The sequence below is a fragment of the Sitophilus oryzae genome, unplaced genomic scaffold (assembly GCF_002938485.1).
Source record: "Sitophilus oryzae breed Bouriz unplaced genomic scaffold, Soryzae_2.0 scaffold_494_pilon_pilon, whole genome shotgun sequence".
NCBI lineage: Eukaryota > Metazoa > Arthropoda > Insecta > Coleoptera > Curculionidae > Sitophilus > Sitophilus oryzae.
This window is the reverse complement of record NW_022147078.1, coordinates 272,885-516,677: the sequence shown is the minus strand read 5'-3', so window position 1 is coordinate 516,677 and position 243,793 is coordinate 272,885. Positions and strand designations below refer to the sequence as shown.

At 32.1% G+C, this 243,793-nt stretch overlaps 2 protein-coding genes and 2 long non-coding RNA genes across 4 annotated transcripts; all 4 read right to left on the bottom strand.

The window, feature by feature from the left end:
* Window positions 1–9,174: 9,174 nt before the first annotated feature.
* Window positions 9,175–10,288, bottom strand: LOC115886651. Its single transcript, XR_004050924.1, has 3 exons — window positions 10,149–10,288; window positions 9,489–9,627; window positions 9,175–9,309 (listed from the first exon to the last, which is right to left on the bottom strand). It is a non-coding gene; the product is annotated as an uncharacterized LOC115886651 (long non-coding RNA).
* Window positions 10,289–11,909: 1,621 nt separating this feature from the next.
* LOC115886498 (laccase-7-like) lies at window positions 11,910–19,372 on the bottom strand. Its single transcript, XM_030905679.1, has 4 exons — window positions 18,780–19,372; window positions 16,793–17,005; window positions 15,516–15,746; window positions 11,910–13,069 (listed from the first exon to the last, which is right to left on the bottom strand). Exons 1-4 carry the CDS (start codon window positions 18,970–18,972, stop codon window positions 12,921–12,923), a joined length of 786 nt encoding a protein of 261 aa, XP_030761539.1. The 5' UTR covers window positions 18,973–19,372; the 3' UTR covers window positions 11,910–12,920.
* A 3,954-nt stretch (window positions 19,373–23,326) lies between these two features.
* On the bottom strand, window positions 23,327–141,291 carry LOC115886497 (laccase-4). The gene is made up of 12 exons (XM_030905678.1): window positions 141,000–141,291; window positions 70,769–70,955; window positions 69,795–69,932; window positions 56,442–56,568; window positions 56,222–56,379; window positions 44,771–44,997; window positions 44,340–44,591; window positions 41,313–41,497; window positions 33,779–33,974; window positions 27,301–27,513; window positions 25,832–26,042; window positions 23,327–23,949 (listed from the first exon to the last, which is right to left on the bottom strand). Exons 1-12 carry the CDS (start codon window positions 141,097–141,099, stop codon window positions 23,769–23,771), a joined length of 2,175 nt encoding a protein of 724 aa, XP_030761538.1. The 5' UTR covers window positions 141,100–141,291; the 3' UTR covers window positions 23,327–23,768.
* A 40,876-nt stretch (window positions 141,292–182,167) lies between these two features.
* LOC115886720 lies at window positions 182,168–183,533 on the bottom strand. Its single transcript, XR_004050936.1, has 3 exons — window positions 183,521–183,533; window positions 182,832–182,833; window positions 182,168–182,472 (listed from the first exon to the last, which is right to left on the bottom strand). It is a non-coding gene; the product is annotated as an uncharacterized LOC115886720 (long non-coding RNA).
* Window positions 183,534–243,793: the final 60,260 nt, after the last annotated feature.

Sequence of the window (243,793 nt, the reverse complement as noted above, 5' to 3'; positions counted from 1 at the left end):
GATAGAATAGGACATTCTAGAGTTGCCATTACCATCAATTCTGTCCATTTTAACACGTTGAAATTGTACAACCATTTGATTACCAGAGCTGAGAAGATGGTGATGGCAATATAGGCTGCGTAAACTTGGTTTGAGAAAATCTGGAATACTCTAAGCCAGGCCGGTTTATTTTGAGCAGCCGCTACGACCCACACCATTCTGTCGGTGAGGTAAAAGGGGGTGATGTCGAAATCTGTCGGATTGTCGCCGTTTCTTAAAGTGCAAAAGCCTCCGAACAAGTCCAGTTTGTAGTTGATCAGGTCCTTTTTTACTTGAGTGTAGAGTTTCACGTCGATTGTATAGTTTGGCTAAAAGTAAGTAATCGTAATTAAAATCAATAAGCAATTTTTCAAGGCATTATTATTCTAGAAGAATAGTCTACTATTTCCAGCGGCGTGGCGTGGCGTCAATACAAGGGGATGTAATAATAAGTAACTGCATTTTACCAACACAAAGCTTTTTTTCGTTTTTTTATTAAAGTCTTTAATTTTGAAGTTACAAAAATAAAATATACAAAAATGTAACAAGTTAAAAAAATAATCAAACCAATTTAAAAAATGAACTAAATTTAGGTAAAAAAAAACAAAGCTGTGAACGAATCTGTTAGATAAAATAGTAGACAAGGCCAACAAAAAAGTTTATTGAGTGCCTTAGAACAACATAATTAACCAGTGTTCAACACATTTTAAGAGTCCATTTCACTAGTCCGAAAAGGTAACAAAATAAACAATATAAAAAAGTAAAACTGGCTAAGGAAATTAAAGATAAAGGATACTATATCCGTATTATAGCACATTTTTAGACAACTTTATTATTTTTAAGATTTTGATGGTCAATCATCAACAAAATATTCCTTATGTTTCGACTAAATTTTCTCGAAAATAAAGACATTAATTAAAATTCCGGGATATTTAAATAATAATAATTTAAATGGATTGAAGTTTTGTGATTACAGTGATATATAATTTATGTGGGTTTGTAACAAATTGCTCGCTATTTTATGAAATTCATCAAATTCTGAAGCTCTGCACACCTTAATCAAAGCACCTGTGTTTGGAATTTTGAGTGTGACTTAGCACGACAGGATCGGGCTAAGCCTTAGGCCGATTTCTCAAACATAATATATATTTCCTTTGGCCACACACCCGCTTTAACCGACCCCTGAGAGCGACCCGAAAGTACAGCGTAATAGACTCTTAAAATATTTTCACTAAAATGACGAATACACGGTTTTAATTTAGTATTACTATTATTATTACTTAAATTCTTTTTTGTAAACCGTTTTATAAACTCAATATTTTGATATAACCTACCAAGTTTGCCAGGGGAGCCCTTTTATTAATAAAACCAATTCTGTCTTTGAGTAACTCAAACAGTTTATCCTCAATGCCGTCATGGTTCTTTACAGAGTAAGGAGGGATATCTCTAAAATGTTCCTTCAAAGTTGTATTCCTCCATTTTTTCGGATATTTATTTTTGTAACTTTCAAAATCGATATCCTCGATTTTAGAACAAGTTCCTACTTGAAAGGATGTGCTTTCTGGATTCTTTACATTCTCGTATTTGTAAGGGTTTATAGTGAAAATATTCAGTTCTGTATTTATTGCTATGACTTGGGCTATGTAGTATCTGGTGAAAAATGAAAAATTTGAGGAAGTGGTGAAATTTGAAATAAATATATGCAATGCTCGAGGTTTCATAGATCTACTGGTATAACACTGTTCCATTGTAGTGTTTATGTCATTCATATTGTCATTAATAACATAGATATCTTCTCGATTATACCAAAGTTTTGTAAAATTGGTTACTTTCATTGTAGGACGTCTTGTTAAAATATTTCGCGGATTTTTCGAGTATTCCAGAACACTAATTTTGTCTGAATCTTTATAAAATCTTTCTATAATATTTTCGATACATTTTTCTAACTGATTATCGAAATTTTGGTCATTAGCATTTGCAGAAAACAGTAAAAGTGTAATTATGACAGAAAATAACATTTTACCGACTGATTTTTCTTAAAAATTAAATAAAAATATTTTATTATTCATATTTATAATGTATTTTTTATGTAAAAAATGCATTAACGGTTTTTGTTAATTGAAAGGTAATGTTACGTAATTGACTAGAGTTTTTTGCGAGTAAAATGCATCAATAATTTTTTAGTGTAAATTTAGAACATTATTTTTATTACCTATATATTTTTTTGATAGGCATTATTAAAATTAATGTCTTTTTACATTTTTAACATACATTGTACGCCATTATCATATTGTAGTTAATAAATTTGTATAGTTTTAATATAATACTTAAATTATGATATTATTAATAAAATGTAATATTTTTTTTCAGATTATTGCAATATATTTTACTGATTTTTAATGTTCATCTATTTTTTCTAATTTTTATTTATGATTCCTTACTTTCATAGACAGATTCAGACCATCTATTTTTAATTTGGACTAATTTTTTGACTTAAACAATTTCTACAAATAGTAAGTTTGATATTTTATGCTAGTGTGCATGTATACAGTGAAGAAACAACAAGAAAAGCTTACATTTACTACCCCGTCTATTCAAATTTTTCCTTTCGCGCGTTTAATTGATAACAGCGCCATTCGTGTTTAGTGAGAATTTTTGAAACTATCGTGGAAACGATTATGGCGCCACCTTATTGAAAACTCTACAAGTAACCAAATACAGATTTCTGTTTCTTTATTCTGTACGTGTGGCGCCATCGTGGGTTAAATATTTATACTAGTCATTTATAGATTTCTATAAACAATACACGCCGCTGGTGCTATCTAATGTTAAATAGTTGAACTTTGGTTAAATTTTTTTCAGAATTTTAAAGAAATCTATCATTTTTAGTTCTCAAAAATATTTTAGTGAGAGCCATCTATGAATAAAATTTTATACTAATATTGATTCTAACCTTAGAAATTTTAAAAAATGTATCTTTTTGTATATAAAAGTAAAATAAATGAGTTTATTTTCAGTTTCATCTGGTTTAATAACAAATTAACACTGGTTAAGTTAAACTCTACGATCTATATAATATACTTCATAACTAATCTTTAATTTTATTTATTTACCATTCGTCTATTTAAGTGTAATCTGTGAAGACATGAGTAGCTATACTGAAGACTGAAGTAACATTTTTTATTACAGGTACAGATAGGAACTTCTTATGAAGATAACAAAAGAGAAGACACCAAGAAAAATGGAAAGAAATGAGATTTTCTTTTGGGAAGATGTGAACTTGCGTAGATTTTCTTAAGAAAACCTCATCGATTGTACTCTGCTTTTGAGTGAAAGTATGTACCAGAAAAGTGTAAAGCTGGAGCAACAAGATTGGAATCCTGTTGAAAAATATATCCGCGAGATGGTTTCTGCTTTTAATTGTTGTTCTACATTGTTAGGAAATTATTGTTATGAGGAGATGCCGTGGTATAAGGTAAATTTTTTTCACATTGTTTCCGTGTGTTTTTTGATTTGTTACAATTTTCTGTAAAGTGAATAGTGAAACGACATGAACGAAAAAACACATATATATCTTTATGTTCTTTTACAGTATAAATATTTTTATGAGATTTTAGTATAATAATTGAAGGGTCCAGGGAAAACATTATAAGCGCCGATTCCTTTATTTTAGATTTTACAATATTTCCTACAAAATGTATAAACTTCGCAGGGCAATAAGCTGTTAAATCTTCTTACTAACAACTTTTAAATTGAAAGATTTGAAGGACATGTTTGAAAATTTGTAGTTTAAAATGTGGAAAAAGTAATAAATTAAAAAATATTTTTTATGGGTAAAAAATATATAGTTTTATACGTGTGATAAATAGTTGTATGAAATAAAAAATTAATTATATATATGTTTTTTTTACGCGTTACAAATAATTTTTACACAAAAAAATCTTTTACGCCAAAAAAATATTTTTTTACACGTAAAAAATATTTTTTTCACGTAAGAATAGTTTTTTACGCGTAAAAAATAGTTTTTCGGGTAAAAAATAGTTTTTTACGTGTAACAAATAGTTTTATACGCGTAACAAATAGTTTTTAACCTGTAAAAATATTTTTCGTGTAGCAAATAGTTTTATACGCGTAACTTGCATGATACACTACCGCAAAATTTGTATTGATCTCAATATTTTTGATAATCACGTGGACTGCTCACAAATACACGTCGCGTCACTATGTATTTCTAAGCTGTTACTGCTTATCATTACCACTAACTACTAGCTTAGCTCGTGTGTCAGGGTCGCCTCGCTAGCTCGTGTGTCACGGCCTTGAATTTTTACACCCAGCGCGCGTAAAGTTGTTTCACCAGTTATGGCGCGTAAAGTTAAATTTCACTTCAGATTATAAAAGTTATGGCCTAGTGTGTAAAATAGAGCCTTTAAAACTATAAATTTCTTTTTTGTTTCAGATTATATCAAACTGGTAAGAATATTTCTATAACTGCAGCTAATACTAGTACTGGTTTACTCTGGGGGGGTATTGTAACTGGTATATATGAACTTCTACTCCTCTACCGTGCCTCTACCATGAAGAGATGATGATCTCCATGAAGATATACAACAGAACACATATCCTGGATAATATTCCATTGCCACCCTTTTTTTTATTGTAAAAGTAAAATTTAATGAGTATAATTTTTATTTTTTTTATAATTGTATACATTAAAATTAATAATCCTAAGTCAGTGCTTGTCAAATACAATATGATCGAAAAAAAAAACGGCGTCAGCGATGGCTATGAAATGAAGATGGCTGTCATTTTTTATGTAAAATTATGGGGAACGTCATTGATGTTCATTTCCAAGCCAACTAGACGCCGTTTTTTTTTCGATCATACCGTATTATCTATGTGTCTAGTGGTTTATTATGAATAAATAAATAATATAGTAAAATAATAGTTATTTTATTTAAAAATTACACATCTACAAGAAAAAGTTTTGTCACAAGGCAAATTGGTCATTTTTACCAGGAACATATACAAGCGAAGAGATATTTTACTATTGTATATAAATGAAAAATATGTTCCTGATAGAAACGGAGATTTTGTATAAAACAATCAATTTTGTTTAGTACTCATTGTGTTTAATACTACTGTCACATTAAATATTAAATGACGAATGAAACTGCTTAACTCCTGGTACCGAAATATACCTCCTCGCTCTTATATGTTCCTGATTTTATTTTCGATTGGTCACTTTTAGCCACAATGATGTCAAAAATAAATTCAACCTAGCAAATTTTGGAGTACCTGACCAACGAGTTCGAACGAGTTAGATTTTTTCGAAAAACGGCCATAACTTCTAAACTATAAGGGTTAGAGAGGAACGGAACTCGGCATTCGATTCGCCTTTCAACCCTCTATAAGGGTGCAAAATAAGGGCGCGATCGGAGACAAAAAAAAATTTTCAGCAAAAATGAAGGAAGGTTAACCCCTTACCTCATTTTTGCCGAGAACATTTTTTTGTCTCCGATCGCGCCCTCGTTTTGCGCCCTTATAGAGGGTTGAAATGCCTATCGAATGCCGAGTTCCGTTCCTCTCTAACCCTTATAGTTTCCGAGATATTAAGGGTTGAAGTTTGGAAACGAGTTCGAACTGCTAGAGATAGCAGAAATACCGTTGATTAATGCTATATTTATATGTGGTACTAAATTTACGCCTTACCTCTTCACTTTAATGCGTTCCTGATAGAAATCGGCGATTTTGGACCAGTTTTAAAAATTTTCGTGCGATCTTTGTTAAAAATTGAATTTTCTTGGTATGTATCAGGAGCACATAAGAGCGACTAGGTAAATATTGGTTCTCAATTCACTCCTTTATACCTCTTCACGCTTATGTGCTCCTGATAGAAATCGGTGATTTTGGAAAGGGTTAAAATTTTTCGTTCAATTTTTATCAAAAGCTGAATTTTTTCGGATTTTTATCAGGAGTATATAATAGCGAAGAGGTAAAGGTAGGTATTATTTTTATCTAAAATACTGTCTATTCCAGAACAAGTGTAAGTATTAAAATATATTATTTATATTTGATTAAATGACTTTCTTCTTGTTCACGTTTAGACAGTATTTCTAATAGGTATATTTAGTTCAATGAAACTCATCTATATTATTAATTATTGTTTATTAACATAATATATCTTATTAACAAGAGTAATTTAAAAGATATATTAAAATCCAGGATGTTGGTGTACAAGCGGATGTCTATATTGCGGTAAATACATCTCCTAGCTACCCTTCTGGAAAGTGTTGGTTCTGTAAGAAAATATAAAGAAATAATTATTTTTTTGTTCATTAAAAAGCTTGATTACAAAAAAAACTTTAAATAATCAGTGAAGTGATAGGGTACATAAAATATTATAAGATTATATATAAGCCGTTTTTTTTAGATCATACGGCATATTACGCTACCTATATATACCGTAAGATCGAAAAAAAAACGGTGTCAGCGATGGCTATGAAATTCATTTTCTCTTCGAAATGCCGTCATTTTATATGTAGAATTATATGATGAATGTCATTGAAGTTCATTTTGAAGCCAATTCGACGCCGTTTTTTTTTCGATCGTACGATATTATAGATACTATGGAGAAATTAGTTGTAATTGTAACTAAGAAATATTTTAATTATTGTAACAATTTTTAAAAATCCTGAAAAAATCTTTATATAGGCAACTCTATATACACGTTACGTGTATGTTTAGTTGCCTACAAAAAAGTAAGCTGTGCGCCAAAACATTTTATTTGAAATTAATAATTTTTAACTACGTTTCACAACATACAATATTAGGTATTTATTAAACAAAAAAACTGGAATAAAAAACACATCTTTTAGAATAAACTACCTAACATTATTTAGCCTCCTCTTCAATGATGAATTTCATCCTCAATCCACTGCTGAATGTTGAATTGAATCAACCTGATGGCATCTTGAAGAGGATGGTTACATTGAAGTGCAGCTGTTCCAAAAAATTCTTGTCCCAAAGCAGTACAATACCCTCTTCCCAGAACAATACAATTCAATTGCAAGAAAATGTCCGATGAACTTTCAGTCAAAGAATGACACACAAAATTATACAATTGTGTACATATAAGAAGACTTAGTAATACAATCACTGGAAGAATATATAGAATTGATAAATAACATTCCTATAAGGAAGAAAGTATGGGGAACAAATAGTAAAATAGGGATATGATGGAAAAAAATGGCATGAAAATTAATAAAAATAAACTATAATTCGATACAGGGAATGTGGAAATACTGTCTTAGATAAATCTGACAATAGAAAAGGATACAAAGTCTGACACAAAAAATTACACAAACAGGACAATCAATAAAGAGTTTATAGAATGGATATTTCCAATAATAAGGAAAACATGAAAGACAAATAATAATAAAATGGAGGTATTATGATTTGAAAAATGGTCTTAAAAATAATTAAAAAATAAGTATCACCCTATGGCTATAGAATTGATAAAATATGTCTTAGAAACGTCTCACAAGAAAGCCAATAAGAATATAAAAATATGCGTAACAATGATTCAAAAAGTTTATAGAATTGATGAATGATAATATTCAAATAATAAAGAAAATATGGCAGATAAAAATAGTGAAATAGAGATAGGCCAAAAGCAAGATGGAGCAAATAATTTTAGATTATATTAAGAAAAAATAAAGAAGTGTGTGGTCAATAAAATTGACAAAAAGTTATGCTTAGCCTCCTCTCAGGAATATCTAGTCAAAATTTGACATCAAGCACATAAAGAAAAAATCCTCCAGAGCATATAAGTTCGCCCCCCTTCATCAGATTTAACCCTTGGGCGACGATTAAGCCTCGCCAGTCAGTTCCCATCCCAGCTAAGCAGCCTCGTCTCGGGTCACCCTCGTCACCCATCGAGCGGACATCCACCGGGACCCCCTACAGGCGGACCCCCCTCATCATCTTCAATGTGTCCGATATCCCGCCCCCTCTACTGTCGAGACGTCACGGGATACGTGCACGAAGAAGTCTCGTAGCTTGGGTGCCAGGTCGTATCCGGCCGAAGCCTCTAGCGTTAGAACACCTAGCTCGTAAACCAGAGGGTGGTGACTCCCTTGGGTACCCATGCATGCTACATAGGTCATCGATGCCCGAACATCAGGGTTAGGGGGCGACCCGGGTTTCCTCCTCTTAGGGGGGGCTAGTTATGATGCTCTGGAGTCGATGTTACTTACGAAAATACATTGGAAGTAATGATAGAAAAGCCAGATATATCATACTGTGGAAGTCAGATTTTCGAATAAATGGCGAATGCGCCAGGAATTAATCGGGAATTTTGAGAGATTTTAAAATGTGCTATGGTGTATCTAAATTATATGGGAGCAAAAGGGCTAAAAAATGGCATAAAAATGATTCCACGAAAACTACATTCTGTACAAGGTATTATACAAGCAAAAAAGTCTTAAAAAAATGACACGATAAGGAAAATTGAAAACTTATAGAAATACAGTCAGTGGGATATCTTATAAAATTAATGAATGAATTATTATGCCTACAAGGAGGAAAATGTAGGAGTCAAGCTATTATAGAAAAATGAAAGTTAGCCATAAACAACATGAAGTAAAATTCTAAGTAGATAGTATATTTTACCAAACAAATTAAGATCTATAGAAATACAGGCAATTGAATATTTTATAGGATTCATAAATTATATTATTCCCACAATCAAGAAAATATGGGAGTCAAGCTATTATAGAGAAATGAAAGACCAAAAACAACATGAAGTAAAATCCTAAGTAGATGGCATTCTACTAAAAAGAAAATGAAGTGTCCAAGTGCCAAAAATTAACACAATTTTAAAATAGATTGTCTGAATTTGGTTATGATAACAAAGAACCATAAAAATGTAACTCGGAGACTAACTGAACTTTTTTTCTTACTTAATGAAATGTAAAAATGATGAATTCCCATGAAGAACATTAAAAACCAGTAAAATATATATTTATTTACCCAATAGAAATGAAATTATAGATATACTTAGAAGTCCTGATGCATTGTAACTAATACCGTATGATCGAGAAAAAACGGCGTCAGCGATGGCTATGGAATGAAGATCGCTGTCATTTTATATGTAAATTTATATGGGAAATGTCATTGATGTTCATTTCCCAGCCAACTGGACGCCGTTTTTTTTCGATCATACGGTATTTATCAAAAGGATAAATGTACTGCCCTGGAACTATATCCATGCATTGATTTGTTGTACAAAATCTGTAACAAAAGAAATAAAAATTATTACATTTTATTAATAATTATGCTATAATATTTGTTTATATATTTTTGTTTCATATTAAGATTAATAAAAATATCTTAAAAACTATGGTCAGTCTGTTAATAAACATTTAATAAATTTGTTATAATTATTTTTAAATAATAATTTAAACACGTACTGTTAATTAGATAATAGACGATCAATGTCGTAAACCAGAATGGTAGCTAAACATCAGGATTATACAAGGGGTGACTCAGATTTCTTCTTTTGGGAGGTCCTTACGTGCTGGTGTCTGGTGTGTATTATTAATGATGCTCCTAAAAAGAAAATTATAATTAAAACATGATTTATATTAAAACAATGCAAAGTTGTTAACTAAAATATGACGACAGAGTTAAAGATTTTTTTAAAGGACAAGTTTAGCATTAAATGTGATGTGTAAACTATTTTCTTTTATCTAAAGTATTATATAAATATTGAGAATGGGGCCCTTTAGGTATATTTAACACTCACTCGTTCCTAAATACGTAGAAAACTTGTTTGCCTGTACGAATAAATACCTAAAAACCACATTTAGGAAAAAGTTGAACAAAAAACATCTTTACCTCTACCAAAAAAAAATGGTTCAAAAAATACCAAATATCGAGCAATATTGTAAGTAACTATATTTCTAATGTACAATAGGGACATCGATGAAAGTATCTATATTTTCATATACTCGATTTTCGAAAAAGAAAATTATGAAAACAGGAAAAATGTATTAGTTAAAATGATGATGTAATTGAAATATTTGCAAGTGAAAAAAATTATAGAAAACAGGCAGATCCTGGGTACTTACGTTTTCAAGAGGTTAAACAGACCTGAAGGAACAGAATGCACTCAAATAGTGTACAGAAAAATTACTTTTCTATTAAAAAATCAGAAAAATTGTAGAGCAACATAACAGAAAGATCTCGACAACACTTGACACAAAACACAATGGCGCCTATGATGGCGCCAATTGCAATCTTCTTTTTCGTTTTTCGGGTCTTGAAAGAATTGTAACCACAGAATAAAAGTAACATTACTTTTCTTCCTTTCATATTTATGTTCCGAAGCATAGCCACCTACAGATTAGACATATATTTTTTTTTCTTTCCTTTAACAAAAAGAAAATCTGAACTATAATCTATGGTTAATTATTAGACAAAGACAGCTATCAAAATAAACAAGTAGAGCAATATAAAAAAAGAACATAAAAATTGAACAGAGAACGATAATTAACGCAATTTTTAAGAGGCAAAAATGAATTTTAAGAAAAGAAACACATTTCTATGATAAATAATCAATACAAAACAAATCTTGTGATATGTATATCAAAAGAATAAATTAATATATTTTGACAAAGCCTCTATTATTGTCAGTTTTTGTTTAAAATTTCCATTTAATTTAAATTGACTGGAATCTATTTTAATGAAATCTAACAATTTAAAATTTCGTGACCTAGATAATATCGTTGATATTTATGCACTAAACTTCGAGATAACGAAAATGTGTTTGGTTTACAAGCTACAGAATCGAACGGATGATATCAAAAACGCTCAGGATTCAAGAAAAAGTATTCACACAAGTTTTATTATATCCTATATACAGTAATGCTGATTTTTTAGTTAAGACTCTTACAGGAAAAGATAGAGAAAATAGACAGTTTTCAAAAACAAACCGATTTAACATTGCACCAAGTAAAATGTAATCATTGCTGTATCGAGGATATGGATAAGTTGACTCATCCTAAAAATATCTTATTTTTAATGTACAATTGAGCCGCTAAGGAATGTATCTATATTTGCATATACTCGTCTTTGAGAAAGAAAATTATGGTAATTGTAGAAATATATAAACTTTTAATGGGTGATGTAACTAAGATATTTGTAAGTGAAAAAAACTATAGGAAACAAGCAAAATACTGGGTACTTACATTTTCAAGAGGCTGAATAGGCCTTAAGGAACCAAATAAACTCAAATAGTATACAGAAAAATCACTTTTCATATGAAAAAATCGGAAAAATTAGAACAACATAAACAATTGCCAAAATAGTTGATTTTAGTTCAAAATTTTCTCACTTTTTCCACAATGGCGCCACCTGCATTCTTCTTCTTTTTCGTATTTCAGGTCTTAAAAGAACTGTACCCACAGAATCAAAGTAATATTCTTCTTCTTTTCATATTTATAATCCAGAGCATAGCCGCCCACAGATTAGACATACATTTGTTCTTCTTTCCTTTTAATGCGGCTTGAACTCATATATGTCATTTGGCCAGAAAAAATAATAAAAAGAAGAGAGTCCGAACTATATAATCTATGGTAAATCATTAGACAAAGACAACAACAAAAATAAACAAGTATAACAATATTATCATAGAGAAAGTAAATAGTTTAGAATATTATATAAAAATTGGACAGAGAAGGCTAATTAAGAGAATTTTTAAGAGGCAAAAATTAATTTTAAGAGAAAAAATACCAGCCCATCTACCAGCACTGAATTCATTATTTAAGACCCACCATATACAGGGTGAGTCTAAAAATTTAGTTTGGAAACTAGAAATAATCAACAGCACATCATCTTTATAATTTATTTCTTTATTTCGTTCTTAACATTTTTAATAAATTTCTTCTTACAAATATAATAGCGTATGATTTTCTTTGTCTTATATGGCTAAATTATTGACTATTTATATATACAATCATCCGTTTTTTTTGTTACTGCAAACAATATAAGGACCTGTACATTGCAGAAGAACAAATACATATAATTAATTATTACATACAAATCCTTATATACATGTAATTAAGAATGAATTGGTAGAATAGAAAATATAATTTGTGTTTTTGTAGATATAAGTATATTATTGTTAATTAGTCTTTTCTTTATACAAGGTGTTAGAGAGTTATTTTTTAATTTATTTTTAGAATAAAGTTATATTTTTTTAAGTGTTTAAATACCATACAATCGAAAAACGGCATCAAAAACGTCTGGGGAATGGTAATCGATGATAATTTTGGCGAGGCCGAGCTCTAGACGTCATTTACTTGACAGTTGTCCTTGAAGGTTTTGATTTTTCTCAAGTTTTATGTCAATTTTTAAAAAAAATGTTTAGAAATTGACTTCGCCAATTATCAGAGATTGTCATTCCCCAGCTGTCTTTGACGCCTTTTTTTAATCGTACCGTATATACTATATTATAAGTCAGTAACATTTCTTGACTGCATAATGTTTCTACCATACACCTTTTTATTTATTTTTTCTTGTGATAATGGTGGTACTACGCTTATTAATAGTCCCTGAGTGTTAGTCATTATACAATTATTATAATTTTAACAAATTTTAACAAACTTTTTGTATCGATACCCTGTAATTCTTATATTTTACTTACAAAAGATTTAAAAAATATCGAAAATAAAATAATCCACCTTAAGATCATTTTTGTTAATAACTTTATATGACTTATCATCTATCACATTCTTTTATAAATTAAAAAAATGCCGATATCAGTTGGTAATATGTCTTTTAAAATGTCTTCAGACACAGTTTTGATTATTTAGATTTTATTCTAGTCTTCAGGATGTCTCTCAGTGAGGTGTAATGGGAGGTAGATGGTTTCCGCACTTTGGGAAATTGGGAGGTACAGGTGGTAAATCGTCTTGGGTTCCAACGTGTATCAGGAGGTTCATACCTATGACTATGTGGAACAGGAAATGGCAATGGAACAACCAATAGCCTGGAAATTAAAAAAAAATGGGATTAGTAACAGATGAGTTGCAAGATCACAAAAAAGTCTTTTTCTGATTTAAATCATTTTGATGACTTTAAGTCATTTGATTTTAAGTAATTTCTCGAGAGCTGATTTAAGACTTCAAATTTAAGTCTTTTTCAAAATTACTTGTGATTTATAGTATACTAGCATGTACCCGCGACTTCGTTCGCGTCGAATTGGTCATTTGTAATGGTGATGATAAAGGAAAGCAAGAATTTCCATTAACATACAAACTGAAAATTTTCTCACATTTATGTCAGCATGAGAAAAAACAATATGGCGATATTATTATATAACTTGGTAATATTTGAGGGGTAGTTTCATCTCCTTGGAATTTGACTTTCGAAAAATCCGTTTGCCAAAAATAAGCTTTTTACGTCAAGCAGTTTAAGCAGAATCGTGGTTAAGAAATTATCCAACTTTTTGGAACACCCTGTATGATTTTTTAAAAAAATTCAAAATATGTAAAAAAAACAAATAAAATAGGCTTGTCCAAGCGTTTTCCCAAAAGACTAACCGTTTTTTAAATAATAAATATTTTAATATTTGTGGGGCGTTTTCACCCTCTTGGAATTTAAAATTCGAGAAACCCCTCCTTATCGAACCTCTGCACCCCACAGTCAATCCGTTTACCAAAAATCAGCTTTAAACGTCAAGCAGTTTAAGCAGAATCGTGATTACTCAATGGTCATATTTTATGAAACACCCTGTATAAATTTATAAAAAAAATTAAAATATGTAAAACAACAAAATAAAATATACGTGTTTAAGAGTTTTTCCGAAAAACTCACCGGTTTTTAAATAAAAAATATTTTAATATTTTAGGGATAGTTTCACCCCCTTAGAATTCGAGTTTCGAAAAATTCCTTCTTATCGAAGCTCTACACCCTAAAGTCAATCTGTTTTCCAAAAATCAGATTTTTACGTCAAGCGCTTTAAGCAGGATCGTGATTAATCAATGACCAGATTTTTCGAGACACCCTGTATACATTTTTAAAAAATCTTAAGATATGTAAAAAAACAAAATAAAATATACGTGTTTAAGCGTTTTTTCGGAAACTTGACCGTTTTTTAAATAAAAAATATTGTAATATTTGAGGGGTGGTTTCACCCTCTTGGAACTGGAATTTCGAAAAATCCCTTCTTATCGAACCTCTACACCCTAGAATCAACCTGTATGCCAAATTGAGCTTCTTACGTTGAGTGGTTTGAGCAGGATCGTGATTAATCAGTATGTCAGTCACTTAAGGATTTTATATTATATTAGTATAGATTATTGAACGAGCCATTTATGCTAGCCATTATTCACGCAGGGTGGCGTTTGCGTCACGAGCCGTAGGCGAGGGGTACAAGTCACCCGAGTGAATAATGGCTATAAATTGCGAGTTGAAACTATAATTTTGTCCACGGCCATTATAATAATTATGAGGAGTGTTTGAATTTGTATTTTTAATGTTAATCTTACTATTAATTATTGTATTTATGTTTTAGGGGAAAATGTCACTACCTACTTAAAATTTGGCAATTTCAAACGTCAAAATTAACTAAAAGATAGTAAAAACGTCAATATCATCAGCTGCTATGCATCGAGAGTCGCAGTCATCTCGAACTATTCTATTTTCAAATATTTGGGAAGTTTAATTATTATTAGATGTGTTTTACGACATACCTGTATATTAGTACTTTTTTCTACCACCTTTAGTAAAATAAATTTGTTGAAAAATGATGATCGTACCACCAGCAGCTGACTTTTTGTTGTTTTGTGTAACTAAAGTTGGTAATTTGTGTTTTATTTATCGTTATATATGTATTTGAATTTTATTGATGCTGCTTCAAGTTTTTTGCAATAAAACACATACTTCTACCAACTTTAGTTGAGTACAGTTGTTGGAGAACGATAAATTGGAGTACCAGCATCTGACTTTTTGTTGTTTTGTGTAACTAAAGTTGGTAATTTGTGTTTTATTTAAAGTTATATATGTATTTGAATTTCATTGATATTATTTCAAGTTCTTTGCGTGAAAATATCGTATCAACATTCTTTAGTCAATCAGGAGATTGATTTTTGTTCCGTTACAATGGCAACTAAATATTCTAATAACACGGATTCGGAAAACGAATTTATGCCTTTGGCAATCCTCCAGTCTAGAAAGTGTTTATAGGTAGACATGTAATGATCCTTAGACTTTTGTGGTAGCAATCCAAGACTTGTTAATTTGGCCGCCTCTGCTATCTCTAGTGGTGTACTACAGGACTCATTATCACTCTCATAATTCATTTTTTGATTTTAAACGAGTTCAATAATCACTACCTACTTAACATTTGACAAACTTCAAAATTAATAAAAAGAAAAGATAATGGCATAGCAACAAATGTAAAGTAAATGTAAAGAAAAAAAAAAGATTTTTACCTGGGTTATCTGCTCTAAATCTAAAAATAACGTAACCGTTATTAGGTACTGCTATAGTATCCTTGAATGGTGGCAAGTCGAACTGCCTGTGCAGCAGTCCTCTTCTATCCAAGTCCAGGGCGTGTTTTAGGTTGATCTTCTTCACGTTCTGATCAGGTGATCTACCAGTACCAACCACGTTGAACGAGTACCCGTGCAGATGGAACGGATGGCTCAGATTGGGAGATTGTACTGAAATAATTAACATGTATTTCAAAATTGCTATAAACCAGGATTTAAACAAAAACAGTGGCTGGGACAGAAAAATATTGTAGCAAGGGATGTCGATGAAACTGTTAGGGCTTGGTGCATTTCAACTGATTTCAACAAATTCCTACCGCAGCGCTTCAACGTCAAAAATCAGAAGTTATCGTGGTTCTGTCATAATATTTAAAATATTTAGTTTTTTGCTAGTGCAGTTATTGAAACTATAAATCACTCAGGTACGAGGTTTGTGTGATGTAACGCTGTTTCGGGTAGTAAAAAATAAGCGAAAAAGAATTCGAACTAGGCGTCTTGTTGTGTTGTGTCAATTTCAAATGTTAATAAAATTGCCGAAAAAATGTTAACGCGTAAAGGAGAGCGTAATTAGGGCGTTGTTGGGTGCAATAACATTCTAACTACATTTTATAGCTTCATAGTTTCTCACACCGATTTGATGAAAAGCAAAAATGGATTCAAGCAGTTCGACGAAACAAGTGAATAAACAAAGTGCTCCTTACATAATCAAAAAATTAAATAGACATATACTAAGAGAGGAAAAAATATAATTTGCAGTATAATGGTATACTTTTTTTTAACCAACTAGTGATTAAATGTTTTATGAACATCTCCTAAAATTATAATTAATTATGTACCTTAAAAAAATCGTTTTAGCCGAAATAGCCCCAACTATGCCCCATTAGTAAAACCGGTGATAACTTATGCTCGCTACCATAGTAGAACTCATCTAAAAAGTTTTTTTTTATTTGGAATAAATTATAATACAAGTTAGATCTTCTGAATATATCAGAGTATTTACTTTTTTATTTATATTTTTAGAATTTTCACAAATTATACTTCCTGACACTTTTAAAATAATTAAATAATAAATTTTTCGTATTCTCGCTGTTTAAACCCGTGTATTTGTAAGTACTAGTTGTTTACGATATTTTTTCCGATGGTGGCAGCACCGGCGGAAAATGCACCAAGCTTACAAGCTTATATTAATTCAATAAGAAATAAAAAATATAACTTACCTTCGTCAACTAAAACGACTTCAACTATGGCATTCATCGGGATGTCAACTGCGTGCGTACATTCGCAATTGAATCCACACTCTTCTGGCCTGTTATCCCCATTACAGAACTGTTCTGGTGGAATATCGTCTATCTGTGACAGAGGCGGAGACCCGGGGAATTGGAACGATATTTCGTCTATTAAACTGATGACGTGATCCCCACCAGTGGCGGCTGTAATAAAAAAATAATATCTATATTAGCGATGGGAACTATCGAATGAATTAGACTATCGAATGGTTACTGAATGAATGATTTCAACTATCGAATGATTTTATTCGAATAAAATCATTCATTCATTTGTAAACTAAAGCATATGTGACAACCTCGCCGTGCGACTAAATGGTTATCGTTGCGCCACGACTATCGAATGCTTTTGATAAATGAAATTTAGTATTCGTTTGATTTTTGTGTGCGTCAGTGCATTATTAGTTCTTCCAAATTTTTATAACTTCGCCTTGTAAATACTATGCTATTTTTGCGTTTATTAAAGTATTTAAAATACTAAAATAGTAGTTTTTTTAATTGACGATTGTGTGCGAAGTGGTCAAAATTTTTCCGAAAAATTTTCAGTCTGATCTTTCAGTTATTTAATTTTATATGGTATATATGGTTAGGTTAGATTGCATTTTTTTAATGGGAAATTTTGAGAAGTAGCAATTTTTAAGAGAGATGAGATGAACTTACAATTAATTTTAAAAATACATATTTGTATTTTAGATGTTTTAATAATATGAGTTAGTTGAACTTAATAATCATATTTAAGTAATGTGGTTAAGTAAATGTGGTTATCGAACTCACATTTTGGGGTGAGAAAATTAAATTGAAAGTTTTACACTTGCCAATTTAAAAAAAAAAGTTAACAATGTTTGTATTTTGTTTATGCTAATTCTCTTATATGGTTTTTTGTGAAGAAATATTTCATTTATTTTTTAAAGTAAATGCCAGCAAAAGTAAATATTATTTTTAAATAGTAATATATAATATAAATTTATATTATAAATTTTAATTATATTGTTTATATTTCATGATTTTAAAATTTGTTGTTAATATAACAAATTAGTTCTGTAATTATTATTATTTAATAAACCAACGTTGCTATTTAGAGACTATATTATTTTTAAATAGGATCTAATATAAATACTTTTGACTTTTATTTGTTGTTTATATTTTGCTACTACTTAAAAAAAATGTTTATATTATTAAATGATTGTAAATTTTGTTGTTAATAGGTATAACAAATTATTACTGTTATTATTTATTAAACTAGTCTTTGCTTAAAAACATTAAAAATCATTTTCCTACATCCAAAATAAAAAGTATTATTGCAGTGTAACAACAGAATATTAATAAAAAAAATGCAAAACATATAGACATACTATCCCTAACTAACTAATGCTAAAGAATAATATTCTCTCCTAATACCAACTAATACGAATATATGGCAACAGCGCCCTTCATACTATATTTTCTGTGTAAATACTAGCACCTCAATAAAAAAAATAATGTGTCCTTTATTTGACTCCGCAAAAAATCAAAGATGCCGGCTTCTTTCATAGCATTGCCACCGACCGCTGTCGGGTTTTTAGGAAAGAAACCTACGTCGCCGGACGACAACTAAAATCCAGTTTATATTTTATTAAAATCGATCCTGACGAATAAATGAATTTGATAAATGAATGAATTTTATAAATGAATGGTTTTTGCTGCCGAATTACTAGAATACAATATTTCAAGGCAGATGACGCATCTATTCGATAATTTTTATTCGAATAGTTTTCGACGAATGTTTTCTTACTAGCTATCGAATTATTCGAATGAATTGCAACTATCGAATGTTTCGATAGTATTCATTCGATAGTTCCCACTACTAATCTATACAATAAATTCAAATAAAAACACATAAAATCTTTTAGAGATGAATCTTTGAATCTCTTTTTATACATACCTAAATATCTGTTATATGTGTGCAACTTAAACAGATCCTTCGGTTTCCAAAAGTAAAATCTGAATGGCAGGAAAATCTTGACATCGGGTCTTTCCTGCAAGATGGCTTGATCAACCTTCTTGGCATTTCTCAGTTGGCTGACGCAAATGGCATCTTTCCTTGGCTTGTTGCAAATGGCGTCCAGGGGGTTCATCACCTGGGGGTAGAAAGCATAAGGGTAGATTAGTCGTATTAAAGCAGGGTTAATATTAAAGAGGTCCTAGATATACATGATCATATAATAACATTAGTCTATTATTAATAATATATATGCAACAAAAATATTTGTTATTCATTCGGTTAGAGCATTGAAGAGAGCGTTTGAAAACATTCATCTCCATTACAGAACGTGATCCCCACCAGTAAAAAAAAATAAAAAAAAAATAAATAAAATAAATAAATAAAAGTAATCTGTATTCTTTACTTTATTTATTATTATTTATAATAATAATAAATAAAGTAAAGAATACAGATTATGCTTGTCGTATATAAAATGTTATATTCTATTAGAATATCTCTCATTTATTATAAAGTTTATTTCTATTTTTGTTGCATTTTATACAATACCATCGAAAAAAAACGGTGTCAGAGACGGCTGAGAATGACAATCGATGATAATTTTGGCGAGGTTAAGGCCGAGGTAGTTTATTTGGTCGGTACTTACTGCCAGTTGGCCTTAAGAACCTTGTAATTTATTTATATACAGGTTGCGTCTCAAAAGTGGCTCACACCTGTAACTTTTTTACTTTTAAAGATAAAAAAACGATATTTGGTATGTTAGTATATGACATAAATTAGGATTGATTGACGTGTTCAACTGTTTTTGGTCACTTCCTGTATCACCGGAAATGACTAATACTTTTGTTTAGACATACATATTTTTATTTGAGACATATTTACGTCACGGAAATGTATATTTTTTCATTCAGTAGTTTTATACAGGTACAGACGAAAAGTTATTACTCATTAAAACAGTTAAAACAAATGTAGGTGGCGCCCCCTACAAATAGGAGTAATATTGACAAGAAAATCAAATCTCTCATGTCAAAAAACTCTCAGATACCAATTTTCATGCAAATATTGACTTTACTTTAAAAATTATTTGGAAGAAATCGTAATAAAAATGAAACTTCTACACCCTGTATCTACGAAACTAAGCATTTTAGGACATACATTTATACGAACTTTTTTACTTATTTTTATCTGCAGAATATGCTGCCGAAGTTTCCGGAATACAGTTCGGACCACCCTGTATAATTAGTGTCAATTTTTGACAAGTTTTATGCCAATTTTCAGTAAAATTGACTTCAGCAAAAATTATCATCGATTGTTATTCCCCAGCCTTCTTTGACGCCGTTTTTTTTTCGATCATTCGGTATTTAAATGAAATGTTAGTGTTATTTAATTTATACAGGGTAACTTAAAAAAATTAATACCTACCTTTTTTCTGTCTTTGTACAAAATACTAAACTAAAATTTGTATTTTTATATTGCATACAAATGTACAGCGGCACTATTTACACAAACACTCATACACTATCGTTAAAAAAGCAACAAACTAACAATAAACAATTTTATTGTTTATATTATAGTATATATACAGGGCGCGTCCAATTTTTTTTTCAAAAGCGAAATGTATAATATATACAAGGCGTTTTTTTTTAAAAAATAAATAACCAACACCTTTTTGTTTTATTTACATAAATAGTGATAGTTTTTATTCATATATCAAAAATTCTTTACACAATAATTATTTTATGTACTTATTTAGTTATAGAAGACTGTGATAGACTAGGTACAATCTTAGATAACTAGTGATATGGTAACACCTTGAATACTGCGTATTTTTCATATTTATACATTTTTTACAGGGACCGAAATCAACGGGTCCTTACTATATCTTACAATCTAGATTATTTCACAAATAAATCTCATCTTTTTTTAAATTAAATTAAAATTAATCACTACGGGTTGCAGTAAAAGACGTTTCGCGAATTTGGATCCTACGTCGAAAATTCTTCTTCTTTTTTCACTAAATAAGGCTGGACGCACACAGAAAGAACAACACAGTATTTTTAGTCAAAAACGTTTTAGACTTTATGTGTTTTGATGTGATATACTTCCATGCAAATTATATGGGCTAACGTACACTGATACAGCCTTAAAACAGGTTTAGGCTTGTTTAGGCTCGTTTAGGCACAGTCAGGCTGATCTTCTTCGAAACATAATTTTTTTATGAAAAACAAAAACGTTTCTGACTAAAATAATTTTGCTTTTTCTGTGTGCTTCCAGCCTAAATTAACTTTACAACTTCTATGTTAGGCTGCTTTTACACTAGCTGAAAAAAAAATGTTTTACACGAAATTATATACAAATGATTATTATGATAAACAACACACTAAAGTGTGCCGGTTAAAACAAGTAATTTTATAATATTTTTCATTGTAAAACTAATGAGGAAATTTTAGTATATACAGGGTGGACCAATTGTTTATACAGGATGATTGACTGCTCTGAAAAAAGCTCAAAGACAGTGATGGCAATAATTTTAAAATATTTTGTATAGTACAGGGTAAATCAAATATATATTTTTACTGTAAAGTTGCAGTTACTTACTATTACTTGATTCCATTTTTTCAAATTTTGAACATTTGAAATATACAGAGAACTTAAAAAAATGAGCACAATACAGGGTGGTCCGAATTGTATTTCGGAAACTTCGGCAGCATATTCTACAGATAAAAATAATTAAAAACTTCGTATAAATGTATATCCTAAAAAGCTAAGTTTCGGAGATACAGGGTGTAGAAGTTTCATTTTTATTTCGATTTTTTCCAAATAATTTTTGAAGTAACGTCAATATTTGGATGGAAATTGATGTCTGGGAGTTTTTTGACATGAGAAATTTGATTTTGATGTCAATATGGCTCCTATTTGTAGGGGGCGCCACCTACATGTGTTTTAACTGGTTTGAAGGTAATAACTTTTCGTCCGTACCTGTATAAAACTACTAATTGAAAAAATATGACTATTTCCATTCTAAATATCTTGAGAACGGTTGCTCGTACAGATTTTTACCAAGAGACATTTTTTACGTAAAAGACGTCGTGAATGTATATTTTTTTTCTCAGTAATTTTATACAGGTACGGACAAAAAGTTATTAATCTTCAAATCAGTTAAAAAATATGTAGGTGGCGTTCTATACAAGTAGGAGCATATTGACAAAAATCAAATTTCTTATGTCAAAAAACTTCCAGACACCAATTTTCATCTAAATATTGACGTTACTTCATAAATTATTTGGAAAAAACCGAAATAAAAATGAAACTTCTACACCCTGTATCTCCGAAACTAAGCACTTTAGGACATACATGTATACAAACTTTTTTACTTATTTTTATCTGCAGAATATCCTGCCGAAGTTTCCGGAATACTGTTCGAACCACCCTGTATATTAGTTATTGGTATTGTTATCCATGAAAAATATTATAAAAATCACTGGTTTGTTTTCAAAACGTGCTAAGGCCTATTCTACATAGACGCGGGTAGTGTAAATGCAGCCTTAGCAGCCTTAAAGTTCTGTTAAGTACGTAAAAAGCACCGAGACTACTACGTTGAAAAAAAAATACATAAAGGAATTTCAGAGGGGTAGAGAGGTAGGAAAACTTAACACTTACGTATTATGGCGATAAAGACCATTTTGGTACAGTACAGACTGAATTGCTAATATAAATAAAATAAACAAAATATATCGTTGAGGAAAAATAAAAATTAGGTTAAAAAACATGTTCGACCGAAAAAAAAAATTTTGGAATTTTTTTCATGTTGTTTTGGTGTAAATAAAATTGATCTAGCTTAAAAAAATGTTTGAAATGTTGCAAAGATTCATCTGTTAGTATTTCTGGTTTATAAAAAAATATGGATGACTGGGTTATTCTTCGAAAAAAAATATAAACAGATCTTAAATGGCACCAGGAAAAGTTTTTTTTTAAAGATGATAGATTAGTGTCCGATTTTCGTGTGTTTCACAGCGTTTCCTATTTACGAGTAGAGGTACAAAGACGTACACAGAATTGTCCTGGCCTTCTTAGTTCCTGAAATACAGGGCGATTTTGAAATTGTTATATTTTTCGACACCCCTTGTATCACGATTATCTTATAATTTATCGAAAAGGTGAAAACTACTATACAGGGTGCTACAACATTGGTATCTCGGTAACCGTAATAGATACGAAGTGTGGCATAAAGTTGTACTCAGGAGACCGAGTTCTTTGAAAAACTGAAATAAAACATGCAGGTCCGTATTTAAAAAAATGAAGTCGGCCTCTGTATCTCACAAATTATCAGCTAATTTGAAAATCTAAAAATACTGTCAGATAGCCCTAATAAAGTGGCTATGAGAGTATGCAATTAGTTTTTTGATTTTCTAAAAAGTAACGACAGGAAAAAATAAAAATGATTTTCAAAAAATTCATTTTTTCCAAAAAAATTCAGCAATCCTTGAAATTTTAAAAACTTTTTTGATACCATCTTGTTGAACATTCCAAGGCGCAACTTTGCCCTAATTACCAATGCTCGTACCTCGAATTTGTAGCACCCTGTATTCTGTAGAGTTCAAATTCGCTATGTATTTCAGAAACTAAGAAGATCAGGAGAAATCTGTGAGAGCCATCTTTAGTTTCATAAAAAAGTAACCCTATAAAAGACACAAAATTAGTACACCCTGTACATACAAAATATAAATTACCTTACTTTGATCCGTAGTTTAGTTATTTTAAAAAAGTTCGCAATCATCTGCGAACTATACTACTAAGAATTCATGGAACTATACTTTGAGCAACTATTGTCAAGGTTTCGCGTGTCAATTTCATCTACACCACCATGTAACGAATCTGTATCTCTTGCATTATTCGATTTTTTTAATTTAAATAAATTCTATGTAAGTCTTCTCATATTTTCGTAGGATCTAAGTTGATTCTGGGCGTGTGATCTCCGCAGGTCGGGAAATTGGGGGGTACCGGTGGCAGGTCGTTGTGGGTTCCCACGTGCAGCAGGAGGTTCATTCCTATCACTATGTGGAACAGGAAGTGGCAGTGGAACAACCACACTCCAGGATTGTCCGCTCTAAATCTGTGGAAATAAAATCCTATATTAAATGTTGCAAATAGAAAAAAAAAACAGTCCAGAACCAGAGTCTCCAAAAACCACCGTTTTTTTTAAAAGCCTTGTAGATTCATCAAAAATGTTTAGATTATTTATGTTGTGTGTAAGTCTGGTAAAGTATATTTTAATATGTACAGGGTGGTCCGAACTGTATTCCGGAAACTTCGGCAGCATATTCTACAGATAAAAATAAGTAAAAAACTTTGTATAAATGTGTGTCCTAAAATGCTTGCAGTTTCGGAGATACAGGGTATAGAAGTTTTATTTTAATTTCGATTTTTTCGAAATAATTTCTGAAGTAACGTCAATATTTTGATGAAAATTGGTGTCTGGAAGTTTTTTGATATGAGAAATTTGATTTTCCTGTCAATATGACTCCTATTTGTAGAGGGCACCACCTACATATTTTTTAACTGATTTGAAGAGGAATAACTTTTCGTCTGTACCTGTATAAAACTACTGAGTAAAAAATATACATTTACGACGTTTTTTTACGTAAAAAATGTCTTTTTGTAAAAATCGCTACGAGTAATGGTTCTCGAGATATTTGGAAGCGAAATTATCAATACCTGTCACAATTGACATAAATAAACACGTTGACCAAATAGTTATTAGACTGAATTCATTAATTCGATATGCTTTTGTGCCATAAGTTTAACAGAAACTGTTTTATTATATTTTTTTCGAAAAAAAAATTATGATTAACTTAAAACAATTAAAAGTTCCCGAATTTATCATTTAAGTAAAATAACTATCTACTGAACATGTTTATTTTTTCTCAATAATGACATGTATTGACTACTTCCATTCTAAACATTTTGAGAACGGTTGCTCGTATTGATTTTTACTATGACGGAAACGTATATTTTTTCACTCAGTAGTTTTTATACAGGTACGCTCGAAAAGTTATTACTCTTCAAAACCGTTAAAACACATGTAGGTGGCGCCCCCTACAAATAAGAGTCATATTGACATTAATCAAATTTCTCATGCCAAAAAACTACCAGCCACCAATTTTCATCCAAATATTGAAGCTACTTCAGAAATTATTTGGAAAAAATCGAAATAAAAAATGAAACCTCTACACCCTGTATCTTCGAAACTAAGCATTTTAGGATATACATTCATACGAACTTTTTTACCTATTTTTATCTGCAAAATATGCTGCCGAAGTTTCCGGAATACAGTTTGGACCACCCTGTATAATGTCAACATATAAAGTATACCTAATACTTGAATATGAAATTTCCCTTTTATTTTTATTTGCAGTATCATTCACTAAAGTCCAGTACGCTATTTTTTACTCCCTGTATAATGCTTGCGTGGATTTTCATCGGTATGATTATTCTATTATTCAAAAATTAAGTTTATATTGAACAACTCGAGGATACTTAAAAAACACTTCTAACGACGTAACCGGCGATGACCACGAGGGATAGAAAATATAAAAGAGTATATTGAAGAGTTCGGAGTCAGTTAGTAGCATTATGAGTTGCGATCAGATCAGTTAGTCAGTCCAATGGTCAGTCACAGTTGACAGTCAGTTAATCAGTAGCTAGTGAATCGGTAGAAGACAGCGAAGATATGACAGTTCCTGTAAGTATTTCTTTGAGCATACTCTAAGTCTTGGCATTTCCTAAAATTGTTATTTACATTTATTTATCGAAATTGTTAGTACACTTTTATTTTAATAAATGCATATCTTTCTAATGGTTGTTTTGATTAAAAGAGAGAACCTGGTATAGCGATAATAGCAGGCAACCCCCCAGCTACGTCGCGACAATATTAATTATCATTAACGTACTGTAAGAGAGAAAAAGAAAAATGAAAGGATTGATGCTTTATTTACCTGAAAATGACGTATCCATTGTTGGGCACAGCGATGGTATCTTTACCGGGTGGCAGATCAAAGTGTCTGTGCAGTAATCCTCTCCTATCCAAGTCCAGCGCGTGCTTCAAGTTGATTTTCTTCACGTTTTGGTCGGGCGATCTACCCATACCCACTACGTTGAAAGCGTAACCGTGCAAGTGAAATGGATGGGACAGATTTGGTTGTTGAACTAGAGAAAGATAAATCAAGAAATTGAGATAATGGTGGGTTGCCATTGAAAAATTTAGATGTAGAAATGGATAAAACAGATGAAATTTCTTAGTTATAAGGTTTTTAAATGTGTCTGTTTCAATAAGCAAGGATAAAATTGATATACGGTAATCTCAAAACAACTTCCGATGCACGTGATCAACTTTGAGTGACAAGCGATGGCGACAACGCTGCCAGATTGTGATGGACTTATGAGATGAATCTTAATTTAAAATTGACAAACAATATATTTAGATATTTGTTTTATTTAGACATTTTTTAAACATTTTTACGTTTAATTTTTAATTTAATAACTAATAATATTTTAGTAATTAATTGATTTATTTGTTTTATAGCTTATTTTACTTATTACATATTGGCAAAAACTAGTCCATTATGAAGATTATTCTAAGCTTATAATGGGTTATTTATTTATTTATTGATGTACATCTTACAACGCTATCAGTGGTAATAACAAGTAGGAGGGTGCTATTAATGCACCCTCTCAAACTAATAATCACAGAATTTACTAAAAACTAACGTATAGAAATAACTTTGAAAGTGGTATAATGTGCTTATCAACCAAACTAACTTCTCTGGCTGCAGTCAAGGGTAATAAACGACCTTTATTGTCACTTTCTTGTTTAAAATAGTTTATCAGGGAAGCTACAAGCTCTTTGCTTCGACTGTATAGATGCTTCGTCATACTTTCAACACACAATTTCAAGAAATACAATACAAAAACTCGAAAATTTACTTCTTAAAAGAACTGTTTGTGCTTAAAAGTACAATTTTTAAAAAATAGACTATGAAAATAGGCAAAAAACGAGAATTACTCACAAAGATTCAACAAAAACACGATATTATACAAAATAATGACTGACATTAGGATAATTGACAAATAATAAAGGACAATGTGACGCAAAGTGACCAACTTAGTAATAATAAAATTCGGTGTAAGTACTCAATATTACTCAAGAACTCAAAGAGTAGTACTCAAGAACGGTTCGGAAAGGAGCGGTGCGCAATAGCCTGGTGCCTCCATATGGCGCGGAACAGTTCTGGAGCTTTATGACTCAATTGAATGGAGTGAGAGTATCGCGTTCTTGAACAGTTCAAAGCTGCTCAACTGCGTGAAAGGAGGACAGCAAATGTCGACATGATTGATGACGTGCAACGGAAAATGTTTTGCGATTTCGCATAGTTATAGTAACTGTGGATGATTAAAAATACTGTACCTTCATCTACGAGCACCACCTCGACAATGGCATTGAGGGGAATATCGACTTTGTGGGTACACATACAGTTTGGTCCACAATTGGCCGGTCTATTATCACCATTACAGAACTGCTCTGGGTCCACCTCGTCGTACTGTGATAGCAAAGGCGCTGGCGGTGACATGTAAGAGATTTCGTCGATCAAACTGATCACGTGGTCACCGTTTGGTGCAACTGAAAACAGACAAAAATAAAATTAGTACTAAACAGTGGCTGTTTTTATTAAAATTATATATATTAATACTATAATTTTATATATTAATACTTCATTCAAGCTTAACCTCGCAACTAGTGGAATAAATTAGTGGTTTCAATTAGCGTAGCAGTTTGTTTTTCTAATTTGAATGTAGGTAAGCCTGAGAACGTCAAAATTAGTGGTAGGAATTTTCAAATAGTGGAAAAAGTTACCAAACTTTAACTTTTCCACTAATTATCTTTACTTTTCCACTAATTAAGCTTTACATTGAAGATTTGATTAGCCGAAAAATGATACCACGCACACTAATCAAATGATACCACGCACACTAACGTCCTGGCCGTCAGTTGGTCGTTGCGACCAGTAGACTGCACTTGACTGCACTAAAATATTATAATTTTCTTCCGCTTATTGCCGGTTTTCTTCCAAATTAATAATTTTTCAGATGAAATCCCTCAAATTCAACGCACAATATTTTATTTTCCCTAAGAGATAGTGTTTTAGTGTAGTTTTTGCACACGTGCAGAAAATCCAAAGAAATAGTATACAGACTGGATCAAAGGGAAACTTAAATCTAGTCCCTTTTTTATCAAGGGTCGATTCTATTGTAAAAATTCAAAATATTTTTATATGACATACTCTATTTATGGTTGGTATGATACCTTCGAGTTTCGATGTTAAAAAATAAAAAAATCATATTTAAAGTTTTTCTACAACCACTTGTTTTTTTTTATTAAATAATTTTTTTTAGTAGTATTGTAGTCATGTACAAGGAGGACAACTGTATTTTAAATATTATATTTAATTTAACGTTTTTCAAACAGGGTCCATTAGACTATATTTCTACTAGGTACATTATTTAAAAAAAAATTAAGAGTAAAAGTAACTTGAACATTCATAAAAATAGAAGTATTTCCTGTTGTAGATTCTCAGTAACAATAAAAAAGAGGAATTTATATTGTAAACATTGAAATAACTGAAAGCTAAACTTTCTACCTGCTTATATTTAGAGCCAGTGTCTGACGACTTTTTTTTACGATGGCCCTAATATGTTTACCTCTAAAGTCGATAAGAGCCATCAGTAGAAGTCCATATCAGTAGAAAAAAGAAACAGAATATCTCCCTTTTTGTCGGTCGCGCGTACACAATGCTTTTTGTTCGGCCTATTTGTTCTGCTTCTTCGTGCGCGCTCGGTTCGTTCGGGCTAAAATGCTCAAGTCTGGACGCACCTTTAGGAACAATACTGTTTTTGTTCTTTATTGATATAATGCTGAAAATCTCACGAGTTACATGTCTCACTCTACACATATTAAATTATATAGACGTAGGATGTAGAATATTCTGTTATGAAACGACTGATGGAATAGCAGACATCGCGGATTTGAAAAACATGGAAATAACGACGTTATCGTGTAGTCGGGGTTGGAGATTTTACTTACACCATTTACCACACCAGTATTTATTAACGAAAAATCCAAGAATATTTTAAATGCATTATTTAACATTAGAACATTTAATAAGCTCAAGAATAGCAACTTCGCTTTTTAGTTAACTCGGATATTTTAACATTTCTGAAACTTAATTCTTTCTGAAACAATATTTTCTAATTGGTAAAACGTAAAAAAATGTTAGATCTGACAACTCTGTTGATATTGGTCGTTCATCTGGCCGCAGCTATAAACGCAATACATCCGGCCAGCCGACGGCCAGGTCGTTGCGACCTGGTTGTCAGTGAGTTAGAGCCCTTAAGGGTAGTCCAAGACTTAAAAACGGTTTTAATTTTATACTGCTTGGTTATTCGCTTAATATTTTCCGATGTTCCTTTTACATATGGAATCGTCAAGAGAGCATACCGCTGTATGCTCTCTGTATGAGCTGTACCGAAATGTTGTGTAAGCAAAATAAATCAAGACAATGGAAGTCCGAAATTCTTTCAGCTTCAATAATAAAAGTAAATTAAATGATGAAAAATTACGAATCATCAGTGAAAGACTTGCAAGCGAACCTCTCGATTTTTCTTGCCGAGCAATTTAATTTATCATGGCGTGAATCTTACGAAAGATCGACTTTTTTTGGTTTGTAAAGTGTTATCGCGATGAAGGAAGATGAGATTAATATTTTCAGTCAAGCGAATAAAAACAGACAGATCATTTAACGAGAACTGGCTTAAGGAAAATCCGAATTTTAATTTTGGCAATTTGTTTTTTAAATTGTTTGCCTGTGATGTATCGACAGGCAGTGTGGGTTAATGGATTTTTTTATAAATCATTCAGTTATTTTTTGGACGTTGTAAGGGATGTTGGAAAGCTGAGTGTAAACAAAAATTTAAATCATTTATACGGGGGCAACTCAAAAAAGGCTCACCCCTATAACTTTTTTATTTTTTTCAGATAAAAAACGAGATTTGGTATGTTAGTATATGACATAAATTAGGATTGATTGACGTAGTCAATTGTTTTCGGTCACTTCTTGTTTCACCGGAAATGGCTACAACTTTTGGTTTTTAAATGGCACTCTTGGTATTTCTCATGGTCATCCTCGTTCCATTTGAAAAAATTGAGATATGATTAAACATACGATTTGGGCATCCTTTAACCCGCCAAGACAAGACATTAAAACATTAGACGATCAAATCTATTTTTCTAAGGGCCCTTGATTAAAAATTAGTGTTTTTAACACAGTACTGGCACTCTAGATTGAAATTTAAAATACAACTTTTTTTAAACGAGAATGTCAAAAGTTGACTTATTATATGTTATTCTATTCAGAGTGTCATTTTCTAAAATTGTCATTTTCAAAAATCAACAGTTGTCGTAATTTCCGGTGAAACAGGAAGTGACCGAAAACAATTGAATACTCCAATCAATCCTAATTTATGCCAAATACTAACATACCAAATCTCATTTTTTTATCTGAAAAAATAAAAAAGTTATAAGGGTGAGCCACTTTTGAGACGCACCCGGTATAGTCAGGGTATTTTGAAATCCAGTGGGAATTTTGTTAGTCTTTTTAAACTTTAATAATCTACAATTAAAATATGAAAAACAACTTATTTGGCAAGATAATATGCAGATGACATTTTCTATAAATGACCTTTTTCATCATTCACCGAGAGATTTTTACTGCTTTTATATTAAATTCAATTAACCCAAGAATACAATTTACTATCGAAAAAGGTATTAATACTAGCAATTTTATCGATAATACAATTACAGAACAGACAGTATAATAGATTACAATTTGATATTTATAGAAAATCCACTGCCATAGACCGTGTAATACATAGTAAATTATAAAAATCCTGGCAAATTAAAATGTCACCTTTTCATAGTTTAATTTATAGATTATTAAAGTTTGAAAAAGCGATTGGTATTATTAAACAAATCACCATCAACAATGGATACAAGGATTCCTTTGTTGATAATATGATAAAGAATATACAAATGAAATTTTAATGATTTTTAAACCTTAATAAAAATATAATACGACAAGATCTTTGATATGTCTTTTGCTATGCTCTCCTGACTAAAGTGCGGGCCGTCCGGCAGCCGATAGACTACTCGGTTCACTACCGCGCATCACATGTATACAGGGTATCCCATTTTCGTCTGGTTTAGGGGATTTCTCGTTTATTATGGTTTATATTCTAGGAATTTATTACGCCTAGAAAATATATTGTGCTGGGTTGGCGTTGGTTTCTATGTAATTTGACAAATAAATAAAGCTCTCTCTTTATTTGTCAGTTTTGAGTCAATATTTTTTAATTCTCTTTCGTGTCGATTGCTGATTGAATTGGAGCTTGAAATGGCTCAAAACGAAATAAGTAAATTACCAACAGATATCCAGGCTGAGGCGACAAACGCCACATCCAAACTACTTCCATTTAAATCCCGAATAACTTATGAAAAGGAATTCAAAAATTTTCAAAAATGGAAGCAATTAAAAAACGTGCGAGAAGAAATAAAGTTTTTAACCTATCCTGGCCGTTAAAGCATCATTTTATCTACCCTGGCGGTTAAAGTACTATTTAATCTACTATTTTTGATAGATATAAGGCAATTTTAACAGTTGCTATGGAAAAAATAATATTTCAAGGATGTTTAACAGAGAACTAACCACATTTCAGTACTATTTATTTTATTCGCTGTTCTCGAAATGTTCAAGTCAAGAAAAACGTATCAGAATAAATTAGAACAAGAACTATACGAACGTAAAATTGTTGGGAACTTTTACAAGAAGAAACCAACCCATTCTAGCAAGTTAATTTCTTCCTTCCTGTGTAACTGAATAATCTATTAATCCTGTTCTTGGTTGATTTATCAGAAACGATCTGGTAAAATTGCGCTGGCTTCAAGAGTACAAAAAGAACAGAATGTGGCGCTATTTTATGACTTTCTCAACACCAGGCGGCGTCGATTTCTTCATTTCTCAATACAATTAACTGGCCGAATAAATAAATCAGAACCGTTTTTCAATTTGCTGGTTTATTTAACGAAAAATAATTAAATTGAAGCATTAAATCCTAGATTTTATCGGGGCATAAATAAAAAACGGCGTGAAGTGTGCTTAATAGTCTAGATAGTTTAAATACAGATGGGCAATAAATTAGAATTACGGATGTGTGTAGAAATTTAATTAATTTGAACGGCATCTGTTTGAAAAAATCAACTTTATACAGGGTGTTTCGGGAAACATGTGCCATTTCTCTTGGGGAGATTCCTCATGTAAAAATAAGATTTATTTTTCATATCAACATAGGTCCGATTCTGCTACGTATTTTTGTGAAAACATTCCTAAAGCATATTTTTACGTAGATTGTAATGGTTTAAGTATAATTTTTTAAAAATTAATAAGTTAAAAGTTAAGAAATTTTTTTTAATAGGGACACCCTGTATCTTTTTAATTAAGTGAAAAGAACTTAAAATTACCTTTCCAAAAATATAACACGCTTAATATTTGTTATAGTCTCCTTCGAAATATAGAATTTTTATAAGTTTTCCACTTTTAACTAGTAGGCTTTGGACCCCTTATTGATGATCTGCCCCTAATGGAACTCGAATACATATTTTTTCCAGCAAGACGAGGCATCGCGCCTCAGGACGCTGAAGTTATCAGCAAATTTTTGCAGCCAATTTCGAGAATGCTGAATAGCTAATCAAGATCCCAACCGTTGGCCGTCGAGGCCGCCGGACTTAGTACATGTGGATTTTTATCTTTGCGGAAGAATAAAAGTTCTTATTTTTAAAATTTTTTTATTGTCCGTATAATCTAGACAAGAATTAGAAGTACTTATGCGAGGGTATCTTTCACCCTCACTGAGTTAATGAATTCCGGGAGAAATGTTCAAAAACGGCCCCGTCTGTCCATAACAGAAAACGGTCGACATATCGAACACCTGTAGCAAAATCTCATGTCTTGGTTTGCTATCAATAATTTTTATTGTTATTAGATATATAGTTTAAATGTGTTGATGTTGTTAACACGTTGACTGCCATGGTATTTTGTATTAAAACCTTCCCGGACGCCACGGTGTGAAAATCGCAATAATTATTTAAAATGTGCTAAAAACTACTAATTTTAAAATTTTGTCCCGCATGTAGCTTTTTTTTCAAAAAAAAACAACTTACGAATTATCTCGTGGTCGGCCGTCTCCAATCTATACTTATTCAAAGTGGGCGAATTTTTAAAAACTCTATATCTCCAAGAGGAATCGAGCAAAATATCAAGTATGCCATATTTTTGGAAAGGTAATTTTAAAATATTTTCAATGAATTAAAAATATACAGGTTGTCCCATATAAAAAATCAAATTTTCTGTTGATAATTCTTAAATTATTAATTTAAAAAAAATTATACTTAAACCATTAAATTCTACGTAAAAATGTGTTTTAGAAATGTTTTCACAAAAATACAAAATTTTCCATAGCAAAAAAGTTACAGCGATTTGTTAAAAAAGCACTATTTTGAAAAACACCCCGTAACTCCGAAACGGTAACAGATATTGATGTGCGGTTTTCACCATCATGTTTTTAAAAAAAATTGAGCTCCAGATACCGATATTAGTTTTCTTCTATCTCCTATAGAAAAGGGTGTTTCCGTTTAAAAGCGTCGAATTTGACCCACCCTGTACATGAATAAAACTCCATCAAGAACATCACTCAACGTAACCTAATTTTTTGAGCTTTTAACAGTAACCATTTTTTAAACCCTGTACAAATTATTGTGAAAACAAATCAATAATTACCCAAATGTCTGTTGTAAGTGTTGGGGTTGAAGAGATCATCGGGAGTGTACAGGTAGAACCTGAAGGGCAAGAAAATCTTCACGTTCGGTTGTTCAGTCAGTAAGGCCCTGTCCACTTCTCTGGCGTTCTTCAGCTGATTTATACAGACGGCATCTCTTCGGGTCTCGTTGCATCTGGCATCCAAAGGATTCAGTACCTATATGTTCATGGGGGAAATACTGCTATTTACATATGATACATATCTACATTTTGTATAGACAATTTTACTGAACTTTTTTTTGTTAGATCTAGATGAATATAGTACATATTTTTTACACACATATGTACATAATTTTTATGCGTTTTTTTACATGGTATACGTACAAAACATGAGGCATTCACTATATTTTCTATTAAAAAAAAAATGAACTTGTGATAATATATACAGGGTCCGGCAATAGTGCGTCGGGCATCTGTAGCTCCTAGAATAAAAAACTTGGGATTTTTGTTTAAGTGCAGATCTAAAGTATGTACTAGGATGTATTTCAGGAAAATATTTTCACTTCTATAGGGTGGCTCAAAAAAGTGAAGAAGGGTTGAAAAATATATATTTTTGATTTATTTTTTAATATCTCTGAAACTATCGAAATAGATTTACTCATATTTTAGGATTATGCAAAATGATCTGAAAGGAAGCCAAAAATGCAATAATATACAGGGTGTTTCATTTAAAAAAAATCATCCAGATCCACTCACTTTTTTGAGCCACCCTATAGAAGTTAAAATATTTTCCGGTAATACATCCTAGTACAGTTTGACAAATATAGGAAGAGACTTGGGGATAGCACGATAGCACCGGTCGCGCACACGATAGAGAGAGAACGCATTCGGCGAAAGAGAGATGCAGTTACGCTACGACAAATCTGATTAAAGCAAATTTGCGGGCTGTCCACTGCGCATCGAGGGGCGTCTCTTATTTTATATTTCTCACGTCTCTAGCTATACTTGTTAAGTTGTACCAATGAGGTTATAAGGGGGGAGGCGACATAAGCTATCGAGAAATGTACCCAGTTACGCCATATTGATACTGGCAATTCTGACAGTTCAGTTTTTGAGGTTAAGTGCGTTGCTGTGAGTGTTTTTTTAATTTTCCAAGACTATTTTTGTGTTTTTATTTGAATATTTGGACTTTCCGAGCATGTCTTCGTGTGCTGTAAGTAGTTGTTGCCAGTCGACAACGTGTAGAGAGGAAGAAATCCACTGAAATTGCATTTCACAGGTAAGTGTAAACATAATACAGGACCTGATTAAATTATTTTCGTATTTTCCATTTAACTAGTTATGCGTTTATTAATTAAATATTAAGTGTTTCTATATTGACAAAGTGTTTAGTTATTTAATACTTTGTTAGAGGCAATTAAGTAATTAAAACGTGCCTCGACTTCTATTCTTGTAAAAAAATTCTTAACCATATCTGTTATTTTTACTACATATACTTTTTTTGACAGGAAAGAGTATTTTGCTAGGCCAAATTTAAAAGTTTTGTTTTAACTACGGTTTATTTTTCTATTTTTACACTCAGATTTTGTACTTAAACATTTATTTACATTCCTTTTTAGCATCTGCTAGCATATACTATGTACAAACTTTATATAGTATAGCTTTAATTTTTAGATAAATATTATAAAATCAACAAAGTAAATTTACTTTTTGCAGATAAAGTCTTAACAACTTATATTTATTGATAAACATTTATTATTTTAATAAAATTTTATATCAGAACATTTTAAATTTAGTACGTAGTATATAAATTTTGCTCTCTTTAGAAAATTTTTATCAAATAAATATTATATTAAATTTGATTTTTAGGTTTCAAAAATCCCATCCGTCGAGAAGCTTAGGTGAAGTTTCTGAACAGGAGAAACTGGCAAGCTACATCAGGTAGTGTTCTATGCTCGAAACATTTTTCTGATAACTGTTTTGACAGAACATCTCAATAAAATATCTCAAATAAATAATCATTTCCTAAGATTTCTAAATTTTAATGATTATCAAAATGTTAATTATGGTAAATCAGTAATCATGTTTAATTATTTTCCGCTTTTTTTCTAATTTTTTTTAAAAATGTTAAGGTTATTATTGTTAGATACATCAATAAAAACAAGGCAATTAGTTTAAGACATACTAGCAACAAAACAGTGTTATTTAGTGAGCAATAAAATTTAATTTATTTAATGTGTATTATTTTTTTGTGTTTCCTTCTTAAATATACATAGTATATAGTCATTAAAATTAATCTTGTAGTTTATATTTTTGAAAAAATTGTAGGTTTTGTAGTTATTTTGATTAATTAATTTAAAAAAGTTGAGGTCGTTATATTGTGTAAAATAAAATTTTTCAAAGAAGTTTCTGTAATCCGGCCCTGCTAATGCCGCCATATTGGTGCTGGCTTAAGCCACGCCTAGTGTTACCATTTTTCGCATATCTCCCTGTATACAACCTCATTGAGTTGTACATACTTTAGATTTGCATTTAAACAAAATTCCCAAGTTTTTTATTCTAGGAGCTACAGGTGCCCGACGCACTATTGCCGGACCCTGTATAGTTCTGTAGAAGATAAATTTAATGGCATTATTTTCTATTATTTTATTGGCTTATATTTTTTGGTTAGGTGGGTTTATACAGGGGTAAATCAAAACGTTGTTTTTTGGAATAAATTATAGATCAATGAAAGGAGCAAATGGAACGACAACTTCTTGGAGAACATCTTCAATATAACGCTGGGCATAAAAGAATAAAAATATTAGGATAATTAAAAAAATAAAATGTTAGGAATACATCTAAGATTACAGGAAAGTGTTTTTTTTTATCCAAAATGCCCGTCCCATTTTTTCCACAGGGTGATATGAATTTATTGCAAAACACGAAGTTTTGATATACCCCGGTATAAACCCACCTAACCGAAATATACAAGCCATTAAAATAATAAAAAACAATGCCATCAAATTTATCCACAAACTAATACCACAGATTATACAGATTATAAACTTTGTTTTTTCTTTATTGTTTTTCGTGGTTCCAATTTTCGGAATCGGGCACTAGTTTGGTTACTAGTTTACGCACATAGCACGCCTACTTATGGCCTCTAAAATTGTGCACAGCGCCTGACCGGCACAGTTATTAGAGAGATATCGGAAAACCGAATAGCGTCATGCAGTATTTACGCCTACCTTATCATGGTTACGATATGCGCGAGTCAATTTTTAACGCAACACCCGCTAATAACGTTACCGCCTGACGTAATTTGCGGATCAATTACACTGCTACTTCTAAATAACGTTTAAAAATTGCTTAAAAGGGCACGTGCGGGTATTTGACAACCGGGGCCGGCCGGCGAGATCTTTTATTTTAGGTTATGTTTGAATCGTTTTGAATTATTAATTTAGTTTTATTAGGTAATTTGATATTTAAGTAGCTGGGATTAGTTTTAATTAAATAAATATGGTCCAAAATATGGATTCCACTTCTTCCAATATTAAAGAACCTATAAAGAGGCTTAGGTTTACAGCAGATGGCGACTTAGCCCTTCTAAGAGAATTTGTTGCCGTAAACCCACTGGTAGACGTTGAACAAGAAAGCACTGGAAATAAGCACTTTAGCCCTTTAGTTTTAAAATACCTAGTAAACAAAACAATTTCAAAGTTTTAAATTCAAAGTTAGGTTAAGTTTAAATAGCGGACGCTACGCGAACAGAATTCTTTCCGATCCGATAACTATAAATGACGAGAGTTAATACCACCTCACGTAAAGGATATAACACCTAGCCTTATTAACGTCCATGCGCGCTATTCGGTTTAGCGATATCTCTCTATTACGCTGTTTATTGTTATTTCACGCGAGTTTATTTTTGCGCACAGGAAATTTTACTCGTTTGCACATCGTCATAAAAAAACAATTTTCGTACCACGAATTAGGGACAAGATTTTTATCTGTATACTTATAGGATACCTAATCTGTGCTAATACCATACTCATAAAAGTGCCGGGGAGTTTATAATAAGTAAAACATAGTTTTCAGAAAAACGAATTTAAATTCGTTGAAACTAGTAATTTGTTTCACTAATTTCGAAGTTCTTAATGAAATTTTACTATTTTCAATTAAAATTAATTAAAGTAGGTAAGTTAATTTCTATATTATAAGCGAATTACCAAACCTATATGATATTATTTCTTTAAACCAACCAAAAAGTGTCATTTTACACCTGGTGCAATACCAGAAGCGTGTTACATTAATCTGAAGCCACAAAATTAGAAATTTACATCACACCTATATGAGGTTTTATTAAGTTTGTTATTATTTCCTTTTAACAGTATATTAACAAATAATACACAACCCTACGTTTTCTCTTGTTGTAATATATATATCTACATACACAGTTTATTAAATTTAAAATTAATACAACGTTATGTACACTTATTATATTACATGTCGTATAATTCAACAAACTTTTTTTTGTGTAATTTAGTTAATAATAGGTCTGTATTATATAATTTAATGTGCATATGCTACCTATTCATCTAGAACTACTTGTTTTATGAAAAGAAAGTCGGTTTTATATATAAAAATTGCGAAGAATACAAACAAAATAAAGCATTCACTCAATTTCAATTTCACTCTTCAATATATTTACATTGATATTGATTTATACAAAATATCACATATTCTAATAAATAAAATATTATCTATATAGACTTATTAACTAGATAATTTTGTACATTTTTACATATGCTTTTTTACATATTTATAAGTAATTGTAAAATTAATATTTTGTATATTCTTGATATTTTCTTACTCGGTATTCCTGAGTTTCTTTAACCATTTTTTATAATGATTTTTTTAATTTATTTGACAGTAAATGACACTGTATAGAATGACATATCATATGTTAACTTTCGACATTTTCGTATATGATTTATTTGATACAGTAACATATGGGTTCATAACGATAATTAGACTCGAAATATTAAGTGTGTGGTACCAAATTTTTCGTAAAAAAATGCTTTTTGTAAATATGCTAATGAGCCACCTTCATTCCATTTGAAAAAAATGAGATATGATTAAAAATACGACTTGCTCATCTTTTAACCGGCCAGGACAGGACACGAAAAACATTAGATCATCAAATATATCTTTCCAAGGCTCCTTGATTAAAGATTAGTGTTTTTAACACAGCCATGGCACTCTAGATTGAAATTTAAAATATGATTTTTACGCGAAAATGTCAAAGTTGACATGTGATATGTCATTCCATTCAGTGTGTCATTCTCTATCGAATAAAGTAAAAAAAATAACGAGGAAACAATTGAATACGTCAATCAATCCGAATGTATGTCATATACTAACACTAACATAACAAATCTCGTTTTTTATCTGAAAAAATAAAAAAGTTATAGGGGGTGAGCTATTTTTGAGAAACACCCCGTATATGTGAAAATTGAAATACATTTTGTTTCATTTTAAACAGCATGGAAAAAATACTACATTTTTTTTTTGACACACTCTGTAAATATTATTCAATATAACGTTTTTTTAGTATAATTAGTTTTAAAAATGGCACTATTTTAAAATATAATGCATTTAAAAGAAATAAAAAAATAAAGGATTTAACTTTTAAAATTCTGGGACAACTTTAAATGCACAGAAAATAGAGAAAAATGAGCATATTTCAAAAACCACTACGTATACAAGGTGTTTCAAAACAAATGCGAAAAACTTCAGGGGGTGATTCCTTGTTCAAAATAAAGGGTAGTTTGCTTTATAAACGTTGGGTCAAAAGTCAACCATTAGGGAGATATCGCGGTACAAAGATGGCGGAAAAATAATGTTTTTATTTTTTATCTTGAAAACGAAAAGAGATAGACTAATGATAAAGCATTAGCCACAGTGAACACTTTCTGGTAATTTTTCATTTTTAAAATGAGCGGAAGGGGTTGTCAAACTGCCCCTCATCATTCTTGTTAACGAAATTTAGCAAATATGTTTATTTGTTTAGAACTTTTTATCTTCAGTGATAATTACTGATTAGTTCAGGTCGGGGGTCAGTGATGTCAGACAAAAACATTTTTAGATTAAGAATCTAGTGATAATAACGATAATAATAATCATCTAAATGTTTTTTGTCCTGACATGTAATGCTTTACATTTTATTTTTTAATTTCAAATCGGTGAGTTTTATCAAAAAAATACAAGAAATAAAAAAGTTTCTAAAGAAACTAAACTATCCAAATTATTTTTTTTGCATGTGTTTGATAAGATTTTTCTTTAAATTTCGTTAACAAGGATTAGGGGTAGTTTATTTCAACCCTTCCACTCATTTTAAAAAAGTGAAAAAATTACCAGAAAGTGTGTTTTCATAACAGTAATGCTTCCATAAAATTTCATTAGTCTATCTCTTTCCGTTTTCAAGATAAAAAATAAAAACATTATTTTTCCGCCATCTTTGTACCGCGATATCTCCCCAATGGTTGACTTTTGACCTAACGTTTATGAAGCAAACTACCCTTTATTTTGAACAAGGAATCACCCCCTGAAGTTTTTCGCATTTGTTTTGAAACACCCTGTAGAATTTAATGACAGATTTACTTAAATACAAACTTCCATTTAAATCACTATAACTCTAAACTAATAGTTATTTTTTATACAAGACGATAAAATGGTATTTTATCGTCGGCCGAAAAGATTACTTCGGGAGACGATAATGCAATTTTATCGTCGTGTATAAAACAATATTCTTTTCCATAGCGAGTTACGTTTTACAAAATATTCAGAAATTATTATTTCAAGGAATTTATTACGAGTAGGTAGAAAAAATATTATGCTGGGTTGGCGTTGCCGTTGGTTTCTATGTAATTTGACAAATAAAGCTGTCTCTTTAGTTGTCAGTTTTGAGTCGATAGGTATTTCTTAATTCTCTTTCGCGTCGATTGCTGATTGAATTGGAGACAGAAATGGCTCAAAAGGAAATAAGTAAATTACCAACAGATATTCAGGGTGAGGCGACAAACGCCATATCCAAACTACTTTCATTTAAATACCGAATAACTTATGAAAAGGAATACAAAAATTTTCAAAAATGGAAGCAATTAAAAAACGTGCGAGAAGAAATAAAGTTTTTAACGTATCCTCGCTGTTAAAGTATCATTTAATCTACCCTTGCCGTTAAAGTAATATTTTATCTACTATTTTTGATAGATATAAAGGCAATTTTAACAGTTGCTATGATAAAATACTTCATCAATATAACATATAATAACATGACTGAAATGTTTTATTTAAATAAAAATTTGCAGAAAAATATTTACGTGATAATTGTTTTATATGTAAATTCAAAATCTACCAAACTTCTAGAACGTACGGTATATTTCAACTAAAATCATTCCCTACCATCACACTCGGACCTCGTTTTGCTCTATACATAATCCAAAAGCAGTCGTTCCTCTCACATAAGCATTTATATACACCTTATCCTTTCTACTCACACCATGTTAGTACTTACCACTCCTTGGGGTACTCCGAAATCGTAGGTTGGAGCTTGCGAGAAAGGAGTGTACGGTCCTCTGTAGTACCTCAAGATAGCCAACTGCTGGACTCTTCTAATACCACATTCTCCTAGACCTCTGACTTGTATCCAATAAGCTCCTACATTTTGATCTGCGTTGATAACAAAGTCGTACCTTTCACCTGTAAGGAAAAATAAGGAAACAATTAAAAATATGGTGAGTTTTAGTTTGCAAAAAGGAAATACTAAAAGTTGATAGATATTTCCGTTAGTACTAAGAGTTATTTAAAAAATACCAGTAAAATTGTATCGCCGTATAGAGCGAAAAAAAAATACGGGCAAGCTGATTTTTTCAGAGTTTGTCAGCGACTGTCTTCTGAATGTAAAATTAACAAAATCGGAAATTTTCCCCTTGCGGTTTTTGAACAATAGGGGTGTTTTTTTTTAAACAGTACTACAACAAAATAATTAGACGCAAATGGTACATAAGAACATTCTCTATCAGTTCGCCTAATGAATTTTCTATAAGTTTATTATTTCCGGACTTAGCGGCCGTTTCATGAGCCCTTTGGGGTGGTTTTCAAAAAGTTTGTTTTACAGCAAATTGACCCGTATGAAAGTTGTTCATAATAAATGGTCAAGTTTTCCTCATGAATTTTTTTTGCAGCTTGATTATTTTTGGAGATGGCGTCCAGTTCATGAACAAATTAGGGTAGTTTTCAATGTTACTTTTTTTTCAGCAAATTCACCCTAGGAAACTCGTTCAAAATAAGAGTACATATACCTTTGCCTTATGAACTTTTTTTGTAACTTGACTATTTTTGGAGATCATGAACTTTTCAGGAAATTCACAAGTGCTATTGGAAAAATTGATGAATTCCATGTTTCGTTTTGGAGAAATAAATACATATTATAGGGAAGTTTGCAGTAATTTTAATATGAACACCTTTAAGTTGGTAAATTTGTAGAACTAAACAAACATTATAAAACTATCCCAATTTCTTCATGAACTGGACGCTATCTCCAAAAATAATGAAGCTACAAAAAAAATCATGAGGAAAAGTTGCTTGCCCATTTATTATGAACAACTTTCATACGTTTCAATTTGCTGTGAAACAAACTTTTTGAAAACCACCCCAAAGGACTCATGAAACGGCCGCTAAGTCCGGAAATAATAGACTTATAAAAAATCATTAGACGAACTTATAGAAAATGTTCTTATGTACAATTTGCGTCTAATTATTTTGTTGTAGTACAGTTTTAAAAAAAACACCCCTATTTATTGCTCAAAAACCGCAAGGGGAAAATTTCCGATTTTGTTAATTTTACACTCAGAAGACAGTCGCTGACAAACTCTGAAAAAATCAGCTTGCCCGTAATTTTTTTTTTCAAATGACAATTTTATTGGATAAACAGTAATTTTTAACAGTTAAAGGTTATTTTTTGTTTTGTGTTCCGTTTTTGCCTCGTGGGTGGAGTTGTGTGCAGATCATGTGCTAGAACAAGAATAACTCAAAAGGTTTGCGACAGTCAAGGCCTCATTAATATGAATCGATCGAGAAATTGCACTGTAATTATTAATGAGCCCATAATCAGAATTTAATTGATAAAAATGCTTAAAGTAGACATTACTTTAAAAGCGTTTGAAAATAATAATGTTAGAAGACATAAAAACTTTATTTACATAAAATCTTAGGTATTTCTAGCTGTAAAAAACGGTACATAACACTACATAAGTAAAATATATCCGAATAATAACAATATTGTTTTACACTTATCGTAGGAAACAAATAAAAATTCAAAACTATAAAAATATGTAGATTTAAAAAGAATAGAATGCACACAGAAAAATGCCGGAAATATATAAAAAGGCCTTGATTCTAGCCTTAAAAATACATTCACAGAAATAAATACAGAAATGTAGATTGATTTTAAGGTCTCCCATAAAATAAATGTAATATATTTTGACACCAAAGGACATCTATATATGCTAAATACCCAATACTTTTCTTTTAATATCTTTTATAACCTTGAGAGGCCTGATAACGTTGAAATTTATTAATATTTACACCCTCAACATATTATTTATTATGATCTTTTGATATTTTTTTCGAGATTGATGACGTCACACTAGTTAGATACTACGGATTATATTAAATATGTTGTAGAATACATGGAAAACATAATTATTCCTCCTATTTTTGGTTTGTATTTTAAAAATGATATAGTTTACATGAAATATACATAATATACAGTTAATAAATACAACATATATACCTAATTATAGTAATAAATACTTTGACAAATAAACTATGAACCATACAAATGCAGCAAATGTTTTACAAAATACTAATAATGAATAGGTACATAAGATAATGGGTAAAATGTAAAATACATTTAAAATTTTGGGGTTTGAAAATCGATCTAATTTAACAAAAATCATTCAATATCTACTAATAGTGATGTATTATTATTTGCATTCACAAAATTTATATGTATGTATATTTTGCAAATATCAAGGTTTGAAAAATTATATTTGCAAATAATACAATACCATAGAAAAAAAGGCGTCAGCAATGGCTATGAAATAAAGATCGCTGTCATTTTATATGTAAAATTATTCTAAAATTTTCTGATTAAGTTTTCATTTGGGTTTTCATTATTTTTATTAGGTTTAAAAAAAACGTTTCGGCTAACATTATAGCCTTTTTCAGTGTTGTGTCATATGAAAAAAATAGTGTCGAATATAATCCAAAAAATTACATACGTTTATACAATATATTGTATTTGTTAACTGTATATTACGTATGTCCATGTATTCTACAACATATTTATTAATCCGTCGTATCTAACTAGCGTGACGTCATAAATCTCGCTCCGAGGCTGTTCTATTAGAGACGGCATTGCGTTAGCATGGCCGCAAGTTTTTAACCTAATAAAATTAACACTAGAAAAGCCCGCGGGACCTGTCAAATTCAAAGTTATTCGTTTCACAGACTATATCTATTGCTTCTATTGACTTACCAGAGAATGAAATAATAGTGTTGACATTGACAGGGTGGACGGGTTCACCGTCCGCAGCGATCAAGGTCAAGGTGTGCCCTTGAACTGTCAGCTGTGCCGGGCATACGGAAGCCAGGGAATTGATCATACGGAACCTGTACCGCTTTCCGGGGGTCATGGTGTAGATTTCCAGAGGCGTATTCGTCATGAATCCAGTGTTGGGGTCCCTGAACTGGCCTTTGCCGTTGATGAGGAGATTTTCGGGGTCCTGACCTGGAAGAAGTAAATTATATTTATTAGGTTTAACATAACTGAATTTTTTACATCGTTTCAATGACACCCTGTCAATACGGACTGCCACACACCCGCTTTACCCGACCCCTGAGAGCGATCTGAACAGGACCACATAATAGACTCTTAATGACAAAATCATAATCCAGAAATGTACTAACCGGTGTTGACGGCCAGCCTTCCTGGATATCTTTCAGCGGCAGCTTCGTGCATCCAATCCGAAAGCATTATAACATGCGTAGTCAAGTCGAAATCGTACAAATGACTGTTGGGGTCTTTGTTGGGTGGTTGCCTAATAACTATGCTGCCGTACAGACCGTCCATTTTCTGTAGACCGGTATGGGCGTGCCAGAAGTGCGTTCCAGCGTTGCCAGCAATCCATTGATACCTGGAAAGATAAAACAACGAATAATAGTAAGTTGATCCTTGTTCTATATGATCAGCAATAGTGCTAAAAAAAAATTGAATATGAATTGATGTTTCTAGAGTTAATTTTAAATTTTAAGGTTCTAAAATCTTCCCCTAGGAAATGCAAGACCTTGTCGTTGGTGGGGAAGCTCCTGGTCAGGTGCTGGGGGGAATCCCCTCTAGCACTTGGCTTGGTCTAAGAAGCATCTCACTCATCGTCTTGTCCCTGACTGTAGTGTCGTGGCCAGGGAATTGCACCAAGACATATAACGATACCGGGCGGGGCTACGGACAGCCTTAACCTTGGGGCACCCCATTGTATTTTACCCCTTACTTCTACATGCGGGGCTCTGTAGAAGTGGACCGACTGTCTCTAGCGACTCATAGGAACACTATGAGATCTGATAATAATAGTAATAAAAACATCACCGGGTGAAGCTGTGGGGAAACCCCCTAGCGACACTGGGAACAGTAACAATGAAAGTTCCAAGGGGCCAAACCCAAAGAGAACTACAGGAGAGGTGGCTGACACTTGCGTGAGACCATCCTTCGCAAGTGGCATACAAGCTACCACCTCCTTCAAGGCTCGGGAGCCTACCTCCTACCTCTAAACCCAACAGGCGACACAAGCTACCGTTTCGTCTATCCGGCCTGGGTCGTAGCTCCTCGACTGTGAGGGACACGGGTCTCCGTAGGAAGTTCTGGGACTGTATGATGAGTTATAACTCAAGAAAGGGGGACACAATAGATCTCTAAGGTCGCAGAGATTAACCCCCCTCCCACTTATTCTAATTCTAATTCTAAAGGTTCTAAAATACGACCAGAAGGAACTATGAAGTCTAGGACACATCTGTGTGTATGGTTCATATTAAATAGTTTTTAGTCACGTGATTAAGCTTGACCGGCACAGCGTTGCCCTCTTTTACATATTTTCTTCTAATCAAATAGTTCAGTCATTGGGGATTTTTGCTTGGAAAAAAGTCCGGAAGTTTTGCAACTTTGCAGGTTTATAGGTTTTGGGGTCCCTAACTAAAATCCATAAAATGCACATCTCCAGACTTGCCGCCGGCGCCGCCATCTTGCCAAGATGGCGCCCAAAATCGGTATTTTGTAAATATCTCGAAAACTATGCATTTTACGCAAAAATTTGAAGAGAGCAAAATTGAAGAGAATAAAATTTCCTATAAAAAAAGTTCTATGAAAATTTTCACTAAAGTCAACCGTTTAGGCAGAAAATATCTGGAAATTTATTGTATATATTACGTATAGTCGATTTTCCGAAATCAAATGTCGATTACGGTTACAATCCAATGTCGATTATTGTCGGGTTCACTAAAACTAGTTTTAGTTTAGTTTCTTAATTTTTGTCATGAAACAGTGGCGTATCATTAATTCGCTCATTAATTTATGAATAATTAATTTTAATTATTGAAAATGTGTACTTGCTTCCACACCACCCAAGAGGTAAAGTATATGGCGCGTTTATTCTAACGTGGTCTCCCCGGAGGTCTATTTCACTAGGTAAATTAAAAACTTTAACTTATCTGCACAAGCCCGACGGACCTGGCTCATTGATGTAAAGTCGATCGTGTCTGCTGTGCTGGGCTCATCAGGGTGGTCTCTCAATTCGTCCAACTCTTCATCTTCGGCCGCCAGAGGGATATCTACAGACCAGTCCAACTCCTCTTCATCGGATTCGTCGAGTGACACTTCAGTGATTTTGCCACAGGATTTCCCATTGCAGTATGCACAAATCATTGAACATTTTAATCCAGCTTTTCTGCATCTGCAGGCTTTACCACCAGTTGTTGGTTTTGCATTTACAAGATAAAAATGCCAATAGGGATTTTGGAGCTGGATCTGTCAACGTTGTGACTGTAGTAATGACTGTTTTTGTTTTCTTCCAACCCCATTCTTCGGCATCTTTGGTACAACCAGACCAATGCTGAACCTGGTGGTAAGTTCGCAATGAATGCTGTCCAGCAAGACAATTAATTATTTATAAATTAATTATTATTATATTAAATAAATTAATTATACGCCACTGTTTTATGACAAAATTGAAGAAACTAAAAGTTTTAGTGAGCCCTAATCGACATTTGATTTCGGAAAATTGACTATACATATGTATATCATACTTTACTATTTTGTGCCTAAACGGTTGAGTTTCCCGAAAATTTTCATAGAACCTTTTTTATAAGAAATTTTATTCTCCTTAATTTTTCTCTCTTCAAATTTTTACGAAAAACGCATAGTTTTCGAGATATTTACAAAATATAGATTTCGGGCATATTTGCATATTTTTGAAAAACACCCCGTAACTCCGAAACGGTAACAGTTATCGATATGCGGTTTTCACCATCATGTTTTTGACAAAAATTGAGCTCCAGACACCGATATTAGTTTTTGTCTATCTCCTATAGAAAAGGGTGTTTCCATTTAAAAGCGTCGAATTTGACCCACCCTGTACATGTAATATTAAAATTTGCCAAAACATTTTATTATTATTATCTAATGTTTCGAATCGCTGCATACGTATAAATGACAGAAGACAAATTGTGCCTAATGCATATACTTTTATTGCTGTGCGTCCAAAAGAACCAGCGAATTTTACGCTTCACGATACCATATAATTATAGTACCCATTCTTTTCTGGATGTTTTGTAAATTATGGTTTTCACCTTACACTGCTCAGTATTTTCACGAAAAAAAAGAAGAAAATGTAACGCACACTTATATTTTTAATGTGAGACGTGAAAATAACATTGCAAAAACGTCGCTTTTGGCGAAAAATAAGCTTTAATATTATTCATACCCGGATTTTCGAAAACAGTTGTCAGTCAAAATCAAAACGGATAATTATATGAGCGGTGTCAGGTGTTGTAAGCTGATAGATTTGGATTTTTTTGTTGCATCTTAATTATTGTAATCTTGAAATGAGTTGTGACAGCTTGAAAAAGTCATGAGTAACATACAAAGTAGGTATTTCTTTTAATCTCTTATTTAAGAAACTAACTAAATTTTTTTAAGTAGCTCAAAAAAAAGTGTATATAAAACACAAAAATCTCTGTTAAACATCTCAAAATAAAACTTCTCTAAGTTTACTTATTTCTCTGAGTTACGAATATTTACCTCTGAGCTATAAGGAGTGAATGTTGTGAGAGAGTGAATAATGACAAGCAATACGAGAATTTCCTATAAAGATGAAAAGTAATTAAACCTAGCTTTCAACACGTCTTGAATCAATTATATACTTTACCTAATATAGGTACGAAGATTCTCCTAACTAGGTTACTTAGACGCGTTTTTCTGATATTGCAATTAATCTGAAAGGTTCAAAATGTCGCACTTGCACTCGCACTTTCTCTAATTTCGTTCAAAACGCGTAACTAGCCCCATAAAACGCGTAATAAGTAGTTTATTTAGTTATGTCCCTCTTTTTGCTGTAATATAAAAGTATTACGAGAAGTGATAGATAATTATTTTCATATGTAACAGACTCATCATCATCATTTTTAGCTTATTCAACCACTTTCAGTGTAGTCTCCCTCACATATTTAGATAATCCTTTGTAGTTGGACCCATTGGTTGTCTGTCTATTGTTGGCTATGCGAGCTCAAGTTATCTGTTTCCCTCTACAATTTCCAATGTACGGTTTTTGTCGGGGAAGGGATCATAGTTTCATACTTGCCGATTTTCGAAAGAAATCAGTAGGTACATGCTTGGTACATGTATATTATTTCGTATATTTTTCATTTTATTGATTTTATGGAAAACACTATTGATTAAAATGTTGTATCCTATGTTATAGGGGTTGATTCTCTCTACAATTTCCTGTCTCACAATGTACAGTTTGTGTCGGGGAAGGGATCATAATCGCATCATTCGTTCATAGTTTCATAGTTGTCGATTTTCGAAAGAAATCAGTACATGTATATTATTTCGTATATTTTTCATTTTATTGATTTTATGAAAAGCACTGTTCATTAAAATGTTGTATCCTATGTTATAGGGCTTGTTTCTCTCTACAATTTCCTGTTTCACAATGTACCGTTTGTGTCCGGGAAGGGTTCATAGTTTCATAGTTGTCGATTTTCGAAAGAAATCAGTACATGTATATTATTTCGTATATTTCTCATTTTATTGATTTTATGGAAAGCACTGTTCATTAAAATGTTATATCCTATGTTATAGGGCTTGTTTCTCTCTACAATTTCCTGTCTCACAATGTACAGTTTGTGTCGGGGAAGGGATCATAGTCTCATAGTTGTCGATTTTCGAACGAAATCAGTACATTTATATTATTTTGTATATTTTTCATTTTATTGATTTTATGGAAAGCACTGTTCATTAAAATGTTGTATACTATGTTATAGGGTTGTTTCTCTCTACAATTTTCTGTCTCACAATGTACAGTTTGTGTCGGGGAAGGGATCATATAGTTGTCGATTTTCGAAAGAAATCAGTACATTTATATTATTTTGTATATTTTTCATTTTATTGATTTTATGGAAAGCACTGTTCATTAAAATGTTGTATCCTATGTATATATGGGCTTGTTTCTCTCTACAATTTCCTGTCTCACAATGTACCGGTTGTGTCGGGGAAGGGATCATATAGTTGTCGATTTTCGAAAGAAATCAGTACATTTATATTATTTTTTATATTTTTCATTTTATTGATTTTATGGAAAGCACTGTTCATTAAAATGTTGTATCCTATGTATATATGGGCTTGTTCCTCTCTACAATTTCCTGTCTCACCGAGTATGCATGTATACATGTGAGTAATGTCTGTATAAGTAGTGGCTGTTGGATAAAAGAATGAAATCGAAATTATATTACCATGACTTTCAGCCATATTTTCATTTTTTTTTAATTTTCTCAAAAACTGGAAATTTGGAAAAGTATAAACGGGACTAACCATTTTAGAACAAGCAAAACATTTTATGAAGAATGCATTTTTATAAAAATATCAATAATAAAACAGTTTTTCTTTTTTTAAAGATAACCCGGACGTATTATTTGAGTCAGAATATTCGCAAAATATTTGAATGCTGTGCATGTAAAAATAATTTAGCCAAATACAGCGATACCGTAAGAATTTTAAAAAACCCGAATCATCAAAATAATTCGACAATTTATATTCTATATTTACTGTCTTAAATTTCTCTTAATTTCCAAAAATTTACGCATTTCGGAGACTTCTTTTTTAAAATTCATATAATATCATAGAAAGAGAAAAAACCTCTTCGTTTTTTCTATAATAAGGTTCTTTGTAAGCAGTTGATATAGATATAGTATCCGGATAATCTGATTTCTTATTGGTCGGGATGGGTACTGCCCATGTCATTTCTATTTTGGTTTATTGTATCAAATATTAAGCAGCCACTACACTAATATTGCTACGCATGACATGTGTATGCGTTTATGTACTTTCACTTTTTGCATTTGAAATGAGAGGATTATCTCTGTATATTAAAATGGTTTTAATTAATTTCTAGGATGCTCGTTTCAGGTTGAGATATTATACAGGGTTTCCCAATATTTTGTGGATATAGAACTACTGCATATTTTTGGAATCAAAATATATAGTTACCTCTTTATAGAGACTATACTTTTGATCATGACAAACATGATTTTGACAAATTGATCAAAAAACACAATTAAAATCTTTGAATAAGAAGACTAAGGAAGGAGCATATCAAAAATCTTAGGTACACCGCGATGGGCCTCAAATATGGCCGACTTAAATTCCGGTTTATCAGTGTCGATCTAATTTTATTTAAAAAATGTAAAACTATGATGTAGGGTAGACGTGGGGTAGACTCAATAATTTGTTGTTTTATTTTACGTTGTGAATAAATGTTGGTAGTTATTAAAATTGTTATAAAAATATATAATTCTAATAAAAATAGATAAGTTATAATAAGTATTTATTAACACAAACATCCGATACGCTACTGAAGCAGGTAAGTTAAATTAACGTATCTAAATTCTTTGACATCTAATCTTTGACAAGTAATAAATAAAAGCTAAAATGCAAGAAAAATATATAATTTAGTTAATTTAAGTGAATTTCATAAATGATCGGTTTACTACACGTATGTATATTATATAGTCACTTACTAGCGAAAAGTTGTTCCATTATTTCACTCAATTTTTGCCGAGATCTACCGCACGCTACACAACCAACTATTTTAGAGTCTTTTTCGATAAATCGCGATAGTGTCACTGTTAATTTAAGTTCTGCCACAATTTCCATCTAGATTTACTACCTTTATACAACTATCAGTAGTAGAATAAATAATAAATAACATAAAATAAGCTCCGTAAAGACTGACAAATCCACAAAATTTCAAATCAAATTCAAATGTGTCAAATGAATCGTCAAACAGAACTCTCGAGGATCCCCACCCTAGAGAGCTTTTATGGTGGCTTTTCCGCCCACCATGCATGAATACATGGATAGCATTATGCTCCTTCCTTAGTCTTCTTATTCAAAGATTAAAATTAATAGAATAACCTAGCATCAGCTTGCGTTAGTCAGTTGTATCCATAGAGAAAGCCTAATATTTAGCTTATAAGACAGCCAACTTTTGATTTCTAACCACAATTTTTCTTGACGGAAGATAATCAATGGCCAAAATGACATTTCTCGCAAATTTTGTAGTATAATTAGTAGAAAAGTTAAAGGTTTGTTAAATTTTTCTACTAATTGAAAATGTCTACCACTAATTTAGACGTTCTGAATGCTTACATTGAAATTAAAGGAACAAATTCTATGCTAATTGAAACCACTAATTAAATCCACTAATTACGAGGCTCTCAATGAAGCTTTATTTAGATATTTTGGATAATATATGGACATCCTGTATATTTCATACATTAGACGTTCAACTCATTAATGGCCTGTCAATCTAAAATCACTGTGTAAATATGCCAGTTTGTTACCTAACTATTTTTGATCGGTTGTCCAAAACCAGTATTATCTGTGATTTTGCCTATGTTTTTTATTTTTTTTAATTTTTTTAGTAAAAATAGCAATTCCAGCATTTTTTGTTTATATAGTCTGTAAAACGAATAACTTTGAATTTGACAGTTTCCGCGGGCTTTTCTAGTGTTAGTTTTATTAGGTTAGCAACTTGCGGGCCATGCTGATGCAATGCCGTCGCTAATAGAACAGCCTCGGAGCGAGATTTCTGACGTCACGCTAGTTAGATATTACGGATTAATTATGTTGTAGAATACATGGAAAACATTCCTCGTATATGTAATTTTTTGGATTATATTCGACACATTTACATTCGACATTTTTTTCATATGACACAGCACTGATGAAGGCTATAAACGTTAGCTATAACGTTTTTTTTAAACCAAAAAAATAATGAAAAACCGAATGCAGACTTAATCAGCGTTTTTCCCAAACCTAAATCTCAAAAAATCAAAAATTTTAGAATAATTTTACATATAAAATGACAGCGATCTTCATTTCATAGCCATCGCTGACGCCTTTTTTTCTATGATATTGTATTATTTGCAAATATAATTTTTCGCACATTGATGCTTGCAAAATATACATATAAATTTTGTGAATGCAAATAATAATACATCACTATTAGTAGATATTGAATGTTTTTTGTTAAATTAGATCGATTTTCAAACCTCAAAATTTAAAATATATTTTACATTTTACCCATTATCTTATGTACCTATTCATTAATTGTATATTGTAAAACATTTCATGCATTTGTATGGTTCATAGTTTATTTGCCAAAGTATTTATTACTATAAATAGGTATATATATTGTATTTATTAACTGTATATTATGTATAGTTCATGTAAACTACAGTACGTCTGTTCGTTCTGTAGCTACGGGGTATCCGTGAGAGGGGCAACGATATTCTCTCGATGTTTTTTCGTAAAAAATTAGACTAAGCGTCCCATCAATAAAAATTCGACAAATTTGCAAGTAGCCAATAAAACGAGTGGGAGGGGCGATTTGCGGTGACGTACTCGTCAAGTCGACGTATAAAATATATTGTTGTTTATTTAAATGTTTTTTGTCCGCATTCCTTTCATAGACACAGAGCCAGCAGATGTACTGTATATCATTTTTAAAATACAAACCAAAAATACGAGGAATAATTATGTTTTTCGTGTATTCTATAACATACTTATTAATCCGTGGTATCTAACTAGCGTGACGTCATAAATCTCGCTCCAAGGCTGTTCTATTAGAGACGGCATTGGTCTGATATTTAGAAATGTCAAAGGCTGATGACATTTTACTTTTGTCAATTATGACATTTCGCGTTGATTTTTGCAAGAAGAGGAAGAACTGTCACTTGTTTTATAATTTTCCTTTTCTATTTCACGAAAGTAAAAAGAGTTACCTATCTGATTCGTTCAGGCACTCATTTTAAAGAATATCAGTAACTTTTTGGATAGAGGGCTTTTATATTTGCCATGTTGGTAAAAAATAACGGTCAAAATTCAAAGTTATTCATTTTATAGACTATATCTGGTTTGTATACACACATCCAAACTTATATGGAATCACTCTTTATTTCTGACTAAATTTATTGCAAGGATAAAAATTGGTATACAACTTTAAGATAAAGCATTTTGTTGTAAATGAACATGATAATAAAGAATAAACGACTGCTGCGATTTATTTTCTTTTGAGAATTTTGTGTTCAGTAGTAAAATCACGAGTCCGGTAATTTTCATTCAATCCAAAATAATTTAAAAATGTCTTATATTGGATTAACAGATGTATAGAGGGGAAGAATTATTGTTCTCACCGAACAAGGAGTGCTCCAGAGAGACGTAGCAGAGATAGTAGGCATTACCCAGGGTGTTGTATCGAAAAAATATGCAAGGTACTTGGAATTAGGAACACACCAGCATAGGCCCAGACAAAGTCGTCAAAGAGTCACAACTGAACAACAGGATCGCCTTGTGTGCTAAATTGCTAGAATAAATCCCAATGTTTCTCATCCAGAGCTACAAAGACAACTTCTGGCAGATACAAGTGTGAACGTTTTTCAGTTGAAACCATAAGAAAAAGGTTTCGTGCACGAGGGTTTTACAGTGGGAGAGAGTTACGGATCCCACAGTTATCTCGGCATAATAAAATTGACCGGCTAAATTGATGCCTTCAACATCAAAACTGGACAAATGAGAATTGGAAAAATGTTCTTTTTTCGGATGAGACCAGAATTGGCCTAAGATCAGATAACCATCAAATTCGGATTCTCAGAGCTCCAGAAAGACGAGCGAGACTTCAGGCTGCCAAATATGTACCAAGATATAAAAGAAGAACTGTAATGTTCTGGGGGGTATTATACTGGGAGGAAAAACTCCATTGTTATCACTTCAACAAATTTTAACGGGTCGGACATATGTTGATTTGGTGCTAGAACCAGTCGTTAGTCTTTGGAGAGCTGCAATTGGGGATAATTTTAACTCTATGCACGATAGTGCACCTCCCCATACCAGAGGAGTGACTAGAGAATGTCTTGAAACGGAAGGTGTCATAGTTTCGGACTGGCCTGCCTATTTACCAGATCTAAACCCTATCGAACACTTGTGGGACTAGCTCAAAGGAAGGGTTAGAGCTCGTCGAAACAATCCAGGAAATCTCGCACAGCTTATTGATGCAGCATTAGCAGAATGGGAAAACATACCCCAAGACAACGTGGATAATTTAATAAGACGCATGCCAGCGCGGATAGAAGCTTGCATAAGGGCTAGAAGTGGCAACAAGGAATACTAAAATTATCAATTTTCTTTTTGTTTATGCCTTTTTGGCCATTAAAAATTTAAATCTTAATTTCGTTTCAGAAACCAAAAAAATACCATTTTGTTTATTGTTATATGGATTATTTTTCATCAAAAGTCATTGGTAAGGACTGAGTTTTATTCATAAACTGAAAATTTTCATACATCTCAAAAATTATGTAAAATAATAGATGATTCCATATAAAAGTTTGGTTGTGTATATCTTTGGGTCCTTTTGTTGAGAACAGTAAGAATTGTCTATTTATAATACTATTTGAATTTCAACCTTATTAAGGTATTATTATTTAAAATTCTATTACTATCAAATATTTATTAATTCTGACATGTTACTTTCTCCAGCACGCCTTTTTCTATATCAAATACAAAGAGCAGGGCCTTTTTAGTGTTTAATTGTATCGATTTAGATACTTAACAGATAAATATGTCAGATTTAATAAATAAAACAATAAAAAACAATAAGCTTACGTATTTTCTTTTTCGTTACACTGTCTCATCTATCAGCATAAATTATTTTTAATTTATCGTTTCTGTCTAGAGTTATTTCAAAATGTCATCAGCATAATTCTTTTAGCTAAAATAATAGTTATTATTTAGTACTGCTGGGAAAATAAAAATTGAAAATAAAATTTGTTATATACAGATTCATGCAATAGTACGTCTGGTATCTATAGTTCCTTTAATAAATAATTTTTCTATAAGATATATAATGTATATAGGCATTTCAATTAAGACATTTATTTAAAATATTACTACACTACCTACTTCCATTTTTGTTCGAGATGTTTCATAAATACATTTCTAAATACAATTCTTGAAACATAATGGCGCTATTAATGTCAGACTTTTCGAGCATCGTCAAATTTACGAACATCTCTCTCTGAATGAAATGAAACAAAGGAAAAACACTTTATAGAGTAGAATGTAGCATAATTACAAGCTTTATCGGCGTTTGTATTATATAAGAGTCCAATAAAATTAGACACACATTCGTAGAACCGGTTAATATCGTTGGAAAGTAGACATGTTATACAGGGTAAAACAAACAGTAATTTGATTACTGAGCTTAGTTTTTAAATTCTACATTAAGGTAGTTACACATCATAGAGTCAAGTGGTGTAAAATGAGACACATAACAAAAAAAATATTAAGAAACCAAACAAAAAAGTATACAAAAAAATCTTAGTTAACATATTTTACTATCAATTTTAGTTCTAAAAAATAACAATTTTTTATAAAATATATCCAGGATTTCTTGTAAAGTCTAAAATTGCAATAATATATAGGGTGTTTCATTACAAATAACCTACTGCCATCTTGAAAACAAAAAACAATCAAAGATACTTGAATGATGAATTGTATGGTTCATTGTAGACTGGTTTTGTTAAAAAAAAGCTCACCTGAATGAATTTCCTTGTTGAATAGGACACTGTGTAACAAACGGTACTCCATCGTAGTACTGAGATCCTCTCTGCCAGATACCGTGCCAATGGAGGGTTACTTCCATGGCCTCCAGATGATTTTCTACATCGATAACTACTTTGTCATTCTCACAGACCTGTTTGAAAAAAAAAATTAAAACATTATTAACTTGTTTTTTACATTATAAAGTTGTTATACCTGTATACTGGGTCCTGGCAACATACGGTTGACGGCTAGCATACTTCTTTCAACACCATCAGCTAGGATACATTGACAGTTGGACCATACTACGTTGGTAGCGTTGGGTGTACAGATTTGACAGGCCCTGTAACAAAAAATATATTTGATAAATACATAAATACTGCACGATAAAAAAAAGAAGGCATCAAGGAGAACCTGACAATAAAGGTCCTTTGTTACCCTTGACAGCAGTCAGAGAAGTAAGTTTGATTGATAAGCACATTATACCACTTTTAAAGTTAGTTTTTATTAAATTCTGTGATTATTAGTTTGTGCGTTAATAAATAAATAACACATAATAACGCTTAGAATAATTTTCATAATGGACTAGTTTTTGCCAATATGTAATAAGTAAAATAAGCTATAAAAAAATAAATCAATTAATCACTAAAGAATTAGTTATTAAATTAAAAATAAATCGTAAAACTCCTTAAAAAATGATATAATAAATATGTTGTTTGTCAATTTTAAATTAAGATTCATCCCATAAATCCATCACAACCTGGCAACGCTGTCGCCATCGCTTGTCAATCAAAGTTGATCGCGTACATCGGAAATTGTTCTGCGATTACCGATGTCGATTTGGTAACTTTCTAAGATTTATTCGAGATTTATTGTTCGAGATATTCTGTTGTAGCAAATCAATTTACAAAAGAATTATTTGACGTGAGAATTTAGGTTCTTACTAAAATCAGTCAATTCAGAATATGATATTATTTTAATAACTAAGTTTAATGTATTTAATTATCCAGATCATTGAGGATTTCCTTTAATTTTATTAGAGTCATATCCCGTCATCTCTACTGGCATCTGTTTTAAAGATAATTTATACAGGGTGGCCCATCGAAAACGTTCCGCAAGGCATAACAGCCAGAGTAATTGTTTTTCAGAAAATTAAAAAACACGTCGATTTTGTTTGCGAGGGGGACAACTTTTGTCCCAAAAATGATTGCAAAATCTTCAACCCTCTAAGCGGGGGTGTCATCCCCCAGTTTTTTTCAAATGGGAAGAGGGGTTACGTGGTACCGCAATGAAAAGGGCTTTCTATTCTCTATACTTTCCCGCTTCGTTTTTGAAAATCGGTCAAGTCATTGAGAAAATATGAAGGATTGAAATTTGAAAAGCTTATTTAAACATTTATCAGAGTAAATGATAAGGATAAATTCCTTCGTCCAATTTGCTGTTTTTTTTATTATTTCTAGATGTTTATACGCATTTTTTCACTTGCCACAAGGTTGGACGATCAGGTGCGGCAGTTGCTAGATAGCTGTTCTGTGACTTGTGCGTTGAAGTCCTTCTCAATATCGTTAAACTTTTTAACAATTATGATGTTAACTCACATGCAGAAAAAGTGGAAATAAGTTCCACCCGTACAAAATTCAGTTGGTACAAGAACTCAACGAAGACGATTTTGACCGTCGCTTGCAATTTTGCGAAACTATTCTTTTTTTATTCTAATTTCCTATTTAATGTGTGTTTTTCGGATGAGTGTACTTTCTTTTTTAACGGTGTAGTTAATCGGCACAACTGTCGGTACTGGGCTGAGGACAACCTCAGGGTTTTTCACGAGGTGCACACACAAAACCCTCAGAAATTGAACGTGTGGGCTGGTATTTTTGGAAATTCTATTGTAGGTCCTTTTTTTTTCTTCCTAGAAATCTAACAGGTGATATGTACTTGGATTTACTGGAAAATACCATCGACCCAGCCCTAACTGACATCATAGAGAACAATCCTGGATACGTTGAAGCCGAACTAATATTTCAACAAGACGGTGCACCTCCACATCACTCCCAAAATGTGCGTAATTATTTAAATAATAACTTTCCCGGTCGGTGGATAGGACGAAGTGGTGCAATTGAGTGGCCTCCCCGGTCACCCGACTTGACTCCTTTAGACTTTTTTTCTATGGGGACACAAAAAGTAAAGTGTATGGCACTAGTAACCTAACCCGCCTCATTAGAAGACCTGCGAAGACGAATTATTGATGTTGGTTTGACGAAGCGGGGAAATATAGAGAATAGAAAGCCCTTTTCATTGCGGCGCCACTCGACTCCCCTTCCTATTTGAAAAAAGTTGGGGGATGACACCCCCGCTTAGAGGGTTAAAGATTTTGCAATCATGTTTGCGTCAAAAGTTGTGCCCCTCACAAACAAAATTGACGTGTTTTTGGATTTTTTGAAAAAAAATATACCCTGGCCGTTATGCCTTGCGGAACGTTTTCGATGGGCCACCCTGTATATAATTCGACCTGTAATATTGAGACATTAATAATAAGTTTTGGAGAAAGTACTTCGTCAAGTTCGTTACTTATATTGTTATTATTGGTGCGAACTTTTCTCACGTATCGGGAGCTCTTTCATCATCAGGTTTATCGATATAGTTAATATTCGGTGTCGATCTGTCGATATGCTTATTATTTCATCCCCTTTGTCACAGATTTTCGTGATTAATGAATTTATTATTTTACGTTAATTATTTGGAATTTTTGTACGAAAACTGTCCATTTAATGTAACTGCTACTTCTCAAATTATTACTCTGTAGAAAATAAAATTTAATCCTTTTTTTTTGCATACTTATTTCTGATTATCATATTTTACTGTAGTTTTCAATATTCTAAAAATACAAGAGATATTTACACCTACGTTTGAGTTAGGATAAAAACTACATATATTAATGGAAAACCAAGCAATGCAGTAAAAAACAATTTCTAATTAGCATAGAATTCGATATAAGCGGCGATGTGGCAACGCCGCAATTACAAATTACACAAATTACAACAAATTAATAAATTATCTCGACTAACGATTGTTAATTGGAACGTCGAATTATTTAAATAAACATTGCCAAGAGCGTTTCTTCATTAGCCAGATTGGCTATTCATGTTAGGAATTTTTATTAGTTCTTAAACAAATTGTCGAATGATGATTCCTTGTAATTTGTCCATCCTTAGATGTTTTCTTCTTTTTACGAAATTAATTTCTTCATATAGAATTTGTGAATAAATTTATTATTTTTTTTTCGATAGGTGGAGAGTTTGTTGTAATACCTTTTTTGATTTATTTTAAAAAATATTATTTAAAATTTAGTTGCATGGATTTATTATTATCAACAGTCACTCTTAAGACAGTCTAGTCTCCATGAACTGAATTAGTATGAAACAAGTATTATACACAGGGTGGTACGAACTGTATTTCTGAAACTTCGGCGGCATATTCTGCGCGTAGCGCCCTCTACAAGTAGGAGTCATATTGACATGAAAATCAAAATTTTCATGTTAAAAAACTCCCACACACCAATTTTCATCCAAATATTGACGTTACTTCGGAAATTATTTCGAAAAAATCGAAATCAAAATGAAATTTCTACACCCTGTATCTCCGAAACTAAGCATTTTGGGACATTCATTTATACGAACTTTTTTGCTTATTTTTATCTTCAGAATATGCTGCTGAAGTTACCGGAATACAGTTCGAACCACCCTGTATACTGTGTGATTTTAGATTACGATCGAAAAAATCTCAATAAAACTACTCCACACTTAATAAAAATAATACAGCAAATTATTTTTCTAAATAAATCCAACGTATTTAAATTCAAAACAGAAATTTTGGAAGATCTGACGTGAGATTAGGCACCTTACTAGTGGGGGAGGGGTGCTGTTGACTCCTCGGAAACGCTTCAAATAATATATCGACGCGCCTTACTATTATATCGAATTTTAAACAGTATTTACAATGTTTCTCAACGTATATCACACGTTTGTTACAAGAAATGACAAAGAAAATGCCTGGATATGTTTATTAATTAGGAAAGCGACAGAAGTTAAAATCTGAACAAAAACTGGCTTACTTTCTTATATACGCAACTTTCTAGCTACTTGCAGCCTTGATATCAGCGTAATCATATACTTAATTAAGTAAATTAAACTTATATCAGTCTCCTTAGTTTAATATATACGGCGCTGTCAATGTGATTAATTGCTGAGAAATTTCGTTTAATGAAACTTTTCAATATCGCCCGTAAAATGTTATTAATTAAGCAGTTTTTGTTTGTTAAGTTGTGCGTTTAACAGTTTAACAAACAAAAACTGTTTAATTAGTCTCTTTTAAATATCCACTGACGTTTTCAGTAAATGTCTCAATTAGTTAAAATAACTTTCTTGGAAGTATCTCCATATTGGGTACAGTATACAGTGTGTTCAAGATGTGTGGGCTTAAACACTGAAAATTGCAAATAATATTACCAACAAAAATGAAGTAAAATGTGACAAGGTAAACAACGAATTGTCACTAATAATATCACAAGAGCTTAAATTATTTTCGGAAATTTTTTTGAGGGCACGAATATTTTGAAAATTATCCCGAGTCGAAGACGAGGGATAATTTTCCTAAAATATTCGTGCCCGAAAGAAAATTTCCAGGAATAATTTAAGCTTGCGTGGTATTCGGTAAGAAAATTTCACACCTAAATTTGAAAAAAAAAATATTAATCCAACATGACATTTTAGTTTGTTGTTGTGCGTTTAACAAACAAAAACTGTTTAATTAGTCTCTTTAAATATCCACTGACGTTTTCAGTAAATGTCTCAATTAGTTAAAATAACTTTCTTGGAAACATCTCCATATTGGGTACAGTATACAGTGTGTTCAAGATGTGTGGGCTTAAACACTGAAAATTGCAAATAATATTACCAACAAAAATGAAGTAAAATGTGACAAGGCAAACAACGAATTGTCACTAGTAATACCACTAGAGGGCAAATAATTATTTCCGGAATTTTTTTCGAGCTCATAAATATTTTGAAAATTATCCCGAGTCGAAGACGAGGGATAATTTTCTAAGAATATTCATGAGCTAGAAAAAATGTCTGGATTTTATTTGACCTCCTGTGGTATTCGGTAAGAAAATTCCACACCAAATTGGGTTTGAAAATCAAATAATTAAAATGTATTTTTCGATTTTTGGTCGAATTGATTATTTAGTTACTATGATAACTAAGTGACACCCAAACCTAAAAACTATTTCAGATTTGAAGCTGTCAAGCGGCACGGCTTAAAAAAATGTTTCGCTTCGGTCATGAACGCAACGAAAATATTCGCCAGGAGATTAAGCAGTTGACACCCTCGAATACTAGGAAATCGAAGTCAAGCGTATGGAAGCAGTTTACAAACTTTCCTCTCAGCTTTGTAATTGAAATGTAACGAAATTATCATATAAACAAATAAAAACCAGACTCTCAAAAAGATATTCTGTCATTATAAACGTCAAAAAATTTCCAGTATAAGTCGCTGTTGGGTGCCCACAAGGAAAAAATTTTCACTAAAATTTATCCGTTGCCATGGTGATTTCTCAAAAAACACGTTTTGATTGGTTAAAAATTACAGGTGTGGAATTCTCTATGTAATATAAATGTTGTCACATAGAAAAAAGAACACCCAGTGTGTTATCTTACATATGTCACGCTGGGAAATGTTTGGCTAATTTTCTTAAGTGACTTATAAGCTATAATACGCGAGGGCCATACAAAATTTTATCCAACTGCAGAACTGTTTCATGCGAAATCTCTAAAGAATAATTGATTTAAAAGGATCTACCAGTTCTACTTTCATTGTTGCGAATTTATTTATTTATTTCGTATGAGAAGCAGAAATACAGGATATGTGAATACATTCTATAAACATACACAGAGATAAGCATATATAAACAAACAAATAGTTGTAAAAGAAAAAAGAAAACATGCATGAGAAATATAAGGACTTAAAAATATTACAAGTATATATAAAACATATATGTAGTCAGGGACAAAATTTACATTAAACGTTTATATTGAGGTCATTTATCCAGTCAATTGCCGAAGAAGTAGCGCAAAATAAGTTCTGGATGCCCCCAGGAAAGGCTCTGGGTGGACATTCGGTCAAAATGTGTTCCATCGTTTGTCGTGGAGCGCCACAGTTCCCCATTTATGCAGCATATCACGGCATCTGCCATGACCCACCCTAAAACGATTTAGACGACTCCAGGTATGACGAGGAAGGTCCATGCCCGGGAGGGTACCCGATACACCGGCAACTAAGTTCAAATTGCGTGTTCCCAGACTGCTAGCCACAAGCTCGTTCCATTTGGAGTGCATATTGTACTCGCTCTTAAGTTCGTCGTCCATCCAGATTGGGTTGCGAGATTTGAGGCGCTTAGAAGGAGGAGGATTGATAGACAGTTGAATAGGTAAGCCGTCTTGGGTGGAAGCCTTCATCCACTTCTTTTGTGTCATAGCTGTTCTGCGAATTTGAGGGGGGCAATATTCGCCAGGATCGGGAGCCATACTGTTGGGGTTGATCTTAATGTCCCAGTTACAACTCTCATAGCTTCATTGAGCTGCACGTCGATTTTATACGTGTGGTGACTTTTGTACCATACCGGTGCACAGTACTCTGCCGCCGAGTAAGTTAGAGCCAGCGCGGCAGTTCTGAGTGTGTTTCCATCCGCACCCCACGAAGTACCTGCGAGTTTACTAAAGATATTATTTCTGGATTTAATTTTCTGTGCGATTTTTGCAATGTGCTGATTATAGGATAATGATGATGGTTGTGTCTAATTCTTTCTCCCCCAAAATATACATTCAGTTCCTTTTTAGCTAACGTATTCGACAAGTGAAATGCCCAGTTTCCGATTTTAGCGGGTTGGGCTTAAGGCACCATTTCTTGTAATATGCATGCAGTATTTCAAGATCTCGCGTAAGCTGGTTGCCGCCTGTTTCCAAGGACTGATGTTGTGTAGCCAGTGCCATGTCATCTGCGTATATAAATTTATGAGCCGTAGTTGGCGGGACGTCATTTGTATATACGTTGAAAAGAAGTGGAGCGAGTACTGACCCCTGTAGGAGACCTTATTAAATGTGCGAGGGGAGCTAGTTTTATCGTTCAAATTTACTGTTATTCTTCTGTTGCTCAGCATGTTCTGTATGAGGTTTGTGATCTTTTTGCAGGGAATTATTTGTTGGAGCTTGTACATCATACCCTTTCTCCACACTGTGTCGTAGGCTGATGATAAATCAACGAATGCGCATGCAGTTTTCATCCCCGTCTGGAAACCTGCTTCCATAAAAGTGGAAAGAGCAAGAACTTGATCAGTGCAGTTGCGCTTGGCTCTGAAACCTGCCTGTTGTTGGATAAGAACGTCTTCGACTAATGGCGAGATTCTGTTATAAAGTAGTCTCTCCAGCAGTTTATAGGTCATGCTAAGCAATGCAATGGGTCTATAGCTTGAAGAGACGTCAGCCGGTTTTCCTGGTTTAAGTATGGCAAGGATCTTCGAACGTCTGAAAACATTGGGGATCTCGCCGGTCCGAAGGAGGTCATTAAAGAAGTCCAAGAGCCATTGTTTAGCTAAATTTCCGAGATTTTTTAGGAACTCCGGAAATACGCCATTCGGGCCAGGAGCCTTCCCCTGTTTCATTTTCTTTAAGGCGCTATTTAGGTCATCCATGGAGAAATCATGCGACCACTGAGACACGGAAGGTATTGAGCGAGATGTTGTTGTTACAGCTTTTTTGATTTCTCTGGAAAATTCCTTATCTTCTTGCTTGATCTTGAATATTTTCTCGAGCTGGTCTGCAATTGTGTTTGGATGAATGCTTAGTGTTTTTTTGATAAATTATTAATTCATTGTGATAATTTATTAATTCGCAACACTAAGTGTTTGGATGAATGCTTAGTGTTGCGAATTAATAAATTATCAGGGTGCGTTTATGTTTACTATGCAATAAAGATGTGCGCTTTGTTTTTTTTAGATAAATCGCGATTTTTTAACGATAAAATAGCGAATTATCAACCAGCAAGACAGATTTTAAAGAAAAATGATTCAGGAAGATCTTCCGCAAGTACTTGGGCCTACAATATCCTGAGCAATACACTGGTCATTATTGTATGAGATCATCCGCTACATTACAGGCAAATGCAGGAGTGAACATGACAACATTAAAAAGACACGGAGGATGGCGATCTGCAACGGCTGCGGAAGGATATATCGAAGAGTCCATCAACAATCAAATAGAGATTGCGAAAAAGATTCAAGGTGCTGTAAGTGTTCCAGAACGAGCCGTTGTAATGACAGAGCCTATTTCAAGCAGTGGACTGACAGCATCTGGAGTCATACAAGGTTTTACAATTTTTAAATCTACAAAAAAAAATCATTTTCATTTAATGTTAATTTAAATAAATAATTGAATTAGTAATTTATGAATAAAGCTTAATAATTTCTATAAAATGGTGTGGCTTTGAAGTTCTAACAGACTAGTGTATTATAACTTCAAAAAGTCACGCGTGTGTTATTATTTACTTTATATGGCATGTATACATGTGAGTAATGTCTGTATGAGTAGTGGCTGTTGGATAAAACATATTTAGATTTACTGGGTGTTGCAATTTTCATGTCACACATTATACTTTTATTTAAAAAAAAGTCGTATAATCAAGCCGAATACAGTAATCACATGCTATTGTATCACTTACACGACATGCCCTCACACGTGCTTCATTCAATTTTTCTGTCGCACAAAATCAGGTCGTTGCTCATCACGATCATTTAATGTTTCATTATGCTCCACCTGCCGCCACTATAATAGCCCGAATTGAACGAAAGCAAAACGCATTACCGGCATTAAAAGTCAAAGATAATTTCTCTTTTTGCCAAGTCAAAGGAATCAAAGTCAGCTGCTAATTATAAAATGCAAAATAAGCAACGTTTAAAACATCTGATACTCAGAGAGCACTGGGCGGTATTATCCGCTTGCTTGACGAATCAATGAAGTGCGTAATAAATATGCTAAACAGCGTTTTGTGTGGTAATAATTGCTTATTTAGCTGTAATATTGTAAGACAAAAAGGTTTCTGTGTGTTTTAATAGGTTTTTTGGCTTTCTCTCGAAATTAGCACTTGTTTTGTGTCGGGTTTTGGTCATTAATAGCTTTCAGAGATCGTATTGTTATATCTGAATCATGGAAGAGAAGTAATAGTGACGATACACCTGATTTCTTTTTTCTAAATATATTATTTCAAGATATTATTATCATATTAATTAAATAAGTAATTAGGTTATTAAAATTAATATCCCTAATGTATGTTGATACAGGTATAAGAAAATCAGCTTTCCCAAATCTGCCCTTTTTTCGAAATAGCCGACCAACAGGTATATGCCATTTTTATTAATACAAAATAAAACTCTACTAAAAACATAATTTGTGTCGTAATATACAGGGTGTTTCAAAACAAATGCGATAAACTTCAGGGGGTGATTCTTTGTTCAAAATAAAGGGTAGTTTGCTTCATAAACGTTGGGTCAAAAGTCAACCATTAGGGAGATATCGCGGTACAATGATGGCGGAAAAATAAGGTTTTTATTTTTTATCTTGAAAACGGAAAGAGATAGACTAATGAAATTTTATGGAAGCATTACTGTTATGAAAACATACTTTCTGGTAATTTTTTCACTTTTTTAAAATGAGTGGAAGGGGTTGAAAAAAACTACCCCTATCATTCTTGTTAACGAAATTTAAAGAAAAATCTTATCAAACACATGCAAAAAAATTAATTTGGATAGTTTGGTTTGTTTAGAAACTTTTTTATCTCTTGTGTTTTTTTGATAAAACTCACCGATTTGAAATTAAAAAATAAAATGTAAAGCATTACATGCCAGGACAAAAAACATTTTCTGATAAAGAATCTAGTGGGCTGCTGTAATTTATTTAGGAAAAAATCTAGTCGGCCGCTGTTACTTTTTAGGATGTTCCTAATATTATTTTATTTGACATTACTCTACTGCAATACGTTATTATCTAGATGATTATTATTATCGTTATTATCACTAGATTCTTAATCTAAAAATGTTTTTTGTCCTGACATGTAATGCTTTACATTTTTATTTTTAATTTCAAATTGGTGAGTTTTATCAAAAAACACAAGAGATAAAAAGTTTCTAAACAAACTAAACTATCCAAATTAATTTTTTTGCATGTGTATGATAAGATTTTTCTTTAAATTTTGTTAACAAGAATGATAGGGGCAGTTTATTTCAACCCCTTCCACTCATTTTAAAAAGTGAAAAATTACCAGAAAGTGTGTTTTCATAACAGTAATGCTTCCATAAAATTTCATTAGTCTATCTCTTTTTGTTTTCAAGATAAAAAATAAAAACATTAATTTTCCGCCAACTTTGTACCGCGATATCTCCCTAATGGTTGACTTTTGACCCAACGTTTATAAAGCAAACTACCCTTTATTTTGAACAAGGAATCACCCCCTAAAGTTTTTCGCATTTGTTTTGAAACACCCTGTATAATAAATGTTGGACAAAATAAAATGTTAATATATGACCACAGATGCAGCGTTAAAAAAAAGATTACATATCTACATACAACCAATAAAAAATTCAGGATACTCGGTAGTACTAGTACAGGTACTTCAACCCACATATAAACACACAACAGAAAAAAATAAATAAATATTTATCGGTCGACTCTGGCGTGGTTTATGGGAACTACACTCGAGCGGCTTAGTTTGATCCAGGACCGGATTTTGAATATTAAGTGCGCGTGCCGAGCATGAATTACGAGTTTCGATTAAGTTTTTTTATTCCTTTTTTATGATTCGCCCACGTAAACAGATTACACGACGATTAGTGGTACCTTTCAGTGGGTTCGTGTGTGGAATACGAAAAAAACGGAACCGCATGCTATTGTTGAAGAATATTTGATATTATGAGAACGTCTAAGAAACTAGCCTTTTTTTCGATTATTTTGATCCGTTTTAATTGTAAATGGAATTAATGAAATAGTTTTGTAACTTTCTGTGTTTGTACCAGAACCGTTCTGTTTTCCAAGCGGAAACCAACTAAAAGAACCTGGAAGACTCTAACGGTCTAACACACTCGAAAAAGTTCCTCAGCACTTACGACCGAGAAAAATCAAGGATTTTCCTTGATTTAAGTAAAAACAATCGGTGAGTTTCTTTTTCGGGAGGCCTTGACTAGTAGAAAGGAGGGCATCACTATTAATGGGCAGGTCTTAAATAATATGCGGTTCGCCAACGATACCGTCCTTATAGCAGACAACGTGGAGGGTCTGCAAACACTTCTACAAAGAGTAAACAACACGTGTAGAGTCTATGGCTTGAAAATGAACCCTAAGAAAACTAAATTTATGATCATCACTAAGAGAGAAGATGTCCAAGCCAATGTTCTAATAGATGATACACCTCTGGAGAGAGTACAACAATATTAATATCTAGGCAGTTGGTTGACCGAAAACTTGGATCAATCAGCAGAAATAAAAGCTCGAATAGAAATAGCTAGAGCAGCCTTTGTAAAACTCAAAAAATGTCTCTGCAGTGGAGACATTAACTTAAAGCTTAGATTAAGAATGCTAAGGGGTTACATTGTAGCGTTTTATTTTTCTTTTTATAAAATTCCAAATTTTAATATTGCTGGCGCCATCTATTCGCTAGATGTTAAACTTCATTCAGTACAGGTAGCGGTTCCTTTCCATAAAAACAAATTTCATTCAGTATAGACGATAGAGTTCACTTAATTGCCTTTGGTCATATGACCTGTCAGAAGGACTAAGAGGTGATTAACACCATTAAAAAGAGAAAACTTGAGTACTTTGGACACATAATGAGAGGACCTAAACATGCCCTGCTGCAGAACATATTAGAAGGAAAGATAAAGGGCAGAAGGAGCCAAGGAAGAAGAAGAACATCATGACTCAAGAATTTGAGAGAATGGTTTGGAATGACTTCAAATCAGTTATTCAGAGCAGCCATTAACAAAGTTAGAATTGCCATGATGATTTCCAACCTCCATTAGGAGATGGAACCCGAAGAAGAAGAAGAATCGCTGAGTGTATTTATAATAATTATTTATTAACAAACAAAATACAAGAAGCAGAAAAAGGGGCCAAAAAATTATTTATTAAATTCATTTGACGGATATTTGGATAGAAATTTGTATGTCGAACGACGAACCTTTTGACGCACAACTAGTAGATTTTCCTTGATTTAAGTAAAAACAATCGGTGAGTTTTTTTTTCGGGAGGCCTTGACCAGTAGAAAGGAGGGCGTCACTATTAATGGGCAGGTCTTAAATAATATGCGGTTCGCCGACGATACCGTCCTTATAGCAGACAACGTGGAGGGTCTGCAAACACTTCTACAAAGATTAAACAACACGTGTAGAGTCTATGGCTTGAAAATGAACCCTAAGAAAACTAAATTTATGATCATCACTAAGAGAGAAGATGTCCAAGCCAATGTTCTAATAGATGATACACCTCAATGGAGAGAAATAAAAAAATAGAAATATCTAGGCAGTTGGTTGACCGAAAACTTGGATCAATCAGCAGAAATAAAAGCTCGAATAGAAATAGCAGACTTTGCAACTCTACTCTATGGTTCTGAGGCTTGGACACATCAAAAAAGGCCAGAAATGGAGAATGCTTGAGGCATTTGCAACTCTACTGTTATGATTATGCTGATGATTGCACACTGAAAAGGTTACGAAATGTAGAAGCTTGACGCAGAATTCAGAAGAGATGGTGAGGTGATCGGCACTGAGGATTGCATGGACTGACAAGGTACTTTGGACACATGCGTGAGAGGACCTAAATATGCCCTGCTGCAGAACATAATAGAAGGAAAGATAAAGGGCAGAAGGAGCCAAGGAAGAAGAAGAACATCATGGCTCAAGAATTTGAGAGAATGGTTTGGAATGACTTCAAACCAGTTATTCAGAGCAGCCGTTAACAAAGTTAGAATTGCCATGATGATTTCCAACCTCCATTAGGAGATGGAACCCGAAGAAGAAGAAGAATCGCTGAGTGTATTTATAATAATTATTTATTAACAAACAAAATACAAGAAGCAGAAAAAGGGACCAAAAAATTATTTATTAAATTCATTTGACGGATAATTGGATAGAAATTTGTATGTCGAACGACGAACCTTTTGACGCACAACTAGGAAATTGAAATTTTTTTTTGTCCGACAAGTTTATCATGATTTTTCAAAACACATGATGTTGAGCTAATTTTTCAGAACTTCTAGACTGAAGTACTTCAGAAGCAAGTATACTCGTATAGTCTCGATTTTATTTACTAAACTGTAAAATTATACGGAATTATAATAATGGATGTCTAACTAATTAAAAATAAATATTACTTTAACTGTGTATAACAACTTACATTAATTACAACTGGATATATTCGTCAGTATTTAAAGAATCACCTCATGTTAAAAGATTTTATAATTATGCAAACTTACGCGCCAAGAACGCTGTAGTGTTCCAGTGTGAAGTGGTAGTAGCAAATTTTGGGAGGTTCCCCCTCTCTACAGGCTCTAGCACACTCATCTGGAGCAGATAGACTAGGATTTTTTCTTAGTTCAGCCGTAGGCGATGTCCTGTAAACAATATTTTTTTCATTAGAATAGTAATATCTCATGTAGAGATGCTTCTAAAATATATTTTTTTCCATGGCAACTGTTGAAATTGCCTTATATCTATCAAAAATAGTACCGTTTGATCGAAAAAAAACGGCGTCCAGTTGGCTTGAAACGACGATCGATGACTTTTCCCATATAATTTTACATATAAAATGACAGCGATCTTCATTTCATAGCCATCGCTGACGCCGTTTTTATTCGATCATACAGTACTTTAACAGCAAGGATAGGTTAAAAACTTTATTTATTCTCGCACGTTTATTAATTGCTTCCATTTTTGAAAATTTTTGTATTCCTTTTCATAAGTTATTCGGGATTTAAATGGAAGTAGTTTGGATAATGGCGTTTGTCGCCTCAGCCTGAATATCTGCTGGTAATTTACTTATTCCGTTTTGAGCCATTTCTGGCTCCAATTCAATCAGCAATCGACACGAACGAAAATTAAAAAAAATATTGATTCAAAACTGACAACTAAAGAGACAGCTTTGTTTATTTGTCAAATTACATAGAAACCAACGCCAACCCAGCACAATATTTTTCTACTCGTAATAAATTCCTTGAAATAATAATTTCTGAATATTTTTTAAAACGTAACTTGCTATGGAAAAAAATATTGTTTTATATACGATGATAAAATTGCAATTATCGTAAGAAAAGTAGTAAGACGATAAAATACAATTTTATCGTCTTGTATAAAAAATAACTAAATTTTCATGATTTGCTTCGTTAGACATATTGCGTCTCTTGTATCGGAATATATAACTATTAATTAACAAAAAATAATACTGACTGACCTGTAATCATCGTGTTTGTGTTTCAGAGGACCATTTCCACTACCGCTGGACGCTCTGAAGTTGATTGGACCTCCGCCTCTGGTAGGGTGGGTTTGTAAGATCTGTTGCTGTGACGTGAAGAAGTCTGATGTGTCTCCTATATCTATTGAATCGAAATTACTCCACGAGGCCTGTGCTTGTTGGTCCACTGGAATCAAAGAAAAAAATTACTTAGAAGAAGAATTTCCAATCAATCTTAGAAATATTAAAACTAACCCTTAACTATTAGGATATGAAGTGAGAGATTTTTAAAGTCTCAGTAAGAATTACAACAGATTGTAACTTTAAAATTATTTAGATAGTTGAAATTCTCGTAAACGAAAAAAATATTATTTCGCAAGCAGAAAATTCTTGAAACCATTGTTTTCTAATTATAAAAACTTACTGGAATTTAAAAAGCGCGAGATACAAAACTATTTTTACCTCATTTCAAACAAAAAGAACTCGTTTCTTTGCGATTATGTAACGCGACCGTATCTCGATGCATTTCCTATTGGCAGTACTGCAAGTACTTTTATACTCGATGTTCGCTGGAGCTAATAGTACCTTATTAAGTTACGATGGCTTATCTTTTATAGTATGCAATTAAGGTTCGATTTATCCACTCTCTGATAAGTCGAATAAGTGGAATAACTTAAAAATTATATACAGGATGACACAGTGCGCTCAAAAAGCTCTTTATTCTTTTTGATAAAATAATTAATATATTTTCACAGATAAACAGGTATATTAAGTTATTAAGTTAGCATGTGTGGAGTACTTATGGAAGAAACTCAATCATATTCAAATCTAGAATACCACTTTGTCTAAAGATGAAAACATTCCACCAATGCGTACTACCAGTCATGACATATGCATGCGAAACCTGGATACTTAAAGGTTGATTCTCACTATACCATCCGTTTCCATTCCATATCCATACCATATCCGTTCCGTATTTTTTATTGTATTGACTCTATACGTAAGCTTCCGTTCCGTATCAGTTCCATACTTCTTATTGTACCGGGTGGCCAACTAAGAATGGACGCCGGCTGTATCTCAGAAACTACTTATCGTATAACTTTGGGAAAAAAATTGTAATTAGTAAATCGACCAAGAGAAATCGCTGGAAATTATTTTCAAGTCCGAAAAATGTCCGCTAGGGGGCGTTTGGCTGACAGCCAATCAGAAAACAGGGTTTTTCTCAAAAATATGCAGGTGAACAGGTATTTTAAATATTACTATTGTAATCATCGAGAAATTTGTAATTTTTTTGATTTAGAGTGTTTTGCTCTATCTCATAAAATAAAGTGGTGGGGGAAAGTTAAACTTGCTTTTATTAAAATAAGGATAACTCTGGTTTGAGTTAACCGATTTAAACAAACTAGGGCTGGTTTAAAAGAGCTTTTCTTCCTTAATGATCTCCAGTGTAAATTTTGTTTCAATCATTTTTTTCGTGGTAGCTAGAGGACGCTGTTTGACATCATAACATATATTGCGCTTTTGCATAAAAAAATTAAATAGGAGGCTTTATTTCTCTTTACACAGTTAAATAGAGCACAAAATTTCCAAAATATCAGCGCAAGCCGAAATTTTCTATCTTGTCTCTAACCGGGGATATTAAGAGAACAAATTATGCTAGGCTGCCGCTGAGGATCATATAGTTTAAAAATTATAGTAGTAGGCTAGAAAATACTCAATGTCAAAAAAATTACAAATTTCTCGTTGATTACAATAGTAATATTTAAAATACCTGTTCACCTACATATTTTTGAGAAAAACCCTGTTTTCTGATTGGCTATCTGCGAAACGCCCCCTAGCGGACATTTTTCGAACTTGAAAATAATTTCCAGCGATTTCTCTTGGTCGATTTATTTATCAGAATTTTTTTCCCAAAGTTATGCGATAAGTAGTTTTCGAGATACAGCCGGCGTCCATTCTTAATTGGCCACCCGGTACAATTTATATCATTACGAAAGTTTTATTTTAAAAATTTGTATTTTTTGGAAAAGGTAATAGTAATGATATAAATAAAAATCAGCAAAATTTTAAAAGAGCTGGTACAAATGTAAGAAATTGACAACGCTGTTTCCGATACGCTTCAGTCCGTCCGCAAAAAAAAATGTATGGAAAGAAAGGATATGGAACGGAAGGGAAACGGAACGGATAGTGTGCATTGTACTATTCATTTCCATGATGTAATATTTTATGTAAACGGAGAGAGGAAACGGAAGGGAGCTGATATGGAAGGTATAGTGAGAATCAACCTTAAAGCGGGCATTGCAAGGAAATTACACGTCGTACAACGCTCAATGGAAGGAAATATACTAGAAATAACTAAGAGAGAACGTAAAAGAATAGAGTGGATACGACAAAAGACCCAGGTAATAGATGTCGTCCACAGAATCAAATCCCTTAAGTGGCAATGGACAAGACACCTGGCAAGAAGAACGGACAACAGATGGACCTACAAGAAGACCTAATCTGAGATGGGACCATGATATTAGAAAATTAGCAGGGATAACTTGAGCCCGCATAGCCAACAATACACAACAATTATTATAGAGTATCTAAATATGAATCCTCAAACTTACTGCCTGTTCTTGAGAAAAAACTAACTTAAATTCTATCAGTCAGAAGAGATTTCTCAGAACTTACAAACGAGAAAAATCAAACGTTTTCCTTGATTTAAGTAAGAACAATCTTCGGATTGTAACAGGACACTGTTTCCTCAATGAATAGTCTCACTAGTACTCACTAGATTGAAGCTAAGAAACAACGACGAATGCAGATTCTGTGGGGAAAATGGGAAACACCTGAACACCTCATCACTGAGTGCACCAAGACGTCAACCATATGTGATATAAACATTGGTACGACTGATATGGGAGATGGAAAACTAACCTCTATAAAACCGTCTTAGATTTTGGCTTTTGTCAAAGCTCTGAGACTGTATGATGAGTTATAACTCAAGAAACGGTAGCGGTGACTAACCTAATTATTCGCAAAAATTATATAAAATTTAATGTAATATATTAAACTTCAGTAAAAACTGCGTAATCATTTTATCCTAATCGTATTCACTATTAGCACATGACAGCATGAAATAGTGTTGCACCAGACAAGAATTCTTGTCTTGGAAATGTATTTCTTTTCAACATTTGCATAAGTCGTAATCATAATCACAGTCTTAATCATCGTCATAATCACAACGCAATTTTAATGTGCGTTTATAGAACATTTTCGTAATCATAATTTTTATATTAGTGAAGTTGGGTAACATAATTAAAGGCTAAGTTCATGGTAGATGTCAACAGGTTTTTAAGAAGTGCATAGTTTAACGTTTATGATTATGACTATGATTGTGATTACGACTATGTAAATGTTGTATAAACCCGACATAATTTGCGCAAAGGCCTAATTATCACTTAAAAAAATGTGTCATTTCTAACTTTCAAGAAATCTTGAATTCAAGAAATCTTGCAAGACTCTTGAAATTTCTTGCATATTAAAGTCTTGTCTTGTCTTGAAATTCAAGACAAGAAATTTTGAAAGTCTTGTCTTGAATTTCTTGCAAGAATCTTGGTCTTGCAAGACTTTTTCAAGACTCTTGTGCAACAGTAGCATGAAATCATAACGAAGCATTTGAATGAATTAATTAACCCAAATACTTATTTTTTTCTAATCATAAGTCAAACACCGCTAAATCAATTTTCAAGTTAGTTTCACAACTGTAGGCGAACAAAAAGGTCTTATCACATGCCGCTATTGAAAAAAAGTAACAAATTTCAGGTCAAATCTACGACAAAGTAACTAAGCTAGATCATGTGCCAGTACGTACAGTCGAAACGTAACAAAAAATTGAATTTCAATTGCCTTACGTCATGGTGTATTAGTTTAATGCAGCAACCGTATTTTTGCAGATAATTAATATTGCACTATGCGAATATGTTATTCATTTTCGTGCAGATTTGTTTGTTGCAGACGTATCAATAGTAAATTGGGATTTGTGCTTGTTAAAATAATAATTATCCATTTAATTTCATGAGGTTTCTGTTCTCATCGCATGTTGATGTCTCCCACATTTTAAATATTAAACGCCATAAGGGTATCTCTAATGTATCACTAATCAGTGTACCTAGAAAATGAACGTATATTTAACTATTGTCATATATTTTCAAAATCTTATTGTTTCGTTTATATACAGGATGATACTGTGTTCAAGATTCTATATCATGTTTTCTTTAACAGATTTTTTTAAACCTATCTTTTTTTAACAGGGTCCGGCAATAATAAAAAAAAATGAGAATTTTGTTTAAGTGAAAACCTAAGTATGTATTAAGTTATATTTCAGGAAAATATTTCAACGGTCAAATACCAGAGAAAAATTATTTGGTGGTTTTGATAAAAATTTACAGTGGAAAATGCCATATGAAATATAAAACCGCCAATATCTGCGAAACCGTTAACAATTTTGAAATACTCTAAATACAAAAAATGTTCACTTTTTAACTCTCCATCTAATAAAAAACTAATATACAGGGTATTCCATTAAAAAAAAAAATTATTTTATATTTTAGAAAGTTTGGCGTAGAATTTTGAATACCCTGTATGAATTACGATTATCATATTTATAGAAAAGTAAGTACAGACCATCTAAAGTAAATACCTAGTATAGTTTTGATTTTAGGACAGTATCTGTATTTTAAATAATTTTTTAAAAAAGGCTGAAAAATATATGCATATTTTTTTATTTATTTACTAATATCTCTGAAACTATCGAAATATATTTACTTGCATCTTAGAATTATGTAAACAAAGTCAAAAATGCAATAATATACAACCACCATATTTTATAGAAGTTAAAATATTTTCCTAAAATACATCCTAGTACATACTTTAGGTTTGCGCTTATACAAAATTCCCATATTTTTTTATACTAGGAGCTACATATGCCAGACGCACTATTGCCGCACCCTGTATATTATGTATTGTACCATATAGCATGTGAGTTACAAAAGGACAAATACAAATTAGGAAAGCACACATAATTATTCAACAAAATAAACTTGATATATTGGATAAATTTCTTAGAATATCTTATTAAAATGGTTATTACCCTCTTACATAGACATACTACATGACTTTCTATTCCTCAATAAATCGATTAGTTTTGCTATCGATCGATTACAGTTTCTAACGACATTTAGACCAAACAAAACGAAAAACTAATCTAACTAATCCCACTCCATCACAATATTATAAAAGTCAATTTCGAATGAATTTAATATGCCTATTAAATTCATTCGAAATTGAAAATGCAAATTAGCCAAAATCAAAAAAGGTTTTTTTACAAACCACGCCCGAATTTTTCGAACAACCAACGATCTAATTTCACTTTGATACTCTATTGCTTTTCTTTGACTTTCATTTGTAACACACGATAGGCCTATTATTATTGCCAAATATATCGATACAAAAATATTCGGCTTTTATATTTTATGCAAATGACCGTGTCAAACATATGCAGATTATTGCTTAGAGGTAAAAAAGGTATGGCCTTATTCTTGACAAGTGTATGGCAACGTAATAACGTGGCGTTTTTAAACTTATTAAGTTTAATTATTCGGTTGTAATTAGCATATGTGAGCGGGCTTTTAAGGTTTGATATATGTCCTAAATTTGTCTGATTAAATTTGGACAGGTGCAAAAATTAACAATGAAAGTTAAAGAGCTTTGTATGTTATTACAGTCGATATACTCAAGAAATTCAAATTAATAGCACTATACACGGTGTCCCATAAAACCTAACCTAACCTAACGTAAACCTATTAATATCAAATCAAGGTTAGGTACTTATTCCAAACTGACGGTAACCATTAATTAATGTCTGAGGCTACGTATCGAAGGATAATATAGACGTTTTTCAAAATACTTTCAAATTTGTCTTTGGAGAAATGTAGGAATGCGTAGGACCACGCCTGACATACATTCAATTACATATTTAGACAGATTTAATCATTAGATATGAATATTTACCTAAGTCTGTAATACAATAATTAGATCATTATTAGTTTATATAACCACAGCTTATTCTTTGGCAGTTGGTCATATTTGCTAGTTTTTTTAAAAACTAAAATTGTAAATAAAGAAATAATTTGATTTATTGTGAGAGTATTTTGTGTTAATCTATTTTTAATCCATGACCAGAGACAGCAAAAATCCTACCATAATAGTATTACGTATTCACATCTCTTATCAAACAATTTTTTTATTAAAATTTTCTATTTTTAATTGATTTTGTTACTGTTTATATGCCTCTTTCACTTTCTTTTATGTTATGTACTAAAACAAGTTTCATAGAATCTTGGGATGGTTCATTCCACCTTCAAAATATCACTTTTAATATTTCTGCCTAAGGGAACTAGATAGAAAAATTCGAATCGTGTTGATGGATCGGATATTGAGCAACAATCCTTTCATTAAATTGAATTAATAATTAATTTTTTATAGAGCAAGACGTTGATAGCGGAAAACATCGTACTATAACGGAAATCCTATATTTTGAACGAGATAATAATTAGTTTGAAATATATAGTGAGAAAAACATATAAATGCAGTGTTAATAAATTCAGTGTTAGCATAGAGTACTTATTGAAGAAGTTCAATCAGATTCAAATCTAGAAAGCCACTGTATATAAGGAAGAAAACATTTGACCAATTTGTACTACTAGTTATGACCTATGTATCCGAAACCTGGACCCTTAAAATGGACAATATTAGTTAGTTCAGAGGGGGCCGAAAATGTCAGCTCAACAAGTATTGGCCAATTTGGGGGAACCAGAGGTTGCTTCCAGGACCATTCAGCGACGCCTAGTTGAAGCTGGTCTCAAGGCTAGAAGACCTGCTAAGAAACCGTTATTGTCAAAGAAAAACCGGAATGCGAGGCTACTGTTCGCTACCTTTCATTGTCAGTGGACCGCCCGAGAGTGGAGAAAGGTGCTGTTCTCAGACGAATCAAAATTTTGCACCTTTGGGAGTGAGGGTGCTAGATGGGTACGTCGTCCAGAAGGCAAAAGGCTACACCCAAAATACGTAAATCCCTCGGTTAAACATGGAGGAGGAAATATAATGGTTTGGGGTTGTTTCTCTTCCTACGGTATGGGTCCATTATACAAAATATGTGGAAAAATGGAACGATTTGTGTACCGCAATATCCATGAAAATGTTATGTGGCCTTATGCAGAACGGGAAATGCCACTTAAATTCATATACCAACATGACAATGATCCAAAACACAGAGCAAAAATTGTTAAACAGTGGTTTAATGATAATAATGTTCGAGTTTTAAAGTGGCCCCCACAATCACCTGACCTCAACCCCATTGAAAATTTGTGGGAAATAGTAGAAAAGAAGATTCGTTCAAAAAATATCTCAAATTGTGATAGTTTGTATCAAGAAATTGAAAATGCTTGGATGTCAATGGATGCTGACGTCATTTCAAATTTAATTGATTCAATGCCCAAGAGGTGTGAAGTTGTGATAGCAAATAAAGGGTACTGGACAAAATATTGATAATGCGGCCTTTTTGATACTTAAATTTAGTTTGTATTCTTAATAGCATGGAAAAAATAGGATTATTGGAATTTATTATTTTTTTAAAGAAACAACAGGAAATAAAGATTTGTTAGTATTTTCTTGTTTCATTTGTAGATCGTGTTTTAGGGTAGTAGTTTCAAATTCATATTACAAAAGAATTTGCCTTAAGTGGAAAAAATCATAAAGTTGCTCTAATTTTGTCCGATACTGTATGTATTGTGACTAAAATTCAAGTGAAATATTGCTCACCAAATTATGATTTTTATTGGACACTAATGGTCAACAGTCAAAGTAAAAAAAGTAGCAACATGCATTCGTCAAAAATTTTATTGATTTTCGTCGTTATAATCCGATTTGTTATATAAATTAAATCATCCTAAGTCGACTGGCTGCCAAATAAATAAGCTGTGGCCTTAACTAAATTTTCTGTTCGGCACGTAAAATGAACCTGAAAATTTATAATACAACATAAATATATCAGCATAAACATTTTGCGAAACCAAATTGGTTTAATACAAACAATGAAAACTGCAACGGCTTATTAAGTAAATAAATAAATAATGACCGCGAGGTATTGTGCAAATATTATGTTTGGTAATATCTAGCGATTGCTATAGCAAACAAGTGCTGAAGGTGAGAACGATCAATTTATTATCCACTTATCATTATTATTATTATGTGTGATTATCGTGATGAAAAGTTTTTTCACCTGTTACGGTTAATGTAGTTCAAGTGGTTATTGCGTGATTATTTCTATTAATGGTGTATATTATGTGTTATACAAACTTGCGACAAAAAATGGAGAATTCTGACAAGACAAACTTGAGACAAATTGTCCACACCGCAAGGACAAAAGTACAACAAAGTCAAAAGTTTAGTTGTTGCGAATTAATTTTATTAACCATGTGTGATTTCACGTCTCCTACTGTTGGCAGCACACGCCATCCACACTGCGCCGATAACTTGTCGCAAAATATACGAACAAAACATAGACACTTTAATCTTTACCGACTCGAGACGGGACATTGAAAAGTCTCCGAATTTTGAAACAAAACAAAAATGAGCCAAAAATGTCACAGAAATGTATTAGATTTGTCGCAACTTTGTTGTAAAACATGAATGTTTCAATCATGTCGCTGTTTTGTCTGCTTGGTCTGGACCCGGCATTTGATTTTTCTCGGTCGTAAGTTTTGAGAAGTTTCTTCCAGTTTTTAAACCGTTGGAGGATTCCTATTCCAGGTTTCTGAGTTCTGTATTAAGTCGGTTTCTACTTGGAAAGCAGAACGGTTCTGGTCCAGTTAGTGGAGTGTTCGCTCCTTTGCTAGCTAGATCATTATCTTCTATCTTGGTGGGCTAGCACCCAGAGTAAGAGGACTTTATTTTTTTCGCCTAATTTGTTCAGATTCTCTCAGGCATTCTTTGACCAACTTCGAATTGATTGTTATTGAGTTGATCGCTCTTAAAGCTGCTTGACTGTCGAATAAATAGTTATTTTTTATACAAGACGATAAAAAGATTAATTCACAAGCCATGAAATCGCGAGTAAATTAATTTCGGGAAACCCTAATGCAATTTTATCGTCATGTATAAACAATATTTTTTTCGTTTAGTATAATATACTACTATAATATATGTATTAATATAGAGTTACGTTTTAAAAAATATTCAGAAATTCTTATTATATCTGGAATTTATTACGAGTAGAAAAACTATTGCGCTGGGTTGGCGTTGGTTTCTATATAATTTCACAAATAAATAAAGCTGTCTCTTTAGTTGTCAGTTTTGAGTCAATATTTTTTAATTCTCTTTCGTGTCGATTGCTGGTCGAATTGGAGCCAGAAATGGCTCAAAACGAAATAAGTAAATTACCAACAGATATTCAGGCTGAGGCGACAAACGCCATATCCAAACTACTTCCGTTTAAATCCAGAATAACTTATGAAAAGGAATACAAAATTTTTCAAAAATGGAAGCAATTAAAAAACGTGCGAGAAGAAATAAAGTTTTTAACCTATCCTCGCTGTTAAAGTATCATTTAATCTACCCTTGCGATTAAAGTACTGTCAAGGTCAAGGTGTATTACTGGTTGCATAACTGCATTACTGCTACATAACCGCAACGTGCATTGAGGAACCTGGCGCATTCGCCAGAAAGTAAAAGAAATTCTACAGAATACTAGAATAGAATTTTCCGGAAGATCCACAGCTATATAAAAGGGCACGCTATCGGCTGTGGGGACAGTTGACAGTTGACAATTGTGTTGTAAATAGTATAAGTTGTGTGTACAGGGTGGGTCAAATTCGACGCTTTTAAATGGAAACACCCTTTTCTATAGGAGATAGACGAAAACTAATATCGGTGTCTGGAGCTCAATTTTTGTCAAAAACATGATGGTGAAAACCGCATATCGATATCTGTTACCGTTTCGGAGTTACGGGGTGTTTTTCAAAAATATGCGTTTTTAACAAATCGCTGTAACTTTTTTGCTAAGGAAAATTTTGTATTTTTATGAAAACATTTCCAAAGCACTTTTTTACGTAGAATTTAATGGTTTAAGTATAATTTTTTTAAAATTAATAATTTAAGAATTATCAACAGAAAATTTGATTTTTTATATGGGACACCCTGTATATTTTTAATTTATTGAAAAGAATTTAAAATTACCTTTCCAAAAATATAACATACTTGGTATTTTGCTCGACTCCTCTTCGAGATATAGAGTATATAAAAATTCGTCCGCTTTAAATAAGTAGGCTTTGAACGGCACCGGCTGTAATGCAAAAAAATTCTAGTTGTGAGCATCAATTAAAGCGAAAATAATATTTGCTATGAGAGATGCAGAATTTTATAACAATTTAAAATATATTTAACCAACATCAACACATTTAAACTATATCTAATAACAATAAATAGCAAACCAAGACATGAGATTTGACTACAGATGTTCGACATATCGACCGTCTTCCGTTATGGACAGACGGGGCAGTTTTTGAACATTTCTCGCGGAATTCATTAACTCAGTATGGGTGAAAGATACCCTCTCATAACTGCTAAGTATTTCTAATTCTTGTCTAGATTATGCAGAAGAATAAGGAATCTTTATTCTTCCGCAAATATATCCATAGGATTAGATCCATGGGCGCACTAAGTCAGGCGGCCTCGACGGCCGACGGCTGGGATCTTGGTTAGTTATTCAATTATTCTTGAAATTGGCTGCAAAAATTTGCTGATAATTTCAGCGTTCAGAGGCGTTGCGTCGTCTTGCTCGAAAAATATGTTTTCGAGTTCCATTAAGGGCATATCATCAATAAGGGGTCCAAAGCCTACTAGTTAAAAGTGGCGAACTTTTAAAAATTCTGTATTTCGAAGGGGATTATAACAAAATATCAAGTGTGCTATATTTTTGGAAAGACAATTTTAAATTCTTTTCAGTTAATTAAAAATATAGAGGGTGTCCCAAATAAAAAATCAATTTTTCTGTTGATAACTCATAAATTATTAATTTAAAAAAATATATACTTAAACCATTAAATTCTATGTAAAAAGGTGCTTTGGAAATGTTTTCATAGAAATACAAAATTTTCCATAGCAAAAAAGTTACAGCGATTTGTTAAAAATGCACATTTTTGAAAAACAACCCGTATCTCCGAAACGGTAACAGATATTGATGTGCGGTTTTCACCATCATGTTTTTGATAAAAATTGAGCTCCAGACACCGATATTAGTTTTCGTCTATCTCCTATAGAAAAGGTCGTTTCAATTTAAAAGCGTCGAATTTGACCCACCCTGTACAGAGTGAGACAAATAAATTCGGTAAGTATTTTATCGTGAGTTTAAATAGTGGACCCACGGAATCCGTAACAGTACTATTCTATCTACTATTTTTGATAGATATAAGGTAATTTTGACAAGATATAAGGCAATTTTAACAGTTGCTATATATATTATTTCTACCTAAGATTTCACTGCCAAAATACATTGTAAAGAATGAAAAAATATTAATTTAAAAAATGTATTTTTAATTTACTTATTTTTTAAGGTAATTTCTATTTTAAGCTATTTGACACGCCCTGTATTCTATGTATTTCTATGTTCCAGTCACGGTTCATCGTACACAGGCATTCCAACGCCCTCTGGCAACGAAGAAAAGTGAAAACAGTGAACTCATCTCGAAAACATAATTTCTCGGTCGGATATTCCATTGAAAGTCAAGGATGAACGTGATTGTACGGTGATATCGAAAAGATGCGTGAGAGACACCGGATTTAATATTATTTGATAATTAAAACGATGACTTGTCGCGCGGTTTTAAGATGATATAAGTGACGAAACCTGAATTGAATGGGATGTAAAGAAAGTTGATTAGAGGTTATAACAACCTCTTTCATTTTTTATTATTGTAGAAGGCTTATGGAGAGGAATTTTACCAAAAAATATAACAATAACTTTTTAAGATTAACTTTTATGGTACCTAGGTAGCTATAAAAATGATTGAAATGGTTGCCATTCTTGTGTAAGATGGTTTTACGATTAGTGACTACTACTGATGCTATTTTTTTACGTTGTCTACGAATCTTTTTTAGTAAAATAATGTGATGCCTTAGAACCATATTCTGGCGATGTCCAAGCTGTACAGGGTGGGTCAAATTCTACGCTTTTAAATGGAAACACCCTTTTCTATAGGAGTTAGACGAAAACTAATATCGGTGTTTGTAGCTTAATTTTCATCAAAAACATGATGGTGAAAACCGCACATCAATATCTATTACCGTTTCGGAGTTACGGGGTGTTTTTCAAAAATGTGCATTTTTAACAAATCGCTGTATTTTTTTTGCTATGGAAAATATTGTATTTCTATGAAAACATTTCCAAAGCACCTTTTTACATAGAGTTTAATGGTTGAAGTATAATTTTTTTAAAATTAATAATTTAAGAGTTATCAACAGAAAAATTGATTTTTTATTTGGGACACCCTCTATATTTTTAATTAACTGAAAAGAATTTAAAATTACCTTTCCAAAAGTATAGCACACTTGATATTTTGTTATAATCCCCTTCGAAATACAGAATTTTTAAAAGTTCGCCACTTTTAACTAGTAGGCTTTGGACACCTTATTGATGATATGCCCTTAATAGAACTCGAAAACATATTTTTCCTGCAAGACGACGCACCGCCTCTGAACGCTGAGGTTATCAGCAAATTTTTGCAGCCAATTTCAAGAATAATTGAATAGCTAACCAAGATCCCAGCCGTCGGCCGTCGAGGCCGCCTGACTTAGTGCCCATGGATCTAATCCTATGGATATATTTGCGGAAGAATAAAGGTTCCTTATTCTTCCGTATAATCTAGACAAGAATTAGAAATACTTAGCAGTTATGAGAGGGTACCTTTCACCCCTAATGAGTTAATGAATTCCGCGAGAAATGTTCAAAAACTGCCCCGTCTGTCCATAACAGAAGACGGTCGATATGTCGAACACCTGTAGCAAAATCTCATGTCCGGGTATGCTATTTATTTTTATTGTTATTAGATATAGTTTAAATGTGTTGATGTTGGTTAAATATATTTTAAATTGTTATAAAATTGTGCATCTCTCATAGCAAATATTATTTTCGTTTTAATTGATGCTCACAGCTAGAATTTTTTTGCATTACAGCCGGTGCCGTTCAAAGCCTACTTATTTAAAGCGGGCGAATTTTTATATACTCTATATCTCGAAGAGGAATCGAGCAAAATATCAAGTGTGTTATATTTTTGGAGAGGTAATTTTAAATTTTTTTCAATAAATTAAAAATATACAGGGTGTCCCATATAAAAAATCAAATTTTCTGTTGTGAATTCTTAAATTATTAATTTTAAAAAAATTATACTTAAACAATTAAATTCTACGTAAAAAGATGCTTTGGAAATGTTTTCATTTAAATACAAAATTTTCCATAGCAAAAAAGTTCAAGCGATTTGTTAAAAATGCATATTTTTAAAAAACACCCCGTAACTCCGAAACGGTAACAGATATCGATATGCGGTTTTCACCAACATATTTTTGACAAAAATTGAGCTACATACACCGATATTAGTTTTTGTCTATCTCCTATAGAAAAGGGTGTTTCCATTTAAAAGCGTCGAATTTGACCCACCCTGTACAGGGTGGCTCAATTCGACGCTCATCATTGGGATTTCGGAAACCGTAAGAGATACAGGATCGGTTAAATGGAGGCAAAGTTGGGCAATTTGATGCTCAATAAAATGCCGATTTTGTCTCGTCTAATTTTTATTATAGAACCATAAAATCATTAATACAGTTCAAAATAGCGTTAAGATGTGTAAATTAGTGTTATTTTACTGTTTTTTTTAAGTAATTTATTTTTTCTTAAGAAATACTTTCCTAATGTTAAATTAATAGTTTTGTAAAAAATCAAGATTTCTTTTACAGTTTTTCATAAAAAAACACGATCATTAAGATTACCTACAATAATTAAAACTACCGAAACCACAACAAACAAAAAACAACACCTTCAATTAAACATTACAGCATAAAGAAATAAAAACTAACACACAAAAAAACCTAAATAATATATAGCACAATTAAGAAATTATATAGTTGTTTGAAGCCGTTTTTTTTTCTGTAACAACAATTTGCCAGCTAATAATAATTTAAGCCCCATTGTTTCTCGCCTTCAATCAACAGAAGGAAAAACACCCAAGGAACGAACATTACGTTATGGTAATGGGCAAACAAAATAATTACGTTCTTTTTTGTCAAATTGGCAGTAGCGTTGCGTTAGGTTTATAATTGTGGGAGACTTGTTTTTGGCCTTAATTCCTGTTAGATCTAGAGACGATTTATTTTCGTGAGATTTGTGGGTCAATGTTAAAAAAAAAACGTTTTCGTAAGCGTCAAAAGACAATAGATGTGTCAATAATGTTACCAACAGAAAATCGGTCTGTTTTTGTTACGGTTGTCAAAGTTTTTTCGATATCCTTAAATAATTAAAAAAATACAGTGAGATAAACAAACGCTTGATCTATGATGATTGAGTGTGATAAGATATCTCCAAAAAAGCCCTGTGGGTATTTCGCCACTGGTAAGAAAATCTACAAAATAACGTAGTTATTTTTTGTAAACACTGCTGCATTAATCCAACGGAGACTAATTGTCAGCAGTGACGTACTAACAAAAAAATGCTTAATGTTTCGGAAATTATATCTCTTTCCGTCGTCGGAAGCAAAAAAAATACAAAGAACAAAGAAAAAAACTATTTAAAATATCTAAATGCAACTATTGAAGAACACTTTACTTTTTTTAAACTAATACGTCTACAAAAACCGTTGACGTTCTGTTAAAATGACATCAAATTAAACTTCAAAATTAACAATTACTACCTGATAACAATTACTTAATGAGGTAAAGCCAAAAAGCTCTAAACTTTCTGTATGATTATTTTTAATTTGGTTTTAATTTTACGTATGTTATGTTCTTTAAAATCAAAGAAGCGATTGCCATACATTACTAACATCTACAGATGCATGAGCAACACATTTATTTTTATTAGATTGTATTAAAAAAGCACACATTCATATGGTATTTTGTATATTATATTTTTGTATGTTGTCCAGTGTTCATTGGTTTAGTGTGTGCTAAAATGGATCTAAGTGTATTTTGTGTTTTAAAAGATGTTCGTATGTTATATTGTAGCGTTTTTTATAAAACATTACCACTGCGAACGGAGGCTTTTCATCGGAGAGCAGTCGTGGATAAGGTATTTCACTAGAGAGAAAACTAATCAATAACAATAAACAAAAAAATACAGATATTGGGCGCCAGGCATGTACAGAGAAAGAAAACACAGTTGTATATTACTTAAAACTAATGATTATATTTATTCATGATGGACTGTGATCGTAAATAGCATTGTACAATTTTAATAATTATTATAGTGGTTATATGTCAACGAAAGTGGTGTTAAGAATTGTACTAAATATCTATGAAAGCAACTATGATAAATACAAGACATGTAAAGTTTAAGAGAATATATGAAATGTAGCATTACTTTAATTAATTTGATATATTTTATATGATGTTAGTGCAATAATATCTATAAAAAAGTAATACTATTACAAGGCGTAATATAGTGAAACCTAAAATCTAAATCACATTGTAAGTATTAAATCGACATAAATGTTCTTAATAATCTAACCACTAAATATAGTCTGTACGATATTATTTAAAATGTACGTTACTGTTTAAGACTGAAAATATAGAAAATCTAAAAACATAAAAACTAGAACGTAAATCTACACTTAGCTGTTCTTTATGTAATCTTGCTTCAAACAGTAGCAGCGTGAGGGTGGTCTCGCATCTCTGTACTCGGCCATCTAATACAACAAAAGGGGGCCAGAGTGAGGACACCATGAATTGATACAGCCGTAACTACTGACTAGACTGAGAAATGGGAACGAAGCAGCATGGGGCTTACGCTGTATCCATACTGTAGCAATATGGGGACACTACCCGTACCTTGGAACACTACTAGGACCTTGGATATTGTCCGTAACTTGAACCATAACCTTGGACACAGTCCGCCCATAAGACAACGGTACAGGGGAACACTACCCGTACCTTGGATACTACTAGGACCTTGGATAATGCCCGTACCTTGTAAATAGTCCGTGCCTTGGACCCTAAAAATACGAAACTCTTGTTTAAAATCAAACAAGGTCTAATAAACAAAATGAACCTACCTCGAATTACTTCCGAGGGCTCACTAAATAATAAAGAACATGTCCTTTCTTCCATGTGACATTCTGGAGGACAAAAGAAAAGGGACGCCAACGTGCCAGCAAAATACTAATACAAGTTAGGTTGGGACATCCAAAACTCTACCCTAAAAATGTTCAATAATAATATCGAATCTATAAAAGGTAATAACTCATCTTTACCTGTAGCCTCGAAATAGCAGCTGATTCAGATTATACAGCAAGATTTAAATAATCACCATTTCTAAAAAAACTGGGACTAATGGCGTCTGACAGGCCAAACGGTCAAACCAAAAGTGCCGTTAAATCACAGAGAGTTGACAGGAGCGATGTTGACAGCGCGCGCCTCCACAGAATAGTGAAACGATAGCAGGGTTGGCGACTAGGGAACGTAAAAATTACGCGTCAAATAAACTATCCGGCCTGAACGAGAGGGAATCCGGTGATGATAGGCCAGACATCATATATTATATATAAAAAAACATGTAACGAACTAAAAACGTTACAATATTGTTTTCCTATCCTTCTTATTTTTTTCCGAAACGGCTTCGTATGTATGGAATTGTAAGTTGTATATATTGTGTATTGTTACCATTGTGTGTATTCTGGGTATGGTTTGGGGTTTATATTTCTTTTAATGTTGTGTGAATAAAACACGCTAGGTTCTGAATGACGTTATATAATAACAACACAATTGCAATAATAATAATACTATTCTTTATAAAGTACTATTACTATTGATCTATATTAGTTCGATTAGATTTGCAACCAGCAAGAGCATGGTACGTTTTCTGGTACCCATTCGATTTCAAAGGTACCGTTTCGTGTCTACATCAACTTAGTGGTTATGGCCCGATATGGTAACTAAACTAACCACAGCCGAACCATAATAAATCGAACGAAATCGAAAATAGTGGCACTATGGTCTATTGGTGGTACCACCCGCGTAACCAGATACCAGACTAGAACGTGTTATTTCATTGCTGCGAGAAATTCCAGTTTACTTTTACTAGTTTGCTACACGCAATAACACCATATAATAACGAATTTGTATTATATCAATTAAGTTTATGGACAAAATAAAATTTTATAGGAAAATTATTGGTCCAGGACAATAGCTGATCATTGAAAAATTAATAATAAACTTAGAAAGTTTGAATATTTTGTAATAGAATTATTGTTTTTTAAATGACTTTATTGAAGAAATGAGAAGGTTGATGGAGAGGATTGGAAGGTTGGATGAGAAGGTTCTATGGAGAAAATGGATAAAGAAAATTAGGTCAGGACTTACGACCGAGAAAAATCAAACATTTTCGTTGATTTAAGTAAGAACAATCTTCGGATTGTCCGGGGTTTCTAACAGGACACTGTCTCCGCAACGAACACCTCAGTAGATCGAAGCTAACAAACAGCGGCGAATGCATATTCTGTGGGGAAAATGAGGAAACACCACAACACCTAATCACTGAGTGCGCCGATACGACAAGCATTCGTGCCTTAAACTTTGGTACTACTGATATAGGGGATGGAGAACTACCCTCTGTAAAACCATCACCATCTCAGATACTGGCAATTGTCGAAGACCTGAGACTGTATGATGAGTTATATCTCAATAAAGAGAGACAATGTAGTGTATTATATAAAATCCTTAAGTGACTGACTCACTGATTAATCACGATCCTGCTCAAACCACTCAACGTAAGAAGATCAATTTTGGCATACAGGTTTATTCTAGGGTGTAAAGGTTCGATAAGAAGGGATTTTTCGAAATTCCAGTTCCAAGGGGGTGAAACGACCCCTCAAATATTACAATATCCGAAAAAAACGCTTAAACAAGTACATTTTATTTTGTTTTTTACATATTTTAAGATTTTTTAAAAATATATACAGGGTGTTTCGAAAAATCCGGTCATTGATTAATCACGATCCTACTTAAAGCACTTGACGTAAAAAGCTGATTTTTGGAAAACGGATTGGCTTTAGGGTGTAGAGGTTCGATAAGAAGGGATTTTTCGAAAGTCGAATTTTAGGGGGGTGAAACAACCTCTCAAATATTAGAATAAAGTCAAATTCCAACGAGATAAAACTACCCCTCAAATATTACCAAGTTAAATAATAATATCGGCATATTGTTTTTTCTCACGCTCACATAAATGTGAGAAAATTTTATCAACGCGAACGAAGTCGCGAGTACACGTTAGTAGATCTATATAATCTACAACGTTGAAAATAAGTGACAGATGGAGCAGGTGCCTTTGTGTAAAAATCCAAATTTTCGAAAAAATCTTATCAAACGGTTCTCCATAAACCTCCAACCTACCATCTCCATGAATCACCCTATATATTTGTGTGAATTTTTTCAGGTTAAAAATTTATTATCCAAGGACTTAATTTTTTTAAGACTTACCTATTTCTTAAAAAAGAGCACTTAATGTGTAAACAAACTTAAATTCCACGGACTTTTGTACTTACAATAATGTTGCTATTGTTAGTGTTGCAATTTTTTGATTTACGCTCTGATAGTTTGTTAGTTCTTTTAATGGACATTGAAGCGTTGAAAAGTGACTTTTACTGTATCTCTTTCAGGCAAAAAAGTTATGCAGAATTTCTTTTAATGAACCCACTAAAATCACTCATAAATCTTGTAAAGATATTTACAATTATTATTTATGTGAAAGGATATACGTTTCTAATGAATATTTTTAGTTCTGTTCGTGTTTTGGAAAGGTTTCAGAATTTATAATTTAATTTGTTGAATTTTGAAATTTACTAGTCTCTGAGATATTTACATTAGTAAAAAAACTTACACATATAAGGGTTTATAAATTTGGAACTGAGGAATAGTCTATTTTGGTAACTTGTTTGTTACCTTTTGTAATGCACTTTAAATTTTTACTTGGGGGTAACAACATTTAACAAAGGTCAGAGAAGATTTCCACAGACGACATCTAAAAACTGACAACAGATGCAATTTGCCTGTAAAATAAAATGACAGACACGACTGTCACTGTTCGTGATCCTGGTAAGTTTATAACTCTTGAAAAAATCTTGAATTAGAGCTTATACACCATTATTATAATCAGTGTAATTAAGTGATTATTAGTTGGGTAAACCGTTGAAAGTAATTGAATAATCTGAAACCTAATTAATCTAGATTATTTAGCAGAATTATTATATTTTCTGTTTAATCAGTTAACATTGTGAACTGGTAAATACATATAATATGTCAGTAGGCTTGATATACAGGGTGGTCCATCGAAAACGTTCCGTAAGGCATAACGGCCAGGGTATTTTTGTTTTCAAAAAATCCAAAAACACGTCAATTTTGTTTGTGAGGGGGACAAATTAATCATCCCATAACTTTTTTCAAATGTCAAGTGGCACCGCAATGAAAAGAGCTTTCTATTCTCTATATTTCCCCGTTTCGTTTTTGAAAATCGGTCGAGTCATTGAGAAAATATGAAGGATTGAAATTTGAAAAGTTATGAAAAAGTTATGGGGGTTTCTCTATCTTATCTAAATATTTGCATGCGTAGAGTAACAGTTATGCAAAGCAATGACTAATCTATAAATTACTTCTTGTTTTAGTTCGTTCAAAAAACGTTCTAAAACGTGTTCGGTGGTGTTGACAATGCCTTCAAGAAAAAACGACAAGAATTATTATTTATTCAAGAGAGGAACGTGGGTAACAGATGGTTAACGTGGAAAATGCAATAAATTAACAATGTGATCGAGTGATTTCACAACGGGACAATGTTTCAAACTGGACATTCTTCTTGCGATAGTAAATTAGTATATTTTCGATTAACACTTATTTTAGAAAGTTTATTATTAGTATTTTCTGATAAACATCGATTTAGGATCATTTTCCCGCGTTTTGTATGTTCAATGAACTTTTACTTTTTGGCATAAAAATACAAACAATGAAAATTTGCAGCATTCGACGGCACGGATGATACGGCAGCATTTTCTATGGTTAAAATATTTTAACTGCTTTATTTTAAATTAGAGATGATTAGCTAGAGAAGCTGAACAAATTAGGCAAAGAAAATAAAGTCCTCCTACTATAGGTGCCCACCAAGGGATCATCATCATCAGCCAGCCCTTTGCGTCCACTGCTGGACATAGGCCTCCCCCATTTGCGCCCACTGTTGCCTATTTTGTGCGCTCTGGATCCAGTTATTGGTGATCCTTTTTATGTCGTCAGTCCATCGTGTTGGTGGTCTTCCCTGGTTTCTTTTGTCAGCTCTCGGTCTCCATTCGAGCAGTGTTTTGGTCCACCTACCATCGGTCACTCGAGCCACATGTCCAGCCCACTTCCACTTGAGTGTAGCGATTCGTGACACAACGTCGATGACGCCTGTTCTCGCACGTATATCCTCGTTGCTTATATGATCCCGCAAAGACACTCCAAGCATTGATCTTTCCATTCGTCGCTGTGCTGCCACTCTGAGCCTCTTAGCAGACGCGATGGTCAGTGTCAAGGTCTCAGCTCCATACGTCATAACCGGTAGGTACACATTGGTTGAAAACCTTTCGTTTTTAGGCAGATTGGCTGGTCGCCCTTAAACACATCTTTTTAACTTTCCATAGGCAGCCCAAGAGACAGGGTTATACGTCTCTTCAGTTCGCATGTCTGATTTTCTCTTGTGATCTGTATCTCGTGTCCCAGGTAGTTATACCTATCCACAAGCTCCACCTCACTGTCACCCACAACAATATTTCCACTGGGAACCAGGTTGGTCATGAATTTGGTTTTTGAGAAGTTGATACACACCTCCCGCAATTCTCGGAGCATCACTTCAGTACCCCTTAGGTTGTCGGATAATAAAACAATGTCATCAGCAAAACGCAAATTTGTGAGGTTCTTGCCATCAATCATCAGTCCCTTCCCCTCCCAGTCGAGTTTTTTAAAGGCACTCTCCAAAACGGCGGTAGAGGCACCAATGGATAGAAGACAATAACAAAGCAAACGATGTAGCTAGAAAAGGAGCAAACACTCCACTAAATAGACGAACAGTTCTGCTTCCCAAGTCTGTTCCCAGAACTCACGACTGAGAAAAATCAAACATTTTCCTTGATATAACTAAGAACAATCTTGGGATTATCACGGGGTTTTTAACAGGACACTGTCTCCTCAACGAACACCTCAATAAATTGAAGCTAAGAAACAACGGCGAATGCAGATTCTGTGGCCAAAATGGGTAAACATCAGAAAACCTCATTGCTGAGTGCGCCGAGACAACAACTATTGTGCCATAAACTATGGTAGGACTGATATCGGAGATGGAGAACTAGCCTCTGAAAAGCCGTCTCAGATACTGGCTTTTGTCAAAGCCCTGAGACTGTATGATGAGTTATAGTAGGGTAGCAGAGTAGACCCTGTAGAGTAGACCCAGAGTAGTAGGGTCGCAGTGATTGACCCCTTCCCAAACATTGTACATACCAAAGTAACATTTTTCGGAGCCTAAAGTTTTATTAAAAGGTAACGGGTATTTATAAGAGGTTTATAAGGAACCTTAACATTTATAAGAGTGTGTAAAGTCTTATAAGAACACTATTGGTGTTAAAAGTTTTGTAACACCTCGAAAAAATACCAAAATACTTGAAGTTTTATAATATTGCATCCAAAATGTTTTCGTTACCTTATTTATAAAACTTTTGGTATTGGTTACTTAAGGTTTTTTTAAAAGGGTTTTATAGCGTTCTTAAAAACCTTATTATAAAACTTTTACTCTTGGAGTTTTATAGCTTACTTCGTAAAACCCTTAAAAATCCTAAGGCACCTAATAAACATTCTACAGCTACTACAAAACCTAAAGATTTTATAAAACTTATAGGCTCAGTAGCAACTCCTTTCATGTGTAGAATAGGGGGCGCTATATTTTTAAGGTTAGGTTATGTTTTATGTTCCTGTTTTGCTTTTGTAAATCAAAGATGGAAGAAGAAAGAAAAAGTTGGAAAAAATTAAATACAGTAGCAGTTTTTATAGAAAGTGCGTTAAAACCCGTAAAAATATTTTGGGAAGCACACCACCCACAACTACTAAAAATTAACAAAACTTAGACGTTCCTCAAGAAGATACATTGCCAAATACTTCGACTGAATCGACTGCCACCGATGAAGAAAGGGGTAAAGGACCTTTAGAAGAATGTATAGATATCAGGGAAATTTGGTCAAAGACGGTGTTGATTTTCCATCCTCTGTTGTTTGGACAATTTTGAAGTGCACTGAAGGGCTTTGTTTTAATTATTTTGATTAAAAAATTGTTTTGCAAAAGCCAAAACGCCCGAAACAAAAAGTGGGGTTATGGTCAATGGTCAAGTTTCTATAAATACCTTTTTGGTAACTTATAAAACTATTAAGCATCACAAAAGCACCTAAGGTTTTATTGCAAGAGCAAAATTCCCATAAGACACCTAGGGAAGTGTTATAAGAGTTTTTAAAGTGTGGATGATTACTTTAAGGCCCATATAAAACTAGAGGTTTTTAAAAGGCGAAATGGCGAACATGACGTCCTTTTATAAGGCGGCCATTTTATGTTCGTGTTGTTGTACTTACACAAAAAAGAAGAATATTGCATTTTAAGCAATATTACCGAAGCTTTAAGACGTATTTTTTCAAAAGCATGGGGTTAAGAAATGTGCGCAGCTTATTTGCAAAAAAAACAAATCATGAGACGTAATTTTAATTTTTTGGTTTTTACAAAATAAATTATATTTGAGTTCTAATCGGGGGCGATTTAGTTTTAAGAAGAGTAAAATGTTAATATTACTGGATAAATCTTCCGTGCCAATAAAATTTAGTCCTCATAGAATTCTTACAGAGTGTTTAAGTTGTTATGGTAATTATTATAACACGCCATTTTCATCAAAGAAATCCATTGCTGTCAACTTTAAAGTACAAGCAGAATAATATTGACAAGAACTTGAAATAGAATATATTGCAAACAAACGTTGTAGAAAGAGATGAACTTAAAAGGGGCGTTTTTTATTTTGGTGTTTATAAACACTATAAAGGAATATAAAGGTTTTAAAGCGGTAACGAAAATGTATTCCTTGCCGCTATAAAACCTATTTATGGTTTATAAAGGTAAAGACAACATCTTAGTTACCAATAAATGGAGAGTAAAGGTCACGTTAAAGGTTTTATAAGGCACTAAAATTTGGTCACCGTTACCTTTATAAGATTCTCCAATTAAGTGCTATAGGGGTGTTATAAGGGTAACGAAAACGTTTCACGAATAATTGATAAGCTCTTAGGTTTTATTAAGTAGGTTATCGAAACGTAACCATTACCATTATAAAACAAAGAATGGTAGTTGGGTAGTCACTGTTTCTTTATTAAATTCTTCCAATATAAGTAATAGTAATAGCTCCCGTATATAGCGTTTGACGCCTTGGGAGTAGCAAGGTATAGCTTGCCATACTAGAGCCATTCGGTATACAAGGAAGGTAATGTGGCTAGCACTACGCTTCAACCGCCTATTATTACCTTAGGATTGTGAATCACAAGTACTCATTTAAGGCTGAGTCGACCTAGGTACCCAAACTATTTTTATTTTAATAAAAATAGTCGGCTGATGAAATGCCGGGTGTGGGATTCAAACCCACTGCCTTGAGATTGGTAGACGAGAGCCTGTACCTCTAAAAAGGGGGGGATAAGGGATCGGACTCAACAACTTTTAACATCAAGCGATCCAAAAGTCAACCTCACCTGCACGAGGGGGTAGATTAAAACTACCCTGGTATCCCCTGCTAGATAACAGACGAGGCTCTGGCGACCGAGTATGGGGCGGGATAACCCCACAACCATATCAGAGAAATTGCGGAAATGCATTTCCCACAAAACTCGCCAACACGCAAGGCAAGGGCGGCGTTTTAATGCCAAAACCTCTACGCCACTGGGCACCTTAAATTCTTCCAATATAATAGATAATAATTTTACAAAAAAACACAGTATGTCAGGAATTTCCCCATTCTCGTGCTGTAATGAGCAAACAATAATTCCATTTTTTCTAATATGCCAATTTTATGTAACACTTTTAAATCCTGAAAGTCCTTTTTTTTTCTTTAACAAAACTATCGGTGGTTATTATATAGCTACTGACGTTTATAAATAATAATATTTTGCCAAGGACAAAGTGAACGGTCTCTACATTGTTTCAATACCCCGTTTTTTTCTATCCTTCCTTCTACTTGGTTGCTGTTTTTTTGCGTAATTTGCCTGAGCGTGACTAAAAAATGTTTCGACCGTATGAAACATAATCAAATCGACTTGTTTTGCCACAGAATATTCAGTTTCATAGACGATTTGGCAATGTGGCTGCGGTTGAAACCGCGCCCTACTTTAGATCCTAACTCTTTAAACTAGTCGTTATCATTTTTATCAGTTAATATTTTATTATTACCATAACCTTGCTCCTATTAACAAAGTTCCTACCAGCAGCGCGTTAATACAAATATACTGGAAGATCGTGTCGTTTTAAAATGGGACAAAATATATAAATTCGGCAATTTTCTAATTTATATATTATGCTATTAAAAAGAAAGAACCCGAAAGATAATGATAGAAAATGACATATTTTTTTATAGTTTTATATTTAAAAGAAAAAGTGATCAGAGAGTCATTGTATTTTCCTCAAGTATATCCAAGGTTAAATGTTATGTATATTCTTGTGTATTTATTGTTTTCTATTAGCAAAACCGTTTTTTATCGATAGATTTCCAGTAATTTCATTCATGTGTCTACAATATACACCAGAGTAACATTAAAGGTCACGATCTGACCTTTATTGTTACACCAGCGTAGCAGCGAGCATATTCAATTTCATTTAGAATCTTTATCAAAGTTGCAATCAGAATATGAGGCTTCTGAGTCAACTTGATGCTATTTTTTCCATCACACAGTACCTCTATGAAGTGTGAAATAGTAATGGTACTAATTTTTAGTTTTCAACAAGTAAATGAAGAAATTTGTGAAAGTACTAGATTCTACGTAGAATTTTGTGTTAATTAAAACCATTAGAGTGCTCTGTTGGTTTGTTAAAATATTGTTTTTAATTTTTCATAAATATCCGATTTTAAACGCTTTCATTTTTGGCTAATCTACTGTGAAAGAATTTTATTATATTTCTATATTGTTGTTAACTGTAATTTTAAGAGTATTTTCTTTCTTTCAACAGCTGCAGTCTGTCCAGAGGATACATGACAGGACAGTAGTTGTCTCTATTGTAATTGACAAGTAAATTGTATTTTCAGTAATTTTTAGGGTTCCGTACCGAAAAGGTAAAAACGAGAACCCTATTATTAAGACTTCGCTGTCCGTCCGTCCGTCTGTCACAAGGGTCTATCTTATGAACCGTTATAGCTAGACAGTTGAAATTTTTACAGATAATGTATCTATGTTGCCGCTATAAGAACAAATACTAAAAACAAATAAATGTTTATAAATAAAAATGTACTTTCACTAAACATTATCTTTTAAGTAAGAAAAAAAGTAAATTTTACATAGAATCATTCAAGTCCTCGGTGACGGCGTGGTTTAAAGCGTTAGGACTTTACGCTGCTATGACGTTGGGGCGGCAGTAAGGCAGGTTCGAATCCTAGTCAAGGCGACTATTTTTTAATCGTTTTTTTTTAATTTTTACATATTTATTTTTACTTTTTACATATTTATTATTGATTAATACAATTTTTAGTAATGCGTTTCTTCATTTTTTTTTAAATTACTTATACGCGCATTCAACATTTTAGTTAAATCGGAAAAAAAGTTTATAATAAGTCTTTAATGTTGTATAGATAATGAATGGTAGGGAACCCTTCGTGCGCGAGTCCGACTCGCAGTTGACCAATTTTTTAAATTAAAAATTGATCTATCTGAAAGTGAATATATTTTTTTACTTAATAAAAAACATAACGCTCCTATAATACAATTTCTTTTTTAACATTTCTACATCTGTCATGTTACCCATATGCTTTTCCCATAAAAAACAAACTTTTTCTCCATAAAAACAAATTTTAATGGAGTGACATCGCTAATATGCGTACTGCATGGTACTCAGCACGGTACCATATGCCCATCTCGCATCTGGTGCGTGCTTAGCGTTAGATTCTTTTTATTTTATTATTATTAAGACTGGGTAGTGAATCGATTAGATTCAGATTAAGTGTGGAACGGTCTAGACGGGGAAAATTATCTAGAAAATTGCGTGAAATCTATCGATTTATAACCGTATTTGATTTATAACCAGTTAAAAACTATGTAATTAGCGCAAGACGAGTGTGGTTAATTTTATTTAGACTCCTTATAGTTAATAAATTCTATAATATCGTAAATCTAAAACACAGTCTACATACATACAGATTGCTACAAATTCGAGGTACGAGCATTGGTATCTCGGTAACCGTAATAGATATGAAGATGGTGAAATTGAAGCAAAGTTGCGCTTTGAGATGTTCACCAAGAAGCCATCAAAAAAGTTTTTTTGGAAAAAAAAACGTTTTTTAATGAATTTTATTTTTTCCTCTCGTTATTTTTAAGAAAATCGAAAAACTAATTGCTCATCCTTATAGCCACTTTATTAGGGCTATCTGATAGTATTTTTAGATTTTCAAATTAGCTGATAATTTGTGAGGTACAGAGGCCAACTCAATTTCAGATTTTGAAAGAACTCAGTCGCCTGAGTACAATTTTATGCCACGCTTTATACTTTTTTTTTGTTTTGGGTACCTTAACAACAACAAAACTATTTAATTATTATTTAAAATAATTTCAAGTCCGACTCTATATAGTTTTTTAAATTATTTAATCTGATTATATTTATCGCAACAATATTGGTCAGCGTTAATTAACATTGAATAAGGAAAATCGAGCCAATTGGAAGATTCAAATAAATTATTAGATATTATTTTTAACTTTTTTTATTGTGAATTCGAAATCTCAGTGTACGATCTAATAATATCCTAACACCCTGTATAGAGGGTGGCGCACCTCATTCGCCCTGGTTGATTATACAGGGTTGTTCACCACATACGACACGGAGTATTGTAGCTAAACGATGAGATTTTTACTAATTGTAAGTTTTGGGTTCGATGAAGGACTATTAGAGGTACAATTTAAAAATAATTTTACAAGATACAGAGTGTCCCAAATAAGTAAAAAATATCAAAGTTGTATTTTTTTAAATGGAACACCCTGTATATTATTACATTTTTAGTTTCTACGATTAAAATAAAGGTAAATTTGATTAAGATTTATTATACTTAAACCTTACCGTTTTTGAAATATTTTCAATTTTGTGAAATTGCAGTAAAAATTAAAAAGGCTTCATTTCTCCAAGGGTATCAAAGTTTTTAATACTAAATATTTACTGAAGTTTATTTACTGATCAGTTATTGTGTTGCAATAATAAAAATAATACTACCTTATACAGAGTGTCTAAAAATTTATTTTAAATAATTATTAGCTTCAAACGGCAATAACTTGTTTAATTTAAATGGAACACCCTGTATATTTTATGATAATCAGATGCACAATTTAATTGTCTATCAAATCATATTATACCATTTTTTACCTATCTCTTTAAGTTTCCGCAGAAAATGCATTTTCTTGTAATTTAGAACTTATTTATCAATATACCCATGGACTATTGACATTTTAGATTATTTTTAAAGATGTACCAAATTTTTAAAGAGTACAGAGTACAGATACTAATATTTCGTTTATTAATTCGTTTATTTCATTAAAAAAATAAAAAAAACTGTTTAAATATTTGTTAAAGAGGACCAATTAATATGATTCCAGTATTCAAACTACATTAACTGACTGTTTGCGTTGATTAATAATAATTGCTCCAAATACTAAAAAACTGAATTTTGTATGGGCATTAGACAGTGTGATAAAAAGTAACACCTTAAAATGATATTTAATTTTTTAATAAATGCTTATTTATAACAACAAAGACTTTAATTTGATAACTTATTATTATATTGATTTCTGACTCAAAAATCCACATTTATTTATAATAATTTATTAACGAACACAATTAAGTATGTCATTAATTAGTATATGGGCGGAAATAATGGTGTTATATTTAATTAATGGTATACTCTTTTATAAAGATTTAAATAGTTTTTAAATACGATAATGGGCTAGTAATATTATCGTTTTGCTAAAAACGATAATATTACTAGTCTGTACATTTTGTACATTTGTTGCTTTAAAACAATCTAAAATGTCAATATTCCATGGATATATTGATAAATGAGGTCTAAATTATAAGAAAATGCATTTTCTACGAAAACTTGAAGGGATAGGTAAAAATGGTATAATACAATTTGATAGACAATTTAATTGTGCATCTGATTCTCCTAAAATATACAGGGCATTCCATTTAAATTAAAGAAGTTATTGCCGTTTGAAGCTAATAATTATTTAAAATAAATTTTTAGACACTCTGTATAAGGTAGTATTATTTTTATTATTGCAACACAATAACTGATCAATAAATCAACTTCATTAAATATTTAGTATTAAAAACATTGATACCCTTGGAGAAATGAAGCTTTAAAATTTTTACTGCAATTTCACAAAATTGAAAATATTTCAAAAACGGTAAGGTTTAAGTATAATAAACCTTAATCAAATTTACCTTTATTTTAATCGTAGAAACTAAAAATGTAATAATATACAGGGTGTTCCATTTAAAAAAATACAACTTTGATATTTTTTATTTATTTGGGACACTCTGTATCTTGTAAAAATATTTCTAAATTGTAGCTCTAATAGTCCTTCAACGAACCCCAAACTTACAATTTGTAAAAATCTCATCGTTTAGCTACAATACTCCGTGTCGTATGTGGTGAACAACCCTGTATACGAAAACGGAAAGATGTAGAAACAAAATATTTCATGGGTATATGTGGAAAAGCAATTTGCACAATTTAAATTTATTTTTGAAATATACAGGATGTTTCAGAACTAAAATTCACACCAAAGTTCTATTGTTTCTTATGGAACACCCGGTATTCATTTTTGGGCCTAAAAAGGCATTTATTATATACGGTTTAAAATCTTTGGTTTTTGAGATATTTAAAGATATTTAAATATGCATGCTACATGGAACACCCTGTACATTACTTTTCAGAATTAATTCTTGTGCTGAGTTTAAAGGTAGTGACATAAACTTTACTAAAAAAATTTATTGCTTCCTTAAATTTATACAGGTGTACCAAAAATCTCTGCTGATCTGCTGATCTGTTTTAAATATTTATTTTACATAAAAACTTCGTTATTTCAAATATAACAATCTCTATTTTTTAAAATAAGTCGAAGCAGATTCAAATGCTCTTTCAAACTATGTTAGGGTTTCCTATACCTATCTAGCTCAGATTTTCAATAAAAAGCCATTCTTCTATAAAATGGCCAATAATATTAAATATATTGTTATAAAAGTGCATTTACATATTTTCTAAAACGAAATAAATAAAATTATATTCAAAATAATGACAATTATTTAAGTTTAATGACTGGCGATGATTCATTACACCGGTACTATCATAGCCTTGACATTGATTTCTGATGCTACTGAACTTGGGAACAATACATTATGCATGGTCTACTGCTATTGATATTCTATTAAAACTTGTTTCTATAATCTGTGTCATCGTCCTTATTGTATTTATAGATTTTATGGTGTTTGGAATAGGAGATCAATTTTTGACACATGTAAATAAACCTTATCAATGTCCATAAATAATTTAAAACCATACCACAAATAAATTGTTAAAAAGATTGTTTCACCAAACTTTTTGCAATAAATAATACCTTATATAAAACATGATTACATTATGCGGATTATTTGTAGGTTGTTATTATATTTGTTGCAATTTTGTTTTTAATCTATTTCAAACGGCTTCAAACTGATTGCAATGTATGTAAATGTAAAAAATAAATGTATAATAAGGTCCCTTTTTGGCAGCTTAATACTATATATCGGTCAGTTTTATGTAAAAAAGTCTGTAATTTTATCTGTCATTAGACCGTGAATTTGTGCAAACGCTTGGCTATTATGAATATTACAAAATCTAACTATATAATATAATAATTGGTTCGCTTTTTACGTCTGTTTACATAATAGAATATATTCTAATTCTTCGTTTGTATAATGAAACGTAGAATTAAAAGGAAAGGCAGTCGTAAAATTGTATTTACGAACCTCAGTACAACAAAGGAGTAATTTTAAATCGTAAAATACCGTGTGATTGAAAAAAAAAACGGCGTCAAAGATGGCTGGGGAATGACAATCGATGATAGTTTTGGCGGGGTCACTCTCTAAACGTCATCATTTACTAAAAGCTGACGTAAAACTTGTCCTAATATAAGTAGTAAAAATCAAAACACGTTTCTGTGACAATAATCATCTAGTTTTTAGTCTTTGATTTATTTTTATTATTCATTTCATTAATGTTAGGTATATTTTCTGTTGTCGTTAAGGTATCATTTTTTTTCTAATAACTATTATCATATTTTCCGTAATATTGAATTAAATAAATTTTGTGCTTCTTTGACAATATGAAAACCTTTGATGAAAACGAAATGATATTACCATAGAAACGCGTTTTGATTAGAACTTTGAACGATGGAAATTTCAACTTTGATTTTTCTCTAAAACGGTATGAAAATTTGAAAAAGTATGAATAGGATTAACCATTTTAAAGCAATCAACTTTTTTTATATAGAATGCATTTTTCTCAAAATGTTAATAATAAAAAACTTTTTCCTTTTGCACAGACTATCCGTGGTTATATTATAGATTAATAATAAACATGAATAAATCCTAATAATTGCATTTACAACATATCAGGGTTACATAAATATATATGTGTTTAATTGGACTTGTTAAGAAAAGTAATAAAAATATTTAATTATAATTATTAAGTTCCTTAATAAGTGTTATTAACACATAATAAATTATCTATTAAGAAATTAGTCTAGTAGAGGGGTACTTCATACTACTATATGCTTTTTTTGACAGCGACAGCTGATCAAGCTTTAAGCATAGAAAAAGGAAACAAGTTTACATTGGAATGCTCGGCGTGCCGCCCAAACTTATAACTATTGTTTTGGAGCGCATACACTGTAGGGCGCTGCTATAGCAGTTGCTAAGAACAACCGCAAACAAGAGCAGAAATAATTTTCTCTTGTCAAAGTCAGAATCTTCAAAAATTATAAAATCTTTCAAAATTTAAACCGTCCTCATTGAAAAAATAGGAAAAAGTGTTTAGGGCGTCCATTTTCAAAGTAATTATTGCTGTTTTGTGAGTTAAGTTAAATTTTATATACTCAAGCCCGTGATAATTGTGAAAAAGTGTCATTGAAAACCTAAAAAGCTGTGTGAACTGTGAACTGCAAAAACCATCGTGGATCGTGGCATAACGTCGGTTTCTAATGTTTCAGCAATCAAATCAATATTGACTCAAAACTGACAACTAAAGAGATAGTTTTATTTATTTCTCAAATTACATAGAAACCAACGCCAACCCAGCACAATATTTTTTCTACTCGTAGTAAATTCCTTGAAATAATAATTTTTGAATATTTTTTAAAACGTAACTCGCTATGGAAAAAAAATTGTTTTATACACGACGATAAAATTGCATTATCGTCTTCCGAAATTAATTCATCTAATCTTCTCGGTCGACGATACAATACCGTTTTATCGTCTTGTATAAAAAATGACTAATTATTTGTAATTATTGTTCAAAACTACTGCGTACTTATATGGTGTTTAAATAACAGCAAATTTCTATACGCACATACGTAATAAATCAAAGACTTTATCCATTTCTCTTTTCAAATTCAATTATGGCAAGTAGTAGTGGGAACTATCGAATGAATACTATCGAAACATTCGATAGTTGCAATTCATTCGAATAATTCGATAGCTAGTAAGAAAACATTCGTTGAAAACTATTCGAATAAAAATTATCGAATAGATGCGTCATCTGCCTTGAAATATTGTATTCTAGTAATTCGGCAGCAAAAACCATTCATTTATAAAATTCATTCATTTATAAAATTCATTTATTCGTCAGGATCGATTATAATAAAATATTAACTGGATTTTAGTTGTCGCCCGGCGACGTAGGTTTCTTTCCGAGAAACCGGACAGCGGTCGGTGGCAATGCTATGAAAGAAGCCGGCATCTTTGATTTTTTGCGGAGTAAAGATAAGGACACATTATTTTTTTTTTAGGTGCTAGTATTTACACAGAAAAATACATTATGAAGGGCGCTGTTGCCCTTGTTGGTATTAGGTAATATTAGCAAAGAATATTATTTTTTGACTTTAGTTAGTTAGGGATTGTATGTCTATATATTTTGCATTTTTTTATTAATATTCTGTTGTTACGCTGCATTGATACTTTTTATTTTGGATGTAGGAAAATGATTTTTAATATTTTTAAGCAAAGACTGGTTTATTTAAAAAAATAATAATAACAGTAATAAATAAAATTGTTGTACCTATTAACAACAAAATTTAAAATCATTTAATATATTTTTTTAAGTATTAGCAAAATATAAACAACAAATTAAAAGTCAAAATTATTTATATTAGATACTATTTAAAAATAATAGTCTCTAAATTTTTTGGCAACGTTGGTTTATTAAATAATAATAATTACAGAACTAATTTGTTACATTAACAACAAATTTTAAAATCATGAAATATAAACATTTATTAATTTTCTAAGCATGCAGTGTAATGAAAGGAAAATATAAAAAAAAAAATTGGAAATCAAAATTATTTGTATTAGGTACTTTAAATTGCTATTTAAAAATAATATTTACTTTTACTGGCATTTACTTTAAAAAATAAATAAAATATTTCTTCTGCAAAAAACTACATGAAAGAGAATTAGCATAAACAATCTCAACAAAATACGAACATCGTTAACTTTTTTTTTAAATTGGCACTTGTAAAACTTTTAACAATTTAATTTTCTCACACCATAGTTCGAGTTCGATAACCCCATTTACTTAACCACATTACTTAAATATGATTATTAAGTTCAACTAATTCATATTATTAAAACATCTAAAATACAAATATGTATTTTTAAAATTTATTGTAAGTTCATCTCATCTCTCTTAAAAATTGCTACTTCTCAAAATTTCCCATTAAAAAATAGACCATATACCATATAAAATTAAATAATTGAAAGATCGCACTACGGAAAATCACACAATTTTAACACCTGCACACGCACACAATCGTCAATTAAAAAAAACTACTATTTTGGTATTTTAAATATTTTAATAAACGCAAAAATAGCACAGTATTTATAAGGCGAAGTTATAAAAATTTGGAAGAACTAATAATGCACTGACGCATACAAAAATTAAACGAATACTAAATTTCATTTATCAAAAGCATTCGATAGTCGTGGCTCAACGATAACCATTTAGTCGCACGACGAGGTTGTCACATATGCTTTAGTACACAAATGAATGAATGATTTTATTCGAATAAAACCATTCGATAGTTGAAATCATTCATTCAGTAACCATTCGATAGTCTAATTTATTCGATAGTTCCCATCGCTAATGGCAAGTATAATTTTGAAAACCGAGAGAAAATATAATATTACTTGAAACCGATCTGTTCTAATGACAGTGCACAGGCAACTTGCATAATAATTTTGATTTTGCCGATAGAAGAAATGTCCTTAAGGCAAACTCGATTGCGTCACACCGTCGCGAAAGGGTGTCTCTGATTTACGTAGGCGATATAGAAAAAGGTACTATGCAAATGAGAGCCGGCGATTTTTCGAAGCCTAGGGTCAGTAATGGTACTTACTAACAATTTGGTTTATTGAAAGTGTGTCAGCGACTGTGTATTTATTATTTTAGGATAGTTTTTGTTGATTTCTAAATTACTTACGGTCTTGGTTACAGTACGGTGCGCGTATGGCGTTTTATAGTAGGGTAGTACCAACCTGCAACAGAGAAAACATATATTAATATTATATTACTAATAATCTGCAAAAAAAACACTTTGTTTATAAACAGATTGACTTCAAATATATGTATATTTGATACCAATTCATTGTTGCTAACGATGGACATATTCGGAGCCGGGCTCACTAACTGGAATTTAAATTTCCAGCTGGGGATTCAGGTGGTAGCTCTGCTGTAAAAATGTCAGGTTGCCACATTTATTTACTTAATTCCTGACACAAACGGTACATTGTGAGACAGGAAATTGTAGAGAGAAACAAGCCCTATAACATAGGATACAACATTTTAATGAACAGAGCTTTCCATAAAATCAAAAAACTGAAAAATATACGAAATAATATACATGTACTGATTTCTTTCGAAAATCGACAACTATGAAACTATGAACCCTTCCTGGACACAAACGGTACATTGTGAGACAGAAAATTGTAGAGAAAAACAAGCCCTATAACATAGGATACAACATTTTAATGAAAAGTGCTTTCCATAAAATCATAAAACTGAAAAATATATGAAATAATATACATGTACTGATTTCTTTCGAAAATCGACAACTATGAAACTATGAACCCTTCCCGGACACAAACGGTACATTGTGAGACAGGAAATTGTAGAGAGAAACAAGCCCTATAACATAGGATACAACATTTTAATGAACAGTGCTTTCCATAAAATCAATAAAATGAAAAATATACGAAATAATATACATGTACTGATTTCTTTCGAAAATCGACAACTATGAAACTATGAACCCTTCCCGGACACAAACGGTACATTGTGAGACAGGAAGTTGTATAGAGAAACAAGCCCTATAACATAGGATACAACATTTTAATGAAAAGTGCTTTCCATAAAATCAATAAAATGAAACATATACGAAATAATATACATGTACTGATTTCTTTCGAAAATCGACAACTATGGAACTATGAACCCTTCCCGGAAACAAACGGTACATTGTGAGACAGGAAATTGTAGAGAGAAACAAGCCCTATAACATAGGATACAACATTTTAATGAAAAGAGCTTTCCATAAAATCAAAAAACTGAAAAATATACGAAATAATATACATGTACTGATTTCTTTCGAAAATCGACAACTATGAAACTATGAACCTTTCCCGGACACAAACGGTACATTGTGAGACAGGAAATTGTAGAGAGAAATAAGCCCTATAACATAGGATACAACATTTTAATGAAAAGAGCTTTCCATAAAATCAAAAAACTGAAAAATATACGAAATAATATACATGTACTGATTTCTTTCGAAAATCGACAACTATTAAACTATGATCCCTTCCCCGACACAAACGGTACATTGTGAGACAGGAAATTATAGAGAGAAACAAGCCCTATAACAAAGGATACAACATTTTAATGAACAGAGATTTCCATAAAATCAAAAAACTCAAAAATATACGAAATAATATACCTGTACTGATTTCTTTCGAAAATCGACAACCATGAAACTATGAACCCTTCCCGGACACAAACGGTACATTGTGAGACAGGAAATTGTAGAGAGAAACAAGCCCTATAACATAGGATACAACATTTTAATGAACAGTGCTTTCCATAAAATCAATAAAATGAAAAATATACGAGATAATTTTGTATTACGAGATTTTGGTTTAAATTAATTGTGTTGTGATATTTTAGCTTACAATTTTTTACTAGCAGACCTTGTAGTCGAACATTGTTCTTTTTAGAACCTCTTTTAGTGCGAAGTGTACAAGATAGCTTAATAGCCTTAAAAAACTCAACAACTTTATTAGAATATTTTGAACGGGAAAGAGGTAGTAATGGCCCTTTATGTCCCTTAAGTGCTGTTAAGAAAGTGAGCTTTGCTGATGTAAATAATAATTGTTTATATATTTATAATTCATTTAAATTTGTTTCCTAAAATATTTTGATTAAAAGAAAATATATAAAAATGGGCAACGCTGTACTGAGCACAAGAAATATTCAGAAATAAGACTTAAAAAAAGAAATTAAAATTAAAATGATAAATTATTTTCACCTTTTCTTTCAGAATTATTTTTTAATTTTCTTTATTAAATATTTATTTATATCACTTACTAAACATGACACCTGGAGAAGTAATTATTTATGGTGGTTTCATTTTTATATATATATATTTTAAGTCTGTAATTGGCTTACTTTAGTCTTCTGACGTCTGTCAGCTGTGTGAAAGTAATTGGACAAAAATGCACAGTCAGTCAATTATAATTAAAATACTTATGTGTCATTTTATAAATACATATCCTCCACTTATCGCAAAAATGATCTTTATTTGACATATTTTTAATAATTGTCCATAATATTTATGTACTTACTTAATTGATATCATATGTAAAGTAAAATCTTCTCTAAAAAAACAGAAAACAAACTTGTAAAAGATACAAACAGTAGGTACAAGCAATTTAAACAAATAAGTAGATTTAGAATATTTACTAATATTAATTAGACGAAAAAAAGTAAGTATATTTAATTATTTCGCAACAATAACTGAGTCTCACAGTAAAATTTATTAATGATATGCATAATTTATTATTTATAACATTATAATAATTCTATTTGCAAACATCAAGTCATTGTTTCTTATGCAACATGACCTTAACACTAACATATGTATGGATTTACATAAGTGAAGAAAAAATAGTAACAATTCTATCACGACAGAACTATGTATCTTCCGCATAATAAGCTCATAAAACGGAAAACTGAACAACCTTTAAAACAATTATGAGTTATTTTAACAAGAGCTAGTTAACATATTTGTTCTCATAAATAACTTTAATGATTTAAGGTCAAATTTGTGTAACTTAAATTTATTCAAGATATATTTGAGTTAATTAAGCATAATATAATAACAAAAACAATTGTTTTTTTTAATTATATTCCAAAAAAAAATCTTCCAAAAGTTTATCGGTATGCGGTTTTCTTGCATTCTGCATACGTGACCCGCCCATCTTAAGCGGGATTTTGTACCAACACTCTCGCAGTTAGCTTTTTCAAGGACCGATACGTCTGAGACATGATGGAATTGGATTACATTATCCCTGTCAGTCAAAGTAAGACGGATTAAAGGCCAAGGGACACACTGGAGGATTTTTAGATCAATTTTTGGTAAAAACCATGGAGGAAGCATTAATTTTATTAATTATAGCATTGTATTAAGTGAAGTTGAAAAGAAAAACATGGAATTTACCTAGGATTTAGATGATTTTAATCCTCGAATACTGATCCTCGAGGATTTCAATAATCGAATGATGTTTCATACTATACATTGCAAATTGTAAATTGTACGGAGGGGAACATTAATCATCACAACCTTACAGATCTATTGTTTCCCCCTTTCTTGAGTTATAATTCATTATTCAGTCCCAGGGCTTTGACAAAAGCCAGCATCTAAGACAGTTTTACAGAGGTTAGTTCCCCATATCCGATATGAGTCGTACCAAAGTTTATATTAGTACGAATGGTTGTCGTTTCGGCGCACTCAGTGTCAATGAGGTGTTCTGGTGTTTCCCCATTTTCCCTACATACTCTGCATTCCCCATTGTTTCTTCTACTGAGGTCTTCATTGAGGAGAGAGTGTTATTAACACACCCGTTATAAATGGAGTCTTTTCAGGGCTTAACAGAGACTTCCTGTCTTTAAAGAATTAATCTTAAATGGAAAATTTGTGTTCCTAAGTTTGATTCTCTTGGATGTCTAGAGAATATTTCTATAAGTATATTATTAACAAGGATAATATTGTAAAAAACCTGTGATTTAAATTCCATGCTCTGATGAGATGTATTTATCTAACCAGCGATACATGTGTTTAGCTGCGTTATATTCGGCTAATCCTCATATTAGTAGCGGCATATTAAATGATGTATTCGGCGTACTTTCACCTTTATTAGGTTGAATTACAGTCTCGGCGGGACTACTGCTACTTTCACACGGAATATCAGCTGGAGATGAGTTCTAGCTGCTCGTTCTAGGTGGTTTCTTATCAAAATATTATCGAGGTGGTCTTTGCAGGCTTAAAGACATTTGGTTCAATAATTTGAAGGTTTACTACTTGATCTGAAGTTATTTGAGAAAATCTTCAAAATATATAAAATTATAATGAAAGAAGCGATAGCCTCTAAAATAAAAATTAAAGAGGCTTTTTTCATTCAATCTAATAAAAATAAATGTATTGCTCATGCATCTGTGGATGTTAGTAATGTATGGCAATCGCTTCCTTGATTTTAAAGAACATAACATAAATAAACATAACATACGTAAAATTTAAAAATAATCATACAGAAAGTTTGGGGCTTTTTGGCTTTACCTTATTAGGTAATTGTTATCAGGTAGTAATTGTTAATTTTGAAGTTTAATTTTTAACGGTTTCTTGTAGACGTATCTCTTTTAAAAAAGTAAAGTGTTCTCGAATAGTTGAATTTAAATATTTTAAATAGTTTTTTTCTTATTCTTTGTATTTTTTTTTGCTTCCGACGACGGAAAGAGATAAACTGTCCGAAACGTTAAGCATTTTTTTCTTTGTTAGGCAAATTTGTATAACTGTAAACACAACTTTTGACAAGCAGTGTCCGTTTAGGTTTAACGCAGAAGTGTTTACAGAAAATAACTATTTTATTTTGTAGATTTTCTTGCAGTGCAGTGGCGAAATACCCATGAAGGATTTTTTTTGAGATACAAAATATATAATTTTTCTGTTTTTCGAAATATTTAACTACGAATATCTCTGCAACAAAAAGTCTCAATCTCAAAAACTAAACGGTTTTGTAAATTACATATTCAGGACTACAACATATTACCAAATAAGCAAAATCGATTTTACAAAATTTTTCGAAAAAAAAATCCTCGGTACCCCCCTGTCGATTTTGTCAAAAACCGAAATGTCTCAGATCGCAACTAAAATATTCTTACTGATAGTTAATTTTACGTAGAACTGACTGCAACAAACCGTTTACCGATATCTCTAAGAGATGTTTAGTTATTTGAGAAAATATACAAAAGAAATATTTTTTCTGTTTTCCGATTTTCCTTCCATCCATTGCAGTATTGTTACTAACTATTAGTTACTTAAACTTTTAAGTCAATTCTATACGCCTAAAGTTAGAAAATTGCATATATTCAGTGCCATGCGAAAATGCCCACAGCACTGACAAAAACTTAAAATTTTTCCGACATTTTGTTGGGCAAGAAATTACTTTTAATTGCGCGGCGTATAGTTATTGACATAAATAGTCAGTGCTCTAAGGCCATTTTGCAATGACTAATTATCCACGGAGACCAGTTATTATTAGCATAAGAAATTGTTTCGTGTTTTTAGTATATTTGTATAGCGAAAGAGAGCAAAAATCGCTAAAATTATCATATATTTGAAAAAAATTCGGCGTCATGGCATCCTTTAAAATGCCAAACAAAGATAATTTAGAAGTCTAGAAGCCAAATATATGTCCACTTTGGTTGGAAATGACCCGACCGATGACACACCCCTCGTATAATTTTACATGTAAAATGACAGCTATCGCTGACGCCGTTTTTTTCCGATTATATTGTATTATTTAACATAAAACTAGGAAGCATAATAACAAATTAAAATGCAATTTATCACCATATAACGTGACCGTGATGAATTTTAATTTTATTGAGATTCCTCTGTTTAGCTTTCTTATTTTTTAAAAATTTCAATTTTATTAAATTCTTTAAAAATGAAACGAGTTTTTTATCTTATAATTTGCATTTTGTCGCAGAATTTTCGGATTTTTCTAGGTTAATTATATATTTATTCCAAGATCAGTGTCAACGTCGTTTAGCACGTGATATTGAAATTTATTTATTCTATTTTTATATCGAACTGTTAACTAAACAATCATGTGTAACTTGCTGTTATAATTAAAAGAATTGCCGTTTTCTGAATTCTCTATACTCAACCATCTTGATTTCATTTTTTAAATATTTACGAAAAGAAATATGTAGTTAGAATAAAAGAATTGTTGCAGTTAATTTTATGCTCAACTATATACAGGATGTCAAAAATAGTGTTTCTAACTTTGGTGGATGATTCTACAGATAAAAATAAAACAAAGAGTTCCTATGAAGATATGCCCTAAAATGTTTCCCCCAGAAGTTACAGCTCTGGAAAGGTTAATAGTTATTTTTTATACAAGACGATAATGCAATTTTATTGTCGTGCATAAAACAAATATTTTTTTCCATAACGAGGTACGTTTTAAAAATATTCAAAAATTATTATTTCAAGGAAATTATTACGGGTAGAAAAAATGTTGTGCTGGGTTGGCGTTGGTTTCTATGTAATTTGACAAATAAATAAAGCTGTCTCTTTAGTTGTCAGTTTTGAGTCAATATTTTTTAATTTTCTTACGTGTCGATTGCTGATTGAATTGGAGCCAGAAATTGCTCAAAACGAAACAAGTAAATTACCAACAGATATTCAGGCTGAGGCGACAAACGTCACACCATTTAAATCTCGAATTACTTATGAAATGGAATACAACAATTTTCAAAAATGGAAGCAATTAAAAAACGTGCGAGAAGAAATAAAGTTTTTAACCAATCCTCGCTGTTAAAGTATCATTTAATCTACCCTTTGCGGTTAAGGTACTATATTAAAGTCATTATTTATTAAAGGCAGTTTTTTGTGAATTTAAAATTTGTCAACATTCCTGGAACACAGGACACAGAGTTTACTTTAACCATGCAAAAATTAGTTACAGTTTCTATAACAAAGGAGATAATAATTTAACCAAAAATAGAAAGGCTTTCAGACATATTCACCATTAAAAACGTATCTACGTATTGTTGTAAACAATTTTAATTTAGTTTTAAACGCAAAATCGAAATGTTACACTTTCCTAATACCAGTATATGTTACAAGACGTTTCTTTTCATTTTGAGCAACGACTGAATTATTAAATTCACTTCGACCACGTAAAAAATTATAACAATTTAATCTTGATTTGAACGGTTTTGCAAGTCTAATTTGTCAAAAATGAAAGTTAAAACTGTTTCAGTTTAAGTAAATGGTTGTGTGTCACGGTTAAGAGTTTTTTGGGAGCTTTTTTTATTAATTGGTGGAGATTTTTTACTTATTTTTGAGATTTTAGTTATTTTTTTTTGGTAATTATATTAAAATAAGTTCAGGTATATTGGTGAAGGGGAAATTATAGTTATTTTTTATACAAAACGATAAAATGATATTTTGCGATTGAATTAATATCGGGAGAGGAATTTTATCGTCGTGTATAAAACAATATTTTTTCCATAGCAAATTACGTTTAAAAAAATATTCAGAAATTATTATTTCCAGGAATTTATTCTGTCTCTTTAGTTGTCAGTTTTGAGTCAATATTTTTTAATTCTCTTTCGTGTCGATTGCTGATTGAATTGGAGCCAGAATGGCTCAAAACGAAATAAGTAATTTACCAACAGATATTCAGACTGAGGCGATATAAACGCCATATCCAAACTACACACACAGGAAAAGTCTAGGGATATTACCATTTTATCCAGCCATCGTCAGTAATTTTATTATTTGCATTTCTGATATAATAAAATTAAAATAAACAAATAGTTTACAGGACGTATAGGAAATAAAAATGCGAAATTTACCGAATTTTTCAAATTTACCTTGATTTTTATTGAACTCAAAAAAATACACACATTTTTTTTTTATTCTAAACTGTGAATTAAAAAAAAAGATAAAACTATTTTTACTTTATAAAGGGTATAGCCTCCTCTACTGTTCATTACAGCCCTACATCGTCTCTCCATGCTCCTGATCAGGTTGTCAATCTCTTCCTGAGGTACAGCCTACCACGCTGCATTCACGGCCCGAACCAGATCCCTACGAGTTTCACGAGGCATACCCATTCTCAAAATTCTTCTTTGGACCGCGTCCCATACGTGCTCGATGGGGGTCAGGAGATTGTGCCGGCCAGAGTAAGATGTTTAATTGATGAGCATTGATAAACTCACTTACCACTCTGGCTGTATGAGGCCGTGCATTGTCATGCATGAGAATGAAGTTTTTCCCAAAATCATTGGCATATGGTAACACGACAGGCTCAAGAATTAAATCACGATATGTGATTCGTGTTAGAAACCTTTCAAGAAAAACGAGATCGGTTTTTCGGCCTAACTGGACTCCTCCCCAGACCATAACTGTTCCACCTTGATAAGGGTGCACTTCCTGAACATGATCCAATCGAATAAGATTTCCCGGTTCTCTCCATATCCTAAGCCTTCTCGAATCCGGATGAATTCCAAAGCGTGACTCATCCGTGAAGAGAACATTGGCCCATTGTTCATTCGACCACTGAACATGATCTTGAGCCCACAAATATCGTACCTCTCGATTTCCTCTCGTTAAGGTTTGAACTCTCCAGGGGCGTCTGCTTCTTAAGTTGACCTCTCTTAATCTATTGCGAACAGTGTCAGGACTAACGGTTACATTATGTGTTCCCTGGAGAATTAAACTAAGCTCTGGTGCTGTAAGGGTCGGTCGACGTCGAGCATTTAATTGTAAAAAATGATCTTGCTGAGGGGTAGTAATGCGATGTCGCCCTGTGTACCTTTCAGCAACATCACCACTTTCACGGTAGCGTGCACTTAATCGCGATATTACATTTTGCGTTGTATTTTAATGCTCTAACTACGTCGATTTGGCGCATTCCAGCTTCGAGCATACCCATGGCCCTTAGCATTTCGTCTCTGTTAAGATGTCTACGCTCCATACTGTCGTTTAATACTAAACAAAGTTATTTGAATGAATTCTGGCCAGTTATTATAAAAACATAGCCAGTACAGGTTAAATTCGAACAATTGATGCTAGGTGCTTTTTATACATTTGACAAAAAAATGCACAAACATTTCTGCAAATATCCCAAATTTAGAAATAACTAGTGTGACTACTTCGTTTCAATCGAAGTAGAAAGAAACGGCCTACAAATATGTAATTGTTTATTCAAAACATTTATTTTTAACTTTAATAAAATAATATCCCTAGATTTTTCCGGTGTGTGTACTTCCATTTAAATCCCGAATAATTATGAAAAGGAATTAAAAAAAAATAAAAATGGAAGCAATTAAAAAACGTGGGAGAAGAAATAAAGTTTTTAACCTATCCTCGCTGTTACAGTACTATTTTATCTACTATTTTTGATAGATATAAGGCAATTTGAACAATTGCTATGGAAAAGATTATAAAAATTGCTGTTTTATCCATATTCCATTTTATCCAATAAAAATACTATTTTCAGTCAACAACAATAATTCATTACCTTCGATACCCACATGTCCTGGCAACAATTTCAAAGTCAAACTATCCTAACTAACTCTAAAATGCATACATAATTGCATTTCTATTAAAATATAAATCGCTAACGATTGTTATAAAGCTACAGCAACTATCAATCAAATTAATGAAGATAAATTATTTAAAGAAAAGGAAAATTAAACGTTTATATATACAATTTTAGAATGTTCCTTAACGTATAGCCGGAAGTTTTCATTTGTTGGTTTAATTATTTTAACAGTATAAAACTAAATTATTTAATTTAAATTTGATTAATTTTCAATGCTAAACGTCAGTCAAATGTTAATCGAGGCATGTGTAATTTAATTATATTTTTTTAATTTCGCAGAAATTCTTAAGATTCTTATCATTAACTTTTGTTAAAGCAAATATTTTTAGAAATAAATTATCGTAACCCGCTATGGAAAAAAATATTGTTTTATACACGACGATAAAATTGCAAACGAGCCTTGGAAAAACAGATTTGATCGTCTAAGGTTTTTCATGTCCTGGTCGGTTAAAAGATGCTCAAATAGTTTTTTTTTATGAATAATTTGATACCACACACTTGGTATTTCGAGTCAAATTGTCGTTATGAACTTTATGTTACAATTTGAAATAAACCATATGTGAAAATGTCAAAAGTTGACATATAATATGTCATTCTATTCAGAGTGTCATTTTCTATCGAATAAGTAAAAAAATACCGAGGACGTCATTTAGTCAAAAGTTGTAGTCATTTCCGGTGAAACAGGAAGTGACAGTCAGTAATTGAATACGTCAATCAATCTTCATTTATGTCATATACCTAACCATACCAAAAACCAAAAAATATATTAGTGAGCGAGTGTTCAAAACCACCTGGTACCTTGAAAAATTTTTTCGAAAAAAAACTTTGCGTCGAGCTTTGCGTAGTTTATTCATCGCCCAACACGTGGTACGTTATAGTTCACTAAGTTTACTGCGATTTCTAGTTCAGAATTTTCATAATATCGCTCTTAAGCTGCAAATTGGTAATTTCGTTACATGTATATACGTTAAACCAGCGATACAGTTTGTTAACGAGGTTATAAAACCTAATTATAACCAATATTTGTTCGTTTCCAAGTTTATCGATCCCGAAGTATAATTAATTAATATAAGCTTCTAGAGGGTATAATTAGTCGATATAATTTTGTTAAAATCAGTTTTAAAACGATTTTTGAGACAATTTAGTCTAAAATAATTATCTTTTTAAAAATAAAAATTCTTAATTAGTTTGTTAGTCCTGGTTAATAAGGAATTAATTAATATTTTCCAGTAATTAACAAGCTTATAGAGTTTAGTCAAAATTACACTTCTGAAGAGGGAGATTGACACTAAAAACACAAATAAAATAAACTATTTTTAGTTGGTTTGGTAAATATTTTTGCGAATAAAAAACACTAAAAATCGGATTATTGCCTGCATTCTAAAGACAGCCTTAGGAAGTAGCTGAAAAAATACAGAGACAATCCAAAAACAGCTATGGCCTTTTCAATAACCAAGCATTATAGGAAATATCACGATAATATGCAATGTCACGGAGACGTAACATTAGTTTCCTCAATTCCCGCATACTAGATACAGATAAGTTTTGTTGAAATATTCATATTTCATGAAGGAAACATACCGTTCACACCTATATTTTATTTTATCCTCTAAAAAATCGTAGTATTTTTGTTCATCATTTTTTTTTCAATAACCACCTTGTCAATACGAATAATCGAGATAAGCGTATAGACAATATGTAAATTTTGATCTAAAAATGTACCGGGGCTTGAACTTTTCAGGTCCTTTTTGTTCATTGTAAGGTTCTAATCGTGACAGTATATTATATGTGAAACGTATTTGGTATGACCTCTAGACTTCATACGAAATAAATTATATAAAAAATATAACAATAGGTCTGTGTGTTTTGTATTTGTTTGTATGTCTTAGTGTGTTACAGTCAAAATCGTAAACGTTATGACATTGACAGTATATCTTTTTTTTTTGTATTGTGCCAATCAAAATTTTCAGTCTTTTTTAACGAATCTCAATATAAAAAGTAATGTTGGGTTAATTACACTATTTACAACTCAAGTTTTAGTCCAATTTAATACAAAAACTGTCGCCAGTTCAGGACAGTTTTCTCATTATAATTCGGTTTTAATATATTCTTTTGATGATAATAATGTTATTTAAAAATGAATTTATACCCTCCAATCCGAGAATCATACTTCTTCAGCTAATGGTAAACTGTCGACGGAAATATGCCATCCAGTTCAAGAGGGCCCAGTCCAGGACACTTTTGTCGTTATAATTCGGTTTTAATATATTCTTCTTAATATAAAAAGTAATGTTGGGTTAATTACACCATTTACAACTCAAGTTTTAGTCCAATTTAATACAAAAACTGTCGCTGAAGTCAAATTTCATATAAGGCAATAAATAAACAAGAATAGATGTGTAAAAAATTAAATAGTAAACAGTAAAATTGTGAAGGTTTCTGTTCTACCTGAGTGTTGATGTCTCCAAAATATAAGGGCAAGTTTCTGATGTTTGTTCTTTAATGCTGCTAGTAGGAACTGTTTTTATTGCCAGATTACTATTGTATTAAATGATTTGTTTATAAATTGTCGGTGGTTGTCAATCGAGTTCAGTTTTTTGTCAAAAAAAAATTTCTTGAGTTACATTTGGTTTATTATTTACAAGTTATTTTATATTATTACTCAAAATCTCTATTGTATTTTATGGTTGTTACCTATAAAAGGTAGATGGAATTATGGCATCTTAATTCCCGTTAAAATGCCTCAAGGGGGTTATGACTCTATTTATGGTTAGCGTGTCCAAGACGATATAAGCTTATATTAATCTAGTAACTAATAACATATATGTTTTAAATATCCCTTCCAAGACTTATTTTCTCTAACCAGTAACTTTATATTTCAGTTCTGTGGCTATGACATAAAATACTCGCTACCGGTTGCTCAATATACTTATTTTAAAAAGTATTTATAAACTATTTATACTCAAGTGTAGGTGCAACAAATTTACTACTTCCATTTTTGTCCACAGATAAACTTAATTGACATTAGGTTTAAATAAGGGTATAACAACGATTGCAATAATGCAATACAAACTATTAATTTACAATAATACCGGCCATTACTTACGCCATTTTATCGACAATCTCCCTGACAATAACAATCGACATATTTCATGGTTATGATTTTAAAGCCGCTTACTGACATAGTTCAGGTATTAGCAAAAGTTAAGTTTTTTCAAATCTTTATCTTGGCTATCGTAAATTCTTCAGGCAATAACTGGAGTGTGACTGATTAAAGCTCAACAAAGCTTTCGATATGAGTTTGCATATATGTTATAACAGATAATGTCACAAAAAATAAATTTTAAACGTTCTTTTACTTATGGGTAATGCCATTACTTTCAAATATGCCAAAGTGTAACAGGATGTTTATAATATTTATTGTATATCCTTTTAGTTTCTTGTTTTTTTTAGTTGAGTTGACATATCTACTGCAACGTTAACTGTTTTTTAATTGGTTTAAAACTATTGTTTATTTCTTACTGAATTAATATAAGCATATATCGTTTTGGTTACGCTAACCACAAATAGGGTTATAACTCCCTTGGGACATTAATAACGGGAATTAAGATGCCACAATTCTATCTACCTTTTCTAGATAAAAACCACGATATACAATAGAGATTTTGAGTAATAATATAAAATACAAATGGACACTAATCTAATTACTCTAAAAATTTATTTACATCATTAATGTCACATATAATACAACATTTACAAGAGAATAGTGTCATCACTATCGACGCCATCCCTTGCTACAATATTTTTCTGTACCAACCGCTGAAGGTATTTTTTTTATTCCGTTTGGTAAATGGATTAACTTTTAAGTGCTTCTCAGCTTTTTCTTCTTCGGCATATTTCCTCCAATTTAATGGAGTTCATAAGAAGTTTTTCATTTATTTTTATTTGTAAAAGTATCACCCAAGTTTGATTTGGTTTGGGGGTATACCGGGTGTTCTTTTTAAAGTTATCAAGTTGAATAAAAAAAGTTATCTTTGAAAATATTTTTCCCTAATGTCTTTTATCAAGATAAATTCTCTTTCAAATATTCATAACACTCTTAAATATAGTCATTATAATTATATAAAAAATGATTTGGAATTTGTTGATAATATTAATAATAGGGGAGTGTATATTAATCCAATTAACATATTTCCTAGCAGAAAAAGAGGATAAATCACTATCGGCAGTTAAATAACGGTTGTAAAAAATAACAAACCTACGTGACACTGTTTACGTTGCTTTTACAGTCTAATTAGTGTGCGAAACGGAATAAAACCATTGTGTTTATGTTAAATAAGCTGAATATTACGCTACAAAAGATATTAATTATGCGGCAATATCTGCAAATAAATTCAATAATGAATAATTTAAAAAATTAAAATTATTTCCAATTAAAAACTTCAGTTATTAGAGATTTATAGAAAAATATCGAAATAATGGCAAATAAAATTAATGATTAATTTGATTAATATTTATAGTTGTTACAATCCAAGAATCATACTTCTTCAGCAAATGTAAATTGTAAACTGCCTATGGACATATGACATCCACTTCAAGAGGACCCAGTCCAGGACAGTTTTCTCGTTATAATTCGGTTTTAATATATTCTTTTGATGATAATAATGTTATTTAATAATGAATTTATACCGTCCACACAATCCGAGAATCATACTTCTTCAGCTAATGGTAAACTGCGGATGGACATATGCAATCCAGTTCAAGAGGACCCAGTCCAGGACAGTTTTCTCGTTATAATTCAGTTTTAATATATTCTTTTGATGATAATAATGTTATTTAATAATGAATTTATACCCTCCAATCCAAGATTCATACTTCTTCAGCTAATGGTAAACTGCGGATGGACATATGCCATCCAGTTCAAGAGGACCCAGTCCAGGGCAGTTTTCTCGTTATAATTCAGTTTTAATATATTCTTTTGATGATAATAATGTAATTTAATAATGAATTTATACCCTCCATCCAAGAATCATACTTCTTTAGCTACTGGTAAACTGCCGATGGACATATGCCATCCAGTTCAGGAGGACCCAGTCCAGGACAGTTTTCTCGTTATCACATTCGGTTTTAATATATTCTTTTGATGATAATAATGTTATTTAATAATGAATTTATACCCTCCAATCCAAGAATCATACTTCTTCAGCTAATGGTAAACTGTTGATGGACATATGCCATCCAGTTCAGGAGGATCCATTCCAGGACAGTTTTCTCGTTATAATTCGGTTTTAATATATTCTTTTGATGATAATAATGTTATTTAATAAGGAATTTATACCCTCCAATCCAAGAATCATACTTCTTCAGCTAATGGTAAACTGCGGATGGACATATGTCATCCAGTTGAAGAGGACCCAGTCCAGGACAGTTTTCTCGTTATAATTTGGTTTTAATATATTCTTTTGATGATAATATTGTTATTTAATAATGAATTTACACACTCCAATCCAAGAATCATACTTCTTCAGCTAATGGTAAACTGCGGATGGACATATGCCATCCACTTTAAGAGGACCCAGTCCAGGACAGTTTTCTCATTATAATTCGGTTTTAATATATTCTTTTGATGATAATAATGTTATTTAATAATGAATTTATACCCTCCAATCCCAGAATCATACTTCCTCAGCTAATGGTAAACTGCCGATGGACATATGCCATCCAGTTCAAGAGGAGCCAGCCCAGGACAGTTTTCTAGTTATAATTCGGTTTTAATATATTCTTTTGATGATAATAATGTTGTTTAATAATGAATTTATACCCTCCAATCCGAGAATCATACTTCTTCAGCTAATGGTAAACTGCCGATGAACATATGCCATCCAGTTCAAGAGGACCCAGTCCAGGACAGTTTTCTGGTTATAATTCGGTTTTAATATATTCTTTTCATGGTAATAATAATATTTAATAATGAATTTATACCCTCCAATCCAAGAATCATACTTCAGCTAATGGTAAACTGCGGATGGACATATGCCATCCACTTCAAGAGGACCCAGTCCAGGACAGTTTTCTCGTTAAAATTCGGTTTTAATGTATTCTTTTGATGATAATAATGTTATTTAATAATGAATTTATACCCTCCAATCCAAGAATCATACTTCTTCATCTAATGGTAAACTGCGGATGGACATGTGCCATCCAGTTCAAGAGGACCCAGTCCAGGACAGTTTTCTCGTTATAATTCGGTTTTAATATATTCTTTTGATGATAATAATGTTATTTAATAATGAATTTATACCCTCCAATCCACAAATCATACTTCTTCAGTTAATGGTAAACTGCGGATGGACATATGCCATCCAGTTCAAGAGGACCCAGTCCAGGACAGTTTTCTCGTTATAATTCAGTTTTAATATATTCTTTTGATGATAATAATGTTATTTAATAATGAATTTATACCCTCCAATCCAAGAATCATACTTCTTCAGCTAATGGTAAACTGCGGATGGACATATGCCATCCAGTTCAAGAGGACCCAGTCCAGGACAGTTTTCTCCGTATAATTCAGTTTTAATATATTCTTTTGATGATAATAATGTTATTTAATAATGAATTTATACCCTCCAATCCACAAATCATACTTCTTCAGTTAATGGTAAACTGCGGATGGACATATGCCATGCAGTTCAAGAGGACCCAGTCCAGGACAATTTTTTCGTTATAATTTGGTTTTAATATAATATTCTTTTGATGATAATAATGTTATTTAATAATAAATTTATAGCCTCCAATCCAAGAATCATACTTCTTCAGCTAATGGTAAACTGCGGATGGACATATGCCATCCAGTTCAAGAGGACCTAGTCCAGAACAGATTCCTCGTTGTAATTCAGTTTTAATATATTCTTTTGATGATAATAATGTTATTTAATAATGAATTTATACCCTCCAATCCAAGAATCATACTTCTTCAACTAATGGTAGAATGCGGAAGGACATATGCCATCCAGTTCAAGAGGACCTAGTCCAGAACAATTTTCTCGTTTTAATTTGATTTTAATATATTCTTTTGATAATAATAATGTTATTTAATAATGAATTTATACCCTCCAATCCAAGAACCATACTTCTTCAGCTAATGGTAAACTGCGGATGGACATATGCCATCCACTTCAAGAGGACCCAGTCCAGGACAGTTTTCTCGTTATAATTCGGTTTTAGTATATTCTTTTGATGATAATAATGTTATTTAATAATGAATTTATACCCTCCAATCCAAGAATCATACTTCTTCAGCTAATGGTAAACTGCGGATGGACATATGCCATCCAGTTCAAGAGGACCCAGTCCAGGACAGTTTTCTCGTTATAATTTGGTTTCAATATATTCTTTTGATGATAATATTGTTATTTAATAATGAATTTATAGACTCCAATCCAAGAATCATACTTCTTCAGCTAATGGTAAACTGTCGATCGACATATGCAATCCAGTTCAGGAGGACCTAGTCCAGGACAGTTTTCTCGTTATAATTCGGTTTTAGTATGTTCTTTTAATGATAATAATGTTATTTAATAATAAATTTAGACTCTGCAATCCTAGAATCATACTTCTTCAGCTAATGGTAAACTGCTGATGGACAAATGCCATCCAGTTCAAGAGGACCCAGTCCAGGACCGTTTCCTCGTTATAATTCGGTTTTAATATATTATGTTTATGATAATAATGTTTATTTAAATATTATTTACACATATATAACTATAAATATCTATTACTTAATATTGATTTGGTTATTCAGTGCGCATCTCAGTTGAAACAAGTGATTTAAACCAATCTTCTGTGGCTCTGTAAGAACAAGTTAATTGTGTTCAATATAACATCGATTGTAGCCAAAGGAAATTGACTTAAGGTTTACTATCCTAGATACCACAGTCCCATTACGTAACAAAATAAATTACATTTCTATGCAGAATGAAATATGTATTTCCATATCTGAGATAATTATCATTAGAGACAGGAAATGTATCACTTATTAAAACAATATAGGGTGTCTAACATAATACTGCGAAACAAATATTGTTAGCGTAGGTATTGTGTGGCTAAATAAGAACAATTAGACTATATATTATTAATTTGGAGTTTTGAGAAAGTCACACCCACTGTCTAGTTTTTTTTTTGTAAATTTTTATTGCTGATGAAGTAATTTAAAATACGATATTTTTGTTAAAATATGTTGAAAGATAACAGGCAACACTGCTGTCATGTATTCCTTCCTTGAAGCAGATTTTGTGTACAATATATTTCCAAAGAAATGTCACAACTCAAAGACACCCTGTACTTTACATAGTTCTCTGTTAATATCTCCTGATAGATTCTGCTTATATTAAATAAAAAATCCACGTAATGGGGGCATTAAAATGCCATAAATTATCTTTGTTATAAATCCTTTCGATTGTTTTTTTTTATTGTTGTAGTAACGCTACCAAGTTGAATAATTTCATGTAAAAAATAACAAATCTATTAAAAATTACCTTGGTGCATGTTTTTATTCTAACCTTATTAATAAAATTTTATCTAATAATGAGATGGATATGACATGATTAGAGGAAAAAAGATAATGTTTTATACATTTTGCCTTTCTATTTGAAATTCTTAAAAAAATCTTAGAAGTAATTGTGTAATAATTAAAAAACAGTCACACAAACTAATTATTTTTATTTTAGATAAACTAAAATGTGTAATGAAACACTTGAAATTTTTATTTGAAAAAACTTTAATTATAATTTATTTGTACTGTGAGAAAATTGTATCTAAATATCACGGGTCAAAAAATAGTCTGGTTATAGTTTTATTTTTTATAATTCTTTTTAAAAAAATTCTACAAGGATATATTCTTGTGAGAGATATATGTTTAATACTGCGACACACGCATGCTTCATTTTTGAAAGTACTTTCAATTTGCATAGGTACTATAAGTTGTACTAGTTCTATATTTAAAACGTTTATGTTATAATAAATTGTTATATTTCAGTAGCGTTTTGACAGTGATTGACGAAATAATTTTATAAAATGAATTATTAAAATTTGCATAAATAAATATAAATACACACAGAAAAATAATATAAATAGACACACCTTACAAACCTACAAAACCAAGGAACCCAACATATACTAACAAGTTGTAAACAGAAAAAATGCTATGTTGCTATTTATTTCTTGAATAAGTTTATTAACAAAGAAGATACAATATAACTTCTCACACGACAAAAAAAAATAGTTATTTTTTTATACAAACGATAAAATGGTATTTTAAGACCGAACAGATTAATTCACAAGCGATGAAATCGCGAGTGAATTAATATCGGGAGACAATAATGCAATTTTATCGTCGTTGTATAAAACAATATTTTTTCCATAGCGAGTTACGTTTTAAAAATATTCAGACAATATTATTTCAAGGAATTTATTAGGAGTAGAAAAAATACTGTGCTGGATTGGCGTTGGTTTCTGTTTAATTTGACAAATAAATAAAGCTGTCTCTTTAGTTGTCAGTTTTGAGTCAATATTTTTTAATTCTCTTTCGTGTCGATTGCTGGTTTTAATATATACTTTTGATGATAATAATGTTATTTAATAATGAATTTATACACTCCAATCCACGAATCATACTTCTTCAGCTAATGGTAAACTGCGGATGGACATATGCCATCCAGTTCAAGAGGACCCAGTTCAGGATAGTTTTCTCGTTATAATTCGGTTTTAATATTTTCTTTTGATGATAATAATGTTATTTAATAATGAATTTATACTCTTCAATCCAAGAGTCATACTTTAGCTAATGGTAAACTGCCGATCGACATATGCCATCCAGTTCAAGAGGACCCAGTCCAGGACAGTTTTCTCGTTATAATTCGGTTTTAATATATTCTTTTGATGATGATGATGATATATAATATTGAACTTATACCCTCCAATCCAAGAATCATACTTGTTCAGCTAATGGTAAACTGCGGATGGACATACGCCATCCAGTTCAAGAGGACCCAGTCCAGGACAGTTCTCTCGTTATAATTCGGTTTTAATATTTTCTTGTGATGATAATAATGTTATTTAATAATGAATTTATACCCTTCAATCCAAGAATCATACTTCTTCAGCTAATGGTAAACTGCGGATGGACATATGCCATCCAGTTCAAGAGGACCCAGTCCAGGACAGTTTTCTCGTTATAATTCGGTTTTAATATATTCTTTTGATGATGATGATGATATATCATATTGAACTTATACCCTCCAATCCAAGAATCATACTTCTTCAGCTAATGGTAAACTGCGGATGGACATACGCCATCCAGTTCAAGAGGACCCAGTCCAGGACAGTTCTCTCGTTATAATTCGGTTTTAATATTTTCTTTTGATGATAATAATGTTATTTTATATTTAATTTATACCCTCCAATCTAAGAATCATACTTCTTCAGCTAATGGTAAATTGCGGATGGACATATGCCATCCAGTTCAAGAGGACCCAGTCCAGGACAGTTCTCTCGTTATAATTCGGTTTTAATATTTTCTTTTGATGATGATGATGATATTTAATATTGAATTTATACCCTCCAATCCAAGAATCATACTTCTTCAGCTAATGGTAAACTGCCGATGGACATACGCCATCCAGTTCAAGAGGACCCAGTCCAGGACAGTTCTTTCGTTATAATTCGGTTTTAATATTTTCTTTTGATGATAATAATGCTATTTAATATTGAATTTATACCCTCCAATCCAAGAATCATACTTCTTCAGCTAATGGTAAACTGCGGATGGACATATGCTATCCAGTTCAAGAGGACCCAGTCCAGGAGAGTTTTCTCGTTATAATTCGGTTTTACTATTTTCTTTTGATGATAATAATGTTATTTAATAATGAATTTATACCCTTCAATCCAAGAATCATACTTCTTCAGCTAATGGTAAACTGCCGATCGACATATGCCATCCAGTTCAAGAGGACCCAGTCCAGGACAGTTTTCTCGTTATAATTCGGTTTTAATATATTCTTTTGATGATAATGATGATATATAATATTGAATTTATACCCTCCAATCCAAGAATCATACTTCTTCAGCTAATGGTAAACTGCGGATGGACATATGCCATCCAGTTCAAGAGGACCCAGTCCAGGACAGTTTTCTCGTTATAATTCGGTTTTAATATATTCTTTTGATGATAATAATGTTATTTAATATTGAATTTATACCCTCCAATCTAAGAATCATACTTCTTCAGCTAATGGTAAACTGCGGATGGACATATGCCATCCAGTTCAAGAGGACCCAGTCCAGGACAGTTTTCTCGTTATAATTCGGTTTTAATATATTCTTTTGATGATAATAATGTTATTTAATAATGAATTTATACCCTCCGATCCAAGAATCATACTTCTTCAGCTAATGGTAAACTGCGGATGGACATATGCCATCAAGTTCAAAAGGACCCATTCCAGGAAACTTTTGTCGTTATAATTCGGTTTTAATATATTCTTTTGATGATAATAATGTTATTTAATAATGAATTTATACCCTCCAATCCAAGAATCATACTTCTTCAGCTAATGGTAAACTGCGGATGGACATATGCCATCCAGTTCAAGAGGACCCAGTCCAGGACAGTTTTCTCGTTATAATTCGGTTTTAATATATTCTTTTGATGATAATAATGTTATTTAATAATGAATTTATACCCTTCAATCCAAGAATCATACTTCTTCAGCTAATGGTAAACTGCCGATCGACATGTGCCATCCAGTTCAAGAGGACCCAGTCCAGGACAGTTTTCTCGTTATAATTCGGTTTTAATATATTCTTTTGATGATGATGATGATATATAATATTGAATTTATATCCTCCAATCCAAGAATCATACTTCTTCAGCTAATGGTAAATTGCGGATGGACATATGCCATCCAGTTCAAGAGGACCCAGTCCAGGACAGTTCTCTCGTCATAATTCGGTTTTAATATTTTCTTTTGATGATACTAATGTTATTTAATAATTAATTTATACCCTTCAATCCAAGAATCATACTTTTTCAGCTAATGGTAAACTGCCGATTGACATATGCCATCCAGTTCAAGAGGACCCAGTCCAGGACAGTTTTCTCGTTATAATTCGGTTTTAATATATTTTTTTGATGATGATGATGATATATAATATTGAATTTATACTCTCCAATCCAAGAATCATACTTCTTCAGCTAATGGTAAACTGCGGATGGACATATGCCATCCAGTTCAAGAGGACCCAGTCCAGGACAGTTTTCTCGTTATAATTCGGTTTTAATATATTCTTTTGATGATGATGATATATAATATTGAATTTATATCCTCCAATCCAAGAATCATACTTCTTCAGCTAATGGTAAACTGCGGATGGACATATGCCATCCAGTTCAAGAGGACCCAGTCCAGGACAGTTTTCTCGTTATAATTCGGTTTTAATATATTCTTTTGATGATAATAATGTTATTTAGTAATGAATTTATACCTTCCAATCCAAGAATCATACTTCTTCAGCTTATGGTAATCTGGGGATGGACATATGCCATCCACTTCAAGAGGATCCAGTCCAGGACAGTTTTGTCGTTATAATTTGGTTTTAATATATTCTTTTGATGATAATAATGTTATTTAATAATGAATTTATACCCTCCAATCCAAGAATCATACTTCTTCAGCTAATGGTAATCTGGGGATGGACATATGCCATCCAGTTCAAGAGGATCCAGTCCAGGACAGTTTTGTCGTTATAATTCGGTTTCAATATATTCTTTTGATGATAATAATGTTATTTAATAATGAATTTATACCCTCCAATCTAAGAATCATACTTCTTCATCTAATGGTAAACTGTCGATGGACATATGCCATCCAGTTCAAGAGGACCATTCCAGGTCAATTTTCTCGTTATAATTCGGTTTTAATATATTCTTTTGATGATGATGCTTGATGATTGCTCATTGAATTGGAGCCTGAAATGGCTCAAAACGAAATAAGTAAATTACCAACAGATATTCAGGCTGAGGCGACAAACGCCATATCCAAACTACTTCCATTTAAATCCCGAATAACTTATGAAAAGGAAAACGCGGTTAAAGTACTATTTTATATTTATGTATACTATTTTTGATAGATATAAGGCAATTTTAACAGTTGCTATGGACAAATAAATAAAAATCTATTATAAAACCTTTTTACGTCTCCAGCCTCCTGATCTGGTTATGTTACCAAACCAAGCCATATATAAAACTGTGAACTAAAAACCGACAGAGATTCAAATTATAGTGTCTTCCTAGCAGATGTTTTAGATTTCTCCGAAATGATAATGCATCGCCAACCGCAGCCGGAAGAAATAGTGAAATTTTTTCTTAGCCGTTGGCCGCACTGTGTATGTTTCTATTTGTGTGACTTTCTTCATAATTACATGCATTTTATAATCGGTGGTTATTCAGCGCTGTTTTTTGCCATCTTGTCAGTGTGTGATAAAATTTGTCGTATAGAAACGCACAGAAGTATCAAAGAAATACGTAAATCTAGAGGAGGAATGAAATTGGTAGGAATTGAAAATGTGTAGAGGTATCCCTGACAGTTTTGTTTGATGATTCATTTGACACATTTGAATTTGATTTGAAATTTTGTGGATTTGTCAGTGTTTATTGAGCTTATTTTATGTTATTAGTTATTTATTCTACAACTGGTAGTTGTTTAGAGGTAGTAAATCTAGAAAAAAAAATTGTGGCAGAACTTAAATTAACTGTGACACTATCGCGATTTATCGAAAAAGACTGTAAAATAGTTGGTCGTGTAGCGTGCGGTAGATATCGGTTAAAAATCGAGGGAAATATGGAATAACTTTTCACTACAAAGTAATTATATAATGCACGAGTACATACATATGTGTAGTAAACCGACCATTTATAAAATTCACTTAAAATTATCTAATTATATATTTTTTTCATAGCAACTGTTAAAATTAACTTATATCTATCAAAAAGAGTAGATAAAATAGTACTTTAACGGCAAGAGTAGATTAAATGATACTTTAACAGCGAGGATAGGTTAAAAACTTTATTTCTTCTCGCACGTTTTTTAATTGCATCCATTTTTGAAATTTTTTGTTTTCCTTTTCACAAGTTATTCGGGATTTAAATGGAAGTAGCTTGGATATGGCGTTTGTCGCCTTAGCTTGAATATCTGTTGGTAATTTACTTATTTCGTTTTGAGCCATTTCTGGCTCTAATTCAATCAGCAATCGACACGAAAGAGAATTAAAAAATATCGACTCAAAACTAACAACTGAAGAGACAGCTTTATTTATTTGTCAAATTACATAGAAACCAACGCCAACCCAGCACAATATTTTTTCTAATCGTAATAAATTCCTTGAAATAATAATTTCTGAATATTTTTTAAAACGTAACTCGTTATGGAAAAAAATATTGTTTTATACAGGACGATAAAATTGCATTATCGTCTTCCGAAATTAGTTTACGAGCGATGAAATCGCGAGAACAGAAAACGTGCATGCAAATTTTTGATTTCCCTATATCTATAATATCTTTTGTCTGAAAATATTTCTATTTTTTGCTTTTAACATATTCACCCTGTATAATATTTCTAAATATCATAATGATAATTCAAATCGGCTAATTTAATGATAAAAAATGGCGTTGTCAAAGCACAATCTCCGATTTTACGCTTTCTACACAGTTACGTCTATAAATTGTGACCGTTGTTCGAATGTTTATTAACAAATTCCATATACGACCTGACGAAAAATGGGAAACAACGGTAAGGTGTGAACGTGCCGACAAAGCCACCCTTTTGGGTGTGATTATTCACGTGAAAAACCATCGATTACTTAGCAGGAAGAAAGCGAATGATAAAGCAGGCCGATGCAAAGTGAAAACGTAGCAGGATGATGCCGAAATGCCTTTATATGTCGAAGGAAATGAGTCGTCTTTAGGAGAGATGCATTTCCTCAAGCGTAACTAAAACGTTTATGTATAACGCTATTTTTTCTGTGATACAAAAGAAGAGTTTATCTCCTAGAACTGATATAATTCTAAGTATGTACAATTATACACATTGCATAAGAGATAGACTAATATATAGGCAGAGATTATACAGATTATAATCTTTGTTTTTTCTTTATTGTTTTTCGTGGTTCCAATTTTCGGAATCGGGCACTAGTTAGGTCACTAGTTTGCGCACATAGCACGCCCACTTATGGCCTCTAAAATTGTGCACAGCGCCTGACCGGCACAGTTATTAGAGAGATATCGGAAAACCGAATAGCGTCATCCAGTATTTACGCGTACCTTATCATGGTTACGATATGCGCGAGTCAATTTTTAACGCAACACCCGCTAATAACGGTACCGCCTGAATTAATTATAAATAACCTCTGATAACGTTTAAAAATTGCTTAAACGGGCATGTGCGGGTATTTGACAACCGGAGCCGGCCGGCGAGATCTTTTATTTTAGGTTATGTTTGAATTGATTTGAATTATTGCTTTAGTTTTATTAGGTAATTTGATATTTAAGTAGCTGGGATTAGTTTTAATTAAATAAATATGGCCTAAAATATGGATTCCACCTCTTCCAATATTAAAGAACCTATAAAGAGGGTTAGGTTTACAGCAGATGACGACTTAGCCCTTCTAAGAGAATTTGTTGCTTGCTGCCCTAAACCCACTGGCAGACGTTGAACAATAAAGCACTGGAAATAAGCACTTTAGCCCTTTAGTTTTAAAATATCTAGTAAACAAAACAATTTCAAAGTTTTAAATTCAAGTTAGGTTAAGTTTAAATAGCGGACGCGACGCGATCAGAATTCTTTCCGATCCGATAACTATAAATGAATAGAGTTAATACCACCTCACGTAAAGGAAATAACACCTGGCCTTCTTAACGTCCATGCACGCTATTCGGTTTAGCGATATCTCTCTATTACGTTGTTTATTGTTATTTTACGCGAGTTTATTTTTGCGCACAGGAAATTTGACTCGTTTGCACATCGTTATAAAAAACAATTTTCGTACCACGAATTAGGGACAAGATTTTTATCTGTATACTTATAGGATACCTAATCTGTGATATAAGTTTGTTTTAAGGTAAAATATTGTTTTTTTAAGTGACTCACATAAATTTTTATATTTTTTCAGATAAAAAATGAGATTTGGTATGTTAGTATGTGACATAAAAAGAGGATTGCTTGACGTATTCAATTACTTTCAACCACTTATTCCTGTTTCACTGAAAATTACTATAACTTATGATGTTTAAATGCTACCCTCGATATTGTTTTACTTTATTTGATAGAAAATAAGATTCTATTCTTGATAGAAAATAAGATAATGTAACGACAATTTGACTCCAAATACCAAGTATGTGGTACCAAATTATTTGTAAAAAATGCTTTTTACAAATATGCTAACAAGCCACCCTCGTTCCATTTGAAAAAAAATGAGTTCTGATTAAAATAATTAATTAATTAAAAAGATTAAATACGATTTGAGCATCTTTTAACCGGCCAGGAAAAGACACGAAAAATATTAGATGATCAAATCAATTTTTTCAAAAGCTCCTTGATTAAAAATTAAGTAATCTTTATCACAGCCATGGCACACTCGATTGAATTTTAAAATACTATTTTTTTTAATTGAAAATATTAGATGTTAGGGACATATGTTCTGTTATTCTACATATTGTATATTATGATGAAGTTGAGGAATTACGAGGAAAGATTGTGAAAAATTGTTTACAAATTACGGTGATCTTCGAGTCAAATTTCAGTAAAATTTATTAACCAAGAAATAAAGAACAATTTTAACATCCTGCTGAATATTATTTAGTGATGTATCAACGTTACAAAACAACAATAAAATTGGATTGGTATTTTATACTAATTATTTTGAATTTTTTTCTATAAACTTGCATTTTTTCACGTTCTTCAAACCTTCAAATCTGAGGCCACCGGAATCATATGTTTCCTAATACCGTATGTTTCTCTTCCAATTCTCGTTAAATTCGTATTTAAATTGATTTGGAACTGAATAAACGCACTTGTAATTTAATTTCGATTTTGTAACAGTTATTTACATACGTTATTTTTCTAATAACAGGGTTTCTATTTTTTATTTGTTTCATTTCACAAGGATAATACTGATATGGAAATGAATCATTTTGTCGTGGTCGTAGATTTTGTAAGAGGTATTCTCATACCCTTGTATATATAAACAAGGCTCATTAAAGCGCTTGACGTAAAAAGCTGATTTTTGGAAAACGGATTGACTTTAGGGTGTAAAGGTTCGATAGGAAGGGATTTTTCGAAACTCGAATTCTAAGGGGATGAAACTATCCCTCAAATATTAAAATATTTTTTATTAAAAACCGGTGAGTTTTTCGGAAAAACTCTTAAACACGTATATTTCATTTTGTTGTTTTACATATTTTAAGATTTTTATACTGCTTGACGTTTAAAGCTAATTTTTGGTAAACGGATTGACTGTGGGGTGTAGAGGTTCGATAAGGAGGGGTTTCTCGAATCTCAAATTCCAAGAGGGTGAAAACGCTCCTCAAATATTACAATATTTGTTATTTAAAAAACGGTTAGTCTTTCGGGAAAACGCTTGGACAAGTATATCTTATTTGCTTTTTACATATTTTGAGGATTTTTTAAAAAATCATACAGGGTGTTCCAAAAATTTGTGTAATTTCTTAACCACGATTCTGCTTAAACTGCTTGACGTAAAAAGCTTATTTTTGGCAAACGGATTTTTCAAAAGTCAAATTCCAACGAGATGAAACTACCCCTCAAATATTACCAAGTTATATAATAATATCGCAATATTGTTTTTTCTCATGCTGACATAAATGTATTATTTTATCCAGTTTGTATGTTAATGGAAATTCTTGCTTTGCTTTATCATCACCATTACAAATGATTAATTCGACGCGAACGAAGTCGCGGGTACATGCTAGTAATAATTATATTATTATATGTACATACAACGAACTAGTGGAAAGAAACCAAAACAATCTTTTATCGATATGGTTATACATAAATATTGTATATTGACCAATTATAAAAATTCATTTACAACATCGTCAGATTACTTAAAAGAAAGAATTTTAACCATTTAACTTTAATGATCCCATAGAAATAAAACCAACACCTAACGCAGTACCCGCAATGCAAATGGCGCGGCCTCCAAGGCCACTCCGTTTCATATAGTACCACATTTCACCTGATATTCTCTCTGTGTTTGTGTGTGTGAACCAGATCTGCAGCTTTAGATTACAATGAGTATAATGTTTAATGGAGGGCGGTACCGTAATGGTACTAGTGTCAGATTTTTTCCGATTTTGTTGCGCGTCTATCGAATGGGCGTTGCTATTCCGGAAAGAGATTGTTTCTTATTTTAGATTTACCTTTGTATTGTGTTTGTTTAGGTTATTAAAATTTTTACAATGCATTCTTCTTCTTCATCATCATGGCTATTTTTATTTTATTTGCTGCTGTTCTAAATAATACATTTGATGTCATTCCATACCATTCTCTCTGAGGTTCTTCAGCCAGGATGTTCGTCTTCTGCCCCGACTACGTCCTCCGATTTTTCCTTTCATAATATTCTGGAGTAATTGGTATTTAGGACCTCGTAAGCTATTAAAGACATCAAGCCGAACAAAGCTCCTGGATATGACAACATTCATCCAGAATTCCTTATTTACGCTGGAAAACCTGCCCTCAAGTGGCTTTGTAGTTTCTTCTCGAGAATTTTATCAACCGGCAACATTCCAAAGGAATTAAAGAAAATTAAAATAATAGCTGTGTTAAAACCAGGAAAATAGCCATAGCAACGGAACACGAATCGCTATATCAAACCCAAGAAACGCTTACAAAGGATCTCGCATCCTTGAATGCCTATTTTATAAAATGGAGAGTTCAACCCAGTGCAAATAAGACAAAAGTGGCTACCTTCCATTTTAATAACAAGCTGGCGAATACTGAAATAAGCGTAACACCACTCTGCGTAATAACAAATATCCAAAATATCTGGGGACTACTCTAGACCGTACACTCTCATTTCGAAAACACCTAGAAAATGTTGCTGGGAAAATCAGAACATGAAACAACATTATACAAAAAATTTGTGGTACTTCTTGGGGTGCAAAAGCAACAACACTTCGGATCTCCGCCCTTGGTCTGGTATTCAGTGTGGCAGAGTATTGTGCACCCGTGTGGTTGAACAGCCACCACACAAATCTCGTAGACAGACAGCTGAACAACACCATGCGGCTGATTACAGGGACAATCAGATGCACACCTAGTTACTGGCTTCCAGTTCTGAGTAACATCCTAGCTCCAAATCTACGCAGAAACGAGGCTCTTCTTAGAGAATTTGATAAAATAATAGCTACTCCAACGCTACCTGTTCATGAAACACTTCCTGCTTTACATTTGGCTTTACAATTTTTACCATGGCCAGAGCGTATCCTATTCAAAGTTGACCATGTTTTCCGGTTTAGATCGGTACCCGGTGTCTGGCAATAGTTATTTTTGAACCAGGAGTATAGGTGCGCATCGGCCATTTCTCTCCATAACTGAAGCCACTGTTCTCGAGAATTGTAGTTACTGCTTTTTAGTTGTTCAGCTGTTCGCAAAGGAGGATTCCTCGACTTAAGTCTATTCACCAATATATATATATATATATATATATATATATATATATATATATATATATATATATATATATATATATATATATATATATATATATATATATATATATATATATATATATATATATATATATATATATATATATATATATATATAAATTACTAATTATATATACTATAGATACAATCTCTAAGAATATTTGTACTTATTTTATACTCACCCTGTATTAGACGTATTTTTATAAGTTACGTTAGAAGACACCAATCACAATGCTTCGAAAATAGGTTACTGGCTTAATAGCTATACGCCATTTCTGGTTTGCGATCGAATTATTGACAATATTTAACTGATTCGACCGAAAGGTTTTCATTTCGTAGAAGCAAATCGTTAACAAGCCGTTTCAACATCTGGTAATGTCAAGCAAATTGACTGTGACATTTTTTCGATTTTTCGAATACCTTACTAGACGTAACTACCGCGTTTTGCGAATATTTCGATATCTCTGGAAGCTGGTTTCTTGAGATAAATAGATGCTTGAACATAGCAATTTCATTAGCATTTACAAATAGTAAATGGTACAGTAGCATGTATTTAAGTACCATACGATCCAAAAAAATAGAGTTAGTTTAGAAATGAAAATTGCTGTCATTTTATTTGTCATTGATCGTCATTTTCAAGCCAACTTGACGTCTTGTTGAGTCAATTAAAACAATCGAATAATTTATTCGACGTCAAATTTTGTTTATTGGCTATTCCACGCTAGTTTCTGTGTGTGAAATTATTGCAAAACTGCATAAAAAATATCGATAAGTCTGATTGACAGCCGCGTTATCTAAAAGTTGCACAAGTTAATTTTCGGTGCAGTTTATTAAGATAATTTATAGAATATATTATATTTTTAGAAAGACCATAACAAGGCAAATAAAATAAAAAAAATACATATACAGGATATCCAAGTTAGCTCATATTTCAAGAGTGACAGTTCTTGATATCTATGATAGCCAAGATCAGAGGTCAGAGGATCATAGTCGAATAATGCAACAATTTCAATTTCGCCCTGTATTTCAGGAACTAAAAGGGCTAGAACAAATCTGTGTCTAACATCTTTAGTTTAATAAAAAGTAGAACAGTGATGGGAAAACCGCATCTTTTGTTTCTCTACTCGTAAATGAAAAACCCTGTAAAAGACACGAAAACGGGTCACCCTGTACAGATCGTAACAAATTTCGGTTTTCAACAATTTAACCATAACTAGACTGTGACCGTGTAATTGTTACCCAAACTGGCGTATTGAATAACACCGGCAAAGCTGTACACAACGATTGACAATTGTGATAATAACATTTTTAATTCAATCGTTTGACGCAGCCATTGTTTGGGCAATATTTAATTTGTATGTGGCTGAAATACACACAAAAAACTGTTCTGTTTCAGCTATTTAGTATGGTATTTAGTTGGTTCTGGTTACTTTATGTTATACCTGAAAAATTGTTGGTATATTATTTTCAAAGACAATTGAACTGGGATTGAATTGGGACTCTTAATTTGTTTGACCAAACGGCACTTCCGAAATTAAGAGCCTCACACCAATCCAATTGTCATCAGTCCAATCGAGTCAGCTGGTTTTATATATTTATTGATTGATAACCTTAAGAAAAACAGACATAATCACTAGTAATTTATTGACTGTAAAAAATAAATTGTGGGTAATTTAGAGATAGAGAATTTACAGCTGGTAGTATTCTAAATCGTAATGATTATAATATAAGAGTTTATAAAAATTACGTTCTCTTTCATTAAGTATTCGAACACGGTAAAACAAACAGCTGTAAATAACAGGAACGAAGAAAGATAATATAGTTCTGGGTATTTAGTTTACAGCCGAAGGTTATCGCAGGAAGGATATAGAACGGTGAATGTACACATGGTAGAAGAATCAGTGATATACCATATAATAAAGAAGTATAATAAGTCTTCTTTCATCATTTTTATTGAACCTCCTTAAATATTAGCATGTCATTAAGAAACACCCTGTACTGTTAATTTAATTTTCACTTTTTTCTCAACGAAAAAAAATATGAATAAAGAATCGATAAATAAAGAAAACAAACCGTTTATCAACAGGACACGGTTATACAAACATCTGCTTTTTACTCTTGTCTGGAGAAAACTAAGACACTTTGTCACATATCTGCCTCATGGTACTACAAAAGCCCATTAAGCGAAACAAGATAAAAAAATCTCAATCGTAAATATTATGCCCGTTAACTTTCTATTTATTTTCCTTTTTTATACTTTTTTTCACTGTTTGTTTTACTTCTTTTTTGCAAATGTATTCCTATTAACATAAATGAACAATTCAAATTTCTGTTACGCCGGTACAGCCTCCCAATCGTCAGGTATGTCGTTTGACATCTATCGCTGAATACATTTAAATCATATTTAAATGATTTTTGCATAGCAAATCGATGATATTTGAATAAAAGGTTATCCAGGCGCTTTTTTTTTTGTTATAAATTGTGAAGTACCTTTTAGTTTGATTGATATGTATTTTGTATGGATAAATATTTATCATTTGTCTATGCATACGTTTAGAATAATAGACTTTCTTGATTGACGCTATAAGTGACTAAGACTATTATAATTTCAGAAAAATAAGTAAATATAGAGCGCAGTAACATTATTTTGCAACTTATCTAGAGTTACATATTTCTTTGAATTCTTTTTGTATCATAATCGATATTCTAATATTAAAATACAAAGTCGCTGATATGTATGGAAACTTTCTTAAGGCTAACTAGCAGAAAACAACGTTAAAAAAATGAAGAAGACTACGGGCCAAGCAGTGACTAAGGCTTGACACTCTCCAGTCGTCTTTGACGCCTTTTTTTCGACCGTATGGTCTTAAAATAAAGGCACACATGAACGTATCTCTAAAATATTAACTAATATTTAAAAAATAAGTTTATTTTCAGTTTCAGCATACCCAAAATAGAAAGATTTTGTTGGTTTTATTTAAGATATATTTTGGCGGTTGCCCAGTGTAATCAGATGAATGAAATCAATATTCAAGTTAATGCCAAATGAAATCTGGTATTTATTTGATTTCAAAATATCTGTATATTTAAAATTAATATCAAATAAAATAATTCAAACTGTTATAATTAAATTATATCACCGACAATTTGTTACAGCGATTAATGTACTAGTATACTGAGCCGAAAAAAAAGGTATCAACCTGTGAAAGGCCAGCCAACCGAACGAGATATTTTAAGACATACCATGTAATTAATAATATTTTACAGCATTGTAAATATATACCGCCGCGCGATATATTTCAGAGCTTTTGACACGTACTTTGTATGGGAAGTACCACGGTGGAACAACCGTTTTCAGCTAATTGTCCATAATTAATATATCCTGCGATTGGTAATAAAATATTTAGTTCCGAATTAAATCACTCAGTTTGCTTATTATGTGAAACATATACAGGGTGTTAAAAAATGTGTATCCAAATTTAATAGGTGGTTTTAGAGATAAAAATAAAACAAGAAGTTTCTATGAACATAGTATTATGTCCTAAGGATGCTTCCCTAGGAAGTTAAGGCCTTGACAGGGTAGTAAAAAATAATGTATTCTGAGTTAGGTATAAAATTCAGTAGGTGTTATTATTAATAAAATATTTTGTTTTATTTATGTTGTGTTTTATTTATTCTTATGCACCATTAAATATTTTTTATTTGTACATAAGTTATATTGATAAATATAATAATGTATGCACTGTTCGGTTTTTATATGATTCAAAATAAAAAATATATAAATTGTAAAATTAGTAATTTTTTAATCGCCATAATGCGTTCTTTCATAATCATCGAACAAATAAATCATTTCTATAGATCCAGTGACGTACAGTGACTTTGAATTTTGAGACCAAAAACTGACAAGTAATTTGTCAAAAAAATCATATTACAGCTATATGTTTTATTTTGCATAAAATATTAACTAATAAGTTTTAATAATTATATTTCTTTCCTAACTAAGTGGTTTTATCGCTAAATTTAACGAAAGCTAAGTACAACACAAATCTTAAATTCGTGGACTATTATAACAACAAATACATCGTAAAAGACTATTTTGGTAGCATTCTGAACGAGGATTCAAGTTAAACTTTTTAGAAAATAATTTAAAGGAAAAATGAACCTGCTCAGATGCTTGTTCCGAGTAAAATCCTAGAGCTCTATGATTTGCTTTTATAAACTCTGGCACATGATGCAGAATTGCACGAATCTTTGGAGTTATCTTAATACCTAAGTTGAGTATTTCCAATCTAAATTGTTCGATGTCATGTTCAAAATGTTTGTTTAGTGCTTGACCAAAACAACTTGAAACTACTTGATTGAATGCAGAAAACACTGCAATATATTTATTTCCTAAAAAAAAGATGTTTAGGTTTTTGCTTGTCAAAACTTTGAATAGGATTCTTGACCGGGCGATATCGTCTTCAAAATATCCACTTTCTTTAAAAGTTGTCTGGCGTTATTTCCGTTACATTTTCCAGAATGATCTAGTTTCAATCCCGCATTCTGTTGAAACATTGGTGTTCTCCAATTCAAGACAATCAAATAGTTTTTGAACCACACCTAACACAAGGTGAAGCTCAGGAGGGGGAATATACTTTAAGACAGGTGTTTCTTCGTCGCCAATGATTAAAGGTATGTTTATACAGTTTTCTAAAAAATAATTGCCCTTTTTTATATGGTTCATTGAACAACAGTTTAAAAAATACAAAAAAAAATATTTCAAACAAAAACGCTTACTAAAATCTTTGGCTTTTGTTATATTTCCTCCAGATTGTTGCCATAAATTTGTATTTTCTGTAATACTTTTTATAGTTCTGAATGATCCTTTAATTTCCATTTGCTTTACATTTACATCATACCATGGGCAAGTGTGAGTGGATGAATTTGAGTGAAGACCAAGGAGAATCATAATAAGCTTAAAGTCAGCGGAAAAATATAGGAACAAATTCCACATATGGATTGCAGATCTAACGTCTCAAAGAGGCTTTTAATGTTATCATAAGATTCAGACAACTTTGGTCCTAAGCCAATTATGAATAGTTTATTAATTCCAGCACTTTTATATTTCTTGAAATATTCGGGATCATTTTCAGGGAGCACATTCAGACAAACTTTAAGTGATCCACCACCACTATCAATGCCAATTTTTACATGAAAATCTTCAGATAATTCTCTAATTTCCAAAATATATGATAGAAGACCAGATAAATCTGAGCAGTATACAAAAATTAATATTAACTGAATTAACATTTTTCCTTTAAATTGTTTTCTAAAAAGTTTAACTTGAATTCTCGTTCAGAATGCTATCAAAAATTAATTATTAATTTTAGTCTTTTACGATGTATTTGTTGTTATGATAGTCCACGTATTTAAGATTTGTGTTGTACTTAGCTTTAGTTAAATTTAGCGATAAAACCACTTAGTTAGGGAAGAATTATAATTATTCTAACTTATTAATTAACATTTTCATGCAAAATAAAACATATACCTGTAATATGATTTTTTTGACAAATTATTGTTTCAGTTTTTGGTCTTAAAATTCAAAGTGGACGTCATTGGATCTATGGAAATGATTTAGTTGCTCGATGATTTTCAAAGAACGCATTATGGCCATTAAAAAATTAGTAATTTTACAATTTATGTATTTTTTATTTTGAATCATATAAAAACCGAACAGTGTATGCAGGAAATTTCTTGAAGTTTGAAAGTAGGAAATAGTTTTTTTTATATTCTTTTGGTATGTAGTGTTTTATTTAAAATACACCCTTCTTTGTTTTGTATTAACACATACCGTAATTTTTTTTTTCAAATGAAATAACTCGATTAGATTTTTTCAGTTTTATATAGTTTTTTCGTCACTCAAATTTTAAATATATTAATTTCCTGCTATGCGTTCCAATTGTACCTTACTATTTCTTTGTAAAATAAAGTAAACTACTTTAAAACTAAAATGACAGAGACATCTATCACTGTCAAAGACTTTGTCATCGAATAGACTATATTTTCCAGATAAAGTCAGTATATCCAAGTTTATTTATTTCCAGTCAGAATACCGTTCGGCGCAAATTTAATTTAAATCTAGTACCATACGATCGAAAAAAAAACGGCATCGAAGACAGCTGAGGTATGAGAATCAATAATAATTTTGTCAAGGTCAACCCCTAGACGTAAATGTTTCAAAAATAATCACAATTTTGTCGAAAAAGTTGAAAAATTTAGGAATTCACCGAGTGGTTAATTTTAACCGTGTATAACTTTTGAAGGAGTAGGTTTCTCGAAAAATTGTGAGAGACCTTTTTTGAAGAGCATTCAGTTCTGTACAAGAATATGTGATTGCCATGGCTGCGAGAGAACAAGATCGAGAGAAAAAAAATTATTTGCAAAAAGTGGCAAATTCCGATGTAATTTAAATTAAAGCAATGATTTGTTGGTTTACAATGGTCTGCTATTTTTTTTAGATAATAAACTAAAAATTTAGAGGACGTCGTGAATTAGAAATTATCAACTTGGTAAATAACGGACACCCTACTGGACATCCTGGGTCACAATAACCATCATAACCTCTCTAATTATGTCACTCTATTCTTTCAAAACACAATCACCATCGCTTACCTTTTCTCGTACTTTGAGGCCCACCGGACGTGCCCACTCGGACAGCAATCCCACCACCCATCACCACAAACATCACCACCAGCAACGGACACCACCGCATTTTCTCCTATTCTTTGATTATAATCCTTTTAAATCGCACTAAGATCCAATTCAGATTCAAACTGCCCGCGCCACGCGCCCTTACGACTATGCAACCCAAAATACGGAGCAGCGCGCACCGCGACAACAACGGCTGTGAATGCGTGTCTGTCTGTGCTCGACGCGCGATCACCTACGGCACCCAGGTGAGTGGCGGCTGGGCCTTATAAAACCTTCCTATGCCACCACCAAGTACCGCAGCCCGGTACCAAGAAGTAAGAATTGTCCGTCCGACGGAAGAAGGAGATTGACGTTGGAGACGGTGGTGCGTTGGTGACGTCAGGGTGATTAAAGGTGGAGAGGGTGTCAGTGGTGTCAATTGGAATGGGGACCGCTTGGGGGAGGTGTGTGATGTTAAGGTCGAGGATTTTCAGGATTTTTTGTTCCTGTACCTAAAATAAATCGTTCTTTAGTTATTTTTTATACAAGACGATGAAATGGTATTTTATCGTCGACCGTAAAGATTAATTCACGAGCGATAAAATCGCCAGTGAATTAATTTCGGGAGACGATAATGCAATTTTATCGTCGTGTTGCTGATTGAATTGGAGCCAGAAATGGCTCAAAACGAAATAAGTAAATGACCAACAGATATTCAAGCTGAGGTGACAAACGCCATATCCAAACTCTTCTTCTTCTGCTGCTATCCATTAATGGATGTTTGCGATCAGTTCTGACCATCTTTCTCTCTCTCCGGTGGCGTGAATTAATTCTCCTGTAGTTCTTATTCCCGTCCAATGTTTAACATTTCCGAGCCACGACATCCTCTTCCTGCCCAATCCCCTTCTTCCTTCTATCTTTCCTTCTATTATTATTAGTTGGAGTAAATGGTATCTCTCATTGCGCATAACATGTCCCAGGTACGCTGTTTTTCTGCGTTTTATTGTGCTTAGCAGTTCACGCTCTCTCCCCATCCTCCTCAGGATTTCCTCGTTGGTCTCTCTTGCTGTCCATGGGATTTTCAAGATTCTTCTGTAGACCCACATCTCGAACGCTTCCAGCCTGTTCATGTTTCTGACTTTCAATGTCCAGCCTTCCATACCATATAGTAACACGGACCATACGTAACATTTTGTAAATCTTACTCTAAGGTCAAGGTCAAAGTCAGAGTTGGTTAAGACGTTTTTAAATTTCATAAATGCGCTCCTCGCTTTTTCTATACGGCACTTGATTTCCACGTCCGAAGACCAGTCTTCACATACCCAAGTTCCCAGATAGCTGAACTTTTTTTTACCCGTTCTATGTCTTCCCCATTGTGCGTTAGTCTTGCATTCTGGTAGTCATCTGGTTTGCGGGTAACTATTAGGAATTTTGTCTTTTTTTGTGTTGATGTCAATTCCCATACGTCGGCTGTGTATTCCAATCATGTCCAAGAGTGTTTGGAGGTCATTCATGTTATCCGCTATCAGGACTGTGTCATCTGCGTACCGTATATTGTTGATCCGTATGCCATTTACTTTGATGCCTATTTCTTGTCCTTCGAGCGCTTCTTGGAAGATGTTTTCTGAGTATAGGTTAAACAGGAGTGGGGAGAGGACACATCCCTGTCTTACGCCTCTAAAAATTTGCTTTGCTCCTGTAATTTCATTGTCCAAACTACTTCCATTTAAATCCCTAATAACTTATGAAAAGGAATAGAAAAATTTTCAAAAATAGAAGCAATTAAAAAACGTGCGAAAAGAAATAAAGCTTTTAACCTATCCTCGCTGTTACAGTATCATTTAATCTACCTTTGCGGTTAAAGTACTATTTTATCTACTACTTTTGATAAAACATAAACCATTGAGAAAAGATGTACCTATATGATAAAATGATTTTTAAATTCCTTGCATTGCTAATATATTCCACAGGGTGTTTCAAACTTTCATTAAAATATCAACATTTTGTTTTCCTTGGTATAATTGACAGATGAAAAGTTTTGCTTCTAATTTAGAAAGAGACACTAAAAAGTCAAATAATTTATCTACAATTTGCTTAAAAAATCATCAAAATTTTAGGGTGGACGGAACATTAGGATACCCTGTATGTATGATGATTAATAATATACTTTGAGTGCTTCTGTATTTTTCATTCAAAAAATGGCTTCTGGTAATTTTAATTAACTCTTTTGGTTTAATAAATTCCAAGCTTCCTCGAAAGACAAAAATTTCTTGACTTATCCGATTTATTCCCACAGATTTAGATAGACCGGATATGATTAACACATTTTATGAAATACCTTGAATCATTTCCAGATTAAAATATGCATAAAATGTAGGTAATAATAATTTAGTACTCTTTTGCGTCAAATTCTCTGACCTTTAGTAGAAAATTATGACTCAAGATTATTAGGGTTTTCTGATAAATAACCATAATTATAGGTACCTTATATTTTGTTGGAAAAAGTTTAGTTTTAATTTTTGGAAAGTGTTATTAACGTAAAAGAAACTAACAAAATACATTTTTTAACATTTCATGATAATATTTGACACATTTTTATAACTACTGATAACATACTATACAAAAATTAAAAAAAAAATAGTTCAATTTTCAGAATTCCGAAATAATATCGAATAATGTAACAATTATCTACTCAAAGAAAATGACAAAAGTTACTTAAATGTTATCAATTATATTCTTATTAATATTCATTATGATAAAAATAAATATAAAAAAACAATTGTCATAGCCCAGTTCAAAATAAACGACAAATATTATGATAAAATACTTATTATAGGCAATTCTATAAGCGCGTTATGATTATAACAGTATTTCTAGTAATTCCTAATTTTTTAAAAGTGCATTGTATTCCAAAAAATAATCTGTTGTTAAGTAGTACTTTAAGTTTAAAGAATTTTTGATTAAAAATGAACAAATTGGTCACAACAACTTCCTCAGTATTTTTCTTTCCCAAATCGTCCACGTTTCACATGCATACAGCACTATTGGTCGTATCATTGTTTGGTACATTCTAATTTTTAAACTTCTAGAGATGTTCGTACTCTTAATAATTCCGATCTCTTATATAATATATAATTATATATATTAATAATAATGAATTATTAAATATTATTATAATATTAATTATATATCTCTATAATTAATTTCCGATCTCTTGCTAAGATAACTAAATAATCTGCAAAGGCAGGTGTCTTTTTGTATCCAGAAGGTCCTAATTATCTAGTCTAATACTACACTAAACAGTACTGGAGATAGTGGACCCCCCTGTCTTAATTCGTCACTGATTATAAATTTTTTCTTGTTTACTTTGACTTCATTTACTGTCTTTTGGAGTGTCAATTTTATCATCTTGGTCACTTTCTTGCTAACCCCTAATTCTGTTAATGCTCTAAACACCTCCGTCCTTAACAGATATAAGATAACATATGGAGTATACAGGGTGTTCCGAACTGTATTCCGGAAACTTCGGCAGCATATTCTGCAAATAAAAGTAAGTAAAAAAGTTCGTATAAATGTATGTCCTAAAATGCTTAGTTTCGGAGATACAGGGTGTAGAAGTTTCATTTTTATTTCAATTTTTTCCAAATAATTTTTGAAGTAACGTCAATATTTGGATGAACATTTGTGTCTGCGAGTTTTTTGACATGAGAAATTTGATTTTGATGTCAATATGACTCCTACTTCTAGAGGGCGCCACCTACATATTTTTTTAACTGGTTTGAAAAGTAATAACTTTTCGTTCGTACCTGTATAAAACTACCGAGTAAAAAAATATTCATTTACATTTTTTACCTAAAAAAAGTCTCTTGGTAAAAATCGTTACGAGTAATGGTTCTCGAGATATTTGGAATCTAAATGATCAATACCTGTCATCATTGACATAAATTAAACATTTTGAATAAGTAGTTATTAGACTGAAATCATAAATTTGAAATATTTTTGTGCCAAAAATTCAACAGAAATTGTTTTATCATCATTACTGAAAAAAAAAACAACAATGTCTACAACGTGTTTATTTTTTGTCAATAATGACATGTATTGACTATTTCCATTCTAAATATCTTGAGAACGGTTGCTCGTAGCTATTTTTACCAAGATATATTTTTTACGTAAAAAGTCACGAAAATGTATATTTTTCCACTCAGTATTTTTATACAGGTACGGAAAAAAAGTTATGACTCTTCAAAACAGTTAAAACACATGTATGTGGCGCCCCCTACAAATAGGAGTCATATTGACATCAAAATCAAATTTTTCATGTCAAAAAACTCCCAGACACCAATTTTCATCCAAATATTGACGTTACTTAAAAATATCGAAATAAAAATGAAACTTCAACACCCTGTATCTTCAAAACTAAACATTTTAAGACATACATTTATACGAACTTTTTTAATTATTTTTATCTGCAGAATATGCTACCGAAGTTTCCGGAATACAGTTCGGACCACTCTGTATATGGAGGGCTAAAAAATTTAATACACAATTATTATAGGATGTTGCCTCATTTAGTTACTTTAATTATGTTGGTTTCACTGTTTTTTTACTTTGTAGAAAATCCCAGATGTCAATGATTAAACTACATAAAAAAACATAAGAAATCTTAAATATTAATAACTTTCCTTTCAACATACACTACTTTTTCCTTTCTTTCCAATGAACAGTTTTTGTAACAATTTTGTCTACAGTTTTTTCTTAAACACTTAATCATTAATTAACAAGCGCCCAGATAAAACAACACTTAATACCAATTATTAAATATGCAAACGAAAGTGAAAGAAAATTTTTCTTCTTCTGTGTCTGTTCGAGTTGTTCACCACTGGCGGCAGGTTATTAAGCCATATCAAATATGCTGGAGAATTATATTTTCGTTTAATTGTTTTAATGGCGTACCATTTGCATATCAACCGAAAAAGAAATGTTAATAAATAAATAAATAATAGCAGAATGTAATTATCTAATAACGAATTTTTTAACATTATAGAAATTTCAAAATAACTTCAGAAGTAAGAACAGTAAGAGATAGAATTTAGAATGAGTGGGAGGGGGGTTAATCACTGCGACCTTACAGATCCATTGTGTCCCCCTTTCTTGAGTCATAATTCATCATACAGTCACAGGGCTTTGACAAAAGCCAGTATCTGGGACGGTTTTATAGAGGGTAGTTCTCCATCTCCAATATCAGTCGTACCAAAATTCATGGCACGAATGGTTGTCGTCTCGGCGCACTCAGTGATGAGGTGTACTGGTGTTTCCCCATCTTCCCCACAGAATCTGCATTCCCCGTTTCTTCTTAGTTCCAATCTACTGAGGTGTTCCTGTTAAAAACCCCGTGACAATCCGAAGATTGTTCTTACTTAAACCCAGGAAGATCTGTGATTTTTCTTGATCATAAGCCCTCAGAAACTTCTTCGAGTGTCTTAGACCGTTGCAAGATTTCCATTCCAGGTTGCGTATGGAATCTTCCAAATTCTTGAGTTCCGCCTTGAGTTGGTTACCACTTGGAAAGCAGAACGGTTCTGGTCCAGTTAGTGGAGTGTTCGCTCCTTTCCTAGCTAGATTATTTGCTTTTCATTGCCTTCTATCCCTTGGTGAGCAGGCACTCAGAGTAGGAGGACTTTAGTTTTCTTTGCCTAATTTATTCAGCTTCTCTATGCATTCTTTGACCAATTTCGAATTGATTGATACTGAGTTGATCGCTTTTAACGCTGCTTGATTATTATCAGACAAGATGGCTATTTCTTGTTTCCGATAGTTCCTATCTAAGATAAGTTGTACGCATCTTTCGATAGCGTAGATTTCTGCCTGTAGGATACTAGGGTAAGTGCCCATTGGTTCGGAGTATTTAGCTCTCGGCCCAAACACTCCGATCCCTGTTCCCGTATTGGTTTTGGAAGCACAGTAAGAGATAGCATCACAACTTATTTAGAAGAGTTAGATTTCGATCGCTAGAAAGTATCAAAAGTGTTTCGCACGTAACAAAAAATATGTTTTTAATTATATTACCGAGTCCCGAAAGTACCGAAAGAACCGGGAATTTCGAGTCTCGGTTCTTTGATTGAACATGATTGAACCCCCGTGTCAATGCGGAGATTGTTCTTATACAAAAAATCAAAATGAACTTACTCTTTTTTCTTACATTAGACGATACATACAGTTTATACATTATATCATTACATATTATCTATTTGCTCAGTCTCTGGTTGAAAAATCGACCACCCCACTCCCTTATTTGTTAACTTTTTTTGAAAAATGTTATTAAGATGACAGGCTCCTTTTGCGATAGTTTATATATTTTTGAAATAAGAAGACTAACGAAAAAAGAGATAACCATCATAGAAGAAATCCCAAAAAAAAACAATTAATCTGGTATGGGCATGTAAACAGAATTGGAGAAGAAAGGCTACCAAAGAATATAATGAAATGGATCCCAACTGGAAAAAGGAAACGAAGAAGACCCCGAGAGACATGGTTAAAGGGGGTAACAAAGGCAATGTCATTGCGCAATTTACTAGCCCATGACTGGATGGACAGAAGGCAATGGCGGCAAGGAACCGGAAGGCGGATCACGCTGTAGAACCGGACTTAGAATACAATTCATTCTATTCCTAATTACAACGAGAAGTGTGATATTCTCTAAGAAAGTATCGACAAAACCCGAGAGAACAAGATATATTAGCTGTTTCTTCATCACCAACCTTATTATTACGATTTTTTCGAATGAAAGAAAGTAATCCCGCCAAGTGATCCGCCCACTTTATAATTTCTTTCAGTAACAAATTAAACATTAATCAAGATATGGCAATGCCGACTAGCTAGATCGAGAATAGAAAATGGCAATTCGCCCGTAAAATGTTTAATTATAAGGAAATAGGCGGTGTTGCAAAATTAATTTCTTCATTTACGGAGACGGAATCGATTTGTTATAGTTTAAATATTCGGATGAAACATTTTGTAGTGCCTGTTATGTTTTAAGTCTAGACCGGTATTGATATAGACATTAAGAACCAAAAGATTGTAGGGTAATTAATCTACGAAAGCGTAGAGCTGCCATCGCAACATTGAAAAATATTTTTAGCAAAATTTACACTTTTTCTGTAAATTTACAGATTTTCTGTAAATTTACAGATTTTCTGTAAATTTACATTTTTCCTGTAAATTTACAGATTTTCTGTAAATTTACACTTTTTCTGTTAATTTATGCGTTAGTGGCAACAGTGGTGCGTTATTCTACGAGTAGTTCCCATCGAATTCTGTTCTACGCCAGTTTATTCACAAAAGTCTTTACTAGTAAAGACAGAATTAGGGAACCACTGCGGCAATTAATTGAAGGATTGAAGACATGCGGACTATATGAAAAGATTAAGCAATATCCCAGTATATTCAAAGATATATTTTGTTCTGAAACCACACTCTCTTCAAAAATACTTGAAGAATTATTCCTCATCGTCTATACTGAACCTGGGTCTAACATAGTACAGAAAATCGGGTGATCTCTTATTTTAGGGATTATGTATTAAATTTCGAATGTGTATGATATAATAGTATGGCATTTTTTTGTTTAATATGTTTTCTAATATGCTTTTAATCGACCCGGAAAGTATTTTCACCCTTTCCGATGCATTACTGTTTGCAAGAGGATCTGATGGCCTCCACCTCTGGGATGACGTAAACTGTCGTCTGCAAATGATGTAAACTTAACATAACCATCCTCTAGCAGACATGTCAAAATTTCTTTATGACTTAATCCGATATGAAAGTAGGTTTTAATGTATTCGTCCATAATCTCTGATGAATATATGTACTACTTAGGCACAATAGCAACTTAATCAGCGCAGAACAATGCTCACTTGTAACTAGTGAGTAACGAGCAGGTCGATGCCGAGACGTCATTCTGCTGGCTAGTAAATTTCGCATGCAATTTACAGAAAAAGTGTAAATTTACAGAAAAAGTGTAAATTTACAGAAAATCTGTAAATTTACAGAAAAAGTGTAAATTTACAGAAAAAGTGTAAATTTACAGAAAATCTGTAAATTTACAGAAAAAGTGTAAATTTTGCTAAAATTATATTTCATTGTTGCGATGGCAGCTCTACGCTTTCGTATTAATCAATACAGAACGTTGAGAAGAAATTTCAAAAAGGCGTCCATTATTCCCAAAGAGATCTGGTTTATAAATCCAAAAGAAGCAAAAAGACTCAAAGTCTCGGACTCAACATTTGAGACCGAAACTTTGAGTCTCTTTGCTTTTTTAGGTTGTGAAGAAAGATTGATCTAATAACGTTACATATACAGGGTGTTTCAAAACAAATGCGAAAAACTTCAGGGGGTGATTCCTTGTTCAAAATAAAGGGTAGTTTGCGTCATAAACGTTGGGTCAAAAGTCAACCATTAGGGAGATATTGCGGTACAAAGATGGCGGAAAAATAATGTTTTTATTTTTTATCTTGAAAACCAAAAGAGATAGACTAATAAAATTTTATGGAAGCATTACTGTTACGAAAACACAGTTTCTGGTACTTTTTTCACTTTTTAAAATGAGTGGAAGGGGTTGAAATAAACTACCCCTATCATTCTTGTTAACGAAATTTAAAGAAAAATCTTATCAAATACATGCAAAAATTACTCTGGATAGTTTAGTTTGTTTAGAAACTTTTTTATCTTCTTGTATTTTTTGATAAAACTCGTACCGATTTGAAATTAAAAAATAAAATGTAAAGCATTACATGTCAGGACAAAAAACATTTTCTGATAAAGAATCTAGTGGGCTGCTGTAATTTTTTTAGGAAAAAATCTAGTCGGCCGCTGTTACTTTTTAGGATGTTCCTAATATTATTATCGATCTAATTATCTAGATTATTATTATCGTTATTATCACTAGATTCTTAATCTAAAAATGTTTTTTGTCCTGACATGTAATGCTTTACATTTTATTTTTTAATTTCCAATCGGTGAATTTTAACAAAAAAACACAAGAGGTAAAAAAGTTTCTAAACAAACCAAACTATCCAAATTAAAGCATTTGCATGTGTTTGATAAGATTTTTCTTTAAATTTCGTTAACAAGAATGATAGGGGTAGTTTATTTCAACCCCTTCCACTCATTTTAAAAAAGTAAAAAAATTACCTGAAAGTGTGTGTTCATAACAGTAATGCTTCCATAAAATGTCATTAGTCTATCTCTTTTCGTTTTCAAGATAAAAAATAAAAACATTATTTTTCCGCCATCTTTGTACCGCGATATCTCCATAATGGTTGACTTTTGACCCAACGTTTATAAAGCAAACTACCCTTTATTTTGAACAAGGAATCACCCTCTAAAGTTTTTCGCATTTGTTTTGAAACACCCTGTATACCTGAGAGTGAAAGGAGTGGGTAAAAATCAATTTCCAATAAAAAAATCGTCCACTCATTATTATAGAAAAGATGTACCTTACAATGATAAAAGAACTAATAAAAATATGGTACTTGAGTAGTTTTTTACAAATTTGTAGCTCGAGTACAATGTAGAGCCAGAATTACTTATAAACCGTTTTTGTAGTTTAGTTTCATCCAATTAACTTTTTTTTTTAAATTTTATGATTGTAATAAATTTAGTCAGTTTGTTCATTAAGATAATATAAATTGACCGAGATCATTTACCGATAGAAAATAGAAATTACAAAGTGAATTAGTCGAACATAATTCATCTCGATCATTTGAATGAAAGGCAGCTACTTAGTGTTAATGATTTTTCTGACCGTGTATCTAATTACATTATCTTAAGCGGAACTTCTGAAATAGTTCTTAAAAACGACCTTGTTCAAGAATATTCATTCACCGTGCATTTATTTTTTTGCCTTTTTTGTTGGTGAAACTGTTCGTTTTGAATGACAGGAAACAGTAACATTTACTTCATGTCTTTGTCAAAATACAACACTAATTCGCCACAATAGGTACACCAAAACGCTTTCTTACACCTTTGTTTTGGTGTATTGTGGTGAACTAGTGTTTTATTTTGCTGCTGTAATACCAAAAGTTCCAACCTCCCAACTGTAATCATGTCTTTGTGTTAACATTGTTATTAGAGATGTTGTTACTTACTGTTTCCAGTATGCCATAAAATTGTCCAGAAAGTTTTTTTTATGAATCAGCAGTATTTTATCAAGTGGTATTCCAGATTTGAATATGATTGAGTTTCCATGCTAACTTAATTATTCGGTTGATTTCTGGAGTTTAGTGGTATTATGGAGGAAATAATCTACAGACTACAGGCTGCAAATGACTTGTTTCCTCTATTTTTTTCACACTTGGCCCGAACTGTTATTAAATGTTATAAATGTTAAATCCAAATCAAAGCAACAGGAACAGTTATTAAGGGCAGTAAATATAAAAAGAAGGATTATATTGATAATGATGATTGAGAAATAATAAACGAAAATGAATTAAATACATGTCTGGAAAATGAAAAATAAGAAGTATTAAGTATGAAAAATAAGGAAATAAGTATAAGTAAGTTTTATTGGGACTGAACAGTAGAACTTACTGCCAGAATTTCTTTAAAAATTTCAGAATACTGACTCTTCGTTCTTTATTCATTTTTGAATCCGTTTGCTTAATCCGCAAGCACATATCTGCTATTTCCGAAAGGCCATCTCACCACTATCCACTTAGGAATGCGGAGCACGATCTTTATCTGCCAACCCCGAGCTCACAACTAGTTAAAGGCTCAATACTGTACAATGCCAAAAAAATGTACAATCATCTGCCTTTGAATATCAAGTCGCTTTCATTCTTTTCCGCATTTCGCAAAGCTCTGAAACTATACTTACAGGAGAGAGCCCTATACGCGGTAAACGACTTTTTTGTTGGTGTTTATTCATGAACAATTTTGAATTTTAAAATTTTGATCATCTCACACACTGGTCAAAAGTCGAGTATTTAATATTTTATAACTCTTACCCCCGGTGTTTTCAGGTACGGATAGCGTGTTATAATCTGCCAGATATATTTTATTTGACGGATAGCAGAAAAACGCGTATCTTCACCTATAGATAACAGTATCTATTAGATAAATTAAACTTATCTCTCAGATATCCTATCTGGCACCCGAACTGCCAAATAGTGCTTTATTTGTCGGATAAAAATTTGACGCATGAGCAAAAGCATGACGAGATATTGATTTTATTTGATATTTGATAAAATTGCTTAATATAACCAAGACATTGTTATTATTGAAGATTTCGTTTATTCCAATAAATTCGATTTTAGATTATTTGGAAAAGACTTACCTATTCTGAGTATGTAGGCTATAATCATTTTAGAACGTATGGGGTATAAACACCAATAAACACATTGAAATGGTGCAAAAAACTATTGTTGCTAGTGCCGGACTTTATAAGGACTGTTACAAAATAAAGAGAGTCTCTGTTCTGTTAGAGCATCAGAACGAAGAGAATGCATTAAGTTAGGATAATAGTGATAAAACAGTAATTTATAAATTATTTTATTTAAATCCTTTCAATTATAAACCATTACTACATATTATATAAAATGCTAATGTTTATCTGTGTCGTCTCTACTGAAGTAATGACTTGCTCTAGAAAGTTGCTTTTTTTTACTAAAAGATAGCTAAATGGCTCTTCTAAAAACTGTCGTCACCGGATTTTTTGTTTTTCATTTAATTAAAAAAAAGTATTTTTTTCCTGATCTCGTGGCGGATGCGCCAGGCTTCAACTAGTTTTTAATAAAGCTCTAAAGTAGGTAAAAAATAAATAAAACTTTTTAAATCAAACTATTTCATTTTTAATTCGCATATCTTAATTCATTAATATTATAACAGGAACCTTATAAAACCTGTTATTCAACTCACATTTGCTTTTATTTCTTTTGTGTTACAATTTTAGTTTAATTTCTTGCACTATGTACCTTATACCGTATGATCGAAAAAAAACGGCGTCCAGTTGGCTGGAAAATGATGATCGATGATATTTCCCATATAAATTTACATATGAAATGACAGCAATCTTTATTTCATAGCCATTGCTGACGCCGTTTTGTTCGATCATACGGTACATCTCTTCTCCATGCTGTTTTTTAAGTAACTCTCTAGCTAAACCTTGCTAAAACACCTGTATTGTGGTCCTTTGAATTCCAGTTAGTTCAACTTTGTTTAGACAAGATTTTTCCTTTATTTTTCTTTTTTTTTGAAGTTCCATCACTTTAAGTTCTTAAAAATAAAAGTAATATGACAAAATTGTTTTTATTTAATGTTTTTTATTAAATAATTTGTACATATAATGTGTAAATGTAACAATTATTATAGGTACTATTCATTTATTATTATTAACATTAAGTAATAATTATCATTATTATTATTAAGACAAAAGTATAAGTGCATTTATCTATTTTATAAAATAAAAACTCACCTTAATTACTATCATTGATGCTATCCTACCTATTTCTTTACTATGAGAAGACCTAGAACAACATATTTGTTATTACTAACAGTCTTATGCTATTTTTAATTTTCAATATTAATAACTTACCAGATGGTGGTTTTAGGATTGGTTTATAAATCTCTGCTTGCACTTCACCAGCTTCTTCGATATTTTCTATTATCAATTGTACTAAAATGTTAATATAATAAATATAACAGTAATATCATGTAATTAAACTATAAATTACTTACAGATTATTTTTTCTTTTTTTAATTTCTTATAAAGATAAATCGCATTCCATCAATAGATCTATTGCACCACCACCACTGCTGAAATTGAATTATCTTTCCCTTTTTCCATAAAGGTAAATTTAAATAGCCTATACCATAATAGGACTAGTTGGAGTTGAACACAAAATATATTTTAGTTGAATTTTATTGTTTTTATTTTCATTTTGACGATCTTTTGACAACTGAACAATAACCTCACTTTTTAATCTAACGATTTGAAATTCCGAGTTTCTGTCTCTGTCTGTTGTATCGACTTTTTCATATATAACCATCTCAATTTCAGATATCTTATATTGGCAACACTTTCTCTACGGATTGTCTACCGGTCCGTAGGCGGCCGTCCTCCAAATTGTTATCTATTGGATTATTTTGTATGAAAATACCCAAATGTTATATCCTATAGATATCAGGCTCTAGATTGTTTATCTTTTAGATGGTTATTTGTTAGATAAAAGTTATTTATTTATAAGTGAAGAGACCGCGACTTAAAATTATATCCATTTACAATTTTCCTACTGTAAAATTTTATTGATACGCCTTTTTGGTGTTCTGCAATGCCCATGTAGTTCTATTTGTCATTTTAATTTTTAATGACATATTTTTTTGAATTGTATGATTTGTATTGGATATTTTTTATTATTTGTATATTTTTTGTGCTTTTGTTTCTTTTGTAAATGCTTTGTCGATGAAGCTATTTTGGCTTTTTGCACAATAAAGCGTTATTTATTTTATCAGAAAATACTTGAAATAGTCAAAAAACATCGTACCACTGCTCGTACAACCTCATCACAAAAACTCTCAAATCATTTTTACTCCTAATAAAACAATCCACTATTTTGACCGTATTTTATTTTAAGTATATAGAAATAATCGTTACTCTAATTTTTTTTCTAAGGGGAACATTTAATTGCCGAACTGATAGACAGATCGTAGATTTGTGAACGATAAAATAAAGGTATTTCCTTTCTAGTAGCCCCCATAACCTCGGTGCTGGCTATGGTTCTCTTTGGCAAGGTCACCCGTACAATTCAATATCTCCATGGAAAATTTTTCGAAGTCTCGCTGCGGTTTTTAGCCGTGTTGTGACTGGTCAAAAATCCGGGAGTCCTTTTACGAACTTTCCGATTATATACCGTAAAAGTTATGGTTAATTTTAATATTAATAATTAAAAACAGGTAGCAGTAGTAGTAGTAGGCTCGACACTTTAAGAAAACCCAGTACATTTTTTGTTTTCTTTTTGCAAATATAAATTGGTATGGTTTGGCTTTTGGGGATTTTGTTGTATACTTTTTTATTTCTTACTGAATTAATATAAGGTTATATCGTCTTAGTAACCATAAATAGAGTTGTAACTCCCCTAGGATATTATTAATGGGAATTAACATGCTATAATTTCCTCTATCTTTTATCGGTAAACAACCACGACAAGAGAGATTTTGAGTAATAATATAAAATGAAAATGAATACTCATCTAACAACCATAATAATTTATTTACATCATTAATGTCACATATAATAAATTTACAAGAGAACAGTTTCATCGACATCCCCTGCTGCAATATTTTTCTGTTCCAATCACTGAAAGTATTTTTTATATTACTTTCGGTAAATGGATTCATATTTAGGTGGAAGTAACGCTTTTCATGTTTCTTCAACTTTTTTAACATTCCCTCCATTTTAATGGAAACGTACTCGAAAGTGGGCCGAATTCGTGCGAAAGCGTCAATTTATAAACAGGTCATTTATACAACAGTAACCTGGCAACAATTAATACATATATACCGGAAGATTAGAAAGCATATAACCAACATACCAACACCAGGAGGCATTAGACAAGGAGACAGACGTTAGTCCCTTCTTATTCAATCTTTCAATGAACATCATTATAGAAAAGGTGACCTCGATGAATATCGGTTATCGAATGGGACACAACAGGGTTGGCATGGTGTGTTGCGCTGATGATGCAGCCATTATCGCGGAGACACAGGACGATATGCAGAGACAGCTTCATAAATTCTATCAAGTAAGCTGAGAATTAAATACGATTATCTCTACAGAACATTCTCTAAAGAGCCGGTAAGATGCAAACTGGTAGTAGAAAATAAAATTATTGAGCAAGTATCGCACTTTAGATACCTAGGAATAACAAGCAACAAATTCTCTTAGAAGGGCTAAGTCGTCATCTGCTGTAAACCTAAGACTCTTTATAGGTTCTTTAGTATTGGAAGAAGTGGAATCCATATTTTGGGCCATATTTATTTAATTAAAACTAATCCCAGCTACTTAAATATCAAATTACCTAATAAAACTAAAGCAATAATTCAAAACAATTCAAACATTACCTAAAATAAAAGATCTCGCCGGCCGGCTCCGGTTGTCAAATACCCGCACATCCCCATTTAAGCAATTTTTGAACGTTATTTAGAAAAAGCGCTTGGTGTAATTGATCCGCAAATTACGTCAGGCGGTTACGTTATTAGCGGGTGTCGCGTTAAAAATTGACTCGCGCATATCGTAACCATGATAAGGTACGCGTAAATACTGGATGACGCTATTCGGTTTTCCGATATCTCTCTAAAAAGTGTGTGTTTTAGAGGCCATAAGTGGGCGTGCTATGTGCGCAAACTAGTGACCTAACTAGTGCCCGATTCCGAAAATTGGAACCACGAAAAACAATAAAGGAAAAACAAAGATTATAATCTGTATAATCTGTGCTTCTAGTACACTCTCTTGATCATATTGATGCACTTGTTACATAAATATGTGTTATAGGATTATTTATAATCAGCTTGTAGGTAATACTTAGTACTAAAGTGTCATATAGCTTTCATTAGATTTATTTTACTAATGAAAATAATAGTAAAAAAAGCACATCTGTTTGATTAAATACAGGAAAGAAATTTTATATTAAGCGTACCTAGGTACTTACTTATACAACTTACTTTAAATACATAATACCTGATAATCTTGAATAATTGCATCGATGGTCTTAAAAGTGTCATTAATATAAATTAATATCCTTTTCATTTTAATTAAGTTGTTATGTCACTGTTTCACTTTTGCAGAAAATTGAAGAACGCGAACAGTAGATGATAATATTCATAATATCAGGCATTTTATTTGGTTTTAGAAAATTTATATAAACTGACTAGCGTGTACCAGCGACTTCGTTCGCATCGAATTAATCATTTGTAATGGTGATGATAAAGCAAAGCAAGAATTTCCATTAACATGGGAAAACACAATAAGGCGATATTATTATATAACTTATATTTGAGGGGTAGTTTCATCTCGTTGGAATCTGACTTTCAAAAAAATCGTTTGCCAAAAATAAGCTTTTTACGTCAAGCAGTTTAAGCAGAATCGTGGTTAAAAAATTACCCAACTTTTTGGAACACCCTGTATGATTCTTTAAAAAATTTCAAAATATGTAAAAAAACCAAATAAATTATGCTTGTCCAAGCGTTTTCCCGAAAGACTAACCGTTTTTTAAATAACAAATATTGTAATATTTGAGGGGCGTTTTCAGACTCTTGGAATTTGAGATTCGAGAAACCCCTCCTTATCGAACATCTACACCTCACAGTCAATCCGTTTGCCAAAAATCAGCTTTAAACGTCAAGCACTTTAAGCAGAACCGTGATTACTCACTCGTGGTCATATTTTATGAAACACCCTGTATAAATTTATAAAAAATCTTAAAATATGTAAAACAACAAAAGAAAATATACGTGTTTAAGAGTTTTTCCGAAAAACTCATCGGTTTTTAAATAAAAAATATTTTAATATTTGAGGGATAGTTTCACCCTGTTGGAATTCGAGTTTCGAAAAATCCCTTCTTATCGAACCTCTACACCCTAAAGTCAATCTGTTTTCCAAAAATCAGCTTTTTACGTCAAGCGCTTTAAGCAGGATCGTGATTAATCAATGACCAGATTTTTCGAAACACTCTGTATACATTTTAAAAAAATCTTAAAATATGTAAAGAAACAAAATAAAATATACGTGTTTAAGCTTTTTTTCGGAAACTTGACCGTTTTTTAAACAAAAAATATTGTAATATTTGAGGGGTGGTTTCACCCACTTGGAACTGGAATTTCGAAAAATCCCTTCTTATCGAACCTCTACACGCTAGAATCAACCTGTATGCCAAAATTGAGCTTCTTACGTTGAGTGGTTTGAGCAGGATCGTGATTAATCAGTATGTCAGTCACTTATGGATTTTATATATTAGTATAGATTTGCAAATAAAGATAAACAATTTGCCTTAAAACTGTCCTTAAGACCAAGAAAAATCATAAATTTTGGTACGACTGATATGGAAAGATAGAGAACTAACCTTTGCAAAACCGTCTCAGCTACTGGCTTTTGTCAAAGCCCTGAGACTATAGGATGAGTTATAACTCTATAAGGTCGAGGTGATTAACTTGCCCCGTCCTATACAACCTACAATCATTCCACAATAGAGATTAAATTATCAAACAATATCATTAATCTTGTTTCTGAGTAATTTGTTATAATGCTATTTCTCTAATTGAATGGATTTTACAAAAAATATGTTTATTGTATTTCAATTAATAAGCTTGCTATATGGGATTATACTGTAGGTGTTATAAGTATTATTTATGTGCTAAATCGTTTGGAAATAGTACCCGAAGAATTCTTGCAATGCGACAAGGTCGATATTAATATTGTTCAGCCTTTGACGTGGAAGTTGGGAATGTCAGACTGTTCAAGTAACTGTTACATATTACGGAATTTTTGATATCTAGGCATGAAAAATTCTAAACTATATACAGGAATCTGTTTTTTTTTCTACAGGGTGGATTTTTCCCAGTGTTCCGAGAAAGGTTTGTATCAGGTTTCTTAATATTAAATCATTAAATACAGGGTGTCTCGATATTCCCTAGACATTATTAGTCACCTATTGCGTATTTTTGGAATCAAAAAAAGTTCATTGGACACAATTTACTCGTATACAAAAGTGCTTCGTTTGCCCGCTAGAGGGCATCAAACTTTAAAAAAATAAACACATTTTTTCGGATATTTTAAGAACCGTTATTCCGATTTGAATGAGATTGTGGGTGTCTATATTTTGCTAAGTGCTTTAACATTTGAATTTAAAAAAAAATCAAGAAAATGTACAGGGTGGGTCAAATTCGACGCTTTTAAATGGAAACGCCCTTTTCTATAGGAGATAGACGAAAACTAATATCGGTGTTTGGAGCTCAATTTTCATCAAAAACATGATAGTGAAACCTGCACATCAATATCTGTTACCGTTTCGGAGTTACGGGGTGTTTTTCAAAAATGTACATTTTTAACAAATCGCTGTAACTTTTTTGCTATGGAAAATTTCCATGAAAACATTTCCAAAGCATCTTTTTACGTAGAATTTAATGGTTTAAGTATAATATTTTTAAAATTAATAATTTAAGAGTTATCAACAGAAAAATTGATTTTTTATTTGAGACACCCTCTATATTTTTAATTAACTGAAAAGAATTTAAAATTACCTTTCCAAAAATATAGCACACTTGATATTTTGTTATAATCCCCTTCGAAATACAGCATTTTTAAAAGTTCGCCACTTTTAACTAGTAGCACAGCTATACTCTGTTTTTTTTCTCAGGTAAGATTTCGACAGACGATGACAGAAGAAAAGCAGATGACGTCCCATACCAATCTATTTATTTTACTAAAAAAAGTTTCTAATAATTTTTAAGTTATCTATGGATGGGTTTAAATATAAATCCGTCATACGTCGTGTCTTGTTGTTTTTAACCAGTTTTATTGGTTTATTTAAAAAATGACAGATCGTATTTCAATTTTATTGGTTTGACGGAACGATGAACGACAAACGGACGCCGATGCGTATGAACTCGCCTTTAGATTTTTGTCATTTTTGACGCTTGTCAAAGTCTTGCCAAATTCTAGGTTATAATTTTGTGTCAACTTTTGTTAAATACCCTGCGTTTTGGAATATGATGCATTTTGATTCGTATTATTACGTGTGTTTTGTGTCTTTTGAAGTCAAGTGGAGGAAAAATCGAGTGAAAATTAACTGTAGACCCAGAGCACAGTTTATGGTTAATACTCGCTGCCAGGGCAGAAAGTCTTATACACCAATGAAGTTGCTATCGATAAAGTTTGTATACCATTTCGTCGTAGATAAGTGCATCTTGTATATGGTAGAAGGATCAAACTAAACACATACTAAAAACTGGAGTAGCTGTAAAATATCGATATCACACGATAGGTAAATAATGGATTTTAGTACTGCAGAAAAATAATGTCAAAAGGTACTGGTTTAAAAAAATTAAGATTAAAGTTAATTAATCAACCTTTAAGGTATAAAATTTGGTAGGTGTTATTATTAATAAAATAGTTTGTTTTATTTACCTATGTTGTTTTATTTATTCCTGTGGATTATTACAAATTTGTATTTGTACATAAGTTATATTGATAAATATAATCATAAATGCGGGTAGTTTCATAAAGCTTAAAGTAAATAATAGTTCTTTTTATATTTTTTGGTATGTAGTGTCTTGTTCTTGTTTGTTTTGTATTAACACATACCGTTTTTATTAAATAAAATAACTCGATTACATTTTTTCAGTTTTATACAGTTTTTTTCACAATATTTTGAAGTAATCACTTGTCATCTTGTCAATCAAATTTTAAATATTTCCTGCTATGCGTTCCAGTTGTACCAACTTATTTCTTTGTAAAATAAAATGAACTACTTTGAAATCAAAATGACAGACACATCTATCACTGTCAAGGATCTTCTCGTTGGACAGACTATAGTAGGCTTTGGACCTTATTGATGATATGCCCTTAATGGAACTCGAAAACATATTTTTCCAGCAAGACGACGCACCGCCTCTGAACGCTGAAGTTATCAGCAAATTTTTGCAGCAATTTCTAGAATAATTGAATAGCTAACCAAGATCCCAGCCCTTGGCCGTCGATGCCGCCTGACTTAGTGCCCATGGATCTAATCCTATGGATATATTTGCGGAAAAATAAAGGTTCCTTATTCTTCCATATAATCTAGACAATAATTAGAAATACTTAGCAGTTATGAGAGGGTATCTTTCACCCCTACTGAGCTAATGAATTCCGCGAGAAATGATCAAAAACTGCCCCGTCTGTCCATAACAGAAGACGGTCGATATGTCGAACACCTGTAGCAGAATCCCATGTCTTGGTTTGTTATTTTATTTTTATTGTTATTAGATATAGTTTAAATGTGTTGATGTTGGTTAAATATATTTTAAATTATTATAAAATTCTGCATCTCTCATAGCAAATATTATTTTCGTTTTAATTGATGCTCACAGCTAGATTTTTTTTGCATTACAGTCGGTGCTGTTCAAAGCCTACTTATTTAAAGCGGGCGAATTTTTATATACTCTATATCTCGAAGAGGAATGGAGCAAAATATCAAGTGTGTTATATTTTTGGAAAGGTAGTTTTAAATTATTTTCAATAAATTAAAAATATACAGGGTGTCCCATATAAAAAATCACATTTTCTGTTGATAATTCTTAAATTATTAATTTTAAAAAAATTATACTTAAACCATTACATTCTACGTAAAAAGGTGCTTTGGAAATGTTTTCATAAAAATACAAAATTTTCCATAGCAAAAAAGTTACAGCTATTTGTTAAAAATGCATATTTTTGAAAAATACCCCGTAACTCCGAAACGGTAACAGATATCGATATGCGGTTTTCACCATCATGTTTTTGACGAAGATTGAGCTCCAGACACCGATATTAGTTTTTGTCTATCTCCTATAGAAAAGGGTATTTCCATTTAAAAGCGTCGAATTTGACCCACCCTGTACATGTCTGTATGTGTCGTACTATTACAGGAGGCTACAAAGATGCCCATACAGATATTCGTGCGGTGTAAAATACCCCCACCCCTACATAAATTTTAGTATAAATGTTTTCCAATTCCACGACATGTTTTCTTTTCGTAAAATGGTTCTTCTAGTATTTACTGCATTTTTTTCTCTTGTAAAAAAACGCCACATATGATAGGTAATAGATATGGAGGTAATATATATCAGTCACAGAATAGGATTATATCAAATGACTTAATCACCATTAAATCTTGGTGCGATTCGAACCTCCTGGGTCTCAACATTTCTAAAATTAAAGCTTTGTCGTATAAAAACTCGCTGCAGCCTTTTGTACTTAACAACACCACCATTGACGTCGTAAAATCTGTAAAACTCTTAGGGCTTGTTGTAGACTAATTCTCTGAAATGGGACATGCATGTCGACGCTGTGTCGAAAAAATTAAGCTCTGCCTGTTTTGCATTAAGATATGTTTCTAAAAAGCTTAACTTGTTTATTATGCACTTTTTAAGTCGCACCTCAGATATGCCCTTCCATTCTGGGGTACGTGTTGTGCGACTCAATTCCATCGCATTTTGAAGCTCCCGAAGAGAGCTGTTCGATATTCACTGGGACTAAACAGCAGAACTCATTGCGAGGACTTTTTTAAAAAATTAAAAAAATTAAATCTTCCTTCCTTATTTATATTTGAATCCGTTTGCCTAATACGTAACCATGTATCAGCTTCTCAAGAAAGGCCCTCTCAAACTTATCCACTCAGGAAAGCGGAGCAAGATCTTTATCTACCCACCCCACGCTCAGAGTTAGTTAAAAGTTCAATATTATACAACTCAAAAAAAAATGCACAATCACCAGCCATTTGAAATCAAATCCATACATCATTTTCTTCATTTCGCAAAGCATTGAAATCTTATTTACTAGACAAGGCTTTCAACGCCGTAAATGACTTATATTTTGATAATCGAATTTGATCTTGTAAACACTGGTCTCATATTTCCTATTAGTATATTTACTATAAACTTACTAAATATTTTTGAATCTTATTTTTATTTTTTTATTCTTTGACATTGTAAACATTTATTAATGTTTATTTTAAACAATAATACTGACAATGCAATTTGTATACTTGTTTTGTATTCTCTTTTGTTTGTTTACTTTACCTTATCCTTTATTGTCTACAAATTGTAAAATTTTTTGACAATAAAGGCATTTATTTATTTATTTAGAATCGAATCCCTCAAGACTATTTAATTGAATTTTATATTAATTAACTTCTTCTGATCTAGTTAAAAGATTCTATTTCATTAGTTATATCAAATAATTTAGAATTAACCATGCATTTATTCAATACAATTTATAACATAAACAGTTTATATTTTAACTGACTTTTAACACAAATTTAATTGTTTGAAATATAATTTATCTCTTTAACTCTGACTTCATACTTTGACATTTCTGGGTCACTTCACATAACTTAAATCACATATATGACCGAAAATTTGTTGCCAAAATAAATTAGTCATTCATCTGTCATTCCCAAAAGACAATCAATTATTTACCAGTTACTTATTTGTTCTCCACGATCTTAAAATTACTCCCAACACATCCATCATCGTCATGATTACTCTCAGACTAATTTCATTGAATTTCACAATTATTACTTTCATCGGTATTTAAAGAAACATATTTTCTACATTTTTATGATTTTCTTTTTTCTTTGTGACGAATGCGCGACAGCAGTGGCCAATGTTAATCGCAATGGGTGACAATTATTTATTAGTCATTTCTATGCGTTATTTAGCAGCCAGCAATCGTGTACTCGATGTATGAGAAAGTACGTAAATTAAATTAATGTGCGTATGACGAATGGTAATCGTTGGAAAAATTCTAAATCAGGCGTAAAGAAAGGAAATTTTCAGTTTGTTTGATATAGAATTGGCTTTGCTTTATATAAATATAGAAAATAAATTGTTTTAATGCGTAACTAGTTTGGTTTTACTGTTCATATGATTGTTTTGAATGACAGTAGCTAATGCTATTGATCATGGGGGTGTCACTTGTATGGGAAAACAGGCAACAGTCAAATTTAAACGTGCCAGGACCAACGACAAAGAAAGCAACATCTGCCAGGCATTGGCTTTCTTTGTCACTCACATTGCTTAAATCATGATACCGCGGCCATTTTGCCAACAAAGAAGCCGGCCGGCTGTCCTGGCAAGTGATATAAAACAATTTTGCTTTTTTACAATATTAAATTACCATTTGGATATATTTAATGCGATTATTCAGTTAACTGGTAAGTCAGAAATTACACACAAATACTTTATTCGTAAATACAACTAAGATGTAAACGTATTTTTGTATTTTTAGATTTCAACTTTTACAAAGACCCGCCGATAGAACTTGCCTGGCAGCGTACCTGTTTAACTAAACGTATTATTTCCTGATAATAATATCAAAACACGTAAGTACCTCTATAAATTATGATGAAAAATGATTTTGATTACTATACTAAATACTTTCTAACCTCAAATAATAGTAAGATCCTTGTTTATATCGAACAGCCCGTTCAAAACTGTATTTCTTCAAAAAATATTTACAAAAACAATGTCCTTTTAATCTGATTTATACCTCAGAATTTTTCTCACCAGTAAAATTTTATTAAATCAACATTATATTATTTGGCCATTAATATGCAAAAAGGAGCATATTGCTTTAACTTAAATTTTCTTTTACTTCTCTTGACAATGTTCTCTATATTATCTATTTTGAGTTAGTAAACTTTTGAATGGGATGTGCGATATATAAAATACATAATATATCCATGGGTATGATCTGATAAAAATATTTTTTGATGTATTTTTTGGTTGTTGGCTTGGTTTATGTTTTATTCAGTTTATATTTATATGGTATAACAGTTTTTTTGCCTTTGGAATGGCATGCATTGAGTCTAGATAGTGTTTCATTAGATTAAAGGAATTTAAATTAGCACATATTTTTGTGATATTAGTGTGTTATTATGATACAACTACTAGGTAGTTGTATCATAGTGCCTTATGCATGTTATTTACCTATTATATACTTATGTATTATCAGTAAATAGATGATAACATACTACTAAAATGTCTTTTTAATAGTATGTTTATCTTTCCAATTCACTAGTTATTTGCAAAATGTATTTTGAACTAATTTAAGTCATTAATTGATCATCTTTCTTTTTCAGGTTCCGGGATATTCTTTTCATTGTTAAAAAAATATATATATTTCAATATTATTGTAATATAAATCGCAGCTCTAAAAAATAAATGATATTGTTTACTAATGTGTAATTTATTTACTATGACTTTTCTCTGAAAATAATAAGTCTTTAATAATATCATTGATTTGCTGTGTAAAGTTAATAGACATATTTTTTAATACTCTAAATTATATTAAAGTAATAAAAAAATATGTTTATTAACTTTAAACAGTAAGTCAGTGATACTTATAAAAATATATTTTTTTTAATTTCCCCTCTTTTAAGCCCCGCCCCTCCAATTCCCCTCAATTTAGCTAGTACTGCCAGGCTACACCAGGTGGCGTCTGTTTCCATTTTTTAACATGAAGTTAGCATTTCTTTAATGTACCTATTCTCTGCTATTGATATAGAACTACTATGTGTTTTTAATGTTTTCAAAATAAGTCCAGTCAGCTCTCAAAAAGTAGTATAGATGTTCTCAAAAATTATGCTAGGTGGTGGGTGTTTACTAGAGATGAGCAAAAAATTGCAAACTGATTGCGATTTTTTCTATTTGCGAGATTCAATTTAGGCAACCAGTATTACTATAGCTGCGATTTGCGATTTTGCTGCGATTGTGATTTTGTTAATCGGGATCGTGATTTCTATCTGCGATTTTGAATTTTTAGAAATTGTGATTTGCGATATTGTTGCGAATGTAATTTTGTGGTCTGTTGAAGCATTGTATAGTAAACAACGATAGAATTTTCTCTCTGATTTTATTTATTTATAAAGAAGGTATTATATTTCTAGGGCCACGATCATAATATACCGGGTGTTTCTCAAGAGTGGTTCACCCCTGTAACTTTTTTATTTTTTAAAAGTAAACTTTTAAAAACTTTTTTAAAAAAGAAAAACTATCTATAGTAAATACTAAAATGATTACTTTACGAAAAAAATCAGCCTTTGTTGAAGTTTGCAAAAAAATTACTAGAAAGAATTTATATAGAGGTGAGGTTAATTCTCACCCTTCACGTACACTTTATGGTTTTTTGCGAATATCTCAAAATTCGAATATTCTTAAAATATTTAAATAAAGTGTTTTTTTCATAGCAACTGTTAAAATTGCCTTATATCTATCAAAAATAGTAGATAAAATAGTACTTTAACCGCAAGGGTAGATTAAATGATACATTAACAGTAATTATAGGTTAAAAACTTTATTTCTTCTCGCACGTTTTTAATTGCTTCATTTCTGAAAATTTTTTATTCCTTTTCATAAGTTATTCGCGATTTAAATGGAAGTAGTTTGGATATGGCGTTTGTCGCCCCAGCCTGAATATCTCTCGGTAATTTACTTATTTCGTTTTGAGCCATTTCTGACTCCAGTTCAATCAGCAATCGACACGACAGAGAATTAAAAAATATTGACTCAAAACTGACAACTAAAGTGACAGCTTTATTTATTTGTCAAATTACATAGAAACCAACGTCAACCCAGCACAAAAATTTTTCTACTCGTAATAAATTCCTATCGCTATGGAAAAAAATGTTGTTTTATACTATACTTGTATAAAAAATAACTATTTTTTCATGTCACTTAATTTTCCCAAATAGAAAACCCATTCTCAGCTACCAAACAGAATCAAACTGCTGCCATTAGAGTGAAATCGAAAGCGAGATACAAATACCCCGGCATAATCTATGCACGTTGCATCGAAATGCTTCGCCAACTGGGCCGAATGTTAACCAGATTTACAGCATTGCGGATTCCACGTACAATTTCTACCTACGTTACACAAGATTGAACAGAGATCAGATAAAACTAAGTATCGTTTGTTGTCGATTTTTTCCTTCTTTCTTTTGGAAGCAGTGGTATACAGATAAAATCGAAGGTTTGACTGAAAATCACTTCCAGGTGTATGATAAAAATATCAAGAATGATGTCCTTATTCATAGTAAACTTTACTTTAATATACGGGGTAGTTCAACTTTAAGTTCATTAAATCAATGAACAGTGTTCATTAATTTCAAGATCATATTCATTGGTACAATGAACAGATTTTATTAATATAATGTACCCAAATCCTTATATTAATGAACCGTATCATTAATACAATGAAATAATTTCATAACATGTTTAGTTATACATTTAAAAGTCGACACTATTAGTAACTCTTGTTATACCGTATAATCGATGATGAAGATCCCTATAATTGATATATGAAATGTCATTGATAGTCATTTCCCAGCCAACTACCTAAAATAATTCTACTAAAAATATATTTCCATTTGAACAAGCCTTAGCTACAAAGGTAACAAAATTACCAATAGTGCCGACTTACTTACGAGCACAGTAAATTTTTCCATTAGGGCAATAAAAAACAAGTGCAATAAACTAATAATAACTTATTCAAACTTGATATAGCATATACAACTTAAAAATTAAAAAAAAATCGAATCGAAGAGAATAGTAATGTTATGATTAATTTTAGGGTAAATTATAATAAGAAAATTAATTTAGCAGTCGATATCCTGAGGGATTTCTATAAAAAGACCATTTTTTCATTATATTAGCTGTATCGTTAGACTTAATAACGTCTAGACGAATTTGCAACAGGCCTTCCAAGTCGCATCAAGTGGGTCCGATGTTAAATTGTCGAATTTGAGGGCTTGAAGGCGGGTCTCAGCATCACGTTTAGGTTGCCAAATATTAAAAGAACATTGGAATGTACCATAATCAGTTTCATGCCTCGACTTGTTACTATGTTTTACTTTTTTTTGTTTTGTATCTTCTGAAACATATTTGGAAACCGCTGTTTTAATTAATACCCGCACCAGAGATCTCACACAGCGGAATTTGATTTGACAACACAACAAATTAACTACAATACGATATGACTTTTATTTAAAATATTTAAAATATTGAAGTGAACACTTACCGCTCTAATGAAACTAAAGCCTCACTGAATAACACAACCACACAGACGTTAGGTATTAAAGTGCCAAAGTAACCGATCAAGATGGACACCATTAAGTCTCAATATTTTATTCCTGATATTAATAACCGTATACATTAATATAATGTAGTGTCTTGCTTGTATTAATAACATTGTTCATTGTCGCAATGTACAACTCATTAATCAATGATTTAGTACATTAATATAATGAATATGTGTTCATTAAAGTTTCAGCATTAAAATAAAGAACGCATTCATTGGGACAATGAACTCGTTCTTTATATTAATGAAACTCTTACATTAATTTAATAACCAGATTTTCATTATATTGATGAAATTAGATTCATACTATTAATAAATCAGTCATCGATCTATGATTAACAAATCATTAATATAATGAAAAAAATTATTGTCCCAATGAAACAACAGTTAATAATCAATGTTCATTAATATGATGAACAATATTTTTTTCAGTGTAATTGTAAATGGTTGAATAACGACCAGGATGATGATCTAAAGAAGTCAAAAATTGTGATGATTATTTATTCTACAAGAATGGAATCTGACAACATTGCAAAATAAAAACAAAAACGTATTGTATACACTACTGGCAAAGGAATATTAGCAATAGGAGGTTTTCAATGCGATAAAAAAAGATGGTAAGGCTGCAAAATACACTGCAGTGCAACAGAGACGGATAAAGTGTCTTTTCCCTACCATCGTATAGGGGAAGTGATGATAGAAGTGATACGACGAGAGAGCCCCTGCGAGAGGGGGCGCCGGGCGGGTCTTTAAGACGCTTGTGTGGGGGCTACCGCCTACTAATAGAACAGAATCGAAAAAATAGAAACAGGACGGACAGTGTTGCCATTCAATTAAATCGAAATTATGTTGGCTTGTCAAAATCCTAAATCTTCTAATCCCATTATCTTGCCTACTTAATGAAATATTAAATAAAGTACGAAACAATTTTACGAATGTTTTCTCTAGGCACATAACTTCTTTCTAAAACGAAAAGTAACATGCAAAACTTTGATATCATTTCTAAAATAGCAAGTGCAATTCTATGAAATGGCAATACTGTACGATCTTCCTAGCAGTCGCCCCGACACAGTCGGTCGGCGGCGGCGCTTCACAAAGCCGCGGCTGTGACAAAGGAATTAGGCCGAAAAAAACTTTATAAGGAGTAGACGAACAGGGTTGCCGGGTTTGTTAGATTATAATTCCATACGAGAACAAAATTCTCGGTAGATCTTCAACAAAAATTAAAAGTACAGAAACGAAATAAAATATAATATTTAAGTCCAAAATTAGCATTCCTATGTGTCGTAATAATAGATCACTCAAATAAAATACAAATATAATAAATATAACAAGAATTAGAAATAGCTAGGTATATTATTTAATATTAAAAAAAATATTGAATTAAATAATATTAATATATTAATAAAAACATATAAAACTATAACAAGTAGGGATAGCAGTCACAAATTAGTGTAGCAGTCACTTTTTACCTTTGTACAAATTTTGATCAGTGATATCTAAAATTAATTTCATTTCAATGGGAAAGCTGTAGCAACTCTCACTCTTTTTTCATATTAATATATTTTTTTGACGGGAAAATCACTAAAATATTTGTCCGAATTTAGGTTGTTTCTTAACTTAAATTTTGTTTTTTGTTTACATTTTTTGGGGAAAATATGGGTTCAACTTTAGTAGATGAATGAAATAAAATCTTTTCAAAAGATATCAACTTCTTCGGGCATGTCGCCAATACCGCGCCTAATAAGGAGTAATAAGGAGTAATAAGGATTTTTAGGAATATCTCTGTAACTCTGCAACTAGACAGAACGATGACCTGTATGTGTGTTATTACTAAATAAAATTTAATGAAACAATAATAAAGTCAAATTATACAGATTCCAACACGGCAGTCGCTTAATTTTTAGTCAAATAAGTCAGCTTTTTATAAGTGCTTCTATTGTAAAAACTAAAGACGCAGTTGAATATATCGTTAGATTTTTCTTTAAATCGGTAGATCGGTAGCTTACAGACGAAACCGGTAGACCTGGCAACTCTGTGATGAACTGACGGGAGTCAGAATAGCGAGGTGCGGAGGCGCGGGAAGGGAAATAAAATAATGGCGATAAATAAAGGGCAGGGAGATGGGTATCATGAGTGGATGGGAGGTGGCGGAATTTCCAAAATTTGTTATCTTATTGGAGTTTGTCTAAGTAGACAGTCGTAGTGGAAGTGGAAACGGGGAAGTTGTTGTCCATCTCTGTTTAAGCATAGACTTTTTATAGGCGTTTCATTCCAATGCATGTAATTCCTATGCCTAGAGATCCATTGCCGGGCCTGTATATGTATGTATATATCACAACCATATCTCAAAGAAACTCTAAATGAAAAATTATGACCAATTACTCAGTTTAGATTAAATCTTCCCCTATATAGCTACATATTTGCTCTAAACCAACAAATATAGATGTGTTATCCTAACAAAGATTTAATCCAAATCGATCTAGTAAAATTTTGAAAGGGTTATTAACGCTGAATATATACATACAAGGTCCGGCCAATTGCGAACCACTCCTTATAAGTAATCGATTTTTACGGCGGCTAATTTTGAAGCAGTTTACATTCTTATCCTTTCTATTATATTTGATAAATATTTCACGTATCTTTCGCGGTAGGCCAGATAAATTAGTAGTTATTAAGATATGTGTGCTTTAAGATATATTGATTCAGCTGACGTAATAATTGGCGGTTAATAAACAGGCGAATAATTGAGATTTTATGCTAAAAAAGCTCGCACATTTTTCTATATATATATAAACGGGACTTGGTTTAAGTATTTAATACTCATTTCCAACTACAGCCTATTGCTGCCTTTCCGTTACCCTACGCCACACATCTCGATTTAGAGCGTCATCAGCTTCTAGGTTACGAGCTTCCATTGCTTCCGTAACCGTTCCGTTCCAGGATTTTCTAGGTCTACCTCTCTTTCTTCTGCCCTGGGGAGCCCATTGAAAAACTCTTTTTGGCCACCTGTTCTCCGGCATACGCAGAACATGTCCAAACCATTTTAAGCTGGATTTTTCGATTCGATCCAGTACTGTCTCCTCCGATGCATTCATGATACGCCTGACCTCGATGTTTGTCTTTTTTTCCATCCTAGATATACCTGCACTTCTTCTGAGGTAGTCCATTTCAACAACTTGGATTTTGCGCTTCGCGTCTGCACTCAGAGTCCACAGCTCTGAACCATAGCAAAGAACTGACTCCACCAATATTCTTCCAAGTCTCTTTTTAGTTGTTGCAGATAAGTTTCGGTCCCACCAGAGGCTGTTAAGACATCCAATAACTTGTTTGCTCTTCTGAATTCGGGTTTGTATTTCTTCTTTGCCCAAACCCTCGTTGTTGATAGTAGCACCCAGGTATTTAAATTTGTCTACTTGTTGAATCTGGACGTTATCATTAATGAAGACTTCAAAACAAGTGTTGGAATTGACAGCTAAGTATTCGGTCTTCTTTAGACTAACCTGAAGTCCCCATTTGTTGTATACTTGATAAAGCCTCTTAGTCATGAACTCTAGATCGTATGAGTCCTGCGCAATCACGACCTGATCGTCTGCAAAGCTCAGGGTAAATAGTGTGTTGTCCCCAATGGGTATTCCCATACCTTGATATTTCGTCTTCCATTCCCTAAGGGCTAATTCGACGTAAGCGTTGAAGATCAGAGGAGATAAGCTGCATCCTTGTCGCAACCCTTTTGTGGTGTTAATTGGATTAGATAGCCTGTGTCCTATCTTAACGTACGATTCATTTTCTTTATATAGCTATTTTATTATCTTAAGCAAAGGTCTATCTACTTCTAAGATATTCAATACTTCCCATATCTTGCTGCGGGGAATAGAGTCGTACGCTTTCTCCAAATCAATAAATGCTAGATGGACTTCTTGATCTACTGCTATCTTTTTTTCCATCACCTGCTGCAGGACAAAAAGGTTATCTGTGAAAGATTTCCCCGGTGTGAATCCGCTTTGGTCTTCCGAGATTTGTCACCAATACTGTCCCTGAGCCTACCCTGTAGCACCTTTCCAAAAAGTCTGCTGACCGAACTGTTAATGCTCTATAACAAGTGGGGTCGTTACGATTTCCCTTTTTAAAGATGGACACTATGTGAGCCACTCGCCATTCTCGGGGTAGTTTACTTTGCAGGCAGCACTGGTTAAATAGCTCTGCCAGACGCCAGCGCAGTCTTTGGGTTCCACACTTTAACAATTCGGCTACAATATTACCAGGACCTGGTGACCGTCCATTTTTCATTCTCCTACATTTTTCTAAAATTATATATTTCAATGGATTTGTTAAATATAGTATTGAAGAAAATAAATTATGAAGTTTAAATTATTTAAAAAATCTATGATTCAAAAGTAATATTTTACATTATCGAGGGCGCGATTTTTGAATTCATTGTTGCCCCCCCATTTTTGCAAAAACTTTTTCTACTTTTTATCCTCAAAAATTACGTAGTGTCACGAAGGGTGTGTTTCGGTAAGAACAAACATTTTATTTGTTACATTTTCAAGGTCCGATTATTGTCTACGTGATCGATGTTAGGAGCAGAGAAAAGTAGACCGAGTAAAAGGTATCTATCATAAAACAACGGCCACTAAAGTCTTATAACCACACGCAAACACCATTACGAAAGTATCATTTTTTTATAAAAGACTTATTAAACCCAATGCGAATAATTATCTTGAAAAAAGTCTGTGTTTTTCGCAGATACCTCTATTATAAAAACTAAAACTGTGTTCTTGAATTGTTGAACCATACGATCAAAAAAAAAACGGCGTTAAAGACACCTGGAGAGTAACAATCGATGATAATTTTGGCGAAGCCAAGCTTTTCTTTGCTTTTTAATTACGCATACTGCGAGTTGGCATAACTAGTATTAATTTTTGACAAGTTTTGTGTAAATATTTAATAAGTGACGTCTAGAGAGTGACCTCGCCAAAATTATCACCGATTATCATTCGAAACCGTCTTTGACACTGTTTTTTTTTCGATCGTACAATAGCACTTGATTTTTTGTGACTCTAAAAATAGATATCATTAAGTATATACAGGGTTGTTCACCACATACGACACGGAGTATTGTAGCTAAACGATGAGATTTTTACAAATTGTAAGTTTGGGGTTCGTTGAAGGACTAGTAGAGCTACACTTTAAAAATATTTTTACAAGATACAGAGTGTCCCAAATAAATAAAAAATATCAAAGTTGTATTTTTTTAAATGGAACACTCTGTATATTATTACATTTTTAGTTTCTACGATTAAAATAAAGGTCAATTTGATTAAGGTTTATTATACTTAAACCTTACCGTTTTTGAAATATCTTCAATTTTGTGAAATTGCAGTAAAAATTTTAAAGCTTCATTTCTCCAAGGGTATCAATGTTTTTAATACTAAATATTTAATGAAGTTTATTTATTAATCAGTTATTGTGTTGCAATAATAAAAATAATACTACCTTATACATAGTGTCTAAAAATTTATTTTAAATAATTATTAGCTTCAAACGAAATTTTAGGAGAATCAGATGCACAATTAAATTGTCTATCAAATTGTATTATACCATTTTTTACCTATCCCTTCAAGTTTTCGTAGAAAATGCATTTTCTTATAATTTAGACCTCATTTATCAATATATCCATGGAATATTGACATTTTAGATTGTTTTTAAAGCAACAAATGTACAAAATGTACAGACTAGTAATATTATCGTTTTTAGCAAAACGATAATATTGCTATTAAAATCTTTATAAAAGAGTATACCATTAATTAAATATAACACCATTATTTCCGCCCATATACTAATTAATGACATACTTAATTGTGTTCGTTAATAAATTATTATAAATAAATGTGGATTTTTGAGTCAGAAATCAATATAATAATAAGTTATCAAATTAAAGCCTTTGTTGTTATAAATAAGCATTTACTAAAAAATGAAATATCATTTTTAAGGTGTTACTTTTTATCACACTGTCTAATGCCCATACAAAATTCAGTTTTTTAGTATTTGGAGCAATTATTATTAATCAACGCAGTCAGTTAATGTAGTTTGAATACTGGAATCATATTAATTGATCCTCTTTAACAAATATTTAAACAGTTTTTTTTTATTTTTAATGAAATAAACGAATTATATCGACAATATTAGTATCTGTACTCTTTAAAAATTTGGTACATCTTTAAAAATAATCTAAAATGTCAATAGCCCATGGGTATATTGATAAATAAGTTCTAAATTACAAGAAAATGCATTTTCTACGGAAACTTAAAGAGATAGGGAAAAATGGTATAATATAATTTGATAGACAATTAAATTGTGCATATGATTCTCGTAAAATATACAGGGTGTTCCATTTAAATTAAACAAGTTATTGCCGTTTGAAGCTAATAATTATTTAAAATAAATTTTTATCTGTATAAGGTAGTATTATTTTTATTATTGCAACACAATAACTGATCAGTAAATAAACTTCAGTAAATATTTAGTATTAAAAACTTTGATACCCTTGGAGAAATGAAGCCTTAAAATTTTTACTGCAATTTCACAAAATTGAAAATATTTCAAAAAACGGTAAGGTTTAAGTATAATAAATCTTAATCAAATTTACCTTTATTTTAATCGTAGAAACTAAAAATGTAGTAATATACAGGGTGTTCCATTTAAAAAAATACAACTTTGATATTTTTTATTTATTTGGGACACTCTGTATCTTGTAAAAATATTTTTAAATTGTAGCTCTAATAGTCCTTCAACGAACCCCAAACTTACAATTTGTAAAAATCTCATCGTTTAGCTACAATACTCCGTGTCGTATGCGGTGAACAACCCTGTATATGTATTATATTTTTTTTTGTTTATTCTAGATTTTATATAAAAGCACCCACTAGTGATTTGTTACAACGATCAAACAACAATATAAACCAAAAAAGGAAGTAATTATTGTAACATTAGTTACCTATACATTAAAATAATAATGTATTATATCGATCATGATAAATCAAATTGAAAAATCCGATATGATATTATTTCTCGACAATCATGCAATGGTTTCCGGATCTACGTCCTCCAAAAAAAATACGCTACGTGCTTTAATTTTACTAAGTAGAAAAAAAATAACGTAGTCATACACAAAATCGCCAAAAATACCTTAGGGGTTAGGTGTGGTCAATCGTTAAATCAACAGCAAGAACTACACCAAAAAAATATGTATCGCTTTATGTCTGAAATATTAATTATACTTTTCAAGGATATTTTGGTAATTTTAGTCGAATTTTTCACTTTTGTTTTTCGGCTTCCTCTATTTTCCAAGTCTGAACTGTAATTAGTGAGTAATTTTTTAAGAAACTGTTTCATTGAAATCGTATTTAATCATAGTTTGGGACATAAACTAGATAGCATTGTAGAGAGCGTCCCAAATATCAGACTAATCCTGGGGATGTAGAAAACTAGAAGACATACGAGGTTGGTTAAATGAAGACAAAGTTGTGCAATTTGATTCTAATAAAAATGTTCCAAACTTTCACCAAAATATCAACTTTTTGTTTACCCTCGTTTAATTCACAGATAGGAACTTTAAAATATATGATAATTTTGGGGCATCCGTTTTTCGTGTCTATCACTAAAACATTTTTAATGTGAAATCTACGAGAAAGAAATTAAAAAGAATCAGTATATATTATATGGAAAAAAGGACATTATTGTGTTACATTCAATTTACGATGACAACAATATTTACAACTATCCTTCAGTTAATTTATTCAAATTACAGGAACGTATCGAGAAGGGATTTAAAATATTAATGACACTTCTCACCTTTAGTATATTTATTATTACATAAAGTAAAATTTTTATTTTGTTATGAATTGACAAATTGTCGTAAGGTAACAGTGTCATGTTTTTCTAAGTTGTACTCATTTATATTGTTGTAAATTAAGTAGATATGTTTTCAGTAATCTGTTTCCTTGTTTAGGTGTTATAAATATACAGGGTAGCGCACCTCATTCGCCTCGGTTGATTATACGAAATCGGAAAGATGTAGAACCAAACTATTTTATGGGTATATGTGGGAAGGCTCCACTAAACTCCGCCTGCGCGATCACTGGGTGGATTGAGAAGCTCAGTGGTCGTGTTGCCGGTCCTAAGCCCGGAAAAAGGAGGAAGGTTGTCGGGCTAGGTTAGCTCCCTACCCGATATAAAAAAGAACCACGGCTCATAGAACCGACAATCTGCCTCGGAAAACGACTGATTTATTGATGATGGATAACGGCCTGGAAAAAGAAATGTATACTGCGCTTTGCCACCTGGAACATAAAATCATTTAACAACAAAGATCAAGAAACCCTAAAAGAACTTAAAGATAATAAAATCGATATATGTGACCTACAGGAGACGAAAAAGAAAGGTAAAGGTCAATTACAATACGATGACTATCTAGTGATCTACAGCGGAGTTGAAAAACAAACAAGGGCAAAAGAAGGAGTAGCAATCGCAGTAGCAAGAAAGTATCAATCAAACATACGGGACTGCAGTTATATATCCTCGCGAATCTTGGTCGTAAGAATGGAAACAGAAGATCAAAAACTAAATATAGTGTCAGTTTACTCACCTGAAGACAATAAACCAAAACAAGAAAGGGAGTCATTCTACGATCAACTCCAAAATACAATTCAATCATTGCCAAGCGATCAACAAATATTAATTCTTGGAGATTTCAATGCCCGCATCGGAAATCAAATAATCCCTGGAATCAAGCAGAGGTTTAATGAAAATGTACTGAACGACAATGGAGAACTTATGATCGACTTATGCACATTCAATGAACTACGTATTAACAACACAAATTCACATTTAGCAATACTAGAGGCCACAGATCTACAATTGACTATATTGTTACAAACAGATATATACATCCACTTCAAATATTAGATATCAGGACGCTGAACTCAGCCGATGTAGGAAGCGATCACAGTCTGTTACTTGCAAAAATCAAATTAAAATTTAAACCTCATAAAAAACTAGGACAAGCAACTCAAGAAGTTAAGATAAACATCGAATCGCTATGGGACTTGTCGATTAAACAACTATATGAGAAAAGACTGACGGAGAAAGAGACACACAAGAGATTGAAGCATTGCATGCATGCATAATAATGCACTTTAAAAGTAAACTATTTTTAAGCAAATTCAGATGTAAAAAACTGCCAATGGCTGCGAAGAAGAGTGCCTAAAACTGCAATATAATTATTATAGATGACTGCCATAAAACTGTCAAGAAAATGTTCAGGTAATTAATTAATTATCCGTAATTAATTAATTACTTATTTCAATTGTTTCTAAAGTGAAGTGAAAAATCGTTGACAAAATACGAATTTTATTTTTTTAGAGACAATAAAAAATATTTTTATTTATTTAATGTATTTTGATTAATTATTCATAATAATTTATGATACAGAAATAAATTTGCCAAATTGTTCAGATATTTATTATTTCTCGAAATTTAAAAACATTCTTGGATTGAGTTCGATCTAGTTCAGCTATCGTTACGTTTCCCAGTGACCTTCTGCGAAATAGCTGCGATATTGTCGATAGTAAATACGCAAAACGTGTAAAAGTAAAATGCGAAAGATATACGATATTGTCTTCTAATTACTTAGCAGGGTTAAGTGCAAAAATTGCTCCACGTGTGTGTACAGGGTGACTCACATACCAATTACTAGACGTCTAAGGTCTCATTAGTATTATTACGATTGATTGTATTATGCGTTTCTTATTTGGTAACAAAAATCTTTCTATTTAATGAATTGCAACGCATTGTCACGGGGTTTTTAACAGGACAAGCAAACCAAAATTCCGTAAAAGAGTACGGGCCAAGTAACTGACATCTAGTGCTTGACCTCGCCAAAATAATCATCGATTGTCATTCCCCAGCCGTCATTGACGCCGTTTTTTTCTCGATAATGGTATTTCCTTTACGCTAATTATACATTTTCGACATTTCCTCGTTTACTCTCGTTGGTTTTATATTATTGGCACCTATTCTACTCTAAAAAAATCATAATCCACACCGATCGTACTATATCCGCATGATCTATTTCTTCTCCGCTTGTGTCCTTGTCCTAAACCAGAGCGGTACCCCGTCGACCGAGTGAATGCCGGCAAGCACCAGGTATTTAGAGAGTGGTACGGTGGTACCGCTGCTGCTGACACTGGCCAGCTTGTTTTGAGACTGACCGTTTCGATCGCCCGAACCTTTCACCGTTTGGACTGACTGGCGGTTCTGGTTCGGATGGTGGCGGTGTGTCTCGATGGGTACGGTACCTGGGATAGTACCGGTAGAGTTCACAGAAAAATAAGTTAACATAGAGCAGCTCTACTATGTAAATATCACCGATTTGTAATTTTGACCATATAAATCCGTGGGGGTTATAGATACTAGTTGATACTAGCGTTGATTGAAGGAAATAAGTTCAGTTTCCAGTTCTTTCAATCAACGATACTAGTTATAGTTATACCTTCGTATCGCTTAACATTGGAGAGTTTTTTGTGGCAAATTTATGGTACAGGTACGTGCGTGACTTTTGTGGAAGATGCAAATTTAAGGGTTTAAAAACAAGGGTTTAAAAAATGCACTTTTTGACCAAATTAAAACATTTAAACTTTTAAACCATTATATATTCTATTTCTACATAAATTTTTCTACAAATACTGAAATTTTCATAGTTTTACCGCCAGATTTACTGTTCCTCTAAGAGTAATTCGAGTAATCGAAAATTTATAAAAAACAGCCAAAAATTGTCAATTTTTCGATTTTTTTCCATACTCATGAAATTTGTCGATTTTGGACTGTTGAATTTTGATAAAACTACTATTATTTACTAAATAAAATACGTAGAACACGAAAATATAGGTCATTTTGACCGTACGATTCCAGTATGACCTGATACATAATATTTTAGCCATTATGAAAAATTGTGCAAAAACAAGGGTTCAAAAAATTCAGTTTTTTACAAAACCAAAACACAAGTCTTTAAACTATGATATATTCAAAATCTACATAAAATCTATCACTACCATCTCTCTAAGAGCATCAAAAACTTGTGAAAAATAGTCAAAAAATGGGGGTTGTATCAAGAAATATTTTAGAATTGCTCAATGTGTACGTATTTTATTGGGACCGGTACCGCCAGCTATTATGCTCGCGATCATACAAATCAGTGTTCTACCTGATATATACATAGAGATATGCATCTAGTGACCATTTATATGCATATATTGTATGATATATATTATAAACGAGGAAGAATTTTCAAGCGAAAAGTTCCAGGAGCTCTATACTTTTACCAAAGCTTTTACTACGAAATATGTTTATTATTTTTTATATCATATATCATATAAAAACTGTCAGTTACATAATCTACAGTGACACAGAAAAAGTTCTCATCATATAGTATATAATATACTTTGAATAAGTAGACTATAAGGAAGGAGCATAATGCTATCCATGTATTCATGCATGGTGGGCGGAAAAATGACTCTAGGGTGGGGATCCTTGACAGTTCTGTTTGACGATTCATTTGACACATTTGAATTTGATTTGAAATTTTGTAGATTTGTCAGTATTTACGGAGCTTATTTTATGTTATTTATTATTTATTCTACTACTGATAGTTGTATAAAGGTAGTAAATCTAGATGGAAATTGTGACAGAACTTAAATTAACAGTGACACTATCGCGATTTATCGGAAAAGACTCTAAAATAGTTGGTTGTGTAGCGTGCGGTAGATCTCGGCAAAAATCGAGTGAAGTAATGGAACAACTTTTAGTAAGTGACTATATAATATACATACGTGTAGTAAACCGATCATTTATGAAATCCACTTAAATTAACTAATTACTGTTTGACCAGCGGATCTGAAGCTACGGAAGGAATGCGAGAAAAAAAAAATCGATATTGCCACGTTTATCTATAAAATTGCAAAATTTCCAGACATGAACTATAAATTTAATATATTTTTATTATATATAATGTGTTTAGCATATATCCTGACGTATATTACTAAGGAATTTTAACGTAGTTCATATTGTTCGATATGTTTTATTTAATAACTTATTTCTTTCATTCTGTATAATCTGCTTATTATGAAAGTTGAAGATTTTTCAACGATATCATTGGCAAACCGGCATCAACGCGCATGGCCGCCTATTCATCGAACATGATTGGTGAGAGTACGTCACAGGATTTGTTACCACGCGGTTGCCATGGCTTTTACGCCTTTCCTATTCGCTTGCTTTATCCCCAACTTCACGATCTCTTCTGAAAAGAGTAGGAATATTGAATACTATTGAAATATCCAGTGGCGGTGTCATTTTTTTGATCATTATTACTTTATTTGATTATTTTATACCGGTTATCCTAAACTTTATTCCTATATTTTTCGTATATTTGATAGTTAAGTTGTGTTTTATTGTTCTGTTATCTTGTTATAATGTTTTTCGTTCGTAGTTTTTAATTATTAATATCAAGTTTGATCGTATATTTGTGTTTTAAAATGAATAAATTTGTTAAGGGTAAGACGCTACATAGTCAGACAAGAGAAATAATAGCTAATTTATATAGGTAAGTTAATAGTAACATGGATGAAATCTCATTTGGTTTATTTCCTTGTGTTCATAATAGGGTTTGCGATGAAGAAGCTACAGAGAGTTCGCTTAAGTTGCCGCTTAAATGTAAACTTGAGCGGATATTTCTTTATACCGGAGTTAGCATATCGGCTATAAAAAAATTCACACAGAAGATAAAAAAAAGGCTGATAACTAACTCCGATAAAATGATATCCAGCTCTGGAAAGAAACGACCATGTGAGACTGCTGTCGAAAAGCTCGACGACTTTTTCGCAGTGGTCAGGAATTTGATAAATAGATTTTATCTCGAATTCAAACTCGTCCCCACAATTCGAAAGCTGTTGCAAAAATTGCAGGAAGAATCGAATTTTCCTTTTGCAGGGAAACGCTTAGGGGGTTATTAAAATCAAATGAATTTTTTTGGCGTAAATGTCAAAATAACAGATAAATATTAATGGAGCGGCCCATTATATTGCAGAGAGAGATTGCATTGCAAAAATATATACGCGAAATTCGAAAATATAGCCAAGTATTATCTATTTGGATGAAACATATGGGTAGACAATGACCTAACCTTTAAAAACTGCTGGCGGAGCGATACCATATCTGGTGTAATAGGCAATATTGGATCTACTAGTGAGTAAAATTATGTTTTGTTTGCGCTTCCAAAGTTAACTATTTTCAAGATTTTTTTGCTGGAAATAGTTATATCTAGAATTATGTATTATAGAAAAAAATATAGTTAGTACAGATATATAAATAAATATACCTCAAGACTCAGTCTTGATCATCTGCTGATGGCACACATGGTTAGCGAAACGTGCGTCCAGTGTAAAATTAAAAGTGTTTTGGTGGATTGTACTGATTTAGTGTTTTATTTTGCTGTGTAACACCAAAGGGTCCAACCCTCAGCTGTAATTATTTCTTCTATTATATTAACAACACAATAATAAAATGATTCAAAATACTTAAGGGAGCTTTAATAAAAGCTTTTAGTGTTTATCTGCTAACTCAACAGTAACGATTCAAACAGCATAAAGTTTTTTGAAAAAACTTATTAATCTGAGTATTATATTTATGATACACATTATTTTCATATAACACCGTACGCCCATGCCTATTTTATGAATGAAATTGGGCGTGTTTTGTTTACAACTGCGTTCCCCTGCCGATACCCCGTAGCTACAGATCCGTTGGTCACACTATATATATTTTATCTTGCATTTTTGCTTTTATTTACTACTTGTCAAAGATTAAATGTCAAAGAATTTAGATACGTCAATTTGACTTACCTGCTTCAGTAGCGTATCGGATGTTTGTGTTAATAAATAATTATTAAAACTTATCTATTTTTATTATAATATGTTTTTATAACAATTTTAATAACTACCAACATTTATTCACAACGTAAAATAAAAAAAAATATTGAGTCTACCCCACTTCTAAAAAAATAAATAATGTACTACTTTTTATATTACATAAAATGCAATAAACCATACAGATAGATATATATTACGTCAAGGCAACAAAATATCCTGTTGGTATCTTCTGGATAATCTGGATATTTATGAGCTTGGCCACTCCCAGTAATACAGAGAATTTAAAACGCCCGCGCAAAAAATTTCCCACAATCCATCTCGATAGTTGTTTGTTTTTACATCGTGTATTATTCAGTTCTTTGATTTAGTGAAATTCGAGGTGAATTCGGTCGTTTGTCGATATTGAATGGGCTTAAAATGACTGAAACTAATAAAACTGGTTAAGTTTGACTTAGTTTTTTCTTATACTCATAGTTCTAGCATTGTTCTAGCAGAAATTCTATCCTAACCTTAACTAATATCGAAAAACGACGAACGACTCAGGGTCTCACAATGAAAAATTTGTGACAAAATTATAGATGAAAATTTGTTGAAAAGCGCTTGTTCTCTATCCCTAAACCCATTTTCGTGTTTGATCTATTCAAACAGAAATCCTATTTTTGTGTTTAAATTGTGACTTTCTGGAATGTGTGGTGTTAGAAATTATACCTGTATCCTGTGTGCTAACTTTGATGTAAACTGTTGCTGTTAGACTCCATAAAGGGTAGTATAATCTGGTATAATACCATACGATCGAAAAAAAACGGCGTCAGAGGTGGCTCGAAAATTGGAAATGAAGATTGCTGTTATTTTGTATGTAAAATTATATGGGGAATGTCATCGATGGTAATTTTCAAGCCAACTGAACGCCGTTTTTTTTTCGATGGTACAGTATAAATTGAAAGCTCTTAACTCATACAAATAAACTTCTAAATTTTGACGCAAAATTCATTGACATAATATGTAGGTATATTTTAAAGCTGTTAATAAAAATATCCAATGAATAACGTCAAAATGTGGCTAAATAAAACTAAATCCCGAACGTTTTTACTATAAACTAAGGATAAAGTAAGTATTGTCAAATAACAGTCCTCATATAATGTCCTAAAAATATTCTATAATGTCCAACATCCATCCTTGTATTATCCTAGAAATATCCCAAATAATCGTAAAAGGCTTGCCTAGGGATGTCTTGAAGATGACTTTTTTGTCCCATCTGGATATCCCATAAATATCCTCCTCTGGTTTTTGGATATCCCCAAGATATTTATAATATCCTTGGTGGATATCCTCAAGATATCTATAGAATTGTGTTGTGTTATATGGGTATGAACCGTTATAGCTAGACAGTTGAAATTTTCACAGATAATGTATCTATGCTGCCGCTAGAAGAACAAATACTAAAAGCAGAATTAAATAAATGTTTCTAAATAAAAAAGTACTTTCACTAAACATTTTCTTTTAAGTAAGAATTTTACATAGAATCTTTCAAGTCCTCGGTGGCCGCGTAGTTAAAGCGTTAGGACTTTACGCTGCTATGACGTTGGTGCAGTATTAAGGCAGGTTCGAATCCTAGTCAAGGCGACTTTTTTTTAATTGTTTTTTTTAATTTTTACATATTTTTACATATTTATTTTTACTTTTTACATATTTATTATTGATTAATACAATTTTTAGTAATGTGTTTCTTCAATTTTTTTTAAATTACTTATACGCGCATTCAAAATTTCAGCTAAATCGGAAAAAAAGTTTATAATAACATATTGTCTAATGTTGTATAGATAATGAATGGTACAATTTTTTCAACAAATAACAGACCGTTTATTGACCTATAAGCAAAACCAAACCAAACCAAACCTAGCCAAATATTTTCCTACCTCGTATATCAAGTTAAATTTATTGGATCAATTTATACTGTTTAATTCATAAAATACTTTACATATACAAGTACATAATATAACCATTTTTTTTTAATTTGAATATAATTTAAATAGATTAATTAAGTTAGCAAAAGTATACACACACGTTCAACTACAACCTGTATTTGAAATAAATTTAATTTCCAGTAATTTATAGTGCTATTAGACTGCATTTTTCGATCCTATTATTAGGTATAAACTTTTTTAATCTCTTAATGCAATCTATAATGGTTATTATAAATAAATACGGGTACAGATACATTGTCATTAAGGTTTTATAATTCATGCCGCCAATTTAATTGGGTTCGGAATATTATATTTTAAATTAATTTTTATATTACGTTTCGTAACCAGCAAGAGATATAGTTTATTAATTTTTATCTTATTGATACAAGAATGCCCTAGAATCGAGGAATGTCCTAGAATTAAAATATTATTTATTGTACAACTCGGTATGCTTTCTTAAATAATAAAGTCATTAATAATTTCAAATTACTATTCTTAAAATACACCAAAACATTTAAAAACCTCGGATAAATGATTTGTTAACTATTTTATAGCATCATTCCCAGATAATAAGACGGTTTAATCATCATAATTTTGTGTAAATAAATAAATAAATAAATAAATAAATAAATGCCTTTATTGTCAAAAAAATTTTCAATTTGTAGACAAAGGTAAACTAACAAACAAAGTAAAAAAAAACAAGGTACACAAACAAACAAACAAAAGATAATACAAAACATTATACAAATAATATTGTCAGTCTTATTGTTAAAATAAACATATATAAATGTTTACAATGTCAAAGAACAAAAAAAAAATAAAATAATATTTAAAAATATTTAGCCAGTTTATAGCAAAATATCAATGACCTTAAATAAATTAATTTCGATGTCATTAGTAAATATAGCAATAGCAAACATTAGACCAGTGTTTTCAAGATCAAATTCGATTTTCAATTCAAATATAATTCATTTACGGCGTAGAAAGCCTTGTCTAGTAAATAAGAGTTCAATGCTTTGCGAAATGAAGAAAATGATGTTATGGATTTGATTTCAAATGGCAGGTGATTGTGCATTTTTTTCGAGTTGTATAATATTGAACTTTTAACTAACTCTGAGCGTGGGGTAGGTAGATAAAGATCTTGCTCCGCGTTCCTGAGTGGATAAGTGTGAGATGACCTTTCTTGAGAAGCTGATACATGTTTACGTATTAGGCAAACGGATTGAAATATAAATAAGGAAGGAAGAGTCAATATTTTTAATTCTCTAAAAAAGCCCCGGCAATGAGTTCTGCTGTTTAGTCCCAGTGAATATCGAATAGCTCTCTTCTGGAGCTTGAAAATGCGGTCAAATTGAGCCGCACAACACGTACCCCAGAATGGAAGGGCATACCTGAGGTGCGACTCAAAAAGTGCATAATAAACAGTGTGTACTTTTACAAAATATATAAGTTTAGGTGCTTTGGTTTTGTTAGAAAAATTATTTATTGAAGCCTTGTTTTTGAGCAAATTTTGATAATGGCTAGAACATCAAAAACTGTAAACGCAAAGCCACACTGGCCTATATTTTTGTTTTCTACGCCTTCTAATTAGTAAATGACAGTAGTTTTATCAATATCGGTGACATGACCAAAATCACCAATTTTCATGACTATATGGACAGCATGGAAAAAAGTCGAAAAATTGTCCATTTTTGGCTATTTTTTACCCATGTAAAATGTAGAATGAGTAAGAATTCCTTGAATCATCACACAATCTATAACCCATCATACCCCTGTTGTAGAGGGGACAGGGTATTTCCCATCCTCCTCTGACAACAGTTATTCCTCCGAGGGTACACACCCTTCCACGGTTGGAGTTAGGCCCTCCGTGCCGCTCTTCACAGTCGAGGAGATTGCCTCCGGCTGAGGAACCCGTGAGGTGGAGACTGGAGGATCTGTCTCCATTTTCTCCAACTCTTTACCTTGGTCTCTTCTTACACCTGATACCGGTGTTGTCCCGTATCTATAATAGAGGATACGTCCCTCTTTCTCTATTGCCTCCTTGGATTTGAGGTCAATTCCTATTGTGAGGACCTGACCATGACCCTCCTTCCTCGAGTTGATGACTCGCCAACTCGATGTCCTTACATTGAAATTCTGACCTTGGATAAGGCTCAGCACCTAGGTGGTGTCTTTCCACTTGCTCCTCGGCAGAAAGACCGCTATGTTTTCTCCCTTCACTGTTCAATTTTTAAGCTTAGGTGCAATTTCCACCAACCATTTCGCCGATTCTTGAGATACACAATCTATGAGGATCATGCCCACCCGAAAGTTTATCCCAGAAAAACGCCGCTGACCCACATTTTGTAGATCGTTGTGTTGCGATCCGATCGCCATTACTTCGTCCAGTATAGCCTCTTCTATAGACGTTTGCTGGTCGGTGGTCAGAGCAACCTCTGGGAAATCCTTTGGCAGAACCGCCCTTTTCACTTGTCCAACAATAGCGGCAAAGCTGGTGGTACGTCCCTGCTAGCCTCTCGGTGTTGGACAGCTTTCCATCCTGGCTTTTTTCTCTCCCTGCCGAAGAAGAGGTGAGAGGTTCTCACTCCCTCTCTTGCCCTTTGATGGAGACGAGTCAGGTTGTTTCTTCTCTCCCCTGTTCGAAGGAGCGTTTTCGCTTTTGCTTCCTCTGGAGCAAGTCCTTCGTGGAGCAGTCGGAGGTATCTCTAGTGGATCTACAAAAGACCTACTCTCAGTGGATCGTCTAGGCTTCGGACCCTTGTTGGAGAAGGTGGTAGCTTGTGTGCCACTTGTGGAGGATGATCCCAAGCAAGTGCCAGCCCCTCCTGTAGTTTCCTTTGGATTTGGTCCCTTGGAACTTTCATTTGTAATGTTACCCATTTTCGAGGCAATTAAAAACATAGTAAACCCAGTCATAACATTTTCAAAATTACAGTAGTTGTAGCAAATTTTATGCACTTTTAGGAAATATAAAAATAATTGACCAAAAATTTTTTGGTTTTAGTCGAAAAGTGATTTTTTGAACCCCTGTTTTTGGGCAAATTTAAATATCATTAAAGTAAAATAAATAATAATGCCTAGTTGATTTTCTTTATAATGAGGTAGTACCATATGCATATAGACCATTTTTCTTTAAGATCATTCTTTAGACCAACAGTTCCGTTTAGATGTGGGAATTCTAGTTCCTTGGGAGGAACTAGTTCCTTAGTTCTAGTTCCTCCAGAGGAATAGTTCCCTGAACTAGGTCTTTAGTTCACAATAGTTCCCGACTAACACTGACATCCCCCTTGCTTGCTAATGCGTTTCGTTGTCAGTCAGAACTATTCACAGTATGATCTGTATAATTTTTACAATGTACGGAGATATAACGAGACGTGTAATTGTGTATGTTAAAAACATATGGGTAAGTTTTATTGCTGATAAAAAAAATAAAAAAAACTCAAATCAAAATTTAAAAAACTATATCATAAATCAATTGGAGCAAATATTACAAAAATTTTACGAAAAATTGCATTTCTCCTCACTTCAAGCTTTTTGTTTTTGTTTAAAAATTCAGAATATCTACTTCGTTTTATAAGATATTTCTTAATTTTAGGGACCTAAATTGAAACATTCCCATAAAATATTTAAAAAACAAACTGAAAATCAAAAACAGTATCCACGACAATTTTCTGTGGTAACTACGCCGCATCGGCTCGGCTATGGCAATAGACAAGGCCGAATCCATTGTCGTCGCCTTGTATTATATCTCGGATCTGCCGACTGAATAAATTCCCGTGAATCCATCGTCGTCGCTCCTTGATCCAGGAAAAGATCGGCAACAAAAGATCGATCTTATTAAATTCGATTCTGAATATATTGGTGTACTGGTATAATAAAAATATGATATAATCATAAAAAATAGATACAGAAAAATATATCGCAAAACCGTTTATTAGCATTTTAAAATTAAAAACTGAATCAGAGTCACCCAGAACTAAAACAGAAACACTCACGAACCAGAGATATACTTATGAAAATTAAAAAATATGATGACTTGTGACAATGTTAAAATAGGAATTATTTGGCTTTTTTCCGTGCTTATGATTATTTTGACACAGAATATATACCGGTAAATTCTGTGATTTTGATATATCAGTTGGTTGGAAATAAGTTAAAATCAAAGAATCTTCTACGTTATCTAAAAATATAAAAATATGGGAATCACCGACAAAATGTGTGACATCTGATATCAAAGTGATAAACAAACATAGCGCATGCGGCAGCGACCCACTTATACTTAATTTTTCAATTCATTGCTAGATGACTGTCTTTTACTAGATTTAGAGATGCACAGTAAACAAATATTCAAGCAACACTAAAGTGTTTGTTCTTATTCTAACAAGTAAATAAACCTGTAAAACTGTATAAATAAAATCGATCTTCGATTTAGAAAAAAACGATTCTACCAAAAATCGTTTGATAAAATCGATCGATTTTAATCGATTTTTGGGTCAAAGATCGATCTTCGATTAAAATCGATTCGAATCGTACATCCTCTAGTTCCTTTAGGTCCGGATCCGATAACATACGGCATACGGCTGGCATTCCCCACTCCTGCCTAGCATCGATCGCACTGGCCCGATCCGTTCCTACGTAAACTAGTCTATGTAGTTTAGTTCCTCTAGGTCCGGATCCGATAGCGTACGGCTGGCACTCCCCACTCCTGCCCTACCATTGGGCTACGCGCGCTAGCCGATCCGTCGCCATCGCATATTATTCTTTATCGGTCACAGTTTCGATCCCGGAATAGGTCCTGAGGAACTAGTTGTTTGAGAAACCAGGAACTAGTTCCTCTCATTCCGGGGTCGGAATAGTTCATTGGAACTACTTCGTTCACGCACTACACACCTCTAGTTCCGTTTTAAACAAAATGACTTGGGGCTTTTTAATAATAATTAAATCAAATAATTGATTTAAAGTACTAAAATGGATAATTTACTGTTATACCTTCATATATAATATTTTTAAAAATCGATTCTTTGTTATGTCTCGTGGGTGGAGTGAAACATTTTCCGTTTCGAAAATATCCGGTACTGATCGAATCGGTCAAAACTAAACTTTCAACGCGACTAATTGGACGTTGAGCCATAAAAGTACTTTCCTTAGTTTGCCTTGTCCGATACTTCTGTCCCTGTAATTATATTTTTCCTTGATATTTGTTTGATTATTTCATTAAGATAGTGGTACAGTATAATCGAAAAAAAACGGCGTCAAAGACGGCCGGGGAATGATAATCGATGATAATTAAAATTTTTTGCGAATTTTTTTTAGTTTGGCAATATAGGTAGTACATTAAATTTACAAGTAAGAATATCTGGTGGTGGTTTTCAAAATTTAATCAAAAAATCAATTTTTTGGAGACTTTTAATGTAAAATAATTCTTAATTATAATTTTGATAATGCAAAAATTATAATGAAAGAAGCGATAGCCTCTTAAGAAAAATAAAAGAGGCTTTTTTAATACAATCTAAAAAAAATAAATGTATTGCTCATGCATCTGTAGATGTTAGTAATGTGACGACACTAGCTTCACTTGGAGCAACAAGGACAAAAAAAAAGCAAAATAAAAACACTAAATCACCACAATACACCAAAACACTTTTACTTTTACACTGGACGCGCGTTTCGCTAACCATGTTAGCATCATCAGCAGATGATTATAAACTAAAGTACAATCTACAAGTTGAGCGTTTATATACTCGCCCAGTAGGCACCGAGTGGGCGTGGCAAAATCTAGCCAACCGAGTCAGAGCCCACTGAGCGTAACAGTTATTTCTGCCACTAGAGTAGTAGGAACAAAGAACTTGAAGGAATTGGACCGTTGTCTCTGTTCATACTATCTTTACATTTATTAATTCTGATGCTTTCATATGCATCTAATTGCCTGTAATTTGAGACTTGTTTAATTAATTTTAAATTATTAAGATCTATACAATGGCCTTTATCAACAATATGTTCGGCAACGCAAGATTTATCCGGTCTACCATATCTTATCTGAGCTAAATGTTCTTTAAATCTAGTTAATATTGATCTTCTAGTTTGCCCAACATATTTCTGATTACAATCTTTACAAGAAATTTCATAAATACCCGACCTTTCCAGTGGAGGTGTTTTATCCTTTGGATTACCTAAGAATTGTTGTAATTTATTATTAGCACTATACACAAGTTTATAATTGACATTCTTAAAAATTCCTTTTAGACCACGGGATAACTCTCTATCAAACGGTATTGAAAATTATTTAGACGTATCTTTCTCCACTTGAAAAGTCGAATTTTCAGAAATCATTAACCTATACCTACGTTTTCTAATTAATTTATCAACTAGTGAAGGAGAATATCCATTACACTCAGCTACATTCCTAATATAATCTCTTTTCTATTTCATATCTTTCGTTGGAAAGTGGGAAACTAAGTAATCTATGAACTAAGAAATTTAAACTAGCCATTTTATGTTCAACACTATGATGTGAATCATTAGGAATATATCTGCGTGGTGGTATTTTTTCCTATAGATATCAAATTCAGACAATTATTAGTATTTCTAATAACTAATACATCTAGAAATGGTAATCTGCCGTTGTTCTCAATTTCATGCGTAAATTTAATGGAAGGAAAACGATTATTTAACTTAGAAATAAAATTATCTATGGTGTCGAATGTGTGTCAAAAACAACAAAAATATCATCCACATACCTAAACCATACTCTTGGAAAATACTCAAACTGATTCTTAGCCTCCACTTCAAACCTGCTCATGAATAAATTAGCCAAAAGTGGAGACAATGGATTACCTCTTGCTGTACCTTCCGCTGCTCAAAAAAGTTGTTCTTAAATTGAAAACAATTTTTGTTTCATACATAACGATGTTAACTGATGTATATTGAACATAAGTTCAATATATTCAATCATGATTTTGTTGTCGAGACCATTTGCGTTCAGTAATTCCTTCAAGTAGCCTAAAGTATGTGGGATTGGAACACTTTGAGACAACAGAAGATCCATCAAAAAGAGACCAAAATTTCACCTTCATGCAATGTTATATCTTTAATTTTGTTAATGAATTCAATATTATTTTAACTGAGAAAGAAGGTTCATGATCAGGTAAATTTTCGAACTCCCTTGATAACTATTTTGCCAAATTATAAGTCGGAGAACCTACAGCCGAAACAATTGGGCGCATAGATTGGTCCAGTTTATGAATTTTTGGCAAAGCATACAATTTTGGTAATGAGGGATTGGATACTTGCAATTTCCTCTTTAAAGAAAGATCAATAAGGGTGTTACATTTTTTTAGAGTTTTTTTAACGTCTGCTACCATCTTAGACAAAGGATTCTTTTTCAAATTTATGTAGGGGCCATTATCGATTAAGTTATTAACCTTATCGTGATAGATCTTTTTTATCTAATATAACAACCTTATTTCCCTTATCAGCTTTAGGTAGCAACAAGGACGTCACGGCACTTCATAGGATTATATCAAATGACTTAATCACCATTATATCTTGGTGCAATTCGAATCTCCTGAGTCTTAACATTTCTAAAACTAAAGCTTTATCGTATAAAAACTCGCTGCAGCCTGTTGTACTTAACAACACCACCATTGACGTCGTAAAATCTGTAAAATTCTTAGGGCTTTTTGTAGACAATTCTCTGAAATGGGACATGCATATCGACGCTTTGTCGAAAAAATTAAGCTCTGCCTGTTTTGCATTAAGATCTGTTTCTAAGGAGCTTAACTTGTCAGTGGCTAGAACTATATGGCTAGTTTATTATGCACTTTTTGAGTTGCATCTCAGATATGCCCTTCAAGCTCCAGAAGAGAGCTGTTCGATATTCACTTGGACTAAACACCAGAACTCATTGCCAGGACTTTTTTAAAAAATTAAAAATATTAACTCTTCCTTCCTTATTTATATTTGAATCCGTTTGCCTAATACGTAAGCATGTATCAGCTTCTCATGAAAGGCCATCTCACACTTCATCCATTCAGGAACGCGGAGCAAGATCTTTATCTACTTACCCCACGCTCAGAGTTAGTTAAAAGTTTAATATTATACAACTCGAAAAAAATGCACAATCACCTGCCATTTGAAATCAAATCCATAACATCATTTTCTTCATTTCGCAAAGCATTGAAATCTTATTTACTAGGCAAGGCTTTCTACGCCGTAAATGACTTATATTTTGATAATCGAATTTGATTTTGTAAACACTGGTCCAATATTTGTTATTACTATATTTACTCTAAACTTACTAAATATTTTTGAATATTATTTTTATTTTTTTATTCTTTGACATTGTAAACATTCATAAATGTTTATTTTAAACAATAAGACTGACAATGTAATTTGTATACTTGTTTTGTATTCTCTTTTGTTTGTTTACTTTACCTTTGTCTACAATTTGTAAAATTTTTTGACAATAAAGGCATTTATTTATTTGCGACAGTAAAAAACAGGTTTCACCCGGAAAAATGCGAAAACATTCCGTTTGAGTGACTTTGGCGCCCTCTAACTTTATCCCCGTAGGTTTTAGAGGTTTGTTACTTAAATGAAAATGTAAAGAATTTAGTTCTCTTAATTTTTTGTTCCATAAAATTTTCGGTGGGAGCTACGGTTCAGCAAGCAAATCGAATCCAAATTTTTTTTGAGTTTCTCAAAAACGGTGGGGTTTGGTTGGGTTTGGTTTTTCCTGTGGGCCACTTACGACTGGCAAAGTATGAGAGCTATGAGAGGGGGTAATTTGATGGGAGTTAAAGTACCAGCTTGACTGAACTAAAGGTTGCACGAGAAATTCAAAAATTGACAAAAGTTTTTTATGATTTCTTGATTTTTAAGGTTCCCACGTCAAAACTAACGTTATCGGTATTTAATCGATATTCAGTTGATATATTTATGTAATCATTAAACAGCAATTGCCAGAAATACAATCTCAAATTAAAAAAAAATTATCGATCATCTCGAAAGCCGAAGCAATCGACTATATCCCATGCACAAAGTGAATAATTTTTTGCAAATCAAAATTAATGAATTGTCCTCGTCTGAGAACCGCTTTTATACCTTTTATATGCGACCATTATGATAGTGATAAGCATCAGCTATACATGTAAGGACCAACAAAAAGGAAGAAATATATATCAGGTCGTGAGAAAAATGACTTTTCAGATAGCTACTTTCTTTTATATTAACTTAAAACACATATACACATACGAATATTTCGGGCATTTATGATTATTGGGCCTGTTAAATTAAGTACCGATTAATCAAAATTATTTGCATAAGTGACATGAAAGCGGTAGGGAATATTTTTATTTATTTTAGTGCGTTTTTTATGGGCTTGTGAAATTTTTAATGCACATGAAGTAATAAAAAATTGAAAATAAAAGAACCGGGAACACACTGAACCAAAAGTCGACATAAATATAATGAAAAAGTTCATTAATATAATGAATTAAATCATTAATTTTGAGCCGATGAACGATTTCATTGGCACAATGAGAAGTAATTCATTAACTTTATGAACTTTAAGTTCATTAAATCAGTGAACAGTGTTCATTAATTTGAAGAACACGTTCGTTGGTACAATGAACAGATTTCATTAATATAATGTACCTAAATCCTTATATTAACGAACCGATCATTAATACAATGTAATAATTTCATAACCTGTTTAGTTATTATTTGTAGTATATTTCTTGATTTATCGAAAGCATATGACTCTTTAGACCACCATTTACTACTAATAAAACTCGAAAAATATGGAATAAGAGGTCCAGCACTCAAATGGATTACATCATACTTGACAAATAGAGAACAACAAGTTATTGTGAGAAAAGACGAAAAGATTAGTAAGTCCAGTATACAAAAATCGAATATTGGTATACCTCAAGGCAGTATCATTGGGCCACTACTTTTTATCATCTATTTAAACGATATTAGTCAAACAACAAGAAATGCAAATTTTAGTCTTACATGCTATGCAGATGACACTAATATACTTACTCATGGAACAACACAAGATATTCTGAAGGAGAATGGCAGTAAGGCTTTCATGAGAGTAGAGGAATGGTTTGAGGCAAATAGACTAATGCTAAATAAAGAAAAAACTAATACACTAATTTTTCGAACACAACAAAAGAAAATTGAATTAGCGAGCAATTTGAAAATTGGAGAAATGGATGTCAGCCTTGGTGGTGAATGCAGATTTCTTGGTATTTACATAGACGAGCATTTAAAGTGGACCCAACGTATTTATAAGCTATGCTTGAGACTTGGCACAATTTCTTACGGTCTGAGAATTGTGTCAAGTTATGTGAATCCAGACTCAATGAAGACTATACTGTGGGAATTTTGAGGCACTGCTGAGATATGGAATTATTCTCTGGGGATCAAATTCAGAAACTGCAAAATTTTTGTGATTCAGAAAAGAATTATAAGACTTATAAAGAAACTTCAGTATAGAGAAAGCTGTCGAGGACACTTTAAATCCTTTGGAATTATGACGCTTCCAGTTCTTTATATATATGAGTGTTTAATATTCATCTTCAAACATAAGTCCCTATTTGAAATGGAAAAATCTCATGAATACCAAACAAGATCCAGTGATGCCAAGTTCCCCTCACATCGTCTCACCCTGACTGAAAAAAATCCAGTATATATGTGTGTAAAGTTTTACAATAGCCTCCCTGAAGACATAAGAGCAATCGAAAGTCAAGAAACCTATAAGAAATCATTGAAAAACTCTTAATCGAATTGGAACCCTACTCAATCAAAGAATTCTTAATATAAAAGTCTCTTCACCGCTGACAATATTTCAATATGTCTATATATTTGTAATTTTATTGTACATATTTAGATCATTTTTGAAATAAATATTTTTATTTATTATTATTATACATTTAAAAGTCGACACTATTAGTAACTTTTGTTATACCGTATAATCGATGATGATCGCTGTCATTGATATTAAATATCATTGATAGTAATTTCCCAGCCAACTACTATAAATAGATTTCCATTTGAACAAGCCCTTAGCTACAAAGGTAACAAAATTACCAATAGCTCCAACTTACTTACGAACACAGTAAATTTTTCCATTAGGGCAATAAAAAACAAGGGCAATAAACTAATAATAATTTATTGAAACTTGATATAGCATATACAAGTTAAAAATTTAAAAAAAATCGAATCGACGAGAATAGTAACGTTATTATTAATTTTAGGGTAAATTATAGTAAGAAAATTAATTTACCAGTCGATATCCTGAGGAATTTCTATAAAAAGACCATTTCTTTATTATACCGTATGATCGAATAAAAACGGCGTCCAGTTGGCTTGGAAATGACGATCGATGGCATTTCCTATATAAATTTACATATAAAATGACAGCGATCTTCATTTCATAGCCATCGCTGACGCCGTTTTTATTCGATCATACGGTATTAGCTGTATAGTTAGACTTGATAACGTCTAGACGAATTTGCAACAGGCCTTCCAAGTCGGATCAAGTGGGTCCGATGTTAAATTGCCGAATATGAACGCTTGAAGGCAGATCTCAGTATCTTGTTCCGGTTCTAAAAGCGAAGTTTATCAAAATAATTAAAATGCCAAATATTAAAAGAACACTGGAATTTACCATTATCAGTTTCATGCCTCGACTTGTTACTATGTTTTACTTCTTTTTGTTTCGTATCTTCTGAAATATATTTGGAAACCGCTGTTTTAATTAATACCCGCACCAGAGATCTCACACATAAGTGTGATAAGTGTGTGATGTGTGGATAAGTGTGAGATGGCCTTTGTTGAGAAGCTGATACATGCTTACGTATTAGGCAAACGGATTCAAATATAAATAAGGAAGGAAGAGTTAATATTTTAAATTTTTTAAAAAAGTCCTGGCAATGAGTTCTGCTGTTCAGTCCCAGTGAATATCGAACAGCTCTCTTCTGGAGCTTGAAAATGCGGTCAAATTGAGTCGCACAACACGTACCCCAGAATGGAAGGGCATATCTGAGGTCTGACTCAAAAAGTGCATAATAAACAGTTCTAGCCACTGACAAGTTAAGCTCCTTAGAAACAGATCTTAATGCAAAACAGGTAGAGCTTAATTCTTTCGACAAAGCGTCATATGCATGTCGCATTTTAGAGAATTGTCTACAACAAGCCCTAAGAATTTGACAGATTTTGCGACGTCAGTGGTGGTGTTGTTAAGTACAAAAGGCTGCAGCGAGTTTTTATACGACAAAGCTTTAGTTTTAGAAATGTTGAGACTCAGGAGGTTCGAATCGCAACAAGATTTAATGGTGATTAAGTCATTTGATATAATCCTATGAAGTGCCGTGACGTTCTTGTGGCTCCAAGTGAAGCTAGTGTCGTCCGCAAAAATACATATTTTACCACTGGCACTGATGTCTATGTCGTTATAATGTCGTTAACAAAAAGAAGAAACAAAATAGGGCCTAGTACTGAGCCTTGAGGTACTCCACATTCTATCGGCTTGCTAGAAGACAACGTGGTATCCACCCTCACAAGTTGACTTCTGTTGCTCAGATACGACTTAAACCATTCGAGAGATGTTCCCCTGAACCCATAGTGCTGCAGTTTATTAATTAGGATCTTATGATTTACACAATCGAACGCCTTAGAAAAATCGCAGAAAATTGTTGCTGTAGAATGATGGTTATTTAGGCTGGAGTAAACTTTATTAAGGAGGGAAAACATAGCGTCATTTTTGGACTTGTTGCTTAGAAATCCAAATGCGAGAAAGAGAGCCAAGAAGAATGCCAAATCCGAATGAGAAATGCAAACTATCACAATTCTTATATTACATACTATAAATATCATATATCACTTCCTCATTATACTGCACAGATAGCACACGTGTTTTACGTCCAATCGAAAGCAATTTATCACTCACATCAATCCATTACATCGAATGAAATTTTCAATGTAAGTACCGGGTACTTTCAAGCATGTACACGCTCCACCCACATTGGTCACTATTATTATGTGTGTATACGGTGGAGTCAATGTCGAATTCCTCGGTAATTCTTCAATTCCGAGTTGAAAAAAAACGTTTCTTTCAAATTGGCTGATCTCGATCGACAGTCACGAAGTACCTGTGGTGTGTTAGCCATGTAGGTACCTTAACATAGGATTAAAAAATAGATCGGCTTCGTGAAAAAGGTACAAGGACGCCGTACAAGGGAGATATAATAATTTGGTATATGTAACAATATATGAAATTTGCTTAGAACAAAAATCAGCTATCCAAAAAATGCAGGAATTTTAAACTAACAGTTATTTTTTATACAAGACGATAAAATGGTATTTTATCGTCGTCCGAAAAGATTAATTCTCGATCGATGAAATCGCGAATCAATTAATTTCGGGAGTGGAAGTGGTTCCACTTCAAAAAAACGTGCGAGAAGAAAAAGTTTTTAATCTATCCTCGTTGTTAAAGTATCATTTAATCTATCCTTGCGTACTATTTTATCTACTATTTTTGATAGATATAAGGAAATTTTAACAGTTACTATGAAAAAAAAATCAAAATTATCTATACAGTAAAGTTAACGTTAAAATACAAAGCCTGTTGAATTTTAAGGCCTTTCTCCATTATTGCCGGACTTATCTTTAAGCTTATCTCTTAAACGTAATAGTATACACCTACAACAACGCTGGTTTTGCTAAGCGAACCCTACATTGCCAACTATCTAACGATAAATCACATTGCTTTGAACCCGTTGTTTTGTATTGTTTATTATTTAACGTAGAATGAGAAAGAAATAGTTAACAGAGAGTTAGAGTTTTGCTTGACCTATTCAATTGACTGACTTTTCTACAATAATGACTCTCTCGGGTATTTGTGTTTGTTGGATAGAGCTGTTGTTAAGGAATTAAAAATTATTTATGGTTAGTTTCTTCTTCTTCTTCTTTTAGATGGCGTATCGCCTGTTTAGTTCCGGTTTCCTCCTCGTCTAAGCAACTCTTGCGAGGTTGACTGCCAACTGTCTTGCCAACGTTTAGGTGGTCGTCCAGTAGGTCTTCTGCCATGGGGTACGTTGTTGCGAATTATGGCCATTCTGTCGGGGCCCATTCTATTGACATGCTGGTTCCATTATCTTCTTCTCTGCCTTATCCATCTGACAACGTCGTTTGTTTGACACTTTTCTCTTATGTCTACATTTCTCTGTCTGTCCTTCAATGTGTATCCAGTTATCATTCTTAAGGTCTTCATTTCAGTAGTATAAAAATCAAAACGTATTAGTAAATTTTTCTCCATATTAATATTAACTACTTAACACTTTTTCGTCCAAATGAATTTTGTTATAAGGTCCTAAATATAAAATACAATTAATATCCCACATCTACTTATGTCTGAAACGTTAGTAGTTTTTGAAAATCACTCCAACGTCGATTTTCAAACTTATAAACCGTTTCCCAGTTTACTTCTATAAGTACACCTTTCAGTTAACTTTTGATATTTACTATGGAGTGCAACTCAGGCTTCCGAACAGTTTCTACTATTAAGGTTTCGCTGCGACATGTGGTGACTATTTCTTTTATTTTTTTATTGAGAATATGGAAGGCATTTAGGCACATTTTTGAACAATTTTTGTAAGAACATAGGGGCCGGAACATATTTTCAAAACCCAACAAGCTTGTAGATTTGCCATTAAATTTTCCAATTCCAGAATACCTAGGGTTGCCACTTGTCCTTTTTTGAAAAGGACAAAGTCCTTTTTTGGAAAAACTTGTCCTTTTGACTTTATTTGAACTTAAAAAACTCAAATTTTTATTTAACGTATCATTTCCCCTGAGAAAATTACCAACAGCAAACAGATATTCTTTTCGCCATTAATTAGAAATGTTATAGAAACTTAAACTTTAAATAAAATTTTTCTTGTTTAGAATAGGCACATTATTTAGAACTTCTAGTTTATCATTCAAACTGCATATAGTTTTTATAGTCGTTTTAGTTTTACCTGTTTTTTTTTAATAAAAATGAAAAGAAAACTTTTCAAAAAATTGAGTAAATTAATTAGCGTGTTCACGCGCTGACGTCTATTTAGATAGTTTCGCAATTCGAATAGCCTGCCTACCTGTGATACCTGTTGTAGATATTCTCGATTGATGCGATGCGTGTAGATACTTCTCGGCGTCATTCGCGGCTTCCCACTCATAGCCTAAAGATCAATTATTGGGTGAGTAGAAAATTGTGGTTTTTTTCTTTTTGAAAATATAAGAGCGAAAGCATGTTGACTCTTCCGGGTCGCTTTTTCTATGTTATATATTCTTTGATAAGGAGGTAGGCACGCCGAGTGCGGAAAATGATGCGGCCTTATGTGAGTAGATCGGCTATGTGAATCTAGTGCGTACGCTCTCGCACGAGTAGGAGGCATTGTATATCATTACAAGTGAATAAAACCGTGTGTGCTACAGGCTGTGAATATTATAGTGCATTATTGTCTCTGTCTCGGCATAGATATTGAAGCACTCCTAATATTATATGGACTTGTACAAATCCCATTACTTAACAGATGTTTACAGTTCAACTCAGATATCGCTTCAGAAATTTTAGTTAGATGTCCTAATCTTCATGAACTGTATCTGTAAAGCAATATTGTATTGTCTGTTTGATTATTCAACCCTGTATGTTGACAAAAAAATTTATGAAAAAACTGAGTTACATACAGTTTACTAAAAAAAAAAATTGAAATAGAAAATGACAAACCAAACGTAAACATAGCGGTAAAGGGATGAGTAAGAGCTTTTTAGAGTTTTTTTTTTGGCATTGTGAGGTACCGAATTCGCTACCTAGGCTGCCCTTACTTAAGTATAAGATATGATAAAAGCGTAGTAGCCTAAGCAGAAGTTATTGCTTGGTAGGACAGTATCGTCCCGATTCTAAACAAAACAGTTAGAAACACAGCCTATTTATCAATGCATAACACTCTAGGAAGAGGTATCTGTATTGTACGGTGGTAAAACTATTTGTCTATAAACAAAGGCACCCGAGGGGTCACTGAATATATAAAAGGTAAGCTTAAAAGGCCCCTCCAAGTAAAAGGGTCGTAGCTACATACCACTGCGTGTTTTTTACTTTTATTTGATGGCAATTAATTGATGATTAGTAATAGGTCGTTAATAACCATGACCGAAAATAGGACGGGCAATTTCTAAGCAATAATATGAAGTTGGGTGGTAGCTTTCAGCAGTAGAGTATATAGAAAGTTTCAAAATGTAACGGTGAGAGCTTTCACAACATTTGGTTATCGATCTAGCAACAGTTAGATGCTAATTAGAAAGACGATTGGTATTAATTCAATTTACCGGCTAACTAACGTGTTTCCTTGTTTAATAGAATGCAAAGAATAATTATTTTTACATGTGTGGAGAGGCACACTGTGGGAACGTCCTATGTACGATTTAGCGCCGGCGCGCGGAAAAAATAGGTTACCTGTTAAAAGACAAATTCGGGTATTTTGAGCTTATTTTTCCACACTTTTGACACTGTCGTACCAAATTGAAAATTCGCAGAATTCAAAAGTACATTAATACAATAAAACAAAAAATACTGAAAAAATACTGAAAAGGTTTCACTTCAGGCCATTGATCTCCGCTTCACACATATACGCCCGTAAACGGTCTAAACGTAGTACTAGTCTTAACGGATCAAGGGCCGTCGCGAGGTGTGGTGGGACGGACGGCTTATTTAATTCTGGAAGACTAGCAGCAACGTTGCCAATAGTTCTACGGAACGCTTTCAGCACAGTTAAACAGTAACAATGTCTTTTAATATTTATCTTATTTTTTATTATTGGAAAATGCAAGCAGATAAATTTTAATTTCGATAACAGCTACCCAAATTTTAGGTTTGACTTTCTATAGCCTGATATTTAATTAGAATAACCATTGTTATGTCTAAGACCCTAATTGAAATTTGGACGCCGCAAAAAATTATAGCAGGGTGAAGAACAAAATTATCTATGGGAAACATTAGGTAACAATTTCTTAAAAGAAGTTTTTACTCCCCTTTATTTAAATTGGAACACCCAGCCTAGTTATTTTCCACCGAAGAAAATATATCATTTTTTTTGCGTGTACCCTAATATAACCGGGTGGAGCCTTACCCATATAGTAGATGCAAATATGTTAGCTGGTTTCGTATATTCTTGACTTATCTCAGGGAAACACAGTAGTAATGCCGAGACGGGTACTTGGTTTTGGGGTCAATTGTTTGCAATCCGCGAAAGGAAGCACAAGACCAAAGATTAGTATAATGTATATGGTTAGTCTAACTTTTATACATATCTTTGTTTAATACGAACAGTTTAGTATGCTTGTATTCCGTTGCCTTGATAAGAAATAGGAGTCAAGGTTTCTTTTTCTACTAATTTAATGCAAGGAAATTCGGTATTCTTATGGGTTTGGTTTGTTAAACATTTCGCGCGCAATTCTTCGCCGTTCGACTTATTTATCGACCTTTGCAATTTGAACTACAAACAGACGTAAAAACTACTTACTAGCTATGAACGGGAAGTAGGTTTGCTAACAGCATCAAAATTCACAGCTAAACGTTTCACGACTGATTGGTGGTACTTCGAATCACGTTCAAGCTAAGCAATAAATGAAGTAACATTAGTATTTTGTCATAATAAATTTTTTAAGGGTAAGAATACAACCTGTATAGATATCATCTATGTCGAATCATTTTCAGCTTATTCGCGCATTTCCAATATATAGTGTAGAGCTCCCTGGCAATATTGTAGAATACTCTCGTTTGTAACTGGGGCTGCAATTTTTGTCTATTGTTTGGCTTTGGGTACCTTATTTTTAGTCCCGCCTGTATAAACATAAAAGGATATAAGTCTTGATCTAATAAAATGACACGATCGAGAATATAATGTAATAAAATTGTCTATTTTAAGGATCTTTGTTATACTATAAAGAAACGTAACAAAATTATATCGATTTCATTATCTATTGTTAAATACTCGGTAATACATTTCAGTTAAGTCATACTCTGGAGCATTTACATTATATCATTCCGCATCAAAACATAACGATCTCGAACGAAGGTCAGAACGGTACTGTCGGTACTACTGCTCACCGTTCTAATTGAGATCAAATTATTAACGATCGCTCTGACCATTACAAAATCGTTTCTTTTTATCCCTGGTGCATTATTGCTCTGCATATCTACCGTATGATCGAAAAAAAAGTTCCCCATATAATTCTACATATGAATCTTCATTTCATACCAATCGTTTTTTTTTTCGAACAAATGTTATGTGTGGTGGCCTGTTCTCGTCCATTTAATTTACTTGTGCTAACCATTGTCTTTTTCTTTGTCTACCACATGTTATTACATCCTGTATTCCAAATTGTTGTCTGATATCTGTAATTCTAATTCGATTTCTTCCCCACTATGGTTCTTAGATACTTTCAGCTACCCTTAGATGGCTATACGTCTCTTCCAGTGCGAGATTTTCAGATTTTCAGATTTTTGATTCTTTAGATTATATTCTCCACACTGATAAAAAAGATAGATTTGAACTAAAGTCGTCATCGTTCTTGAAAAAAAAAATTGTGGCAAGAGAATTTATTTTATCGTAAAAGAAAATATTTTGCCTGAAGAAAAACTCTCTTAACTCAAGAAAACTTGTTCTCTTGAAAAATTCGAAAATTTCTCTTGAATCTATTTTCATTCAACTAAGTGCAAGTTACTTTGTTTTAAGATAATAACAAAAATACGCTAGGAAGTACTTCATTCAAGAAACATGGCCATTTTTCCAATAGCTAAATACTCTTTTGATGAAAAATAATAACGACACGCCAAGACGATGACAAAGGACGGTATATACAATCAGTCGGCAGTCCGATCAGTCTCACGTCGCATTTCATAGGTCGCACATCATAGTACGCACGGGTTTTGTTGCTTGGAATTTTCCACTTGGAATTTTGCATAATTTGCTTTTTAAAAGCATATCATATAACAAATTAGTGATCGTTATTAACGCATGTATTTGTCATTTTTTATGGACAAATTTTAGGATATATGGATTCTTTAAAAGAGTTTCTGAAAAAATGGAAATTGGAGCATTTATTTGCTATATTTGAAGGTAAGAGACATTTACCTAATGCACCTGTTTAGATAATGCATGTGTGACTATAGATAGAATAAGAATATAGGTATCGATTTTTTTATGCAAATAATTACAAAAATTTTAGAATTTCAAGTCGTCGTATTAAAAAATTCAAAATGTGACCAAAGCTTATAATTTTAATAATTTGTTTGCTTTACTTTGATTAATATGTATAACTTTCAATGAGCTTACGGACTTGCATGTGTTTCTAGACGACATAATTACTCCTGAACGATACAGAAATGAGATTCTTGAACCATATGTTATTCTATTTGCTGCTCAGCCTGGTCCAGAATTCATCTTGAAACAGGATAATGCCAGGCCTGATACTGCAAGAGTTGTTACCCGATCCCTTGAAGAGTCCAATATCACAATTATGGACTGGCCTGTTAATGAACTGAACTCAATCCTATTGAGCACCTTTGGGATCCACTAAAGAGAAGACTAACATAGTCGTCCACAGCACCAGATCTTCAAATTTTGAGAGAAAATCTTCGAGAGGAGTGGAACGCCTTTCCTCGAGAGATTATTCGGAACCTCATTCAGAAACCTTGGAGGACACACACATTATTATGAAAAAACAATATTGTTTAGCATTGTTTTCGATACATATTGTAGTCATTCATCACGTAACAAAAATACAATTTTTAACAGTTTGACAACTTTTCTCGTCCATGAACACCAAGGTGCATACACTACATTCAAACTTAATTTCTTAAATGTTTAAATAAATATATTTTCTTTGTTTCAACCATAATTCGTTTTGATTAGTTAATTTGCCTCTGGAAGGCCTTCAAAAAGATGGAAAGACAGTTGGCGTATCACCTCTAAAGAACTTAATACAGAGGCAAGTAGTAGGAAAAGGAACAACAAAAATGTTTAACACTGTGCAAAAAAAAAGAACAAAAAAAGTTCTTAGAACTGATAGTTCATTAAACTTCCTTTTTTATCCTTCAGATAGTTACGTACTTTATGATCAATTAGCAAATTAATCAGTAAATGAATGAAGTAACGATCAATACAGAAAAAGGTAGGAATTCTAAACCATAAAATATTTTAGTAGCTATAATGTAGAAAACTATTTTAAGTGGTAGATATCAAAATGGAATTATCATAGATTAGTCATTTTTGATTAGCGTGTGCCTGACTTGACCTGAGGCTATAAAAATATTATGATATTGTATAGACTATTATTTTGTAATTAAGTTTCAGAGAAAAAAAGTGAGAGTAGAATAATTTCAATGTTATTGTGTTCTGTAGTTACAAAAGGTATTTCGAAATTTGTCTAAACACACAAATTCATCAACAATTTTAAATGTTTAAAATCGAACATATTGCTAATAAGGCCAAAAGGAAATCGTTTGGATTTACTTCCTGTGAAGTCTCGTGCCATTTACCAGAAAGAATATGATGTTTAACAAATCAAAAGCTAAAATGGCGTATTTGTAAATGAGTATTGCTACCTTAGGTACCGAATTTAAAAGGGTACCTTTTAAAAGAGGCTAAAATATTCTTAAATTACAGTCACAAACAAAACCATCGTCATGTGGTACAAATTTTCCATGCCTAAGACAAGCAAAGAAGATATATACAAATTTCCAACTGCTTTTTGAGAACGTTCGGTTGGTTACCACCGGAAACACTCTAAGGATATTCCATTTTTGTATCCGCAATCATCAACTAAAGGCAGCTGTTGTCTTTTGAAATGATTTCTTACACTCGTAGAGAGTACAATTAATGATCTTCTACATGCTCCAGAAAGGCCAATTCCAAGAGTACCTAAAAAATCAAATACAATGAGAATAAGAAACCATCTATATATTTTAAAAATCATTATCGCAAACTACCTTAGTAAGTAAATAAGTTTCATCACTAGCCGTGGCCAAAAAATCACCGATCTCTTTATGGACAAAGAGCCTTAGACTTTTTGGGCTCGTAACCAACCGACGGATACAAAACTAATATCAAAAGAGTGTTTCCGGTGGTGAACGAGAAGGAACGTTGTCAATCCAGTTGAGTTGTATAGAAATAGCATGTCTTAGGCCAAAAAATTGACGATGATTATGTCTTGTTTGTGACTGTAATTTAAGAATATTTTAATTTAAAAGCCTCTTTTAAATAGGTACCTAGGTACTTACTTTTTAACAAGCGTATTTACAATACATTATTTGTCATTTACAACGAATACGCTATTTTGTCTTTCCATTTCAGTCCGTAAATCATATTTCTTTCTGGTAAATGGCACGAGACTTCACAGGTCGTCATGGCAACACTTTATGGACTAAAATGTCTAAATTCGTTATTTTGGAACATTGTTGAATTTTGTCATTTTGTGACAAATTTCGAATGACAAAATCACATATGCGATGAAATAAACATATTTATAATTAAATTATTAATTTACTAAGCCATCACTTTTTCATTTGTTTAAAGTAAGTACCTAGGAAAATTATTTAAATAGAGGCTTTTAAATTAAAATATTCTTAAATTACAGTCACAAACAAGACATAATCATGTGGATTGACAACGTTCCCTTCGTTCACCACCGGAAACACTCTTTGATATTAGTTTTGCATCCGCAAGGGTAACTAAAAGGCAGCTGTTGTCTTTTTCTATGATGTCTTGCACTCGTAGAGAGTACAATTCTTTCTTCTCTACATGCTCCACAAAGGCCAATGACAAGAGCTACCTAAAAATCAAATACAATGGAATAAGAAACCATCTATATATTTTAAAAATCATTATCGCAAATCTTACCTTTAGTAAGTAAATAAGTTTCATCACTAGCCGTGGCCAAAAAATCACTCATCTACTATTTATGGACTCGGCTTACGCCTCGTCGCAAACAGTAATGATTCCTCTTAAAAAAGCATCATTTTAGGAAATAGTTACATAAATATCTATTAGTAACATAATGTAAAACTGCTTTAAGTGGTAGATATCGAAATGGATTATCATGGATTAGTCATGTTTGTGATGTAATTTAAGAATGATTTTAATGAGGCTTAAAAATATTATGATATTGTATAGACTATTATTTTGTAATTAAGTTTCAGAGAAAAAAAGTGAGAGTAGAATAATTTCAATGTTATTGTGTTCTGTAGTTATAAAAAATATACATTAGAACAAAAAAAATAGACTTCAGAAATGATTATTGGTCAATTCGGTGTATCTGAGATATTATTCTTACTAAATTATTCAAAAAAAATAAAGTCCATCTACTATTGGTGTCCGCCTACCAAGGGATAGAAGGTAATAAAAAAGCAAACGATCTAGGTGATTTTGTGACAAATTTCGAATGACATGTCAAAATGCGATGAAATAAACAAAACTCGTTACTAAGATATGAATTTATAAGCCAACTTTTTCCAGAACGTTCTGCTTTCAAAATGGAAACCAATTTAAAGCAAATACTCAAGTTCCTGGAAAGACTATATCCATGACCTGGAATGGTGTATCCTTCAACGTGTCTAAGACACTTTTTAGGACTCATCTATAGACACTCGGCTAACGCCTCGTTACACAAGTATACACGGTTTTGGACCTGGGCAACTAAAAGCAATTTCTAAAATAATTTTTGGAGCTGAATCCAAATCAGCAGTCCATTTTTTAAGATTGGTTCTACTTTTGGAAATATTCAATAAACTCATTATTTTACTATTTTTGACCGTTAACGGCCATTTATTGAATTAAACAATATAAATCAGAAATGAACAGAGGTTGAGCTGAGTCTTTTATACTGCTTGGGATCTGTTTCACGGATTAGGGTCCAACACTAATCGCTCATCATGCCTTCGTCCCAAAATCGAAGGCGATACTAAGGTATCGCCTTTCGATTTTCGCTATATCTTGGTGTAGCCGCTCTCCTTGCTCGTCGCTCGTGTCGCCCAAGTTTTGTTGAAAAAAATCAAGATGTGAATGCAGAAAATGTATCTTGAGAGACATTCGAGCTCCAATCTTGTGGTAATTTTGCAACAAATTGTCGATTACTTGCTTGTAATCCGGTGATGATTACCGAGAAAGTTGTGAACAACACTTTGAAACGATGCCCATGCTGCTGCCTCATCAAGCGTTAAAACATTTTGTAAACGTTGCGTCAGCCATTAGTTTTCGAATATCAGGTCTGACAAATATTCCTTTTTTGATTTTTGCGTATGACAGTTTTGGAATCAACTTGGTTAAGTACTGGAAAACCGGTCCTTCGCGATTGAGCGCTTTGACAAAGTTCTTAATAAGGCCAAGTTTAATGTGAAGAGGTGGCAGTAAAACGTCCTGTGGGTTTACAAGTGGTACAGAGGACACATTTTGTTGTCCTGGCTCATAGTGGGTACGACTCGACCACACCGAAAACAAGAGCCAATCTTGACAAACGGATTGAAGATCTGAGTTCAGGGCATCAAATAACGTTAAGAATCGTTCTCATTTGCTCGGGTCCAAAAGTTGACCCGAATTTGTAAACTTGTGTTATTAATCTCTTTCTCTCTCTCTCTCTCTCTCTCTGTGTCTTTATTCCTAAAAGAGGAATGTAGTGGTCAGGTGACTGTCTTGTACTTCATGTAAAAGCGTGTGCCGTGGCTTGTATGTGAGCTTTGATAGCCTCTTGGTATTTTTCTGGAACCTTGCTTGTATAGTGAGTCTTTCCATACAGTCAGTATCCCTCCTCATAACGTGACCGAAATATTTAAGTATACGTGACTGTTTAAAGTTGAGAGACTTTCTGTGATGTTCACTTCTTGGATTATAGATTCATTGGTTCTCCGGGCAGTCCAGGGAATTCTGAGCATTCGTCGGTATTCTGAACAGTACATCTCAGTTGAGTCATTTTTTTTTTCATTTCTGACTGACTCATCGTCCAGGACTCGGAGCCTTTAGATTATTAATACTACGTTAAAAATGTTTAATCTATTCCTTCACTAATTATTTTTATGATTTTTTCCATAGCAACTGTTAAAATTGCTCCATATCCATCAAAAATAGTATATAAAATAGTACTTTAACCGCAAGGGTAGGTTAAATGATACTTTAACAGCGAGGATAGGTTAAAAACTTTATTTCTTCTCGCACGGTTTTCAATTGCTTCCTTTTTTAAACATTTTTGTATTCCTTTTCATAAAGTTATTCGGGATTTAAATGGAAGTAGTTTGGATATGGCGTTTGTCGCCTCAGCCTGAATATCTGTTGGTAATTTACTTATTTCGTTTTGAGCCATTTCTGGCTCCAATTCAATCAGCAATCGACACGAAAGAGAATTAAAAAAGATTGACTCAAAACTGACAACTAAAGAGATAGCTTGATTTATTTGTCAAATTACATAGAAACCAACGCCAACCCAGCACAATATTTTTTCTACTCGTAATAAATTCCTTGAAATAATAATTTTTGAATATTTTTTAAAACGTTTTATTTTTTTTTATTATTTTATCGTCTTGTATAAAAAAAAACTATTAATCATTATAGTAATTATTAATTTAAACAATCTCTATCTATTCTTAAGTTATACATATATACTTTTTTATAAAGATTCTTAGCAAACAGTAAATTTGTCTAGAACAATTTTATAGTTTTCTACAGAATGATGAAATGCACTGATATAAAATTTAAATAAGACTGAACACGAACCAAAAACCAACATAGCAACAATCCAATTTATTTAATTTTATGGTCATTTTTTTCGGGTTAAAATATATTCCGATAATAAAAATATGGTCTCTTTCAGATCTAATTGACATAGTTTACAAGGCTGAGAAATTGAGATTTTTTTTTCGGTTATTCTGTTTGTATTTTGTCACGATTTGACTTGTCGGCTAGAGTGTCTTTTAGTTGCTCAACTTGTTTTTTAATACATCTGGTTGATTTTGGAAATCATTTGTTACAACCTATAGGAATTTGTAAAAATTTCAACAAAAGTCCAAAAAAAAAAGTATAATGCAATTTTAACAAACAATTTCATATGCATAGTATATACATAAAAAACACAAGAAGAAGAAAACAAAGAATATTAACATACGAGTATCGTAAAACACAAAATATACCTTGATCCATATAAAATCAAGGAACATTAAAAAACAGAGAAACAAAAGGTGATATTCAATTTTATACCAACTGGTGTAAAACATCAAAAATTTTCCTTGTTCATGTAGGGGTTAGATATACACAACTTAAAAATGATTTATTTTAGGTATAGGAACATGTATAGTCAAAAAATAACGAATTGAATAAAAAAAAGTTGAAAAAAATGATTTATGATAATTTTTTTATCGCTCCATTTCATGACAGCTGCGGCCATTATTATATGACATTCGAACAATTTAATTTTTGAAATAGATAGCCACATGTCTTCTCTTTATGGCACAGTGGCTGCGGTAATCACTAAATTTGATGTTTAGACTATACACATATTTTTGACAGACAGTTTTTTTCGTCCAAAAATTTTAAATACTTTTTTTCTCCCAAACGGCAAATGTTAGATAATATAGAGTGTTTAATATCAAAATTCATAAAATTTTACAGATAATTTAATTATGTAATAAAAAACGGGGGTACTCATTTAAAATAAGAAAGTTGCTGTCAACTTCCGGTATTTCCAGAAGTGCCGCCATATTGAAAATATTTTTAATCGATAGATCTCGTTGCAAAACGATGAGAAAGTGCAAGAAATCTCCGATCTAGATATTGTAATTCTCTAGGAACTTCTAATGCACGCCCAGCTTGGGACACCCTGTATATCTCTGACGGATATACTGTTAAACAATACAATATTATATATAAAATGAAAGTCAATGCTCTGCCTACATAATACAACCAAAAATAATCATAAAAAGCAATAAACCACAAAGAAAGTGCGATGACAAAGAGGAAGAAAGTCACGTAGACGATTTTTTTATAGAGGTGCAGTTATTTATAAATAAATAATTACCTAAATTGAACGGTTTAATATAACACAGCCACGATATGCATAATGCATTTAAGGCATTATTAATAGGAAGAAAAGGTGCATTTTAGTTTGACGGATGAAAGTGAAAATTACACCGTTAATCATATCTGGGCTCCGCTTAATTGAATTATTTAATTAATTATTATTTTTTATGTAGTTTTACGGTGTATTGTTTAAATAATAATTAAGAGAGTGGAAGAGCATTCTTTTCAACAACTTGAAAAGTGCCTGCTACGAATAATTTTGACATCAAATCTTCAGACTGCAGTTAACTTGACTCTATCCAAAAATTGGAGTTTAAACTTTGGATTGTTTACAGAGTTTACAGTAATCCCCATAAAACAGACGCCCGCCCGTAGGAAATCTCACCGTTAACTACTATCTGAAGATTAATATAAACCTACTAGCGTGTACCAGCGACTTCGTTCGCGTCGAATTAATCATTTGTAATTGTGATGATAAAGCAAAGCAAGAATTTCCATTAACATACAACTGGATAAAATTTTCTCACATTTATGTCAACATGAGAAAAAACAATATGGTGATATTATTATATAACTTGGTAATATTTGAGGGGTAGTTTCATCTCGTTGGAATTTGACTTTCGAAAAATCCGTTTGCCAAAAATAAGCTTTTTACGTCAAGCAGTTTAAGCAGAATCGTGGTTACGAAATGACCCAACTTTTTGGAACACTCTGTATGATTTTTTAAAAAAATTCAAAATATGTAAAAAAAAAAACAAATAAATTATGCTTGTCAATTACCAAATATTGTAATATTTAAGGGGCGTTTTCAGGCTCTTGGAATTTGAGATCCGAGAAACCCCTCCTTATCGAACCTCTATACCCCTCAGTCAATCCGTTTTCCAAAAATCAGCTTTAAACGTCAAGCAGTTTAAGCAGAAGCGTGATTACTCAATGGATATTTTATGAAACACCCTGTATAAATTTATAAAAAATCTTAAAATATGTAAAACAACAAAATAAAATATACGTGTTTAAGAGTTTTTCCGAAAAACTTACCGGTTTTTAAATAAAAAATATTTTAATATTTGAGGGATAGTTTCACCCCCTTAGAATTCGAGTTTCCAAAAATCCCTTCTTATCGAACCTCTACACCCTAAAGTCAATCTGTTTTCCAAAAATCAGCTTTTTACGTCAAGCGCTTTAAGCAGGATCGTGATTAATCAATGACCAGATTTTTCAAAACACCCTGTATACATTACTAAAAAATCTTAAAATATGTAAAAAAACAAAATAAAATATACGTGTTTAAGCGTTTTTTCGGAAACTTGACCGTTTTTTAAATAAAAAATATTGTAATATTTGAGGGGTGGTTTCAACCCAGTTTCAACCTCTTGGAACTGGAATTTCGAAAAATCCCTTCTTATCGAAACTCTCCACCCTAGAATCAAGCTGTATGCCAATTGAGCTTCTTCTTACGTTGAGTGGTTTGAGCAGGATCGTGATTAATCAGTATGTCAGTCACTTAAGGATTTTATATATTAGTATAGATAAAACTGGCTCTAAATAAATACATAAACTCTTCAAGAGCTAATCAGGTTAAAAATGTTGTAGCTACACGTGGTGAAAGAAAGAAAGCATCAAGTAGGCTTGTCCGTGTAAACCAATTAAATTAATGAAACGAATAAATTATATTTGTTCTGAAAAATGAAATTCATTTGGATTGAGGTGAAGGTGCTACATTGAAATGGTTTTTCTTTTGTTACCTCCCAGAGTGATTATTATTAGAATTTATAATATTAATAGACTCCTATAAGTATATTTGTCTTTTTTTACAAGATGGCTCACTGTTTTCTTTAATCATATTTATATATTGTTTATGGTTATATCTATAGTTACACCATCATCACAGCACTTCAATACGCTGATGAGTGTGCTCTAGTTGCAAAAGCGTTACAACAATAAAAAGAAATGTTGAACACATATACCTGGGCATATGAGGCTTTGGGCCTTAAGCTAAACATCGACAAAACTAAAATGATGTGCACTCCCCCGGAAGATCACAACACTGCTATAAAAATCGGAGAAGAACTATTGGAATATGTGGCGGAATTCAATTACCTCGGCAGTTTGATTTCGGAAAAGTCCAATATTGACTATGAAATTCAGCATAGGATTAGCAGCGCCTCAAGAGCATTCTGGAAATTAAAAGACAGGGTTTTCTACAAACTTGACTTGAGTACAAAAACAAAACTTGCAGTGTATCGAGCAATTATAATCCCCCCATGTTGTATGGGAGCGAAACCTGGGTGCCGTACCGCCGACACATGAACGTATTAAACAAGTTGCAACAGAGACACTTTCGACAACTCTTAAGAAACCGATGGTTCCCTCATGTTTCAAACGTATCGGGCCTTAAAAAACCTAACTGCGGTAGTATTGAAGTCATGGTTACAAAAACCCGCTTAAGATGAGCTGGTCACGTATGCAGAATGCAAGAAAACCGCATACCAAAATCTCTGCTTTACGGTGAGCTTGTAGACGGTGGCCTTGCGTGACCATCTTCTGATGCGTGTCAAATACTCGTCAGCTAGTAATGGCAGTATGTATGTATGTATGTATAGTTACACCAATAAAGTAAAATGGTAAATCACTGGGACCTTTTAGCCTGATTTTTTTTTAAATACGCACTATAAGAATAATTATACACTAAACATACTTTTTGCTGTCGAAATAATAAATATACCTATAGTATATTAACAGTATCACGTGATGTAGTCACGAATGAACAAACAAAGAAAAAAACAATGCCTTAAAGTGTCGCAATATCTCAATTGGTACTTTAATGAAAACGGAAACACAGAAAAACTATTTAGCAGGTCAGGTATGGTACTATCATGAGAACTAATCTGTTTGTCAATTGTTGAGTAACATAACTTGAAGCACTAGGAAAATAGTAAATTGACATGCAAAAATATCTGTTAATGTACTACATAATCATATTCATTATGAATTTTTGCTTCAATTTTTTATAGTAAAAGTCTATATTTTTTTCAACTATAAGACTAAAGTTATCTACATTCTGTGATTTGCAATGGTTAAAAAATTATGGGAGTATATTTTATTATTCTCTGTAACTACAGGTTTTAAAGAAATTTGTTATATATCATAAAAATCTATAACGTACTGCCTATAAAGCCTTTAGATCTAGACTGACCATAGTTAAGTAACTGTGGAGCTAAAATTTGCACACAAATCCACTTTATTTGCAAATGCGATCCGATAAAATCTGTTGCTGTTGCTCTAATAAATTTTATGAACGTTTTATTTTATAATTTCTGCTGTTTTCGATTTGTAAATCTGACTCCCGGTATAATAAATAAACCTATCTAATAAATATTTATTATAAATGAGGGGATTTCTCTCATTTAAAGAAATCTTAAATCAATGTTGACATTACAAAATTTTCCCCTTACCCAACCCATACAATCTATAATCCATAATTCATAATAATAAATTAAAAAAAAAATTAAAATTAAACTTACAAGAAAGAAGACTGAGTGATCCTCAAAATTTTAGCAAAAAAATATATTTTTTTTGGAAATTTTTGAAGTAAAAGAACTCGCTTATTTTGAGCTTATTTGAAAAACGATAAAGAGAAAATATATTTCTTTGATCGTGAACTACCAGCCCTGAAAATATTTGCACTTATTTAAGACTCACCCTGTATATCATTATATTGCAGTTATTTGTTTACAAGTTCTAGGAGTATTTGTTATGTTTACATTTTTAAGTTTAATTTTACGTGTTTTTCTTGTGAAAAAGCTATGCTTGCACGTTGAGAAACAATAATTTTTTCAAAATATGGCAATAATAATGATTAGAAAATATAGCTGATACATAGTTATTATTATTTCTTAATGTTCTAGATAAAAATAAATAAAAATGAGTTTTTAAACTGTTGCAAATTATAATTTGTCTCTTATACATACATAATTCAACTATAACGTAAAATATACCAACATACTCGTTTTTTTTTAGAAAAAATGGATTAAAATTTAAATTGACTCGTTTCTGCAACAGATTTTAATAAGATTAAATAGACCATGGATTTCAGTCCAATAGTATTGATATTCAAATATTACAGAAATTCTAGAACATTAATAAAAAAAAGTTGGATGACTAAATACCCAATTATTTGATTATCAGTTTCAATAGGTATATTGCCAAAAATTACAGACACTGTCAAATATCACACACACCTTTATGACGGTTCCATTTTTGAAAAGAATTCTGGGGAACTACACATGCGTGCATAGAAATCGGCCCAAGGCAAAATTTTAAAGTTAACTATATATTTTTTAGAATCTATTTGTCAGAGTAAGAAAAAATACATGCTGTTTGAAAGTCAAATTTCATATTCTTTGAAAAGAGTTTAGAGATATTAATTTGTATTTCGGTTTCTTTGGATTAAAATTATTAAAGTAATGCATGAAACAAATTATCGTTTTTTTATTACTAAGAGGTGTATGTTATTATTTATTTATTTATTTATGGACAATTAACTAAACCAAATTTTCAATAATGGGTATGACCCCCTCTTGCTCTAACAACATCTCTCATTCGATTTGGCATAGATTCGATCAAATTTGATATTGTTTCTTGCGGGATGTTAAGCCACTCTTCTTCTACTGCAACAATGAGCTCTGGGATAGAAGTTGGGGCTCTTCGTCTAGTACGAATTCTTCGTTTTAGCTCATCCCATAAATGTTCTATCGGGTTTAAGTCCGGACTGCATGCTGGCCATTCCATAACCCGAAATCCTACTTCTGAAATGTAATCGTGTACGATTCTTGATGTGTGTGCCTTCGCATTGTCATGCATAAAAGTGAATTCGTTTCCAGTGTAGTCGACGTAAGGTACCACAGGAACTGCTAAAATCTCCTCAATATACCTAGCACCAGTTAAACCTCCTCTCTCGTGCCGACGGTCGCTCCAACTGATGAAAACTGGGTCGGTTCGCGCAGTCATAGAAATTGCATCCCAGATCATGCAGGAACCACCGCCATAAGCAATCCGCTCCTCAATGCAGCATTCTGCGAATCGCTCACCTGGCCTCCGGTACACTTTTCTTTTTTGGTCGCTACCATAGAGGCATATCTTGGTCTCATCTGAGAATAAAACAGATTCCCATTGTTCTCGTGTCCAATTCAGATGTTCCAGTGCAAAAAGCAGGCGTGCTTGACGATGAGCTGGGGTAAGTTTTGGACCAATTGCGGGTGTTTTGGGGGTCATGTTACTTTCCTTCAATCTTCGTCTTACTGTCCACTGACTAATAGTCAATCCTCGTGTTTCACGGAGCTGTTGTTGCACCTGAATAGCGTTAAGACGCCGATTTCTTAATATTGTCGACACAATAAAGCGGTCATCACGATCCGTTGTATATCTCTTTCTACCAGTTCCAGGTCGACTACGAAAGGATCGAGTCTCCTCATATCGTTCACACACTCTTCGAACCGCTCCGCGTGTCATATGTAGTTACCGAGCTATAGCTCTCTGTTTAAGTCCATTTTCGATTAAAGCGATTACTTGGGCGGCTTTTTCCGGTGATGTATGCATTAAATTGAAACACTAATCAAACAATGAAACACAACTAATCAAAGAATAAAAGAACAATGTGAAAATTTCGATTACAAAGGTAGTAATTGCAATATTTGACAAGTTTGTTATTCTTATTGTCACCACAACACAAATACCTTTTATTTGTTTACCCGTTGGTATGCATATAAACGATAAGTACCCTGAATAAATTTATGCTCATATTAAAGCATATTAAATTGTCTTTGAAACAGCTCATATTTTTTTACTTGCCATGATAAATAGAATTTAAAAGACACAGTTAAAACCAAAAGTTCACAGTGGGCCTATTTCTATGCACGTAAGTTTATAATATACTTTTTTCCATAGCAACTGTTAAAATTGCCTTATATCTATCAAAAATAGTAGATAAAATATTACTTTAACCGCAAGGGTGGATTAAATGATACTTTAACAGCGAGGATTGGTTAAAAACTTATTTCTTCTAGCATGTTTTTTAATTGCTTCCATTTTTGAAAATTTTTGTATTCTTTTTCATAAGTTATTTGGGATTTAAATGGAAGTAGTTTGGATATGGCGTTTGTCGCCTCAGCCTGAGTATCTGTTGGTAATTTACTTATTTCGTTTTGAGCCATTTCTGGCTCCAATTCAATCAGCAATCGACACGAAAGAGAATTAAAAAATGTTGGAATATTTGCAAAAATTAATTTATATGTTTTATAAACACAGTATTGGATATACCTATATATTCAGAATGATTATTATTCAAAAGAAAATATAAATATAATAGCACGCGCTGCCTGCGTGTGTCTGAAATAAAACAGAGAATGCATTGTCATCAAAATGTATATCGAACTGAAAAGTTCGAGCTCTGCCTATATTAGTTATAAGTAATAAGTTGCAAAGATACCTTCCGAGTGCGTGTTTCTAGAAAAAGAATAAATAATTCTTTTTTAAAAATCGACCGTGTATTATTAATCCCATAACCCAATAAAAAATATTGACTCAAAACTGACAACTAAAAAGCAGCTTTATTTATTTGTCAAATTACATAGAAACCAACGCCAACCCAGCACAATATTTTTTCTACTCGTAATAAATTCCTTGAAATAATAATTTCTGAATATTTTTTAAAACGTAACTCGCTCTGGAAAAAAATATTGTTCTATACACGACGATAAAATCTTTTCGGTGACGATAAAATACCATTTTATCGTCTTGTATAAAAAATACCTAATAATAGAATATATATAAATAAATTGTTTTTCGAAGCTCTTACTCTTTAAGAGTTGAACGAAGCCTTTCAACCATTTTAAAAAGTACAGTACGTGATAAAAAAACACCTAAAAGTGACAAAACTGAATAAAAGCAAATAAAAAATTCATTTATTCCTCACTTATATCCTTTTACCCACGAAATTTCTCAAACAATGGCGTTCCAATTATGAATTTATTACATCTTTCTGTCGAAAAAAGGCGAAATAATCGGCAACAATCCGCGATAAATTCGTCTGGAAATTTGGCAACAGCCGTAAATCCACCAAAATCACATAAACCGCTCTCGTTTCACATTCAATTAAAGATAAGACAATGGCGTCATTTTGCCCATGCTACGACTTGGTCTCTGGGTCGCTGGGTAGACAATGGGCTCTTTGGACGTGAAAAACAGGTAAAAATACGCGAAATTTAGCGCAGGTTCTGAAAGAGACATGTTTATTTATGGTATTTACGTGACTTCATTTAAAATCGATACACAATGATCGATGGAAGAAATAAACTACTAAAACACCATTTTTTTTCTTTATAAAATTACTGGCTTATACCGATAACTTCGTACTCATCTCATAACACTTATAACTTCGTACTACCACAGATTATACAGATTATAAACTTTGTTTTTTCTTTATTGTTTTTCGCGGTTCCAATTTTCGGAATCGGGCACTAGTTAGGTTACTAGTTTGCGCACATAGCACGCCCACTTATGGCCTCTAAAATTGTGCACAGCGCCTGACCGGCACAGTTATTAGAGAGATATCGGAAAACCGAATAGTGTCATGCAGTATTTTACGCGTACCTTATCATGGTTACGATATGCGCGAGTCAATTTTTAACGCAACACCCGTTAATAACGTTACCGCCTGACGTAATAATTACACCAAGCGCTATTTCTAAATAACGTTTAAAAATTGCTTAAATGGGCATGTGCGGGTATTTGACAACCGGGACCGGCTGGCGAGATCTTTTATTTTAGGTTATGTTTGAATTGTTTTGAATTATTGCTTTAGTTTTATTAGGTAATTTGATATTTAAGTAGCTGGGATTAGTTTTAATTAAATAAATATGGTCTAAAATATGGATTCCACCTCTTCCAATATTAAAGAACCTATAAAGAGGGTTAGGATTTCAGAGAAGTGCGTGGAATTAGAGGACTTACAAAAGAAACACGACTCATTTACATTACACAAAAAAATAAAAGAATTAACTGGACCAGCACAACGTTTTTGTCCTCTAACAATTATTAACTCAGATGGTACACTGTGTTCAACCGTACAAGAAAAAATACAAGTATGGGAACAACACATGAAAGAACTTTATAATGACTATAGAGAAGAACCAACAGTAAGACCAACGGTTGATCAAGGACAAGAAATTCTCAATAGTGAAGTATTGCAGGCAATTAAACAACTTAAAAACAACAAAAGTCCAGGCCCTGACAATATATATCCAGAAATACTTAAATTAATATCAGAAGAGAACGTAGATATACTGACTAGGCTTTTTAACAAGATCTATGTTAGAGGAAAAGTACCTGATGACTGGCTCTACTCAACTTTTGTTCCGCTTCCGAAAAAACCATCAGCTCGACATCTCAGTGACTACAGACTTATTAGTTTAATGAGTCACGCACTGAAAGTGTTACTTAAAATAATACATAACGGAATTTATAAGAAGGGTGAGCAAGAAAACGGCTATGAACAGTTTGGGTTTAAGAGTGGATTGGAAACACGAGAGGCCTTATTCTGTTTACAATTGATGGCGCAGAAAGTGTACAGACCAACAAAAATCAATGTATGTGTGTTTCGTAGATTTCGAAAAAGCATTCGATAGAGTCAAACATACGAACTTATCGAAATGTTGTATGAGTTGGGAGTTGACAGCAAAGATGTAACACTTCTGAAAAATATATATTGGCAACAAACAGCCCACATGAAAATTGAAAATGACAATTCCAATCCAGTCAATATACAGAGAGAAGTAAGACAGGGATGTGTGCTGTCTCCTTCGTTATTTAATGTTTATTCTGAGGCGATTTTTCGGGAAGCTTTCTCTTCAACAGATTGCGGTATTAAAGTCAGCGGCGAAGTCATTAACAACATTAGATTTGCCGATGACACAGTTCTTATTGCCGATTCTGATACTGGTCTCAAGAGTATAGTGGAACGACTTGAAGGCTTCTGTAAGAAATACGGGACGAAGATCAATTCAAGTTCAAGATCAACAATGTGATCGCCAACCTCCACGAAAGAGACGGCACGTAAAGAAGAAGAAGGTTTACAGCAGATGACGACTTAGCCCTTCTAAGAGAATTTGTTGCTTGTTGCCCTAAACCCACTGGCAGACGTTGAACAATAAAGCACTGAAAATAAGCACTTTAGCCCTTTAGTTTTAAAATACCTAGTAAACAAAACAATTTCAAAGTTTTAAATTCAAAGTTAGGTTAAGTTTAAATAGCGGACGCGACGCGAACATAATTCTTTCCGATCCGATAACTATAAATGAAGAGAGTTAATACCACCTCACGTAAAGGAAATAACATCTGGCCTTATTAACGTCCATGCACGCTATTCGGTTTAGCGATATCTCTCTATTACGCTGTTTATTGTTATTTCACGCGAGTTTATTTTTGCGCACAGGAAATTTTACTCGTTTGCACATCGCCATAAAAAACAATTTTCGTACCACGAATTAGGGACAAGATTTTTATCTGTATACTTATAGGATACCTAATCTGTGGTACTACTATCGAGAATTGAGCATTAGATACAGATACGACGGCGGTCTGTTCAACATAAAAAGACTCGCAAAAACATGTACAAAATTCTGACTGTGCTCTAGTTACAAACACGTTACAACAATTAAAAGAAATTTTGAACACATATACCTGGGCATACGAGCAGCTCACAATAGAACTCAATCGAGAAGAATTGTAAACTCAGTTAACAGCGGCAACCAAAAAGTAAAGAGGCAATAAAGCAATGAGATTTTTGAATGTCCGGAGTGCGGTAGGCAGATAACATCACGTATCGGGCTTTTCAGCGATATGTAACGTATGGTCCTAAAGTTTTGGGAAAATTTTCAGCTGGTTTGGTTAAGTATTAAAAAATGCATTTAATGAAGTAGTCATGGTAATGAAATGTCATCAGTCACGTCACTTCAATAAACAAAGCAAAAGATTTTGGGTTCTGCTTCTTAAAATGTCTTATAAAATTGATCTTCGTCTGGGAGTTTATAATCTTGTTGGGCGAATGGCGAAACGAGATATTGTCGTCATTTATCGGGATCAAAACATTAGCAAATCGACAATTCATCGCACAATCAAAGAACGTGAAGAACGGATACCATGTGAGAATGTCCCTGTTGATGTGAGATTAAAAAGTAAGAAAAAGTTTATGGACAAAATTTTGGTACGGTGTGCCAGTTCTGAGGCTGGCTTCATCTCACATCCTTACATTGGCGTTTTTCGGGGTGAAGCCTTAAATGCAGAGCTTTATATCAAGAATTGATTCTTCACTTTTTGAACACGCATCATGTGGATGACGAAATAATATTTTGGCCGGATCTCGCTTCATGCCATTACGCGAGAATCAAGGGATTGGTATGAAGCGAACAACATCAACTTTGTACCGAAAGTAGACAATCCCTCTAACCTACGTCAGGCTCGCCCAGTCGAAGAGTTCTGGGCAATATTGAGTCGGAAAGTCTACAATAACGGGTGGGAAGCACAAAACGAAGAACAATTGCGACGCCGTATATTCAGAAAAATTAGAGAAATCGACACCGAAGTTGTTCAAAGGATGATGCAACGCGTCAGGGAAATTCTTAGGCAAGTCGAAAATAACGGTCCCTTCTCCAATGTTTGAATTTTATTTTATAATTATCATAGTAAACATAGGTTGTTTAAAATGTGATACAAATATAAAACTATTTTTATAAAAGTTGTCAGTTTCTGAATTTTTTCCCAAAACTTTAGGACCATACGTTAATACTATCTATAGTCTGTGAAACGAATAACTTTGAATTTGACAGTTCCCGCGGGCTTTTCTAGTGTTAATTTTATTAGGTTAGCAACTTGCGGCCATGCTGACGCAATGCCGTCTCTAATAGAACAGCCTCGGAGCGAGATTTATGACGTCACGCTAACATAATTATTCCTTATATTTGACTATGGCTGAAATCGTACTCCATAGTCAATGTAGATAGTTTTAGTGTTAAGAATAATAATTTTAAAAAATATGTGGTCATCTTTTGACAAGTTTATATTAGTTATATAAACTTATAATATTATAGAATATTTTATATGCAATTTTTGGATTATATTCGACACTATTTTTTTTTTATATGACACAACATTGATGAAGGCTATAATGTTAGCCGAAACGTTTTTTTTAAACCAAAAATAATAATGAAAAACCAAATGAAAACTTAATCAGCGTTTTTCCCGAACCTAAATCCCAAGAAAATCAAAAATTTTAGAATAATTTTACATTATAAAATGACAGCGATCTTTATTTCATAGCCATTGCTGACGCATTTTTTCTATGATATTGTATTATTTGCAAATATAATTTTTCGAACATTGATACTTGCAAAATATATGTACATATAAATTTTGTGAATGCAAATAATAATACATCACTATTAGTATATATTGAATGTTTTTTGTTAAATTAGATCGATTTTCAAACCCCAAAATTTAAAATATATTTTACATTTTACCTATTATCTTATGTACCTACCTATTCATTATTTGTATATTGTAAAACAGTTGCTGCATTTGTATGGTTCATAGTTTATTTGCCAAAGTATTTAGTACTATAAATAGGTATATATTATATTTATTAACTGTATATTATGTATATTTCATGTAAACTATATTATTTTTAAAATACATACCAAAAATACGAGGAATAATTATGTTTTCCATGTATTCTACAACATATTTATTAATCCTTATCTAATTAGCGTGACGTCATAAATCTCGCTCTGAGGCTGTTCTATTAGAGACGGCATTGGTCTGATATTTAGAAATGTCAAAAGCTGATGACATTTTACTTTTGACAATTATGCCATTTTGTGTTGATTTTTGCAAGAAGAGGAAGAACTGTCACTTGTTTTATTATTTTCCTTTTCTATTACACGAAAGTAAAAAGTGTTACCTATCTGATTCGTTCAGGCACTCAATTTAAAGAATACTTAAAGAATATCAGTAACTTTCTTGATAGAGGGATTTTATATTTGCCATGTTGGTAAAAAATAACGGTCAAAATTCAAAGTTATTCATTTTATAGACTATAACAGTCTAACAGTAAAGTGTGTTTTTTTGTCAATTTTGTGGTATTTATTGATCGAATGCCTACTCTATCTAAAGAAGAAAGTATTCCACCAATATGTACTACTATAGTCATGATCTATGCATAAGAAACCTGGACACTTAAAACGGACATCATAAGGAAAGTGCAGATCGCACAACGCTCACTGGAAGGAAATATGCTGGGAATAACCGAGAAAGACCGTAAAAGAGTAGAGTGGATACGACAAAAGACACAGATAATAGATGTCATCAACATAATCAAATCCCTAAAGTGCCAATGGGCAGGACACTAACCTGGCAAGAAGGACGGACAACAGATGGACCACAAAAATTACAGCATGGTACCCATGATGAATTAAGAGACCTAGAGATGGGACCATGATATTAGGACATAAGTCTAATCCAAAAATCTATTTTTATTCTCATCATTTATACATATCTACCGATTCAAGTTTCTAATTTGATATGCAGGTAATAATTATTTTATTGCAAAATTCCTACTAAGACACTAGGTATATGAAGTCTTATAATGATCATAATCAGTGAAATTGATCAAAACAAAAAATATTTATCGAAACCAACTGTATCTACTCTGTAATTAAATACTATATTACGCATTTCTCTCCCAATCACAAGTTTTATTATTTTTACCAGTAGGTCTATACCCACCTTTATTTCTCTTTTTGGTTAATTATTACAGCTTGGCGTTATAGTTGAGCGGATTTGGTTTAATTAATGAACATTATTTAAACTAAGAGAGTATACGCATTCTAACTGGCGAAAAATTAGAATTTTTTTATACGGCAATAACAGTGGAAAGTCAAGTGCGGATGTGAATTTTTTGTTGTTCATTAAAATATGAAATTTAAATAAACAAATATAAGTAAAAGTAGAAGTTTTAAATGATATTTTAATAGGTTTTTAATAATTATCATTTTAATAAAAGAAATTCAAAATGTTATACAATATTAGAAATTATTATACAGGGCGAGCCTTAAACAAGAGCAAATATTGTTAGTGGTAGCATATTTCGATCCCAGAAACACTGTTAATGAGTTTTTTTGTCGCGAGAAAAATTTTTTGATAAAATTTTGGAACTTTTTTAGTTTCTAGTTAAAAAACATAATTTCTTGATAATATGGCACCATAGGTAGTACATTAAATTTACAAAAAAAAATCGAGAAAAGATTCAGTGGTTCTCAAAACTTTAGCAACATTTGTTTTGAAATTTTCAAAGTAAAATAACTCAGTTATTTTGGATTTATTTGAAAGACAGTAAAGAGAAAAAAATATATTTCTTTTATCGAGATAGAGCTCTGGTAGAGCCCTGAAAATATTTGCACATTTTAAGACTCACCCTGTATATTACTGATATACTAATTATTTAAGTTTTTTTGAAAAATATTGTTATTATGTTATTTTAGTCAATTTTAATGAAGGATTAAGGCTAAGGAATTTCATAATGAGATTAATAACATTAATAAAGCAATTAAACATATATTATACCTACCTACTACTGTAAGAAAGTATTTTTAAAATTGTATAACACAGTAATAAAAGCTTTTATATAAAGATTGCGTTGTTAACGATCAGTTAGTTGCAGGTTAAATACAACATTTATATTTTATTCTTAACGCGTTAATGCGATAATTTTCACTTTTACTATGTTTATTCTTTAATAATAATGTTACTAAATAAATCTGTTTACTTCTGTGATCACTGTACTGCATAGGGATGGGTAATAGTTATTTTGTTATAACAAGACGATTAGAATTTTAGAATAAGTGGGAGGGGGGTTAATCTCTGAGACCTTAGAGATCTATTGTGTCCCCCTTTCTTGAGTTATAACTCATCATACAGTCCCAGGACTTCCGACGGAGACCCGTGTCCCTCACAGTCGAGGAGCTACGACCCAGGCCGGGTAGACGAAACGGTAGCTTGTGTCGCCTGTTTGGTTTAGAGGTAGGAGGTAGGCTCCCGACCCTTGGAGGAGGTGGTAGCTTGTATGCCACTTGCGGAGGATGGTCTCACGCAAGTGTCAGCCACCTTTCCTGTAGTTCTCTTTGGGTTTGGCCCCTTGGAACTTTCATTGTTACTGTTCCCAGTGTCTCTAGGGGGTTTTCCCACAGCTTCACCGGTGATGTTTTTATTACTATTATTACCAGATCTCATATGAGTTGCTAGGGACAGTCGGTCCACTTCTACAGAGCCCCGCATGTAGAAGTAAGGGGTAAAATACAATGGGGTGCCCCCCGGTGCCCCAAGGTTGAGGCTGTCCGTAGCCCCGCCCGGTATCGTTATATGTCTTGGTGCAATTCCCTGGCCACGACACTACAGTCAGGGACAAGACGATGAGTGAGATGCTTCTTAGACCAAGCCAAGTGCTAGGGGGATTCCCCCTAGCACCTGACCAGGAGCTTCCCCACCAACGACAAGGTCTTACATCTCCTAGGGGAAGTATACAAGACGATAAAATGATATTTTATCGTCGTGTATAAAACAATATTTTTTTCTATATCGAGTTACGTTTAAAAAAATATTCAGAAATTATTATTTCAAGGAATTTATTACGAGTAGAAAAAATATTGTGCTGGGTTGGCGTTGATTTCTATGTAATTTGACAAATAAATAAAGCTGTCTCTTTAGTTGTCAGTTTTGAGTCAATATTTTTTAATTCTCTTTCGTGTCGAGTGCTGATTGAATTGGAGCCAGAAATGGCTCAAAACGAAATAAGTAAATTACCAACAGATATTCAGGCTGAGGCGACAAACGCCATATCCAAACTACTTCCATTTAAATCCCGAATAAGTTATAGGAAAAGGAATACAAAAATTTTCAAAAATGGAAGCAATTCAAAAACGTGCGAGAAAAAATAAAGTTTTTAACCTATCCTCGCTGTTAAAGTATCATTTAATCTATCTTTGCGGTTAAAGTACTATTTTATCTACTATTTTTGATAGATATAAGGCAATTTTAACAGTTGCTATGGAGAAAAAAATTATAAAGGTTAATTGAAATCACTAATTGCGAGGTTCTGAACGAAGCTATAGATGTAAAGTCCCAAACTCACTATGCGCTGCTGCGGTTCGTCAATGCGTCAATTTGATGCGCCGATACGCGAATGCGATGAGTTGTGGGGCTGTTCGGCAAACTATCGTTTTTTTGGGGAAAATAATAGAAATATAACGAACACTATAATGAACGAATTTCTAAACGATCTAACGAATCGCACCGAGGTTATACTCATTATAGATGCATCAAATCGACGCGCACAGTGCTTCGAACATATGGCTCTAGAGGACAAAAATGCAGAACTTCTCTTTTACTGTAGGTAATTTATTCAAACTAGGTTTATTTGACACAAATGATGAGTACACTCATTGTACTAAATGATGATGTTCTTAGTCCAACGTTTATGAAAAAAAATCTTATAAATAATAAAAATGTTAGAGCTGTGTTCCATCTAAGGAAATAATAATTTATAGTATGAAAACGGTGTAAGTATTAAATAAATTCCTGTGATAAAAAAGAAATGAAGTAACATTAGAACATGAATCCTACAATATAAGTCTAATATAAGATAAAAATGTTTTTCTTTAATGAAAAAGAAACATTAATGATATATTTAATTAAAAAAAAACTTAAGATACTATAAATTTACTTTAGGACAACAAAATGTATAGATCGTAACTACTCTGATTCAGAAGAATCACTGCTGACAGAATCTTCCAAATTTATAGTATCCAAATCACAGGTAGATGAAGTATCCTCACATATAAGATATTTCTGTACATAATTTTCTAATATGTTACTGGTTCGCGTTGTTACTGTTCTTTTTGTTGCTGGGAGGGGTTCGGATGTTAACAGTTACCTCTTTAATAGACCATATCCATATATTATTTTTCCATTTTCTTGGGTATGAGGTTTTATAATAAATTGAAAGATGGAAAGTTTTTTATGCGACGTTTCGCTTCAACAAAGTGGGCTTTTTCAGGCACAAGTGGTGTCTCATTTGACTGGAAGGTTCATCAATATCTAATAAAGAACACATTTTTTGAAATACAAATAATTTTCAGTTCTTGTCCTTATGATCAAGTCAAGTATTAACTAGATCGGCATTGCTTATCAATTTTACTCCATCTGAAAAGTATTATAAAATAAAGTTCGTCGCAAGCAGACGCAGGTGAACTATACAAAAATTAAAAGTGTATGAATATGACAACAAAAATATTTAATAAATACGATATGTTTTTTTTTTAAATGCCTTTTTGAAGTTTGAAAACATAAAATTTTTATACCCATTTAAGAATCATTTTAAAAAATAAATAAAAACTAAACAATCACGAACTTGTTTAGAAATAAATTTAAAGTACATACCTTGTTTAACAATATCCATAGCGGCTTTCAATTAAGTACGTACCGTTTAACTCCATAATATACAGAACTACTATGAATGTTATTCTTTTAACTGGTATAAGATAATGATCGCAAAATTTATTTTTAGTGAAAATATTTGCTAACAAAAAACGCTGGCTATGAAAAATAATATACAGGATGGTTCAACATTGCTATAAGTATAAAATTACATATTCAGATATTAGTAAAGTTTACCTTTTTTTTTCGATTTTTGTCCATGGGACGAAGCACTGTGTGACGCATCAGCGCATAGTAAGTCCATACTTACAGGTATAACTGTGAGTTCACTTTCACAGTTATACCTGTGAACATGAATTCACGTTTTAGCTGTAGTAATACAAAGTAACTAAAATTTTATTACAATTTTTGCATATATTTATATTTTTTTAGTAGAAATTCGTTTAACAACGCCTTAAATTCCTAAATTTATAATCCAAATCCTTATACTAAATCAAATAAACTGGTAGGCATGCCACGCACTAGAAACTCCATATTTATAATCTCCTTAAATTAATATTTAAGTCTATTTTATTATGTAAATATATCTCGTAAATACGTGCCACTTTACACTATTCGAAAATTAATAAAATAAAATATGGCCGGTAGATCTAAATGACAACAGGACATAAGCAGCTATATAACCAACCCAAAAAGAGTGAAAACTATTCGCAGCGGGTTACTGAAATTTATAAATTTATCGTAATCCTTTTTCTGGGTGAAACACCAACAAATGACACGAAATACCTTTTAAATTAAATCATTTTTTCTTATTTTGAAAGGAATAATATTGTGAAAGAACGGTTTATTAATTTTATTAATGCTTATTTTTCTTAATATGACTTGATTGATTTTGTGCGGAGTTGTTTAAAGCAAGAGCGCACCTGTTTTTATTGATTATTGCCAAATTTAAATGGTAAAGATGGTGGTTTATCAAAAATTTTATGAGATATATGTTATCGGAATAATCACTTAAAACGAGGCATATTATTCTTAATTATTTAGGTTTGTTAATTTGTTCATGTCGAATATTATGGAATTCTGGTAATGAGGTATACAGGGTGTCCCAGGCTGGGCGTGCATTAGAAGTTTCTAGAGAACTACACGACACAAATAAAAATAATGAAAAACCAAATGAAAATTTAATCAGCGTTTTTCCTGAACCTAAATCCCAAGAAAATCAAAAAATTTAGAATATTTAGAAACAAGGTTCAAGAATATCAAATTTTCCAAGATTGTAAAATTCTAGTTAATTATTTTATGTGTACAGTTATTTAGGGAATGTCATCGATGTTCATTTCCAAGCCAACTAGACGCCGATTTTTTTCGATGATACGGTATAATTCTTACGTAAAATGTAAATAACATTAGACCAATTAAAACAAAGAAATATGAATTTCTTAGTATTTTTAGTAACACCTTTATTCTTAAAACTTAATTTTGTATTATGCAAATATACCAATTTTATTGTTATTTTATTAATATTGTATTCAGCCATCACTTAAATATTTGATATTAATTTGGTATTATAAATAATCAACACTATTCATTAAAAATTACGGAACCAATATATGTTATGCTTGACATACATTATATATTATCAAACAAAAACACATTCTTCTTTTAAACTGTATCAGTCTTGTCTTTACAAAAATCTTTTTTAAAATTTGAACTCAAAATAATAATCTTTAATACACATATTCTTTATTTTTCCCTAGATCATAATACCTACTTACGTGTTTGAATCTATCGAAGCTGAACCAACATACCAACAACACTTGGAGTGGAGATTCCACCAATATGAATAAAATAAACATAATTGTCCAGTTTTCATTAATACCATCATGGGAGAATATTATTTTTAAATTTATTAAAGATATTTTCAATAGAATTCTCTTGATTTATAACCCGTACCCACTTTTCTTGCTCTTCCGGATACTTTAGGCTGCCTAGTATAACTATCCTTTCCACCAGACCAGGAACACAACAAAGATGAGGCATAGCACCAAAAACACACTCCACTTAAGCTTTATTGATGAATTGTTAGAGTCTTAAAAAACACAAAAATCACGATAAGTAAAAAATGTATGGGCACTTTTAGGTTAAATCACTTACACAACGTGTCATTTTTCAATTTTTCTATTTTTTTTATGCGAAACCGAGAGTGACCATATATCTGGTAGTAGTTTCTGTCACTTAAACACCAAAATAATTAGTTTTTTGCACTACAATAATAAATAATACCAATAATCAAAGAGTTAAAACCAAAAATCAACCGACAAAATATGAAACGGAATCTAACCCAATATCTAAGTATGTACAGCTGATGAAGTAAACAAAAGTCCGCCCCCAGCCTGATCTTTTAATAGAAGGCACTGCGTAGACAAATCTCGTGAATAAATAAGTGGCGCTAAAAAGTTTTTTTAAATTTTCTGGAAAATATATGGAAAAATATAACATTTTTAACAATTTTTTTTCGCAAAAAAAACTCATAGGGGTATTTCTGGGGTGGTAATATCCTAAATAATAGTTAAAATACTTGTAATTACTTATGCTCAACTTATGGCCTACTATTTCTTTCTACTAGTCTTTCCTACTATTACGATTAGTTCATTACTGCTAATTTCAAGAATCGATATGGCATATTCTACTTATATTAATTAAAATCGCTCTTATATGAATTATCGAGACGTATACAGTGATTTTTGCAGGTGTTTGATTAAGATTTAATCAGAGATTTTGTCGATCTTGATCGTTATGTAGGTTAAATTGAATGTAAATGTACATTGATCCGAAAAAAATATGCAGTAACCACAAACGGTTGTATCTATCGCCGCCATTCCACCAACTGTAAAAAATCTATTTTGCAATGATTAATAATATCGTACATTCCGAATAATTTATTACAATAATCAGATTAGTTATTGCAAAAGAATGAATTAGATCAGCTGGTCATTTGGGCGATTCTTTTATAAATGTTACTTTTCTGTTAAATCTTTCTTTAATTATACAGGGTATTCTGCAGATAAAAATAAGTAAAAAAGTTCGTATAAATGTATGTCCTAAAATGCTTAGTTTCGGAGATACAGGATGTAGAAGTTTCATTTTTTATTTTGATTTTTTCCAAATAATTTTTGAAGTAACGTCAATATTTGGATGAAAATTGGTATCTGGGAGAGAGTTTTTTGACATGATAAATTTTATTTTGATGTCAATATGCTTCCTACTAGTAGAGGGCGCCACCTACATATTTTTTAACTGGTTTGAAGGGTAGGTAATAACTTTTCTTCCGTACCTGTATATAATTATACCGGGGTTGCATCGTCGAGCAGGACATAGGAAATCCCATGTAAATTTTAATGGGGTCAATTATTGGCTTCCCTAATTATTTTAGAGAATAATTCTATTTAGGTTTATTGAAGAGCACTAAAACCCACATTCAAAAGAATAACTTTAGATATTTTTAATTAGCTCGTTTACTAGTTATCGCCGATTTCTTGTTAAATATTTCTCCTTTCTTGTGGCCCTGTATTTACTTATGAGCACCAGTCAAGGTAAAAGATAACTGTCAAATGAAGTTGTCATTTCAGAAATTTATCTATTTAATGCTTTATTATTATTATTAAAAACTCATACCTACATCGAAAATATTAGCCATGAATTACACTACCGAAGAAAAAGTATTGATGATTAAATGGTATTATCAAGGAAATAGTTATCAAAAGGTGTCCGACATGTTTGCTGCTCTGTATCCGAATAGACCGATACCTGGAAAATCTACAATCGCAAGGAATATCCAGAGATTTGAGACCAAAGGTACCCTAATAAATAATTGCAGATGTGAAGCAAGGCAGGAACAAAGAGAAGATGCAAGAAATGATACCGACTTGGAAGTTTTATTGTGCGTGGAAGAGAACGATGGAAAGATCAGCACAAGGAAACTTGAGGATGAAATAGGAATAGATCACACTACAGCGTTTCGAATTTTGAAACGACATAAATACAATATATACTATGAAAATATTATTTTCGATTGAAAGTAAGGCAAATGACTATAAACGTCTAATTTTCATTGAATTTCTAGTGTAATTTTTAATGCGTTTCAAACATGAAAAATGTCTCTCAAATTTTAATCTAAATTAATACTTATCCGTATCTCCTCCTTGTTAACTTAGATATTAGCATCCAAACGTACTGTACACTAACAGGAACACCAAATGCACTGTACACAATAATTCAAGTCAATAATAGGCAGTCGATAAACAGGTTTTAATTAAAGTTTTAAATACTGATAACGTATGATGAATAATATATTATTGGAACACTGAAATTCTAATTTCTAAAACCTATCGAGCTCCACACGCATGCCGAGGCGACCGAAGATATCGCCTAAACCCCGCCTTAATTCGACGTAGTCATCGATTTCCATCGCTACCGAGCTTGTGACCGAGCGATGAGTTAGAGAGAGACATAAGACAGACACATCGACCGCTGAGTGGGAGATGAAAATTTAATTTGAAAGGCGATGTTAGAAAACGCCGAACAAAGATGAATGCATTATACACCAACGGTCAAAATTAGTTAAATAATTAGTTAATACCTATATTAATCTAAAAGACTACAAATATTAAATTAATATTAATTGTTACAACTCATTTCCGTGTATATTAATACTATTTATATATATATATATATATATATATATATATATATATATATATATATATATATATATATATATATATATATATATATATATATATATATATATATATATGTATTAGCAACATTAATAAAGATAAATATTATATTGTAAAAAAAATCAGTAGTAGTTTTATACAGGTTCGGACGAAAAGTTATTACTCTTCAACCCAGTTAAAAAATATGTAGGTGGCGCCCCCTATAAGTAGGAATCATATTGACATCAAAATCAAATTTTTCATGTTAAAAACCCCCAGACACCAATTTTCATTCAAATATCGATACTAATTCTGAAATGATTTAGAAAAAATCGAAGTAAAAATGAAATTTCTACATCCTGTATCACCGCAACTAAGCGTTTTAGGACATACATTTATACGGACTCTTTTACTTATTTTTATCTGCAGAATATGATGCCGAAGTTTCCGGAATACACTTCAAACCACCCTGTATAATTATAATAATTACTAACATACACATATAATCAGACATACCAAAATAAACAAAATCTACCTTTATATAATGGACATATCATATTGTTCCATCTTCGTTTGTTACTTCCTGGATAAGAGTATTTTGTATAAGACATAAAAAATCACACTTATAATGGAATGACCCATTTAGATTTTAAAAATAAAGCTTAAAATTTGATTGGTAAAAAGTTGCCAATTATTGTTGCTATGTCGTTGGTTAACAGTAAACGGTTCTTTGTTAAACAATTTGTGTGAAAATAGAATGTGAAAGAAACATGGACAGATTTGCAATGACTTTTAGAAAGACATTCGTCCAGTATGTTGAGATAATTGAAAATTGTAACAGTAACAGTGTTGTAATAGTGCTACGAGACTTATAGATTTATTTAGTGCCTTAAAATATTTAAAAAAATGAAATGAATTTTCAAAAATTGAAACAATTCTTGTAATCAAACTATTATTAATAGGTATAAAATTAATTTATTCTACATTAACACCCTGTAGCTACGAAACAATATAGAGTCGGACTTGTTATACGTTGATATAAAATACAATACGATAAAAAAAACAGCGTCAGAGATAGCCATGAAATGAAGATCGCTAACATTTTATATGTAAAATTATATGGGGAATGTCATTGATCGTCGCCAAGCCAACTGGACATCGTTTTCTTTTCGATCATACCTGTTTAATATACCTGATAAATCCTGTTTTTTCGTGAGAGATAGGCAAATTTTTTTTGAAACACCTTTTGATATTATTAAATAGCAACTCCTGACTTTTAGGTACATTTGTATTAAAAGTGATCGATAAAAGTACCAAATACAAAAACTTATTTAATATTGTGCTTATTACCTTAGAAGAAACGCTCCAACCTGTAGTCATTAATGCAAATACATATAAAATCCATGTTATTTCGCTCAAAACAAAGTTTTCTAAGCTTATACTAAGCTAGAAAGACAAAATAACAAGTAAAAAATGCATACTCAGTATATTAGTAAAGCATAACTCTCCAGAGACACATTTTACTAATTATTTAGATTTATTACCTGATGAAATCTTGAAGAAAATCTCAATCCTGCAACTTATTGTATATTATAATATGTATAATCCCACACAAAAAGTCTCCTGCAATACAAAATATAAAATAAATCAACAATACGTTTATGTAGAAAGCCTAGGTTTTGATTATTTTTATAGACATATCGATAATTTCTCGAGCCCATCGAAAAAATCCAAGCTCATTTGATCAAAACGACAATATAAGCGGTAATCAGTGTCTCCGGCTGCATAGAAAATTTCGATCGAAGCTGCAGTCTCCGCGCGGTGATTCTGTCGCGATAGCCGTGGAAATTCTATTGTCTCGCGCGACTGCCATTACTTTGACGCATCGCCATATAAATCAAAAGTCTTCACAATAAAATGATAACAATAACGTAAATAAATACAGATTTCGGAAAACTTACCCTGTTAAAAGACGTAACAAACTCCTAGGAAGATTTTAGTATAAAAACCATCACTGTAGAACAAGTATTTCCGCAAAAATAACGAGATGAAAATCGGAATATTTTTCCGTACGTCTCTCGTCCGGTTTATTTATTCACTACTGGGCGAAATGGTTGTTATTTTGTAGGGTGCTGTGACCGATTGACAACTAAATGAGGGCGTTTATTTTTGATATGGTCTTAGTAAAGACATATGTAATTGATTTTTTACTTAGATAACGTATGTTTTGATGAAAATCTTGATATTGTAGATAAATGTTTTTAGAATAGGTAATAAAAGAGATTTTTCTGAAAAATTTGTGGGTATTATTCGATGTAACAATCTTATTTGTTAAATAATATTATAGAAAATTAAGAAAATTAGACAAATATGCATATTTTGGAGTAACATTAAAGTAAATTTTACTGAAAATCCCTTCTATTTGGCCGAATTTTGAATACTTTTGGATTATAGCTTCTAAAAATGTGTATATTTTGTAAAAAATATTCAATTTGATCCTTTGAATTAAAAAATTAAGCAAGGAGGACGTCTAAAAATGTAAAGTAGACTCAATAATTTGTTGGTTTTGTCTTTGTTGCGTTTTCAATAAACGTGTTAGACGTACCTAGATTATACCGGGGGTTGCATCGTCGAGCGGGACATAGGAAATACTATGTAAATTTTAATGGGGTCAGTTATTGACTTCCCTAATTATTTTAGAGAATAATTCTGTTTAGGTTTATTGAAGAGCACTAAAACCCACATTCAAAAGAATAACTTTAGATATTTTTGATTAGCCCGTTTACAAGTTATCGCCGATTTCTTTTTAAATATTTCTCCATTCTTATGGCCCTGTATTTACTTATGAGCACCAGTCAAAGTAAACGATAATTGTCAAGTTAAGTTGTCATTTCAGAAATTTATCTATTTAGTGCTTTATTATTATTATTATTAAAAACTCATACCTACATCGAAAATATTAGCCATGAATTACACTACCGAAGAAAAAGTATTGATGATTAAATGGTATTATCAAGGAAATAGTTATCAATAGGTGTCGGAGATGTTTGCTGCTCTGTATCCGAATAGACCGATACCTGGAAAATCTACAATCGCAAGGAATATCCAGAGATTTGAGACCAAAGATACCCTAATAAATAACTGCAGATGTGAAGCAAGGGAGGAACAAAGAGAAGATGCAAGAAATGATACCGACTTGGAAGTTTTATTGTGCGTGGAAGAGAACGATGGAAAGATCAGCACAAGGAAACTTGAGAATGAAATAGGAATAGATCACACTACAGTGTTTCGAATTTTGAAACGACATAAATACTATTCCTTCAAATATGAAAAGCACCAAGAGCTACGATATGGGGACGAAATACGGCGGCAGGCGTTTTGTTTTGATATGATGGAAAGAGCAAATACGGATAGGGAATTTTTAAAAAACATATGTTTCACTGATGAATGCACGTTTACCTTAAATAATGAACCCAATGTTCAAAATTATCGATATTGGAACAAAGAAAATCAACACAGGTTTGTCGAAACAAGGACGCAATATCTTCAGAAAGTAAATGTTTGGGCAGGGATATTCGGACACAATATTATAGGGCCATTATTTCTTACGCGAAATTTAAATGCAGAATATTATTTGGAACTACTCGAAAATCATATTTTTCCTCCTTTACATGATGCCGCTAGGGAAAATCAGAAAGTTTGGTACCAAATGGATGGCTGCCCGGCACATAGTACCCTGGCTGTTCGGGAATATTTAGACAATAATTTTAACGGAAACGTTATTGGCCTAAATCATACAGTAAATTGGCCAGCAAGGTCTCCTGATATTTCGCCAAATAATCTCTTTCTCTGGGGCCATTTAAAAAACAGGATATACAAGGATAAAAAATACCCAAATCTAGACGAGTTAAAAAATGATATTTCTGCGGAATGCAATAGAATTTCAGTTTACCAACTAGCGAATGTAAGAAGAGAATTTTATGATCGCCTGGGTAATTGGCAAGTCGATGGAGGAATATTTGAACATCTTCTTAAATCCTAAAGTTCTAACAATTCAATAGTACCTAAATTAATAAGTTATTGAATATTGTAATAATACTATAATTAACCTTGTAATTGATTACTTTATTTTACTTTAATTCATATTAATTTGTATTTATAAATACATCTTTAGGATGTCCGATGTAGGAATGAGTTTTCAATAATAATAAAGCACTAAATAGGTAAATTTCTGAAATGACTACTTCATTTGACAGTTATCTTTTACCTTCACTGGTGCTCATAAGTAAATACAGGGCCATAAGAAAGGAGAAATATTTAAAAAGAAATCGGCGATAACTCGTAAACGAGCTAATCAAAAATATCTAAAGTTATTCATTTGAATATGGGTTTTAGTGCTCTTCAATAAACCTAAATGGAATTATTCTCTAAAATAATTAGGGAAGTCAATAACTGACCCCATTAAAATTTACATGGGATTTTCTATGTCCCGTCCGACGATGCAACACCCGGTATGATCTAGGGTTATAGAACGGTTATAGTTATTAAAATTGTTAAACAATAAATTTCTAATAATAAACTAAAAATACTACAAAAGCTCAGGAGCTTTAGTAGTATTTACAGCTTCAAAAATGATTAGGATATGTCAATTTGACTTAGCCATTTTAGAAAACAATGCAATGTGAACAATGCTTGGTTGTGCATCGTCTAGTGTGTTTTGTATTCTGTTGATTATTATTTTTGTGAATATCTTGTCTGTTGCTGGTAGTAGGCTTATTGGACTACAGTTTTTGATGTCCTCTTTTCTGTCTTTCTTATGAATTAAACTATTTCTTCCAAGATTTGATCTACATATTGTATGCGTTCGAATATTATATTTTGAACATTAATCTTGTTTCATAAATAACAATTTCGAACAATGTGACACAACTGTGTGTTGTCATACGTTTAATTTCTACAATTAAACCGTTACAAGTCTTATTATATCACACAGTTGCGACAAAACCGTACACGTACTGTAATACGCATAACTCCGATGACTGGGCAAATTTTGCAGAAAATATCTGTGCACCGTTTTTATTAATTTCATTTTTTTTGAGACTCCGGACTTCGCTATCTAGAAAGTCAAGGTGTACTTACTAATCGCCAACGGTCGAGAAAAGACTTAATTAGATGTATTATTAACAGTTCCATGCACACAATAAAATATTATGCCAATGCGTAATGCGTAGGCAAGATCTGTTAGATTTGATAATGGAATAGGAACTTGATTACGTTTAATTTCTGTATATAGGGTGCTACAAATTCGAGGTACTAGCATTGGTATCTCGGTAACCGTAATAGATACGAACATGATTAAACCGGATCAAAGTTGCGCTTTGAGATGTTCACCAAGATGTCATCAAAAAACTTGTAAAAATTTCAAGGATTGCTGAGTTTTTTGGAAAAAAAAACGGATTTTTTTTGGAAATTCAATTTTATTTTTTCTTGTCGTTACTTTTTAGAAAATCAAAAAACTAATTACACATTCTCATAGTCACATTATTACGGCTATCTGACAGTATTTTTAAAATTTTAAATTAGCTGATAGTTTGTGAGATACAGAGGCCAACGTAATTTTTTTAAATACTGACCTGCATTTTTTATTTTAGGTTTTGAAAGAACTCGTTCTCCTGAGTACAGCGATATGCCACACTTTATACTTTTTTTTTGTTTTGGGTACCTTAACAACAAAAAAACTATTTAATTATTATTAAAAATAATTTCAAGTCCGACTCTGGTTTTTTAAATTATTTAATCTGCTTATATTCGTCGCAACAATATTAATTAGCGCTAATTAACATTGAATAAGGAAAATCGAGCCAATTGGAAGATTCAAATAAATAATATCCAGGTCAGCAGTTTTAAGATATTATTTTTAACTTTTTTTATTGTGAATTTGAAATCTCAGTGTGCGATCTAATAATATGCATAATATTAATCGTAGTTATTATAAATAAATTAGTTTCTAATGCTCTACATGTTCCAAAGGGTTACCACCTTCCCTAATGTACAAATTTATTTTTCGTTCAATTTTATTTATGGCTCTTTGAACTTTCTTCTTATACTTCCGAATGCATTTTGTACTCTGTATTGTAAATGTTGAGATGAATTGATTTCACTTTTACAAATGACGTCAAGTAATGTAGTCCCTTGGCGATAGGTCCAGGAACCTCGCTGGACATTATACTGCTCTACCATTTCCAGTCCGGGAAAATGTTTTGATTATTTGTATTATATTATATTTATATTAATTATTTTATATTAATTTATTGCATCTGATTTTCCGTATTCAATGCTTTACCCCACGTCATTGTTAATTTTGAACGCTAATCAATATTGTAACGATGAATAGATTAAATATTAAAAAAAAACAGAGCCGGACTTGAAATTAGTTTGACTAAATTGTGTTCGAATGTCAAAACAAAAAAAAAATCAAGTATGGCATATCATTGTACTCAGGAGACCGAGTTCTTTCAAAATCTGAAATAAAAAATGCAGGTTCGTATTTAAAAAAATTAAGTTGGCCTCTGTATCTCACAAATTATCAGCTAATTTGAAAATCTAAAAATACTATCAGCAATTTTTTTTTGATTTTCTAAAAAGTAAGGGGAGGAAAAAATAAAATGTAATTTTAAAAAATCAGTTCCTTCCAAAAAACTCAGCAATTCTTGAAATTTTTAAAACTTTTTTGATGGCATCTTGGTGAACATCCCAAAGCGCAACTTTACCTCAATTTAACCATGTTTGTATCTGTATACATATATTTGGTTAGGGACTTTGAGTAGGTTTCGGACTTACAAAATCTCCAAATCTATTTATTCCTATACAACATGTCAATACCGACCCAAGACTCTGTGTTGTCAACAGGGTATATAACCTATCATTAGTTACAACACATTCAAAGAAATAATTTTTGATTGCTCAATCACTTTGTTTGATAAAATCTAATTTATTGTTACACGAGCGCCTTTGTCTATGCTAATATTATTACAGCTTCTCGTGTTTTCCGTCAATAAATATAAACTTTTTATATAATTATTCAAACAGATATAATAAACATATTAACACATATTTATTATAGAACTTTACTAATTAAGGTTGAACTAAATTTATAACTTGCAATAATTTTTAATATTTTTTATAAATTTTAAGTGATTGTATTGAAATGTGTTATACATTGTAAAGATAAATATATTAATATATTTGCATTTTGAATCGAAGGAGATTTGCATAAAATGGTTTGGTTGGATTCGTAAACTTTGAATTAAATTTTAGCCAAATAAAAGTTTTGTCTATTAATTTACATATTTTATAAAAGACTTAATTTAGTAACGCTTTATTTTCATTTTAATGAATTTTTCACGCTTGAATAACAACTAGTGCATAAATTGTCTAATTTAATTTCTATTAACATATATTTGTCACTTCTAATGATAATCTCGATTGGCTCAAATTTTTGTTTCATTCAAAGTTTACACTAAAAATGAAAGATGAAATAATTTGACTCCCGACCAACTTTGTTCCCCACACTTCACAAGCTCAATGGAACGAAATATGCTGGGAATAACCAACAAAGACCTATGTTATAGGGCTTGTTTCTCTCTACAATTTCCTGTCTCACAATGTACCGTTTGTGTCCAGGAAGGGTTCATATTTTCATAGATGTCAATTTTCGAAAGAAATCGGTACATTTATTTTATTTCGTATATTTTTCATTTTATTGATTTGATGGAAAGCACTGTTCATTAAAATGTTGTATCCTATGTTATAGAGCTTGTTTCTCTCTATAATTTCCTGTCTCACAATGTACCGTTTGTGTCCAGGAAGGGTTCATATTTTCATAGATGTCGATTTTCGAAAGAAATCGGTACATTAATTTTATTTCGTATATTTTTCATTTTATTGATTTGATGGAAAGCACTGCTCATTAAAATGTTGTATCCTATGTTATAGGGCTTGTTTCTCTCTACAATTTCCTGTCTCACAATGTACCGTTTGTGTCCAGGAAGGCTTCATAGTTTCATAGATGTCGATTTTCGAAAGAAATCAGAACATAGCATAGCGGCCGTTTCATGAGCCCTTTGGGTGGTTTTCAAAAAGTTTACTTTACAGCAAATTGACCCGTATGAAAGTTGTTCATAATAAATGGACAAGCAACTTTTCCTCATGATTTTTTTTGTAGCTTCATTCTTTTTGGAGATAGCGTCCAGTTCATAAACAAATTGGGGTAGTTTCATAATTTTTGTTTAGTTCTACAAATTTGCTAACTTAAAGGTGTTCATATTAAAATTACATGCAAACTTCCCTATGATATGTATTTATTTCCCCAAAACGAAACATGGAATTCAACAAGTGAATGAATATTATGATTTTTTTTATTTGTATCGTCTTCTTTTGTGTGATGGACCTGGCGTTGGCTCCTCAGATTTATTGTTGGTTTCTTTTGTTGCTTCGTGCGAAGTAAAGTCGTCGTCGTCAGAATCGCTGTCATCATTCTCGCAAATTGTAGGAGAATTGTTATTTTGAACGAGTTTCCTAGGGTAAATTTGCTGAAAAAAGAGTAGGCAACATTGAAAACTACCTTAATTTGTTTATGAACTGGACGTTATCTCCAAAAATAATCAAGCTGCAAAAAAATTCATGAAGAAAAGTTGCTTGTCCATTTATTATGAACAACTTTCATACGGGTCAATTTGCTGTAAAACAAACTTTTTGAAAACCACCCCAAAGGGCTCATGAAACGGCCGTTAAGTCCGGAAATAATAAACTTATAAAAAAAATTCATTAGGCGAACTTATAGAGAATGTCAATTTGCGTCTAACAATTTTTACTGGATTACCACAAAAATTACAGCATGGTACCCACGAGGAATTAAGAGACCTAGAGTAAGACCGAACCTTAGATGGGATAGGACCATGATATTAGGAAATCAGCAGGGATACCTTGGGCCTGCAATAGACAACAATGGGCCCAACTATATATATAAATTCGGGTCAGAACGTCCTACGACGTTGTCCGATGCCTAACTTCCACCCTGTGCGATTTTCCCATTGATCTTCGGTCAGATTTTTCTCGCTCATCGACTTTCTTATTCCTTCCATCCATGTTTTCTTGGGACGTCCTCTCTTTCGTTTACCAGGTGGTATCCAATGAATGACTTGTTTTGGAATTCTTTCATTGTGCATTCTCTGAACGTGGCCGTACCATATTAATTGTTTTTGTTCTATATCATTTACTATTGTTCCCTCTATTCCCATCTGTTGTCTAATGTCTTCATTTCTGATATTATCCCTCCAGGTTGCAAAAGGGTGAGGGGGAGGAGTAACAACCTCGTTAAAAAACCAGGGTTCATCTGGCCCAGATGATAGCACCCTGTAAGGGCCCAAAGGATAGCACCCTGTAAGGGTTTAGGGTACAAACGAAGCTGCTGCCTTGTAGTTCGATGTTGGATCACCAAAGGCTAGAGGAAGAAAACCTTGGTTAAAAACTACCCGATCCTCCAAGTTGGGGCTTAAGGCGTTGGACTAGTACTTCAACCCTTAGAAAAACGTTTTAAATACCAAAAAGCCTAAACAAAGCCAATGGGCCCAACTGCAAAGAGATTATCTAAATATTTGAGAGAGGCTATACACCATAAAATAATGATGATGATGAGTTAAGAAAATTACCTCTTTTTTTTGAGTCCAGATAATTTTCAAGATATTCACTAACTGGAAAAAAAATTCCGGAATTCTTTTGGTATTACTAATGAAAATTTAATTTATTTTGTAAAAATCCCCGACTATTTCAACATGTAATTGAAAAATAAACTACTTGCGTGTACCTTACTTGTATGTTTCTTTACCATTCGTACAGGAAATAGATCAATTAAAAGTTTGTATAATATAAAGCAGAAATAAAACGCCTAACAATCATTTAAATAATATAACATTAAGTAACTAATTGCGATATAACCAACTGGTTTTTCTACGTAGTGTTATAGGTTTTTACACGGCTGTACAGAAATGACACACTTTAAAATGATTATTTAATTAGTAACATTTATAATATCACTGTTATTAAAATTAAAAAAATTAAATTTATTTCTTACTGAATTAACCATAGAGTTCAAACCAGAGAAGAACAATCGGTTATTCTTCTCTGGTTCAAACTCTCTTGCCACATTATCCCTCTATCGTTAAATAGGGAACAACCACGAAATACAATATTTAAATACTCTCTTTAAGCACGTATTCAACAATTTTGTTATAAATTGTTAGTATCAATATTAGTCATCTTTATTTCTGTAATAATTATAATGACTTGACAATTGCACGATATATTCTATTCTAATTAAAAAACTTTATTTTTAAGGGCACTGTTTAAATAAATAAATAAATAAATCAATAAATGCCTTTATTGTCAAAAAAAATTTTTGCATTTTTCGATAACCTTTGTATCTCGATTTTCTTATAACTTATCGAAAAGGTGAAAAGGGTCAGTGATGGGCGGTGTGTAAGTACCCAATTTGTAGATAAATTAAATCTGGGTATATATGCATATACCTGTAGATTTAGATGAACATCCTAATTCTAATAAAAGGAGTTTCCGACGACCGCATAGTAAATACCCGGTATAATACCGGGAATAGAAATATACCAATATATAATATCTACAATATATATAAGAAATATTGTAGATATACTCGTATTCCTGACATTACTGGTATTATATCGGGTATTTAATATGCGGTCGTTGGAAATACCATTTATAAAATTAGACTGTTCATCTAAATGTACAGGTATATACCGGATACCCTGATTTTTTGTTTTGTTCTACCTATTGAGTACTTACCCACCGCCCGTGTCTCGTTTTTCAGGTAGAATGGCAGTGACGAAAGTGGTCGTTGGGAGCTATCTATTTCGAAAAATGACTCAACCTTATGTTCTTTTTTTTTAAACAGGACACTCTATATATTATTTTTTATTTTATTTGCCTTGTTATGAGCTTTCGAAAATTATAATATACTCGGCTCTTATTTTATTTAACTTAATTTTACCAGATAATTTTGCTTTGCATCGTGATATTTTGATAAACTACACGGAAACTGAACTTGTGCTGCTTTTAAATAACATGCCAATAACCAACATTTTACGTCGAATAAATTAGTTGATTGCTTTGATTACCTAATTTAAACCGGCCGACTATGTAATAAAGTTAAATAATGCATTTTTACCCCGTTTATGAAAATAAGTATTTTAGAAAGCCCGTAACAAGGAAAATAAAATAATATACAAAATATCGCATTTAAAAAAACATATAAGTTTTAGTCAATTTAAAAAAGACAGATTCCAACGAAGAAATAGTTACGTCACTGCATTCTACGTGAAAAACTGTACGGGAGACCGTTTTCACCTTTTCGATAAGTTATGATACAAAGGGGATCGAAAAATGCAATAATTTCAGATTCGCCCTGTATTTTAGGGAGTAAGAGAGCTAGGACATATCTGTATGTAGCATCTTTAGTTTCATAAAAAAGTAACAGCGTAATGTGAAAACCGCATCTTTGTATTTCGACTCATAAACGAGAAACCCTGCATAACACATGAAAATGGGACACCCTGTACAGACGTACTGCCAAATCAAGAAATCAACTACGAATGAAATCCAAGATCGATTTATATATTTTATATATTTTAATATTTTTTTGTGTTCGTGATAATTCCTTTGCTACTTCCTCCAAAAACCGACAGTACGTGGAAGGAGCGTTTCGAGGAAGTAAACGGACGAAGTAGCGTTTTGACGAAGGAGGAAGGAACACACAGTCGCATAAAATCGACATTTTCCCATAGTAAATATATGATTTTTGGACGAAGGGACGCGAGGAAGGAACGAAGTGAAGTAGCGAAGTGTGAGTATGGGGCTTTACGCTTTAAAAAATATTCAGAAATTATTAAGGAATTTATTACGAGTAGAAAAAATATTGTGCTGGGTTGGCGTTGGTTTCTATGTAATATGACAAATAAATAAAGCTGTCTCTTTAGTTTTCACTTTTGAGTCAATATTTTTTAATTCTCTTTCGTGTCGATTGCTGATTGAATTGGAGCCAGAAATGGCTCAAAACGAAATAAGAAAATTACCAACAGATATTCAGGCTGAGGCGACAAATGCCATATCCAAACTACTTCCATTTAAATCCCGAATAACTTATGAAAAGGAATATAAACATTTTCAAAAATGGAAGCAATTAAAAAACGTGCGAGAAGAAATAAAGTTTTTAACCTATCCTCGCTGAGAAGTATCATTTAATCTACCCTTTCGGTTAAAGTACTATTTTATCTACTATTTTTGATAGATATAAGGCGATTTTAACAGTTGAATGGAAAAAAGCAATTTATAAGTGACCTCTAGAACTAAGAACTCCTTGAATAGCGTACTTTCAATTTTATTTTCGACAGTGTGTTAAATAAAATATTGCCTATAATATTTGATCATCGGAAACAAGGAATTACAAACTAAACAGTCACTTAAAAATGTTTCTACTATTTTTTAATATGCCAAACAAGGACATG

What these genes read in the sequence shown, in the direction of transcription:
- LOC115886498 (XM_030905679.1), bottom strand. Translation starts at nt 18,972, where the DNA reads ATGAACCCCCTGGACGCCATTTGCAACAAGCCAAGGAAAGATGCCATT. An exon ending in CACATATAACAGATATTTAG is followed by an intron (nt 17,006 to 18,779) that starts GTATGTATAAAA and finishes TTTTTATTACAG; the next exon opens with CCGCCACTGGTGGGGATCAC. An exon ending in AGTCGTTTTAGTTGACGAAG is followed by an intron (nt 15,747 to 16,792) that starts GTAAGTTATATT and finishes TAATTATTTCAG; the next exon opens with TACAATCTCCCAATCTGAGC.
- LOC115886497 (XM_030905678.1), bottom strand. Translation starts at nt 141,099, where the DNA reads ATGCGGTGGTGTCCGTTGCTGGTGGTGATGTTTGTGGTGATGGGTGGT. An exon ending in CAACAAGGAAATTCATTCAG is followed by an intron (nt 44,998 to 56,221) that starts GTGAGCTTTTTT and finishes TTATCTTTCCAG; the next exon opens with GTATCAATGGATTGCTGGCA. An exon ending in TCGGAGTACCCCAAGGAGTG is followed by an intron (nt 33,975 to 41,312) that starts GTAAGTACTAAC and finishes ATGAACATATAG; the next exon opens with GTACTGAATCCTTTGGATGC.